At 37.2% G+C, this 239129-nt stretch overlaps 1 protein-coding gene across 1 annotated transcript; it reads left to right on the top strand.

The window, feature by feature from the left end:
• Positions 1-49515: 49515 nt before the first annotated feature.
• On the top strand, positions 49516-237272 carry LOC150075217 (uncharacterized). Its single transcript, XM_090388773.1, has 5 exons — positions 49516-49610; positions 191639-191992; positions 197828-198142; positions 209435-209650; positions 236836-237272. Exons 1-5 carry the CDS (start codon positions 49532-49534, stop codon positions 236922-236924), a joined length of 1053 nt encoding a protein of 350 aa, XP_090244899.1. The 5' UTR covers positions 49516-49531; the 3' UTR covers positions 236925-237272.
• The last annotated feature ends 1857 nt before the right edge of the window (positions 237273-239129 follow it).

The following is a 239129-nucleotide window of genomic DNA, read 5'->3' on the forward strand; positions in this document are numbered from 1 at the left end:
AAAGGCAGCTGTCACTGAAGAAGTGGTAAGAAAATACCACAAAACATTTGACTCCATTATGTACATATTTCCAGTTCGGAAAGAAACTTAATTATACCAATGTTAGGTTTCAGTGCTTTATTATTTTCAAACAATAGTTTGCGTACGCAGCATGCCACTCAAGGCATACCTGAGGATATGTAAAATTTACACATATTCATATTACTCAGATGAAAGATCATATTCATATTACTCAAATGAAAGATCATTCTACATGTTGCAGAATGATCTTTCATTTGCAAAATGTGCAGTATACATGTTATTATTTTATTAATTTTTATTAGATTAAAAATATCAGAATAAAAGAATTTTCTTTTTCCTTAAATTCTTCACAAATGGGTGTATGACAATTCCAACAATGATGGAATTACTATAAACTTATTCACATAATGCAGGCCTGTTCTGGACATTTTTGATATCTAACTTCTTGTCTGAGCTTTTTTGTTTTAGCCTGTTGTTGCTGCTGTTAAAAACTAATCATTTAAAAACCTGCCATTAAATAGTAGTACATAAAATGAGTATAATATCTTACCACTGTAATTCGTAAATATAGACCACAGTGGTAAAAAAAAATCTAATCATCTCAAATTGATAACTGTTTTACAAAAGGGATCCTGTCATTAACCATTCTATGAAAAATATTTTAATTATTCTGCTGTTTGTTATTGAGAAACCAGATGCATGCATGTGTTTGTGTTGTTGTTGTGAGATATTAATTACAAGGGCAACTGTGGCCAAAATGTCTTTCTATGGTTCATCTGTTAGAAAGCTTAATCTGTACATCAGAGCCAATGCAGGAATATAGTTAAATTCACCGAAGGACCAGGAAAAGTTCATCAAAATTTACTTTTTCTCTGAGGATGTGTTATGTTGTTGGAGGGTTATGTAGATTGGAAAATGTTTTAAAAGTGCAAGATCTTTCATTTGAGAAGTGTGGACAATCAATTAAAATATGTTTAACAATTAGCTGGGTTTGGCATGAAGAGCACTGAGGAGGGCTTTTGTGCAGTGTGTATGCATGTCTGTGAGTGTGAGAGAGAGATAGCATGCAATGAGGTTGGCGCCTCCGTAGCCAGGTGGGAAGGAGCAGCAGTGCGTAGCACACGCTTCTTGATTAGACCGGGGTTCGAATCCGTCACCACCAAATACGGAAAGGTCAGGGAATGACCACCGCATATCCCGGAGCAATATGGCCTTAGTTGCTAATGCTCCTAAAAAAAAAAACTAAATAAAAAAAATAAAATAAAATAGCAATGAGGTTTTTTTTTTTTTTCAATCAGAAAGAAAGCATCCCTTTGTTGAGGTTAATATCCAGAGCACTCAGAATACTCATCTGAAAAGTTTCTGATTTTGTTTTCAAAATATTACATTTTCTGCTTAAGCACATTCACACTATGTATAAAAAGTCTAAGCACATTCACACTTAAATGAAATCTATAAATGCTAAATAAGTCTCAGGTACAATAAATCATAACATTATGGAATGTTTATGGAGTACAAATGTTAACATTATTTCAGTTTGAGCAACTTTGTTTTTATTAATCTGATAACAGAAAAATAAAAAAAATAAAAAAAAAAAAACTTTTTCACTAGCAAATGTCAACTTTTATTATTTTAGTTTTTAACCAACTTGTAAAAAATATATTGCAGTATTAGTGCACCATATATTCTGTATAATAACTTAATTATATATTCTTATCCTTTGAGTTTTTTGTGGAGCATATCTTGGGATATTTATATAGAAATGGCTTTCTGAAAGCTGCACAACATTGTTTTGTTAAGGGGAAAATCATGTTTAACTAACCTGGTAAGCTATTTTGACAGTTTCTCATGAGCTAGATGTAGGGAATCATTTCAATATGGTTTATTTGGATTTTAGTAAGGCATACAACTCAGTCCCTCATGAGAGGTTACTCTGTGAGCTGGAACATGTTGGGATTACTGGAAAGATTCTAATAAGATGGATTGCAGGGCAGAAACCGGAGGCTGTGATGAATGGATATTCTTTGGATTGGTGTAAAGTCAGAGGTGGATCCCCCACCCACGAATCAGTTCTTGGATCACTGTTTCTGATTTTCATTAACAACATCAACAAAGGAATAAATGGCTTGATGTCAATTTGCAGACTACATACAGATTGGGAGAGACTTTAATGATCAGTGCCAAGCAGTGCTCCTTCAAGGTGATTTGACGCTTCAAGCTTGGTCAGGAAAGTGGCAGCTATATTTTAATGCAGCAAAATGCAAGACCTTACACATGGGAAATAACATCCCAGAAATAACTTATACTTGTTGGTGTCAAATTAAAAATAATAGAGGAAGAAAGGAATTTGGGAGTTATGATACAGGTGATACCAAGTTTTCTGAGCAGTGTAAACAGGCAGCCATGAAAGCCCATTATGATCTATCCACAAATGTGGTCTTACAATACAATTGTAAGACCACATTTGGAATATTGTGTCCACATATGGAGACCTCATCTAAAAAAAGACAATGAGATTCTTGGAAAGGTCCAAGGAAGGGCAGCTTTGCATGGTGAGATAAAAAAAAAAAAAAAAGGACAACCATACAAGGAAAGGCTTCAGAGCTTGGCAACCAGGCACCATACAGGGGACCTGCTTTATAAGGCTCTAAGAAGAGAGTAAGATGAATGAAGGTGGAATTTTCACTGTTATAAAGAATTTTAGAACTAAGGACCCTGAATTAATATTACAAGGGAAGACTTTTTGTTAGATTGTAGGAAGTTTTCTTTTAGCCAGTGAGTTGTTGATTGGATCAAGTTGTCTTGACAGGTAGTTGAGGCTGATAGTTTGAAGAAATCCAAAAGGTCAACTGGATAGTTACTTGCATTAGGAGAGAAGAGCATATTTTTTATCTACTTTTTTTTCTGCCTATGCAGCAATAGCTTATGGCTCCTTGCACTATATGGCTAATACTAATTTATTTAATAATTTAACATCAGATGGCTGCATTAAATGTGATACAAATATATTCTTTTTTATTACTAACAATTCTTTATTTTATTTTTATTCTTCTTTATTTACTGTTAAAGATAGCATGAAATTACTTTACATTTCTTATCTGAAATTTGTTTTATATATTTTACCAGAGTTTCATAAATATGATTTATGAAACTTGGATTTGTGAAATGCTTCATCTAGAAGTAAATATCACAAATACTCATTAAGATAGTATAAACAAATTTTAAAATAACACTTATTTGTATCCAAATTTAGCACTAAAAGCACCTTATGCTGTGGAGTATATATATCACTATATTTTTATACTGTGCTATAATTATTATTGCACAGCATAAATGACACATATAAGAGTGACCAGTAACTATAAAGATGTCATCTGTAATAACACACACTGATAATCTGTGGAAAAGTGAGATGATGTTTTATGGAAAGTTAGCAAATTAAGAAAGCAGTCCAAAATTAAAAAAAGAATTTCAAGTTACACAATTTGAAGGATTGTGCCATTAACAAGTGTACTTTCTTTATCATAGCAGACATGAAAAGCATAAAATACATGAATAGGAAGAAGCCATTATGAAATTATGCCTGACTGGGGGTACTTTAAAACACAGAATTCCAAACTTGGCCACAAGGAATATTTTGAATTAATAGAAAAAGCAGAACATTTGTGCAGTACAAATTATACGAGGGGCATTCAATAAATTGTCTACCTACCTACGAAGGAAATGAGATAGAGACAAATATCTGTTTTTATTTTTCAGTGTAACTCTCCTGAACTTCAATACACTTATCCATTTTATTAGCAATGAGGAAATACCAGACAAAATTCTTTGTTCCATCCATTACAAAACACAGAAACAGTAGACTTCTCAGTTTTCATTATCATCAGCAAAGTGATGTCCACATACATTTTTCTTTGTGTAGAAACAGGAAAAGACACTGGGGGCCATATCTGCACTGTAAAGTGGATGGATAAGTTCTGTTAAGTTGCAGTCTCTCAAAGCAGCAGCAACAGCAGCATGTGACCTGTGCATTGTCCAGAAGCAGCAGCACACCTCGGGAAAGTTTTCCACAGCATTTTTCCGTTATGATATCTCTTCGGTTGTACAATAGGGATGCATATGATATCCCAGTGACTGTCTGCTTATGTTCCAAGTAGTGAACGTACAAAATTCCCTCAGCATCCAAAAATATGTTGGCCATAACCTTGCTGGTGAAGGTTGTCTGAAATATTTTGGTGGTGGAGAATCTTGTGCTTCCATTGCGTTGATTCTTGCTTGGTCTCAGGATTCCAGTGATGAACCTATATTTAATCACCCATAACAGTTCTGGAGATGAAAGTTTCAGGATCCCTTCCATAAAGCTCAAAATTCTCACAGCACCATAATTGCTTCTGCACAGAGGTCAGAAATATGAGGAACCCACTTTGAACTGGCCTTACTCATCCCAAAATGTTCTTGAAGGATAGTTATGTGTTCCCTCAGATATGTCACGTTCCCTAGAGATTTGGGACATCTTTAAATGTCTGTCATTCAGCACAAGGGTTTCCACAGCTTTGCACATTTTTGGAGTGGTTGCTGTCACAGGCCTTCCTGGATGTGGATCATCTTTGATAGACTATCCCATTTGAATTATTTTGACCAGAATTTCACCTAGTACTCTGAAGATGCATTGTTGCCATACACGGCCACCATCCTTTCATGAATGACCTTTGGCCCATTTCCTTCTTTGGTGAGAAATTACTGAACAATGCTCCAATTTCATCAAATCCATAATTTGATACAAGTGTCTTCCTTCTTTCTGTTACAGCAGCACAACCTAAAAACAGTCAGATCAAAATTAGTATGATTCAAGTTGAGATACGTAGGAACATGATAAATTATGAATCATTAAAATATAATGGTGGGGAAGTATTTTAGGTAGATAATTTATTGAACACCACTCGTATGAGGAATTGCTTCATTCAATTTCAAAAATTGTCTAGGTGGTGGAAGTAAAATAATTAGGGAGCTTTATGGAATATAAAACTCCCCAGACTTGAACTTTGGATTGTGCTGTTGTTGTGCAATGTGCAGTAATTCAAATATTGTGGTCTGAGAGAGTGAAACCCCTTCAATACCAGTGTGTGAACATTAGCTCATTATGATTAAGTTATATGTTAGCCCATTAAGCATTGCTATTAAATTTGAGTCAAATCAATTCAGTATCTTAAGAAATTTCTATAATTATTTGATACTCATTATGATGGAAAACTATGCAAAGAAAGGTGTATGAATAGGCAGTATGTGCAGGCAAAGTGATGGCAACATTTTGAGATTTTAAGGAATCCATTCTTAATACCAAGATCGTGACCAGTTTTGTTTTGTGGCTCAGCTATTTTCAACATGTGCATTGTGGCTCAGCTATTTTCAACTGACAACAGTTGGCAACACTGATGATGATGTGATTGCCATTCTAGTTCGAGGCATCACACAGTTTGGTCGTGTGTAATGTTTACTTCAAAGTAATTCAGACTACACCAATGAGCCAAAACATGACCAGCAAGTTGTTATGCAAATCAAAGCAACTGCAGGTGAACTACAGCGCGGGATGGGACACTATAAAGAATACCCTATACTGAGCTCTGTTAATCAGTGTTACTCTTGTTCTTCAGATGGGAAAGGCAGCGGACTTAAGCAAGTTTGACAAAGGAAAATTGTAATGGCCAGACAACTGGGTCAGAGAATATCCGAAATGGCATGGCTAGTGGGATGCTCACAATCAGCCGTGGTTAGTACCTGCCGAAAGTGGTCTGATGAGGGAAAACCCACGAACCGCCAGCGAGGTGTTGGACAACCATGGCTCATCGATGCTCGAGGTGAGTGAAGGCTCTCCTGGGTGGTATGTGCCAACAAAAGGGCAACTGTGGTGCAACTTTCCAGTAATTGGAATGCTAGTGATGGGAGTAATGTGTCACAACACACAGTACATCAAACCCTGCTGAAAATGGGGCCGCTCCGAGTGTCCATGGTCCATCGGTGACAGCGCCTACAATGGGCACGCGAGCATCGAAACTGGACCTTGAGTGATTGGAAGAAGGTTGTCTGGTCCAATGAATCACATTTCCTGTTGCACCATGTGGACGGCCAGGTATGAGTGCATCATTTACCTGGAAAGTGACGGTGCCTGGATGCACAGTGGGACGAAAACAAGCCAGTGGCTGTGATGTTATGCTTTGGGCAATGTTCTGCTGGGATACCCTGGGTCCAGTCATCCATGTGCCAAACACTCTGATGTCTACCACCTACCTAAACATTGCTGACTAGGTACATCCTTTCATGGCAACAGTCTTCCCCTCTGGCAGTGCTGCCTTTCAGCAGGATAATACGCCATGTCACACCGCCTGGATTGTTTTAAACTGGTTTGCAGAACATGAGGAAGACTTCCAGGTATTGCCCTGGCCTCCAAATTCCACAGACATTAATCCCATCGAGCATCTGTGGTTTGTGTTCGAACAGCAACTCCTATCTGCAGTGTCAACCACAGACATTACAGGAGTTATGCTTTGTATCTGCTGGTTATGTGTTGGAACCATATACCACAAGACACAGAAATTTTGTAACATCCATGCCTCGCCAGGTACGAGCTGTTTTGGCTGCACGTGGAGGGCCAACATCATATTAGGTAGATGGTCATGATGTTTTGGCTCATCGGTAACATATGTAACTGTGTGCACTAGTTACACATGTGTGAGTGTCATATTTGTTTTGTTCTGTGTCTTGTTTGTGCACAAACAAGACACAAAATGGTGCTCCCCTGTCACAAATGGTCCCCCTGCTGTCATTTTTTTCTGGATCTGCCACCGATTAGGAATAATTAAAAATAATTAGAATAATACATTATCATCATTTTAAAAGTACTCAAACTATCATTGACTCTACTTGTATTAGGTTATAGTGTGAAATAAACCTGTATTATACCTCTATAAATAAAGTACAGGGTGTCCCTTTAGAACATCACTGATTTTAAAAGTTGGTTAAATTTCGTGTGTTGTACATATGGCAGCGCAGTGGGAGCCAGTAGATGGGGATACGTTTAAGTTTCATTGTTGATGTTTTAAAATGCGCTGTGACCGAGCCTGCGGCGCTGCTGTCGTTTGTGGATAAAATGTAGTCAGTGCAGTAATTCAAATATTGTGATGAAGAGAGTGTAGGCAATGGTGTGTTTTGCAGAGAGCAAATCGTTGTCGCAGTTCAAAAGGCAATTTAGACGTGGCTAGATGCAGTTCAAAGAGAAATTTAGAGGTTCAACAAAGATGCACCTGATCCAGAGTCTATAGGAAGATAGTACAGGACATTTTTGAACACCGGTAGCATGGAGGAGGTCGTCAGTGTCTCAGAAGAGCGAGTTGAAGAGGTACATTCTGCCTCTGTTCGCTGCCTGCTTAAATCAATCAGGCATGCATCAAGGGAATTTAACATGCCCCGTGCAACTCTGCACAGTGTCGAAAACAATCGGTTGCATTTGCAACCTATAAATTGCAGATTGTTCAAAACATTAAGCGGAGTAACAAACCACAGCGACAAAACTTCGCTATTGATATTCTTAATCGTATCGGCCAAAACCACGATTTCTTCAGTCATGTTATGTTTTCCGACAAGGCAACATTTCACATTTCGGGAAAGGTGAACCGACAAAACGTTCGAATACAGTCTGCTGGAAACCCACACTGTATCCGAGAGCACATTTGAGACAGCCCAAAATTGAATATGCAGTGGGGTCTTATAAAGGAGACGATTATCGGATCGTTCTTCTTCCTGGAGGATAGCCTTACAGAAATCACATACCTAGACTTGCTGGAACAATACGCATTTGCTCAGATTGCACATCTACAGCCCAACATAATCTTTCAGCAAGATGAAGCACGGCCTCATTGGAGCACACTGCTCTGAACGACACGTTCACGGACCGATACTATGGCTTTCATGCTCACCTGACATAATTCCCTTAGATTTCTTCTCCTTCTGGGGGTATGTGAAAGACATGATTTATTCCACGAAGGTGTCTAACATCACCCAATATACACACACATCGTGCAAGCAATTGTCACCATCAGTGCAGATACGTTGGCGCGAACCAGCTCCGAAATCGAGTATCATTTGACCATTCTTCATTGCACCAAAGGAGCTCATATATAGAAGTCTGCTGATATTTTTTTATTATAGACTGAGTTTTCTTTCCCAATAAAAGTTAAAATTTCCTAGTAGAATTTAGACCATATAGATGTGGTCTAAATTAATATTTTTATTTAAATTTTAAACTAAAGTGGAAATTTTCAATGTTCCTAATAATCAAAAATTCTTGGGGAAGACGTATGAAAATGGAAACTGTATTTTCAATATATAAGATATTAGGTCAGCACGCGTTTATAGATGATTTTGAAGTGTAGAATCGACATATTTTTCATTATTTGTTTGTAAATAATAATAGCTGCTGTATTCAGGTGCGATTTTTTTTCTATCGGATAAAGAGAAAGGAGAGCTTAAGAGAAAGCAAAATCAATATCAGTTAACTTTAACCCTTTCTAATGACCGTTTTTTTTATTACAAATATAAGCTTTTGTCCTTATGACGGCATTAGTTGACTCTCATATTTCATCCCCAAGCTGTCTTCGTTCGAAGTGCTCCCTCCTTACTGTGATGAGCTTTGAAAATACCTCTTAAGATCGGCGAAATCGATTTAGTCATATTATTTGGACTGTTCAAGCCTCGAATAGTTCATTCCATTTGTGTCTGTATGCTCGTCATCTTCCTGCTGACGTAAGTTGCATTTAAAAGCTATCAGGACGCAGGAAGCAGAATAATTATAAAAGCAAGCAGAAATCTAATTGGAAGCGTAAATATTATACGTCACACCTTTTCTTGTTAAGAATATATTTGCAGATGTTATTAATGCAACTTTTCTTACTTTATGAAGCTACCAAGCTCACCAAAATTCATTGTCTTAGTTCCCTTTGTTTGACTTTAACTTAAATAGGACGCAATAAGAGCCAACAAACAGTGTCGTGGAAAATTCTGCAATAGTAGTCACCACAGAAGTACAAACCAGAAGACCAAATTAATAATTATTCTAAATAAATTTAATGTGATTAGATTCTAAAATTCTGAGATTTCTAATTTTCAAAGATCTGCAGCTTTTGTAATGGTTTGTAATTCACAGTAAATCCTATCTTGTGAGAACAGCCGTATTTAGGCAGAGAAGAGTCAAGGGAGTCCACCAAGCGTCCAAACGGCCATAGGTGTCGACGGAAAATTGGAATTACAATTTAAAAAAAAAAATAATTAAATCACTATTTCAAGTTTTTAGACAAAATCGTATTCTTTTCGTGATTTATCGGTTAAAGTGGATTATTATTAAGGGTTAAAATTTATAAACCAATTATAATTATTTTTTTTACTTTATTTATTTTATTTTATTTATTTATTTATTTTATTTTTTCTTATTTTATTATTTGACTAATAGCATTTTTGTTTGAATACTTGCCATCTACCTGGTAATAAGTAATATTTAAAAGTTACACAAGTAGAATAATTAAAAAAGCAAGCAGAAATCTAACTGGAAGCGTAAATATTGCACGTGACACCTTTAAAAAAGTCCATGACTCTAGACACACTTGTACTTGTAGATTTATTGGACCCAGAAAATGTTGACATGCGAATAATAATTTGAATCTCCTTGTAATGGAATTTTATGAATTTGAGAGAAAGAGACAGGGGCTTACAAATTTCTTTAGAGTTCCGAGTAGGAAGTGTAGTAGAATGAATTGTTACAAAATGAAATTCAGACTTAAAAGATGCTGACTCGCACGTAATGATTGGTTGTTTGTTCCCACAACAAGAATCGACTTGAAACCCTAAAGGTGGTAACGATGTATGTGAGGAATTATGGAGAACTAGCTAAACATGGATTTCGTTGTTTTACATCAGTAAATCATTTCTATAATTTTTCGTGTATTCTATGATCCTGTGCGTATTTTGCGGGATTAAAAACAGAAATTTCCGGGAGGAGACAAAACATACCACCTTAGCCAGTGACCAACTTACTCAGCCAACAATATGCAAGGGAAAGTATGCCTATACAAACTCACCAACCCACTCTAGCAACCTATGAATCCACTGTTTTTAGCTTCCATCTTCGCTCTCACCAGGCGCAGCAAGGGTTTTTGAAGTGAAACTTCTTTAGACGCGCCCCAGGCAGTTTTCAACTTGCGTCCGTGGATTGACAAAAATCGCCACGAAAATGCGACACGAAATGATTCATCACCCCCCACCATTGTACCACACCGTACCAGGCATGAGCGACATGGCGCCTTAAGTAGAAGCGACGCAGGGCGAAATCAGTACGCTACAACGCGGCCACGGTGTAACTAGCATGCGTGTAGCATTTACGTTTTAAATCGCTATATCTCATCTTCTAGAAGACCGATTTTAAAAATTTAAAAACCAAAATACAGTATTTCTTTCGTCATTCTCTATCATATTCCATAAAACATTTCGACGGAAAAAACTTTATAATTCAACATGCCGAAGACTAATAGTGAGCGTTGTAAGGCATATAGAGCACGTATACGTACAATGCGACCACCGAAACCACCTCTACTGAGTACAAAGGAGAGATCTATAAAAACTTTGTAATAAACTTGTAAAACAATTGTAAAATATTAAACCACTGTAACATTGAAATAATAAACGTTTCAAAAGATTATAAAGAAGTTTCACTTAACTTCTGCTATGCGTGCTCGGCACAATTTTTTTAATCCCACAGAATATAACGATGGATTTCATCAGGGTTTGACTAGAAATAAAAAATCTCGGAGAAAATAAAACCGTGTTTGACAACCTTGTTGAGAGCTACAGAACTACAAATTAAACTTTTCATTAAACTGACTATAATGGATTATTTCAGACAGTACATCTAATATACGGAAGTAATTTGCCTGATGACAATATTTCAGTTCTAGTTTGGTATCCTTTGTAATGTCTACAATGTCAAAAAGAATAATGCTATTGAAAATTACATTTAGATTGGTTCGGAATAAAGCGTGAGATAGATTTAAATGAAAAGATAATTTTAAGATAAATTCGTGAATAAAAAGGCAATTTTTTTCAATGAATTAAATAAAAATTACAGTTTCTTAAATAAAATCGGCTATGGTTGCAGAGGCGCATATTTAATATGCCTATAAATTGCTTGGCTGTTCAGCAAAATAGACAAATTGGCCTGTTTTGCTGGATGAAAAACCAGAGTTTTTCGGGGGGAACCTTGCTATCCATGCCTGAGACAGACTAACTTAACCATAGAGTGGAAAAAAAAAAAAAAAAAAACAATAAAAGTTCCTCGCGTCATTCATGGATTTCGAAACCGAACCTTTTCTACCCGGGTATGGAGAGGACGGTGATTACAGCCACTGTACTACACATGCGGAGACACTAAGAATATAGAGATTGGCAATTAATTATAATGGCATTGAGAAATTCTATCTAGCTCTTCACGTTCTACAAGGGGAAATATATTGGGATTTCAAATCTGCAAGTGCGCTATATACAGATCAGTTATATTACATATTACAGAACAATAGGGAACATTTTACATTAGATGCTACAAACATAAAACTAACAGTAAAAAAGAAGGTACAGTGTATGTAAAATTCAGTGATTAGTATTTTACCCTTTTCAAAGAGAACCTTGACTGAAACTAAATGTCGAAGTATTAACATAAAAACTTCTCCAGAAATAAATATCAAACTGTCTCTTATGGGTCATGAACAAGAATACTCCCATGATGTTGCATCAACTTACAATCAACTAAGACACCACTAGAGGAAATAAACAGCAGAAAAACATCAACGAAACCCATTATGTGACATCAGAAATTTAAGAAAATTATTACTGATATCTAATCACAACTGTTGGCTTGCGTATAAACTCATCGCAGGACTCCAGACTGACTTGTAACCAAAAGTGAATAGTTTTTTATTTTTCTATCCTGACTTGGAGCTGTCAACGAGCCTGTATTTGAGCCAGAATCTCCATTATAGTATCCATAAAGGAGATTCTGGCTCAAATGACAAAAAGCACGAATTTTTTAAAATAATTCCTCCTCAATTCTCCAAAATTTCCATAAAATGTCCAATTCCATTAAACAATCCAAATCATGCCTTTTAATTATATGCAAATAATGTAGCAAAATTTGAGTTAAGACCTACATTATTTCGCTAAAAATAATGTATGTTTTAACTCAAATGACCATAAAATTAAAATGTATGTATAATTTTTATAAAACAACTTGTACACATATGCACCTATGAAATTTCAAGTGATTAGAGAAAATAAAGACTTTTATACAGTAAAAAATAACTCTTCTGTAAAACAGACTAATAACTAGACAGACTATTGGCGAGGATGGACAGGTGATGTGGGAAGTTTTTTTTTTTTTTTTTTTGGCTGGGTTTGGCTTTATAAGCTTGCTTTCTTGCATTATTTTCCACCATTACTACTCTGGACCTGGAGGCAGTTCGGGCGGGGCTACTGTTTTTGCTGGCCAGGGGATTGGCCGCTAACCACCAAGGATACACGACTGACCTGGCGGGTAACCTAAAACACGAAAAAATTAGGCTACAGACGCGAAGTAACAAAAAGATTTCTACCAGACCTCCGGAAAATATACCCAAAGCAGCCACCGTGGTACTTCCCAGGGTACCATATGACAACACTATTAACCGGACATGGACCCTACAAGGAGAAGCTGTTTGGCTTCGGACTCGTTGAGGACCCCAACTGCATATATGGGGAAAGTGAAAGCTGGAGCCTCATAGTCTATGATTGTCAACACTATGAAGACCTCAGAGGGCTACTAATAACAAGGTTGAGATACTTCCCAAAAGGACTGGAGCACCACTTCCTGGACACTGAGGATGAATACAGGGCAGTCTCCCAGTATGCGCAAGACCTATTCACCAGGAGAAAAACACTAATAGCTATCTACAGCAACGTACACAGAGATTGACAAAAATCGTCGCCAAATGTGACAAAAAACTGAAACCCCGCAGAGGACCAGTACTTGGACAAGAAGAGTGCTGATCACACGGAAAAGAAAAGCAAGGACGGGGGAATGCAGCACAGACAGTAGAGAACAGACTAAACGCAGCACAGCTGCAAACAGCCTGATGGCGATCTGAAGAGGACACCCTAGCCCTCTTCACCTATTATTCCCACTTCCTTGGGGGGAGGGGATATTTTTTGTTCCTTCTCCTCCACCCCCAAACTTCTACTCTGGTGGGGCACGGGCATGCCCCACTGAAAACTGGGGCTATCTACTCTACTGGCCCCATACTTCTGTCTTTTCCCCCCAATCTCCTGTCTCCCTCCCCTCTCTACCTTCATCATAGCGAAAGCCCCACACGTCAAAAACTTAATATGATAAAATTACCTTACGCCCAAAACTCGGCCTAGCAAACCAAAGCGATATTATCCCTACGATAGCGCAGATTTTTCACTTATTCATATTTTTTATTTCTTTATTTATTTTATTTTTATATATATATATATTTTTTATTTTATTTATTTGTTTTTATTATTATTTTTTTTATTATTTTATTTATTTATTTATTTATTATTTTTTATTTTATTTATTTTTTATTTATTTATTTTTTATTTATTTTATTTTATTTTATTTTATTTTATTTATTTATTTTTTTATTTAATTATTATTTTTTTTTTAAGGTCCTAGCCACCGAAATCCCAGGAAATTAAGTGGCAGGACCTGCCAGAGTGAATCTACAGCTACTGGGTTCCTGGTCTGCTTCCACGGGGCGTAAGTGGGACAACGTTGGGCCTCAATAGGGGTACGACGGCTAAATGACCAGATGAACAACGGTACAGAACACAACACATGAACAATTCCCACACACTTTTAAATCTCTGGCATTTCCCAGTGAACTGGTTCACCACAATGAAAGCAACGCGGAGATGGGGGAAACCCCTGGTGCCCTAAGACAACAACACACACTTACCATTACTACTAACAATAATAATAGTGGAGTAACTAGGGTGAGGCAGGTGAGGCACGTGCCCTGGGCGCCAAATTTGAGGGACGCTTTTTTATGGTTAAAATATGCAAAAATTCCAAAAGAACAGTTTTCGAGGGGTGCCATTTTTTTATTTGCCTTTGGCGCCGATTCAACCCTAGTTACGCTACTAACTAGAATAAAATATACATAGAATATAATATAAAATATTATATAGGAAATATTAAGAATTAATAAAATTTCAGGGCTAAAAAGTCTCAGACTGCAGAAAAACTTACAGACATATAAGTTAGTGCAAAAGCATCATGTCTATACGTAGTAAGTTAACCGAAGTTAATTATAATGGCATCGTTTCATTATATCTCATACTGCGACTGCCTGCACAACGAGTTGCCTCTCCGGTTATACTCTGAATAAGTAACGCTTCCCCAGCAGAGAAAACTATTTTTACTTATTCTCAGTGAATACCACCATCCAGACTGCCGTTTCAGGGCTATTTGGCCCTTCATCAGTGGGTGGTTGGGCACCCGATGGTATAAAGCCCAGTTGCGAAAATAACTCCACAATCTGAGAGATCCTGCTTGGTTCTTTTGCTCTCCTTCTAATTCCATGCTTTCTGCATATAACCTAAGGTTTAATTCCTGTTTTTATCTATCCCATGAATCCTTTGTATTTTTTCCTATGTAATTCCTATTTAATGTTTCGTTTGTCTGTTTGTTTTTTGTCTATATTTTGAAGTGACTGGGTTGTTTTTTTTTTTTTTTTTCGAAGTAATTTAAGTGATTAAGTATACTAAAGGCCTTACAGACCCGCCCCCTCTCATCCGAGATTTTTCTTGCCCTCTCTAGTATAACCTGGACTTGTTTACTAACGAATTCAGTCCTTAGTATTTTCTTCAATACCTCAAAAGCAATCAAAAATCAGAAAAAATATATATCTATAAAGCGATTTACCTTTAAGAATTAATTTCAAGTCAGACACCTCGCTGTGACAGAAATATGAAAAGTAATTTCCTTTGCAATAAAGAAATTACACGGAACAAATGTTTAAATGTGGCAGTAGCAAAGGTTCACATAAATCAAAAGAGAGGTGCCTGCAGCAAACAATAATCGTTTTGAATCTCAAATTTACTCCCTGCTAATATTGTAACAAAGTAAGATCGATACGGTGTTGATAGATTAAGCAAAGAGAAACTTCGTACACACACGCGGGTAGTTAACGGAATTGAATTACAGTCCTAGATTTCGAGAGAAAAGAAAAGACAAATCTTTAGATTTATTTTTAATCAAAGCTCCTTTCAGAAAAGTTGATAGTCAGCAAAAGAGAGCTTAGAAAAGTATCCTTATATATGGTCATGCACTAATAACCTACCAAAATATGTCGTAACGAGAATATTTCTGCATTTGGAGGGGACAGAATGAGATGGGGGAAGATTTTAATATCATTTTACTAGATCACATTACGCTGCCGTAATGGCAATGCTGTACTCGAGACATTTGGCAGCATTCCACATCTTATTTACTTCTTTATTTGGGGAGAAAAGCATCTTATTCGGCTATAGCACGCAGTTGATTTGCATTTGATCAAAGAAAGCAGTAAGCTTGTAGATATACGAGATATTCGTTAGATAAGTTAAATTAAAAATTATGCTCGAAAACGTGTGGATTGTGTAATCAAGCAAAAGGCATTTGCATCTAAACGGATAATAGAAACTATGTGCACTTTGATAGTGAATATAACTGTATTTGTTGCAGCTCCAATAATACAGCTAAGAGAAACTGAGTTTCTATTAGCTGTATTATTTTATTAACTCATTATTAAGACCTCCAGGCACAGACACATAAACATGCAAAAAAAAAAAAAAAAAAGAAAGAAAAAAAAAAAGCTTAGTCACAACATACCCACGTACTCAGAAAAAAAAAAAGAAATGAAGATCATTCCTAGATGCCATTTTGCTTATTTTGTTTTTTGAAACTGTGAAATTAATAACGAACTTTCATTTTTAGCAGTCCAATGTACCACGTTTTATTGGCTTTTTTTATTATTCAAAAAGAGGGCGCATTCAGTAACATCATTGTAACCTAATTATGTGCCTTGCATGCTTCTTTTAAAGTTACCTTCGTTTAATTAGAATGCTTGCTTTGTATGTACAGTATTTATTATTACTTTTTTAAAATTTTATCTGTTAAGTGACGTTCTGCATTTTTGGAAGAGTTACTTGATTCAATATAACAACTTCACGTAAATATTCCTTTGACGCGTAAGGGAAAAGAGACCTCTGTCCCAAACGTATATATTATTATTATTATTAGCTATATGGTGCAAGAAAGCCTGAGGCTTATGCTGCACCAGCCAAAAAAAAAAAAAAAAAAAAAAAAATCTGAATTACCCTGAGAGAGAGAGAGAGAGAGAGAGAGAGAGAGAAAGAAAGAAAGAAAACAAGAGTCGGAAGTAGAAGGGAATCATCAAGAAAGTGATCAATTCAAAATTGGATACGCAAAGCAAAACAACCTAGAGAAATAAAATGTTGAAATAGTGACCATTAAATAACTGTTTATTTAACGTTCATTTGATGTAACTGTAAATAAACATTTAATAACTCTTTATTTAGTAAATAACTCTTTATTTACGTAAATAACTCTTTTCTTAATTAAAACTGTTTTTTTTTTCTTATAATACTATATACTGTAAATAATTATATACTCTTCGTCTAAAATAATGTGATAACATTTCTAATATCTCAACACATAATGAAAAACAAAAAAAAAAAAAAAAAAAAAAATCAGTACTAAGAGTGACTATCAGGTGGCGCTGATACCAGTTGTTTCTTTTTAATACTTTTGTATATTCAGAATAAATTTCGAAACTTATGGGAGCTAAGCACTACACTTTGACATAATTCCATGTTTATACTTATCGTTTAAATTTTGTCGATAGAGGGCGCAAAGCCTTCTTACATTTCAGTTAAGCAGGCCGGATGAGCAATTTTTTAAACGATGCAGCGGAACCAGGAAATAACATCAATATTTCTTCTGTAACGATAATGGCTTTGGCCTCCATGTCTAATACGACCTGCTTGATGTTTTGTAGTCGGAGAGATTCTGAATGGCTTGATGGCATCTGAGAAAAGTAAAATGCCTTCGGCACACACACGTATACGATACCCCTTGATGGGTGTGAATTGTGCTTTCTATTTACGACTTCTCATTTCTATCTCCTGTAGATTTTAACTTGACTCTTGGCCTTACATGGAGAACTGTTGAGTACTGGCATTAATATTTGAAGCAAAAAGCAGTTTCTAAAGAAAACTTTTCACCTAACATCATGCGCAAATACCTGCTCGTTTCTATTCTTTCAGTCTAAAAGAAGTCGCGTGCTTCGGTACACATTCTCATGCTCCAAAGCGATTTCTGAGCTTGTAATGTTATAAATTCCTTGTGTGTTATCCTCAAGGGGTAATATGCACAGAATCTTCAGCAAATGTAATTACGAAGACTGTCTTTCAGTGAGATTCGCATAAGAAAAAAATAAACTTTTTACCTAAAAAAAAGGGAAAAATAGACAAATGCAAATGTATATATAGGGGTGGTGGTGCCAGCAGGCTCTGCGCTCTCTATAAAATAGCTGATGTGATTATGTGCCTTTTAAAAAGAATTTTGAAAAAGATATTGAACACTATCGCAGAAAAAGAAAAAAAAGGGGGGTTATTTTCTTCACTTATCTTCGATATATTATTTATTCATGTTTATATGCGACTTATAATATACACTGACTGATAACTGAATTATGATCAAATACCTAATACTGTGTTGAGCCACCGTTCGCCCGGATAACAGCCACTATTCGCCTAGGCCCTAGGCATTGAATCCATTAGAAGTTTAAAGATGTCCGTACGGATATGCATCCATGCTACCTGCAAAGCTTTCCACAGCGTCAGAATAGACGACGGGCGCGTGTTCATACGCCTCACTTCCCGTTCCAAAACATCCGAAAAGCGTTCAATTAGATTGAGTTCAGGCGAATTTGGAGGGCAAATCAAAATGGATAATATCTTCACTGTGCTTCTAGAACCACTCGTGCACAGCGTAGGCCCAATGACACGGTCTTGGAAGATCCCGTTTCTGTCCGGGAAAAAATGAAACATGGCAGTGTGCATATGGTCTCTTAAGAGCTGCTGATGGACCTCACAGTGAAACGCTGGTCCATACGCACCAGGGGGTACTAGTTCTTGCCAGCAAAACATGACCCATATTAAGCAACCACCGCCACCATAGTACATAGTGCTCCTGGATAGTGAGCACCATGTACTATGGGTTCATGGACTCGTGTTGCTTGCGCTACACATGAAGGCGTCCGTCGGCGTGTTGTACCAGGTATTTGTAAATATGGGTACATGAAATGGGTCGTGCCTCCTCCTCTATGAGGAGGAGACACGAACGACGATTAACGTTGCAGAATGCCAGAAATTTAGGATCGCTAATCGTTCTACTTCAGTAAAAATATAAGTAAAATAAAAAAAAAATGTTATTCCGGGTGCAATTAGAATAACACCAGATCAATACGAAAATGTTAAAGGCTACTTAAAACGGCAGTCATCTTTATAAAATACGCCTTCGGGTTTTACGGCAACTGGATAAATTTATCGGTATCACACAAGTCTGCCTTCTTTTAATACTGTTCAAGATTATTCTGTTACCTTTAACGGAAGGTGTCGAATGAGGTGCATTTACTATGGTAGGATAAAATTTATCAAAATTGTCGATACAGAAGTTGGTTGAAAGGTGGGATTCCAATAGTTCGGCTTTATCTTTATATAAAGTGTCAAAAGTACTGTCGTGATGCACAGGAGATGAAACACAAAGTGCGGTAATAGTTTCGAGGAGAGGATCGGAAAGCACAGCTGACATTTGAACATGGCGAGTTTCTATCTTTTGGGCTTTTAAAAATCATACAGCCTGTAAAAAAAATAGGAATAATGAGACAATATTTAGAATTATATCTTATGTCAATGGGTACATTGGGTACATAAAGATTCTGTCAGCCAATTACCGAAAACAAATCTATTGATACCTGAAACAGTTAGATCAATAGGCGGCAAAAGAAATACATTGAGAAAGAATGTATCGTCACTATTAACGAACAGACTGGAGAAGGTTAAAGAGATTCAGTTAGGAAAGAAAGTGGAGATGTACGATATACACTGGTGTGCAAAATTTAATGACCAGTCAGGTTTTCACCCGTAGCTTCTCATAGGAGTGGCCTGGATATGGGAAAAGCATACCAAACGAACCTCGTGAGGTACAGAAATGATGAAGGACACAACACCAACAGAATAACGGAAACAAAACGGTACAGAGGGACTTTATTCAAAAATGACAACATAGCACTGGCTGCCATGATACAGATGCATCACTGCCAAAGATGGAACAAAGGGAAGAGGTGGTCCACCCCTAATGTCGATGCAGGCTTTGCACCGCCTGTCCATACTTAGAACAATGGTTGTTGATAAGTCCTAGAGGTAACATCGTCCATTCCTCTGTCAGCGCCATCTTCAGCTGGTGAGCATTTTCTGGTGGGTGTGAACGTGCCGCTAGGCGTGTCCCCAGAGTGTCCCACATGTGCTCGATGGGATTTAGATCGACGGAACGGGCAGGCCAATCCATACGAACAATGTCCTCACTTTCCAAAAGCATACCAACAGCTGCAGTGCGATGGGATGTGCTGTTATCATCCATAAACGCGAATTCGGGGCCAATAGCATCTCAGAACAGACGCACATGGGGAAGGATTACCAGTACAGTAGCGTGCACCGGTTACAGTACCGCCTTCCAGTATCTGGAGATATGTCCGTCCATCCAAGATAACACCTCCCCAGACGAGAACACCTCGACCGCCATATCGATCCCTTTCAGTGATGTTTGATGGGTGATACCGTGCGCCAACCTCTCACCAGATTAGCTGACGTCCAGAATCGCTGTTGAGACTGAATCTACTCTCATCAGTAAATGGTACCTTAAGTAAGGATTTTGTGGTTGTAACCTTTAGAATTACTGTTGGTCCTTAAGTTTTGCACACCAGTGTAGAAGGAAATGAATTTTATTGATGTAAAAAATTGGGAACATGTTAGATGTACATTTGTATTGCAGCTGCCGTATTCCTGATTGGTTGTTTAAATTATACGTTTGGGAGAAATGCACTTCAACAGAAATAAGCAACTAACAGAATGTCACTTATTAAGTGCAAAAATCTAAAGAAACATTAATTTTGTAAAGAGAATGATACTTTAAGCCTACGGAAAGTTAAGAGATCATCTACACAGCTGTGGTTCTCCAATTCTAATTTATAATCCACTGAAGCGCAAGGTCTAATAACATACATACACAATGAATAAATATGAACCTTGTAAGCGTACACTACGACTGAATCACACGATCTGTAAACAACAGACCCCTCCAGCTTCGTATAACACATCGACGTTTAACTGTATTAAACAGTTTGAACTAAACGCAGGAATTGGAGTATTTCGCGCATGCTTATGACACTCTAGGGAACATAACGGCTAACGTGGAACACAGGTGAATGGGTGGAGAGCGCTCAGACATGCAATGAGGCGTAGCGTTCAATTCACTCCATCCCACTGTATTGGTAATCTATCAAACGTATCCCGGAGGTAATCCCTAAGGGATTAGTACGGGTTTACCTACGAAATCTTGTTGGGGTCGCCCTTGTGCTTCGTAGACTTCCAAGGTGGGAATATAAATAAGGTGATGGAAAATTCTTTCCTTCTTTCTCGCGACATCTCTTTCAATGAGATGTCGCAAATTTGTTCCAGTTATAAGTTGGGCTCGGGTGAATATTTTTACTTCTCAGAAACTCTGGTTTTTCATCCCGAATAATAATAACTCCGAACATACACGCATAACTCTTTTGGGATCATGAAAGGCCTCTTGAAAGGAAGCAGCATAACGTCCTTTCTAGTCCTGCCCCATCGCTGTAAATAATGAGGCTTTTGTTTATTGATTTGCGTGGAGCAAGCGGTTGATTATTTTATTCTCTACAAGTCCATGGGACTAAAACTATTTTTTATTCATCGCGAAGCGCTGAAAAGTTTACTACAAATGTTCCCATTAAATTTCCCTGCATCTATCTGGCGATAGTCAAGAAGTTTTAAAGGGCATTATTTTTCCTGAAACTGCTGGTCCAGTATTCTTATTACAATTGAAAATACCCCATCAAGTTACTTGAGTAAATTGACTTTTGTTTTGAAGATACTTCACTCGGTCCGTTGGCAAAAGAGAACAGCTGGACGGTAGCCAAACCTTTAGCAACAAATGGACAACTAAAAGCCTATAGTAGCAACCAGCTGCATGCTTAAAACGAGGTAGGAACAACAGTAAATAGTCATCCAAGAAAACTAACGTTTGTCCATAAAAACAGAAATAAATCAAAGGACTCAATCAAAGCGAATAGTTTCTTAAATCGTTTCGATATTTCCTAAAGGACTAACGCTAGGAAACTTAATGAGTAGCGATCCATTATCCAACATCGACTGTACAAAAGCGCCACCTGTTGTTTAAAATATCTTACTTATTTACCCAGTTATGTGAGATTTACCTACGTGGACCACACCTGAACCCAAATTATCTTTACAACTTCACTGTTCGTAAGAGAGCAAATACTCTCGTGGGTAGATCGTAAATACAGTTGGGAGAACAGAAGTAACTAACTCGGTCTTAAATATGGTTTTTTCATACAGCAAAGCAGGATAACTGACAATAGAATACACACAAGTTACAACCGTATACTGAAACAGCACAAACTACAAACGACCCACACTCTAAAGAGAATGTAAATGAGTTTGAGGTAAATAAAAGTTTGTCTTATTCCTACTTTAGTTTAGAAAATCTCTAAATATTTTATCTTGAACAAAATCTACAGTCATGATATCAGAACCAATTTTTTTTCTATTTTATTTATTTAATTTTTTTTTCTAAGTTGGGAACGAAGTTCTAAAGATAATTTCTGTTTTCCCGTATTGCTACCAAAACTTATTCATTATACGCACACAACGAAAGAGAAAATTATGATCTGATAATTATTTTAAGCTACATCCATTATTCGAAAGCATGGTTGTAGTGACGTGAATTTAGTATAGTGAAAACACTCTCTCTTTTCATTTAGAGAGAGTTTATGATTCCCAGTTAACAAATAAAATAATAACTGCCTTTAATTATGCACTGGTGAACCAAAATTACGGTGTAGTCGAAGTTGGGCATTAACCTTTGTAAACCGGAACCTGAGACTGTGCACATAGATCAAGTAATTGATGAAAATGCAAATGACTACATGTACACACTGTACTGATAAGGACTGTTTGGTTTCCTGGTACAATGACTCAGGGAGATCGTCGCAGTGACTCTCTGCGGTGATGAGCAATTTGCAGTATGAAAACGGGAAAATCACGGGCAGAAGTAAAAAAAAAATCAAAATGAGATATCTCATTGCAAGGAGAGTTATAAGAGAAATATTCCGAAAAGCTGTACAAGGTCGACCAAGTTAAGACCGATATCCAGCCTAACCCACAGACAACGCACGAAGATGACAATAGCATTCTCAATTTGCAGTCGATTCAGTGCAGAATATCTTCCGCTGTATCCTGCAGACTGTAGCAGAGAAGTCTGCACGCAATAGTATCCATAATTTCTCTCCACCTCACCTCAGAGAACAGCTCGTTTCAACTGATGTCTTTAGTGTGTGTGTGTGTGTTAAGAGCCAAAGCAACTGTGAAACTGTGAGAGGTCAGTACGTTGTGTCTATACTTGCCGCTATCCTTCGATCGTTTTGCTGTTTGGTGGAAGAAAAACTAGTGTTTCCGGGATTACAAAACCATGCAACCCTCTCCTGAAACCGACTAACTCAGTCACGCTGTGGAAAAGTGACAAAAATTCCTCGTGTCATTGAAGAGATTCGAACCCGGGTCTTTTCACACCCGGTGTGAGAAGACGATGAGTATAATCACTGTACCACCGGCAAGGGCAAGAGATCAAATCCCATCAATGACGCTAGTCATTTTTATGGGCTTTCTTCAGAACTCAGATCAGGAGTTCAAATCAACCACAGAATACAGGCAATTCACAAACACGATATTACTGATGCCTTACGACCCTTAGTTTCTTTGGCTCTTACCATGAACACGCTCATTTGAATTTGGTACTATCCAAGTGGTATGTCACGCTAGCATTTCAGTTACCAGCTGGGATTTCTTCCAGCTTCTAAGCTGGTAGACCATGAATTTTCGGTTGAAGCTCAATTCCGCCGTCAATAAACAAACTTGTATGAAGTCATTTTGACGTCTTTAAAGTTAGCTGTTTTCTCAGAGCAAGTTTTAAGTAATTTCACATAAATAACTAAGTTACTTTCAATTATTATAATTTATGAAGTTTAGGACAGAAGCCTCATGAAACTCGATATCAGCCGGCTTTAATACCCGCGAATTCTTTGATAATAAACTTTTAAATCAATTTTTCGTTTAGATTTAGTTTTGTTAAGAACATACGGGTCAGTCCCGAATTCACGTAAGGCGAATCCTTTACTTTTACTTTTTATGTTGTATGTTTCATGTTTTTACTTTTACAAAAAATGAATCCCTCTTTTACCACATGGATAATATGAAGTTAGTTTAGTAATTAAGTGCCTATTACTAAACTTATTACAAAAGTAACGTTTCAAGTTCCTTGCCGGATTCCATCATTTCATTTCGAGCTCGTAGCAACTTGTAACTTAACTGTTATCTACCAACGTAGTTGAATTAATTAATTAAATCGGCATTGTTTTGGTTATATCTCATATTGTGAATGCCTTCACAATGAGTTGCCATGGTATTGTACTACCTCGAATAAGTAACACTTCACCAGTAGAGAAGACTACTGTTACTTATTCTCAGCGGATACCACCACCCAGACGGCACCGCTTCAAAGCTTGTTGGCTTCTCCTCAGTGGGTGGGAAGGTACCCTGGTGTTGCAATAGTGACAACCCAGTTATGAAGTATAACTTCACAATATGAGAAGATGCCTGATGGATTTAATCTATATCACTGACATCTGGTTAAAAAACAATACTTTATATGCACACAAATGCCTTCCTTACTTTTGTAAACTAACTTCACGTTACCCACATGGTAAAAGGCTGGTTTATTTCTTGTAAAAGTAAGGGATTCACTTTGCGTGAAATCGGGGCTGACCCTTATGTCCTTAACAAAACTAAATCCAAATGAAAATTAGATTTAAAAGTTTATCAGAAAATTGGCGGGTATTATAGACAGTCGATTTTCAGTTTCTTGAGGCTTTTGTCCTAAACCTCTTATATCATAATAATTGAAAGGAATTTAACTATTTATGTGAAGGTACTTAGAATTTGCTCTGAGAACACAGCTAACTTTAAGCGACGTCATACAAGTTTGTTTATTGGCAGCGAAATTGAATCTGGCAGCGAGATTTTCGTCCATTCCTAAATAAATATATCACTCTCGCTAATAAATATTGGAAACAGTAAGGGGCCCAAGACCAAACCTTCAAGACCTCATCAGACCTCACAGAGCGAAGTGGTGCAAAACTTCAGAGTAAGAACTCTTCCCAAATTTTGCAATCTACTGCGCGTTATGATTCATACCATAACTTTTGTCAACCAATATATATTAATCGCGATCTGAAGTTTTAAAAGAACGGTTAATGGCATCACAACCACATATTTTCGAAATAGTACAAGAGCATTATGATAAGTGATTATACGCAGAAATACAGACCACGGATGTTTGAGCCTATTTTAGTGTTCATTTAAGGCGACTACGCATGCGCACGTAAGGGAGTTAAGAGTTCGAATTTAATTATAGGTGACGTTTTAAATTAGAACGTTTTTAATTTCAGATCCCGAAATGTGCTCGCTGCCTACAGAGGATGAAAATCCATGGCCAGAAAGTTACGATCTAAATACAGTCATAAAAAATGCTTTCGCTACATCTATTGACCATCAACGAGCAAGGTGTTGCTCATTTATCATCGGTTGCATAACCTGACTTCCATAACACTACAAAGTAATCCTGATTATTGATTTTACAGGTCGGGCCGAGAATGGCGAAAACAGAGCGAACACTGAATACCAAAACGAAGCAAAAATTCAGGTAACGTATAGTTAACGGTTTCGTAATCTTAGTGTTTATGAAAGGATTAGGTAACATAACGACAAACACTCGAACCTGTCAACTGTTCGCAGGCATCACTCAGCCTGGCAAAAGCACGCTGCTAAGACATTATTCCTAAATCTGTCTTTACGGGTCCTCTCTTCGAAACGGGGGCGCGTTCCTCTCGCTAAATCGATAAGGATTAAGTGTGATTAGTGGCCTCCCTAATCCCCTCCACGCTAATAATAGAAAGTTTGTTTACTTTGATCCGTCATTATTTCGGTACAGTAGCTCGTCGATTTTCTTATCCCCCCCATGCACTTATTTCCTCCCCGATTCCAAAAGGTCTGTGTAGCCTCGATCCCGGAACTGTTATTATCCCAGAATCTCGTCACGATGAGATTTGGTAAGTATGGCGTAATGAGGAATTTTTGCAAACTTAATGGTTCCAAGAAAAGATCATCGCTTCTGTGTCAGGTATCCTAAAAGATAATGCGAACATTTCTCTGAATAACAGGGAAAGTAACGGCCATTTCTTATAATGCTGATTGCTTCTAATCCTAAACTGCTGTCGGTTCACTGCTGTACCCTGGAAGATGAGCGGTTAGATGAATCTGGCGTTTAATTAAAGATACTTTTAGCTTCGCAATCTTCCTTCTCGTTTCTATGGTAACGACATCGCGATTCTTTGGATTCTTGGGAAATTTGTTACACCCAGTATATGGAAGTAATGACAAATCGAATTATTATTTGGTTAACACGCGTTTTCGGATGCTGAGCAAGAAAATGTTCAAAATTTTTAAATATGTTTATTCAGATAATTTTCGAAGCGATAGTTTCTTTTACTCTTAATATCTAAATTCCTCTTTATACTTCCCATCTGAAAACTGAAAGCCGAGGGAAGGAAAAAGAGACCTAAAATTAGAGAAGACAAAGCAAGTCAAGAAAATATAAGAGCAGGACGAGACAAAGTAAAATAAGAAAATGAATTTAAGACAGGACTGAAAAAATCAAGAGCAAGAATAGATATAACAGGAGATAAGACCAGGAACCCAAACAATAAATAGATATAAGATTATACATATCAAGGACAGGATCAAAAATGAAATTCAACCAGTCAAGAAGACCTTATTACGAACAGGAAGATTACGAGCGGCCAGTGAGACTTGTGCACCCTCAAATCTAAAGAATAAGTCACAGCTGTGCAGTATGGCATGGTGCATTGTCATGCTGAAACAAAAAAGGCTCTTTTATATTGCTAGCATAGTGAAAAAAGAACAAAATTGTCCAGAATGCCAATGTACAGCATGGTATGGTGTTTGTTGTTTTACCAAGAACGACTAATGGTACAAGTCTCAACCAAGAGAAACAACCCCGAATTGTGGAGCAAGCATCTCTATCAAAGTTGACGTTGGAACGACACATTCTGATAAATAGTGTTCTCCGATCCGCGGACCCAAACACAGCCATCTGACCGAAAAACAGTGCACCGTGACTCGTCACTTCATAAGACAGCTTTCTGACGTTCCAGGGACTCAATGCGATGGATTGTGCACCAAGCAAGTTAACGCTTTGTATTGCGTGCTGTGATATTTGGTTTACAGCTCTTCCTTAAAATCCGATGTTATACCTTCCTACGTATATCATTGTACTAATATGGATTCTCGCGGCTCCCTGAACTCTTGGTTGATAATATTCGATGAGGATTGAAGGGATATGCCTACCACTCTTCTGAGCGTCTTCCGATCTCTTTCCGTCAATTTATGCAGTCTGTCCCAACTTTTGTAGTAGCATCATGACGTTTCCACTTGCCGATCTCTTCAGCACACATTGATTTAGGATATTGCAGTTTTGCTTGCAATGGCACGAACAAATTGATCGCTAATGCTGCATCTATGATGACTGCCTGGTTGGAAGTCGCTAAGTTCAACATCTTGACCCATCTATTGTATTTCGTTGTTCTGCTTCCTCAGACGTTGATGACTGACACGGTATGGTTCATTTTTCCCAATCACAAGGGTATCCATGATATCATGAAACATAATGTTATATGAAAAAACTACAACAAGGCCGCCCCCGATAAATATATAATTTTTATTTATTTATTTTATTCATTTTGAGACATGGGTTTACCTCTCGAGAGTGAATGCTAGCGTAGCACAGAGCTGTAATGGCATCATGAATTATATGATTGGTATATAAATAGCATTCAGTCAATATACAAAATCCTGCATTGTCACAAAATGCCTTGGAGGAATTATTCAAGACATTCTTTAAGCGCTTCTTATCTGATTTCATACATCATGAGTGCATTACTTTCAGAATGAAAGTAAACGATCCAACCAATAAAGAGTGGGATCATTCCAGCTTCAGATTAAACCTGAAGAAAATTTAAGCCATGCCAGATGGCTTGAAACTGCTTCGACCTTTTCATGTACTGAAATATGGCAGTGCTCTATTCTAAAATGATCTATAATCTAGAATGATCTGTGCTAAAATATGATAATGCACCGATATTTTGGGACAAAAATTAGGTTATATGGAGAGTTATATGAAGAAATGGTCAACTATTAATAGCACTTCGCACTAAGATACGGTCTGGAATCTTTGGACACACGGTTTGGAGTTACGTTTTGCGTCTTTGGAGATACGGTTTGGAGTCAATGAACCCTGAAAATTGGATCAAACGAGGACTTACAGCATGACAACACCCAGCCTCAGAATGCCTGCACATCTGCGCTTGAAATATTGCTACAGCATCCTTAGGCATCTAAAGCCAAGAGGCGTCGCTTTAATGTTTATAGATTGGGTGCATTAATGTTTATAGATTGGGTCAGTCTATTTTCCTGGATTAAAAATTAAAATTCGGGAGAAAGCAAAAAGCAGTCCTTGCCTGAGACCTACTAATTCGACCACGGTACGAAAACAGCCTATAAAATTTCTCCCATCTCTACGGGTTCGAACCCAGACTTTTTCCATACGTCAAGGATGAACACCGATCGTAATCACCGCGCGAGCCACCAAGGTGTAAACAAAGTAGTCACTTTCAAATAAATTCAGTCGCCATGGCAGCAGCCTCTCTGAAATATCGTGTAATTAACTTTTCTAAAGTATTGCACGTATTTGCATAATACCTTCAGCCACCTTTTGTCATAAAATTAATAAGCCGGCTGACAAATAGGAAAAGATCTGTTTTTTATCCAAACACAGCTCTTAGCTCGCGTAAGAGCGAAACTAGTTTTCCACTTGTTGTGTTCAAACAACGTCATTCTAATAACATAATGGAATTACCAGGGTACACCAGCTAAGGGCGAATAACAAAGATCTCCCGTAGCGATGCGTTAAACTCTTTCACACAATAATGCTATTAAATCACGGAGCTATGGAATTCATTCCTTTCTCGGAGTAAATTCAAACCACAGAACACGCATTAAGGGCAAGGAGAAAAGTAGATCTATACAAATGGCACTCCACTCCCTGATGAATAATAAAGTTGGTTGCAGTCTCCACCTATCTGCAACAGGATTGGTGTACCTGGGAATTAATGGCTTGTTATTCGAGCAATCTAACATTACACGTAATGCCAGCCTTTTGGAATTATTAGGCGCGTTTAATTAAGGAAGCTTGCTTTCTTATTTCCCACATAGCATACCCCAACTTCTAAACTCTTTTTAGATACTCTCTGCACATAAACACCTCCATGAATCACGTTGGTTGGAAAACACGTACGTTTCTGTACACAGATTCTTAGAAAAATACACGAATTGGTACAGTTGGCATGGAAACGATGAAAATGTAGTTTTATTGGAAAAGAGAAAGGATTTAATGGAGGCATGGAATTATTTTGATTTAATGGACAGAAAGTTTTAGTGAGAATAGACATATGAAAACATTGATACGGTTTATAGATCTTCATTGAAGTGACAGATAAATACAATGGACAATTTGCATGGGAGTATGAATTAGGCAAATAGAAAACAACAAAGAAAACAGACCACATGAATGATGAATGAAGTAGACGGAAAAATGGAAACTTAGTGGAAAAGAAAGATGAAGAAAGAGGAAAAAAAGAAGTTTAAGAGATAGTTAATAGTAAGAGAAACTAATAGAAGAAAAAGATTAATGATTGCTGATAGATAAATGGACGGATGATAAATGAAGATTATATATTCGATCAAAATAGAAAAAACACGATTAGTTGAAGGAAAATATATGCTTTCTTCTTATGTTGTGATTCTTCTTCTTCTTCTTCTTCTTGGTCCTTAGCTGGCAGCTGGGGGAGGCAGTTGGCCACGCAACGAGTATGCTGCTGTAGGTGCCGCAGGGTTTCGGACTTGCTCTGTGATGTTCTTCCATACTTTACGATCCATGGCATCAGTCCTGGCGTGGTTAAGGTCGAGACGTCGGCTCTTCAAGTCATTTTCCACTTGCTTGGCCCACGTTTCCCTAGGCGCGGTCCGTTGGATGCTCCATTGGGTGGGTCGTTGTCTCCAAAGGAGTGTGAATGGTATTCTGTTCGTGCCCATTCTACATACGTGGCCAAACCATCTAAGCCATCACTAATGATACCATTCGCACTAGATGCCAACAGCAACCAACCATTGCCGACCAAATCCAGAAGCGAAGCGGTCACGAAGTGAGATGCCCAAAATCTGCCGCAGGCATCGCATTTGGAATACCTCAAGTCTGTTTAAATCTAGCTTGAGACAAATCCATGTTTCTGATCCGTAAAGGAGAATGGGCAGGATCAAAGTCCGGAAGAGTCGGATTTTAGTCTTTGAGGAAATGTTGGTCCTCTTCCACAGACACCATTTGAGCGAGGCGAACGCAGTGGCCGCCTGTCCAATTCTGCTGTCGATATCCATGGTGGATGCAACTTTCTTCTCCTGGACCAGCGACCCAAGGTATTTAAAGTCCTGCACTTGCTCGATCTGGACGCCTTCGAGATAGATGGTGGCTTGCGACCCATCTGTTGTCAGGGCCTTTATCTTATCAGCATTGATCTTCAAACCGTATGGCCGGGCAATGCGGGCAATGTCGTAGAGGATGTTCGTGGCTTCAGAGTCGTTACCAGCAAAGATAGCACTATCATCGGCAAACATCAGGTCAGTCACATAGTGATCCTTGTCATATTGTATGCCCCGTCTGTTTCTGAATGCTTGCCTCATAATGGCGTCGACCACGATGTTGAAAAGCAACGGGGAGGCTACATCCCCTTGGCGGACTCCAGTTTGGATGGTAAATTCCTCAGATAAATCGTTCTGGATGCACACCTGGCTGGTTAAACCGTTGTATGCAGTTTGGAGGAGTGTGATGACTTTTCGAGGTACATGTTCGACCTCTAGTAGTTTCCATAAGGCAGGCCGATGGACACAGTCGAAAGCAGACTTAAAGTCAATGAAAGCAATGACGGTTCGCTGTCCACACCGGATCCTCTCCTCCATCAGCTGACGGATGGCAAAGATTTGATCACAACATCCTCGCCCGGATCTAAATCCCGCCTGTTCTTCTCGACTGGTTTGCTCGCGATGTTTTTGCAGCCTTGACTGGATGATCTTCATAAAGACCTTTCCGATGATGGAAAGGAGGCTGATGCCACGGTAGTTCTTGCAATCCCGGTTATCACCTTTCTTGTGGATCGGTACGATAATGGCTTTCCTCCATGTTAGCGGAATTTGTTCAGTGCACCAGATGGTTGGTTTTGAGGAATGAGTGTAGTCGGCGAAGCAGTACATCTCCCCCGGCTTTGATCGCTTCTGTGGTGACTTGGTCCACTCCTGGTGCCCTGCCATTCTTTAGGGATTGTATGGCTGCTTTCACTTCTTCTACTGTAGGCTCAACATCGACCATGGAGACTTCAGGGGGATCGATCGATAGTGCGGCTTCTGGCGGTCCCTGAGGTGGGTCGTGATTATACAATGCTTTGAAGAATTCACTCCACCGTTGCAGGCGTTCGGACGGTGATCGCACGAAGGTCCCATCAGCATTCTTGATGTTGTCACTAGTCAATTTGGTCTTTCCACTCAGACATCTGAGGGTGCGGTAGAGAGTGCGGTACTCGTTCTTGGATGCCGCCACTTCAAGATCGTCTGCCACTTGGTTCCAGTATGCTTCTCTTTCCGCTGTCATCCTCTGTCGGACTTCTCGGTTTAGCTGCCGGTACCGTTCAAAGTCGACCAACTTTGCCTGTTTCCGTTTGTCCACGAGGTCGAGGCACTCGTCTGATATCCATGGTTGCGTTCGACGTCGGGCAGGTGGACATAGGGGCTTGGCACATTCCAGGATGGCATCAGAGATCTGCTTTTCTTCTTCATTTATATCCTCGGGCACGGCTAGCGTCTCGAAGCGGTTGGATAGGGCGATCTGATATGCCCATTTGTTGGCAGCATTCATTAGCTGCCTCCAGTCCAGCTTGGCTGACCGAGATGACCTTTTTGCATGCCGTAATTTGAGCTGCGCCTTAGCCCGGATGAGGTAGTGATCAGATCTGCAATCAGGTCCCCTCATGGCACGAACCTCCATGAGTGATGAGCGAAATCGGGCGTTGATCAGAATGTAGTCCAGGATTGCTGAGTCTTTGCCAGATGGATTTCGCCATGTAAGTTGATGTTTTTGAGGGTGCTGGAAATGGCTGTTTCCGATGATCAGGTTGTTAGATGCGGCAAAGGACAACAAACGTAGTCCGTTGTCATTGATCTTCCCATGGCCAAACTTGCCCATTGTTGTTTCCCAACCAGATCTGTCCACGCCAATGTGGGCATTAAAGTCCCCTGCGAGAATGATCACTTCTGTCTGTGGAATTGAATCCAGCGTATGTTGGAGCTGGTTGTAGAAGTCATTCTTGGTCGGGTCCAGGCTAGTCTCAGTTGGTGCATAGGCGGAGATAATACGGGTCTTGATGGTGCCCTTGACAGTAAGGACTGCCAGGCGGTCCGATATTGGTTGGAAAGCGATCACACTACTGGTGGCCTGAGCATCGCCCATAAAGCCCACTCCTGCTTCTCGTTTCCCACCACCAGAGTAGAATAGCTATTCCTATGTTGTGATTAACATAGGAATAAAGCAACTACTGGTAGAATCGCTGTCTTCCCCAATCTGGGTGGAAAAGACCTGAGTTCTAATCCAGTTGCTGATGTGAGGAATTTTTATGGGCCTTTTTCACGTGGCTGAGTTAGTTGGTCTCAAGGGAGGTAGTGTGGTTTTTTTGTCCAACAGAAAATCGACCACAGAATGCACGCAATTTACAGACAGTTTATACGAAGCAATACAGCCCTAGTCTATGATGCTCCTAATACCCCACTATAACAACAACAAGTTAATAAAAATATGTTTATATCTTATTTCCTTCTTTCTTTCCATCATGCAATTCGCATGTCACAATAATAGTAGCAAATTTAACGACATAAATGCATTGTACCTTTTAAAATATTTCAAACTTTTCTATAAAAGCTTTTATAATAAATTCAATAAATAGATTTTATTAATAATAATATTAAATAAATAAATTTTATTTATGAAGTATATAAGTATTTATACATTTATAATATTTTTTTATTTAAACAAGTTAATAAAAATATATGTTTATTTTTCATTTTCTGCTTTTTTCCCATCATGCATGTTCGTATGCCACAAAAATAATAGTAACTTTAACGTGACATATACATTGTACTTTTAAGATATTTCGAACTTTTTTTAAAAAAGATTTTAATATAATAAGTAAATTTTATTATAAACAAAATAAAATAAATATCTTGATAATAAAGTAATAAATTAAAAAATAAAAATGCACTTACGTATCATTTATCTCCTGCTTGCTCCCGTCATGCAATTCGCATATCACGCCGTACCTTCAGACTAAAATTTTTTCAAATGCTTAGTCAGGAAATTATTAACGCTCAAATAAAATTATATTAACGTCACTTTAAACGTATTATTATTATTATTATTATTATTATTATTATTATTACATTAAAAAAGCAGAGTTGCACATGCAGTGTTTTTAACGTTCAGCCAACCCTACAAATTCAGGCTTATCACGCTATTAGCGAGCAAAATTTGTTAACCCTAATATCTATAGAGGATTCGAGAATTGATCGAAATAGCCACCAACACTTTCTCTAAACGAATTTATAATAACCACTAACGTTTTCTTTACGTAGAAAATACTATTATATTTTAAAATTACAGCTGTAAGAATAGAGAATAAAGAATTTTTTCCAAACTAACAATCTACAGACGACAAGGCAAAAAACTCGCGAATAATATTCACCTTTAATAGATGTCGCTGCTGTTTTCGTTATTTTTGTAATTTTTATATTAAAAATTGTATATTATTTAAATTAATTTTGCAAAATCTCTCATTTCTTTTATTATAATAGTTAATAGATATAGATTTATTTAGATAAAATCTGTAGCGTTCAATTATTTTTAAATGCTATTTTTAAAACCAATTTTTGATTTATTACTCATTGCAATAGCCATATAGTTTGAAAATAAAGAAAATTAAGGATAGACGGACATTCAATGTCAACAAAAACAGATAACCAGAAAGATAATTTTAGCTGAACCAGTAGAAATACTAACAAATGATGAAAAAAGCTTCACGAAGATATTCACGAAGATACAGAGCATTTTAGCTGTATATTTAGGAAGATGGACCTTGACGTATGTTGTAGATAGAAGGTTTCAGCTGAACAAGTAGGTAAGTTGAGTGAAGGAATTAACTATAAATAACTTGATATTGCCAAGTTTCGGAGCAAAGAGCGAGATAAAACATCAAGGTTGAAAGAAGTTAAGCACAAATTACCTTCGGTAACCTGAACTTGTAAAGCGGAAGAAGAGGCAGTCAGTACCGTATCTTTTCCAGAACGTGGGTAGTAATGCACGTAAAGAAGGGTGAATTAAAGGCAACAAGTCTGAAGGATGAAATAAGCGAAGTGACACCAGTGGGAGATGCAAGGTAGAAGCGAATGGACGCGCTTCCTAGAAACTTAGTTAAAATGAGAGAGGGAATCTGAGAGATGTCGCTAGGGAAAAGATAAGAGATTGGTGAAAGATAAGGTAATATGAAGAAAGGCCTGGTTAAGAAGTAGGCTAAAGGAATGATGGAAACTCGCTACGGAAAAAAGGGACGTCCAAAAAATAACATTTTAAGTAAAAATCATCACGAAGCTGTCACAATAAAAAGAAATGCAAAAGAAATAATGCGCAGTTAAACTATGTTCTTGTTAGTTAATTATTCTTAGTTAACGCTTAGATTAACTAAGAATTTTATTCAAAAATCGTAGTATTATTGCACTATGAAAAAAGCAGCGGTGCTTCTGATTAAAAACGAACTTTAACCGGCAATATAGCATTAATTACAAGGAAAATAGAACATAAAGTAAGCGATCGTCATAAATATTAATCTGTTATTATTTAAATAATTAATTAAAATAAAAAAAATAGGAATGAACAACCTTAGTTACATTACAAGAACGTCCAACACATGCTCAATAAAGCTGAAATCCGTGACTGAGCAGGCTACCCACATGCTATTGGAATCATTTCCAACTGATCAGTGCCTTATGACACTGCACATTATGCTGCTGTAAGTAACTGTTACCAAATATACTATCCAGTAAAAAATATTAGCCGGGTGGGTAAAGTGCCTGCCTGGCAACCCAAAGGTCGCGGGTTCGAATCCCGCCTCGGGCTTGGAACAGAGTAGAAAATGCAAAAACCTTGGGAGGTGCAATATGGCCACAGAAGCCGATGCGCCAACAACTAACAAATATATATATTATGACCCCCCCCCCCTCTGTGTTTTAGCAATCGACCGTTCCTCCCCGACTGGTGACACACAGGTTGCGGTGAGGACCGATAAAAGTGATACTGTAGATTCGAGGCATGTTGTCCATACGAAGTACTTAATCTATAGGGGAAAGGGACATGATCTGACAGACTTCGAAAAAGGAATGATTGTGAGGTACCGGTTGAAAGATAGTATTACGAAAACTGCAAATCTTGCTGGCTGTTTGTGGAGCGCTGCAATTAAGGTGTTCCAAGAGCGGACAGATAATGGACAGAGCAGCAGTCGACAGGCCAATGGCGGGCGCCCGTCGATGGTCGTGTTGAAAGTGGGCTATCCGCCTTGTGTGAAATTATAGAGAGAAAACAGTAGAACAGGTAACAATGGACTTTGCGCAAATAGCACTGTGGTATCGTCACCATCCTCCCCCACACCGTGGAAAAGGCCCGGGTTCGAATCCCGTCGATGACGCGAAGAACTTTAGTGGCCTTTTTTTTTCACTCCATGACTGAGTTAGTCGGTCTCAGGCGTAGATAGCATGTTTTTCCCCCCAGAAACTGGGGTTATTTCGTCAGGCAAATCGACCAGAAAACACACCCAATTTACAAACGAAATAAATATACGGATAAATGTAATTATTTACAGGGGACCCTAATATCATAATTTGGTTTTTTAACCATGGACTTTTGGTCTGCGCGAGTATGCACAGTGGTATCGTCACCTTCCTCCCAACACCGGATGGAAAAGGTCCGGATTCGAATCCTGCCGATGACGGGAGGAACTTTAATGGGCTTTTTTCACTCCGTGGCTGAGTTAGTCAGTCCCAGGCGTAGATAGCAAGGTTTTCTCCCCCCGGCAACTCGGGTTTTTCGTCCAGCAAAACGGGCAAATCGACCAGAGAAAACACGCAATTTACGGACATTGTACACAATGCACCGCAGATAAACAAAATATTCGGCTTGCCTAATGTGATAATTTAAGTAACCATGTACTTTGATCTGCACAGGTAGCACAGTGGTATCGACGAATCGTCACCATACTCCCCACACCGGGTGGAAAAGATTCGAGTTCGAATCCCATTGATGAATGTTTATGGGCTTTTTTCATTCCACTCCGTGGCTGAGCTAGTCGGTCTCAGTCGTAGATAGCAAGGTTTTTAACCCGGAACCCGGAGTTTTTCGCCTAGCAAAGCAGGCAAATCGACCAGAGAACACACGCAACTTGCAGACACAATACACATGAGTAGATGAAATAACTTTCCGGGTGACCATGATAAATAGTTGTTTGTTTTTTAAACCATGGACTTTCTCTGCGCGATAGCACAGTGGTGTCGTCACCGCCCTCCCTACACCGGGTGGAAAAGGCCCGGTTTCGAATCCCATCTTTGAAGCGAGGAACTTTTATGGGCTTTTTTCACTTAGTTTCTGAGCTTAGTCTGTCTCAGGTGTAGATTGCAAGGTTCTCTCCCCCCTCCAGGAAACTCGGATTTTTCGTCCAGCCAAGCAGGCAAATCGAGCAGAGAATACACCAATTTACAGACACAATACATATAGGTAGTTGAAGTGAATTTCTAGGTGACCCTAATGTAATAGTTTTAATCATGGACTTTGTCTGCGAGGGTTGCACAGTAGTATCGTCGCCGTTCTCCCGACACCGTGTAGAAAAGGCCTGGATTCGAATCCTGTCGAGGACGCAAAGAATTTTTATGGACTTTTTTCACTCTGTGGCTGAGATTGTCGGTCTCAAGCATATACAGCAAGGTCTTTCCCCTGGAAAAACTTTCGTCCAACTGAGCAGGCAAATCGGCCACACGCAATTTACAGACATAGTATACATGGGTAGTTTAAGTGACTTTCTAGGTGATCCTAATAGTTTAGTTTAATTTTTAATCATGGACTGGGGGATGAGCAGCAATGTTTCCAAGACCACGATTCACCAAAACCTTCTCCATATGGGCTTTCAAATACTTTTAATATTGAGCAGCCCACTGAGATTGGTATAAAGTCCTTAGGCTCTTTCGGGTTTCTTCTTTTGAGTATGGGTTGTATCCTGTAGTGATTCCACATTGTCGGGATTGTTTCAGAATTTAAAATCTGATTAAAGATTGTAAGAAGGGGTTCCACCACAAAGGCTTTGCACACTTTATTCTGTTGAGTAACAGATGCCGGATTGCATTTCGTTATATTTAAAATAGGTTTCCCGCTCTTTCTTGTATATGTGGTATCAGCTGACTTATGATACTTTTTGCATTTTCTGAAAGCATTTTGTTTCCTCTTGAATGCTTCCCAGCCTTCAGCATTGAACCATGTGTTAGATCTGTCAGAGAATTTTATTTTCTTGGAAGCCCCTTGGGTAGCAATTTCAACCAGCTGGTTTGCCAGGTTAGATATGGCCATGTCTATTGATTCATGCTGTAGATCCTTCCAGTTCATTTCTGTGAAACGTGCAAGGATGATTTCTGGGTTTAAGTACTTCATGAAATATACTGTTTTGGTCATCACTGCATTCCTGGATGCTTCGCCAGCGTTTGAGCCGTTAGCAATGTTGAACTCAAAAGTGGTGGGAGAGTGATCAAAAGGGAAGTTGTGGTATTCAGCGGTCAGACTAAGGCGTGGGAGATTGTAGAATAATAGCTCCAGCATCTGGTTTTCCCTGGTAGGAGGTGTGAACTGCTGAACTAAGCGAAATGTCCCAATGATTTTTATGAAATCTTCAGCAGCCTCATCATGTCTAGGCGTAGGCATATTAAAATTACCTATAATGATGGTCGGGGTATTGGGGACCAGGTCGGCTGCTATCCATGCTAGCAGTTCACTTCGTGAATCTTCTGTATGGTCAGGGGGCAGATATACAAGACAAATTTAGAGGTGTATGGCATCCTTTCTGAATGTGGTACACATGTCTTCTGTTACGGGTTCTTCTGTTCTAATCCTTAGTTTTACAATTAGTGCGTTAGTTGACTAGTTTGACTTGGTTTAAATTGTGATTATGCCTGTAACTTGGGGCTAGTGCAAATGCTCAACATTTCTCCGTTCCATCTATCTTGTTCGCCAGGCAAGTTATGGAACGCGCCTTATTGATGGTTACCCAGATTCGAATAGAAACAGATTCGCTGAACATTGCATCAAATTTCAATCACTAGAAACAGATTCGCTGAATATTGCATCAAATTTCAATCGTAGAAAGTTTTTTGCTTCTTTATTCCTATTAAATTTGCGATCAAATGTTCTCCAAAAAGCAGCTTCACCAAATTTAGCTTTTATGTAATTTTGAAAATACAATAGATTTAATTGGGAAAAAAAATTGCAAGTAAATAAATAAAAAATTTCTTTCGTGAAAATTTTGAAACTTGCCTCGTTTACACTCTTTTATTCAGTGCTTGCGGGAGTGACGCATAGTATTGTGCCTTTGTTATCTTCAATATTTTTATTTAAAATTGTCGGCGATATAAATTCCTACTAATTAATATTTATTGCTCTTAATATGTCTAAGATGAAATCGAATGTACGGAATTATTTTGCTCGAAAAAGCAAGGATGAAGCACAATGTTCGAAATGTCAGAAGATAATGAAGTCGTCTGGAGACATCAGATTGACATTAAACAAGATAACAGTGAACCTCCCGTAAAAATGGTAAGAACATTAGAAAACGTTATCGTTAAAAAATCTATGGAAGAAGAGATTTCAAAATTAGCTGCTTTAGATGGATTTTCTTTTAATTCAATTGCCAAGAGTGAGTTCATACAATCAAGCCTTCACCTTCAGAGAAATAAATACGATGAATTACCACCAGCCTCAGCGAATGGAATTAAAAATATGGTTCTGAATTATTATAAAACTAAGAAAGAACTCATTCAGCATTTCAAAAATTCATTGGTTTTGGGTGCACGGTATTCATTGACTTTAGACGAATATACGTCTATACAAAATAAAAGGTATATGAATATAAATATGCATTCAAAAGACAATCATTGGTCGTTAGGTCTTATTGAGATTAATGGTTCACTTGATAGCAGAAGAGCTGAGCAAATTGTGAATGGACACTTGAAGGAATTTGGTTTGAATTTGGATGAGGATATTGTTAATTGCACCACCGATGGAGCAGCAATGATGATTAAGTTTGGCAAGTCATCATCAACGCCTAATCATCAACAATGTATAGCCCATTGTATACATCTGTCAATTATAGATGTATTTTATGAAAAAGCAATCAATTATGGTACCACAGTCTCTGAGTCTCCCAAAGACAATGAAGAAAATGAAAATAATGAAGAAAGTAGTGATGATGAAGAAGTTGAAGAAAGATAGCAAGGCATTCTTTATCAAACCGAATTTACCGATGAACTCATTTATTTCTTCAATCCAATGGCCAATATTGCACAAACTATTAACAAAGTCAGAAAAATTTGCAAGCTTTTTCGAAAATCGCCTACCAAAAATGACATATTACAAAATTTTGTTAAATCAAAATTTAATGGGAAAGAATATAAACTTATATTAGATTGCAAGACTAGATGGGATAGCACATTCTATATGATTGAGAGATTTTTGAAATTGAAAAATTGCATTTCAAATGCTCTATGTCAACTGAAGCTGTGTCTAACGATGACTGGAAAACACTTGAATTGCTATGTGAAACTTTGCGACCAGTTGAAATGATTCTGAAGGCTATAACCTCAGAAGATACAGACTTACTTAAAGCAGAGTCTTCAATAGAATTTCTGCTTGCTAAGCTCGATACAGCAGAAAACCCATTTGCTTTAAAGTTTCACCAAAGCCTTTTGCAGCGTTACAATGTAAGACGAAATTGCCAAACTGTGGCTTTTCTGAGCTATCTACACAACCCCAAAAAGTTTAGGAAAGAAGATTCAGGTTCAAGAACTTTTGATTTTCCAAGTAAGCAAGTTTTGAAAAAGCATGCTGAAGAGATTTATCATATTGTTTGCTAAACATTCCAAAGGAGTCTTAGCGTTGAATGAAGAAACTGAAAATAAACGAACTGTTCTTTTAGAAGAAAACAAAGACTCATCTAGTTCCGATGTTGGAGATACACTCATGCGAGAGTATGATAGTGTAATAAAGAGATTAACCGAAGAGCCTTCAAAATATCCGAGTGAATTGGAAATCAGCAAAGAATTTAAAATTTTGGAGGCAACTAGCAGTAGAAGTGAAAAGCTGGAGAAAGTTTATAGAGCTCTGCTGACCATTAAACCAACAAGTGTCCAATCTGAGAGTGTTTTCGATCACTGGTCTCTTTAACACACAAATAAGGTCAAGTCTATCAGGAAAAATGCTTAATATACTGTGTTTTTAAGGATCATTTTCAGAAAAAAGCTGATTAATAAATAGTAAAGTAATTTCCCCAATCTGTTTTTTTTTCACATTATTTTTATTTATTTATTATAGGGCTTATTATTTTTTTGTTTAATATACGAGAAGATAGTTTTTATTCAAAGGATTTGAATACAATTTGTAATTTTGTATAATCTCAAGCTGGTTACTTTTTTGGAGCATTTTAATTTTTTTTTAATTTTTTTACTATAAGAGGTGATAGATTTTGTTTAAAAGATTTGATTAAGATTTGTACAATCTACCCAAGATAAAATAAATACCTGTGTTATAAGCTTTTAATTATTTTCTCTAAGTCTGAGAAAATCGGTTTTAAAACCGGTTTTAAGAGTAAACTTCGGTTAAACTCGATTTTGAAATTTCTCGGTTTTATGCAAGCCCTAGACTGTATATGCAGGCCAAAAACAAAGAACCACAGATAAAAGGATGGAGATGGAAGTTGCTATTTTTCTGAAACGGCATCGCCATTCAATGAGCATTTAGTTCTAAAGGATAAGTCATTAATCTTCTCTCGGGACCCTTCCAGGTCTTAATGCACGCACCTACACACAAGCTAAAATCAAGTCTTAACTTTTTCTTAAATTGGCGATTGGCAGTTTCGTTGCTACTACACATTTTTGTGTGGAAAAAAAAAAACACTTCTTATCCTTTGCTGCTAATTCGCACAGAAAGTGGCTGTGGGCGTTATTTAACGATTAGAATTTAGTATTCGATATGATTTAATGAGTCTTTCTTTTAATTCACACATGAAGATCCTAATTTTTTTATATAAAAAATCCTCAAGGTTCGATCAGTAAAGTATCAATAAGGTCTTTTGCGAAGCCTATGCAAGTATATATTCACCCACTCAAACTGATATTCATCCGATACATGAACGGCGTTAATTTAAGCTGAAATCTTTGGCAACGATCAAGAATTACTTCGTAACTCATTGACATCTATGTCCTGAATGCGCAAGTAAACTACACGTCCAAAAGCGTCAAGGGCGCATCTTTCTCAATTTCTATAACACGATGAGGTCACCTTGGACACAAATTTTGATGTAGCTAAGATTTGTTCTTTCTAATGACCACACTTTGCATTTACATCCTACAGAAAAAGTAAAAATAAAGACCTATGTTAAATAAAAAATGAAGGGGTAGTTAGTTGTTCCGCAACGCTTCGGAGTTATCTGATATGGTCACCTGGAATCTGAATTGTTTGTAACTGGATGAGTACAGTAATGCAACACACCTCTTTCGCTTCTGCTATCTCTGGAATTATGGATGTTGAGGTAAGCGAGAGGCTGACCTTTACATCCAGTTGCCTTCCATGTGATAATCAGGTTTCGGTCAAGCAGATGAACTAATATTCAAATAGTAACATGATGGTTTGTAGAGGGTATAGTTTATTGATGAATCTGCATACATTTTGGTAGAAGAATTTAACGGAAATTGTTGGGACAGGTTGGCATGTAGTTGACGTTGGTTGCTATCCCTGTGTTGTAGTCGATCTCATGCGGTGGGATGAAGAAGACGTCCATTCTTTATACATTTTTATTATTGTTCCTTGTGGCTAGATGCCGATATCCAGTACTATTAATTCATCATGTTTGTCACAAGTAATGCTGAATGAGGCATAGGAAGGATATCTTGTTTTCAAAGGTTTAACAGCCCCCTTGATCCCTATTTATTGCTCAAGGAATTTAGATATATTGGCACCTGTTGTGGATGCTCCAAGTCTTGATGTATATGTATATGGTCTCCAATATGTTGGATTGATCGACTGTTTTGGCTTTGTTGGGCCACGCTGGGATTGTTCCGTGAGCGGGACTAGCCCTCTCGGCATCCCTTCTATTTACAAAACTATCTTTCTGAGAAGTTGGATCATTGACCATTAATATCACTTCCAAAGGCGATTTAGGTCGCGATTGATAGAAGGATGACTGTTGGGAAACAATATGTGCATAACTGGATTTGCCATTGGTGTCAGAACTTATGCTTAAGCGAAGGCATGAAGTATTTTGAGAGGCCTCATTGTAAGAAACGACTGCTTTAGATATATAATCGATATCATATCTTGGTTCACGAGGGTCCTCTGATATAAATGACTCGTATCGAGGGGGGTGGATTGTTTCTCTTTAGTACAGCTGGATTGAGATTTAAAATGAGAAGGACATACTCACTATTAGGTAGGCGGTTATAATGTTTTGACCGCCAGTGTAGAAAAACTATTAGTGCGAAAGGAAGTACCTGGTCGGCAACAGTTTTAGTCTGAGGCATTCGGACCAAAGGACCTAATGTGTACCGCGAGAAAACTCTCCACACCATCACATTTTATTTAATATTATATATCTATATATTTGATGAACTAATCTTGACACTGTACGCTGTGGACACTGCGTAAAGTCTACTTGCACCAGCACGCCTGGCACCAACTAGCATACCACACTCAGAGTTACTATGTTATGCTGTTAATCCGTTCTCTCGTAGAACTATACACGCACTTTCTTGGTCTGACTGCCTCCTTTTTATATCCTGATGAGGATACGCGTGACTCTGTCTGCCGAAATGATGGATTCCTTGGATGATGCGGATATACTTGATAAATTGGCCACTCAGTGTATATGTCATAAGGAAGTCAACCAAAAAAGTAAATTTTTTGTCATTATTATTTTATCAAGTATGAATAATACCGCAAAATATCAGGCTGTAGTTCGCAGATGGGGTGAAAACATACCAGAAAGACTTGGAAAATTTGGATAATTAATTTGATTTTAATCAAGAGTAGTTATGATTTGTATTAACCTCTGAAATATTGGTTCCCATTCTCATATTATCCCGAACCAAATAATGATCGCAAGAAGAAATTCAATATGGTTATAAAGAGTCTTGAGAAGATTTTTTTGTGCGTATACGTCTAAATTAATACGTTGTTTGTATGCAATTGAATTAGCATTACACAACAACACAATTATTCAAATGAGTTCCTGAAGCAAAACATTGCCATCGGGACCGCTAAAAAACTTATCAATATAATAACACAACGTGCAATCGACAAAAAATAGGATTTTTAATGTTTTTTACAGAGCTTTTTCATAACAGAAGGATGTTATTTCTATGTTCGATTGTCAACGGGATATTTGTAATTATTCTTTTATCGGGTTTAGTTTCACGAAGGTGTCTTTTATCGCTTTCACAACATATTCTCTCACTAATGACTTCTTATCTCTCATTTCCACTTGTTTTTAGCGTTCCCTCATTTATCTGAGAAGTGAAGCGGCCTCCTGTCTCTAAGCCTTAGTGTTTGTAATCTATTCCTCATCCATCCCTGCACCACTTGTAACACAGAAGCGATTTATCATCGCCAAATTGTGTCCATCTTTGCTGATCTTAGAGGATATCTCGCCAGCTCTTGCCTTCATTAAAATTCGATATAGAAGGGTTTTTTTAATACTTTTCATCTTTCCGAAGCCTTATCCGAGGACGGGGGATCTGTATCCTTTCATCCTTCACTTTCAATCAGAGAAAAAATGGGAGATGTTCTAATTTTTTTTTTTTATATCTTGTTTTTTATTAGACACTCCAGCTGAAAATTGTTGTCGGTATTTTGGCAATATAAAGCCTAGCTTTTTATGTTCATATTTCTTTACAGTTTTTAAAATGATATTCAGTATGGATATCGTTGCTTTGATTTTTACTGTTTCGCTAATTTTAAATTCAGTTATTTCTATACTTCGTAAACATATACTCACTGGCCAAAGAATTAGAACCCGTTTGCAATTGGCATCAATAAATAATTAAACGTACGGCATGAAAATGTAATGTTTCATATGGTATGGTAACAAGTTCCTTCGTACCCTTGGTTATAGGCATACCAGGAGATCTTTCCGTTGTCAGAAAGGTATTATTGTTGGAGTACCTTTGAGAAAACAAAGGAAATCACTCGTGTGTTAAAAGCAACCATCTAAAAGGAAGAAATGCGGCAGAAAGTACTCCATGAACGAGACGGCATGAATTTAAAGCGAATTTTGCGTCGGAATAGAAGGTCCAGTGTGCAAATAACTGAAAAATTCAATTTAGGCAAAGAAAGATCCTTTTCCAAGCAACCCATGTAGCGAGAGTTGAAGAATCTGGAATTTAGTAGTTTTTGGTGCTACAAGAATGATTCGGCTGGACTTGTGCCGCCAACACCAAGAGTGAACTGTGAAAGAGTTGAGAAAGATCGTGTATGTATCCTAATAGGTCTCGATTTACACGTTTTTTCACCAATGGTAGAATGAAGCCATGCGTTCAAACTGTCTTCGTGTCCATCATTCAAGCAGCTGAAGGTAGTATCATGGTAAGGAGTATATTCTGTTGGTAATGACTGGGTTGGGTCATATCGTTGGGTTTTGGGTCGTGTTACCTTCAGTAAATATTTTTCCATCGTATCGGAACAACTTCATGCTGTAATGCTTCATTTTTACCTGGATTGAGATCGGTTCTTTCAACACGATAACTCAACTATCCACAGTCAAGATTTCCAACATCTACCCTTGGCTTTTTAATTTAATTCTGAAATGTTGTTATTAAAATAACAAACTAATAATAATAAATAATAAGTTTATAGAGGTAATATTTTTTTCGGCATTTTGTTATTAAAATAACAAAATGATAAAAAAAATATTATTTCTATAATCTTAATAAACATAAGCAATAACTAATAAATAAATTAATAATACATTAATAATAAATAAACATAAGAAATTACTAATAAATAAATTATTAATAATAATCTTAATTTTATTAAGATTGCATTTATTATTACGAATTAATTAATATTTTTAATAATTTCTAGGATTGGTCTTTTATACTTTCTTTTATTTATTATTGTTTTTTATTAATTACTTAAAAAGAGACTGATTTATCGAACAAGTTACCGACAGATGGAGACTAAGTCCATTAATCAGTAAATCATATTTTAGCTTATTAATTCAAATTTAGACCTGTTTCGTTTAATTTAGCTTAGAATATGAACATAATCATTGACCTAAAAAAGTATAAATTACAATACAATACTTTAAATTATTTTATTAATACGAATGGCACATACAATTAGAGCTTATTTCATCTACTTAATATTGCAAATTGTGCTAACTATCACACGAAAGAATACAGTCTTGTTATTTTTTAATAATTATTTTTATTTTCTGTATTCCCTATTCTTATTATCTGTATTTTGTTAAAATAGCATTTCCTCTTTAGGGTATGTTGAAGGGTATTTTATTTTGTTTCAAATAGTGATCCTCTTAACCTCTGACATGGAGGATACTGGACATCTCACTTGATGAGCACTAGACCAGATTTCGGAGCCACAAGATAGAATGGGAAAAATGCATCTCTGAACATGGTTTATGACTGTTTTTCTATCTTGAATCGCTGCTGTTTCTTGCTTGATTAGGCATTTTGCTTTTTTTTAGCAACATATACATAGTGAGAATTAAAGGAAAGATTTTTACCAATAGCAACTCCTTGGTCTTTGTGAGCATATACATTTGGAATTGAAACATCTGCAATTTTAATTTCTATGTGGTTTGGTTGTTTCTGTAAAGAATAAGTTATTTGAGCAGATTTGTTTGCATTTATAGTCAGATTGAGATTCTTCAGATACTTGATGATTCCGCACATCTGTAAATTCGCATCATGGCTAACCTTGGAAATGTCATCACAGGATTTGGAAATAATAAACAACTTAAATCATCGGCATAAGCCAGTAGATTTGGATTTTCTTGTAGAAGTGGTTGTAGACATGCTGAAAATATAGTATTGGAGAGAACACTTCCTTGAGGAATGCCTGTTGTGGTTTTGACGAGAATATTATCAGTATTAGTGGGGAAGAAGAGATTTCTGTGATTTAGGTTGTACTGTAGATAAGATATAACCATTGTGTCAATGAGGAAATGATTTTTTAGTATTTCAATGGCTTTCTTGTGATCAATGTTGTCGCAAGCACCTTTGATGTCTAAGTAAAAGACATCGCATTGTGCCTTATCGTGAAACGCAGTTTGGATGCGCACAATGGTGTCAGCTAGGCTTGTTGTGGAGCGCCCTCTATGACCAAAATGCGTGTTGACAGGTGCATTAGCGAAGATCGCATCCATATGGTAGCATGATCTTATCAATAGTTTTAGCGATTATTGACGATACAGCAATCGTACGATAGCTTATATGGTTATTACTACTAGCCTGTTTTGGAATCAGGGTAATTCTAAAAGTCTTCCATGGTCTTAGACGGAATGGCTGGGAAATGCACCTGGAAATAATATGAACTAAAGAATCAATGATGTATGCACTGGACATTTTAATAACAAAACTAGGGATGTCGTCAGGGCCTTCACTACTATCAATTCATAATTGGTTAATAATTTTCTTAACTGTATCCTTGTTTACAAGTTGGTTGATTAGCAGGGCTTGACTAAGAAGCTTTTCATGTTGCACGCTATTTGTGTGTTTATAAGAACTGAATTCTTTAAATCTGTTTTGCATATCTTCAGTGAAGGTGTTAAAATTGCATGTTTCCATATTGAATTTTATCCATTCCAAAGCCTGGCCATGCTGCAAGGGCGCTTTTGTTTTTGAAGAAAGTGCTCTTTTATTATGCTTGAGCTTGAACATTAGTTTTTGTACGCCTGAATTTTTTTGAGCTGAAACAATGCTCTGCTCTTTTTCTACTTTATGTAAGTGCTGTACTTCTTCCACTGCCTGTGGCATTTTTGTTTCCTTTTAAAGTATGGTTTTAGATGAGATTTGAACCACGGTTTGGAGTGAAAAGAAAGTCTTACGAGTTTGGATGCCGGCTCTGTTTTTAATTGATTCAACCATTTTATTAGTAGAAACGTGGCGTCCGGAATAGGTATATTTTTGAGAGAATTCCATGGGCAATATTTCAAGAGCTGCAAAAACTTTTCTTCCTGAAGGAATTTAATTGATGATATTCTTTTGATGATTTCGAGGGGGGGCGAGGATTCCCACAGCAAATTGCTGCTTGCAGTTCTATACTTTTGTGGTCAGATCTAAATGTAATGTTGCTGCTCAGTTTTTCTTGAAGTTGAAGATTAGAGTAAACAAGATCAACTGCTTGATTACCTTTGTCACAGAGACGTTGATTTTTTAAGCTCCTAGAACTTATAAGGAGTCGGACAGCAACTTCATTTGTAAATTATATTTGGGCAGGTGGAGATTAAAGTCGCCCATTATAATGATATTAGATTGAGACTTATGATCAGTGGTGATCCAGGTTATTACCTCATTAATAACATCATCTTTAACTTGGATCAGAAGAGGAATTCCTTCAAAGTTGTAGGAACAGGAGTTGTAGGTGTTAATAACTTTAATGCTGGATTTTAAAATAATTGCTGACCTCCACCTCCTCGATTAATCCTAGATGTCGTGTATGGCGTGTAGTTGAGATTTTTCGGCAGTAGGAAAACATCCTGAAGAGGTTCCTGCATCCATGTTTCAACTAAACAAATTATGTCATGAGATTCTTTAACCAAAAGTGCTATAAGCGTAGACAGTTTATTTTTTACACTTCTTACATTCTGAAAAAGAATGCTGAATAGTCTTTAAATATCCAAACAAACAACTCTAGTGATCAGATCAAAACATTTGTTTCTCTTGGTGAATAGTCCAGTGAGTACGTATAAAATTAAATAACTTATATAAAAAATATAATAAAAAAATACCCCTCTAAGAATGTAAATATGGGAATATTAAGTTCTTAACTAGTGCTCCTTGAATAATACCATTCGTCTTTGTTTTTATGTCCTAATGGGAAGAGACAAAAAATCGAACTTTAAACTCCATTTCGTGGTATTGTTGTCACTTCAAAACCTGAATACCAATTCCTTCTTTTTTTTCCACCTTCCTAATGAAGTGCACAGTTATAGGAGAAAGCCTCCTTCTGCGTCACTCAATTCATTCCTTGTGATGCATCACGTGACACGTTCCTCTGGTGTCTTATCGGTCAACTCATCTGTAACTATCGATTACCATATTGTTGGTTTCTGTCGCCTCTTCCAAACTTAACAAAATCGTTGTGTACAATAATTCATCTTGAAACGTTTTTTATTTGCCTCCTTTTATTTTTTATAAAATCGCGTACACGTTTTTCTCAGTTATTATCGAATTACAATAACGTAATGCAAAATTCAAAAGTCGATATTAAATGCTGATTAAACCAAAACAAATGCAGATAAGCGCCACATCTCCACTATTATTAATTTAATTATTAAAATAGTTATTCAAATTTCGTAAATACACCAAAATAAATTCTAATATAAGTGATACGATATTAAAAATAATAATAATTACGTTAATTTTGTTTAAAAATTCTACTAATTTATAATAATTTAATTGTAATAAGTTAAGAGTGGTAAGAAAAATTATAAAATGCTCTGTTTTAGATTAATTTACCATACGTCTTCACTTTTCGATTATTTCAAGAGATGTGTATTTGCCTCCATTTATAAGAACGGATGCGATGGAGCCGCCTTTCATCTTTTCTAAAGTACATTGGGAGGTCATTGCCGACTCTCGATAGCTCCGAGTTGGGTCAATAGCCTTATTTACTTTAAGAGTTCCCATGGTCGTTGAAAGAGGTACCGATCGTTGCGATTTTTTCGGTAAAATGAATCGGCTCTTGGGAGGGGGAGGTTATACGCACACTTGCGAGACTGCTTGTCTACCCATTGCACACTAAAACTCCATCAGACACAGAATGCATAGCCTAGCAGTATCATTATCATTATTCCCATCACCAAATAAGCACAAATTTCTCTCTCTCCTGCTCTGATTAATTTTCTACGAATTGCCCAGCTCGGCCTCCATCATTATCACCTCTTACTACCAGGACACCGTCAGTAATCAATCATCTAACGCACACACCTAACCTTCGTAACCGGACGACATTAGGCAGCGAACGCACACCGTTCCGAAACCGACCCCTAGACAGACAGACTCCATCTCGCAACCGTTTCGATCTGCCCGCCCGTGATCGCTGGTCCCGATTGGTCGCGAGCTTCGTGAGCCACGCCTCCGAATCTATCCCGTCACGGGATCCTTCCGCTGAGATGAGCCTTAACCAGACAGGGAGACAGTTGCTACAATTACAATGGAAAGGACAGGATCGGCGCGCTTATCCGGATGCTGGAGGCAGAACGTAGCTTTTCTTTTTGTTCTCCTAGTGGGAGGTAAGTGCGTTTCTACTTCTTCGGATCATCGCCCTTTCAATTTATCGAGGATAAGTGATTACGATAGGCTTGTGGGAAAGTTTGATGGCTGGGAGGAAGCATGTTGGGATAACTTCAGAAAAAAAAAAACAAAAAAACCAGGGATGCGTTTAACATGCCACTTGTTGAAGCGATAAGTACCCTTTCCCCCACTTCTGCGAACACCCCTTTAACCTCTTAAGCATAAACTCTTCGTATTTGCTATTATACAAGTGCGATCAATAGTGCTACCATCTACGATACCGACTCTCTGGAAAAGTAGTTAATCGAAAAGTACGGCGTACACTCTATTTGTTCCCACGTTATGTCTGTAACCGAGAGGGTGATGAGAAGTTTGGGGAACTGTAGAAAAGCTCGCCCCTCGGTTGATTCATCTTCAGTGTTCGCTTTTTGTCTCTATTGATTCTCAGAACCCAGTCTGAAGTCTTTTTCTCTTATCATAATACTCCCTTGTTCCACCGTTCTCTTTTTTCTTCTTCTGCGAATGCATTAAACCCCCCTCCTCCCCAGTTTTTTTCCTATTCCCTTCCCCCAGAGTACTTTGAGAGCGCCTGCAAATTACGTTTCTCTTCTTGTCTACCCTCCGCAGTCCAAATTCGATTTATAGTGTTAGTTGCATGTACCTGTAAATCGCTCTTAGTGTTTTCCTTTCGCACGTGCTTGGCATATAAACACTCCGAAGAGTCAAGGGACGCATTTTGACGTAAAGAGAAGCTCTCTTTTCTTTTTTGCGTGCAATAAAATTATTAGATGAGAAGACTTCCTCTATACCGACAAGTGTGATTTGTCAGGATTTATGGATACGACTACATGTTCGTTTACACACGCCTAAGAAAATGAGTCGGGCGGAGAAGTCGTTCTAGGCTCAGCGGATGCACCTCGGGGTTTTATTACCTGTTGATGGTGCGATTAGTAAAGTGAATCCTAATTTAACAACGTTATTTTTTATTTAAATTCATTAATGGATAAATACTGACGAGGACCAGTGAGAAAGAGCATCTCTTTAAAACTATTTATACACAAAATTCATCGTGAAGAAAACATTGTAATAAATTGCTTAAGTTATTTATTAATTATCTTATCATCAAATTCATATAATATTTAACTTAATTATTTGGGAATTAAAATGTTCACTTATAGCAGAAATACTGCTTATGTATTTCTATTGTAATGTAACGTTCTGGTGCAACAATGTCAGTCCTTTATCAGAGCATAAAAAAGCATTGAAACCGTCAGAAGACAGTTTCAACTGGTCAAAAATACTGACCCTTTTGATGAAAGTTTTTAGTAAAATGACCAAATATCATTTAAACATTTTCGTTTCTTTTTTTTAAGAATACAGCAGTTGATTATAAATACTGTAGTCAAAAGTCATGTATTTATTGATGACATCATGGCGCATTTCTTAGAGATGTTCCCGAGCAAGAAAATCCAAGGAGAACTTGGAAAAACACCACTTTACACTTATGTAATAATACTGTAGGAGAAATCGATGACTCCCATAGCGTGAAAATGGTGTACATTTGGGGGTTGTGTAAGTGGAAAGAGAGTTCCAAGTTAAGAAAAGGACGTCAAAGGTATTGTCCAATAGGGGTAGAGAGAGAGAGAGAGAGAGAGAGAGAGAAAAGATTATGGAATATTCGATAGTGCTGAATTGGTTTTGATGTTTTCGTGAAATATTCATTTATAAAATTTTTGAATTGTTTTATTATTTATTTAATAAATATTTATTTATTTAATAAATAATAATTTATTATTTATTTAATAAATAAAAATATCTTAATCGAAAGACAGGATGAAATTATCCATATTTTAGTTCTGGTTCCATTACAGTTCCAGGTTCAAATTAGTACAAGGACTCATTTAGAAATCGGAATATTTCCTGTAATTTGTCATATTAAAAAAATAATAATTATAATGCATAAATGCTAAGGCGTCTATAAACGATTTAGTATCTCTTTATATCATATTTTTCTAAGTAATGCAATAGTATTTGAACATTAGCATCGTTTTTTGATGCGTTAAAAACAAGTCGTTATATAATCACCGGAACTATATCGTAAGTACGTGATGGATAGAATAAATATATTTTGAAGTGTGACAAATTTCACAAACGTTTATAAATATTCATTTATAAAATTTCTCGGTTCATTTTATATACTGTATTCATAAACCAGGAGTTGTTTAAGAACATTTCAAAGTTGAGATTGCTTAATAAATAAAAATATCTTAATCAAAATACTTAAGATGAAATTATCCATATTTAAGACACCAAATTTTATAGTTCCGGTTCCATTACAGTTCCAGGTTCAAAATAGTACAGGGATTCATTTACAAATAGGAATATTTTCTGTGGATGCTTTCGTGAAATATTTATTTATAAAATTTCTCAGTACATATTACATACTTATAAGCCAGGAGTTGTTTGAAGAATATTCCAAAGTTGCGATTATTTAATAAATAAAAACTATCCATATTTAAGACATTAAATTTTTACAGTTCCGATTCCATTACAGTTCCAGATTCAAAATATTACAAGGATTCATTTAAAAACTGGAATATTTCTTGTAAAAAAAAAAAAAAAAAAAAAAAATGGCGTCTAGAAATGATTTAGTATCTCTTTATATCATATTTTTCTAGCTAATGCGATTGTATTTGAACATTAACATCGTTTTTTGATGCATTAAAAACAAACCGTTATATAATCACCGGAACTATATCGTAAGTACGTGATGGATAGAATAAATATATTTTGAAGTGTGGCAAGTGAACACTAGGTGTCACACAAACCCAAACACGCGATTCATGCAGACGAAATCCAATTCTCTCTATCTTCAGCACGTGCATCACGCAACATGCCGATTTATTTTTTTTTTCTTTTAATTCTTTTTTCGGCGCCATATTGGTGAATTTGGAGTTTTATGAACGTAAAAATAAAAGTAGATTATTTCTTGGAATGCATCAAATTTCGTCCGTTAACGGATGTTGCTCTTAACTTCTCACTCTCCGGTGCATAATGGGAAAATTCCTGATGTAATCGATTAGCTAGAGGCTCTTTCTATCTACTGATCGACTTTAAACAGTCACGCTCTGATTTGAAGTCCGTGAACAAAGAATAATAAACAGAAGAGAATGAGAGGAGGAATAGCACTCTAGAGAGCTGTTCGGATCATTTCCATCATCAAAATAGTCCAGTTACTCGAAGGAGTTAAAGGCGTACTACGTGGTGTTCGTTTTAATTCAAGATTCGGAATTCCTGTACGCGCGCAGGTTTAAGAAAAAGCACAAAGGATAGATAGAAAGAAAACGCTTCTTTAATATGATAAAGCGTTGAGACGTCATTGCAAGTGGAAGAAAGAAGGCAATCGTAAGAAAAAAAATATAAATGGAAGGAGGGACAAATACGAAGCGAAAAATGAAAAACACAAAGATCTCATTAGCAAAGTTTAACGAGTTTCTGGAATGAGACGCGGATACTACGAATTAGAATTCTATCGCACCTTCGTTTTTTTTTTTTTTTTTTTTAACTGCGTTGAAGTTCTTGAACTGTGCAGAGCTTTAACTTGAACGGGCAATTACTTTTACCATTTTCAATTGGTTATTGGTTCACCTGCGGTTTCTCCAAACAGCGGTCTTTTTTTAAAAAATGCATTTTCTGGTACAGCTGCAAGGTTTGATAATTGGTAGTACTTTTTCTCGTGTTCGTATTGAGGTACGTTGAACATAGTTGCATTATTAAATTGGCAGAAAAACACTACATAATTACTAGTGTAGAATATCTTGTTTCGGTACATTAACAACACTAAAAAAAATCACGTGACAGATAGCAGATGTTACCGCGTACACAAGTCATTAAACGTAGAAACACGTTTTGTTCTGAAGATGGAGTGGGAAAGAGTAAACATGAAAATGCAGATAGTGTTTAAACAAAACAGTGATTTATGTATACTAGAGTTCAACATTAAAAGAACGTATGCAGAATTTTTAAAAAAGATGAATAATTAATTAAATTAAACGAAAAATACTCGGAAAATATGGAAAAAAATAGAAATAATAAAAGAAAACCAAACTGAGAATGAGATTCACTTTATTTAGAACATGATAGGTTAAGATTTAAAAGTCCGACCTTACTAAGTAATGGATAAACCTTTTGTCCTCGTTTAGTGATTAAAAAAAATCTATTTTTTGTTTTTTTTTTTAATAATGAAATTTAAATATAATCGTGATGAAAATGCACATTGAAATATCTGTAGTATGGCGTACAGTTGAAAGAGAATTTGTATACTTTTTTGTACAGATATTTCGATTCTTGGACAGGGTGGATTTTAAATTTCTCTTTAGTTGATAGTGGTTCAATAGAAAAACGCTGGAGGGAAAGAAAACTTCCATAAAGCGAGAACAGTTTGTTAAGACAAATCATTAAGATGATATTTTGCTTAGAAGCCCTTTACAAAAAACTAGATGGAATACTTTGAAATGTCTAGAACAACAACTGGAGTTTCTCCAGACTTTTCCGTGGAATTTGTCCAAAGATGAGTGCCATAAGCCAAAATGTTGCCTACTGAGAGATCTATACTGATGATTATCAATCAGGTTTCAAGATAGATAACGTGGCAGTCAGTGGATTTTTCCATGGTTGAAGTAAGGTCAATAGAACAATGGTGAAGTTTTGCCTCTCTCCTTTTCGCCTTAAGAATTAACTAGTTGTAAACAAAGAAAATGCCTGTCGACCAAAAAATGTGAAAAGACGACACGGAATAAGGGTTAATTTTAAATTTTTGGCATAAGGACAAGTCTGATCTCTTTCTGGTCTAAAATCGATGGACACATCGAAGGATTGTTTGATGAATTCGTATTAGAAGAGAAAGATCTGTGAAAATCATAAATGCAGTTGTAGGAAAAGTAGTTTGTTAGAGAGCTAGTTTTACTTTTGGATAACAGAACCATCCAGATGGTGAAAATGCAGTATGGGTAGTCATAAACTGCGTCCAATAGCATTATCAGAGGACACATTTTCCAAAATTACGAAATATTTTTATGAGGATCGCAAAAGAAAAGTCTAAATTCCTGCCTGTGATCTATAAATAGATAATAAATAAAAATAGGGCAGAAATTATCAATAAAACCTTATAATCCAACAACGTGCAGTAATTCAGTCCTCAAGAGAAGCAAAATGCTCTTGATTGCCGAACAGTAATTAATTATTTACGACAAGGCGTGTTAATTACGAGACAGATTACTGACTACAGGACAGTAATTATCTCTCTCCACTCGCATCTTGTTTTTCTTTTTTTTCCCCATGAATTTGTCAAGCTCACTCCCATATCTAACCAATCGTTTCCTCTTTCTCATTCTCACTTTAAGTATGCATGCCATTTAACATCGTTCCCCTATCTTCATCCATCTGAGACTTTTCTCTCGTTATCTCTCAAATAATGACTTCAAGAACGGCTGACAACCTTGTCTCAAATAGTCTAAATAAGCTCATAACATTCGCTCTTGTGTAAAGTGTCGCAGTAGTGGGTAGACATCCTTGATCATCTCGAGGGACACACAAGCCCACACAGACCAGTAGAGCTGCCAAGCTCTTCGAGCAACTCATTTATTAGTAGTCAGTAGATAGGCCGGCACGTTCGTGAGTAAGAAGCCAAACAAGAAATTATCACGAAAAACAAATAAGAATTTCCCACTTTATCCCTAAAAATGCCATCCCACTGATTTGTGACGCAATTTTCGTCCGGTAAACTCATTAAAATTTCCGTCTCTCGTATCGTTTTTGCGCTATAGATCCCTTCGCCGTTGTGCAAAGAATGTGATTGGAGTTCTCCTATTAACAACACAACCGTTCAGGAGATAATGTACCCATGCAGCCACTTTTAACGACATATCACGCACGGATGTCATAGTGATAAAAACTTTTGATAGCAGATGATTGATCTCATCTGCCTATTAGTTAGGAACGAGGAGGGCCCCCAATTGTCTCTCTCTGTGTGCGCTACTTGCAGTTCAGTAAAGACGCATGTCAAGCTATGAGGAACTTACAATTTACACTTTATGCATGGATGTCACGCACGAGGCAGATCGAAGCTAGTGGTGGCACCATATCACGTACAAGATGTGTATTGGGGTCACGCTCTCTCTCTCTCTGACAGTTGCGCTTCGTGTAATAAAACACAAAGAATGGAAGATAGTAGTTCGCTTATTTTGAGTACGTACCACTCCTCCCATGCAGTTTTTATTGACTAAAATACACAAAATATTAAAAAGGTTGTGCTTTGTGAGAAATTCAAACCCGAATAGCACTTAAACTTCTTATCTGTATCCATCTTGACATCTAGAAGCATTTGGAACGCTTCGTGACGTGTCCTCCGGTGTCTCTGGTTTTTTGTATTAACACATTCAGCCTGGTCTGTCGAAGTATAGGTTGGCCTGCCTTTGGGCAATGATCTAAAGATTTCATTAGATTAAGGATAGTATAAACGAGAATTCTTATAAAGAACTCGTTTTTCTTAAAAAATCTTTATTGCATTTACTCTTAAAATAATAGTCTTGAAAAATGAAAGTTTATATTTTTTAAGATCTAGCTATTTTCTTAAGTTTTTTTTAGTCAAAAAAGCAAATTTATTTAGACACTTTTTTTTTTTCTTAAGATGTCATTTTAATATTCTAATCGAATATTTATGAAGCTGCATTGTGTTCTGATTATTTCGTTGTCTTCTCTTTGGCTTCAACTGATAAATGGAATTTATTTGTAAGGATGGTGGTACAAGGATTTTTGTTAATGTCATTCAGGAAACGTTAAGGGAAAATGTTAGTTTGAGGAATTAGAAAAGTCAGTTTTCTCTCCACACCGGCTGGAAAGGACCTGAGTTCGAGTCCTGCCGATGACGCGAGGAATTTCTATGGGTCTTTTTCACAAGGTGGCTAAGTTAGTCGGTCTCAGGCGAGGGTAGCATGGTTTTTCTCCCTGAAACTCAGGTTTTTTGTTCAGCAAACCGAAAATCGACCACAGAAGACACGCAATTTACACACAGTATATAAGGAGCAATATGGACTGAGTCGCTGATGTTCTTAAAACCCTACTACAAGAACAACATACGATCAGCTCAGGCCGGTCTTATGGGACAAAATTATTCTTAATATTAGAGTGCTCGTGTGCAAACATTAACCTTGAACAATGAAAGGAAAAGTGCAGTAGAAGAAAAATCCTTCAGCAATCGATGTCCACATGGAAAAACACTTTTAAATAATTATAAGGGGTTTATCAGGGTTTTCAAAAGCAAAAAGTACAAAACTAAATTTGTCTATAGGAGGGGCTCTTGAAAAGTTCGTGACCTGAGTATAAAGAGTTTATTTGAGAAGTCTTGGAACATGTTACTTTTCAACATAGTTCCCTCTGGAGGAATACACTTTTGCCACTGATGCTGCAATGCGTTGGAATGACGTTACTGTAGGTGGGAAAATGGATGCCAGCCAGATAATTTTTTCAAATTAGGAAATAGGTGAAAGTTCGATCTGATGAATATGGAAGATGATTCAAGATTTCAAAGCCACGCTCATGTAGTGCAGCCATGGCAATGATAAAGTTGTGAGCAGACGCTTTGTCCTTGTGGAACAAGACTCCTTTGCTGAGCTTTCCTCGGCGCTTGTCTTTGATGTTTCCACGCAAACGCCTCACAAGGTCTGAGTAATGTGCCACTGTGACTGTTTGCATTGCTGAAGGTTCTCCATCATTATCCCAAAAAACCGATGCCATTAACTTGCCTTCGAAGAAATTCACTTGGCTTTCTTGGGAAACGCAGAATCGCTGTATTTCCACTGACTGGACTGCTCCTTTGTCCCTGACTGAAAGTGTTGGACCCACGTCTCATTCGTGGTCACAAACCTTTGAAAGGAAATTTGCTGGATCTGCTTGAAAACAATGCAAATGTTTACTTGATTTGACAACTCTTGTACATTTTTTATCTACACTCAACAACTTTGGAATCCATCATGCTGACACCTTTTTCTCAGCGAAAACCACTGTTATTATGTGGTACTGTTATTATTATGTGGTACACTCACCCAGATCAAATTCCCAAGACGCTGGAAATGTACCGAACTGTTACTCATCGATCACTCATCACCAGATCACGCTCACTGTCAATAACTTCTGGAGTGATGGACGTTTCAGGTTTTCTACAGTGTGGGTCATCTTTCAGGCTTTCCCTCTGTCATTTAAATTTGTGGGTAGTGGAGAAACCAATAGAAAGCACTGACTACAACACTGTAAAATGTATCGGATCTAAAAAACCTATGTAATCAAAAGTAAATGCAAAAGATTCAATTTCAAGAGAGGGGACTATAATGGAATGAGATATTCCTTTGGCTCCATTAACTGGACTGAATACTACATGGTGTCGAATACAAATAATATGAAAAGTATCCAGAGAATTTATCATCGAAGCCACAAGCGTATTCGTTCTACTGGAACGAATACGCTTAATTTTAATTGAGCAAAAGAAATAGGCTTGGGGCAGCTACAGACTGTCTCGTAGTTCCGATTGGTATGGACATTATAAATAGAAAGTCCAGTCAAGGAAGTAGAGAGCTATTGTGGGCCACGGCGCAAACTGCATGAAAGGCTTGCATTGTCTTTGTAACTGTGTGGATCCACATGTAGATGTAAAGGTTAGAAAGCAACAAGTCATTTTTTAATTATTTAAATGTAATATTAAGGTTTCGGTCGGGCTTCCCTTGATGAATTTCGGGTCCGTGTACTGTAGACCCCTAATCTCTGGCCCCTCCTCCGGCCTTCAGCCCAGCAGAAATGACTGATGAGTTAAATAGATAATCCTCAACGATATTTACAGTCGAAAGCCAGCCGGAATCTAGGGAATGCTGAACAGTCAATTGATGTAAATTAAGCGATATAATGATCTCAGAGAAGCGTTTGTTAGGAAAGCTGCTGAGGTTAAGGGAGAGAAGGGAAAAGGCTCCAAGAGTTGATGGTATATATTCAGTTATAATTAAAAAAGACTGCATGTGAGTGTATCAGACCGTTGAGAATGCTAATGAGAGCGTCAATTAGATACCGGGAAGGTCCTCTGGGACAGGAGAGGTGCTAATGTCACCCCAATCCACTACTGGCCAATGAGTTTGAGTCATATGTTGTCTTAAATAAATCAAGAGAGATCAATTGTAAGGGAAGATCTGGTTGAGGTGTATAAGGCGCTGAACAACAATCAATAAATCAAATCTTACTAATACTAACCCCAAGAAAATATAAACAGTTATGGTGGTCAGCGGTATTTTTAAAGGACATTTTTATTTTTAAAATACACATTATTCTTTTCGTAATCATGACAATTTTGTTATGAAAATAAAAATTTAGAATCCTTAAGAAGTTTAAAATTTTTCTACGTAGTTTTTAAAATTTTTATTTAGTCAGTTTATGATCTATTAAAACTTGTTATCGATATGAAACTGAAAAAACATGGTTCCAGAATATCTTTCTCTAGTTTTGTTCTTCAACGTGCGATATTTTCAACTTATGGAAGAATGAAATCATATAGATTTAAGATGGCCATCTCCTTACATTTGCTTTTCAAGTAATAAACCCCAAATATGGAAGACAGAACTTCGCTTATTATGAGTTCATTCACTCCTCCCATTATAGCACTTAAAGTTCATATCTGTATTCATATGACATCTGGAAGTATTCGTGACGAGTTCTCGAGTGTCTGTTTTTATTTATTTATTATTGTTTTTACTGACACATTCAGTATGATCTGCCAAAGTGTAACTGGGCTTTCGAGAAATATAAATCCAGATTTTATTTAATATTAATCCAGATTTAAATTAATATTAATCCAGATTTCATTTAAGTATAATATAAACAATCAACCCTTTAATACAATTTTATTGAATTTATTCTCCAAACTATAAATAAAATAATTTGAATAAGGAAATGTAAGTTTAATTTCTTAAACTTTATAAACGGTTTTTAAAGATAATAATAACTAAAAGCAAATTTCTTTAAACACCATTTTTTTTTCAAGTTATAATTAAGGTCGTGATTTTATAAAATGAAGTAGTACGAGCACTAGAATGACAATTTAATAAAAATATAAATATAATCAAAGAAGAATAAATCAAAATAAAACAGAATAAAAAAATTATATACGATTTATAAACTAAATGTTATTTAATTTCTTTTCGTAATTATGGGTTATAAATATTTTGTTCTTTACAAATAAAATGCATTAAGAATGAAACAGCTCGATAATAAGTGTACAGCAGTTAAAGCTTTTTTTTTTTTTTTTTTTTTTACGTATAGGCCGAATAATAACAAAGGAAAATAAATATTAGCAGAAATAGGAAAAAAGTAAGGGGCAAGTATTACAGCCTGAAGAACAGATTTTAGGAAGAGTAGATTGGGAAAAAATTACAGAAGACGTATTCACCTCTATGGAGCTACTTGATGGCGACTACAAAAGTAGAGGAAGATTGTGATTGGTTCGAGTCGGACGTCTGTGAGAGCTGCATTTCTCTCAGTTGCTATTTACTGGAGTGGGACAGACTGCGATTTATCGTGGCCTCGAGAGAAAAAACTGGGTATGCTGATCGCTAGGAGATTATGATTGGTCCGTGTTGGACGTCTGTGAGAGCTGTATACTGTCAACAATTACTAATCTTGCGGTCCCGAAGGAAAGCTACGTTTAGTTGATTGGCTTGTCTTATTTTTAATATGCACTTAATTCGAATGCTATCTATATATAATTACTGGGGAATGAATGAACGGTACTTGTTTTGGTATGCTGTCTGTAAAGTCTATTTTGAATGCTTAGGGACGTGGGCAGAAGCAACCCTGGAAGTGGGAGCAGGTGAGCGAAGTGTAACTCAGTGAGGGGTCAGAGGAGAATAGGGCCGGAGGTATTTCTTAGAGTGGCTTCTGAGGTCGGGGAACAAGCCGATTCAGGAAGGAGGACGGTGAATGTCAAATGTTTCTGTTGGCGCATGCGCTATGTTAAACGAACCAGACGTTTGATATTTGTTTAATAAGATCTTTAAGATCTTTATTGTACAGTACATCGGTACACGCAGGTACCACGACCATACAATACCCTTCACGGCACCATGCCAGGGGTTAATAACTTAATATTATTCAGTTCGTACGCCAAATAGATCCTCCAGATCTCGCAGAATCGTTGCCAGAGAGAGGTCACAGATGCCTGATCCATTCAACACAGCCAAAATGCCAACCTCAATAGAAACACTGGCAGGTTTACTGTTCCCCCTTCTGGATTGCATTCTTCCCCAAACTCAGATGCCACCCTCAGAAATCAAGGCCTACGTAGTTCATAGTGGTTTCAAAGCAGAGCCAATCAACATAGCGCAGCTTTCTCTCGAGGCCGCGATGGAATCGTAGCCTGTTCAACCAGGAAATAGAACTGTTAAGATTATACAGCTACCACAGACGTCCAACCGGGACCAATCAGAATCTTCCTCTACCTTTGCGGCTGCCATCAAATCATTGCATGGAGGTGAGTTCGGTCTGTACACTTTTTACTGTTACTCACGTTTTTATTACTGATGTTTGTTTATTATTATTCGTACTATTCTGCTTGTAGACAGAAAAGCGGTAAGTGCCGTTTTGTAAATTATTTATAATTCATGCAGAGCAGCGTTCTTTCATTCTTAGTATATTATGTCACCTGCGTGTAGAAGATTGATTTTCAACTCTTGTGTTATCTTTAAATAAGTAAATATAGGATTTTTGTTGCTAATACTAGTTATCAGAAGGTATGGGATGCAGTCCAATTACAAAATGAGAGCAAAAGTTATAAAACTAATTAATGTATTCATTTCTGAGCTTCGGCACATTCCTCCAATCAGTGCATGCCAAAAAACGTAATATCCGGTGCTTCAACTACAATATACGGATAGCCTATGTGATATGTATGACAATAGAAATAATTTCCGGATTCCTATTGGTCCAATTTAAATGTAATTTAGAACAGCTTGGCAAACCTTTCTAAAACGCCCAAATATAAAACGGCTTGGAAAGCATCCACTAGGAGCCGAGTTATGATATGCGGACTGACAGACATGGTAAAGAAAATAGGCACATACATATATATGCTTATACGCTAATAATCAGGCAGATTTAAAAATTAACCACAGTTTATTTTATTAATGAAGAAAGAGCTTAACCACGAGGTATGTCCACTGCTCCTATTGGGCAGGAATCTTGAAGGGGGGAGGATTTCTGGATTTAAAATCTTGCGACGGTAATTTTTATTCCTTGCAAACCTTAAGAAGTCACGGTCAAAGGCTTGGATGGTTGCTGGTTGGAAGGAATCTCTCTGAGAGAACTTGGTTATTTGAGATCAGTATCACCGATATCAAATAATCGAGGTAAGCTCCAGTCTGAGTCCATTTGGGAGGAATCCTCCAGGAACAAGTATCACAGAAGTTCGGTTCAGATATTGAGCCTACTGTCATCTAGGATCCATCATATCACGTCAGGTATCCTCCAAATACAATGAATTGGGCTATACGGGTGGTTCTCTTCTCTTGAGTTAGCTGGAATTTGGTCATCGTCTAATCAAGGAGCCAACATTCTGTTGCAAATACTCTGCATTGTAGAGTGAGTAGCTGAAGCCCGTATAGAATAACGTAGGATATCTGACCGTGGTAATAAATTCGCACGCTAGTGCAGGGCATTGCACATAAATTCTTTATTGAGCACCTAGTAAAATAGGAGTTTCCAATCGAACTGAATTCCAGCGTCGCTCTGAAAAAGGATTAGGTATTAATTAATCTCCAATAGCCGAAGATTTGGACGAGTTGTGCTTCCTAGAAAGTACGATTTGAGCCCATTTTGTTCGGTTTATCAATAGATTAAATGGGATTAGATATTTCCTGTATCTGGAGTGCATTCATTGTTCTTATCAACTGCTATTGTCTGAAAACAAAATAAAAAGTTTCAAGAAAATTTATAGAATCCTTGAAAAAGTAAATTTTTTTCTGCACAGTTTTTTAAAGATTTTTTTCAGTAAGTGTATGGTCTGTTTAAGCCCCTTATTGATATGAAACTGAAAACACAAGGCTCTAAAAAAATCCGTTACTGTTTTTTTCTGCTTCAATGCATATTTACAATTTCTGAAATTGAAAGCTGGCAACTGGTAGTTTTGCAAGGTTAATCTCTCTCTCTCTCGTTCTCGCCCTCCCCCTATTGCAGCAAATCCTGGTAGTTGCACACCGCATAGCTTAAGGGCTACACTCGAAATAAATTCTAATCCTTTAAAAGCCCCTTCAAAGACTTTGCCAAACAGACGCGCTGCACACTGATGTCCGGTATTTTAGAGCACTATCTGCAGACTTACAAACTTTCATTTCGATATTACACTGCAGGTGTAACTTTGTAGGATGTATCTACATAAATTTCGCTGATAAAAAAATTACTGAAGCTTCTTCTATTAAAGAAATCGTGAGTTCTATATTCGCATTATAATTCCATGTAGTATTTGATCATAATAGGAATTTTTCTTCGTAGGTTTCGATATTTTTTTTTCAACCAATTTGCGGCCTTTGTTTTCTAAGCATAAAATAAAATTTTAATGGATTATAGGCTGATTCGACAGTGGCTACTTAAGGGTTGTTGTTGAAGAGGGTATAATGCTGATTAATGAATTTTTCGAATAGTGGATATAATAATAAAATGAAATTTTAACAAAGAGTACGTTGTAGCCTTTATGATACTTAATATTTGTTAATCAAGGCGTGTTAGATCTGTAAAATAAGCAAATATAAAAGAAAAAGCAATAAAATAAAAAATTCCATGACATGCACCCATCATATTCTTTTCCAAACAGCTTCATCTATCATCCTTTTCCATTGAAAGTGATGTAACCTTCCAACACTTCTGAATCATAATTTTTTCACATCTCTCTCTCTCTTCCATATTCAGTTAGATGTAAGAATGGCAAAAAAGAAGACTTCAAACGATTCTTTTGGATCATCACCGTTACGGACTTTTTAATATTCGGCAGTGTGCTCCAAGTGCCTAAAATTTACACTTATGACCTTCCTTTCAGCGGTGGTCTAGAAATCAATTGATAGTTCCTCATCCGCCCACCCCTCTTCTAGCCCTAAAATGTCAACATCTGCTTCATGCTCACTCTCTAATGGAGAAGATTGTTTCTGATAACGTCATCACCTTGGATATCAGCATTAGATTCTAGAAGGAAATAAAGATTAATGGATTGGTAGAAAAGGAAACATGGATAAATAAGGAAAGGGTGTTTTTTTGAAAGTAAGTTTTGTGGCGAAGAAAAGTAAAAAGAATTTCGCCGTATCATTTATTAAGTCAACTCGAAGGCAGGACATCATAAAAAATATTCACAGTGGAATCCATGGTTTTTTTCTTAAAGAAAATTCCACTTTCTGTGATTTTCTATCTCCATATCAATTCTGTCCATAGATTTCCAACCTTTCGTAGAGTATAATACGCCTGGAATCTCGCCTTGAGAAACATGGCATGGAGTTTGATTTAATAAACAGTCGCTAGAGGGCAATCTGCTGTTCGTTGCCCGACACATATTTATATAGTGAAAAAAAATATACACTCACTGGCCAAAATTTGAGAAACCTTTTGTGGTTGGCGTAAACAGACTGGATTGTGGAACAGTGGAAAAAGATCATGTGACCTGACGAGTCTCGATTTACTCTTTTGGTAAATCCAGACCAATCACTTGACTGGAGGTTGTATCAAGGTATGGGGTACGTTTTGTTGGTACGGACTTGTTCCGCTCATACCGCTAGAGGTCGTATTACCTCCAATGAATGAATATGTTTCTATTCTATCAGACCAACTTCACTCTGAAATGGTTCATTTCTACGCAGATTGCGGTGGATCCTTTCAAGGTGCCAACTCAACTATCCACTGTGCAAAAATTATCTGAATTGTTCGAGGAACATTGCCAAGATTTCTATCTTCTACCATAACTGCCTACTTTTCCAGGTCTGAATCCAATTGAGAATGTCTGTGATGAATTAGAAAGGGCATTTGGCATCTCAGTTCTCTACTGACTACAATACAGCAGCTGACAAATATCCTGATGGAAGAATGGTCAAATCTGGAGCTAGATTCCCTCAGATACCTAGTGGAATGCATGCCACAACATGTACAGACTGTAATTCGGGCAAAAGGTGGTCCTACTAGGTATTCAATAAAGGTTTATAATTATGTTCGATTTTTTAAAATTTTTATTAAAACCACTATATACTATAAATTCTAAAATTTCTTATTTTTAGAATGTTTAAAAAAATTATTGCTAAAAAATTTGCGCTACAATATTTTGTAGCCTAAATGGTCAAAATTATTATTTTTATCTATTTGAGAGAGAATATGTCATATATTTTTAATATCTTTTTTGAGAGGCATTATTACTAATTATGCGCATAATTTAAAAGAAAATCTCGTTTTATATTATAAAAATGCCTGTTTTGTTGTGTGTTCTAAGGTCAGTTTGATAATTTCTATAAAAATTCGAAAAGTTTTAATTTACCAGCTTTCAGATCCGGTAATATAATCGAATAATGATCAAAATTAAAATCATGCTTTATGCAATTTCACAAACTCGTATCTACCAGGGAAATATTTTTAAGGAAAAAAATTTATGCATTTTCTAGCTCCAAATGTTTACGGTTCATTATAAATTGAAATATTTATAAAATCCGTAGCTGAATTACTCGTACCCCTTTAAGAGCGAGAGAATTTTTCACGCTAAATTAATATGAAGATGCATCACACCATCCCATTCACTTAAAGCGATCTGTAGAGTAATTCCAAGAATTCATCTGCGTCTTCGCTCGATGAAAGATTCAAATCTAAACAAAAAAATGTCCATCAAACGGCAGTGACAAAGAACCCCGAATGTACTCAAGGAGTTGGTGCCTTTTGTTAATGAAATGATCAAATGGTAAGTAGGGGTGGAGGGGGGACTGTAATGAAAAGATGATGTCTTGATAAAATCAGTTAATGTAAATTCAAGGACTAGTATTCAGCTTTAATTAAGGCACTCCAGTCCCCCGAAGTTATAAAGTACCTCGGCTGCTTCACTCCAAAAAGATGAAATAAAAAAAAGAAAAGAAAAAGAAATCTGTACTCTTTGATTTTATAAAGAATCGTAGTAATGCTCCATGAAGAGAGAGAGAGATACGCTAAAAAATAGTAAGAATGCAGCAGTAGAAAATGAAGCGATGCGAACACATTTGATTTTTTAGCTATTCATAAATATCCCTTACTAGGCGTTTTTGAAAGAGGTGAGTCCCTTTGTTAGCTTTCAATGAATATCGGGAGGATATTGAATTATACAGAGGGTATTGAGTATTCAATATTCTTCGTATATCTTCCACTAAAGGTGGACCAATTTAGCTGATAATCCTAGCTAAGCATTCCCAAAATTGATTTTGTTGAGAATACTCTACCATGAAAGTACTGGGATTGCCTTTATGCAAATTAACCTCAATCACGACTGAAAAGAGAAATCTTTAGGCTTAATTCATTCACTTATTTTCAAATAGCGTCCACTAATGTCTTATACTGGAATATCCATCGCGTTCTTATCTTGATTTCGTTTAAAAGAAATAGCCTCTGCGTTTATGGTAGAGTACCCCCCCCCCCCAATAAGCGTACATTTACTGTGTGTTGCACCCTTAATTAATAAATTAAACCCATATTTTCTTTTGTATTCAGGCATTAAGAAGACAATACTTGAAAGTAGATTTTGTAAGCTTCACAAGACGGTTTCTTTCAGCCTATGATGTTCGAGAGACTTTAGATAGAATTATTGATTAATGATTATTCGATAAGACAGAATTATATAATAATCATTAACTAAGTAATAGTTTTTGATATATTAGTTAATTCAGTAGTGTATTTTCCAGATGATTTTAACTCCTATGGAGGTTCTCCTCAAACAATGGCTTTTAAACAAGTCGAACGAAGATTAAGAAAGAAAATATTTCTTAAGAAACGATCAATAAGCAATATTTTTATTTTATAGAATATATTTATTATTATTATAACACAGGCTAGAAATATACTCTGGTCAGGGATGGATCCAGGCAAGGCTAATAGGGCTTGAGTACTTTTCCCTCTCGAGTCCAGGGCCCCAGATATCTAACTTATATTTTTTGAGTGTTAGGATATTATCATTTTATTTATTTATTTATTATTTGTAGTGCATAGAGTCGCGTAACAACAACAAATGGAATATCAGAGAGAGAGGAGCTAACAGAACCTCTTACTTGACCGATTGTATTATTCAGGAAGTGATCACGTTGATTTAAATGATTGTGCCATGCAAATTTTACTAATACCTAAAAAAAGGCCCAGTGAGAACGCCAACTCTGGGTCCCAAGAACCTAGATCTGCCCCTGACTCTGGTCAATAAAACAAAACCACCCAGAAGTGCACACTTTTGTTTAAAATTTTGGGAATGTCCAGAAATATGTACACGATTAGCTTTTCAAGACAACTTGAAGCAATAACACGGAACTCAGTTACCTTATTTGCATAGTAGATGTTAGAAGTTTGAGCAGTTGCATGTGAGTGAAATTTAAGTGCGTATCTTACTAAGAGAATGCAAATGTTTGAGCAGCGAGAGAATCTTTGTTTAAAATATTATAATTATTTCACCCTTATGTCGATTCTTTACTATATTTGCTCTAAATATATTAACGTTTTATGGGGGAAGTGAATGTCAATAATTGAGCATTGTATATAAAATCACGAATTCTATTTTTTTAATTCAAGTGAGCCACCATCTGAAAATCAATTTTTCCGACAGATCCGGGAAAACATTTAAGTTGCATATAAGCAAACTGGGCGAGTTTCCATCAAGATATTCCACCATGTTATAGACCTAATTATAAAAATGTGCGATAGCTATTAGAGGAAAAATAATTGTTTGTGTTTGAACAGGAAAAGATAGAAAACATGTAGGGCGTTAATAGGGTCAGATTTCCATAACGGAGCTGGTATATAGTTGAATGCTAATGTGTTATTATAGTGATAAAAGAATTGTTGATATGCCCTGATTAGGATCAAAGAAGTAATTGTAATTTTAAACAGACTCAGTTAGAAAGTGAGTAAAAAGGATACTTCTTTTATCAAAAAAATTATTTATGATTATTCGTAATTTCAGATAATACCAAATAAAGTATTGTATCGTTGCTATTATTATTATATTTTCCCCCTCATTTATGGGATTTCTTTTCGCAATCCATGATGGGTAGCGGAACCAAGTGCATGGGGTAGTGTTGGTTGTGTCCAGTTACTCGTTGGTCGGTTATTTTATTATTAAGAAATCACATATAGTAATTTTCGCATAAAATAAATAATTTTCTCCTTTGATGTTTATAAACATTCTTGCACCTTCTAACTTTCAGTAATTTCAACTCATTAAGTCAGAACAAGGAGAAATGTTCAGAATGTATAAAAGGATACTCAGATAAAGATTCTTATCCCTCCAAGTATCGAATTTCGTGCTCATGCATAGCAACTGTTTTATTCGTATACTCTCCGCTTCTGCTTATCCCACTTGACAGTTGCTTTAGCATCCCCCCACGATGTATAGCTCCACCGCGAAGCACCCGAGTTTCACTTGGAATATTTTTGTAAAAGATAGCGGGTTCAGAAAGCCATGGCGTTCTTCCAACTCCACAGATCCGGAACAGCATCCTCTCCTCGGATATCGTTTTATACTATCACCCTTGGAGAGATAGATATGAAAAATACACAAATAATGACTGCACAATGTTCTATCACTTCACTATAAATGGCGTACATGGTTAGCGACTTCCAGTCCCATTTTCTACCATTACCAATGAGTTCGTAATGGAGATTGATCCCCCAACATTTACGTTTCATTGTGCTCTTTCCCCCTGGTTTTTTCCTTGCCTGCTCATAGGTGTAAATTCCCTTTCTTTGAATGTACACCCTTGTTGTCAGTATTACTGCTACGATAATGCATTTCATGCGGGGAAATGCTGTTGGCGGAAGTAAAGAAGGGATTGATGGGCGCCAGCTAGTCGCTTTATCATTTAAAAGCCTCCTTCCTCGTATGGCTCAGAAGCTATGCAGCGAAGCCACTCTACCGAGTAGAGTAAATCAAGGTTACCCCTAAGTGTAGCTCTCACAGGAAATTAATAGCAGCGGAAAGAATAAACATTGCAACAGACAGCGGTGAATTATAACTTTAATTAAAGAGTTAAACAACTCTGTGTTGATAGGATGTTGCGCATCCTCAAGCTATGTACACAATTCTTAATTTTTTTTCTTTTAGGGAACTCGCCCACTTTTTAATATTTTAGCATTCTTTTCCTTGTTTACAGAATAATGTACGCATTTCATCTCTAAACATTGTCATGGTTCACGAATTTAGCCTGAGAGAGTTTTTAACATTGCATACATCGTTCTCTATGACGCTCCATTCATAGGTCGAAAGCTATGAAAACTCCATTGAATCCACAGTCAGGTGATTGATCCCTCCACTTTTCTGATATCAATACAATCCCCCCTTTCCCTTTCTCTCAAAGTAGACGGGCTGTCATCGGCAATTCAGTCAATATCTATCAATTATGTAGGCATAGCGCAAGAAACAAGTATCTATACAGATGTGTACTGCATATGCTAGTAGCTTGTCGCTAGTTTATCATCATACCACTTATCTATGTAGCACGATGAGTCGATAACCGATTCGCAGATATTACCTATCTCGACGACCGTGCCGTATAAATTCTTCTCTAAAGAACAAGTAGCTTACAGACAAAAGAAACACACAAAGATGGATAACTTCGGGGCCAATGTACGTATTCGATTTTTTCAATATGTTTCTACAGTTCAAAATGCTTTATATACGATGCCTTTTAATCTTTTTACAATGAAATGGTGTGGGTTCTTGTTGAGAATTAAATCGTGATGTTAAACGAGCAGAAAAATTACTTTTGATGGAGATTGTGTGAAGGTGTGGGCAAATATTTGAAAATGTTATTAATATCCACACTTTCATCCCGATATGAAAAGAAAGAACAAGGCCTTGTTCTTTCAAAATTATACACTATAGAGTTCTATGCGTGTAAGAAGTGTTTTTCACAATTATGTATGCATAAAAACATTTATTTAATTAACGTTAATTATTTTATGATGTTATAATATAAGCAGTTATAAGCTGCGTTTTGTTTTAACAGCATTCAATTAGTGTTTTCCATTTGCTTTTCAATAGATGTTTATTATCCTTATTTTTCGCCAAAAAACCGAAATCCATATTTATTAGTTAGTTATTTGAAAGATATTATAATTATATTCATTATAAATGTTTGAACTATTTTACATTAAATGAAATAAATTATTATTTAAATATATTGTTTTTTTTTTTCGTCTAAAATTAGTTTACAAAAAGTGAACACCGTACGCTATTATACATACACATATTTGACATTCGCATGATTGTCATTAATCATGATCTATTAAAATTAGAACAATTTTAATGCTTTATAAATACAAATACAGTAGTCACGTTACAAGCATTATGATCAAATCATGATCTTTAAATTAGAACAATTTTAATGCTTTAATGATCATGATTAAAATTGTTTTATGATTTATGATCTTATGCAACAGCGTAGGGTTGATTGCTGGTTGAAACATTTTTTCTTAGTCATGCCTTTCATGAAAAATTACAGTAAAAAAGAAAATATCTACTCAGCTAAAGATTATCAAGGTATGATTAAATGCTTATAGGTCAGATTTTTTTAAAAACAAATCGATGTTTTTAAAAATTAAATGTATTCTGGTAACTTTTTTTCCCCTATGAATTTAACAACATTGCTTGTGTAATTCGCCAAGAATAGTATATTAACAAATCTTCGAGTTCTGCACTTTTCTAGAGACGTTAGAGAAACGCATAAAATTTTCTTTTAAAATAATGATGGACTCGCAGACATTATCTGAAAAGCGAAAGGAATACTTCAGTGACACTTTCAGCCAAAGTTTGGGTGCTTGAAGATTCCTTGATGGTGCAGATAATGCGCTTGAAGAAAAAGGGGAGGGGGAGAAGGGGAGGAACAACTCTATCGCGAGTCTTCCACAGCTCGGCTAGGCTATTAGCTAAAATATGACTTTAGGTGTGCGCTTTATTAAGACTTGGGCTCAGCTCCAGATAATAAAGGCACCAGAAAAGATGTATTTTGTAGTTGCAGGCCAAAGCTACAAAAATACATAAAAGTTTGTTACTGGAAAGAAAATTAATCAAGGAAAATTTAATTTCGCATTTACTTTTTGATTTGAAAGAAATAAAAATGATCGTGTCCAACGAATAGTGTTAATTCCTTTCGAAATTATATAAACTGTAAATACTCTTCCCACAAATCTGTTTGAATGTCTTCAGACCACTTTTATTGAAGGCCTTTCAAATAAGAAAACAGTGCTGATCGTAATTAAAACAAAAACACTAAAAATCTGTCACACTCTCGCTTAATGTGCAGAACCATTTAGCGTGCTCGTGTCCGGCAAGGAAGTAACAAATATCAGTATACAGGAGGAAGTGTAGAGAATTTGGAAATCCAATTTGTATTAACAGAACCACAAACATGGCTGCGAGTGGACAGAGTGACTAAGAATGCCGGATATAGCGAATGTCTCTTCTGTCGGATGCATAATTGTTAATGACTTACAACCCTCTTTAACAGGAAGAAGAAGGCGTGCTAAATCATACTTCTCCCTTGATTAATGAACTGCCTGTGATAGTGAACGATGTTAAACTTCTTCAATTCTTTTCTTGCTGCTCGTGAGCGATTCGCGCTCGCTGGGATAGATGAGCAAAGTAAATAATTTTGGTTTGAGCATCATCCTTTTGCCGTGCTCGTATACCGGGCGTGCTTTAGAATTAAAATGAGTCGTGGCATAACTGGGTAGTGTGAGCACACGCTACTATGTGGACAGAATATGACAGCAGGAGACTGACATGGAACATTAAGTCCAGCAGTTTGGCGAGGTGATGTACATATAAGAATACATTAAAATCTCTGGGAAGAACAGCTTTTGTTAACGGTGAATGAGAACTTTTAAGGAAAAAGATGTTCCTAGAAATTCAAAGAGTATTATTTGGAGCGAGAGAATATCGCAGCTTGATGGAGCTTGCAAGCTTGTTTATAAATTTGCATTTTTCCTGTTGGGATGTTTAAATCAGCACCAGGCAGCAATATATAAGGTTTTTAGGATAGGCGCAGACAACTTCGTGAACTTAACATTCGGCGAATTATTAGACATAGATATCTAAAAAAAATTGAAATCAAAAAGAAAGTAGCTGGAGTTATATTGAAAATAGGGGAGACTTGAAAAGGATAAAAATTATCAGTAATGCAAATTGGCCTCAAGTTTAATTAGTTTACAAAATTTAAAGTATTTAAATTTGCCAAAATTTAAGGAAAAAACTACTTAGAATAGTGTGGATAAGCAAATGTGTTCTCTTCTTTGGGCGCAATCTGGTTTATGGTGTACAGAGTGTAATTACAGATCAACAGGATAAGGCACAAGGAAACTAATTACAGTATTTAAAAGAATAAGCTTTTGAGACGTATGAAGCCCTTCTAATTAAGTTAGATTTTAAAATAGAAATGGAAGAATACTTAGGAGACCAAAAATGTTTAAGCTGAGATAACAAAAGCTACACGAAATTGTAAACCTTCATTAGGATGTTATGCAAGCTAAGGCAGATTATAAGAAATCTTTGGCAAAGGATGCAAAGAAAAATAGCAAAGACTTCTTTTCTTAAGTAAACTGTAGAAGGAAGGAGATGAATCACATTGGTCCACTTGATATCGATGGTTCACCTGTTGATGATCCTGCTCAGATTGCTGACAACTGAATGAATATTTTGCATCTACTTTCATACATAGGGAATTCTTAAGGAGAGTGGATGCCAGAAATTTATCAAACTCGAACAGGGAGCTAAATGATTTTGTAATAACTGAGAGCAAAGTGGAGAAGAGATTGATGAAGTTAAACATAAAAAGACATCTAGGCTAGATGGGATCTATCCAATTATATTAAAGGAGACAGCAAAGGATGTAAGCAAACCCTTAGCAATAGTTATGATAGCATCTTTGGATTCGGGGGCAGTCCCTGTGGACTGGAGATGTGCGAATGTATCTCCAGTTCATAAAGGAGGATCAAATGGTGACATGAGTCTAACATTGACAAATGCCGGGTATTGCATATGAGTAGCCGTAATCTAAGAGACATATCAACTGTATGGTGCTACACTCAGAGTAGTGGAAAATGAAAAATGCCTGAGGGTAATTGTGCAGTCAGATATGAAATTCTCTGATCAGTGCAAACAGGCTGCTAGGACAGCTCATGGAGGTTTTCAGTGATGTACAGGAATTTTGCTAACAGCTATAAGGAAGAAATGGTCAGACCAAATCTTGATTACTGCATACAGGTCTGGAGGCCTCATTTTAGGATGTAGAACTACTGGAACGAGACTGGTGAGGAGAACAAAGGGATACACTTACCATGAAAGGCTTCAGGTCTGCAAATTGAAGCGTCTGGAGATTAGGCGCTTGCGGGGTGATCTGATTAAGGTGTTTAAGGCTTTGAATGGAATGAGTAAACTCGATGCTAATGGGATTCTTCCTCTTGCTCAGGCTGTGCCTATTAGGGGGACATAAATTCAGATTGAAGAAGGATAGTTACGGAATAAATGTGCGATGTTTGACTGCAGCCAACGGGTGGTTCATTGCTCGAACAAGCTTCCAACCATTGTTGTGGAAGTGGATATTTTGTCTGGTTCTTCCTTGAATTTATTCACGGAAGAACCAGACAAATTATTGTAGGAAATGGATAGGTGGAATAGATGTTTTTTGGCTGTACTGTATAGCTTGCTTTCTTGCATAATTTTACACTAATAATACTAAGAACGACACTAGTATCTTTCATTTAAATATTAGTTTCGCAATCCAGTTGTTTATCTTTTAGTCTCTTTAAAAAATCATTAAAAATTTCATAAAGAAGTCAACTTTTCAAAAATTATGACTTCCATATAAATCTTTTGAAATTTGCTGGTTCTTCAAATATCCAATGGGGTATGCCTGAAATAATTCGTATTTTTCGAGGGCTTTACTTACTTCCATTATCCATCAGTCTTACTAATAACATTGCTAATCCGCTAACTGCAGCTTGATTATGAGCTTTAGGCTTTCGAAATACATCATCAGTACATTAAAGACGAACGACGAGCTTTGACAGTGTTTAAGAAAATATTAGGCATGTTATTCAAATTAATAATAGATTTCTGATGGAAATCAGGAGGAAAAATAACAGAGGGATTGACAAGACGCTAGACGCTGCTAACAAAGATGAATAGCTACAGCGAGATATTCTAGTCCTCGTTCAGTTACTCGATATAAAGGGATTAAAAAGGCCTGGAAGACTGCATGGTAGCATTAATGGGGACGAAAGCTTCGTGAAAGATAGGATAATGATATCCCCCTTTTTAAATGCCGTAGTAAACGAAGAATATTCGGGATTAAGTTCAAAAAGAGGAGGAGGATGAAAGAAAGATCTCAGCTAATGACCAACAAATGGAAAACAAACGCACACATGCATGATGAAAAACTCACGAGGATTTAGATAGCTGGATTCTGCATAGGAAAGGCTTCCAATATAGAAATATATCGACACAAATAAGGGGTGGGGAGAAAGGAAGGGAAAAAAGGCTGTCGGAATATGAGAAGTCAGTGCATCAAAGTTAGTTTTAAATAATCTGAAGTTTTATGGCCTTCAATTTCTTGAAGATAACAAAATCTGCTATCATCATCAAAACTTGGATATGAGCCATGTTTGATGACAGAGCAGAAATGCTCTTTGCATATCTTATGAATACTTAATACTGTCAGACTTCTTGTACTGTGTGTGCGCAGTGTCAATGGAAAAAGAATCTAAGAATATATTCCAATCAGACCGTATCAAACTGTATATTTATAATAATGCTCAAATTGTGCAGATTTTAATATCAACTAATTTAAACCATAAGTATAATGCGACAAATAATGCATTTAGTTAGATTAACCGGGGAAACATTTTTCTATTAGTTTTTATTTAATAATTTACGCTAAATATAGCACGAAAAAAACTCTTTTGAATTTTCCGCTTTTATTTTAGCAAAATGTTTTTTTTCCCAATTTTTATATAAAAAGATATTGGCTCTTTAAGGTTAATTTTAAATTTCAGAGAAATTTTATTTTCTTTGAAATGCTATTTAACAAATATAAATTTATTAAGACACCTCTTTTTTCTTAAATAGTTCTTAGACTGCATTGACAGACGCCAATAAAAATTGAAAATTAGTTTTTTTTTTTTTTTTTTTTTTTGGTTTTTCTAATAGGTATATGCAATCTCAACAAAAAATCATTTGTTTTATATTTTGTTGAAAATTTAACTTTACGTTTTTTTAACTTCAAATGATGTTATGAATAAAACAGTAAATTTCAACAAAAAAATCATTTATTTTATATTTTGTTCAAATTTAACTTTACTTTTTTTTAGCTTTAAATGGCAGTATATCTTAATAAACTTAAAACCAAAGTGTAATTTATTTTGTTACATCACACAAGAGATTCTTTAAACTTTAAAATTAATCTTATACATGTATATAGAATAACAAATAATAAATTAGGATTAGTTGTTTAACGTATTTTCTGTGGTGCAGATAGACACAAATCGCCTCCTTCCCCTCAACTTTCAAAGACCTTTAAAGAACCAAATAAGTGGTGCAAACACAAATAGGTCAAAGATACGAACTTAGAAATGCCCAAGTAGATTTATTACTCGTTAGGGAAATTCGGTTTCCCAATATCCAAAATCAACCTTCACTTTTACATTTACCAATAACTAAGAACTAACTTAATTAGAATTTATTAGGAATCAATTTTTAATTATACTTTGGATGCTCTCATATTATGCATTGATGTGAAGATTATCTCTTTGCGTGAGACAAGAGTGTTAATTATTCATTCGCATTCTGGCAGCGAAAGAAAAAATATCCTTCTATCTATCTACATAAGCGCAAATGAGAAGTTGGAGAGTACGAATAGAGTAGCGATGTACACACATCTATTTCGGGGTGTTATGTTTATGTATATAACAAGTGAATTGGCTTTTTCTTCATTGTTTGTGCATTACGTATTTTATTTTTACATTTGTAAATATACAAATCAAATTTCTACCAGCTTTTAGAAAAATTCACAGATTATTTGGATTAAAATTCAAAATCTCACTACTTTCGCAACGAGTTGCCTTGATGTTGCACTACTTAAATTTAGGGTGAAAAAAACACATTTTTATTTTCTGTGGTGGAAAAGAGCACATTTCGCCTTTACAACGAGTTGCCTCGGTAATGCACTACTTCAAATCAACGAACGCGGTACAAACTAGAAGAAATCCAATTTTAGCTTCGGCTTTGATTAATTGGTTTAATTGTATAATTACTTAAGCGAATTGTTAATCCAATTCTGGATTAATACCTCTGTTCGTCCAAAGATGGATTAACAGGAAAGAATTCTCGTTGTGAACGAAATTATTTGATGTCGGAAGCAGAGTGAATGAGAAATTACAAATTACCTTAGTAAGTGAGGTAGAGCTTTTCATGAGTGTTCTGAAGACTTAATTATTTCAAGCACGCAATCATTTGTACATCGTTGTGCACGCTTCGTGTGTTTTTGCACATTTTCCATTGCGACTCGCAGCGATGAATTTTTTTTTCTTTCTTGTTTTTATCGAGGTTTTATTTGCCCACCAAGTGGTGGATGCAAATAATTGATTGACTGTGTTTTTGGATTGATGAACGTGGCTCTGATTAACGCTCTTATCATCGAACATTAATCACTACCATTAAGGTGAGCTAAACTAGTAATTATACGAAGGAAAAATTCCATTCGTGGCTCTTCTAAATGGCAACAGCCCAGCAACGTGCTCGATAAATGAATCGCTGCTTTGGGTCCAGTGTCAATGATTCTCTAAGCCAACATCAAATGGCACAACACTACAGAAAAGAGATTTATATTCTACAAAGGGTACTAGGAAAGTTTTGCAATACAGCTTTGTTTATTTATTTTTTTCAAAGTAATTTCCTCTACATTCAATACACCTCTCCATCCTCCGAAACCAATCTTTAAACCAGTTCTGCCAAGTTTCACTAGGGAGTAAAGCACACTCGTTGTCCCAAGCCCGTAGAAGGTCCTCATCACTGGAAAACCGCCTCCCTTTTAGCTTCATTTTCACATGCGGGAACAGTGCAAAGTCGCAGGGAGCAAGGTCTGGACTGTAGGGAGGGTGCTCGAGAAGTTTCAGTCCTGTCGTGGTCAAATATTCGGTGCAGGCTTTGGCGCAGTGAGCTGGAGCATTATCGTGATGGAGGTACCAGGTGTCCATTCTTGACTTTGGCCGCAGGTTCTTCATAGATCCAATGACTTTAGGCAGGCATTGTTCAGTATACCACTTAGCTGTGACTGTCTTCTGCGTGTCCAAAACGACACGTTCCACAATTCCACTCGATTTGAAAAATACAGCTATCATTTTCTTCTTTACAGATCGGGATTTTCTGACAATTACGGGTGTGTCGTCATGATCAAAGACCCAAACTTTGTTTTGAGCCTTGGTCGGCAGATCGTAATAGTACAGCCAAGTCTCGTCACCTGTCACGATGTTGTTCACATACCGAGATTGTCCCTTATCAAACTTTTTTAACATCTCCCGGCACCAAGTCACACGTCGTGTCATCTGCTCTTCAGTCAGTTGATGCGGCACCCAGAGAGAACAAAGTTTCTTCACGTGCAAATGATCTTGCAGAATCGAACGAATTGCTGGTGCATTTAGGCCCAAAGTATCCTCTATCTGTTGGTAAGTCACTCGCCTGTTTTCGTCAAGCATTTTCCTCACAGCAGTAACGTTTTCCTCCGTAACTGACGTTCGTGGCCTTCCCGGCCTCTCAGAATCCTCCAGAGTGAAATTTCCCCTTTGGAATTCTCTATACCACCTGAATATCGTTGTACGATGTGGACAATCATCATCTAGTGCAAGAGTCATTTCTTCTAAGCACTGGTCTATGGTTAAACCACGCACGAAATTATACCGCAAAACTGTCCTTATCTTATTTCATGACCACGTTGCCATCGCAAGCACTTTACACTCTCACTACTAATGAATAACTGAGCCCATCGACTTGGCGCGGCGGCTACTATGCACGTATGAACATGTCTCAACATGCAGCAACAAGCAGCTTCCTGTGATTCATTGTTGCGTCACATTGCAAAACTTTCCTAGTACCCTTTGTATATCATAAATAGGAATATGCTCTCTCTGTTCTCCTTTTTTCTGTTTTTCTCTCTTCCCTTTCCGTATTTCTTTTCCTTTCTTTTTTTTCTTTCTCTTCTTTCCTCTGTCCCTCTTTGTCTTGTCTTTTTTTCTTTATTTTTTTCCTCTTTTCTCTCTCTCTCTCCTTTTTCTTTCTCTATTATCTTATCCCTTTCTGTTTCTCTTATTTTTTCCCTCTTTATCTCTTGTGATTCACTCCTGTTTCTCTCTATACTATTTTTCTCTCCTGTGTCCCTCTCTTTTTTCCTTTCTCTTTCGTCTTTTTTCTTCCTTTCTCCCCTCTTTATTTTCTCTCTCTCCTTTTCCTTTCGCTCGTATCTCTTTTTATTTCTTACTATTCTATTTTCCTCTTTCTCTTTCTTAGCTGAATGTGGATTTCAAGTCTTAACGTGTTTAGAATTTGAATGGAGTGAGTGGCAGTTGCAGTTCGTAGCCAAGAGTGCAAGATTGCTTTCAGATTTATGCTCATGGTAATGGTAAGGCGTCACTGACTGAGTAGAGTGCCAATTAACAATTAATATTATTACAACAGTGTGAGAATCGACAAAATTCTGAACTAACAACAGTAAAGGGATGTTGGAAGTTCTGAAGACAAAAATATCGTCCATCTCGAATTCATACCAGAACTTTGAACTGTGACTGAAAAGTGTAAAAGATGAGATAGCAGAATAAAGAAGGGCTCAAGGGGATAGGATTTTCTTGCTTGACAGTGTAGCCAAAGCATCTCAGCTAACGTGGAAATACAGCATCCGATTTGCTCAGATCTCTCACTACTGGATGTTTTCCTTTTTTTCCCCCTTTTTTTTGTGACTTCCTGGATTGTTTCCAATAACTTGACAATCAATATGTTTCTGCTCAAGGACACCATTTTGAAGAAAGGGTTGTTTAGAGGGATGCACATTCGCCATTTTTTGAAGAAAAAAAATCATTCCGCGAAAAATTTAAAAATTTCTTCCTGTCTGAATTTCTTGCTGTTTATGATGTTAATAAGCTGATTATTAACACGACATTAACTTTAGGTATGTTCGCAAATACATAAAACACCCATGTCCGTCCATATTTTCTACTCTCAATGAATGGATTTTGATAAAATTTTACATTTGGGTCTTTCAGAAAAATTATTCGAGCGATCCCAAATTAAGATCGGACCAGTCAAAATATGGAAACTTTTTATTCATTACATTTTGAGGTATTTCTGTATATAAATGGAAGTATGTTTCTGATGTTCAAGCATTACTCGAAATTAGGTGCGCAAACCATCCCCGAAGAAGGGTAGTCTAATTATGAAGTTTGTTGTAAACTCGTACCAAATATTAACTTGTTAGTGCGGGTTTGCAGCCCCACACTTCTGTATCCGTAGAAGTATGTGAATTATGAAAAGGTTCAGTCTACGCATGTGCCAGCGTATTCATTCAATGAAAGGAAAAAGTGAGAATAAAAAAAATAATAAGAACAAATTTTCAGCAAAAGCATTTTTAGTCAGCATATTCCGACCAACTGCTACTTTCACAGACACCTCATAGCCTCAGTTTCTTTGGCACTTAACGTACACCTAACCTGACTAGTTATACAATTGTGTTAATGCTCATAGAAACAATCCTCCATCGCAGTATAATGATTTCGCCACTTATCGCTCGTTTGGGAAGTCTGGGTTCGAGTCCCATCTATGACTAGAGGAATTTCTAAAGTCGTCTTCAAGCATCATAGCATACAGTGCTCTTCTATTTCAAACGGGTTTACCTTCGTATTGACTCTCTTAAAGTTAAATATAATAAAGATACATAATAGGTAAACCATCTTATTTTTAATTTCAGTCACTAAAGAAGCGGAAAAGAAAACATAATGAAACGTATAACCTTTTAGACTCTATTAGCAATAAATAGATTCTGAACTTTACACAGGGGTAGATGCTTTCATTTTAAGTATTTAGATAATGATAACTTGTGCAACATGCTTAAACATTATATTATATTAGTTAAAAATCCTGGTGCCACCCACCGGCGTCCAGTTTGATTATAAGTCCCTTATATATAAAAACCGTGAAAATCAAAATGTCTACTTCCAAATATCAGGATTATGCAGCAAAATCAACTGTAATTACACTTAGAGTACCTACATTACACAAGAAACAGAAAAATCAACGTAAATAATTCTTTTAGATAATATTTACTCTATTCTTTCAATCTTTACTCTCTCCTTTCCGTATTTGTCTTTCTGTTTCTTCTTTTCCACCTTTGTTTTTTTTGTCCACAAGCTTATAATTCTATTTTTCACTTCGTGCATAATAATTCATATTTACCATCGAAAAGAAATGAATATTGGAAATTAACTCCACGAGGTAAACTACAAAAACAAACTGAATTTGCGAAGTAATCGAAGTCTTCCCCCCCCCTCCCTTATTTAAAAAAAAGAAACAGGAAACCAATGTGTAATGGTAAAAAGAGGAGGCAAATATTTCCTTCATTCAACCACATCTCTATTGCGGGCACAGCTGAATATTTACGAAAGATCGTGCGGCATTCTTTTATTGTACCACGTGCGGTTGAAAACTCAGTAAGCTAACGACACCGACTTAACTAATACGATATCAAAAGAAGCCACTGACGTCAAGGTTGTCGCTAAAGCAAACAGCCTCCAGATTTACACAAAACTCTGCTAACACGGGAACTGTCTAAAGCATTTCCTTTCAACATCCACTAGGGATCAAGGATCTGAGATTTCACCTTTAGCGATATGCCGCATTGGCTAACGTGGGGGAGGAATTGGGGGGTATGTTTGACACCAGGGATGCATGGCGCCATTAAGTTTATTTACCATCAACTCTAGATGGCGTTTAAAAAAAGAGAAAAAAAAACTATAAAAGCAAAATCTTCAAAGATACGAGTTGTATTTATTAATATACTGCAGTATCGGAAAAGAATTATATCTTGATTATTCTTCCTTTAGACATTGGCAAAAATTATAGCTTACTTATTATATTATTGGCAAGCGAAAAACGAGAGAGCGTCGCTAAGCACCACCCACTTAATAGCATTGCAGAGATAATTCTGTCAAAGATTCCATATAACTCTTCTTTATTACCCATCCATCTTGTTGCCGACTTCGGCATGTCTACAGTTACACAATGCACGCATTAATTTGTCTAGCTACTTTCCCAACTGACGCCTTGTTTGATTTTTAGGCCCTCACACATTAAATGAATCAAATTAATTAGGAGCATCTTTATTTTGACAATTCTTTTGTGCATTAGTTAGCAGAAATAAATGAATACATTGCTTATTTTTGTTAGTATTCATTTAGATGTTGTCGCAATGTATAATTCATTATTTAGCGTGAAAAATACATTGCCTCGTTATATGCTACGCAATAAATCATTGTTTTCGAATTTATTGTTATTGTCATTAAAATTATTCTTATGATTATCATATGTAACATTGTATGTTGTTCGCTAGTATTTTAGAATTTTATTATTGTTTCAATGAGATATAAAATATTGTAATTTCCGTTACATTAATTTCTGTGGTAGAAATAATTTCATTCCCATGCTAGAATTTTTCATCGTTTAATTCATCCTCTAGAATATTTTAATTGTTCCCTCATGTCAATTGCGCATCCTCGAATTTTTCATTGTTTATTCCTGTTCTGTTGGCTCTTGTAAATTTGGTATCTTAGAATTTTTCATTGTTTAATCCATTCTATAGAATATTTTAATTGTTGCTTCATGTAAATTTCGCACAGTAGAATTTTTCATTAATTGTTCTAGAAAATTCTAATTGTTGGCTCTTGTCAATTTTGCATTGTAGAATTTTTCATTGTTTAATCCATTCTATAGAATATTTTAGCTATTGCTTCATGTCAATGTCACACCCTAGAATTTTTCATTGTTTAATTCCTGTTCTGTTGGCTCTTGTCAATTTCGCATCCTAGAATTTTTCATTATTTAATCCATTCTATAGAATATTTTAATTATTGTTTCATGTTAATTTCGCATCCGCGTCCTAGAATTTTTCATTGTTTATTCCTGTTCTGTTGGCTCTTGTCAATTTCGCATTGTAGAATTTTTATTGTTTAATGCATCCTCTGGATTATTTTTATTATTGCTTCTTGTCAATTTCGGTGACAAATTTTCTCTCTATTCTCTTAATGTTTCTACAATATTCTAATTGTTGTCTCATGTAAATTTTGATCGAATTTTCTCTACTGTTGAACCGCACGCTAATTTTGTTTCATTCTTTAATCCACATTCTAGGATTGTCTATCTTTTTTTTTTCTTCTGTGTTTGCTGCCATTTTCTTGGTGTTGCTTATCCTACTAGAATTCTCTTACGTTTCTCGACTGAGAGGATTTTTGTGGAGCAAATCGCGTTATAGTACGAATCAGTTCTACTGAATCTATCGCATGATCCTATTACCATAGTAAAACAAAAATGCCACAACCATACTGAACTCAAATCTAATTATCTGAATGACGTGGTTTGCTTGACGTATTGACTGAGTGTGGTGATTTTTCATGATACGAAAAATGACGACTTGTTACATCCCGAAAAGTCCCTTTTGGCTATCTGCCAAAGAGAAATATGATTACAGCCGATAGCGGGTTCAGCATTCTTGTTTGAAGCGGAACATGACTTTCTCCGGTGGACAGTCACGAACTAGCCATCGGCGAAGGTCCGTTATGGATACATGTGACAAGTTTGACGCAACGGATACTTCTCTTTATTGTTTTATGGCGTCATTTGGACAGCGTCGCGAGTTTTCTGTGTTGGCATCGTAAAAATGCAAACAAAACCATTAAAATAAATTTAATAACTTTGTAGTCGATAAATAAGTCAATTGTAATTCTATTTTTCTGCGTGTGTAGTGTTTTTCTATTCGTATTGTGAATAGCGCCCTCTTTGGACAAATTATAATTATTAACGCTGAACCTTGTAGTGAAGATTTAGATGTGATATGGAAAAAGAATTCCTCTGAATAGCGCCTCTACTGGCAAAATTGTAAGCTATTACTGCCGATTTTTTTCAGCGAGTATTTTCAAACGAGTAAAACAAAACAAAAAAGCATCTAAATAGCGCCCTCTGTGGACGAAAGTTACCAATTATTATTAATTGGAATTGGAGTGTAAAACTGAGGATGTGCCGCGCATAAAGTAGCAGAAACAGAGAGGCAAAGGAATGAGAAGGAAATAGAGAAGATGAAGGACGCACACAGAGCGATGCCGACGTCACCCTCCTTAGAACAATGGCACTTGATCAATTTCACGGACGCGAATGCAAAGCGGGGTATCACGGAATGGCACGTGAGTGTGAATGCAATTATATTTGCATTAATTGAACGTAGGAGTTGTGAAAGGTGGCGCGAGTTTAAGTGCTACTAATTAATAGATCGATAAAATTTGTCACTAACTGGGGTTGCGGACAAAATGGATAATGAAAGGATCTGGATCGCAGCCAGCGTCTTACACTTTTCTTACTTAAAACGCGAAATGTCTCTCTCACTCGATTTAATTATAAGTCATCTCCATATGCCGTGCCCCGGAGATGCAATTTACGGTCATGCGCTTTCGTCTCGGTCTATTAACGAACAGCCCTCGCTTTTTCCTCACCAACTCGTCCGCTTAATCAGCGATACCGGAATGCTCACAAAATCTTACGACGAGGGACCGATGTGGTGAAGATGGCAGCCACTGCAAAGTGACATTGCAACGTAACAGTCCTCGGCATTTTAATTAGCGGACACCATCCTCGTTTGAACTATGAACTGTCTGAAACATTGTACAGATGGCACCATCTCTCGTTGCCACATTTTTTCTAATCTCTCTCTCTCTCTCTCTCTCTCTCTCTCTCTCTCTCTCTCTCTCTCTTGCTCACTATCCTTTTCTTTCACTATCTTTTTTTATGTTGCAATTTCATCTCCTCTCTCTCTTTATCGCTGTATTTCTTTTGGCTCGCTCTCTCTATCTTTCTCTCTGTTTATTCTCTCTCTTTCTTTGTTTCTATCCTGTTTGTTTCTGTTTTTTGTTTTCTTTGTCTTTCGCCATTTCCTTCTACTTTCATTTTCTTGCTCTCCTTTCTCTCTCTCCCTTAATTTGGTTTTATTTCGATTTTTTCTCTTTTTTTCCTTTCTCTGTTTCTCACCTTCTTGCTTTCTTTCTGTTTTTCTCTTTCCTTCTCTTCTCTCTTTTGTTTCTTTTCTTTTATTCTGTCTCCGTTTTCGTTTAACTCATTTTCTTTCTCTGTTTTTTTTTATTTTCTCTGTCTATCGCCATTTCTTTCTCTCCTTTCCTTTCTCTCTCTCTCTCTCTCTCTCTCTTCTCCCTTTTGGTTTTCTTTCGATTTTCTCTGTCTGTCACTCTTTATTTCTCTTTCTGTTTCTCTTCTCTCTTGTTTCTTTGCTTTTCTCTTTCTGTTTCTCTTCTCACTTTTGTTTCTTTCATTTTCTTTTATTCTATCACGGTTTTCGTTTAACTCATTTTCTTTCTCTTCTGTGTTTTTCTTCCCTCTCTCTCTCTCTCTCTCTCTCTCTCGCTCGCTGTTTTCAATTTTATCCCTTCTCAGTTTCACTATCTTTTTCTTTCTGTCTCTTTCTTTCACCCTCTTTCTCTCTTTTATGTCCCTAACTCTCTATCTATCACTCTTCTTTCTTTCTCCCTGTTTGTCACTTTTTCTTCTTCCTTTCTCTCTGTTTCTTTTTTTTTCCTCTCCATTTCTTTCTACCACTTATTTTCTTTGTCTCTGCCTCTTGTTTTCTTTCTTCATTCTCTCACTTTCTTTCTGTTTCTTGCTTTCTCTCTCCCTTTCTTTTGCTTATTCTTTCCCTTTTCTTTTCTTTTCTTTTCTTTTATTCTCTGCCTCTCTTTGTGTTTCTCGCTTTCTTTCTTATGCTTCTTCTTTCTCTTCCTTTATTTTCTGTGTCTCTTTCTTCATTTTCCCCTCTCCTGTTTCCGAAAAGGATCCTGGCTTTAATGTTTCGCAGGGCCGGCAACTGGAGATTGGAGATGATGAGCAGAAAGGCAAGTTATGGCGAGATGTGTCATCCCCGATAATAAGGCCGTGATGGCAAATGTTTTCTAGGTAATGATGATATCTGAGATCAGGTTTAAAAATACAATGGAATCACCATTAAAGAAATCCGTAGAATCGTTATGAAGAACGATTTTGTGTAAATCAAATCGCACGCGACGCGAACGCTGCCGAAATGGGCTGGCAGAGGTGACGCGGGGAAAGATAAGTGAGCGCATCGTGCCTCTGTTTAACTTTCCTCGCAGTCTCCGGCACTTTACTCGAACTTTTCCTTCTGATAAGTTCGCAACCAAATCAGTCACACAGATAACAAGCAGCGCGCGCGCGCGAAACTTCCCGATGTGTTGTTTAGGCGGTGGAAATTACCGTTCCGGCTATTGCGCAATCAAGAGATATTGGACGAAAAGTGGAAGACCATAATGTTCCGCTCACATGACAGCTGTGTTCTGTTCTTTCCATCCTCACCGCCTGTTTTGATGATGTCGCTCCATTAAGATCCGAAGGCGAAGTGCCACCGTTCGGTTTGTTCTTATTATCGAAGATTATCTCCGTTGTCGTCACTCAATCACACTATCAACCCCGTACGTGTTTCTCTTCGGGAACATTTTAAGTTAATCCGCTCGATAACCTATTCGTACTCAAAGGCCATTTCGAAGCAGAAACTGCTTTTTAACAACCAAATAATATATGCGCGTATCGTGATGCGCAGCAGTAGAGGTACAATGGCGTTAATGGTGACAGGAGCGTACAACACATTAAAATGTGATCCTGTGGCCTTACTTTACTTAGTCGGCGTGATACATCGCCATCTGCCACTCGTTGGGTGGCAGACGCCCTGGTTCGATTCCCGTCCAGACAACTGGAAGAACTAAGCCCTTCTCAATGGAGTTGTAGTTAGTTGATCTCAAGAGGGCGAAGCAGTGATCTTTCATTTCCACGTTCCACAAATAATGTTTCGAGATCATAAGCATGATCTCGAAACATTCGTATTTGTGGGACGTTGTTTATCGACTTATAGGATCCATTACTGTGCGTTTCAAGGTGAAAGGGTCATCAGTTCGATACGCAAGGTGATCGACAACGCGCCATTAAAAGCAACAGACGTTTGACTGAACACGTCTTTTGTTATTGAACAATGCGCAAATAACCTGCGCAGTACATTATGACAGCGTTAGTGTAGAATGTTTCTTTTTAAAGATCTATAAAATATAATGGTTTATGAAAAGAATTCCTATTAATATAAATCATTTAAAGGCAATTTCTTTTTAAATAGACTAATACAAATAATAAATGTGCCACGGCAACTTCTGAAGAGCAGTGTGGAAAGCTGTAATATTATACATTTTGATGTAATTTAGTGCTCATGTTAGCACGCAAGAGGGCGTAGTTAGCTTCCTGTTGATTTGCTTTATGTAATGAACACTAGGCCTAAACTTTGCACATCTTTAGCTTCATCATAGAGCTCATAACAAAATTGGAAAAAAAAAAAAAGTTGCTAAAATGAGCTAAATAAAAATATGAAAAAGTTTTTTAAAAAAAGGACAGTTTTTCTAGTGTATTTTTCATCCCCAAAATACCGTTGAGCACTAAAGAATATATTCACCTCTTGGTGAATTGATCGCGTATCCAATGGAAGAACACACACACACACACACAGGAGCGAGCTAGACGGATGCAGAAAGAACAAAGAAGATGGCAAAGATTGATGCGAGATGCCACTTTTACAGACGTTAGCTAGTAATATCAAAAACCCTTACTAGGTGTGTAGGAATTCTTTATACAAGTTATGGTATAACTTCCTTGGTCTATGTCTTCGAAATCTGAGACAGTTTCTTATACACCATAAATCTAAACCCACCCTTCTAGCGGATTCGGTTTTTAAATCGGAATGTCATCTCTTCGTACGTCCCTTTTTTGATTCTGTTTCTTTATTAGCAATCCGTGATCTCCGCGAACATAAACCCATCAAGGCTAGCGTCTGGTAGGCGCCTCTTGACAACCCATGATACTATTTGGTGTAAGAAAAGCGCCAGGCTTAATCGAATCTAGAATTGATTTTAGTGTAAAACAGAATGTCTACAGTCAAGAGAGTTTCGTTTGAAATCCAGGAAGGGATTGCGATGTTGTCCTTTCCTGTCCCACAGACATCTAAGTAAAATGTATGATTGATCCTCCTGTAAAATACTTGTCAGATTTTAAACAGAAGCCGTTTGAAAAATTGATCCAGGAAATGTGATTAATTGCACAATCCAGTTGGTAAAAATGAATCTTGCATCAATTTCATTTGAACACGCTGACTCTACTATAAATATTTTCTGTTGTTCGAGTCTTTCTGAGGTGCTAAAATGGGTTCGCCTTAATGTCACATCTAATTGCGAATTTTTTTTTTTCTCTTTTATTGAATATGTTTGGAGATTTGAATTTCGAGATTTGAATTTAATAACACTAGGACTAAATTAATGATTTATTCGATTAGAGTTAGCAAAATTTCCTTAATTGCTCTAAATATGAATGAATACGCTTTTTATTTAGGAAAAAAAAATGTGTTTCAGACAGAAATAGGTTTTCCTAACAAATAGTTAATTTTCAAATTATATTAAAAGCAACACGTTATTATTTAATATTTATAAGAAATATGGATTAAAGAAGACACTATTTTTCTAACTTCATGAAAAGTAAAATTGACTGTGTTCATTCCTAATTAAAAATATATTAATTCTGTCTGTTGTTTTTTTTTTTTTTTTTTTTTACTTTCAAAAATGCTAAATAAAATAAAATTAAAATTTTATTAGATCACAACACAGGATTAAGATAGGCCCAAGACTCATATTTTGAACTGCTATAATAAAATCATGAACTATGTTAAAACTGATTTGTAATATTGATAAGAAAGGCATAAAAGTATGTTTATTTATTTAGCGCGTATTCATGTAGTATTCAGTAACTCTGTTCACTTCCTGGCAGACCGATGTTCTTCATATTTTTATTACATGGGCATCAGTGGGGACAGTGGTACTATCTATCTCTCTCTGGGGGGTTATTTTTTGGTAGTCCAGTTTCTGAGTTGCTGTGGATTGTTTGCGTGTGTTCATCACTGTCTACTGGTCCTTCTGAGGAAAATCAGAGCACCTGTATAACGTTTTCCCAAGGTGTACTGTCTGTTTTTTAAAACGCTGGCCCCGCAGAGATTCAAAATCGTACAGATTCATGTCTCAGTAGAATTCGATTATTTCTGTATTTCTCAGTTCCATCGGAAGCTGTTTATTACGTGACTAATTATTTACTATATAGAAATAGACAGTAAATAATTGCTATATATTTTACAATATATATTATAAAATACGTTGTTTATTTTAAAATACAATAGCGTAATAATATGAAATAAAAATAAGTTTATTTTGTTTGTTTATCGATTGATTTGTAAACTACACATCGTATAAAAAGTTGCCTTAACTGGACACACTAATAACCGAAAACTCAAAACAGCTTTGTTAGAAATATGCTAGGAACCAATAATTTTTTTAATGTAAGAGGGCTACTTTTATCTTATCTTGGTCCTCCAAAAATTGCCTAACTTTGAGAATGTAAATATGGTCATGGACTCAGCGGTGGCGAAAATTTAATGATATTTGTTTCAAAATAAAATGCAAATTTAAAGATAATCTTTGCTTGTCAGTACATTATTGTATTTGCAAGAAAAGATTATTCTTCCCACCTCCTTAGCTCTCTCCCCCTACTCAGTGATTCACGAATAGTCAAACTATTAGAACAAACTTGATGTGTGAAAAGATCTAAACCACCCAAAAGCGTCTTCATTCATTTCACAAATATACGTAGTAGACTTAGTTCCAATCTCAGTTAAGTCTGTTTTCACTTAAATCTGCCTAGACTCTCTCACTTTTCTGAGAGAATCCCACTTGTCTCTCCCTTCAACCACTATTCATCTTAGTTGCTCTAGCTATTTGCTTTATGATTCCTTTCGCTTCAAAGATGGTACTTGTGCCCATATCCCCTCTGATATTCCATGGCAGAAACTTGCTAATTTGTAATCTTCTGTGGCTTAAAATCTTTCTGCCCAATAATGTCAAATTCATCTGTTGCCTCTATCGTTCTCCCAACTCTACTAATCACTTGGAACGCTGACTCTCTCACTTTTTAACAGCTAAGAGTAGAAAACTTGTTTCTTGTCCAAAATGTAATTGAGCATTCTGGTCTCTTGCCAAAGCTATCGGTCGCAACTTCTGTGCATTAATACTCCCCCCAGAGTTGTAACCTGGTGGTTCTATTCCATCCTCGGCTAAAGATAATGCGATTCAAGAGTTAGTTCTTCTAACTCTTCAATCGACGATCTTGAGAAGTTACCTTCTACCATGACAAATACATTCCACTCAATTCCATCTGTACTAGTGGTGCTTCTTGTTCCCAAAACCTGTGCTCCTCGGCTAGCTCCTGTTTTTGTTTGCTTTTCACACTTTCTTATTCCACTGGTGTTTTCTTTCCTCTGGAAATTTGCTCATATCCAGCCAACTCCATTCCTAAAAAGGATGGCAAATCCTTTCCTTCCACTTATTGTCCCATTTCACTTACCTCTGCTCTCCAAAATAATGGAGAAATCCACCAACCTCCAACTCTTAAACTATCTCAAAAACTTCCATCTGATCAATGATTTCCAATAGGGATTCCACCAACGTTGATACACTGGTGATATAATGCCTTATATTACTCATCTTTTGAAAAGTTCAATGGCTCCACTGAGTAGAAATCCTATCCATAGCTGACGACACTACATTTCACCCTCCAGTTTGAGGAGTTCCTATAACTCCTCAACTGTCCACCACCAATCCTTAAATTCTGATCCCTAGTTAATTCACCAATGGAGAAAAGAAGCCTTAGTCAACTTCAGTCGTTAACTCGGCCCTGTCTTATTTTTCGCAACAAAAGAGTTTACCACTCCTGTGCTCGTCTTCGATGGCACTCAGATTTTTTCAGGGTCACATATCTCTATTAGGGACACCATGACTTCTAACCACTCTAGGCATAAGCTCATCACAAATATTGCCTTCTCTGCAGCTAAAAAGTGGGTTTTCATTTTCACTCTCGGTTTTCATTATTTTTCTTCTAAACTCACTACGTACAAATCTCAAATTTGCCCTATCATGGAATACTGTTCCCACATCTGAAGTGGTGCACCCAAAACCTCCCTCAAGCTTCTACACTCCATTCAAAAGAGGATGGGTCGTTAAGTTAATTAACGACCCATCTCTTACGAAGCCACTGCACTATTTGTTTCATAGATGTTCTGTTTCTGCTGCATACCTTTTCTATAGATATTTCCATGGATACTAGTATTCTGAATTGGCTATAATTCCAGAAATTCAAGTCTGTTGGAAACAAGTAATTTAACTGTCAACACATGAATAGTTCTAAGTACTATAGGTTCTAATAGTGGGTTCTTTAAAAGAAGAAATACTGATTGTTATGTGTCCAAGAGGAGTCTGTATGTACTTATATATGAAAGATATTTATATATTATAATATATAAATTGTTAAGGACACTAATGTCAGTACGCTGCTGCAACAGGATCTAGAAAAGTTGAGCAGATGGGCTGAGAGGTGGCAAATGAAGTTTAACATTGACAAATGTAAAGTACTACATATGGGAAGCAGCAACCCCAGAGTGACGTATCAACTCTGTGGTACTACACTGACAGTGGTAGAGAACGAAAAGGACCTGGGGGCAATTGTGCAGGCAGATATGAAGTTTTCTTAGCAGTGCAGACGGTCTGCAAGAGTAGCTCATGGTGTCTTGTCAATGATATACAGGAATTTTTCTAGCAGAGATAAGGAGGTGATTATTCCATTGTATAAGGCCACACCTTGAGTACTGTATACAGGTCTGGAGGCCTCATTTCAAGAAGGATGTAGAGCTGTTGGGACGAGTACAGAGAAGGGCAACAAGATTAGTGAATGGAACAAAGGGTTGCTCTTACGAAGAAAGGCTTCAGTTTTGAGAATTCCAGTGTCTAGAGACTAGGCACCGGCGAGGTGATCTGATAGAGGCTTTGAATGGTTTGAGCATGCTCAATGCTGATGGGATTCTTCCATCAGCATTGAGCAATCCTACATCTTTCTTTCCTCAATATGAATTCATGCCCTCTCAGGTGGTTATTGCTGATGGATTCTTCCATCAGCAATAACCACCTGAGAGGGCATGAATTCATATTGAGGAAAGACAGATGTAGGATAGATGTGCGGAAGTTTGCCTTTAGCCAGCGGGTAGTTGGTTGGTGGAACAGACTTCCATCCTTTGTTGTGGAAGTTGATAGCCTAAATAAATTTAAGGTTAAGGTGGACAGGTACTTGGAACGAACGGAGGGGTGAAATGGGAGCGTGTTTTTTTTTTTTTTGGCTGATGCTGCATAAGCTTGCTTTCTTGCATCATATGCCTCTACTAATGCTAATATACAGTTTTTATACCCAACTGTTGTATAATAAAAACCATCAACGCAACATTTCTTCGTATTTATTCCCCGTGATATTTCGTGTCACGTGAATTTTATGCTGCTTCTGTCTTTTACGAGCTAAAATCCCGAGCAAATTTCGAAAATCAAGTAATAGAGAAAAATGTTTCAGTAAAAGTAAATTTTAAATAATTTACTTTTACTTAAACATTTCCAACAGAAACGATAATAAATATCGGCAATTAAGCATCTCATTTGTTTACCTTCTTAGTCTATTTTATTAAAATATAAAATTTTATTAAATATCGTTTATATTTGTGTATACAAATATATACAGTGCTTTTCTTCTTCTGTTACAAATATATACAGTTTTTCTTATTTTTTTTATTTTTTATTAATTCACAGAGTGCATGGTGTGCTAAAAGTAATTACTTTACTCATAAGAAACATAGAAATATTTGAAAAACGTATATGTTTAATGATAAAAATACAATAATATACAATTAACTAAAACTAAAAAAATTGTTACTCCTTTCTCATTGTAAAAGTTAGAAGCTTTTATTCTCTGGAAAAATAGCCGAATGTCTAAGTTGTGCAATTTATAATCTTTCATTGATAGAGTTCCAACTATTTATAATAGCGTACAACAGTTCATTCACGATGCATGATTTTTTTTGTCTGTAAAAAGTAATTCTAACTTGTCAAGAGTAAAATATTTGTGACATAATTAAAATAAATTACATTATATTTTGAAAGATAAAACCGAATGAGTTCGTTTTAATAAATGTTCTTCGGTAATCATACATCACACCTTTTAATGGTTTCTCTGATTTTTTTGGAGAGATGAAATATTCATTACAATTGTTTCTTAACTAGATCGCTTTTAAAAGAACCCCGGAACAATAAATGAGGTTATTAAAGAGTATGCACAGAAAAATAATCATTTGATTATTGATCTAAGTGAACGAAATTAACTAGAAGATTATGAATTGCCTAAGTACACTTTAGATAATGTTTAACGGATGTTTAATTTACTAGCAAAATCTAAGTTTCCGGAACTATCGGATTTTTCACAACTAGTTTACAAAGATACCAATTCTAATTATAGATCAATACTATATTTATTTATACTGTGAGCTATAAATAGATTTTGCTACTGTTGTTATTCAGAAAGGTAATTGTCACTGGATTTAGGACCAATTACTATTTGGTAGTTTAACTGCAATTATCCTTCCTAATTCTCTACAAACTCTCAACTATCCTGGAAGATTATTCTTGTATATACCGAAGTGCTCTTGAATTAAATCCAGCTGATGAACAGTTGCCTGTCTCCTTGACGACTGGATCACGTGCACACGGACACGCATTCGGAAATTGGAAGGTATTGTCATGAAATCAGAGCGAGATCTATTGTTCCTCACGGACAACCCTCTGTATAGAGACGGTTATCAGCGGAGCGAGGCGTGGCCAATGAAACGCGACATCTCAACAGTTGCGAGTCGATCTCAGCTTCTCCAGAGCCTCCCTATATCATCCTTCCTTTCCTTCATGGGACAGAACAATAAGCAATTGTTAGCAGTGCAGTAACGGATTTGATTATAGGATGTCAGTCCGAAAATAATCTTATGCTATTTGGAGCGAGAAGGAGCGACAGAGAGAGAGAAAGAGAATCAATCGTTCCGAGCTAAGGTTCGGACGTAGGCCCAACTGATAGCGAGTGCAAGAGAAAGCGAACATTAGGGCTTAAGCCACGATACGTGCCAACCTAATTTTGATTTATATCTTCAACTACTGCCTGCAAACCTTTCTCGTGAAGTGCTTTGGACTGCATGAGAATTGTGTTATAATGAATATTTTATTTCCTTTCCTTTCCCGGTCTACATCTGAAGGTGAATTTCCTGGAACTAAACAGAACACACACCGGAAACTGTAAATCGCAATATAAATGCAACTAATTCTACATTACTTCTTATTGGATGCGCAGTCCGTATTTATTTTAATCGCTTTGCGCAGCTGCTCTCTTTCACCCAAATTGCTGCTAGAGGCTAGGTTAATGCCGGTGGAATTCGTTATTGGTCTTTTAAAGGATTCTTGACCCGTGTTATTCTTTCTAATGATCCATCAATATACTTCGTTTGTAAGTCTTTGATCTTTCTCAATCTGGCCGTGATCGTTATCTAGTAATTGCTCTGGCTACGGTTTTCTAATCGAAAATTGTTGGAATTCTCCTTAACTCACATTAACTAGATACGTTCTCCTAAAATAACTCAACTGTTAACTATTGACTTCGTGACTAGAACATTTAAAATTTTAAATAGTTCATTGCCGTGTTTGTTATTTATTTTCTCTCCATACTATATTTCAAATTGCTAGAGCTATGGAAGGCCTGCATGTCACAACAGGAATTATTCGCCTCAACATTAATCTCAATTCAGTCTCTTTCTCGTCTTTCTCGCTAATCATTGATTACAAGTGTGTCCGTTTTACTGACAGTGGCTGTATCGACGTGGCTCCTAACACATGCAACGTGCAAATGATTAATATCCGTATTTCGAATGGCACCACTCTAGTGTGATCAGTACCTTAAGCTGCGCTCGAATCGATTTCGTGGAACACATAGCCCCGGTAACAATATTAGTCTTAACAATACTTTCTCTAATGTTAAAAGTGATTTTGTAACTACTGGCCAAACAACTTTCTTGTTGGTATGTACTATTTTTACCGTTATGTGGATATCACTAATAAGGCTTTTAGTTGGAAATCTACTTTTTTTTTTTAAAGTGGATTGAGAAGAATGGTCAAATCTAGCTTCAGATTTGACCAGTCTTCAATTACGAAAATTTTTTTTTTGTTTCTCAGAGCAAACTAAACTAGAATTACAATTAATAAGCTTTCGGCTGGGAGGCAGCCTTCTTCAGATTGAATACATGAATGGCAGTTGGAATAGAGATGTGCACTGCCAGGATAGTGCGTGAGGCGCGTGGTTAATTGTTTGTTGATGTTTGTGGCTGTGACATATGGTGGTGACGTGGCCAGCGTTTGTCTATGGATAGAATTACTGCCTCTATGATGGGGTTAACTTGGCAACCACTGTTCCTGTTCAAAGAGGCATCCGAGCATTTTATATTTAACGATTCCAACCAGGTGCGCTTTAGGTAATGGTGGGACCTGTCCACAACCACGACAACGCGGTGTGGGTCGATGTCGTGGCGGGTTGTCCAGACATTCTCGGCGATAGCAGAGTGTTCTACATCTGCCAAACGGATCGCCCTTTTATGTTCTGAGAGACGTTTCTCGAGTCGACGTCCAGTCTCTCCAAAGTAGCAGCTGGTGCAGTAACGGCAAGAGATGCGATAGACCAAACCGCTCCGTAGAAGAGTGGGGACAGGTGTTTTTTACGTTGGAGATAAGAGAACGCAGTTTCTTGCCTGGGAGTTGGATGCATTTTATCCCATATGATTTTAGGATTCTACCGATCTGTTGTGACAGGTTGGGGTAGTATGGGATAAATGCCCTCGTGGATGACTCGTCACTGTTGGCGTTGCTGTTGGTCGTCACGTTGTCGCGTGCCTGTAGATCACACCTGTCAAGGACGTCGATGGGAAAGCCACACTTCGTAAGGTCTACTTTGACTCTGGTGATCTCTTTGCGTCTCTCATCTGATCTCCAGCTCCGCAGATGAGAGACGCAAAGAGATAACCAGAGTCAAAGTAGACCTTACGAAGTGTGGCTTTCCCATCGACGTCCTTGACAGGTGTGATCTACAGGCACGCGACAACGTGACGACCAACAGCAACGCCAACAGTGACGAGTCATCCACGAGGGCATTTATCCCATACTACCCCAACCTGTCACAACAGATCGGTAGAATCCTAAAATCATATGGGATGAAATGCATCCAACTCCCAGGCAAGAAACTGCGTTCTCTTATCTCCAACGTAAAAAACACCCGTCCCCACTCTTCTACGGAGCGGTTTGGTCTATCGCATCTCTTGCCGTGACTGCACCAGCTGCTACTTTGGAGAGACTGGACGTCGACTCGAGAAACGTCTCTCAGAACATAAAAGGGCGATCCGTTTGGCAGATGTAGAACACTCAGCTATCGCCGAGCATGTCTGGACAACCCGCCACGACATCGACCCACACCGCGATGTCGTGGTTGTGGACAGGTCCCACCATTACCTAAAGCGCACCTGGTTGGAATCGTTAAATATAAAATGCTCGGATGCCTCTTTGAACAGGAACAGTGGTTGCCAAGTTAACCCCATCATAGAGGCAGTAATTCTATCCATAGACAAACGCTGGCCACGTCACCACCATATGTCACAGCCACAAACATCAACAAACAATTAATCACGCGCCTCACGCACCATCCTGGCAGTGCACATCTCTATTCCAACTGCCATTCATGTATTCAATCTGAAGAAGGCTGCCTCCCAGCCGAAAGCTTATTAATTGTAATTCTAGTTTAGTTTGCTGTGAGAAACAAAATAAAAAATTTTCGTAATGAATCCAGAGCACGTAGGCCTTTTTTACTACAGTCTTCAATTGGACTCAGATTTGGAGAATTAGGCGACCAGATGAGATGTTGGAAATCTTGGGAACCACTCAGATGAAATTTTGTTGTCTTGAAAGAATCTGTCTCAATCCGAGTAAAAATGAAGCACTGAAGGGTGAAGTTAGTCCGATACGACAGAAAGATAGTCATTGGAGGTAACATGGTCTTCAGACGGTATGAGCGGACCCAGTCCGTACCAACATACCTCATACCATGATACCACCTCCAGCCGCTTGACTGGTGGACATGAGGCAGTCTGGATGCATGGCGTCGTGAGGTTCACGCCACTCTTTCATCCTTCTATTGGTGCAAAAAAGTGTAAATGGAGATTTGTCAGGCCACATGATCTTTTTCCATCATTCCACAGTCCAGTCTTGGCATTGGGAGGCACTAATCCAAGAGTATTCAACTCCCGCCGCATATTTCAGTTGGAAATGGATCTTTGTTTGCCAGAATGAATTTTTCCATCATTTTCTGCACTCTGGACCTTCTCTTTTGACGCGCATTTGCTTTAAATTCCTGCGGACTCCTTTTTGAAGTATCGGCTTTCTGCTTCATTTCTTCCTTCATTCTACTTCCACTCATTGCATACTCTTCAGATGGTTGCTTTCGACACACCAGTGATTTCCTTTATTTTCTCAATTATGGCTTCGCTAAACGTAATCTAACTATTATACCTTTCAGAAAAATTGGAAAGATCGCCTCTCTTTACTCCATGACTAGAATTTCCGAAAAGACCAACTAAAAAGCCCCTGGAAAATGTACAGTATTGATCTAATACAAAGAACTTGTGTTCATACCGTATAACAATATTTGCGTACTGTACGTTTATTTATCTGTTGACGCAAATTGTAAGACTTGTAAGACGTTTCTAATTTTTGGGTAGTGAGTTTAGCACTCCCAGAGGAAAGATAGCAATGCTGAAGGTCTTTAGTGTATTCATACTTTTTGATAACCGAGTAACGATGTTAGCGCTGGTGGATAAGCTTCAAGCAAATGCGTGTTCTGCTAGAAAATAATGAGCGATCTTTTCTCTTGTTTTATTTGTTCTAGCAATTATTGTAGTGGATCAGATTCTTACTTTAACGAATTTACTTTCACCCCTTTTCTGAGAATGACATCAATAATGGTGTGAAAGGAAACTCGTTAATAAAGTAAAAAAAAACTGACCCACTGCGAATTAATGAGCCATTACAGGCTTTACAGCATAACAATCTGCTAAAATGGACTTGGATCTAGCTGTATTGAAGAGAATGAGGGTCTAATACTTCACAACATTATTTATAAACAAATTCCTTCTGTTTTAAGTACTTTTATGACCTCTCTTATTCTGAAATCAGGGATGGAACAGAAGTTTACTACTTTAAACGATTGTATTGAATTTTTATCATCACGACTTTCAGCTTTAATTAGAAAAAAAAAAAAAAAACACTTTTAGTAAGGATTTATATGCCCTCAGGTCTCAGTTACAAGATTCTAAATTACAAATGAGTATTATGAACTATTTTAAAAACTTAATAAAATTCTTGATTCAAAGATATCCTTGGAATTCTTTAAAATCCGGAACTTTTATAATTATTGCATATGTATTTAAGAATCCATGTAAAAAAAGGGGGGTGACAATTCTTTCTTTATAAGATTATTGCAGGGTTATCTTGCCCTTCAATCTGTTATTGGGGCAGCACAATAGTGCGTTGGTCTTCAGGTCTCACAGAGAAACAAACTTGCCTTTGCAACGAGTTGCCCTGCTATTGCACTACTTTCAAACAAAAGGCTAACCGGTAATTTGTTTTAAAGATGAGACTGCGACGAGTATGAAGACCTGTTTCAAGTCTAAGTGAGCCCTCATCAGACAGTAAGTGGTCTACAGTGACAACACGTAGACAAAGCAGTTGCAAAGTTCTTCGATACGAGCTGCTTTTCAAAGTTTTCATATAGCTAGCGCTGTTTACTAATGCAATATCAGGGCAACTCGTTATAAAAGCAAGTAAAATCTGGGTTATCTCAACCCCGACAGTGCCACATTTTAAAGAGCACTATATTATCAAACTTGTAGACATAACTTATATGTTTTTGCTGTAAGTCCCCTTTCTGTACCGGGACGTTGCCTTTGTATTTTATCTCTCTGGCAATAAAATGGTTAATTAATTAAAATATTGTAATTTAAATTAAGGGAAGAAAAATCACTAATCGATTGTGGATTATAAATCATTAAACGGAGCAGGCTTGCGTTTGTCCACTTCTTTCAACCTTCTAAAGCTATAATTCGCGTTAAAGCTGTTGAGTTCCGTGTCTCCTCTCATTCTGGAAATACTTGAGCAGTTTCCTTTAATTGGATGAGACAGTAATTGCTTTATGATTCCATCGATTCACTCTATGACCTTTTCTGTTGGGCACAGAGCAGGTAACTTCCGTTTGAACAATTAACGGAAAAGAACAGGAAAATAAAGCGGAAATTAAATCTCTCTCTCTCTCTCTCTCTCTCTCTCTACCTAGTTTTTTTTTTTGTTCTAAGGCATTTCTTGTCGATGTTATTCTCCTGTAACTCGTGTTATCTCTTCTTTTTTTCAATCTCTTTAATTCTTTTACTGTCTGTCTATGGCATGCTATCACAATCCAGTGTCCAAGACAATCTAGCCCAGGTTTATACTTCTAATATTGATAAATACCGAACTTTTTTATATTGTTTTTTTTATTATTTCATAAATATTCTACTCACTATATTATATATATAATAAATAAATAAAAATTGGATAACATTTTATTTCACGAAACTTATAATAAAATGCATACTCTGCTCTGATGATGTTACCTGAATGTTAGCTGTTTTCATAATAAAATCTCTTTCGTCCCTTTTTATCGCTTTTCCCTTTATTTTTATTCTCTTTCTCACTCCATCTGTTCCTTTCATTTTTTTACCTTCTCTCTGTCTCTTTCGCCCTTTTATTTTACTGCTTCTTCCAAAAAATCGAATCGTGTCCAGCGAAGGCGTGTCACGATCAGTGAGGTCACCGTATTTCAAATGTCAGCGTTTATCTCTGTAATCTGAACACGTGCAGACGTAAAGAATTTAGGAGTTCTCTGATCTCTCCATTGAGGAGGTGTTGACAAAGTGTTTTGAAACGTTCACTAGCACAGCATGAAATCCAAACACGACTTTGACATCTGGTGTCAGTTCGATGTTACGGGAGAGTTTACGTCTCGGTTATCTTAGGTTATTTACGTGACATTCCAACAACAAGGGAACATCAGTGAGCGGCTACTTCTATTTACTTTTATCCTCTGATTCCTTCAAGTTCGTTTAGCAATTATTTCTTTTCCTTTTCAATGTTCCTCCTAATATAAAGAAAATGTTAAGTACTTTCAATATGCGAAGCAAAGAGTTCCTGAATGTATATGTTTTGTTTTTAATTAATTAACTACCCTCTCTTTTAAATTGACAGCAACGTTGCCTTTCTCGATATGACACGCGAAAGTCTCGAGGCAATGAAGAAACTGTTTGTAAAGGCTTACGGATAAATGGCACTTATAAGATTTTGTCTTTGAAGTACTAACTTAATTTGGAAGAAGAAGAAAAAACTGTTGAGGTGCACTTTGAGGGTTAATTAAAGGGATAAGATGGGAAATTTGATAACACTTCATAAAAAAATGCTCATTCGAAATCAATGGAGATAATCGCTGCAAGAAAAAGAAGACGCACCCAGCCTGAATGGCATATACACTCTATCGAATATTATAAAATATATTCTGGCGAGTATTATTCAAATTATCTCAGAAAACTGTTTATTATAATTAATATTTTGAATATTAATAATAAACTATCAGCATCATCTTCAGCCATTTTCAATCCACTGCAGGGTGAAAACCTCCTCAACACGTTTCCAGCAACTATGTTCTTGTGCTTTCTGTTGCCATTGTACACCAACCAGCAAATTTCGCAATTTCATCGACCCACCTCAGTTTTGCAATAAACTATTTATTTAATTATATTTTTCAGATTCCCACACTGTTTGAACTGAAAAGCGTTAATAACTGAAACAAACTTGAAAGTAAACTCATTATAATTTACTTTTAAACGTTTATAGTATGTATCTTAAATGGCATACGGATTATTTTGGTGTTTACCTACTTGGTATACATTCTAAAGGGTGTAGGGGTGTACTGAAGCAGTGTTCCAGGGAATCATTAAGCTTTAATCATCATGTAGACGTTAAAAAAGTCTTATTTTTATCATAAGGAGAGGGATACTATATAACTTGGGACCATCCCTGCCCGTATAGATACCTGGTCTATCACGCTGATTTTTTAGGTTTATTTGTCTTCTAGACCATTTTTGTTATATCTGTACTGATATTTTAGAATTTGGTGTTAAAATGGACTGGACATTATTGCTTCAATTTTATGATTTCTAATTTTAAAATTTTTCCCATGCACTGCTTCTTTGTCAATGTGAAAGTGGTTCCGCAGTTTATTCTTAAAAAAGAACAATATCAAATTTTTTTTTACAAAACAACTGGCCCCTCATCGCCTGAGTTGCCACTAAACCAAATAAACTCGACCCAGCATAACTATGGGCAACAATGTCCGGACAATCTTAAACATAATAGTTGGAAGCAGTTTATGAATATATATACAGGGTGTCCCAAAAAGGTGTAACCAATTTTAAATGTTTGTAACAAATGTAATTTTTAAATGATAGAAACACAAAACCTGCGGTAAATGTGAGAAAAACAGTTGAAGTTAACATTCAACATGTGCACCACTTGTTACACGAACAAAAAAGTGTAACCAATTTTAAATGAGCAATACAAACAATAGGAAACTAATAATCCTTTCAAGAAGCGACTGTGAGAACGGATAATTACCAGGACATGCTTGAGCTTTATGTGTATCCTCAATTGGATGAACTGCCAAATGGGGTTATTTTCCAACAGGATGGAGCGCCGCCACATTGGGCTTTGAGTGTGACAGATTTCCTCGCCGTTGGATTGGGCGCGATAGTCCCATTGCGTAGCCACCACGTTCACCAGATTTATTCCCTTGTGATTTCTTCTTATGGGGATTCATCAAAGTCACAGTTTGCAAGACCTCTGTTGCAGACATCGCAGACTTAAAGCGCAGGATTACAAATGCAATTACCATGATTAAGCGTGACATCCTTGAAAAAACATGGGATTAACTTTATTACCGATTAGATATTGTTCGTGTGACAAGTGGTGCACATGTGGAATGTCAGTTAAAACTTCAACTTTTTTTTTTACATTTAGCGCAGGTTTTGTGTTTCTATCATTAAAATTACATTTGTTACAAACATTTAAAATTGGTTACACCTTTTTGGGACACCCTGTATATTTTTCTAACTCTGTACGCTGTGCTACTCTTCTAAAGTTTAATAAAGGTCAGAAACTTTAGAAACCTTAATCTCTTCCATTAGTAACCGCAGATAAGATTCCAAACTCGTACGTGCGTCACCTTATACTGATCACTGCAAAGGCAGACTTGGAATGCCACTTTTGGCATTTTACCTTTTTCACAGATAAGGTTTTTCTATATTTACCGATTTTTGAAACTGTTAACACCACTGATACATTTGAAATTCGCTTCATTGTGTGCGCCTTTTGAAGTTTCTCTGTTAATAATGACAAATCTTTATCTATACCTCTTAAATTAACATGTTAATGGAGAATGAATATGATAAAAAATATAGCCATATCTTTTAATCAATATGAAAACAAACACGCAGTTTCAACTATCTGATGAAGACGTATTTAAAATTACTTGAACTATACTCTTTATATTCAAGATTTATAAATTCAGACATCTGGTAATTTGGAAAGTTTGAGGTTACATAAATTAATCGAGTTGAAAAACATTAATAGACCAAATCCTCTGGTCTTGTGCATCCATATTTTTCTCCCTAAATACCATCCCTTATGCTATTGCATTTTTTGGCTATGCTCTTCAAAGCAATTAATTTTTCTTTATTAATATATCTCTAAAAATATCACTACTGTATTGTGGTTAAGCGAGAATTTTTATTAAAAAATAATTTGAATAATGAAATTTAGGTTTATTTTCTTAAATAAATGTAATCCAGTAGAGGGCAGCACTTTTGATAATAATAATGGAGGTTGAACATGATAAAAGAATATGGAAAGACATGCAGTTTGATTTTCCCATGATGTAACTGCATAATTTGGCTCTATTATTGAAGCTGTTCATTCTCTCCTTCCTAAACAAATTTTTAAAATTAACGCTACTATATTCGTTAAAAAGTGATACTTATAAAAATTGCTCTAATAATCTAAGTTAAATCTTTTAATAAATAGTTTAGCAATTTATTAGGATTGGCTGCTAAATATAAATTTATATCAATACCTTTTTCTAGCTTAAGGTGAAATGGGTTGAAAAAGTATTAGGGTTGTAAATAAATTATATTTTGATGTCAATTGCCATTTATCTGTGTTAAAACTGTAGTAATTTATATATTCAAGGTTAAATAATTCTCTTTGATAGAAGATATATAAAACAGAGCTGCTTCTCGTGTATTCTGAACGAACAAAGGCGTAACAGAAAAAATCCCCTTGGATCCATGAAGTAATAAAAAGGACAAGGGAGAACTAGAGACATATATGAATTAACATTTGTCTGTGTGCCAACTTAAATGTACGAGTCGAAGATAAATAGGTCGGTAAAACGGCTATTTGTGTGAATGGCAAAGTTAAACTAGGTGAAAACAATGTATTATTTATCATCATCCCCTAGTTCCACACACAACGGAAAATAAATACGTTCTCAAAATAGAATGGAACGCCTGACAAAATTGGGGACTGCTCCACTTATGAATAAAGAAAGAAATGTAAGGATTAATGATCGGTTAATAATAAATAAAGCCCTAGTAATTTAGAAAGTTTGAGGTTTCATAAATTAATTGAGTTGAAAAACATTAATGAGTCAAATTCTTCAGCCTTGTGCATTCATAATTTCTTCTCTAATACTAGTACATCAGTCTTTTTAGTACTTTTAAATGATTATTCTTGGTGTTTGAGGCCTCACAAATTTAAAATATAAACTCCTGTGGGTACCAGCCGGGTTTTTTCCGAACCGTTGTTTGCCATTTGCAATGTGCAATTAATGAACTTTGCCAAATAGTCATCTGCTTCTTTGTTTTTGTCTGTTTTCCCTCAGTATCATCCAGAAGTTTTTCACCTTGCGTAAGGGAATGCCACACTGTGCCAACTGCTAGATTGTAATAAAGGGCAGTCATATGCTTTTGATCATCATCCGTTCTACTATCCATTTCAGACACTATATTCCAGAAAGGCAATGCTTGTCCACATAGTGCACAAATATTTCCACATGTCTTCTTGATATCGATAAGTTTCCCTAGCTCGAAAGGTCATCGGATCTGTTTCCGATAGAACATTAGTGGAAATAATGGGACGTACACTTACATCTACATCTTAGCTAGTTGAAATGGTTGCTAAGCTTGGAGCCCATTACAGTAAATCTAGGGAAGTGAAAATAATCACCATTTCTGACTTCTATTACGTCACTTGCCTATAAGGAAAAGGCATATTCAATAAGTAAATCTTTATTGACGAAGATATACATACGAACAGTGAAGTACATATATGAAGGCAAAGTTCCCTACACGGCCGGAAAAATGGCCAGAAGATTGACATAATAGATGAATTAACTGGTAAGGAAAGGAGGAAGCTGACATCCAGATATCCCGTATCCTCCATGCCAAGGATTAATAGGATTAGTTTAGAGTTAGTCATGAAAATTGAAACAATATATACCTTTCAACACACTCTCGACAGAGAATGCTATTTTAACATAATTAGCAAGGTTACAGGGATCATTCAGTTGCATTATTTAGAATTTGACTGAATTTTGGAGCTGGATATATTACAACATAACAACAGCTTGCGTTCTGAGATTTTTCGGCGATTCTTCTTATTGGTAGCGAATTTCAATGCTGGCTTAAGGGCGGTCACATTTGGGTTGAGACATAACCCAAACTGGCCTAAATATGCTGAAACATCATTTAGTTTGTCAAACAGACTTGCTGTGATGAGACTTATGTCATCAGTAGAGCTAACAGGTGTAATCAGCTTGATATCATCTGCATTGCAAATTATATATTTTCTCCTGAGCTAGAGAAACAAGCAGAGCGGTAAATAAATGGCCTGACAATACTTCACCTCGTGGAACGCCTGTCCTAACATGGCTGGTGAAGGTCTGATTTCTTCAGTTTCCAGAAATGTGGAAGTGACTCGGATTTGCAAACAGGAATGCTGATACGTAGACGTAGTCAAAAGCAGATTTGAGGTCGAGGTGGGTGGTAGCAATTTCTGCATTGCATTGGAGAATTCAGAATTGTAGTTGTAATTGAGAGGAGGTTGGTCGTAGTAGAACTATTTTGTATTGCGTAGTGGATTTGCGGAGATCTGTCTGGCACAAGCTGTTTAGTGAGAATAAGTAGCAGGGGTTCCTCGAGAACATTGAGGCACATGAAATGGGCTCGTAGTGATTGACTTGCGTTGGAGACGGAATCTTAGATATGGGTTTCACGCTTTTCCTCTTCCACTGTTGAGGGAAAAAAGTTCAGGTGAATCAGTTCATTTTTAATTTGTACATAAGATTGCATCTACCTACATGGATCCTTACTCCTGTGTATTATTTGATTTAAATACATAAACTCCTTTTGGAGGATCTATTTCAATGATAAGCTGCGTATACGTCTAATAGCAATGAATTTTTTTTATATAAAAGTTTGTGTTTGTTATATTAGTTATAAATAATCGTAAAGAAAGATTATTTTCTTTATTTTATTGATTATTGGTTGCGTATTTATTCAAACACCTCTTTATTGTTTTCGAATCGAAGTTTACTGGAACAGAAAGTAAGTTGATACTGTGAACTTTGGCACGGTAATAACCTGTATATAATGGAATGGTCTTAAGTCTCACAGAACAAACTTGCATTGGTAACGAGTTGCAATACTTTCAAATGGATAATTAGCCATTGGTTTAAAAGATGTGATGCTGCTATGGTAGCTTGTTTCAATGCAAACTGGCCTCTCATGGGGTAGTAGAAATCGTTGTGACAACGCAGACAAAAACGTTTAAAAGAAGTAGTTTTATGTGAATTGCCATGTGGTATACGAAATTAGAGCTTCAATGTAGTAAGCTAAAGCTATTTGTTTTGTAAATAGAGAATCCTGCTATCAGAAGAAGTTAGCAGTGCCTCATCTTTAAAACAAATGGCCATGTGTTTGTAAGTGGTGCAATCCCAGGGCAACTCGTTGCAAAGGCAAGTTTGTTATGAGGCCATATAGATAAAGCTTACGTAATGGCATATCAATTGATAAAGATTTCGCATATACCGTCTTATAATGATTTCTTAGAATAGTTGATTTTTTTTTCTTATTCTTAAAAATATTCATTGAAATGCTGTTAATTGATCTGTACTAGGCATGCATTTCAAATTGACATTAGAGTCCATGATATTTGCTGTGACTGTTGTAATTTGTTTACATTTAACAAATTAAATTGTTATTCTATAGTAGTATTAATTAATATTACTATCCTTTAGTTATTATAAATGTTTACAGATCTAAATAAGTTCAGTTGTTAATGCCTCTCTAAAAATTAGTATTCCACAGGGTGCGGATTTTAAAGTTTGCCGCACAGATTTAGCTGAAAAAGGAAGACAAATAAAAATAGCATAATGATATATATATATATATATATATATATATATTTTATTATGCAGGGTTTGTGAATTTTTTTTTTTTTTTTTTTTTTTTTGTGTGTGCTATTGCTACAAAAGTTATTTTTGTACCCTTGTTTCATTTCTGCCTGATTTTTCTCCCCCACGTAATGAGGAACTCAGAGGTGAAATTTTATCAACCAGATAGCTTCTGTATACCTGAATTATCCGCATGATCAAAATTGGACGAAAGGCAATTTCATTACAGTAAATCTTATAAGTGGAATGGCCTTTTAGATCCCCCACCAACTCCATTACCTACCCTAATGGAACACACCTTTGTACGATACGAAGAAAAGTAATAGACTTAAGTGGGGAACCAACGTTCAAAAGATATCATAAAAAGGTAATAAGAATAAGCAGCCTTTTAAATTCTCATTATCGTTGCATTTGAGTACCTTTCCAGTTTTCGTCCTCGCTAAGGAATGCGAACAGAAAGCGAAATGCATCAGCTAAAATTCCCCAAACGAGAAAATAAAAACATATTTGCCAGAAGAGATTAAAACAACGGTGGTACGATGTATGCATTAAAGCTACGTCGGTGGTAAACGATTGGTAACTTGGGGCTGAAGGAATGTGGGCCATCCCTATCAGCCATACATTTAATTATTCACTTGTGTCTAATTTTCTGTACCATTTTCTTACCACTAAACACATTTACGCACGCAATGTAATGATCCACTGATAGTGAAAATATCTTTACTATAAATTCCTTCTCTACTTGATTTCTTCTAATTGCGGTCGTGCGCCAAGTTGGTAATTAAATGTTTGCGTCCCACGAACTGCGAAAGGTAAATATACGCACGCACGCGCGCACACACACACACACACACACACACACACACAAACTCAACTGTCCCCATTAAAAGCTTTACTACTGCATTCTTGATAAATATTAAAAGTAATAACTCTTAAATATTAGCACACGTGTGTCTGTTGTGTATTTAACAAGCTAAAATGTGTCTGGATGACACAGATGATAAACTATTCACCGGGGAGGTCATATTAAATAAGACACTGTAGTTTCGCCATTATTATCTACGTGCGTTGGCTAGAGAAGAAAAGTCCGTAGAATTTTCCTTTTAAAGCGTGCGTATATTTACCTCCTTTTTAAAGGAGGTAAATATACGCACGCACGCGCGCACACACACACACACACACACACACAAACTCAACTGTCCCCATTAAAAGCTTTACTACTGCATTCTTGATAAATATTAAAAGTAATAACTCTTAAATATTAGCACACGTGTGTCTGTTGTGTATTTAACAAGCTAAAATGTGTCTGGATGACACAGATGATAAACTATTCACCGGGGAGGTCATATTAAATAAGACACTGTAGTTTCGCCATTATTATCTACGTGCGTTGGCTAGAGAAGAAAAGTCCGTAGAATTTTCCTTTTAAAGCATTGCCTAGATGAAAAAAGAAATTTAATTTAAGAAAAGGAGTTGGAGTTGTCTGTAATGGCTGACTTTGAAAAGTCAGCCATTTTGTTTCGATAATAAGTTTTCTAAAGGATGATAATGGTATCGAAACGAAATTTACATTTAATAAATCCAGTTATGAAATTTTAGATATTAAAATTAAGAAAATTTATTTAAATTTCATTAGCAATAATGTTTTATAAAATTATTCATAATATCTGACTTTTTCAGTACTCTAATCGCAAAAACTGCTATTTCCTTGGCTGTTTACTAAAAATATATTTGAACCCCCCTCCCTCACCTCCGACCCTCCATATTTGCAAAGGATGCTTTTCCAGGATGATCAGAATAGCGAATAAGGTCGTGGAATCAAACTTAGCCATTTAATGAATATTGTATTTTCAATTTGTAAGCAAGAGTAGCGGTTGATTAATAATTTGCGATAGAGAACTGGAGACTTTCTTAGTTCCCTTGTGTTCATTAGAACACAATGCATTATGGTCCTAGCATTAAGACATAATGCATTATGGTCTTAGCATTAAGACATAATGCATTGTGTTCATGACATTAGATGTAATGCATTTCCTGTACACAAACAACTTTCACAGTAGATTGTGGTTGTTTGTAAACAAACAACATTAATGCACGAACTGTCATCTGCTTGTGTGCAGTTGGGAAGATTATCATCTTGTCCTTCGCGTGTTTTTGAGGCCAGCAGGATTTAAACTGCATAATGTATTGGTCTGATACAGAAGAGAAACTATAAAAATCCTCCATAGCCTTTTATAAGGTCTGGCTCCAGGGTAATAAGTACACTTCCGCCTAAAAGTTTGGAATCACAACGAATGACACCAGTTTTCGTTAATTTTATTGAAATTAGCTGTGACGATGTCAAGTTTAATATAAAAAAAAACAACACACTACAAAGTATTTTAAGATATTTTATTAAGCATTGAAAAATTTACAGCAAAAACATTTGAAATAGTTAATGTTAACAACTATACTGATTTTTCATCAAAATAACCTCTACGAGATTTTATCACTGCGTTACACAGACGACGATTAATTTAATAGTTTCTATAATAATCTAATAATAATCTTGACAAACATTATTCCAAGCGATCTGCAAGGTTTCCCATAAATTTTGCGAAGGTGGGCAGACTTCACGGACTTGAGGCTTTAGATGATCACATAAAAGCTATTTTGGGTTTATATCAAGCGTTCGGGTGGCCACACCATAATTTTCAAAATCTCACTCCTATTGTTTAGTTGCTAGAAAGTCCCTGTCCTAGGTCATTGTCTTGTTGTGATATAATTTTTTTTCCACAAAGTCGAAGTCCAGAGGATATTGCATTATGTTCAAAAATGTTTTTGTAGCTTTCTTTTCTTAAAATTCCTTCAATTTTGACGATGTCATCTACTCCGGCAAAACAAAAGCAACTCCAAATCATTATGGAACCACCACCGTGTTTAACTGTAGGCACTAAACAACGTGGCACCATTTTTGCTTTAGTTGCTCGTCTCACATAAGCTACGTCGGTTGGATCCAAAAATTTCAAATCTGAATTCATCCATCCACAGTACGTTTTTCCATTCTTCAATTGTCCAATTTTGATTGCACTTAGCCCAAGCCAACCGTTTCTTTAGATTTTCCGGTTTTAATAGGAGTTTTCAGACCGCTACATGATCATGGATCCTGCTTGACAAAGTTTTACAGTGAATGTAGACACTGGAGTTTCTCTGTTCCTATTGAACTCAGCTCTGATTTCAGGTGCAATAAGTCGTCTATTGCGTTTAAAAATCAGTGTTATGGTCTTACCTTGTGCTTCCGTTGTTACGCGTGGTCGTCCTGACCGTGATTTGTCCTTTATACTGCCGGTCTCCTTGAATCGTCGAATAGTAGTTGGTGCTCCTTTAAATGAAGCACTTGGTTTTTGTCTATACTTTTCATGGAATAACTTTCTGTATACAGAGTTATAATAGCACTTCTTTTTTCATCACGCCGTTCTTTATTTCTTGCCATTTTTATCACGAAACACACAAAACTTACACCAAACACTTTCTGAATAACAGGTGTTCGATTTTATAAGTTACAGCGCTTCTTCCTCAGTTTATATTATTGTAAAACACCCTAGAATCATCTACAATGTTCTGGCATATTCAGGAGTCTCCTGCACCTTTCTGGAATATTCTAGAAATTTCTTAAATATTATTTAAGTTTTTGATTTTTATACATAATAGAAAAATTTTAATAAAATTGGTAAACGAGTTGATCCTATTTTAATAAAAACTTTGAAAATTAAGAAAAATAAAAAGTGATCCCAAACTTTTAGGCCTGAGTGTACATGTGCTTTGAGTGACCGTATTTCGAGCTCGCGTGATTAGTAAACACGATGCTGTTTCTTGTATTCTCGCTATATAATGAACTCCTCTGACCGTGTGGTCATCCCAGAGTAAAAACAGAAAATTTATTTATTTTAAACTGGGTTCGCCCTCCCAATTACTGAATGACCCACGTGATCTTTAACAAACATACTAGACTAGCAATCGGACCCATTAATCCCTCTCCCACCCTTGGTTACAGTATGGTAGTTTCGCCACTAGTCATTGTGAACAGGAGAACAAACTTTGCCTTCATAAGGAGTGCCTGGTATTGCACTATATTCAAATATATGGCATCGTTAAAAGACTAAACCCCCTTTATTTAAAGAGACCACCTAATATATGATGAGGGAACTAATTCTTGAAACAACTTGTCACAGTAGCATCTCATCTTTTAAATAAATGGTAGATTAACCCTTTCAATGATTTATTTGAAAGTAGTAGTGCAATATCAGGGCAACTCGTCGTGAAGATAAAATTTATATTGACGTGAATTTATATTTATTCTGCTATCACTGCTAAATGAGACTGTATTAGGAGATTGGATAATGCAATGATTGTATATTTATTCTGCAATTATTGTTAAACGAGACCGTATAGGAAGTCGCTCTTTCTAGTTGCAAGAAAATGTTGAAGTATGTCTGTGAAACTCAAATGATAACATTCCTACTGCCCACAAAAGCGAACTTTCACAACTTCATATAATTTCAATAATAGCTTTAGCTATTTGAAAATTTCTAAGCCTTGACTGTGTGTGATTACGCATTTCTTCTATATTTTTTTATACTTATTATACATGATAATCGCGGTGAAGTGACGCATGCGCAGAAAAAGAAGAGTATCTGATTCGCGAACAAGCATGTTCCCGTATGTAAAAGCACAATGGTTTTCTCATATACAGTATGCGAATTCTCTCACTCCTTACAGGGAGAAAAAAGGTGTATAAAATAAATTACATTTAATAACGATCACGTATAAATAACAGTCAATAAATTTAAAATGATAAATCTAAATTTTATCGATAAATCTTTTTTTTTTTATAAAATTCTTCATAGATAGCTTTTATAAATATTTTTAAAGTTTGCGTGTGCATTTACTTGTTTAGCAATTATATATCATCGTCTATAAAAAAAGAAGAATACTTTAACTGTAAAATAAGACCCTAAAATACTCCGCTATCCGGCAAGAATTAATTTACAATTATGTGCAGATATGAAAAGATCAACACACACGCACAAATCATCGTAATCATAGCAGCCACTCACATCCATATCAGAAGCCCTTTGAAAAAATGGAGAGAAAGCTGCCTGCTCTCCACATTGTTGGCATGTTGATAAATGTGATGAAGGAGAATAAATATAGTGGTTATGCAAATTCCAGGTGCATCATTAGTCACCAGACACTCCCAACACTTCGCGACTAGCCGCAGGGAAGATGTGGAAGTAGTTTTCCATTATTCTACTCCCTCTTGCATATTTATTAGACACATCCCCAATGATTTATTACTCGATTGCATCTATTTTTTGTACACGCGGTGGGTGGGTAGGGATGCAAATAACTTTATAAGAAAATGCAAAAAAAAAAAAAAAAAAAAAAAAAAAAGAGAGAGAAATTTTATTGTCACTGAATTTCAATCCAGTACATGATTTCCGGACATCAGGTGGTAAGTTATAGGCACTGTTTCCAGAGTTCAGGCACTGTCACGCCATCTATGTACGTCATGCTACTGTCAACATCCGTTAGATTGTCACACGAAATACGCTTCCAAACAGCTTTTCGGTTTTGCTGAGGAAGCCAAATCTTTTTCGTGCTTTAGTTTTCCTCAATCTTTCTTTCCCTTCTCCGTCCCACTCTAACGTGAATCTTCATGACTGTATTTATTACAGAAAACTCAAACTCTGCAAGCTCATTTGTCAATTATTAACTGTTTTAATTCGTTAGTTTTATTATACGCTAAATTTTATTAGATAACTTATATAGATAACTTATTTTTATTAGATAACTTATTAGATGCCTTAATTTTTTATTAACCGATGTAAAAAATTATTGTTATAAATGATGCGGATGAAAATAGCTTTTGTTTAAAACATGGTTTTAAGAATAAGCAGTTTATGATTTGTTCATAGCATAGTCACGACAGAATTGTGTAGTAACAGCGGTTGTTCAAGATGTCAATCCCGTGGTGAGTTCGGGTCGTCCCCTCATAAGTACACTTGTAAACGTTTTATAAAGACAGAGGGAAGGATAAAATATTTTTAGTAATAAAAACATTTTAGATAAGCAGTTTTGACTTAATACATCAACAGATTTAGAACCTTTTGAAGCACCTATATATTTCCGCATTCTACAACATGTAGAATGCGGAATATATATATATATATATATATATATATATATATATATTTTTTTTTTTTTTTTTTTTTTTAAGAGCCAGCGCCATATCATTCAAATTATCCAATACCGGTGGTATTTCAAATAACTCAAATATACACGGTTTCTGTCCGTTAGATAACATGAAATACACAGCTGCGAAAGTTTACAAACTGCCGATATAAAATCAATAAAACTAAAGTTCTTGTGTCCAGCTAGTCTGCGAGGGACGTTTCTGACGGAGCTGAGTGGTTAAGCTAGAGTAGAGTGGCACAAACGCGTTTAAGTTTCCAGGGATTCGAGTGTTTTGAAATCTGAAAGTTAAGTTGTTGTGTGTGTGTGTGGCAAATGATAAAAAGCTAGTAATACTGGATGGTGACACAAAAAGCAGACTGGATGCTAAAAGAAATACAAGCAGGTGTGTATCAGGTGCTTGAAAGTTAGGAATGTATTTTAGAGGTGGAGGATATACTAATATTTTATCATTTCATTATTTCTATTTAAGACAAATCATTATCATTATAATCAGACTTATATAATCAGAACTTATATTTTTTAAATGATATATATACGATGGGGTATCAAAAATGGGTTCGTACCCTTACCTAGAAATAATAGCCCTAGAAAGGTGAAACTTCACAGCAACTTTAATCCTTTTCTACGCACTCTCCATGTATAGTTAACACATTTCTCCCATTTTTGTATCAGTTGTTTAATGTCTTGATCATAGAAGTCCGCACTTTTTGCCTGAAACTACGATTCCACTTCATCGATGACTCCCTGAGACGAATAAAAGCGGGATCCACGCAATGGTTTCTTCATTTCTTGAAACAAGAAGTCTGACGGTGCTGGGTTAGGAGAAATGCTGCAGTAGTTCGAAGTCGCACTGGGCAAAAGTTGGTGGCGGCAACGGCAGTGTGAGCCGGTGCACTGTCTGACAGAAAAGACACCTTTGGTTAACGTTCCATCCTTTTCATCTTCAAAGCATCACGTAACTTTTCAAAAGGTTTCTGTAGTATTCTCCGGTAAGTGAAACCTGTTAAGGTAATCTGTTAGAATAACCTCTTTTCTGTCCCAAAACACGGACAACGTCACCTTCTTCGCAGATGGAGTGGTCTTTGCCTTTTTGGGAGGTGGGGAGGAGGTGTGCTTCCACTGCTTTGACATGTATTTAGTCTCCAGATCACACTGGTACACCCAGCATTTGTCACCAACTGATCAAAAAAGTTCTCAACATCCGCATTACACAAATCCAACAGTTGGCGAGAACATTGCATTTGACATTGCTTCTTCAAAGGCGTCAGCAATCTTGGAACCCATCGTGCGGAGACCTTAGACATGTGCAGATGGTCATGGGCAGAGCCATAGTTAATTCCCACTGCATTTGCGATGAAACGAATTGTCACACATCTGTCACTCAGCACCAGCTGCTCAACCTTTGCAACCGTCTCATTGTCTGTGGATGTTGATGGCCTTCCTTCTCTTGGCTCGTCAAAGACACTTGTACGACCACACTGGAACTCCCGTTTCCACTCTTTTATAGTGTCATAAAATGGACAATTCTACCCATACACAGCTTTCATTTATTCGTCAATTTCCTGAGCTTTCTTGCCCTGCAAATGCAGGAACTTTCTCACTGCTCGATACTCCACCTTGTCAACCATAGCGTCCTTCCTCAGATTCCGGGCTGCACCTCTGGTGCACGATCACCTACGGTAATGAAATTTGACATGTTAGTTATTGAATATGTAGACACCTTATATTTAAAACGGCGTCTTCCTACTGATGTTTTATCTAGGTCAGGGTACGAACTTTTTGATAATATATACGTATAATGATTTCTGCATGAACGTTTCACTGGTGTTTGCTTGTATTTTATAAATACAGTCCCTCTCCTTCGCCCTGCTAGCTTTTAGTAGGTAATATAAGCAATGTCTACTCATATTCGAAACTGCAGTTGGCTTAACTTTGCCCATCTTTCAAAAAAATGGATTTATGAAAAAGAAAAGAAAAAAGAATTTATGAACTCAGAAACTTTTCTCTTTTTTAATTCTCGCTTCAAATCGTCCAAGTTTAGCAAAATGTTTCAGCATTCTGACAACTGGATTCCTTTTAGTCCCCCTCATACTGCTGGTATCAGTGCCCGGATGTAGGCAGTTAATGACTTTACTTACTCCCAAATCCGTTTATTTCGCTCTGCCGTTCCAAGGAGGTAATATAGATGAAGCCAGTACATTCTGGCTGCGTGGAAAGGCTTTAGAACGCTGACAAGAAATCCAAGGGATCGATTCTGTCAGTATATTTGTCTTTATATCTGTCTCGGTCAAGTCACAGTGGTGGTGAAACAGGCTTCACATCAACAGAATACAAGTTCATTTAGGGTCTCTGCCCTTCCAAAATGCCCCCCCCCCTCCATTTTTCTCTTTGTGTTTTTCTCTCTTTTTCGTCTTGTGTACATTTTCTTCCACCTAAAGCAAAAACAAAAAAACTTCGTTGTACTAATGGAATGTCCTTTGCTAAGTGGTTTCCTACAGATCTGACTGATGACAATTTCAAGATTGTCCACATAGTCATCAATCAGATGACAAATCATCTGTACGTTCAGAACACAATCAGATATTTAAGAAAACCATAAAACCAAATTTAAGTTCACAAGGACGTTTTCATTAATAATCAGCCTGATTTAGCAAAACTTCTAACATCTGTACCCATAATGACCTTTGACACACACACACACGATAGCAAATTGATAGCATCGATACGTTAAACAGCCCATCTCATTTAAACTAATGACATAAAAGTATCGGGTTTAAAATTATAGCGTTCTCTAACTAGTGATCATGGCATTATCAATAATCATAATTATTTTGTAAGTGACACCTCATAAAGTTGTAGTCAAATTGGTTGTATGTCTTGTTAAATCATCCAACCAACCATAGAATGACTGGCAAATTACCAAATCATGTTTAGATAAATAGCCATATTAATGCTATAATGAAAATCAAATTAATAATTCATTAATCCTCGAATATATTTGATTTATACTTAAATTCTTTTTTATGAGCGAATTATGAAATATTTATCCGTCTGAAAGAATATACAGAGCTATAGGTCAAATGATCTTGAAGAGAAAGACTTTCATTTACTCATGTATTTTTCATCCCTTGCTTTATCTATATTTCATATCCTTGTCATACTTGTTTTTCCATCTTTCCTTCATCTTTCCAATTTCTTTCCGTCTTCACTTTCTTTCCTATGATAGTTTAGATTAACTGCTTGAAAATAAATGTACTAACAACGAACTAACAGATATCAGAGAAAGGACCGCGATACTACTTCTTTGCGAAGTTATTTACGAGGTTATCTTTCTCCTAGACGCTGACGTTGAAGATTTATCAATTTATGTCACAACGATTTTGGTAAAGTCTCACCGGGTGGGTGTGGTGTAAGCCACTATCAACGAGATATCTTTATTTTCGAGATAGCAAACATAAAAAATAATGATCGAAGAAGCTTAGGAGAATAAATTAATGACTACAATGCACTTTGTTTGGATAAGCTCTCAGGGATCTTAACGTAAAGTTAATTCACGTTCGTGTGCTATTTGAGGAACAGAAAGTGCAAGGTTATTGTCTACATGTATTAATGTCTTATGGCAATTATATATGTAAATAAATAAAAGCTATTTAAATACTTCGATCCACAATCTTCCTGACAGTATCAGGAAAATAGACTGAAATGTTGACAAGAGTTTGGAGAAGCAAGATCACATCAAAAAATAAGGTGCCCCTTTGTTGGATTTCCTTTCGTTATTTTTAGGTACAAATTATTTTATTTTATCTTATTTTTTTTAAATAAATAGATGTTTCATATACAAAACCGCCCACTTTTATGACGAGTTGCCTTGGTACTGCACTACTTCAAACATTCCCGGGTGATCATCACCACTAATTTTGCACTATGTGATTACAAATAATCTTACTTTTTTTTTACTATTTTCGAATGCAAACCTTGATTTATAAATTTAGAATAGAAAAAGATATACATATATTCAAATAGTGAATTACTATTCAAGGAGGGGCCCTTTTGAACAGTATAATGAGGATTTTCATCTATACCTCAGTAATGAGACTTGGGGGGGGGTCTTAAACTGATATAGGGAAAAAAAGTTTAATATTAATTTGTTCTTTTACCGAAGGATTTCAAATAATTTTTATTACACATCATCAATAATAGTGATATACCATAACGATATGTATTTATCTTTTAAAATCCATAAATATTTAATTAAAATAGCGATTCGATATAATATCTCTATTAATTTCATATTCAGATTCATCAAATGTGAACTGATTTCAAATATATCTCTTTGATATTTCGATTTACCGAAGAAATATCTGTACACCGATAAACAATTATTATTATTTTTTAATTAAGTTTTTGAAGCTGATTCCAAAGCACCGACTGGAAAACTCTCGAACCAGAATATTTTAATTTCTCTTCGAAGGCCCCAAAGGAACTCATCAATTATTATTAATTTAATTAGGTTTTTATATTTATCTATTGCAGCATGAAAGTCTTGATTTTAAACCACCGACTGCAACGTAGAAAGTTAAACAAAATATTCTCCTACCGAAATATATATTTTTTTTGCCCATTTAAGACAAACTGAATTATCCAACACCAATTTTCTAATGGTTCTCTCAAGGAGAAGTGGAATTTTTTTTTCTTTTGTCTATTTAATACGAAGGGCTCCTTTTATGTCACATCGTAGTAATTCTCAGGAGATTTGTATTTTTGTTTTCTTATGTCGACGTGTTTTCAAAATAACACGAAATATGACTCGATTTAAATTTTATTTCTTTATTGAAAAGTCAGAGTTTAAAAAAAAAAGAAAAAAAAAGGCGACAAATTATACATTAAGTGAAAAGGCGTAAATGAAGAAACAGTGTTATTTAGATAAAGAGACTTTTTCGGCTGTCTCTAATGGTAACATCGGTTTTAAAGCCTAGATTTTTTTTTCCTTCTCTTTCTTTTTTTTAATTCTGTCACCGCAATTTTTATAGAGGAATTTCGAAATCAGAAGCTTCGCTCTCCGAGTGTAATTTAGCAACCACGTACTTCTGTGTGTTAACGGGGAGGGAGAAAAAAAAAAGGTCTGTACTCCTTCGCAATGAATATTTGGCTGACGTCCAACTTCTCCTGCAAAATGACCATCATTAGGTAGCCAGAATCATGCGCACAGTTGAATTTTGCTTCCAGTTAATTGCGTTATTATTAAAATTCACGTTCATGTAGCGTCATTTTGTTCACCAACTGTGGGAAGGAAATCACTCCATAATTCAAGTGTTCCATCTCCAGATAAGAAAGAAGCTCAAAAAGGAAAGGAAAGGAATATTATATTATCTTATTTAAAGCAAATTAATAAGGCTCTTTATGCAAATACACAAAACGCTTTTTCGGATTTCGCTTTGCTTTATGGGAATGTTTTTAAAGATAAAAAAAATATGATTTAGAACAGAAAGATTTTTTTTAGTTCGCTAAATAGATGCCAAACGCATCGTAGCGAGATTAGACTATGCTACCTTTAGTAAACTAAAAATTTTAAATAATAAATATTAATATTTTTCATAAAACTACAAAAACGCACAAAAAATATAAAGGAGTAGGAAGCAATTGCTTCTGTTTCAAACCAATTTTTTTGGTTATCCTACTGATGCATTTCCGAGCCTCTTTCAGAATGTTTTACAACCACTTCGTAAAAGAAATAAAATTATTCTAAGGGAAAAATTAAATACAAATTAGAAGTTAAATTATAGTAAAAAGAGACTGTTGCCACGTGACAAGTTGTTTTACGGTTTATTCAAGTGTTACCACATCGAACTGCACTTAATACGTACTTAATACCTTGAAACGTACTGTTGAAACCCCGTAATCAGGCCACTAAATAGATATGGATGGACTGATGGTACCACGAAAGATTGAAACTTAAACATGCATCGTCCCCTTTCGTACACAATTAAAGGCAATGATAATTAAAGCATGAACAAAGAAACAGCAGTAATAGTAAGTCAACAGAAAATTCCCGATTTCTTCAAAAAATTATAATACGATTCGGATGGGGAGATCGACTACGGATAATGCGACAAACTTTAATTTCTGAAACGTTAATAATTATAAATTTAATCAGATGTTCTAATCTTTTTTCAAGGAGACGTTTCGAAGGCGATATATCGAAATAAACGGCAGGCATCATCATTTCTCATATATTTGTTCGTATCCAATTAAAAGGACAGCCCTCGTGGGTAGCACAGGTGGTAAGATCGCCGTCCTCCCAACATTGGGTGGAAAAGACCTGAGTTCGAGTCCTGACGCGAGGAATTTTTATAGACCTTTTTCACAACGTGGCTGAGTTAGTCGGTCTTAGGCGAGGGTAGCATGGTTTTTTATCCCGGAAACTGTGGTTTTTCATCCAGAAAACAGAAAATCGACCACAGAACACACGCAATTTACAAACAGTATACACAGAGCAATATGGCCTTAGTCGCCGATGCTCCTAAAATCCTACTAAAACTACAATCAAATGACTTACGAGTTACATAACCCTAACTAGAAACAGAGGGTATCCTAGTAATGTAGTAAGAAAATCAGAAATTTCTTCATAATATTTGGTTTGCTGACAATTGTCACTTGCAGTTGTCTTCGGATTAGAGCGCACAAGTGATCTCTCTGAAAGGCAATGGTTTGAAGAGGACACTGCCACGTCCCATACAGTGAGACTAACTCTGGACTTATTGCGGCAACACTTCGGGAACCATCCATTTCCAGTTCACCCACCTAATCTGACACTACCAGATGTCTCCCTCCTCGTAAAGGATTATCAAGGAGAAAGTTTTTCGTGATCCCTCACTAAGAACTGTGCAAGATTTGCGGAGAAACATAACACGTTTTATACATCAAATCTGCAGAGAACTTTATAAAGATGTCTTCAAACCTTGAAAAAAGATTAGAACAATATATTGGGGCTTCCACGTTGAACACATCCTATGCTAAAATGTATAATGTGTACCACAATCATAAAATCAAAACGAATGAAGCTATTTTCATTATGAATTCGCACCACACGGTCAAACAATATTTCCCTTTGAGAGATACGTGTATCCTCCAAAATTTTGTTTATACTTTGCTTTCACTTGAAGATGTAACTTTGCCTACATATACGAGCTTAATTTTATCTGTTGATGACATCCTTTATACCTTTATACCTACAGTAAATTAATTCAAAATTTTTCCTTAATTTAAATCCTTTCCTTTAAAGATTTAGCCAATATATTCTTCTGTTATCATCACCAGCTCTCATCTCTTTGTTTACTCAATATTTATTGTAAATACCGCTACTTACTAAGAAATTCATGAGTAAAGACCAATCCACTTCAGTTGATCAATAATTGCTTATCTTGTCCCAATAAAAAGCTAGCAAATATGTCACATCTGCAGCCTGTCAAAAGCAGCGCGTTTGTTTTCCTGTCCATGGACAGAAGCGAGCTTCGAAATCCACATCAAAATTTTGACATTCCCATCCTTTTAAAACTGCCAAAAACTGCTCCACATCTTTAAAAACTTCTCTTTGTCCAACAGTGTGATGTATTGAATCCCATGTCAATTTGGATGTTCATTCATCTCGGTGGCACTGGGATTCTCATAACCTCCATACGGTATATCCTCTATCAGTAAACAGAAGGACCGTATTACAGGGTATTTCGAATCCACCCATAGCGTCACTGAGGTCTATTCTTTTAAGTTACCATTTCCATTGTTTGTTTATCTTTAAAGAGTTCAACACACTTTATTTTGATTTTATTTATTGTGTACTATATCTACTTACAAACCCACTTTAGCGTTTTAAAAATTGGACAATTTAATTTGAATATTCATCCTATTCAAGTATGACATTCATCCGAAAAGTATGGCCTAAGAATTCTGTCTTTCCATCGCCTCCCAATACATGCTAGCTATCAAGTAATTAAGCCTTTTGAAGAGACCGGGGACGTTGCTAATCTCTTTCTAGAAGCGGAAGACCAACTTCAGCTTTGAACAGAAGATAATCCTTCTGTTCAAAGCTGAAGCCTTCCACGGATTAGACCAACCAAAAATTCACAAGAAGGCTTTCAAAACACCCTAAAAAATACTCCAAAAAGACTACACTTAATTTAATACAGGCTTAGTTACTTTGGCGCTTAACACACACTTACTTAAAGATGCAGAATATGGTTTATATTCCAGTCTTTATAAGACTGGAATATAAACTGGAATATCTTTATAAGACTGGAATATAAACTTATTGAATCTGATCCAGATGGGAGAGTTAAATTTGCAGAAAAATTTCTCCAGATGTGCGATAATAATGAAAAATTTCCCAGTGAAATCTTATGGCCTGGCTGATGAGGTAATTTTCAAGATCACTGGACATATTAAGCTAAACAGTTGTTTAGCTAAACTGGACTCCGAGTACCCTAACAGCTATTGAATAACGTTACAAGATTGAAATTATCCTAAAATTAAAGGAAGCACCTCTCTTTCATACAGGATAATGCTTCTGTAGCTTATTCCATCGAAGCTAGGAAATTCTAAACGAATAATTGCCAAAAATAGTGAATCAGGAGATTGGTTGTTATAGGGTTTTAGGTGCATCAGTGACTTAGACCATATTGCGCTGTATATAATATGTCTGTAAGTTCCGAGAGCTGTGGTTGGTTTGTTGTTTGCCGGAAGAAAAACCCGAATTTCCGGGATAAAAAACCATGCATGAGACTGACTAACTCAGCCACCTTGTGAAAACGGTCTAAAATTTCCTCGCGACATTGATGGATACCAACTCAGGTCTTCGCCGCCAGTGTGATACCCACAAGGATTAATCGGGAGAATTTATGATGAGAAAGACTTGAGAATTATGAAACAGTAAAACTGTGGATCTCTTTGAAAGACTGTCTATCCAGAAACTCGTACATAAACTAGAATTAGCCAAAAATACTATTTTCATGCATTGAGGTTAAAGGACGCCATTTTGAAATTTAAAGAATTTTTTGGGTTTGCTAAATAATAAACATTTTATTTCTATTATAGCGTTTCTGTACTTTCCCAGAGAACTTAAAAGTTTACTCTGACTTTTGGTGCCCCCTGTATTTTAACAATTTAAAATCATTCCTATGAGGTACACAATTTGATCCCAATACAGGGCTAATCTCAGTTATGCGTTTTTTAACTCCACACATCTCTTCAAAAGAGCGCTTAGTAACATTTCTAAGCGTATGTAGACACCAGCAAAGGAAAGCCAGGAACCTCCATCCTTCGTATTCTTAAAAGGCAGTTTGTCTGGTGAATCTATGCGAGCTGTTTTTGAACACGCAATCGAAGAGTTCAACAAAAGATTGATTTTTAGTTTATTTTCTTCTCTTGCTCTGCCTTCAAGAAAACTCAAGGTTCCCGAAACTTATTTCACAGTCTGCCAAAATCTCCATTTTTATGATTGGTTAATCCATCATCTCAGTGCATTACTGAAGACCAATTTCCCCTGTACGCGAACACAGAATACAGTTTTGACTTGTAAATTCAGCTGCTTTGGAAATTCTTATTTTTCCTTCTTTCTGCATTGCACGAGATAGATCAATGGCATCTAAGGTCTCCGAACTCTGCCGAAATAATGCCAGCCACCCATTTTATATAATTGCTTCGTCTTGTAATAGCCTTATGGGAGATGTCTTCGAGTAATTTGCAGCATGTTCTAAGGTTACAAGGCCATCTTAGAATTTAATGTTGCCACATTGCGAGAAGGCACTTATGACGGCATCTGCCACTCTGCTTTTCATCCCCGGGGATGAAATGACTTCGCAGTTACGTGTGAAACGCACAAGAACGATGTGACCAAGTTCAAATTTCCCAGGTGAACTCTATACGCGACTCGCGTGATGGGTCCGTTTCGCTGATGTTTTCATTCCTTTTATTTTATTTTTTTCATTTATGCATTCCTTCCCCTTCGTGTGCTCCACACACACACATCTTCGTTTTAACGGGGAGTTCCTTTTGCGCTTGCTGGTGGAACGAGTCGATGGTAGCGATTTCTCTTACCAGACGGGACATTGGCGAGATTAGAACGTCAGTAGTAACGGCCGAATTGATCCCACAGGTCTACATTTCGATTTGGACTCACAAGAAGAAGTTGGCGAAAAGAAACTGTAAAGGTGGAGTAATTCGTCAAGCAATTCACTGAAAAATGGCGAATGCAGTTTTTTTGAGTACTATTTGCTTCCTGACGAAATAAAACTCTGAATTATGATGTGTTAAAGTTATAATACAAATATGAATATTATTAAAATTAAATTTAACATTTTTTGTATAAAATCTGACTCTCAGTCAGATTTTATACAAAAATGCGAGCTGTATTGTTTGTTTTATGTTTTGTTTATTTATTTATGCGAGCTATATTTTTTTTTATTTTGTTTATTGGTATTACTGGTATTATTTATTGGTATATTTTTATACCTATGTCATTATATACCTTAACGTGGTGATCTAATTTATTAGCTCACCGAAAGCTTTTTTTTTATATATGATCTGGTTTTGGCGCATTATAGACATAGTTGCTAATGCGCCAATAAATCCAAAACAAATAAACAATTATCATATAAATCGAGTAATTAATATACAGCTACACGCAAATTATTATTAGCAATTTTGCTAACGCAATTCGAACGTTAGGCCGGCAAATTTTCGGTTTATTGTGGAATACATTTAGTACACCCATATCTATAATGAATATTTACATATAATAATGATACGCTTATTTATTTTAGATTATTTGTTAGAAGTGTTTATTTATTTACGCGAGTTGTATTGTTTATTTGTTTTATATTTTGTTTATTTATTTATGCGAGCTATATTTTGTTTGTTTATTTATTTATATATTTTTTATTTTTTGTTGATTTATTTACTTATGCGAGCTATATTTTGTTTGTTTATTATTTATTTATGCGAGCTGTAATTTTATTTATTTATTTATTTATTTATTTATTCAAGCTGTATTTCAATCCTTTCAATTTGTTAATGTTTGAGACTTCGTGCGCTTTCATTTAATTAAGGAAAATATAAGCGCATAATAATTCCTGCGAGCAAATATCTCAAGCCCCCGTCATTTACATGTGGTCTGTTAATGAGACAAGTGCTGTCACAACCGTCTGACGCTAAGAAGAATAAAAGAAAAAGGCGAATAACTCAATATTTGAATATTTAATAATATGCTCTCCTCGTTCTTTTCTCACTGTCATTCATTACGGTGTAAATATTAATATTAAACATTGCAAAATGAAGGAAATGTGAGCAAACTGTAATCATATACATAAAGTAAAAATCGACTGTTTTCTTCTAGGATTATAATTTTGATTTTTTTTTTTTTTTTGAAAAACACTTAGTGACGGGCTTTTTTTTTTTTTTTTTTTTTTCTTTCTTTTTTTTTTTAGCTTGATTATTTTTGAGTCGCTTTTATGTCGCTGCAGCCAATGCTTTATCTCTCGTGCTCAAATTAGTATTCGTGCATGTGATTTGGTTAATTGTGTTATCTACAAGCGTAAAGAAAAAAAGGGAGAAGATAAGTTGAAGAGATGTTTGGGATGAAGTAACAGTGAACAGCAGGAGGTTTAAGATATTGCCAAGAAAATTGAAGGGAAAAAATTGTAAGAATGCTTTTTAGCTATTGTGTTCTTTTACGCTTGGAAATTCTTCTCAATTTGTAGTTTTATGCATTTTTAATTTGGGTTAATCCGTTTTCGTATTTGCTTCTTTCCCCCTCTCTCTTTCTGGGTGGACTTTTGAATCCTTATCGCTATAAAATTATCCAAATACAGCCAAAATTATCAACAACTGAGAGTTCCTGGAAGACTTTCAACCACTTCGGGACTGGAATTTGGCACTATTTCTTTCTTAATGCAGTTCCCATAGCAACAGTCAAAGCAGACTGTTAACTTAAAGCAGTCTACTGCAATATGAAGAACATATTACTGACAAAGCTTCTTGTTATTGGGTTTTTAGGAACATTAGCGACTAAGGCCATATTGCTCTGCGTATATTGTCTGTAAATTCCGTGTGTTCTTGTGGTTGATTTTCTGTTTTCTGGACGGCAAAACCATGCTACCATCACCTGAGACCAACTAACTCAGCCACGTTGTGAAAAAAGCCCATAAAAATTCCTTTCGTCATCCGCAGGACTAACTCAGGTCTTTTCCACCCTGTGTGGGGAGGAGGATGATTCTACCAGCTGTGCTACCCACGAGGGTACTGACAATCATACTTTGAACACCATACGCATCTTACCAGCTTCTACTGATCTCGGTGTTTTCTGCATACATGACACGAGGAACTTTATGGGCTTTTGTTTAAACGGGACTGGGTTAGTCGGGTCAACGAGGATCGAATGGTTTTTAATTTCCAAAAACTCACGGTTTTCTATCCTTATCTGGGTATGCCCTGATCACATCATTCACTAACTTCAGAGTTGTGCTCTAATACTTTTGAGAGTAAGCGTACTTAAACAGTAAATCCTTCACTGCTTTAAACCTGCTCAGTTGCTATTAAGTCGAAAATATGGGTATGGTATTCCTGTGCTTTTAAAACGATAAACTTGGAAAATGGCTGGTGAATTGCCCAATCATTTGAATGTTTCATGAAAACAAACTCTTCAGCTTACGTCTGAAAATTTAATAGCCCATGTTAAATTTTCAGAGCCGTCTTGGATTTTGGCTTCGTCTAAGCTAAAATAATTTAAATATAGACATTACTAAATGTTAGAACCACGCTTATGACAATTTATAACAAAAGCCAGAGACACGCGAATTAAATATTGAAAGTTTATTTTCGATTATTCATTTTATACTTCAAGGACTTGTTCAGAGGATATAAAGAGACAAATGGAAGGATTATTAGCTAAATAAGTTCCATTCTCTCCCCTCATTCAAACAAATATTCAATAAATAAAATAATATTATAATATATGATAATCATGAAAGCAATAAAACTTCTCAGTACTGTACCAATAAAAGCATGCGGATAGGATGCATAAAAATACAAAGAATGCTCATATCTATTTCTTCGACTGCTGCTTGTTGAAATAAAAGAAATTTTGCTGTCGCCACAAAGATATTTTATTAGTAGTGTGACGTCTGTGTGTGGGCTGTTAGGATTCACTTTTATCCTTAAAAGCTGGTGATATCAGCACGGAATTGTGTGCCCGTCTAATCAATTATTCAAGTGTGCTAAGAAAGCATTAAGAAAGTAGACGGTCCAAATCTTCACTTTCAATCTAAATGAGACGCCGGAATGGTCTACAAGGACTTAAAGGCGGGCAACCTGTCTGCACGACAACTATCATAAAGAACAAAGGTCGTGAATCTCCCTGAAATCGTAGATGAACTACCGAAGCACTATTTCAGATTTATGTCGGCCATTTACGGAGAAGACGCTAACATCAGCACATGGTGGTAGTTTATCGGACAAACATCGATGTTAACAACAGAACAGTGTCATCGTTTGGCTGTGACACTTAGCCAAGAAGTCGTCGTCTGGACATTTATTCGGACCCCATTGACGTACGTGCAGAATCAGATATATACGAATAAAAGCCGCAAGATATGAGAAATAAACGAAAGGGCAGAGAAAAAAGAGATATAAATAGGAAATGGCTGAAAATAAAAAAACAGAAAGGGCGAAAATATTAAACAAAGCGAGAAACCTAGACTATTTTAATGGGCAAATAAATGGCGTAGCCACTACGCTGACAGGGAGGGCAAATTTTGTTGATCAGAAAGCGTGTGACGTTACTGGTGAAAGTTACGCGTTATATTAATAGAAATAGCGCTGAAACTGGGTCCGATACTTTTAGTTTGGGTTGTGCGTTTTACTCTATGAAGAACTATTCTTTTTTGCCCGATAACAACCATCAAACTTTGTACTCCCGAAACCCGATAACCCTCAGGATAAACTTGTGCGCTCCCCATCGTTCAGTGTCGCCCTTGCGAAGTAGGTGAAGCAGTGGCGTTGTTTCTAAACGAATCTGTGGTAATTTGTAGCTGATTTAGTGGCCACGAAAGCGAGTGGGCTTGATTTACAGAGTCTTGTGGATATTTTTAGGTCACTCTTTAGCGCTCCACACTTCAACGCAGTCTTTGTTCATTTCCTCTTCTATTGTTTCCCGAGGCCCCCGTCCGTCGCTGTGGCAACAGGAACTCTACAAGAGAACGATTCATCGATCGCTCCCGAGCACGAACTGGCGAGCCATCTCCGGACTGGTACACGAAAGCCGCTACTCACCTTCGTAAGTTGTATGTAGGTGTGTGGGAGCGCACCACGAGCGGGTGTGCGTATAAAAGTGGATTGTGTAAGGTGGTACAACAACCAATAATCCACGTAGCTCTATTCCTCAGGGTCCAACAACGTTCGCTTTGTTAATGCAGCAATAAATACGCCACTTCAGCACATTTTCTAGGGGCGTTTTTCAAATAAAACTCGTACCATATTTGTAAACTTTAGAAATCGTTTAGAGTTGGAGCTGAGATCGAATTATTCGACCAATGGAAACTCCATTGCCTTTTAACCGAGAATTCATACGTCAAACGATGTACGCACACCTTAATAATCCCTGAAATTAAAAAAAAAAAAAAAAAGTTAAAATCTCAGATTATGCCATTCGAATAGGCACGCGCCACAACACGACCGAAAGAATGTTTTTAAACCGAAGGAAATGAATTTAAGGTTTATATTTGTTCTTTCCCCTTGCTTCCTACATTTATCATTTTATCTTTCTACATTTTATCTCTCATTCAAGTAATTTAGGACAATAGCCTCAGTTCTGTAGGTAGCTATGAGCAATCTGCTAAGAAATGCATCAATCTCACTTCACCACGAGTTGCTCGGTGTTGCATTATCACTTCAAATAAACAGCACTGCTCCAAAGGGATAATTATATTGCTATTCGTTTATTAAATGGATGGTGAGGCGCATTTTAAATAAATACTTCTCTCTTTTCATTTAAAGTAGTTCAATATTAAGGCAACTTGTGGTGATCTTCCTCCATGATTGAGAATTGTGCATTTCACAGAACGAGACTATGTCCTACTTTCACACTAATGTTCTATTCTTTCACTTAAAGCTCTTTAGAAAAAGGAATGGTTTAATCTTTGATCTCATTACGTTTAATGTAAGGGATGCATATTGTCCATTTACATACGATCAAAAATACACAGTTAGTACTCGCACGAAAAAAAGTTTTGTATGGCCTTTCTATCTGTTTGATAGATAGCGTTTTCGGAGAAACGTAAGGATGGTTATTGTTTGAATAAGCGCAGTTGAAAGAGGATTAATATTAATGCCAACTGATCTGTGAGGAGACAGTGAGTGTCCTGCTGTTTGGTAACGACATGACCCGGAGTCTTTGCCTTCTGCTTAACACGCCGCGACGTGTCATTCAGAAGTTTAAATTGGTATGTTCGGTGCGCGTCTAAACCGAGCCGCAGTAGGCGAACTATATTAATGCATACGAGGACATGCGGAGAAGTGTTCGGTGGATGTTCGATTATGCCGCATCTGCATAGGACATTTGGGAATATTGACACACTTATGCAAGAGGAACCGGTAGAATAATTTCAATGGAAAATATTGATTTAAATTCAGTTCGAGGGCTGCGGTTTATTAGAATAAGTGATGAAGCTATTTCATTTGTTTGTTTGTTTTTTAAGATAGCGACCACCCATGGATTATACGAAAGAATGTCATCAGTGTTGACCTCCGATACATCATACGCTATCTTATTAATCGTAATAAATACTTGTTTATGCTCTTTCCTTTGTTTTAGTACCTAATCATGCTTCTTTTTTTACCTCTCCAAGGTCTAAAATACTGATATAATCTTTCCTTTCCAGCTGTTTTATTTCTTGTTTAAGTGGCGTACAAATTAATTTTGCTTATTTCATTTGGTTTGTTTTATTTATTTATGTTAGAATGAATATATACACTCATGAGAAAAACATTATTACTACCTCTACTTCCACGAGTGGACGCATTACGCATCACCCAGGAGTGGCTGTCAGTTCGTCAATATGTATTCGTCCCTTTCAATGGGCAAAGGAAAGGACCTGATGGAGTTTGAACGGAGAATAATTTGTGGCGCTAGGTAGGCGGAGTCACTAACTCAGCAGCCGCAAGCATTGCCGGCTGTTTGAGGGCTGCTGTAGTGAAGGTGGCGAGAATGATCCAAAGAGGGACATACAACCACCCAACATGTCGGGAGTGGGGTGACCACCACTGGTTGACAGTCAAGGTGGTTGGCACGTGTTGTCCGGGACAACAGACGGCTTACGATCCCTCAGTTAACTGCAGACTATAACCAGGGTGCACAAAGAAACATTTCCGAGCACACCATCCAGCGGATAGGTCTGCAGAGTACGCGACCTGTTCATGTGCCCTTGTTGACTGACCGTCATTGATACCTCCGCTTGCAGTAGGCACGGGAGCACCGTTCCTGGCCACTGATGACTAGAGTCGCCTGGTCTTACGAATCAAGGTTCCATCTCTATCTTGCCGATGGATGGGTGAATTCGGGCAGCGATCAAGTGAACAGCTACACCCAAACTGCACAGTTGGGCAAAAACAGGCCAGCGACGGTGGTATAATGGTTTGGGGGATGTTTTCGTGGACATCACTAGGTCCCCGCATCTCCATTGAACACATTCGCACTGTCAGATCCTGAGCTGCCATTGTTTCGAACCAAGTTTTGACTTTCACGATGACCATGTATCCAGCTGGCACTGGATTCTTTCAACAAGACAGCATCCCCTGTCACAAGGACCGCAACGTTTTGTGTCCTTCCCCCCGACATCAATCCAATCCTACCGATGAGGTGCAACGCAGCATCCAACAAGGCAGATTTTGAGAGACGTATAAAATCTAAATTCGTGAAATGAGCTCTATGCATATTGTTATAAGTAGACATAATTGAAATAATTTCACCTAAACTGTATGAAGACAATAATATTTCTAAATTTAAAGAATATGTAAAAAAAGAATGAAGTATATGAAAAAATCGTGCAAATAAATCGGATAATTAATAATTCAACCCGAAAATTATTGATCAACTTTTAGTATGTTATGTAAAAGGCGATTTACAGTTAAAAAGAATCTTTTTTTTTTTTTTATCTAAGAGTTACAGCAATAAAAACTGGACTATTTTTCCATTATCTTTTCTAAATATAAATGAAAACATAAAATCACTCCTGGTTGAATATGCAAGTATGTATAATTCAATAAAAGGAAGTTTGTTTGTTTTTTTTTTGTTTTTTTCCTATGGTCGGTTTGTCTGCATTTCCGAATGAAAAATGCCCTATTTCCGGGAACAAAAACCGTGCAACCCTGTCTGAGAGTGGTTTCAAGTGGAAGGTCTGCGATTATAACCACTGTGCTACCGCAATAGTTCCATAACGAAGGAACAAACATTTGATTCATTATAGTAATATAGATAAACTTTAGTCCAATAGTTAGTGTTCTACAGATTTGTAGAATTGTTGAGATCGTGGAGCAGAACAGTTTGTTTGATGGGGGGACTCGAGTTTCCGGTTTGCTGAAATTTGGACTTTTGAAGCAGGAGATCACCAGGATCAACCTCCTTTAAAGGGTGTTGAACCTACCATTTTGTGCTGATCAACGATTTGCTCATCTATCCTCACCCTCTCATCTGAAACGACGAAGGATTGGAGTGGTTAATCAGGACAACAAGGAATCCGTCCGCGATATCCAAGGATACTCTTAAGCAACATAAAAACGTCATCATGGAAACATCCGATTGTTTGATCGGATGTTTCCATGACGATAATTTATACTAAATTACCCATAACATTAAAAGTTAGGATATTTAGTATACGAAATGATTAAGATAGCAATTTTTATTATTTATTTATTTAAGGTTTTTTTTGGGTGTGGTCATCATTTTTTTCACGTCTATATACATATTGTAGTTTTCTTTTTATTAACCCGTAAACAAAACGGTGTTTTATTATAACTGTCCAAAAAGTCTATGAAAATTATATGAATTCCCCACAGCGAAAAAAACTGTATACAGAGAAAACGAATCTGCAATATGAAAACGCATAATGAAAGAAAAAGTTTCATTATTTCAAAATGCCACTGTAGTCATAACTTTATTTCATAGTCCCCAACGGAGAGAAGAAAGTTTCTCCCCCTTTAAGGAAAATGTAATTCAGTACTGAAGATCTCATCTTATAGCCAAGCACGAAGTCTATTAATGATCAGAAAAAATAGCAAACACATTACAAAACACACACACTGCGGGAAAAGCCAGCTGGCAGTTCGTGCCTTACAGAAACAAATAATGGTTAGAATTCTACGAATAGGAAAGGTGCATATTCTGATACTTCATATTCTGTACGTCATCTTTCTATCCCAGGTGAGAGAAAAATAGTTCTAATAGTGGAATAACATTTTAGATTACTTCATCGTCATCGTATTCGAAGCAAATGAAAATCTAGTTAATAGTGACATTCGATCTTGGAAAATTCCATTTTCTGTAATAACTCTGCTGTCTGTTTTTCCCTTTTTTTAGCCAAGGGAAATAAATCGAATGATACGTTTCAATTTATTTTATTCAAAATGTAATTTCTTCCATTTATTCACGTTTACAATATGACGAAGCTTTCGGAAATAGTTTTCCCTCCTCTCTCCTTTTTTTTTCTTCATTTTTTTTTTAATCAGGATGGTCTGTGGAGTGAATTTTGTTAAGACAGTTTCTTTTCTATGGTTAGAAAATTCCTAAGGGGACGTTGTGTTCTGTGCTTATTTTAGAGCCGTTATTAAGTCTTAGCTGAGTTTACATTTTATTAAGTATTCCTTTTTTTACTAGTGAGCTTTATCAGAAAAAACAAAACAAAACGTGAATCATGTTTACGATCTGAAAAATACGACTTCAAACACCAGAATTAAACTAATAATTTTTTCTTCTTCAAAATTTTGTTCTGACATAGCTTACCATATGAAAGAGAAGACCGGTTTTTTCTTAAAGTATGAAGGATCCCTGTTTCACCTCCACCCCTCTAACTCATCGTATACAAGATAAAAGGATGTTGAAGAAATAAATGAGGAAGAAGGACAGTTAATCCTATGAGTTTGAAGTTGGGCAGCAAAAGGATGCTGACTGGTTGCGACACGTGTTCGGACCGCTTTGGAAGAGAGAGAGAGAGCAGGAATTATAGAAGCCAATTCAGAAGAACAGTGCCCATGGAAGTGTCTATAAAAAAGGCATGCAGTAGAAACCGAACGTCTATGAGACGGAGAGCGAAGAGACTTTGTCATTAATTAACCTGACTGTTTTATTTTGAATAGAATCTAGAAGCTTGAGAGAGGTTCTAGAGCACACCTTGGGTATGAGAATATTCCATGGTAAAGCGGATTTGCCCATCTTTTAGTTGTTAAAGAATCCTGCATTTACAAATTATATTTAAAATCAATATGCATTGCTTATAAAGCTCCTTACTAGGCAATTTGTAATTTACGATTTTATAAACAATAATAATAATTATTATTATTATTGCTCTTATATTATTTCTCCATGATTGGGAGTTCCATCTCGTGACAGGTATTGCTACCAAGTACACAGGGTGGTTGTTGTGGTTGTTATGTCTGGTGTTACTGTTGGTCGAGGAAACTCTCTGACTATCCTACAGGTGTTTCGGATTGCAACTTTGTGGAGTTCCTTGTAGGTGTTCTCTGGGAGACCTGTTGCTGCTAGTCTGTTATGTTTGGTCTTTGGCACCATACCCGTGGTTGACACGATTATCGGGATGGTTGTTATTTATTGCATTTGCCACATCTCTTTGATCTCCTGTCTTAGGTCTGTGTACAGTACTTCCTAATCTTTTCCTTGTAGCCCCTAGCATTCCTGCCGTGAAGGGTACATTGTATACATTCTTTTGTATGCAATAAAGATTATACTGTATATATAGGTTTTCTAGAGGTTTCCAGTGGTCGGCACCGCTGTGTCAATGAGATAGGTAGCCTTTTCTTTCTTGTCGACAAGGGTTATGTCAGGTCTGTTGTGCGAAATTGTCTTGTCCGTTATTATGGCGCGGTCCCAGTGGGCTGGGATCTCTAGCACGGCCTGAGGTTTGTACTTGTAATATGGTTCACCTTCTTTCATTAATTGGTATTTCCTCGCTAGTTTCTGATATATTATCCTGGCTACCTGGTCGTGTCTATGAGTGTACTCAGTTTGGGTGATCACCTTGCATCCCGCGGTAATGTGTTGAATCGTTTCTGAGGCGAAGTGGCATCGTCGACATGTGTCATCTGACACTTCGAGATCCTTGGTGATGTATTTTCTGTAGTTTTGGTGTCGATTACCTGGTCTTGGATGGCGAGCATGAATCCTTCATTATCGGGGAAGAGCGTCTCGCTCGTGAGCTATGCATTAAATGCCATTTTATCTATGTAGTCTTGATGGAGGTCATTGTAGTGTCTACCATGGACTGTCTTCTTTGTCCATCTTTCTAGCTTCGATTGTTCTGTATAGGCAGGAGGGGACTCCTCGCTTAGGTTGTGTGGCCTGGTAGAGTGCTGCTGTGTTTTTCTGGAAGTGATATTTCAGGTTATTGCTGTCTTCTTTTACTCGATGTCTATCAGGTCCCCTCCTCCTTCTTTCCGAGCTATTGTTAGTCTCTCCACGGCTGACTTCGAGTGGTGTTGGCGGCTCTTGGTCATTTCATATCATCCAGCTCTGTGTTAGTCAATCTATAATCTCGAAGTTGTGCACTGCACTACCATTATTTGTCTCCTCTCCTCCCTGCCTACCCCCCATATTTCGTCTGGTGGGGCTCGTCTCCACTGACCTCTTTGGGGATGCCTACTCTATCCGTCCCTATTCTTCTATCTGTTTCCTCCCCAGTCTTCAATCTCCCCCCTCTCTCTCACTAAATCGACCGAGTACACCCCTTAACAATGCCGCCAAATTATAACCAACGTCTAAATTCTACCGGTTTATGCAAATCTCTAAGATATCTAACACTATCAGCTTTTATCTAGCGTTACATGTCTAAATTTAATAACATCAAAATTTTGCCCGACCTATTTGGCCTTTAACACATCTCTTTAGTGTTCAACCCTGACCAGCGATTTCCTAACAGCAATCCCATTAAGCAGTAATGTCAAATGCATAAACTTTTATTTTATTTTATTTTATTTATTTTTATTTATTTATTTATTTTTTTTTTATTATTATTTTTTTTTAAATAGGCCCTAGCCACTGAAATCCCAGGAAACTAGGTGGCAGGACCTGCCAGAGCAAATTGTTGTGATACTGGATACACCCGGCTAGCCTCCACGTGGCAGGGTATGGGCGACGTCGGGCCCCACTAGGGGCCTGGCGGCCAATAAGCCGGATAAACAATGGGCACAACATATCACACTGCACAGACACGACCCACACACTTTCAAGTCTCTGGCTTGACAGTGTACTGTCCTCGATACAGCGAAACACACGCGGAGATGGGAGAAATCCCAGGTGCCGTCTGACACGAACATACCTTATACCTTATGCACTACCATTAATATCCGGGCATCTGCCTTTAGACAAAAAAAACAAGCTTTTATTGTGTCATATAATATTTTGTGCTGAAACCTTTTACTTTTATGGCGGCCTTCAATCTTCGCTGCATACTCTCAACCAGATTTTTATAAATGTCAGGTGATATGTTCCTCCACTCGGCCTTTAACGCAGCCACGAGTTCGGCCACGTTCTTTGGGCGATCTTGACGAGCACGTACCCGACGATCCAATACATCCCAAAGATGCTCGATAGGGTTCAGATCAGCAATCTGTGCTGACCAATCCAACTTTTCCACACCCATGTCCTCAAACCACTCTGTTACGACCCGAGCAGTATGGCGTGGCGCGTTGTCTTGCTGATACAGCTATGTGCCTTCCCCGAAGTATTGCCATAATGTTGGAAGTGACCAGGATGTCCTGGTATTGCACAGCAGTCATGGTTTTGTCGATAACGACCAATGGACCCAAGCCAAACCATGAAAGGAGTCCCATACTGACACTGCCTCCACCAAACTTCGCTGTTGGGAGGATAGATTCAGGAAAGAACTCTTTCCCCTGGCATTCGCCACACCCATAAACGGCCATCACACTGGTAGAGTGTGAACCTCGACTCGTCTGTCCATAGGACTGTTTTCCACTGTTATCTACAGTCCAGGATTCCGGCTCCTTACGCCATGTTAATCGGCATCTATCATTTGTTCAGGTGCTCAGTTCTGTCGTTGAGGTAATCTGTTGAACATGTCATCTTGCATGCCCACTTTTGTAATTGTATGTTCGAAGCTCAGTGTGCATATTTATAGCAGGTTCTGCTACGTGTTGCATGCATAGGACACATTTCCACGTCCATGGAGGAGTGTCCGGATATTAATGGTAGGGCAGTGTATGTTAGCACTGGTACTGCATAGGTGTTTATGGCTTTAACTGTGTTCCCTCCGTTCAGTTTTGCTTTCAGCAGGCTTCTGAGTCTCTGATGGTATTTTTCGGTCAGGCAGGCCTTAATTTCCTTGTGCTGTAACTGCTGAGCCTGCATCTTCCTCGGGTATTGGTAGGTCTCTCCTCCTATAATGATGTTGATCTCTTTACTAGTCTGTAGCTGGTAGTTTCGGCCGACTAATTTCCCCTGATACAATCCGTGGGTCTTATATTTGTCTAGACAGACCAAATTCCATCCTGATATCATTGCTGAATTCGGTGATGCAGAGTAGTTGCTGAAATTGCTTCTCTCGGTTGCCGCATAGACCCTGATGTCAACCATGTATATCAGGTGGGAGAGCGTGTAAAGGTTTTTCCTTCCTTCCTTGAAGTTATATCCATACTTGCTGTTATTGAGCATGGTGGATAACGGGTTTAATACTAGACAAATCCATAGTGGGCTCAGGGCATCTCGCTGAAAGATTCCTCTCCTGATGGGAATCGGCTTGTTTGGGATGTTCTCAACCTTGACAGTGGTATTCCATTTTGCTATGGTTGCTAATAGGAAGTTTGTCACTGTCGGATCGACTTTATAGACCTTCAGCGTCTCCATTAGCCAGCTATGAGTACGGAGTCGAAAGCCTTGCTGTAATCGATGTAGGCCGTGTACAGGTTGCGGCGCTTCTTGTAGGCTTTCACTGTGACTGCGGCATCTATGGTTAATTGTTCCTTGCATCCTGTGTTCATTAGCTTGCATCCTTTCTGCTGTTCGGCCATTATGTCTGGCTCTCCAAGTGGTTTGACATCTTCATGGTTATACAGGCTGGTCAGGATCTTGTAGATTGTTGAGAGACACGTGATTGGCCTGTATTTCGCCAGGCTTCTTGTATCTTGGTCTTTAGCTTTAAGATATGCGATTCCTTGAGTGAGAAATTCTGGGATTGTCTCTGGGTGCTTTATTCTGGTGAACTGCTCTGATAGATACTTGTGTGTGCAAGGGAGCTTCTTGTGCCAGTAGTCGTGGAAGTTATCTATTCCTGGGGTTCACCAGTTGTGGAAGTTCTTGATCAACTGTTGTACTTCTTATTTTCGGATCTACCACTCTCTCATCCCTTGTACGTCCTTGATTTTTTTTCCGTTCGACTTCTATCCAGGGTGCTTTGCTGTTATGTCTTACTTCACTGCTCCATATGTTTCCCCAAAACTCCTCGATCGCCTTCTTCTCGGGTGGGCCAATTCTGTCTTTCCCGTCTTCTCTGATACTCCTGTAGAAGGCTCTTTGGTTTTCATCGAAGATTCAGCTGTTTTATTTTCTTCTGGGAGCTCTCTTTCTGCTTCAGTGTGTCCAAGTACTCTCCTATTCTCTTATTTTTGGCCTCGTGTTTGCTGTGGACGTTGTCTCTCTTGAGGATGCGCTGCACTTTTCCAATCAATTTTTTACTCCTGGTACCCCCATTGGTACTGGTTCAATTAGTCTATCTTGACTCTTAATTCCTTTATCTTCTGCTGAAGTCTTCTTTCCCAATCTGGCGGTTCTTTGTTTTTTTTTCCCGGTTCATCTGCTGCTGGTCTCTCGTTTCTCTTCCATTAATCCTAGTGGCTGCTATGGCAGCACAATATACGGCTGTGTGGATGGCCTGCAGTGTTGCACCATTGTTGTCGAGGTAATGTGGTATTATTATCCGATTGAAGTGGTCTATGATTCTTCACAGAATTCTATTGGGTCTCTGCTTTGGTATCATGTGGGGTCCATTCCCTCGAATTCTGTTAGGGCTTTCTTTCTTCCACTAGTCTTCTGTTCTGGATATCGTGACGTCGTCTCTTTCCACTTCAGCTGCTCTGGGTTGTATTTCTTCCTCCTCTGCTTCCATGTCGTCCATATTCTTTTCAGTTAATCGCTCACGTCCTGCTTGATTTTTTCCAAGATTTCAGCAGCTGTCAGGTTCTTTGTGACGATGATCCTTCTCTGGTCCGCTATTCACTGTTCAGTGACCTGAATATCCGGGAATCGTTTCAACCACTTGGTATGTAGTCTCGACCTGGACTTTGCCATATCGGTCTTTAGCTTGGTTATTTCGTAGTTTGTTCGGATGGTGAACCTATTCACTTCGATGTTCCATTTTATGCTCCGGCGTTTTCTTCATTCCTATTATTATTACAAAATACCAAAGCAAAATCTTTACTGGTATCATGAGTGGATGTTATTATAAAGTTTCTCTAATACCGCAATACATGAAAATAATACAGCTGAATGCATAGGATTACTTTTCCAATAGTCTTCTTCATTCTATTTATCATTTCGGTGGCATTATCACTTCTCGGTTAAGCCTAGGCGAGGACCCTTGATCGTCTACTTAAACGAGTTATAAACTTAAAACTCAAAAGTTTAACTTTATCCAGTAATTCAGAAAAGAGTGAATTACTGTGTTCTGAACTATTCGAGTTTGAAGTTGATACACTTATTGCCATTTCTCGTATTCGCCAGTTAAATTCCCACTAACAGTAAAATTTCTTCATAAGTACTGCTTACTCACCATTGAGAAGACACTTTAAACTTTAAATATACTCTAGAGGTACATAATTTGAAGCCTCCATCCAGAAAATATCCGATGTTATCAGAAACACACGTGACTCTATATTTATCCTTATTATTGATTTATTTGTCTCTTCCAGTGGTTAATTATTAATCCAGTGTCCATCATATCCAAAATAACATGGAACTAAATGAAAACGAATATTATAAAATCTTTCAATTAATCGCCAAAGGCTGGTAAAGGGAATTTTTTAAAAATTATATTTTATATGAACAATAAAAATAATTTCTTACATTCGTTCCACCATAATAATATTCGAAATGTGTTATGACACGAAATGAATAATGGCGACCACAATGTGCTGTGTATTTAGCGTCACTTGCAAGGATGTGATCAATCAGTGTGATCAGCGTTGCCAGTTCTCTCTCTCCCTTTGCGAAAATTACTTGAGTAGGTAGTTGTTGCGTTAGTTTGAAGCTGCGCACCCAATCCCTTTCTATTCCACTATTGTCAATGACAGAAGGTAATCAAAATATCACGAGACATGTAATATAACTTTGGTGGCACGCTGCCTTAAATTGGCCAAGTAACAAGTGTTAAATGTGACATAACAATGCTAAATTACTGATATTGTATACAAGGTGGTCATGCCGGAGGCAGTTATCTCATGCACTCTGACAACCCGGTAATTGTGTAGTCAGTGCAGCTCCGTTTTGATTAGATTGTACGTTTTAGAAACGACAGAAGTCACGCTTTGTGCAGCTCTTGCTTTGACATATAAAAATCTTTAGTGTCAGCAAATCTTGAAAACAAGTCGAAACATAGAGGGCGCTGAGTGAGAGAACAAATTTGTAAAGATGACGTCAAAGGTGAAATGGTGAACTTGTATTAAAGTTCTTCATCAGAGCGTAAGGAAGGGAGGATGAAAATTCGGGAAAAAATGGCAAAAGGGAATAGAAAAGAGGACAAAGGAATATATAAATAATGTAAAATTATGTTTAAATAATTCAATTTAAGTTTATTTTTACTTTATTATATTAATCTTTTTAATTATTAAATATAAGTTTTTCGACACCTTTTTTTCCTTTAGATGCAGTTATAATGAGTTGCAATACTGGAAGTAATAAAATGTGGGTGTCTTTGTCACTATTTTGTTGCTAAATGCTAGAAGGGCCGTATGTGGCCCTCCTTTTACTCATCAGTAGGTTAGATGATTTCTGAATTCAACATTAGCAAATTCAAATTTAGGAAGGGATGTTGTTAGCAAAAATTCTGTATACGCATTAGAATTTCTCAATTGGAAATTTTTATTTTTCAATAATGCCTTGTATTTTGACACTTCTTAAAGTACAACTTTGATTTCGGACAAATTCAACGAGAAGTTCGACTGAACTACGTATTTTTTCAGAAATAATGAAATAGAACTTTTTTTTTTTTTGTTTTTAACTCTCGAAAATGCTTTGAGAATATATTTAGATATTCTGTGTATGCAGGAAAAACACAAATATAAAAACCAATTAAGAACGCGTAATTCTGCCATAGGTGTTTCCTGAAGATTCCTTCTTTACAAATTACAAATATATTTTGAGACATGCTTTCTCTTACTTGCGAATTTTTAATTGGCTTTCCCACCCAAAAACAAAAGCTGCCTTTGCTAGCAACTAAAATAAATAATATTCCATTTTAAAGTGGTAAACAAGGTGTACACATAGACTAATGTATACACGCTTCCCATGTTTGTTTAATAAATTATATAAATTTTAACGTTGTATCTGTTGTCTTTATAATTTTATGGCTAAAGAAGTAATTTATTTTAGAACGACCGTTCTAAATAGCATTTCTGAAGCACTTAAACTAATAGGGCAAAGTAACTATTTTTTCAAAGGGTAAGAATTCTTTCATTAATTCATTTTTTTCCCTTTTTCTGTGATTACTAAAAGTGAAAATTAAATAACTAATTACCTTGTAAGTAATTAATTAATAATATATAAAAATAACTATTTTCGCTTCACCCCATATATAAGGGTTTGAAATGTTGTTCGCTGCCACATTTCAGACCCTTATTGAAATCTTGATAAGTAATGACAACCACTCAGCAAAATGTTTCTCATTTACCAAAAACCTGTATCTGTTTTGGGGGGTTTAGGAGCACACCCATGAATGAACTTTATTTATTTATATATTTATTAAACGGACAACAACAAAAAACGTCCTTCAAAGGGCACCTTTTTGTTTTTTTTTCATGCAGCAAGGACTTTATATGCCCACCTTAAATTAAGAATATTTTATTATTATTATTATTATTAATAGCCATATGGTGCAAGGAAGCCGAGGCTTATGTTGCACCAGGAAAAAAAAAGGTTCCCGAGTTATCCTGAGAGAGAGAGAGAGAGAGAGAGAGAGAGAGAGAGAGAGAGAGAGAGAGAGAGAGAGAGAGACAAAAGTAGAAGGGAATCACCACGAAAGAGAAGAATGATGATATCCAGCTCAGGACCCTGGGTGTGCCAAGCCCATACTCACAAGTTGTGAGCCCCTGGGGTTACATTTTGTGTCTGCGCATCCGCCATATAAGGTATAAGGTATGTTCGTGTCAGACGGCGCCTGGGATTTCTCCCATCTCCGCGTATGTTCCGCTGTATCGAGGACAGTACACTGTCAAGCCAGAGACTTGAAAGTGTGTGGGCCATGTCTGTGCAGTGTGATCTGTTGTGCCCATTGTTTGTCCGGCTTATTGGCCGCCAGGCCCCTGGTGGGGCCCGACGTTGTCCATACCTTGCCACGTGGAGGCTAACCGGGTGTCCAGAATCATGACGAGTTGCTCCGGCAGGTCCTGCCACCTAGTTTCCTGGGATTTCAATGGCTAGAACCTAAAAAAAAAATAATAAAATAAATAAAAAAATTAAATAAAAAAAAAAAAAAATATATATATATATATATATATATATATATATATATACGCGTTTGACGTTAATTCTTAAGGAGATTGCTGTTAGGAAATCGCTGGTTGGGGTTGAACGCTAGAAAGATGTGTTAAAAGGCCTAATAGGTCGGGCAGAATTTTATTGTTATTAAATTTAGACGTGTGGGCTATACGTTAGATGAAAGATAAAAGTGGGAGGGAGGGGAGGCTGAAGACTGGGAGGGTAGAAGTAGAAGTAAGGGGTCGATAGAGGAGATGACCCCTGCTAAACAGTATGGCATGCCCATGCCACACCAGAGGGGAGTTTGGATGGCGGGTGGGGGAGACGAAGAAGAGTTATCTCCCCCTGCCATGGATAAGGTATACAGTAAGAGTGGGGGAAGAGACTGAAGATTAGGGGGAAAGGCAGAAGCATGGGGACGATAGAGAAGGCGACCTCAGGTGGTCAGTGAGGCAGGCGCATGCCTCACCAGGTGAAGAGATGGGTTGGCAGGGAAGGGAGGAAAGAGCATGTCTCCTCTTCCTCCTGCCGGGGATAGGGAATTTAAGATGAATAGGGTAAGGGTACCCCATTCAGCTCGCCATATAGCATTTGGCAGCGGAGCTGCTAGTGGTTCTAGTCCGTTTCCAGGAGCGATCGGACCGAAGCATAATCGTTCATGGGGTGGTTTCCGTCCGTTCTGCAGTCTTTACCGTCAAAAGGTCCGGGTTTGCTTGTCAGCGTTTGTGGGATCTTTCTTGTGACATTTCCCATCCATGTGGGGTTTGCGTCAATGTTGTTTATAGAGTCATTTCTCATTTATTCAACTTTAGGTCCACTTCAGGGTTTAGTACCTTGATTATCGGAGGTAACTGGGTTCAGGCGCCTTCCGCGGGATGATTTCCTTCGAGGTTTGTTCATTTCCTTATTGTGTCAGTGGTTGATTGCGGTTCGCCATATTGTCATGTATTCCTCCAATCAGAGCATGGCAACAATCATATTGCTTAGCAACTTAGAAAATTACCTGCGCAGTATAGCAGCACGCACTTAAAGATATCCCCAACAAAAACCTGCTCCATCCTACTTAAAGGTTCTCTCAATATCAGAAGGCCTCCCCAGATAAAGATTCAGGAAACAACAATTAAGCTTTCCACCGAACTTAAATATCTTGGTATTCTGCTGGATAAAAATCTGTCATTCACACCCCATCTTACTTACCTCCGAAGCAAAATCAAAAAATACTCCGCAGTAATAGCTAGAGTCACTCGTCGCGACTGGGGGCTTAAGAAGAGGACCCTAGCCCTCTTCTATAAGACAGTCTTCTTACCAGCAATAACATACGCATCAGGAGTCTGGTTCCACAAGGCGGTAACAGCAGTAAACAAAAGGAAGCTAGAGACCATTCAACGTTCAGTTCTACTGACAATCTCGAGAGCCTGCTGTACTGTAAGCACCCACGCCCTCCAGGTCCTCTTGGGCACTCTCCCTCTGGACCTGGAGATCGTCCGCTGTGGGTTGCTTTATCAACTATCCAAAGGCAAAGCAATCACCTGCCTAGACTACACAACTTATCCGGCGAACGATCTTAAACTCGAGAAAAAACGCCTTCTCACCCACCTACAGCAGGTCTGGCAAATCCGCTGGACGACTTCGACAAAAGGGGAAGTCACCCGAAGATTCATACCGGATAATCAACTAGTGTTTCCCAAAAGCACAAACTGGTTTTCATCGGGACTGCTGACATCTTACCTGCTCACGGGACACGGCGCAATAAGAGCAAAACTCTCCAGTTTCGGATTGAGTGACACCCCTCTCTGCCACTGTGGACAGCCAGAGACGTGGGAGCACCTCATGCACCACTGCCAACTATACGAAGACCTCCGCTGCCTCTTAATAACTAGAATACGTTTCTCGCCAATAAACCAAGAACAATATCTCCTGTAGAGCGAGGACAATTATAAAGCCTTAACACAGTTTGCGCAGGATCTTTTTGCTAGAAGAACATACCCACAACCTTAGTAGGAATTTTCCCACAAATTAACCACTCGTCATCCATAATAAAGATCCTTAGATATGTCAACCAAACAAAAACCTAACAGCTACAATCTGAAGAACAACTAATCATTAACTTAACCTGGATCTGACCACTGGCTTAAACTGGAGTCATTATCTGGACTTGACCAATCACACGGACGGGACATGTCCCAGGAATGTCATACGAAGACCTGACAAAGCCATTGTGCAGTTTGCTGCCGAAACATCATTAGGCGATCTGAACCGGGTACCCTCACTCGGTTCACTTTCTTTCCCATCCCTTGGCAGGGAATGGTTACTCTGTACCCTCCCCCCTGCCATCCATCCCCTTTCACCTGGCGAGGCATGGGCCTGCCCCGCCGACTTTTGGGGTTATCTTCACTATGGACCCCATATTTCTGTCTTTCACCCCCCAGTCTTCAGTCTCCCTTCCCTCTCTAGCTATCTTGCGACTAGCGTTTGACCCTTGCCAAAATTACACAAGCCCACACTAAAAAAAAAAAAAATTTTTTAAATTAAAAAAAAAAAAAAAAAAAAAGAACTCTAACCCGTATAACTTATATCTCTTTCAGCCTGACCCAATTTCTAGCGTTTCTCCCCCCACCCCCACTCCACTTTTTTTCTTTTTTTTCTTTTTTTTTTTTTTTGTTTATAGGTCCTAGCCACTGAAATCTCAGGAAATTAGGTGGCAGGACCTGCCAGAGTAAATAGTAAATTTCTAAAATACTGGTGTACCTGGTCTGCCTCCACAAGGTATAGTGTGGGCAACGGTGGGTCTCATTTGAGACCCAACGGCTAAAAGACCAGATGAACAACGGTACAAAACATTACACACCACAATATCCACACACTTTTAAACCTCTGGCCTCTACAGTGTTCTGTATCACACCACAATGTATATTACGCGGAGATGGGGGAAACCCCTGGTGCCGTTAGACCCTAAACACACTATACACTATAGCAGCACGCACACGGCGATACTATATTGATATTTTAGGGGTGTTTTATAGTGGTTGACAGTAGAAGCAGAGAAACGTCAATTTTTGACCGAGAATTAATATTTTCGAGAAGAATTGACAAGAATAGGCCGTGCCATTTGTTTTAATCGGGTTAAAGTAGTGCAACGAGTTGCCTAGGTATTGCACTACTGTGAAATAAATGACGGTACAAGATAAATTTTCTGTTTATACTCCGGGAGGACCACATGTTTGGAGGAGTTCACAAGGTCTAGAAAATACGTAAAATTCCTCTCAGTACATAAAGTGCATGCAGTAGAATTCCAAAAAAAATATTAACTCAATCGACAAGAAATATTGACCAATATCCAAAATAACCCTTAAAGGTTCTTGGTTAAATTTATGGCAATGTTCTTACTTCGAATATTAGAGTATATGATTAAGTTATAGTAAGAAACTCAACTTATTTCCCCTAACTTTTTTGTCAAAGGCATCTTATCTTCCAGTGAAACTCCTTTATCTTCTAGTCTAGAGAGAGAGCAAATGTATCTTTCTAGAGTACTTTAGAAAGGAAGAAGAATGCAATATAGAGATCACAGTAGTATCTTTTATGATTCCCAACTGTGGATATTTGTTCATGTTCTTCGTAGTACTTTAACAGACTGCCAAAACATATTCCTCTTCTTCTTGGGCTTTTATTTCGGTACGAATTTACTTATTTGAAATTATTCGAATGGATTATTTAAGTCCAAATATACTTTCTACCATTAAGTCGTCTAGCATTCCATTTTCAGATAAAGCTCGCTCCACAATAAAATTTTGCAATCTTCTCAGAAACGGCCTTGAAAACTCCGACAAAATTTACTCTTGGAAGTTAAAGATTGTTGAGAGAAAAATTTCATCTTCGCTTTGGCGATAAAGAAGACGCATAGAAGAGCTTACTAGGCTAGCTGGGGACATTTTGCTGTCTCCACCAGCGATATCCGTAGCGCGATTTGCATAATGCATGGACAAGATAAGAGAATGATTTGTTTACATAGAGTCGTTTGCTGTCGCCAATGAAAGTAGTTGTCTGACAATATCCGAAGAAACCTCTTGGCCTGGTTGCGTTGGAATAATCTACGTTTATCAGTTCTTGATAGGATTGTACGTCTTGAATATACTTCGCTATTTTTAACTCAACTTGCCAGCAAAATTCTAATTTCAAGGACAATATTTGAATTTTCTTTCCGCCTTCAATTATTCCTTAGGTTATCTTTGGCGAGAGGGGCGCCACTGTAAGTTTTTGACCGTACGTCTTCCCTTCATCAACTGAATCACCTCCTCCACATCCGATCAATTTCGATGGCATCATCTCCTTATATTCCCTCCCCCGTGGTGACCGCTGTTTGGTTAGCAAGATTAGCATTCATGTATTCTATCTCTGATTGCAAATGCAGACAAAGCATCAGTATAGTTCGAAATGCCACTGGAAAAGCAGGTATAGCAATTTAATATATCCACTAATAACTGGTGTACTTCAGTCTAAAAGAATAAAAGCTGCTAAACTGTTTTTAATGTCTCAAAAAATGAGATGCGTGTCTTATCCAAGGATGTATTTATAGTATTTGGATAGTAAAAAACAACCATTGAATCCACGCAGTTTGCAGACATGATGTAGTTGCCTCATGCCTTAGTTACCTTGTCGCTTAATCGAAAACAGCCCAACCCAGCCCATAAAAGGTAGTTCTTTGAAATAGCAGCAATTCTAAGTGTTATCGTGATATCATACGAGACCCAAATGGCAATTTGGCAGCTATCATATAATCTAACTGTTGGGCATGAGTCAGGTTGTAGTAATCCACGTTGGAACCTTATAATGAATTCATGTAGCTTTCCATCTTAATAATTGGACTGGCCATCCGGGAACACACAATTTCTGGTACTTCCTTTTCGTTGTCCAATTATTTATATGTACAGGGGTGGATGAAGGGGGATGGAGAGAGTTACATCAATGTAACATTTGTGAAATTTGAGTAGGAAAAATTGCATGGCAGATATAATTACATCAGACCACATTAACGAGACGATCTGCAAGGGAAATAAAAATCAAAATCTTTCTGAATAATTCTAGAAAATATTATACAACCTCTCATATTAGCATACAGCGAGGGCATCAGTTGTGTTACACAACTTGTGTATGAGATATAGAGAAAGGAGGTCAGTTTTGGTTAATTTTGTGAGAGAAAAATAGTATATAATATTATTTAATATAGTATATTAAAATAATATTAATTTGTTTGGGCTTATTTAAGGATAAATAAATACTGAGTATTTATTTATTTATACAATACAGGGTATTTAATCATCCTTAAATAAATAAATAAATACCTGTATTGTACAACGAGAAAAATGAACGCTACTGTTGTACAAACTCTTCACAGCCAGAGGGCCAGGGGTTAATGACGGTTAACCCATGGTGATCTTACTTGTTTCAAGGCAGTGCAATGACAGGGCAACTTATTGTTTGAAAGAACGCTGTATATAACTTACAGGTGATGAACTTTCGTGAAAATCCGTCACTGGGAGTTGAGTTGTTACATGCGGACGGACAACGAAATAATAGTTGTTGTATTTCTATTAGTCCGATCTTAATTAAATTTAGAGTAGCTGGACAACTCTTTCTAAGAGGTCCAAATATAAAATTTCATGAAAATCCATGCATTGGAGCCGAGTTATTACACGCAGACACGGTGAAGACAATAGCGCATTACTCATGATGCTAACATGCCTTAAAAAATAATAAAGAACTATAAATAGGAAATAGAAACCGTTAACCCCTCGCATTTTTCTCAGATCTTCCTTAATTAAGGATGTTTCCACCGTTCCCCTTTCATGCTTGTTATTCTCTGAGCATCGAAACTGACCTAGTGGGTGTTACATAAAACCTTATTAAAAAATTAGTTTCCTATTTTGTGTCGATTTATAATACTGTATTTAAGACGTAAAACCAACATTTTATTCTGTTCACGCCTGTTTTTATACAGACATTTTACTACTAAAGTTCTATATTGGTTTCTTTTTTGTTTTTAACCGGAAAGACATTTCTTTGGTCTGTATTTGCCTCTGAGGGTGGTTGAGGCTGACAGCTTGGGGAGATTCAAAGGTCAATTGGATAGGGACCTATATCAAGAGGGATGAAATAGGCGGTTTGTTTTATTTTATTATTTATTTATTATTATTATATTTTATTTATTTTTTGTTGGTTGATGCAGCAAAGTCTTTGGTTCCTTGCACCATATGATTAATACCGATATGAAATTCAACATCTTCAAAATAGTATTAGAGTTTTTACAGAGATAGGACAACAGAGGAAGTACGGTTACAATTTCATCAGGTGTAATCACAGTACAGATAGTAGGATGGAATCTGGCTGGTGTTCGACTGTCACACGTGACTGGAATTATGGTTGCCGTAAGGTAAGACCGATTAAATTTTTACAGCCCAAATAACACCCTGGAGAAAAACCATTTATTTGAAATTTAAGATTACATGTCAAAGCCGAGCGGATAAGCACGACTGAGGGGTTGGAAACTGTGTTCTGGATCCCAATAATTGTCAAAAATCTCATTCAAAGGACTGGAGGGTATTATGAATTAAGGAATATATGTGAACAAGAAAGAATTAGGCGACTATCGATTTTTAATTGTGGAAATTGGCCAGAGAGAGACCCATATTTACAATCACACGACACTTTTGCTAACCCTCTCTTTATTTATCGCCTGTATTTTTGAGTGAATGTGACTGGACATTAAATCTGGTAGTTTTCCTGAAAGTAATTAATGTCAATTGATTCTGCAAAAATGTTTCCAAGTCGCAATGGGACTTCTTTTATAAAAAATCTACTTCTGAGGTTTCTAATTTTTGCACTTAAACCCTTAACGTAGTTTATGTAAACGGGGATTTTTTAAATAAATTTTGAAGCTCGGCAACTTTGAAAACAGTACTCCAATAATTTTTAGGGACATGTAGATAAACTCTTACCATTTATCTTATAATCAGAATCCCTAACTGACGACGAGCGAACGAAATTCATCCTAATAAAATGGGCAGTTAGTGTACTTGTATGCCTGACGTGTGCGGACTCTATGCGCAGTCCATGGTACCGTACGTCGTTCATTAATATAAAGCTGTTGAAACTGCATTCTCTCCTTTCCAATTCAGAATAAACAGGAAGGCCTTTCTTCTCCCCGGTGATGATATTTGATATTTCGTGGTAATAAGACGCGATCTTGTAAGCATCAAACAGAAATTGTTATTCGTTGTCCAACGAGAACTTCTTTAAGAAACAAAAGAACTTCTGTCTTTTCAACAAAACCAAAAATAACATCATTGTGTCCTTCCCCATCTAACAACCGATGTAAGAACATTTTACATAACGGCCGCATAGATTGCTAAAATAAGAGGTGAGCAGAATATCATTCCACCTAAAATTGAACTAGCAGTTGCAATGACGAGTGAGGAATACGTGACTTCACTAGAAAGCGGATATGCAATTTCACGAACCCCCCCCTCAAGTCAATAACGATCGTTGTAGAAAACTGGCATTCGCAGATGGCGTGCACAGAGACAAGGCAGAGAAATGTCGTAAAACCGTAAAAAACAGATCCAAAACCCACACTTGAGACAAATAGGTTGACATATGCCAGAAATCTCCATTTTCATCAGGGACAAAATTGCAGTCCTTTTTTTATATTTCCTTCTTTCCTCATACATACTTTAAACCTTAAGTGTCTGTTTTCTGCTTCATCCAAATATGCGACTCAGTTTTTACCAATTCCGCAATATTCTTCTGCATAGAATACTTCGACATCGTCCTTTCACAGTGAATATATAAAGCGTAAAAAGCGCCTATCTAACAATTTTATAGTTTAATCGGTTTTTACTGTGTGATTTCCAAGCATAAAATCTAGTTTAAGATATTTTAATAAATTTTAAAGTATTTGTTGCGGTGTACTTGAATAATAAAGTACGTTTCACTTTACAATATTCGTAATGTACTTTAAATGAATAAGCATTGATGAAAAATATTTCATACAATACCAGATGCAAAGTCCTTTTAAATCTTCGGAAGACTTGTTTAGAAACACATCGAAAAACATCAAAAACATAAAATGATAAACATGGGATATGAACGTTATAAAAAGTAAGAGTTTCTTGTTCTCTTTTGTATTTTTATAACGTGCAGGATTTCAATTGCCTAGTAAATTCGATGATCTTAATGCTCGCAGTAGAAACGAACTTTGCCTTTCAGACGTATTGCACTATCCAGATTTTTACTTACTCAGAATGTAGTTCATCCAGTTCGGACTGGTGGTCCCAAAAGGCCATTCCGGAGAGGTCCTGAAATCCAGACCACGAATAGAAAGCCATGTTTGTGATGTCTAAGCCATAGGAACAGGAACTGAATCTTTCTGAAAAATCCGATAGCCTTCATGGAATACGTGGCTGAGAGACTTTTCAACTGTATCGAAATGTTTGCAAGGTAAGACGTAAACGAGTGGTTAAGTACACGTGTGTAGTAGCATACGAGCTCGAGTCCACAGGGGCGGCATTACCCCGTGTGGAGTGGACGCCACACCTCCACCTCTGTTTACGTTGGCTCGCACCTGGATGGTCACCTCCAGTCTGCTAGGTCCAATATTTCAGGACTTGCACATGGCGGCTATACCCAAGGTTACTATTTTTTTTAGTTCAGCCTTAAATTCATTTCAGCTATCAACTTTCACAACGTCAAATGGAAGTCTGTTCCAGCAATCAACTACCTGCTGGCTAAAGGCAAACTTCCGCACATCTATTCTACAACTGTCTTTCCTTAATTTGAACCTATGCCCCCCTCAGATTCTTAGTCTGAACAAGTGGAAGAATCCCGTCAGAATTCAGCGTGCTCAACCCATTCAAGGCCTTATACAACTCGATCAGATCACCTCGCATGGGCCTACTCTCCAGATGCTGCAACTTGAGGAATTTAAGCCTTTCTTCGTAAGCGCAGCCCTTTGTTCCTCTCGCCAATCTTGTTGCCCTTCTCTGTACTCGTTCTAGCAACTCACATACATCCTAAAATAAGGCCTGCAGACCTGTATACAGTACAGGCCACACCTGTACTGTATACAGGTCTGGAGGTGTGGCCTGATCATTGCCTTATACAAGGGGATAATCACTTCCTTGTCTTTGCTAGCAAAATTCCTATATATCATTGACAAAACTCCGTGACCTGCTCTGGCAGCCCGTCTGCACTACTCAGAGAACTTCATATTTGACTGCACAATTACCCCCAGGTCTTTTTCATTCTCCACCTCCCTGAGTGTAGTACCACACAGTTGGTATGTTTCTCTTGGGTTACTGCTACCCATATGCAGTACTTTGCATTTGTCAAGGGTAAACTTCAGTTGCCACTTCTCAGCCCATCTGCCTAACTTTTCTAGATCCTGTTGCAGTAGCATAATGTCTTTACTATCTTTAACAACCCTGGCAACCTTCGTATCATGTGCAAACTCGGACGATAAGTCTGATATACCTTCATCGATATCATTGATAAATACGCAAAACAACAATGGGCCCAGCCCGAACCCTGGGGAACTCCACTAATAACATTAGTCCACGTAGAGCAGTGTCCACAGTGTCCATTTATTAGTACTCTCTGCCGTCTCCCACTAAACCATCCCTTTATCCATTGCAGTAACTTGCCCTTAATGCCATACTGCTCCAATTTGTACAGCAGTCTTCCATGTAGTACAGAAAGCTTTCCTGAAATGGAAGTATATGATATCAAAATTATTTTTTGCATCCAGTTCCTTTGTGACCACGTCGTAGTATCCAATCAAATTGGTCAGACAAGGCTTCCCTTTAACAAACCCATCCTGTGTCTGAACTATTACTGCCGTCTTGTCTAGGTGATCCTGTATCACCTCTTTAATCATCAATAGTCGAACCATCTATGTTAAGTGGTTCAATCCGATTCATCCCCTTCCTTCTAGAATTTACATAAGTAAAGAACTTTTTGCTGTTTTTCTTTGCGTCATTTGCCAAAGATTTCTCGTAATCTGCCTTATATGCATCCCATGCATTTTTCTTTTCTGCCACGAGCCTCATTATTTCATCCGACATCCATTTAGGCCTCAACCTTTAACAGTATTTCTTAGTTGGTATGAAAAGCCTAGTAGCCTCCAAGATTAAGTCCCTGAAGGCTACCAATTTAGAATTCACAGTTGGTATCATCATCAGCTGATCTCACTGTATAGGATTTAGAAACTGTCTCAGACCACTGTAGTCACCTTTACGAAAACAAAAACCCTTCCCTTTACCCTTGATGGTAGTTACATCTTGAAGTAAATCCCACATCAGTACATTATGATCACTGCCATCTAGTAGTTTCTTTATCTGCATTTTCGTAATGCATGAAGAGTCACTGCTGATAATCAAATCAAGGGTATTACTCTCTCTGGTTGCCCCTCGAACATGTTGCTGTAGAAAACAATCATCCAATAAATCCAGAAAAGTCTTGCTAGTGTGTGAGTGACCAATCCACAAATTTCAGTCAATATGTGGAAAGTTAAAATCCCCCATTACAAGACATTCTGATTTACTGGCTCATTCTATTTCTCTGCACAACTGTTCATGGTACTCATCAGAGTCATTAGACCTATAACACACTCCTACTCTCATTTTCCCTTTCCCAATGTTTATGTCACACCAAACAGACTCAACATTGCACTGTTCACCCATGTCAACTGGATGAACTTCCTTAGATTTTGTATTTCTTAACTAACAGCATAACCCCTCCTCCCTTCCTACCCTGTCTGTCCTTTCTGTACACATTGTACTCCCAAAATTTCAATTCTACACTGCTTATGTCTGTTTGACACCATGTCTCTGATATCCCAGCAATATCTGCCTTTGTTGTCTTGACTAGCACTTCAAATTCGTCAATTTTATTTACTATACTTCTAGCATTGGTGTACATGCAAGTATACGTGCATTTGTTCTTACTCTTGGTTACCCTAACACAACCTATGTATTTACTTGTTCCATGATGACTCCCAGCAGCTCTTGAAGTCAGCAACTTGCTCTCTAGGCTGCTCATTATAATAGAATCACTTTCACCTCTGCCTGCGTCTACTGTTAATCTTTTAGAATGTGAATCCCCTCAATCTACTAGTTTTCCGACCCACCTAACTCTGCCTTGATAGCATCAGCAAATATTCTTGCACCCTTTCTATTTAAGTGTATCCCATCTCTGTAGAAGCAGTCTCTCCTGTTAGCAAGCGCAGACCACGCTGAAAAAAAGTCTACCTCGTGAGCCTTGCACAATCACTCCAGGACCGAATTGATCGACAAGGCTCTCATCATATACTCCATCCTATCGTGTATGGGCAGAATTGCAGACACTTTCACATTCAACCCTAACTCGAGCCTTTTTTTCAGCATTGACCTGTACTTGTTAAGTAAATCTGCAGATCTCTTACTCTTAAGGTCATTAGTGCCAACGTGTACAACAAAATCACCTTTTGTGCCCTTAAAAGATGATATCTGCTCTACGACGTCATCAAGTTTTGCACCTGGCAGACATACCCTGGTCCTTTTCCACCTATCCTTTTTGCATAATATATTCCCCATCTCCCTGGCAATAGTCACCAACAATAACTAGTTCCTGCGGGGCCAGCGCATTCTGCCTTGGGGATTGCCGCTGTGTTGCCTGATGCACAGGAGTGAGTTCTGGCGTTGAGTTTGGCAGCTGAGAGCTTGATGAGCCCCTCCTATTAATTTCTTCGAGAGCATTTACCCTACACCTCAAACTCTCATAGACGCCAATCAGAACGCAGAGATGGCGCCTAATTTCTTTACAGTCTCTGCACCTAGGACACGCAAAGACATCCTTCTTGGCTAGATCATGTCCTGTTCTAGACAGGTCTGCAAACATTTCACATTTCGCGCATTGTTTAAGACTGTGATGCGTTGGAGAATCACCCCCTTCGGTTCTCACGCGAGCCACAATACTCTGACTATTCTGTGAATGCTGCTTTGCTGCTCTAGTCTGGGTCACAATTCCCAGACTAGAGCATTTAAGTATAATTTAATTAACAATGAACTTTAATAAGATTAATAATAAATTTTACTGATTAATCGATAATACTATACTAATCTAGCAGATTTCTAATACAGTGCTACGTATTTCGTTATCTAGTTTTACGTTAAACCTTGCGCTATTCCTTATCGTATAACAATGGCGGCAAGTTACGAACGATCACTAAGTATTAACTTTCAAAATCGCTATCTAAATTGAATAATAAACCATCTGTCCTTGGCTAGAACTATAAAGCTACTTATAGAAAATAATTAATATAACAGTTAAGTCAATAAAACGACTAAATATAAATGAAAACTTAGTGTTCTCCGGAGCTGAAAAAATCTTGGTCAACGTGGTAATAACCTCTTACCCAAAAAATCTTCACCGAAATTAGGTCCACTTGAGTTGAGTGCTACCCGAATGTCAGTTCCATCAGCGTTTTAGACTCTCGGGTAGTAAGTACAGCTTGGCATACCTGAGAGTATGTGTGTGGCAGCCTCAAGGACCATGAAGTTCATGTGACTGCTAATTATGATTAGCGACGTGAATGACTGCATTCTTGTTAAATTTATTAGTCCTAAACTCTTGCGCTCTATGTTTATGCCCTGATATAAACAGAAATAAGTTTCAAATAATCACATAATGTTCAATTCTGGAGGGTATACAATGTTCCCTTCACGGCAGGAATGCCAGGAGCTATTAATTTGATAAATACACTATATACAAATTCTGTATGTACATCAAATACATCCTTTTTTTTTTTTTTTCTAAGTAATATGAAGTGTAGTTCATTAATGACATTATTGATAATATATATCAGATATTAAAATATTGGATATGCACTCTCATTTTTAAAAGAAATGTTTCAAGAGAATTAATGGCAACAAAATATTCTTACAAAATATCTTTTCAATCATATAATAATCAACAATCATATTTTTAAAGTCCCATAAAAATAGTAGTTGAAGCAATTAATTTCATGAAACTGAAGTTAAGAGAACATTAAATGTAAATAGCAATATTTTGTTATAATTTAAATTTGAATATATGAAAATGAGAATGAATTTCCAAGCTTCACTACAAACAGCACCTTCAAAACAGTTTAACGAATTTTAAATCTTAAATAAAGATCTCATTTAGGCTCATGAAAATTTTATGCCATTGGGTAAAGAAGGAAAAGCGGGAAAGAGAAGAGATATTATCTGTCTTTCCTGTGTATCTCCTACATTAAAAAAATATTAAAAATTATTAACACTCTCATTCTCTTGAATACTGTCTATGTCTTCTGTGTTTACGATGATGGTGCTTATGTTTTTTATGTCTTTTCTTTTTATCTTTATGCTTTTTACAATGCAATGAATAATTTTTCATCTTTTCTCCACTGCCAGAGTTCTGTGCATTAGAATGCTGCTTAATCACACTACGTATTTTTACACAAGTACCACTACTATATGTAACAGCTGATCGCATTATTTCATCTCCAGAAGAGGTATCTGTGGATCTATTACGATGATGTCTGTCACCTTTGGTTTTGCAGTTATATTTTGAATACCGTTTGCATGATTGATATTATTATTATTATTATTATTAAATCTGTTTATTAATAGCAAGTGATTGCTTTCACCCCTTTTACACAGCCAACCGGCTAGAAGGGAGTACAAAAATGAAAGAGTGGTAATTTTTACAATGCAATATTTACAAATCACGTTTACAATATTTACAAAATGTAATTATCGACAACTTACTTTAGAAGAGGAAATTATTCACAGTACCATTTACAAGTAGATCTCCAACAGCTATTTTATATTTTGGTCATTCTTTCCTATTCAAGCTTCTTCTTCATCTATAGTTCAAGCAAGCTGTAAGCTTCAGAGAGGCTCTTCACTCTGCACTGCTTGCCTTCACAGTATTTCACAGGATCTATTGCCAATGTATTGAAAAGGAGGACTGCGTTCGTAAAGAAGTTCTTCAGACGGCACAGGTTGGATAGTGTAGAATGCAACGGTAAGTAGGGATTGTCATTACTGCGTCCAGCACGTGGAGTAGCGATAACTCTGTGAAGACTGGAGGCGTCAATCACACCAGTTAGCATCTGAGACAGAAGAAGAATATTCCTGGATGCAATGTGAACTCTCCAGGGAGTCATATTTAAGTTGGCATATAAAACAGCCCTGGAGATGGTGAATGCGCTGCCCGTGACTCTGTTCATCCATCGCATTATCCAGTACTCGACTGGCAGGAATCTGTTTATGTACGAGGTCGGTGCAGAAGACCAGATTGGTGATGCATATAGTGCGATCGGTTATAGGCACCGCTGGACGTATCCTCCGACTACATCGACGTGGAGTAACCCCGTCAGCTCTTGTCGAATTGCCCACATCGCCGAAAACGTCTTAGTTTTCATGGTCGAAAAATGGTTTTGAAAAGTGAGGCCCTCGTCCCAGATCAAGCCGAGGTCGGTGTGAGACTTCGCTTTCCTTATCTGCACTCCGTTGTGATAGGCTGTGATGTCATTTTTGATTCTCTTTTTTGTAAATGTGATTTGGGCTGATTTATATATGTTTGGCTCCAGACCTATCTGCAGTAGTTAGATTACAAGGCTGTTGATCAGGACGCTGATTTATCAGGTGGGTTTGTTCAGGGTCATTTGATTTTTATATATAATTTGAGGTCATCTGCATATGATGAGAAATCAGTGTACCTTGCGAGGAAAGGTTCAAGGGCCGCGGCGAACCATAAACCGAACAGGACACCTCCCTGCGGTACTCCTCGCGTTATAACACGCTCCTGTTTGGAGGATTTATGGCTGATGATGAGTTGTCTTGGCGTAAGGATGAGGTTGATGGTTTTTAGCAGGCTTCCTGTAATGCCAAAGTATTTTTCCAGGATGTAGATGAGAGCGGGAATTGAGAGCTTATCATAAGCAGATGAAATATCAAGGAAGATGACGTCCAGCTGAGACTTACTGTTGAGAGCAGTTTGAATTTTAAACAGGGTGTCTAGTAAGTTTGTATATATAGATCTTTTGGGGATCACAGTATGCAGATGTTTGGGTCTATGAGACAAGCATTGTTCGATCAGTGCTGATAAGATAGTTTTCTCAAACACTTTTAATAGAGTGCAGCCCACCGAGATCGGTCTGAAGTCCTTAGGTTCCTTAGGGTTTCTTCTTTTGGGTATGGATTGTACCCTGTAGTGATTTCATATTGTCGGGATTGATCCGGAATTTAATATCTGATTAAAGATTGACAGAAGGGGCTCCGCAATGAAGGCACTGCACACTTTAACCGTGAATAGAGGGAAACCGTCAGGACCAATTGTAGTTTTATTGGGAAGTCTATTGATGGCATTTATAAGGTGTTGCTTTGTTAGAGATATAGTTGAAAGGGGCTGCCTGGAGTGTTTGTGAGGAAATCGCCCAGTTTTGGGGTTTTTGGGTCTGATGGCACCTCGTTGAAAGTCAAATATACCCATTCCTGAAATACCTTCTCTTCCATATGGAAAACTTTGTTGCATTTGGATGCAATACGTTTGGAGTGATTTATTCTGTTGAGTACCAGCTGCCGGATTGCTTTTCTTTTGTATTTAAGGAAGGTTGCCCGCTCTTTCTTGTACATATGGTAGTCAGCTGAGTATTGAAACTTTTTCCATTTTCTGATAGTTTTTGTTTCCTCTTGAATGCTTCTCTGACTTCAGCATTGAACCATGCATTGGATCTGTCAGATAATTTTATTTGCTTGGATGCTCCTTGGGTGGCAATTTCAACTAGCTGGTTAGCAAGGCTAGATATTGCGATGTCCATTGGTTCTTGCTGTAGATCCTTCCAGTTTATTTCTGTGAGACGTGCCAAGATGATCTCTGGGTTTGAGTGTTGGATGGAGTATACTGTTTTGGTCAGCACTTCATTCCCGAATGCTTCGCCAGCGTTTGAGTCGTTAGTAACGTTGAACTCAACGTGATGGGAGAGTGATCAGAAGGGTAGCTGTAATGTTCAGTGGTCAGATTAAGGTGCGGGAGATTGTGGAATAACTGATCCAGGGTCTGGTTTCCCCGGGTAGGAGGTGTGGTTTGATGAACTAAGCCAAATGTACCAATAACTGTTCTGAGATCTTCAATGGCTTCATCATTTCTAGGCGTAGGCATGTTAAAATCACCTATAATGAAGGTTGAAGGTATTGGGGGCTAGGTTGGCTGCTATCCATGCTTGTAGTTCACTCCGGGAATCTTCTGTATGATCGGGAGGTAGGTACACCAGACAAATTTGTAGTAGTATGGCATCCTTTCTAAATGTGGCACATAGGGCTTCGAAGTTATCTGATTTGGTCACCTGAAATCTCAATTGTTTAAAACTAGATGAAGGAGTTATTGAGGCTGAGATAATCGAGAAGCTGGCCTATTACATCCAGTTGCCTTCCGTGAGATAACCAGGTTTCGGTCAAGCAGATGAACTGATATTCAGATAGTAACATTATTGTTTGTAGAGGATGTAGTTTATTGCTGATACTGCGTACGTTTTGGTAGAAGCATTTAAGGGGAAGTATTGGGACAAGTTGGCATGGAGTTGACATTGGTTGCTATCCCTCTGTTGTATTCGATCTCGTGCAGTAGGGCGAGGAAGAAATCCGTTCTTCCTCGGATGTGGTGACCAAGATGGTGATCGTGTCTGTGAAGATGATGATATATCTAAATATGACCTAGATTCTGACTGGGACCATTCTGAAGACTTTGAACTGCCTGTGAACTTTTGATGTTTGCACACTACTAGACTTTCTGTTATGTTTTGTCATCTTCCTTCCAAGTGAATATCTCGGTTTACAGTGTTTATTTCTTCTATTACTGGATGAGCAGTCACTTCTGTTACTAGATGAATAAGCTGCAACATCTGGAATTTCAGGAATATGTTCCACTTCTTGTTGTTCTTGATTTGATAATTTACTTCTATTCACTGGTGTATTACTTTGCTCTGTTTCACTTGAACTAGATACTAAGTTGATGACTTCTAGTGTTCTTAGTTGCTTTGGTTTAATAAAGTCAACAATAAAACAATCAGAGTCAGAATTGTGATCAATACATTGAATCTCTTCAGCAGTGTCTGAATTTCTTTGTGCATATACAGAATGCTAGGACCAGAAATGCTAGAGTCATGAGCAGCATTGTTAACAGTTGAAACATCACTTCCACATACAGATGGTGAAGATGAACTATCAATCTGTTGACAACCTGTTTGATTGCAAACGGTTTGCCAAATACCTTTCTCTGAATTCCTTCTCAAGACAAGTTTTGAATAATTTTTACTCTTACTTGGAGCACTCCTTTTTTTAGTATTTTCTAATGAAGTAACATTATGAGAAGAATGAAGCATGCTAAAGGAAAGTGGAATACTTTGAGAAGAGTTGCCAATAAAAACTGCAACAGCATCATTTTCAGAGGTAGAAGCAACTATTTGATTGTGCAGTTCCATTTCCAACTGTTCATAAACTGCAGAACTATCATACCTTCCCATATCATAGGGAGAACGGGCAAAATTATAAAATTCGTGAATAAAATGATTTGTTCTATCCTGAAGATATGGATGAATGAGTAGATGAAATTCTTGGCTACGGATATCATATCTCATTATAAGATCCAAAATCAACTCCAACACAAAAGTCACTTGGCTTTCACTACCATGTAAAAGAGCTACTAATTCACGATTCAACTAAGGTATTAACCTATGTGTGCATGCTGAACTTCTGGAAGGAGAACTTTTTGTAGGAAATCCCTGAAGTTCACTAGATCCAAAACCTGATTCTGGAGGTTTATCCCGAGTTTTAGGGCTTTCTTTTCATGGTTCTGATGTCTGGTTATTGCTCAGCATACTTCCCGCGGTCTTCAGCAGCTGTCTTGTACCTCCATCCATTGTGACCTGAGCATTTTCCAGTGAGCAAATGCTTTGAGCAATTATGGCAGCCCATTCTCATCTCCTGTAGTGCTGATCTGTTGCCCTACTGCCCCAGAGGAAAAGAAAGCAAGGGAAACTTGGCAAAATAACCTTGCAAACCCAGATGAAATTCCTGCATCTTGAAGCCCTCAGACACATCCCATTTATACTGGTCACACTTGATCTTTTCTAAAACATGAATTACATTCCCATAGCCTTCTCTAAGCAGCAGTGGTGAAGTACGCCATAACAAAACGCACAGTATCGACAATTAGAGAAGAAATAAAAATACCGTGCACTACAAAGAAAATGATAAAAGACTCCACGACATTTCCACAAAATAACAAATAGAGTTCATGATCAAACAAAATGACACTTGAAAGTCCCGATTTTCGTCTTCACAGCTCGTTGGAGAGAACAGCATGAACAGAGGCATAGATTTTAATTTTACATATTCTAAAGTATTGTAATACAGTTATTTTTATCAATTTTAGTATCTATGTATTTTTATTTTATGCATTTATTAAAATTATTTTAATTTCAACAACGGTTGGTGTACGAGTGTAATTATTGTGAATATGAATTTTCCCAACCCCAGAGGCCTATTTGAAGATGAACAGATGCAGTTGATGCACACACCAGTGGCTGCTTTCCTGGTATGTTCAGTAATTAATCGGAGCATTAAAGTGGCGAATGGCATTTTGGCTTGGATGCGATGAAGAGAAGGCTTTTCATTTTGCAGATAGTCGTTGACTATTCCTTACTGGAGGGAACCTGGGGTGAATTTGCATGTCACTAGATTGCTTCGAGTACGCCCTCCGTCTATGCTGAGTGATTGGAGGGCAAGGGATGTGTTGGATCCAGAATCCTCTTCCTATAGTGTCAATTAACAGCAAATTTCTCTAAGTCGGCATCGATGTCCTGAATTCTTCTGAGCATCTGGTAGGGTAGGAAGCGATCTGATAAGTGGAGATGTGAGTGAAGAGGGTAAATTTTTGGGGTGGCTCGGAGCTGGAATCCTCCAGCCACAGAGATCCCAGAATGAAGATGTGATGAGACCGATCAGAATCTTTATCGTGATTACCAGTCTCCTTTGTTCACTGAGAGAGGGCAGCTTGGGAATTTCCAGGGCCATTTCAATCGTATGGACTTAGGGTGGTATCCTCTGTTTGTAGATTACCCACTTGAGGAGCCAGTACTCTGCTGCCCAGATGGTTTTGTGTTCGTGGGTGCTGCCAACGCCCATATTTCTGCTGCTTGAAGCAGCGGGGGGTATATGATGGTCCTGACATATTTTGCTGTAGTAACCTTGTCTGAGACGTAATGAAGGTGCTGCTTCGCTCTCCATTTCAGGTGCGCCGCTCGCCTGATGAGTTTTTCGATGTGATGGTTAAATGTCAGCTTTGTGTCAAAAACCACCCCAAATCTAAATGACATGAAACAGGAAGTATGGATATTGCATTAATCCTTGGAGAGATGGTTGTGGGCTCTTTCTTCAAGGAGTAGAGCATGCATTAAGACTTTGCTGGGTTGATATTAAGGCCAAATTGCTTGGGGTGGCCTTCTAGTGCGAGGAGCACACTATTAATTTCCTCTGTGATCATATTGGGGTCTGCATTCGTTTGGATGGTGGTCAGTATTTTTAAATCGTGAGCATAAGAAATTATATCTAGTCTCTGGATTATAAAAGTGGAGATAATGGCAGTAAAGTGGAGGCTGGAGAGGATTCCCTCTTGTGGTTCTCCTGTAGATATTTGCTTTAGTATATAATCGTACGGTTTTGAAGAAATGAGAGGAAATGCAATGCATTTCCTCTCTATGGAGTAGTGATCTTCAAGCAGTCGTAGGAAGGCAGGTACTTGAACGGACATCAAATGCTGCTTCGATGTCGAGGTAGGTTATGAGGAGCTCTTCTTTCCTCTCAAAAGCTGTAAGGATGCTGTGGGTGGTGGCAAGGAGATTGATAATGGTGAACCGTTTGGTAGTGATGAATAAATTTGTGGTGGAGCATCTGGAAGTATACGAGTGTAAAAAAAAAAGTTGGCAGGAGGGTCCTTTCTAGTAGTTTCAGGAGACATGAGGAATTGAAGATGGGTCTGAAGTGTTTCTCTAATGATGGCTTTCTTATTTTCGGGTGCGGCCTTACCAAATAGGCATTCCATTAATGGGGAAAGGTGTTTGGTTAGTACTGCATTGACGATGCTAACAAGGGGCTGGATGATGTATGGATCCAGTCATCTCAGCATGAACTGGGGTGCGCCTCCGTAGCCAGGTGGGAAGGAGCAGCAGTGCGTAGCACACGCTTCTTGATTAGACCGGGGTTCGAGCCCGTCACCACCAAATACGGAGGATGCGGAAAGATCAGGGAATGACCACCGCATTTCCCGGAGCAATATGGCCTCAGCTGCTAATGCTCCAAAATAACAAACAAACAAACAAACATGAACTGGGGTTGATTTCAAGGCTGTTAAAATTTGGTGTTTAGCTATAGTGATGGATGTCAGCGAGTTCTGTCTATTACGATTGAATGTGTGGTCGAAATTATTGTTGGATGCCGCAACGTCTTCAAATCGGGTATGAAGTCAATCCATCTCTGGGGGTTAAGTTGCTCTGAGAAACTAGTAGTTTCTTCTATGTATGGTGTGTCTTTCCCGCTGTTAGGAACCGTTCAAAATAGCTCTTGATGGACTGAGATTTTTGGCGGTTGAAAATGGCTCGTGCTCTTGAAAAGGCTATCCTATCATTAATTTCTCCAGACTGCTTCCATTGCTTACGTCACAATTTCAATTCTCTGCAAGAAATATTCCGAGAGATATAAGGCCTTCATCCCCCGAAGCTATTTTATACTCATCTTATATTATATTTTTAAACACATAAAAACAACATAGTTCACAATTTTTTACATAATATGCATTAATATTAAAATTCCTCAATTTGAATTTCTAAAATCATATTTAATTAAAAGAGAAAATGTACCAGATGCGAATGTACCAGAAACAGAACCAATTCAAAGTGCTTTCAGAGGTGGACTAGTGCTAATCTCTCTACCAACACTCTATTGTGATTGTGTGTTCTTTTGTTCTGCTTCTATCCTACCGAGAAATTAAAGTTTCCGGGAAATTGTGATGTACGTTACTGCACACGGCTCATTTTAAGTCGTTGCTTTTATTTAATGCCTTTTGTTCGTGCACTATTTCTGCACATCAATCTACAGTCATAATAACGTCGGATAGTCGTGGTGTTTTCTCGAAGGCGGAACTTGGATGTTTGCATTTCTTTTTGTTTCGTTTTCTGTCAAAAACGGGGACATTTCGATATTGTCACAACTGGAGTTTCGGGAACATAATAAATATACAAGACCCAACCAAAAGCAAAAATAAAATAACATAAAAGGGGGAGGGAGGAAGGCAGGGAGGAGAAAGGGTATTGCAGAAGGAAACGTTCCTAAAAAAATTTAGAACAAGCCAAAAATTATCAAATTACGTAACAATTTAGAATTTAGAATCCAACTTATGATAATTTAATGGCACCCTTTTCCGAATTATGTGAAATATCACTTAAAAACGATAAACAAACTACAATACTGGACCAAATAAAATCATTAACAAAATATAAAATATATTTTAACTGAAGAGACTTTAAACAAGTTTCTTGTACTTTTGCCACTATTTATATTTATGAATGGTTTGTATTTGAGCACGTTGTGCGTTTTCATTATTTTGTTGCAAAAATCAATTTCCTGCAGAAACACTCAATGTTTTTGGTAACTTCATTTTCTTTCGAGTCCCCTCTCCCACAAATGAATTACCCTAAGGTTACTTTTCGAAATTCATTTAACAGATGTTAATTTGGAAAATCATCTGAGAGTTGCTAGTACAAAAAAACCGTGGAAAATATTAAAAGTCAACATAAGGACAAAGAAACTTCTCATTAATTAAACTTCCTTCTTACAATAACAAAAAAAATTCAGATTCTTTACTTTCCTTATGCAGCCTTCAATTTTTTTCCCCTCTTCAAAATTGGCCCATTGGACGATTTAGTTTGCTCAAGCCTGATGTAGCTATATAAAATGCGGTTCAGATAAAAATCAGATACCCAGTGGATCTGTATTTCTTAAGAGAATGGAAGATTTTACCAGCTAAACTCTTGGCAGTATGGGGTTGACCTTTTTAGAGAAAGAAAGAACTGATCATCAAATTTTCTAGACATTTAAAGTAGACAATTGAACTTAATTGGACATGTTTCTAAAAGTGCTCAGAACCATGTGACGTATTGTATAACGTTCGTAGTTATAATAGCTGGCACGAAAGATCAAGATGAATTTGTGCATGCGTAATTCAGTGTACATCGATTTCCGTGATCTAGTTACCCATAATTCCTATAGTCGAACTGTAATGGCTTCGATTGTTCGTTTAGCTACGGAAATCTCTAAATAGCCAAGCCAGAACAATTATCGTGAAAGCCTTATTAATAACTGAAGAAGAAGAAATGTGTAGAGTAAAGATGCTTTAAAGAAGTCACATATTTGGTAGAAAAATGAATACTGCACATTCTCCCACAGCACTTCAGACATCAGGTTAAAAAGTGACCGAAGAAAGCTATAAAAATAATTTTGTAAGCTTTCGTTGGTTAGAAAATTTCATATGAAATAAGATTGGTTGCGCTGCAAAAATATAAATCATTCATACGCCTTGATATGATATTAATAAAGGCAAAAGATTGGTAAATTTGCGGGTGGAGTTCATCAAGAAATAGAAATACGTCATGATAAACGTCTTAATAAAATAAATGAGCATCTCGTGTACAACAAGAAGTACAGATTTGCCCCTCTCGTAAACCTAACATCATAAAAGAGGGATCTCTAGTCCAGTGTCTGGCTTAATAAACTGCTGACCACACACTCCATTCTGTAGTTTCCTGTGGTTCATCTTATATTTCTTTAAATCAACCTAGCCAAATTTCTTGACGTAAAAGACTTCTGTTATTTTTCTTTTAATACCGCAAATTTCTATCACTGTATGCCTGACTGCATTCAGCGTGTTCTCTGTCAATTCAGATTGATGTTTCTTTTGGCTACGAATTTATTGTGTTCATATATGCGAGTTTCAAATCTTTTCCTCGTCTCGCCTACGTATACCTTTCCATATTTGCATATTAGATGTCTTCTGCTATATTCTGGTGTCGGAACTTTGAACAAACTCCCCATCTTATTCCGGCCCGTTTGTACCCCCACATAACTGACAAACAGTTATACTGTACAGTATTTGTACGTATTAGTAAAAAAGGAAATAAAGTTAAACAATAAAAAAATCTATTATTTACCTTGACTTTATTGACCAGACCAGTAGGGAGTGAAAGCCACGGCTTCGCCTGAGCTTGCCAAAGAGGCCCAAAAAATAATATTTTTATTGGAAAGGGGCGTACGGGTGACAGTCTTAGTACAGCGTATAAATGAAACAAAGATAGTGGATGATAGAGACACGTTCATTAAGAGATGAAGCATAGGGGAGATGAGGCACCCCGGCAGGGCTTTCTTTCCTTACTAGACCCCATCCTCTGCAGGGGATAAGGACTGGTAAGTTAACTGGTTGCTACGTTCATGTTTCCTATTGCCAACTCTTCAAACACTTCCATAAACACTATATGCCAGCAAAAACTCCATAATTCTGCGGTGTCAGCACTAAACCTGTGAGGTTCCTGTCGAAAATAAGAAATCTGCGAAACGTGGGATTGTATTCGTAATTCAGGTATTACTATTAATTGCTTTTAGGCTGTAATTATTTAATAAATGGAAGACGTTATCTTTTGAAGATGTAATGTATTTGAAAGTAGTGCAATACCAGTGCAACTCCTTGTAAGGAAAAAGTTTTTTCTCGGCATAATGAATAATATAAAAGCTTGATTGTAGTTGGATAAGTTTAACTTTGCTTTTTACAATACCTGATATATATCAGGTATTCTAAAAAGCAAATTCTGTTATATCTAGGTCATTAAAATCAATGGTTTTCTATGCTGAAGCCTGCCTTTTGTATGTATAGTTTATTTTTGAACTTAAAGACCATTAATTTATCACCAATTTGATGAGACATATACAGGACTTCTATTGGGTAATATCTTAGTTTGTAGCACCCTTACTTCCCAACCTTCAATTTTTCTATCTATTATAGTAATAGCTTGGTCTAGAATGTTAGAGAACATGTCATTCACATCGTGACTTGCTATAATATTCCCATTTTTATGCGTTCCTGTCTAACCACTTTGATGAATTCTAAATTAGTTGTTATGCTCCCTTGAGCGCTGTTAAAAATTTTATTAGTCCTTTGATCAAGTTCTATACCCGACCAAACTTTACTACTCACAATGGGTCTTATGGGATTACCCTCTTTATGGATTTTAATATTACCAAACAAGAATGGGGGCTTCACTTTTGCCGAGCTTAATAAAACTGTATTTTCTTTTATTGATGTTTTTATCTAACAATGTTTTTGTGGCTTCCATGATTCATCTATCTCCAGTTTTCGTCGTTTTTTTTTTTTTTTTAATTTCTCTGTATATCCCCAGATGCATAATATGGTTCGCTACTTTAGTAAAGTTCTGCTCTATTTAATATGACGGTAGTCAACTGCTAAGTTATGGCTACATTCTGTAAGTATTTTCTTGATAAGTTCTGGCTGTATTTGTAATAGTCACCGAAAACAACTGTTCTCTGCGTTAAGCTCACGTAGTCAACCTAAAATGACTAATATCGTTTTTTAATCAGATAATAGTAGTAGTAGTAGTAGCATGTGATGCAAGAAAGCAAATGTATGAGCTTATGCAGCATCAGCCAAAAAAAATATCACACCATTCCCTCCAAATGCCTGTCCAGTTCCTCCTTAAATTTATTCAACCTATCAACTTCCACAACGACAGATGGAAGTTTGTTCCAGCAATTAACCACCCGCTGGCTAAAGGCAAATTTCCGCACATCTATTCTACACCTGTCCTTTCTTAATTTGAATTTATGCCCCCTTAGGTTCGTAATCTGAACAAGTGGAAGGATCTCATCAGAATTCAACGTGCTCAACCCATTCAAGGCCTTATACACCTCAATCAGATCACCGCGCAGGTGCCTAGTCTCCAGCCACTGCAATTTGCAGAACTTAAGCCTCTCTTGATAAAAGGATCCCTTCATTCCCCTCACCAATCTTGTTGCCCTTCTCTGTACACGCTCAAGTAAATCTACATCCTTCCTAAAATGAGGCCTCCAGACCTGTATGCAGTACTCAAGGCGTGGCCTGACCATTGCCTTATACAGAGGGATAATCACCACCTTTTCCCTGCTAGCAAAATTCCTATATATCATTGACAAAACCCCATGACCTGCCCTGGCAGCCTGTCTGCATTGCTCAGAAAACTTCATATCTGCCTGCACAATTACTCCCAGGTCTTTTTTCATTTTCTACCACCTTAAGTGTAGTACCACACAGTTGGTACGTTTCTCTGGGGTTACTTCTACCCATATGCAGTACTTTGCATTTGTCAAGGTTAAACTTCAGTTGCCACTTCTCAACCTATCTGCCCAAATTATCTAGATCCTGTTGCAGTAGCACACTGCCATTACTATCATTAACAACCCTGACAACCTTTGTATCATCTGCAAACTTCGACACTAAGCGTGATATACCTTCATCAATATCATTGATAAATATACAAAACAACAGTGGACCTAACACCGAACCCTTTGGGACTCCACTAATAACATTAGTCCAAGAAGAGCAGCACCCATTGATTACCACCCTCTGTCTTCTCGCACGTGACCATCCTTTTATCCATTGTAGCAACTTACCCTTAATACCATTCTGCTCCAATTTGTACAATAGTCTTCCATGCGCAATAGTGTCAAAAGCTTTCCTGAAATCCAAATATATGATATCAAAATTATTTTTTGCATCCAGTTCCTTTGTAACCACATCATAATATCGTATCAAATTTTTCAGACAAGACTTTCCCTTAACAAACTCATGCTGTCTGAATTATTGCTGCAGTCTTGTCTAGATGATCCTGGAATGCATCTTTAACCAGCGACTCCATTATTTTACCCGGAACAGAAGTTAAACTAACTGGTCTGTAATTACTCGTGTCACCCTTCGATCCCCCTTTGTGAATTGGAGATACATTTGCACATCTCCAGTCCGTGGGAACCTCCCCTAAGTCGAAGGATGCTCTCATAATTATGGCTAAGGGTTTGCTTAGTTGCTTTGCCGCCTCCTTTAATATAACTGGATAGATCCCATCCACCCCAGGTGCTTTTCTTACGTTTAACTTCAACAGTTTCTCTTCCACTTTGCTCTCAGTTATTACAAAACCATTAAGTACCCTGCTACAATTTGATAACCTTCTGCCATTTTCAAACCTTAATAACTCCTCATGTGTGAATGTAGATACAAAATACTCATTCAGTTTGTTTGCTATCTGAGCAGGATCATCAACAGTCGAACCATCGATGTCAAGTGGACCAATCAGAATCATCCCCTTCCTTTTAGATTTTATATAAATTGATTATAGCAAATCAAATGATTTGCTATAATCAATTATGGCCTCTCGATTATGCCCATCACTAAGGATAATATCACCCATTAGGAGAATCCGATTAAAAACGATATTAGTTACTTTACTTTGGGCAAATGTAGTCGTTTCTAATGAGCCAAAGCCCGGATGTTGGCACTGTCACTAAAGGGACAACAGCGACCTCAGACGGTCAAATAAAACCAAAAGCAGCATTGGTTTAGGAAACTTTCATTTCTGAATGAATCAGCGTTTAAATAGCATGGAAATTTTTATTGCAATAATAATACAATACAAATCGATACATTGCAATGTATCCCGTTCCTTATTATATATAGTTATTTTATTTAATGTGTACATGTTGCTATAAAACAAAAAAAATCTTTAAATAGTACGATCATCGGGTGATCTTTTAGCAGATTTATAAAACGAGGAATTTCTCCAAAGATCCAACACGAAATTATAATAATATGGAATGGGCTTTTCAATAAGAACATTGTGGAGGGGTGCTGGAGAACATTAGACACTGGATTAGAGATGCCTCTTACTATTTAATTCTTTGAAAATTTCATCTTACAAACTATAACCAGTGCACGAGCTGCCAGACTGGGAGGGGATTAAAAATAAAATTGGAATTACTCATCTACGAAGAAAGTGGTGAAAAGGAATCGAGCTGCCTCTTGGAAAGCGTTACGTTGTAGTTCCATATGTAACCAAAATTACTAATAAGTGCAATAGAGAGCTGAAAACTATTGATTTTAATGGAAGAGCTGCTCACATTAATCCAACTAACGCCAGGCATAGTTTCAGTGAAAACAAGTGCTATGATGCGATGAACAAACTCTTCAGATCAGATGTTCATTGATGTATTGGACAAATGCGTGGTGTTTCCACTCTGGCAGTTCTATGGAAGTCTTCGTGACAGTACAGTGGTCTTGCACTTGTAGAGGTCTGGGTTCGGCCCCCGTCGATGACTGTAAGAATTCCTAAATGACTCTTTAATCGAGGCTGCAGTTAGCCAATCTCAAGCTGAGGGAGTTTCGTTTTCCAGTGAGTTATTCTAGGTTTTTCAGCCTGCACAGTATACAAATCGGCCCTTGAATATAAACTTGTAGAGACATAATAGCGCAATGTGGTAGGTCATTGATACAGTTGAAATCCGACAAACATTTCAGTATGTACGGAAACGGGCTTCTTCATGTTACAGCATGATAATACTCCATCCCGTACTTGGTTTGTGGAAAACGAAGTTCAACAATTCGCCTGTTCAGTTCAGAGAGGAGACCTGAATTTGATCGAAAACCTTTGGGATGAATTAGAGTGATAGTGAGGCCATTACGCGTCTCTTCTGTAATGGAACTGGCTACCGCACTGCAAGAGACATGGACATACTTATTGCTGTCTGATAGAAAGAACTGGTCGAGAACGTTCCATGACACATGGCTGTTTATTGTTTGAAAATCCCTCTCCCCAAACTTTTAAGGTATCCCTATACGTTTGGTAGAGTAGTGTGCTTAATATTATCCTAATTGAATAATTATAATCGAGATCCCTTTGTTGGCTCTGCAGAATACGAGAAAGATGTAAACAACTCGTGGAGTACATTAGTAAATTCATCTTAGAGATTGTAAATACATATACAAAATAGCATGAAAATTCCCTATCGTTGAATCATGGTAACGTTTTCAAGGGTATATAATCCAGATTGATAGGAAATACAACAATTAGGAATTCTTTGTTTCTGTGGTAATCAGCGTGTAGTATGGTGATATCATAATGTTTTAATCGGGCCTGAAGGTCATGTATAATTATAATACTTTAATTTGATAAATTTTATGCATAATGCAAATTGATTATCGTATTTTTATAGCGTAAGGAGCACAAAATTTGGTCACTTGATAATTGGAAAAGTCATGTTTTCAGACGAATCATCAATTACACTTTTTCTAACAACAGGAACAGTTTACGCTTGGCGAAAGCCAAAAGAAGCGCATCATCCTGATGCGTCTTGAGCCAAACTTCAAACATGGAGGAGGAGGAGGATAAACAATGGTTTTGGCAGCAATATCTTGGTAGTCTTTGGGTCCTATCGTCACCGTGAACGGGAAATTACCGCCACTGATTATCTATGTAATCAGTGGTATTAATGGAATTTGCTCTATGGGATAACACTGGTCACTCAGTGTCATCCCATAGAGCAAACGATGCCATATTTCAAGATGATAATGCTCCAAAACATACAGTCAGATATGTCCAACCTTGGTTTGAGTAGCATGAAACTGAGGCTAAGCGTCTCCCATGGCATACACATTCATCGGACTTAAAATATTATCCACCCTAGACATATTTGGAGAGGAGAGGGAGAAGCAGATTTCCTTCATCTTCTTCACTCGAGGGGCTGTAAACGTTTCTCCATGAATAATGATCCAAAATGTCCCTTAAGACAGTTCAATATTTATGTGAATGTATTCCATGTTGGATACAAGCTATTTTCAAAGCAAAGGGTGGTCCAACACCACATAATTACGTACCTGTAACCCTTATCACAAGTGTGCCATTATTTTCTCCATCCCTCCATATAATGTATTGTAAATAAATGTATATATGCATAAATGTAAAAAAAAAAAAAGATATAAGAAGTGTGCCAATTAAGTTCTCGCACCGGTGCTGTTGCGGTCATGAGTTTGAAAATAAACGGAAGTAGTTTATTGTATTCCAAACTTCCTCCAACGGATGGTGGTACAGAGATTGTCCAGTAGGATGACAGGTTGCAAGTAACAACCAGTTTCGTTAGTATCGTTAACGTTCCGCGTTGATTTTGCAATGGAGCTACGAACGAATATCAAATTTTGCTTTAAAGGAAAATCTGCAATAGAAATGCATGAAATGTTTAAAGCTGTTTATGGTGAAGAAACGTTAAGTCGTACCAGTGTGTTTGGATGGTATAAGCGGTTCAAGGGCAGACATGATGATGTTTGCGATGACCCAAGAAATGGGCGTCCGTCAACTTCTCGAAATCAGGACAGAATTACAAAAGATCTGGAATCTGTAGCAAGAGATCGTCGTTTGATCCTCAGAATGATGGCTAATGAGTTGGATATAAATAAGGAGACGATTCATCAAATCCTGCATGAAGATTTAGGGAAAAAGAAGGTCTGTTCAAAATTTGTGATGCACAGCCTTACGGATGAGCAGAAACAACGAATAGTGTCATCATGTGAAGATTTCATCAAAATTTGTCAAGACAATCCTAATTGTCACTGGAGATTGAGTGTTGGGTGTTTCAGTACAACCTAGAGACGAAGCATCAGCGCGTGCAGTGGACTTCAAGATCATCACCAAGGCTCAAAAAGTTTCCTTTACAAGAAGTCCACGATCATTGCGATGTTGATCATGTTTTTCGACAAACAGGGCTCTTCGTTTTCTTCGATGCTCTTTGTTCTTTTTGCACGACAATGCCCTTCCCATTCAGCACTCGTTTGAAAGACATGATATTGTGCAATTCGACCATCCACCGTACTCCTCGAATTAGCACCACCGGAGTTTATCCTCTTTCCCAAGGTGAAAACTGTCCTCAAAGGAAAGATATTTCAGGTTGTTGATGATATAAAGAAAAACATAAACCGCCGAACTGAACATAGCTTCTTTAGACGCATTCGCTGACTCTTTTCAGAAACTTTTAGAACGGTGTAATAAATGCATTCAATCTTTGAATAAAAATAAATCCATTTTTGAGCTCCTTCATATTGTGTTATTTTTATTACATCAGTCCTGAAACTATTTTAGCAGACTACACACAACGTAAAGCTTGTTTTCCCTTGTGGTTATTAGAATTAAAAATATTGATATGTTATACAATTGCCCGTTTTATATATTTCTCCCTGATTTGATTTAAAACCTAATAAGAAAGTATTGATTTCGCCATCGGACTTTGAACTCGTGAATTCGGTATCTGCTAAGAAACTTTTCAACAATCCTTGGGAGTCCTTATATGTTCTCTATATACTCGTATGTGATCACTTATTGCGTGACATTAATTACAGCAGTGGAAATAATCAGCCAGTAATTGATCTCGTGTGATGGCACTTGTCTCTTGTCAAAAGACTCGCGAGATTTGTAATTAGCCCTTTACTGTTCGGGGATCCGATTTTTCTTTTCGTGTTCTGCTCATAATTACCCCCGTGGTCTCAATGTGCGTATTTATTAAATTATAACAGAGTTGGAAAGGGATTTGCAGTCATCAATTGGACAGAATTAAGCGTACCAGCGTGTCTTTCATTTTAGGAATTATGGCAAAGCATTCAACTCATTACTGTGCCCTTCACCGGGAGTCTCACTACAATGTTGGGCCATCGTGCATAATTTAAAGGGTGTCTTTGTTTGAGTCACAAACTTTCAGCATACTTTCTTCGAAGCGAGATTTATTAAAGCTTGTTGGAAGTCGGGAAGTAATATTTAAATATAGGCTGCCTTATTTAAACTTACTGAACGAATGACGCCATTTACATTTATAAACTAATGCTTCGCGTTGAATTTAAACAAATCAAATTTATTTTAGAGGGGGAAATGTGCTTGCCGTTCACAACAGCTGTTCCTAAAATAAAAGTAACATGGTTAACTGCATTTGTTGTGAAATAAATTTTTATAAAAAATAGAAAACAGAAATTTAAATCATATTTTAAGTTTATTATCTTTTTTATCACAAAAGTAAAATTTATTTAAACACCTTTTTCTTTTTTCCAAGTTTTAAAATTACACCGGCAGAAATTAGATGATTATGTCATCTCACATTTCAAAAAAGTACACGCGGGCCATTGTTTTCTTTAGCATTCCGTGATAATGAAAGGGGTTGTCACCAATTGTATCACCAGGGTACATGCCCATCCATCGAAGAGAGGCCAATAATCTTCGAAACGGTACCGACTGGGGGAGCTTGATGCTTCCCGAGTTACCGAGAATAGGCAACGACAGGCTTCCCTAATTGGGGAAGCGTTGCCTATTCGAGGGATTTAAGAGTGAATACTTCAGTGAGTTTGAGGAGTAACTGTCCCTTTCCTTTTCCGAAGGCATGTCTTCTTCCTCTTTCTGTCACTTTCCTCCACCTTTTAGCTTTTCTATGTCTAATAGGGACAGAGATGTGGATAATAGTGTTTATTATCCCATACACATTTACAAAAGGTGCTGTCTGGGTGGTGGTATCCGCCGAGAATAAGTAACATTAGTCTTCTCTACTTGGGGAAGTGGTGCTTATTCGAGGTAGTGCAATATCAGGCAACTCGTTGTGAAGGCATACACAATGTGAGATGTAAAAAAAGCGATGCCATTTCATCTACTTCGGTTTTGCGTTGATTTATTAAGAACGAAAATGATGCTTTGCGCTAATTTTGATCATCGTCATTCCGCTATTCCACGGGTCGACGTATGAAGCCTCACCACCATACCCTGTCCGTGTACTTCTCTCCGTCGTTGACTTCACTCCAGTTTCCTCCCCTCTTAATGACATCGGGCTTCATAATGTCTTGCCATCTCATTCTTGGTCTTTTGTCCCTTAATTGTAAATCAAACATTCTTCGTGGCAAACGCCTCTTGACATGTCCAAACCATTTCAAACGGGACCTTTCAATCCTATTCTGGAGTTTTTCAACCTGAATTCTCTCCCTAATCACATCATTCCTGATTTTGTTGCGTCTTGTCTTTCCGGCTATGCTCCTCACAAATCTCATTGCTGCCCCTTGAATTCTGCTTTCATCCTTTTCCCTCATAGTCCACATTTCAGATGCATACGTGAGAATTGGTACGAAATAGACCTGACATATAACCTTCTTACACTTTAGTGGTATGTTCCTGTTCCAGATCAGATCTCTTGTCTGCCTATATAAATTCCCGCCCGCTTGTATCCTTCTACTTATTTCTACATCTAATACTCCAGTCTTTGTAATGGTGCTTCCTAGATACTTGAAATTAACCATTTTTAGCTCTTTCCCTTCCATTGTAATGTATCCGTCAAGTTCTCCACTCCTTTTTAGAACCATTACTTCACTCTTTTCCTGATTGAAAACCAGTCCAAATTCATTGGCCATACTAGCCCATATATCGACTTGCCGTTGCACTTGTTCCCTGCTCTTTCCCCATATGCATAGGTTATCTGCGAAGAGCATGACTTTCATCTGGCCCTGTCCAAGTTGTTCCACCACTCTACATTGCACATCATTCTTGACAGCTATGAATAGTAGTGATGACAGGACGCCTCCTTGTCTCAAACCTGATGTTATTTCGCATCTTTACTCCAACATATAAGTGTTCTTACTTTGCTCACTGTATTGGTGCACATATTCTCAATTGTCTACGCAAGATGTTCCTCCATCCCCAAGTTTCTCAAAACCTCCCACACTTTTCTCTCTTTACGGCATAAAACGCTTTCTTTACATCCAAAAATGCCATCCATAATTCTTTATTGTGTTTATAACACTTTTCCGTCAGTTGCCTGATGCAGAAAATTAGATTCACCTTCGATCTGCCAGGCCTAAAGCTGTAGTGTTCCTTGGCTATCCTATTTTCAATAGTTCCTCTTATCTTCCGCTCTAACACTCTCTCATACAGCTTACTCACATGTGATGTCAGTGCGATGCTTCTATAATTGGAACACTTTTTCCTGTTCCCCTTCTTGAACAACGGGATGATCAAACCTTCTTTCCAGTCCTTCGGCACCCGTCTCTCATCCCAGATCTTACGGAACAGTCTATGTCCACGCTATGCCTTGCCTGTAGCGTTCAGCATCTCTCCATTTATCTCATCCATAACAGCAGACTTACCTGTCTTGATGTATTTCCATGCCTGCACTACATCATTCCACGTCAAGTCTGTCTGCTCTCTCTCTCCGTATCTTCTCTTCCATCCCCTCTTCTATGATCAACCTGGCTTTGTCCCTTTTGCCGACTGTCCTGCACGTTCAACAGATTTTCAAAATACCTCCATGTTTCTCTTATCTTTTCATCCTTGGTTATTAGGTTCTCATTCTCATCCATCAACTATTTGCTCTGTTCACCATCTCTTCTATTCCTCACCATACCATACAGCGTCTTTTTATTACCATCGATATCTTGTCGCAGAGTTTCACTCCATTCTTCCAACTACAGTCTTCTCTCCTCGTTAACTATCCTCTTAGTCTCTCTCTTCACGTTTTCATCTCTCTCTTTATTCTCATCTTTCTGTTCTGAAAGTAGATCCTGAATGCATTATTCTTGATTTTCACAGCCTCTCTCGTCCTACTATTCCACCATGGGGTTTCTTTCCATCTCCAAAATGATTTACTACGAACTAAAAATGTAACGCTTTGCACTAATTTTGATAGAAACTTTCTGAAACTATCTAATATGTGATGAGGGACCAGTAACTCCTGAAATAGTATTGAATAACCCTCAGTTTTCGATGCTATGCAGATAGTCAGATAGTTAGAATCTTAAAGATTTTACGTCTATTAATAATTATTAGCCCAAAAATGATGATTTACTAGCCTGCCTAATCGATTTATAAAATTTAAAAATATGCAGCAAACAAAGCAGCCTATTTTATAATAATCCTGATCTATCCATTTACGATTATTTAGTTACTGATGTTCAATTAGAAAAATTTAATTCGTCTTCCCACAGGGGGAAAAAATGAAAGCATTTTTGTCCCATTCCCTGATACGGTATATAATTCGTACATACTCGAATATATATTTAATTATCTCCCATGTTAAATAAAAAGAATCGAATTATAGGATTAAAATTTGCCTTCCACTGTGAAATCAATTTATGAATTATTTTTTTTTCCATTCTATAGTATTTTAATGGGATATTTTCATACCAAGAAAGCATCGGATCACAAAAAAGCCATTCAGATATAACGCTTTATGCTTCCTAATAAATAAATAAATAAAAAGAAACCTTTCAAAGAGTATTAATAACTTTACTAGAAAAAACACACAGAGAAAAAGGTAAAATAACAGCTTTGTTCGTTGTAAATTCACATATCCCATTTGATTGGTCAACTTTTAATTCATTTTAGCTGTTTGGTTTTTGTTGGAAAGAATAGCTCATAAGCCTAGATTTCTTTCTTTCTTTCTTTCTCGAATACAAAAATAAGTCGCGCATTGCGAAGCCTATGTTGCTGTGGGAATTAAAAGTGGGATTATAAATGGTAATTAATAGCGCGGTAACAAAGTTTGTACGCTGTGCATTAGCTTAAGAGAAATACAGAATGTATCATTTTTGCTCAGTTTTATTAAAGTAATTGTGCGTTAGCGAAAATATTGTTGAAACACATCTAATTTCTTTCTAAGCTTTCAGATTTAATCAAAATGACATATTATTTCAATTCGAAATGCAAATTATAATTTGTTTGTCAATCATCTCAGTAAGCTTCATAAAGTAAAATATCTTACTTTCTTTGTATTAATAGAATCTTTCGTACACTTAGTTTCTTTTATATTGAGTAGAAAACGCAGTACTAAAGATACAAATAATTTCAACGAAGTTTTTTTATTTATTTTGACTCGTAGGACATATAAATGTCTTAACAGTCTCTCTGTGTGAGAATTTTAACACAAATTATTTGTGAAAAGTTAGCCTTACAAAGCAGTTAACAATTGGTCAGTTTTCAAAAATATGGATGCCATGATTAATGAGATACGTCATTAACACGTCATTTATACGTCACTAAGTGCGTAATTTCTTTCGATGGTTGATTCAAAAAATTGTAATTATAAATAAGTGAAAATAGACAAAAAAAATAAATAGATGAGTTCAGCAAAACATAAAGCAATTTATATATATATATAGTTATTTGTTCTTTGACTTAAACATTGGCATTATTAAGGAAGGATGGGGGAAGGATATATTCGGCTTACCCTGTCTTTATTTAATTAATTTCTTGCGTTCTAATATTGTTGGAAATATTGTTTAAAAATCTTAAATCCAGAATAAGTACATTTTTTGCGAAAATAAAATTGTCTATTTTGTTAATAAAATATACTCTGATTTTGCAGCATATACCAGAATTTCTATTTTCAGAAGGATTATTCTTTATTTCTCCCTAATTATGTGAGCTGGATAACTAAGGAAGAATCAAATTCTCCCCCCCCCCCCCGATAATTGGCCCCCCGCTCAATTATCGGGGGATGGGAACCCGAGTTTGCGAGGGAAAATAGCATTCTATGTAAAAGCCCCACAAAAAATTCCTCTCGTCTTTGAAGAGATTAGAACTCAGATGTTTTCCACCAGGTGGGGGGAGGACGATGATTATACACTGGTGTGCAAAACTTAAGGACCAACACTATTTCTAAAGATTACAACCACAAAATCTTTACTTAAGGTACTCTTTACTGATGAGAGTAGAATCAGTCTGAGCAGCGATTCTGGACGTCAGCTAATCTGGCGAGAGGTTGGTACACGGTATCACCCCGCAAGCATCACTGAAAGGGATCGATATGGCGGTCGAGGTGTTCTCGTCTGGGGAGGCGTTATCTTGGATGGACGTACACAACTCCAGATACTGGAAGGCGGTACTGTAACCGGTGTACGCTACTGTACTGAGGTAATCCTTCCCCATCTGCGTCTGTCCCGAGGTGCCACTGGCTCCGAGTTTGTGTTTATGGATGATAACACCACACCCCATCGCACTGCAGCTGTTGATATGCTTTTGGAAAGTGAGGACATTGTTCGTACGGTTTGACCTGCCCGTTCTACCAATCTAAATCCAATCGAACATATATGAGACGCTCTAGAGAGACGTCCACACCCACCAAAAAATGTTCACAGCTGAAGATTGCGCTGACAGAGGAATGGACAATGTTACCGCAAGGACTTATCAACAACATTGTTCTAATATGGACAGGCGGTGGGTGCAAATCCTGTTGTTGCTGTTGTTGTTTTGGTTTTTAGGAGCATTAGCAACTAAGCCCATATTGCTCCGGGGATCATTCCCTGACCTTTCCGCATCCTTCGTATTTGGTGGTCACGGGCTCGAACCCCGATCTAATCAAGAAGCGTGTGCTACGCACTGCTGCTCCTGCCCACCTGGCTACGGAGGCGCCGCAAAGCCTGCATCGACATTAGGGGTGGCCATATCTCCTACTGAGGACCACCTCTTCGCTTTGTTCCATCTTTGGCAGTGATGCATCTGTATCATGACAGCCAGTGTTATGTTGCCATTTTTTAATAAAGTCCCTCTTTAACGTTTTGTTTCCGTTGTTGTGTCGGTGTTGTTTCCTTCATCATTTCTGTACCTCACGAGGTTTCTTTGGTATGTTTTTCCCATATCCAGGCCACTCCTATGAGAAGCTACAGGTGAAAATCTGACTGGTCCTTAAATTTTGCACACCAGTGTACCAACTCTGCTACCTCGTAGGTAGCACAGTTGGTATAATCGCCTATAAATTGTATAATCTCTGGTAATTTTGTTTACCTGTGGGACCAAAAACCGTGCTGCCTTCGCCTGAGACCGATTAACTCAGTCAATTTGTGAAAAATGCCCATAAATATTCCTCGTGTCACTGATAGAATTTGAACTTGGGTACTTTTCAACCGGTGTGAGGAGGACGATGATTATACCAAGTGTGCTACCCACGAGATCATTTTTTTTTTTTTATTAATTGCGGTCTAACCTGCCCACAATGAAAAAAAAATATCATAGAAGTCCGTCCTTTCTATCCTTAGAAAGTAATACTCATCTCCGAACCACGAAATTGAAATCTAATTTTTTTCTATATGTTGCTAAGAACAGTGGTCATAGTTATATAGTAACTCTAGCCATGATCTCCACTATATGCGCTTTTCCAGCGCTTGCGAATCTTTTGGGGGACCCTTTTTGGAGGGACTGTTCCAAAAAAACTATTTTTTGAGACCCTCTTCATTGGCCATAAGATTAGTTTCTCTCTTAATGTGAGCCTCTGTTTTCAGCCTTTAATTTATTATCGTAATTTACCATCAACCCTTTACGATATTCTTCAAAGTCCCTCCTAGAATAAGCGTCTTAGAAAAATCGGATTTTTCGTCCAGCAAACAGAAAATCGACCACAGAACACGGGCAATTTGTAGACAGTACACGCAGAACAATATGACCTTAGTCGCTGATGCTCATAAAACAATAAAACAACAACAGCTTCTTAGAAAAAGGCCTGATACATAATAAAGAACAATATGTGGTACGAAGTTAAAGTGTAAAATTTTATCTTGGTAATTTTATTGGTATCGACTGCTGCTCTGAGGAAGAGATATTGTGACATCAATAGAAAAACTCAATTCCACAAAGTGCAGATGACATTTCATTTTGTTTAGAGGCGAGAATGATCACTGGATGCATTTCAGAAAGTTCTTTCTCATCTGGCTAGTTTTGTGATGTTCATTCCCAAAATTATCACACTGCAAGGAGTAATATTGCAATTATTTGTAAACAAAAAACGTTTCAACTTAATGAATACTCCACTCTGAGTAATCAAATCAGGCGCTGTTCTTAGAGAACACAATGAGCCCACTCGTCTCCAAAAAGGAGACCTTGCTTGCATAATAAAGAACCTGCCTCTTTTATGGTCGTTTCGTAGGCAGATAATGAAGTGTTTTAAGAGGATAGGTCAATGGTAATTAACATAGTTGATGTTAATCACACCATTCATTATCAGTATCGCATGCCCTTTATTAATAAATTTGTTGCTCAACACAGTCTCGAAAATGTCAACGACCCGCTTAATTAATTATATGTTCGTGTTTTACGCTAGATTTAGGAACCGTTAACAGCTCCATTCTGTGGTGTGGTATCGTCACTTTATTAGAATCTACTCTTGTGTTTGGCAGAGCAAAGAAAACGTAAACGATAGTTCTCTTAATCCAGTTTGATTCTTTGCTTGCCTGATCATTTCCCTCGCTGCAAGACCAATTTCCTTTGAGATCTATTATCAACTGTCCAACTTTTCAATGAAACTAAGAAGGGAGTGTGTAAAGTTCAAGAGAAGAAGAAGTTATTTCGAGAAGAAGAAATCCACAGAAGATTCAGATGATGACAATTAAGATATGACCTTGTACCAGTCCTCGAATTAAACGATCACCCCTCGTATATACATTAATGAAAATGAAAACATGTTTCAGACATTATTCCAGAAGGAAAAGTCGAATCGACTCAACAGCAAGATCTCAATATTCAAAATGTCTTGCTTGGATCCTGGGGTGGTTTCAGATCTAATTTTGATATAAAACAACATTTTCATTTCCTAACTTGTTCATTGTTGGAGTATGTAGCCCATAAACTCCTCTGACCTTATGTGGTCGTCCCGAAATATAAACAGCAAATTTATTTTTTATTTTATAAATTACAGACATACTGCTCTATATTTTTACATTTCATTTAGTGTGTGCGTATCTGGTAAAAACCTCTCCTAAAATGGATAACCCGAAGGTTATTGAAAATTTCATACAAACATTACTTGTATAATGAACAACGAAGAGTATAATGACCAACCATATAGACAAATAAAGTGGTCCAGCAAATTATAATGTCTTGTCATCAAGGAAGTTTAAGTTTCCAACCATAACTAGAACTTGTTGGTTGGTCACTGATACAGTAGCAGAACTTTTGTGGAGTGATGTTTTCTGCAGCAGCATGTTCGAGAGGAAACAAGAGAGAGAGAGCCATACTCTTCATCTGATTATCAGCAGCCACCCTGCACGTAAAAGAGCCACAGTGGCAGTGATCATAATATTTTGATGAGGGATTTATTTAAGGTGTAATTACATTTAAAACTAAAAGACAAGGATTTTGTTTTCGAATTTCAAATTCCCATTCCACTTAAATTTCAAAAATCTTAGTAAAATAGAAAAAGGTGCCTAAGTAAATTTTCATTTAATAGTTATTAAAATGAGAAATTAAGTAATGAATTAAGAATTGAAGCTTTTATTTTACTTAAATAAATTTATAATATATTTTTTTCCTTTTTGGTTTTTATTATTTAGAATATTTAGTTCTTCGTTTCTTTTGCATCGTATACGTAAATAGCGAACCGTATAAGAGGCTTAAAATTTTCTGCTATTGAACAAACAGCATGTTTCGTATTTTTTATTCATTTATATTTTTTTTTTGTTTCTTTTTTACAATTTTGGTTAACATCCAGATGAAGCATTTTACCATAGTGTGATTGTCAAAGGAACTGTAGACTTTCATAACTTTATTTTATTCTGAAATAGAGAAGATAACAGTAATATAGAAAAAGCATTCTCTTCCAGTAATATAGAAAAGGCATTACAGCTATAAATTCTTCATCTAATTCCTAAATGACCTTTTCCTTTCTGTTTTAGTAATTTATCATCGATAGGCTTCTTTAATTCTGTATCTGATGAGTCTGATTTTTCGCTGAGTGATAAATTATCGTACAACATATTCGCCGAAGTTAATGAATATTAAAATCAATATAAAGTTTTTAAGCAGACTCTCGGTGCTACATAATTTATCATCGATGCATTTAGATAATTTTGATTTAGTATTCCCAAGTTCGAATAACCAATCGATATAATCTTTATATTCTTCAATATTTTGAAAATTAACACACTTTTATGGAGCGTTCAATAGATTTGAATCAAAATAATTACGTGACATTTTCTATTCGAAAATGATTTGGAATATAATTTCTAATCAGCTGTATTTCTGTTTTTTAAGCGATATTTTGAGTCAAATTATTTTCGTATACATTATATCTGAAAATAATAATATCCTGAATATCTGTAAGAATGAATCAAATGAATCTGATTGGTCCACTTGACATCGATAGTTCGACTGTTGATGATCCTTCTCAGATAGCAAACAAACTGAATGAGTATTTTGCATCTACATTCACACATGAGGAGTTATTAAGGTTTGAAAATGGCAGAAGGTTATCAAATTGTAGCAGGATAATACTTAATGATTTTGTAATAACTGAGACCAAAGTGGAGGAGCAATTGTTGAAGTTAAACATAAGAAAAGCACCTGGGGTGGATGGGATCTATCCAGTTATATTAAAGGAGACGGCAAAGCAACTAAGCAAGCCCTTAGCCATAATTATGAGAGCATCCTTGGACTCAGGGGAGGTTCCCACGGACTGGAGATGTGAAAATGTATACCCAATTCACAAAGGGGGATCGAAGGGTGACACGAGTAATTACAGACCAGTTAGTTTAACTTCTGTTCCGGGTAAAATAATGGAGTCGCTGGTTAAAGATGCATTCCAGGATCATCTAGACAAGACTGCAGCAATAATTCAGACAGCATGGGTTTGTTAAGGGAAAGTCTTGTCTGAAAAATTTGATGCGATATTATGATGTGGTTACAAAGGAACTGGATGCAAAAAATAAGTTTGATATCATATATTTGGATTTCAGGAAAGCTTTTGACACTGTTGCGCATGGAAGACTATTGTACAAATTGGAGCAGAATGGTATTAAGGGTAAGTTGCTACAATGGATAAAAGGATGGTTGAGTGGGAGAAGACAAAAGGGTGGTAATCAATGGGTGCTGCTCTTCTTGGACTAATGTTATTAGTGGAGTCCCACAGGGTTCGGTGTTGGGTCCACTGTTGTTTTGTATATTTATCAATGATATTGATGAAGGTATATCAGGCTTAATGTCGAAGTTTGCAGATGATACAAAGGTTGGCAGGGTTGTTAATGACAGTAATGGCAGTGTGCTACTGCAACAGGATCTAGATAATTTGGGCAGATTGGCTAAGAAGTGGCAAATGAAGTTTAACCTTGACAAATGCAAAGTACTGCATTTGGGTAGAAGTAACCCCAGAGAAACGTACCAACTGTGTGGTACTACACTTAAGGTGGTAGAAAATGAAAAAGACCTGGGAGTAATTGTGCAGTCAGATATGAAGTTTTCTGAGCAAAGCAGACAGGCTGCCAGGGCAGGTCATGGGGTTTTGTCAATGATATATAGGAATTTTGCTAGCAGGGAGAAGGAGGTGATTGTCCCTCTGTATAAGGCAATGGTCAGGCCACGCCTTGAGTACTGCGTACAGGTCTGGAGGCCTCGTTTTAGGAGGGATGTAGATTTACTCGAGCGTGTACAGAGAAGGGCAACAAGATTGATGAGGGGAATGAAGGGATCCTCTTACCAAGAGAGGCTTAAGTTCTGCAAATTGCAGTGGCTGGAGACTAGGCACCTGCGTGGTGATCTGATTGAGGTATATAAGGCCTTGAATGGGTTGAGCACGCTGAATTCTGATGGGATCCTTCTACTTGTTCAGATTACGAACCTAAGGGGGCATAAATTCAAATTAAGAAAAGACAGATGTAGAATAGATGTGCGGAAATTTGCCTTTAGCCAGCGGGTGGGTAATTGCTGGAACAAACTTATATCTGTCGTGGAAGTTGATAGGTTAAATAAATTTAAGGAGGAACTGGACAGGCATTTGGAGGGAATGGTGTAATTTTTTTTTTTTTTTTGGCTGATGCTGCATAAGCTCATACACTTGCTTTCTTGCATCACATGCCACTACTACTACTAAAACAGTAAGAGAGTTCCTTGACCCAGTTTTTTTAATAATAATATTTAGATAAGTTTTTCTTTTCGGAGATTTTGCCCAAAGTGGATTTTTTTTTAAGTAAGTTCTATAGAATAAAACAAAATGGTTAGATGGAAATAACCCATTTATCATACAGAACATAGAAATTATATCCTTTAGTACCCTTCCATTATTAGTATTGTCATTAATCATATAGTGCACCGGCCAAAGAAAAAAAAAGTAGATAAGACATACAAATTATTTGCTTTCCTCCTCACGTAGGTAACTATCTTGTTGACCTTTGAATTTCCTCAAGCTGTCAGCCTCAACTACCAGCGGAGATGACTTATTCTAGCCATCAACAACTCGCTGGCTAAAAGAAAGCTTCCTACAATCTAAGCTAAACCTCTTCCCCTGTAATTTGAATGTATGGTCTCTAGCTCTGGAATTCTTTATAACAGAATTCCACCTTCATTCATTTTACTAATCCCTCTCAGAGCCTTATAAACCTCAATCAGGTCACCTCTGAAGTGCCTGGTTGCCAAGCTCTGTAGCCCACAGAATCGGAGCCCTTCCTCATACGGTCGACCTTCTACCGATCGCACTATTCGAGGTGCCTGTCTTTGGACCATTTCAAGAAGCTCAGTGTCTTTTTTTTTTTCAGATGAGGTCTCCATACTTGAACACAGTATTCGAAATGTTGTCTTACAATTGCCTTATATAGTGGGATTATAACCTTCATATCTCTAGAGACTATAGATCGATTAATCATTAATAGGACACCATGGGCTTTCCTGGCCTTCATATCATTCTCCAAGATCCCTTTCCTACTGTACTGTTTTTAATTAAGTCCCGCCAACTGTGTGAGTTATTTTGGGGTTGCTGTTCCCCAAGTGTAAGATCTTGCACTTTACTGCATTAAAACATAGCTTCCACTTTTCCATCTATTTTTGAAGCATGTTCAAATCATTCTGAAGAAACGCTGTTTGGCACTGTAAAGACTCTCCCAATCTTTAAGCCGCCTGCAAATTTTGACATTACGCCCTTTATCATTTCGTTGATATCGTTTATGAAAATCAGAAACAACTGATCCAAGAAGCGATCCTTAGGGACCCCACTTCTAATGTCATACCAACCTGAAGAATATCTATTAATCAAAACCCTTGTCTTCTGCCCTGAAACCACCAGTTGATAATCTTACAACCAATCCCAACATGTTCCAGCTTATACCCGTGACTTCTCATGAGTGACTGAGTCTTGCTTAAATCCAAATAAACTCAAAATTGTTCCCTGCATCTAGCTCACGAGTAAACGATTAAAAATTTTCCAAAACCGTGTTGTTTGTCCTTCAGAATGTCATTTCTATCTAAATGTCCCTGGATTGAACTCTTAATCATTGCCTCTCTTATTATTATGATATTATTGCACTCTTATGTGGGAAATTTGCCTTCATATATGTACTTCGCTCTTAATATGTATATCTTCGGAAATAAAGATTTATTTATTTAAAGATTAATCTCATATGGAGATCTCAAATTGAACAGGTGTGTGATTTTGAAATGCGTTCTGACGCAGGCTGTAATGAATACGAAGAACAACTCTGCGTGCCTCCATCTTGCAGCAGGATTTAGCCTATGGGAACGTTAGCCAAGGACCTTGTGTACATCTTATCAATTTTCTCATTAGAATCCATAGATGTTTGCAGCTCAGTGGAGTATGTATTCTCAAGTTTCATTAGAATTTGTCGCTATTTATAGCGATTTCTCCCTCATTCTGTTCAAAAAGACAGGCTGTTAGTGCAAGAGCTTTAATAGTAGCTGAAGTGTGGTAGCTGCAGAAAATTTAAACCCGCGTCGTATTTTAACAAGTCGAATTTTAGTGTAAAGAGAGGTCGAGTAGAAAACTTGAAGCTGGATGAAGTACCTGATATTTGATCTCGGCACCGGTCTCGCGAATATGAGTTGTCATATTTGCTGAGATATCCAGTAACACTTCTAACGTGGAAAATTTTAGTGATCCATTCAAGACAGAATTTTTAGAATAACGTAGCTCGCTTGACATGGAAAATGTATTTAAGCAATCAAATGCGTACATCAAAAAAGCACGACCTCGATATTCCTGAATAAAATGAGTGAAAAATGTTCTGAACAAAACAACAGTACTACTCAAAAGTTAAGGGACAAACGCAGAAAAACCAGTACTCTGATCCCGTAAAAAACGTTACAACATACAATTCGGGTATCGGGATTAAAAAAAACGATTAAAAATGCAACATTCCAGTAGAATATGCCTGAAATCTGTTAGGCAGAAAGGATTTCAGAGCGCTCTCAACATTGCTGATCTCATTTAAGCGCTCTCGGGGTCTAGGACCGGGCGCAGTTTTGTGGCCCTAGATTATTTGGAATTATTTTAATTTTGGGACCCTTCGTGCAGTAGATAAATAAGCATAATACTGTACATGGTATTTAAAAATTTAGAACTGATAGCTTTATGCTAGTGATTTTTTTATGGTCCCTAAATTTTGAATATGATACCCTAGGACTGAAGCAGATTTCTCCAGGCTGAGTTCAACGGAAGAATGTAATCCAAGAGATCTGTAGTTTTAACTACGCACGTTGAAAAATACCGTAGAAATTAACCAAAAGAAATTCATAGATGCTCAAATCAGTGTCTCATCGTGTTCGAGAGGAGGGGGGCCCCTTAGGAACTGATATTAGTACAAGGCCAGAATTTTATGAAGGGTTTTCCATTTCCCCATGACAATACGCCATATCATACTGCACAATCTGTAGCGACTTGGTTTGAAGACCCATGCAAAAACTTCATTGGCCTAATTGCATTGAACACCTTTCTGATGAACTACAACTCGACTCCAATCAATAACTGACTTGGCCATTGTGTTGAAGGAGGAATGGGCCAAAAAAGAAATGGGTCGAATTCTATCAGTGAGAATATGATGTATAATTAAAGACAAAGGCTACTTTAATTCTACACCATAATAGGTGTTTGGTTACTTTTGGCAATACAGTGTACGTGCGCAAGAAATCCTAGTGAGTATTTTTCATGACTAAGACGAATTAAAACGGAAAATATTTCAAAAAAAACTGCACACGCTGCTTTATGACTTTTTTCCCCTTCTGAACTCATTCCTCTTGTTCACGTAATGTAAGATGTTAAATCTGATTTAAGCGCTGATGAAACTCCCAAGAGCAGTGTGTGCCTGGATTTGTGCGAGACTTCTTGACAACGTTAACATCTTAAATTAATCATAGACCGCTAGCTTTATGTCAGACGCAACCCAATCGTAAACTCCACATCTCAACTCGTATCACATCTGCGTGTTACTTCTTCAGAGAAGAAGACACCTCATTTAAATCTTAACGCTCTTGTTTTAGAATAGAAGTCCGCGACATGGCTTCTTTTATCTTGTTGTCCCCCCATCAGGAATTTTTCCCCTTCTTTAATTTCGCTTGATGAGATGATAGGTGAAACATTCACTTCATAATCACATTTGTTCGTTAAGGAAATTTATAACTCGCTACTGTAAGAACCCTTTCCCCCCCCTCCCCCTTTAATGTTTCTGTCATTCACGGACTATATCGGCGGTGACGTCGACTTGCTCGTTCATCAGACCAAATTACTCTCCTCTCACCGTGGTCCTCTAATTGGAGTTCAGATCCCAAGCCTCTTGAGATGTCGGGGCTTTAATAACTTGCGGATACGGACGAAACAGAATGAGGATTGGGGTATTAATAAACGTGTGTCTACGATGCACGACAATTAGGACCGCACAGCGGCACGAATTGCGGAGAGGGAAGGGGGTTGGGGGGAAGTATCTCTTGGAAACAATTAAAATGTCAGCTGTGTCATAGACTGCCCGAGTTCTCCAGCGAATATGCAGTGTAGTCTCAGCTGGGGAAAACAATCGGGGTTTGTAATAAGCACGTAATGAAGTCAAACGAAAGGAAGGGACTTTTCGCTCAATTTTCCGTTTTTATCCGAACTTCTAACTTTAAAAATACTGAAACGTTTGACGGCCCTAACCTTGAGATAGCGTTTTTTTTTTACTTGCGTGTAATTTCCGTTCATTTACTGCGCTTCCTGAACGTGGGACCCAATAAATTTGATGTGGAGCAAACAGACTGTTAAATGCACAACACAATCTGGTTTTGTGAAAGGTAGATTGTCCTGATGGGAGAGTGCAATCTGTCCTCTCTTCGATAATAACTGTCAGTTTCGTAAAATGATCGCAACTTGTTATAATCTTGACATCAGCTATTTACAGGCAGTGTTAACTCTTCTTGTATATTTAGGAGTGCTAATACGAGAAAATATATTAGCCTTTCTCGTAATTCTTGGTAATGTCTCTGTCTGAGGAAATAGGCCATCGCGTTCTAACATGCAAGTTTTGAAATCCTCGAAGAATTCGGCATATTTCTTCACGATTACCTGGGAAGCGTGCCTTTCGTCGTAGGAGGTAGAAATATATGCAGATTTAGATTTACTCTTAATTCTAAAAGCTAAGAATGAAAATTCTTGCAGATATAGCTGCTCTTCTACGAATCAGGGAATTTTATTCTGATTTGCCCATTATAATCTTCTAATATAAGATCACATAAAGTATTTGAATATAGAGGATTTAACTCCCTAATGTTATTTTGGCATCCGTGTCAGTACCGTGGCTTATGACACTGGTGTGCAAAACTTAAAGACCAACACTATTTCTAAAGGTTACAACCACAAAATCAAACGAAACAGCCTGTGGCGATTTGCATAACTGTGGCCGTTCAGTAGAAAGCTGGTGCAGATGCAAAAATTTGAATCGTGATGAGAGGGCTCACATGAACAGATAAAAGCAGCAGTTCAGCAGTTAAGTGCAAATTACCGAATGGTGAGCACAATTGTTACAGACGTTCGACTGGTTTCATACAGTGCTACAGACAACGAAGTGGCCAGGACAACATCTGGATGACTTTACCCGGGGTAGAATAATTGGGAAGGTCGAAGTGCGAGGAGTGTGGCTGCAGAGTTCGGTATCGCCCACAACATCGTCTCACGTGCGTGGTCGACCTTCAGAACGACAGGTACAGCTGTTCGAAGGACCAGTGGTGGTCGTCACGAAAAACAACGCCCAATGATGACCGCTGTATACTCCTACAGGCCAAGAGGGGACGAACACCAGACAGCGGGATCCATTGCAAACCAGCTGCACAGGAGTATAGGACACAGGATATCGCGGTTTACTGTGGCCAGGCGACTCCACAAAGTTGGACTGTTTGCCCGACGTCTGTCCACTTTCCAGAAAAGTAATTTTTAGATTCGCATGGTGTGTTAGCGCGAAATGTGAAGAGTGGGTCACCATCCTTCATGAATATGGATTCATTAAGTTCTTTGACAGTGAAAAAAAATTTTAATACGACATTTTCTCATTCTCATTTTTGAATCTTAATCTGCTCAGGCATAGGAGTTATGGCGATCGACGAATCTTTCAACATATATTCGAATGAACATCGTTACATATGACAGGGTAATCCTAACAAACACCATGCATCCGTCACAGTCATCCGAAAACAATTTTTAGATGTAAACGAAGTATCCATGCTCGATAATGAAGCTCCTTCTTCAGCACAGTGTCACCATACTTTGCTATAATGGACTCGGCAACGTGTCTTGCCAATGTAGGTCTTCCATGTTTTACTCACTATCTTGCTGTCTATGAACTTCGACAACAGACCTCCACACATCGCATCTTGAGCAATTTGGTCATGCTCCTGGTCCACGAGGACTTTTTTTGGTAAACCTACAAGAAGAAATAAATAGAACGGAAGGCATTTGCTGCCTGAAAGAAAGATTTCTTGGAGGATTCGTCAGATGCACTGCAAATGGTTTGACATGTTTTCTACTGAGCCAATAAGGACCCTAGGTTAACAGGTTCATCGATATCCATGGCGATTTAACAAAACATACATGACCTCAGTTGGTCACATGACTGTGTGTCCCTTCCACTAATTAAATCAATAAAAACCATCGAATGTTTATTGTTCCAAGAAATTTATAAACAAAACTCCTTTGCTCGAAAATAATGCTAGGTCAATCTTCATGCAGTTAAGTCACTAAATGAATTGTGGGTAGTGATGATTTCAATATGAAAAGTAGCCAATCACAAAGATATTTCACTAGAATATAAACTACTTTTTTTGTAGTAGATTTATTAGAAAACATTTGGCCAGTTTTATTTATACCCAACTTGAATCGGTTGCCAGATTTTCCCGGCACTCTTTTGTGGTAACAATATGTTTCCCAAAGCAACAATTTGTTGGCACATCTTCTACTATCATTCATTTCAACGTTCCTCCCTATAGACTGAATAAATATTTTTTCTACCATCGCTTCTAACAGTTCAAAAAAGAATCTGGTATCAACAGGGAGCAATCTTTCTATTCGTATTTTGTCCAAATAAAACAAACTTTCGCGATTATTTCATCAATAAAGAAGATCAGATTTCTTCGCGTTTCATTTCTCCAGAGGAGAGTTTGGTTAGGACAGCTTTAAGAGCGAATGGCCTACGCTGTTGTCCGCTATTAAGGCTGCTTCTTGTTGGCGAGTTATTTAGGTTCGTTGCTTCTAGCGCTGGCTTCAAGTTCAATAATATATAATGGAATGGTCACTAAAAGCAGAACATTGGTTAAAGTTAAAGGCAACATCCTCCACTTGAGTACCACTGGAGGATGTAACCTTCAACTTAGTTCAACTTATAGAATCCATAATCTTCAATTTATAGATGAATAATGATCATTGTACAACATGCAATATCAGTATCTTCTGCTGATATTGGCTGAAAAACATGGTAACTAGATTTGCAACTTCGCCTTATTTGAAAATATCCGGGAACTGAAAAGTATGCGCCATAAGATATTTGTATTGATATAGTTGAAAAACGGGGGCACTTCATATAGCGTATTTATGGTCCTTTGAAAATTTACGCATAATTGTTGCATCCGTATGTTCGGACTTCAAAACCAACATAAAAAGTTCGTTCTACAACTGCGCGAGTAAATACGGTAATTATAGACAATCCTAATTTAAAAACTACGAAAAAATTTTAAAAATTAAATTTAAAAATATTAAGGATTATCAGATACTAGAAAATTAAGGGACTCCAAATTTTCCGGACGTTACGTTTATCTGGTGACTGATAAATCTTATTTCATCTTGAACACTTTTATTCTAAGTATTTTTCACGCGAATCATATGGGTAATACTCAATTATTTTAGAATTTGGCTACAAGAAAAAGCACTTCTAATGTTGTTGTGCGTTCTAAATTGGGGTTTTACCCAATTTTATCCAGTATAGCAGCTGCTGCCTTTGATACAGTTCTTCCTAATGTTATTCCTATTCTGTAATCCCTAATGAACTAAGTGCAGAGACCCACGTAATGTAATTGCATATTCAAACTCGCTGCTTCACAACGTAATTGCTTGTCGAAATAACTTACCAGCATTCATGAATAACTAATATTTTCATTTCGTGGAATCCTATTTGCCATATTTTTATTTATTGTTTCAACGCACGCTTACCTGAGATTTTTTTAAAAATGTAATTAAACAAATATCTTCGTTCTAGTATCAAAAACCGACTGTCTTTCTTCACTGGTATTTTTGGTGTTTTTCATAAAATGATGACAATAGATACAGTTGCAGGATGAATTTATTTCTTGTTGAAAACTTGGCAACTAGGGTTACTATCGGCAATGGGAGAAGAGTCCGCATTGCTCATGTCCAAGATGATCGTGGGCAACGTTAATTTTGCTAAATTTAACCCATTTCTGCCCCAGCTTAATCAGATCCTCGTTATCAGCTAAGGGCTGTGGCGTTTGGAGGTCAAAAAAGTTATTGCCATTGTCCCTTGATAAAATATTATCAGAAGAATGTACCGGAGCATTATCTAATAATAAAAATGTCTTAATCTTTTCATTTGCATCTTCTTTGTGAAATTATTCTGAAATAATTTCGGAATTATATCATTAAATTCACATTGAAACAAAACCTCCGTTCTTCATGAATAAAATGCATCCATGAAAAAGATGGCACGTCCGAATTATAGAGAATCCGAATTAGGGGGGTTTTACTGTAACTGTAATGACCGATGGGTAAAAATTATTCAGTTTAACTCAGCTGACTAACAATAAAAAGAATCGTTTATTTGGCATATAAACTCAATTCAGAAAACTCTTCAAAATTTTCTGTTTTCTAGATTAACAGCTAATTTTTCATCGACATTAATACAAAGATCTTCTTAATTTTAAAGTTATAAATCGAAAAAAAGCTTAACTTAAGGTAAACTTCGCTCAGTTTTACGATAATAGCCAAATGAGTAGGCTTACCGAAGCTTTGTTTAAGTCAAGAGAATAGCAATAAAAAGGGTCCTCTGTCTCTATATTTTTGCAATAAACCCCTTCCTCTTCTTCAGTCACATGCCCAGTTTCAGGAACACTCAACCATTTTGTTTAATACTGAGAAATTTCGATGAATAATCCACAGATAAATCAATCTTGGATACAAGTCTTAGTCCGAGACAAGTGTCGTCTTGTACTCAGAAAATACGGTACTTTTAAATCTTTCAAATCACTTGAATGGTCTTCAGACATTCCATATCTCTGCACTGTATCTTAGGACGAGATGACAGTGTATTAAAGATCCTCAGCTTGCTTCTGGAATTTTTGAAATGACCCTTGTTTAATTTTCTGAATATGGACGCTCTTTCGCTGATTCTATTATTTTTTCACTTCATTTTCGCCATCCTTTTGTATATTTTTAAATAGGCAATTGCTCAACGTCTTCTAGCTGATGCCTAAGGCGAAGAAGGAGTACATATAAGAGTTATTAATTAGTAAATAGTTAGTTCTTCTTCTCAAGACGTGCTAAATTATGTAGCTATTAATAGTTATATCATAATTACTTTTTCTCACACAAATATGAGGGGGAATCCCTTATGGATCAGCTGAGCGGTACTCTTCATCAGACTTCCTTTGATATCAGCACAATTAAATCCGTTTTCGTTTAAATTAATAACTTTTTGTGTTTGATTGGTAAGAAACGAAAAACCTACAAATAATTCTGCCTTTTCTCTCTCTCTCTCTCTCTTGCGTCTTCGATTAATGTACCATTCACCAACGATACTAAAAGGATTTCTTCTCTGTTATGTTTGGCAGAATTCCAAAAAGAAGTCAGACATCTTTGTTTACGAAAACTCTGTTCCGGCTAGATTTAACACAACACCACCATTGTTCTTTAATTAGGAATTTTATTTCTTTCATATGTTTCGTCTTTCGATATGTTTTATAGAAACTGTCACACTGATGGTAATTCAGAATCCAGTGCTAAACTTCGGGAGCGTGTAGCGAAAATAAAGTTTAAAGAAAAACATTTAAAAAAAAATTTAATAACAGTAACATTTTGTGATTTTCATTAAATTTTTATTTTGTATTTATTTTTCAGGTGTCGCTGCAGTCACAGTCACCGAAGTCCGTCTTCTATCAGAAAGCAACAGAACCGATTACGTGCTACAAGGAGAAGGGGCCACATTAATCTGCCAGTACGTCATTGCCCACGACGAAGTTGTCAAGTCTGTCCGATGGGACAAGGACGGTGTCGAAGTGTATGTTTGGAGGCCAGGAAGACGACCAATTGCCAAAGATGTGTTGATCGGAAGAGTAGACGCTACCCATCAGAATCCATCGCAGATTTCCATTCGTGTGGCCGATATGGAAATGCAAGGCACTTACACGTGCAATATCCAAACCAACCATCAGGAACAAGCGCAAAACTCCATGTATTTAACAGTTATTGTGGGTAAGATAAAATTAATTTCGTAGCATTTGTCCATTTGAAGATGTCTGCAACTGTTGGGTACATTTTGAAGCTTAGTACAGAAATATTCAACTGCTACATCCAGAATAACAAATAAATAAATACAGTAGAACCTGGATAAGAAATTCCCCCCATAAGAAGTTTTCCCCTGTAACTCGGTGGATACCCCTGGGTGGTGGTATCCGCCGAGAATCCATTGGCGAAGTGTGCCTATTCGAGAATCCACTGTCGAAGGTAGTTCAATATTAAGCAACTCGTTCTGAAGGGCATTCACAATATGAGATATAACATAAACGATGCCATTTCACTTACTTCGGGGGGATGATTTACTACGAAATAAAATGATGCTTGACACTAACTTGTTCAATTAGGGAATTTTTCGTAGTCTGAGGCTTTCAGGGCTAAAACCTTTTTAATTTAAACACTTTGATATAATGGAAGTGACATATTGCAATTGTTTTCATCGATATCTATAATTGGATACATCGACCACATGAAGCATTTACCGTTAAGTTGTGATGGTTGTGAACAGTTCTGGATTGCTTAATGGATTGTTTCTCTGTCTTATTGTAATTGTGACCTTTTAAGGTACGTAGAAACTCCAAAGGAGCTCATCCTTCCAACTTGATAACGAGTTTAATGAACAGAATATTAAGCGATTAGAAATCCCCAGTTTAAACTTGTTTCCCATTGGCAGAGTAACATTCTGAAATAGTACTTAAAAATCATCTTTAACTTATGTATGTGTATCTTTTCATTTTTATTTGTGTAGTTAATATTTCATTCCCTAAGGTCAAAACCCTTCTAAGAAGTTCTAAATCTCCAGTCCCTTGAAAAACTTCTTATCCGGGTTCTACTGTAAATATTTTTTTCTGTAACTTCAAAGTATTGTACATGGCTTTTACGTTAATACCCTCATTGAAAGATCCTTTAAATAACTTATTGCAATGGACAATATATCGAATCACCGATTATTAGTATAGCACAACGGTGGGCAAATGCGGCTCTCAGAGCCGCATGCGGCTCTTCGTTCAGTTAAGTGCGGCTCCCATTGAAAATTTAAATCCGTTTTTTTTTTATTATTTCAGAACTTTTTTCACTGAATCTTGTTAAATTAACTAAGTAACTAATATTTTGTTATACGGATTTTATGTTGTTTATTTTTTTTTATGTCTAGATATTTTGCTATTTTTATTTTGATTATAAATAAATCCGCGCTCATTTACACTGATTTTTTTTTTTGATAAAATGACCTCAGAAAATATCAAAAAAAGAAAATAGAATCTTTCAAGAAGAATGGGTAGAAAATTTTGCTTTTATTGACAATAATGGAAAGTCGTTGTGTCTTATTTGTAAAGTTACAATTGCAAACTACAAAGTAAGCAATTTACGTCGACATTACGAAGTAAGTCATCCCCACTTTTCAACTCAATATCCACTCAATTCAAAATTGCGAACAGAGAAACTTAAGTCCTTGCAATCTGGTCTTCATAAGCAACAAGGACTCTTGTCTTCTTTTAGTCGCGAAGATGACAGAGCAAACGAAGCTAGTTTTTTGATAGCTTGGAATATTGCTGGTGCCAAACGTCCATATGGAGAAGGAGAATTTATTAAACAAACTTGGAAGAAGTGGTTAAAGTTTTGGATCCAGATAATACAAAACTGCATAAATTGATCGCACAGGTTCCTATGTCACGCCTACAACTGAGCGTCGTATTGGTGCAATTAGTAAAAATGTTGAAAATTGTTTGATGTGTGATTTGAAAAATTGTACAGCATTTAGTTTAGCTCTCGACGAGTCTACAGACATTCAGGATGTTCCACAATTGGCCGTTTTTGTCCGCTATGTATCTGCGGACGTAAATGTGAAGGAAGAAATGTTAGATTCTTCGTTCGATGTTAGAAATGAGCTTGATGAAGTAATGAATATTATTGAAGATGGATTTCCAATTTTTGAAATAATACTTGTTGAAAAAGCGGCTGGGGAATTGGAGTTATTAGAAATGAAAGAGGATCAGGCATTGCAAATGCAGCACAAATCTACTTCTATAATTGAATTTTGGAAACTCGTGCCAGAATCAAAATATCCACATTTAAAGAAAGCTGCTTGCCGTCTAATTTCAATTTTTGGTACAACATATTGCTGTGAATCTTTGTACTCCACAATGAAGTTCGTGAAGTCGAAATATCGTTCACAGTTGACGAATCATCATCTCACAGAATTGCTGCGAACGGCTTTAACAAATTTTAGGCCAAATTTCAAAGATTTGACCAAAGGTCTTTTAAATGTTATACTTTTTATTAATGCATTTTTATTATATTTGATTTTTATTATTAAAATTTTGAAATAATTATTTTGTATTTTCTTTCTCTTAATTATATTTTCTTATCTGTATGTATACTTTACATAGCACTTAAGACTTGTGTAGAATATGCAATCATAATAATTAAATTAAATTTAATTTAAATTTGTGTATTTAATATTATGTAACTATGGTATGACTCTTTATAATATATGAAAAACCGGAATTCGGCTCTCATTGACCTCATGCGTGCCCACCCCTGGTATAGCATATTCACAATTAATTATTGTTCCAATACAAAAAAAAAAGCATTAAAAGACGGAAGAATAAGGAAATATTAACATAAGTAAAGGCAACGGCAAACTTAAATTATTGGTTATAATAGTCGTGGGGTAGCGTTAAATGAGACAACCTGACCGTCCAGCAAGTACCCCGATTCTTCCTTCGCACAAAGAAGATCTGGTTTCCTAAGACCTTCTAGAGTATTATACCGTGATTCTAGAAGCGTCAGCCAACCCTTTTGACTTAGCCTATTTTTGACCAAGTTCACCACAGCATAATGTCTTTTCACCTTAATACCATGGGACGTATTGCATCGGAGAGCTACATGAGCCAGAGACTCGATGGCAAAACACCCTGCCTTACAATTTCGATCCGAAGATCGCCCTCGAGATGTTCTGGAGAGGGCATTAATACGGGTCTTGATCAGATCACCAAAAGTATGTCTCGACAGGAGCCGGGTCCCGTCTCCCTTACCGTCCTCTCCACATTGATTATAATCAATGTGGGGAGAACGGCGTGGCTGACAGTTTGAATAATTATTCAAACTGTCAGCCTCGACTACCTGCGGAGGCAACTTGTTCCAGTAACCGATGATTCGCTGACTAAAAAAAACTTCCTACAATGTAGTTTAAACCTCTTCTTCTGTAATTTGATTTTATGGCCCCTAATTATGGAATTCTTTATAACAGTGAAAATTCCGCCCTTTCATTTTACTAACCCCTCTCACAGCCTTATAAACCTCAACGAACCTTGGCAAATAGGCACCACTGAGGTGCCTGGTGTAGTCTTTCCTCGTATGGTTGCCCTTTTGCTGATCATATCATGCGAGTTGCCCATCTTTGGACCCTTTCAAAAAGCAAAAACATAGCTGCTACGCTACTTTTCTGACCATTCTTGAAGCCCCTTCAAGTCAACCCAAAGGAGCGCTGCTTGGCACTGATCATTAATGACTCTCCCAATCTTTAATTCGTCTGCAAATGTTGACATCAATCCCTTTATCCCTTCGTTGACGTGGTTTATGAAAATTAGGAACCACAGTGTCCAACAGCCTATCCTTGGAGGACCCCCATATTAATGCAGATCTTTATTATATTAATGAATTTGCAATTTTTACTTATAAAACAAACTTTTCTTTATTATAAATTGAAATTATTTAAAACTTTAAATTTTTTGAATAATATTATAATATAACTTTAATATATAAGAGATCGTTTATTTTTATTTAAATAAATAAATATTGGAGAACTTACGTAGCAGTGCTGATCTTTCACGGCATTATTTAGAATAAATCATCCAGAAGAAAGAATTAATGTACCGCACAATGAACACCCGAAGACGAATTTTGTTATAGAAATCCGAAACGTCTCAAGTTTTTTAATCAGTTATCCTTTCCTGAATCAAATTATGTTTCCTAGAGTAGGCTGGCCACGTGATGATCCAGGAATATATGGATTCAGTTAAATGGAAAGTGGATGTAAATTCTGACTACGCAGTTCATTTTTTATAATTTAAACAACCATCCTTTTTAAAAATATTTCCCCCTCTCAAAAATATAAATCAAAACAAATATCAGTCGAAAGTTTAGTTAAATATAAAGGTAGTAAGAATTATAAAAATTCCCAAGAGAATGAAAGTACCAACTTGGTATCTCTTTTTTTGATTAATTAATATTCCTTCTTTATGTTGCGCGAGAGAGGGGAGATCCCTCAGATTAATCACTTAATGGTAGTGTTAATATACGTAATGATCGGTTCCGGTTTGATGGATTGTCTACGATTTGCTGATTATTTTGTTTTTCTAATGGAAAATGTGCCCATCGTTCTCTCGCTTTGTTTGGGGTAGTGTGAGTGATTAAACATTAGTGTAATTGCCAGTAATTTAATAATGGTGTTACATGATCTTTCATCTACGCCAATGTTCTCTAAAAAGGACTGCATCTAAAAACAAAAATCGATAGAAACAGTAGTTTTTCAGGTGGACATTTCGAGCAAAATGTTCAAACGTGTTATTTAATTCTGTATGGGAAACCCATCAGCATTGTTTTCTGTTGTAGCAGCAACATTATTGAAGAAAAGAATTACTCCCAGTGGTCATATATTTCTGGGTTTTTTTTCTATCTCAGCAAATATCCGAACATTTTCTTCTTTTAAGCGTCAAATAATAAGTTTCTAGACGCTGAAGATTGCCAAAAACGTTGCTCTGCTGAAGATGTTAATGCTTCCATGTTGTCACCATTAGATACAGGTGTTTTTAGGAAAGTTTCTTAACTATCCGATCGATTGTGCAATTCTCTTTTGTGCTCAGAAATTATGAAAATGACTAAGAAAATAATTTTTTAATTTTCCGGATGATCCAAAAATATTTCTCTCAATTCTTATTCAGTTTGAAAACTTCGTTAATTCTAGAAGCGGTATACACAACTAAAATAATCAATAAAATAAAATAAGAAAGGAAAAAGAAATAATTTTAATAAAAGAATTAATAAAAATATAATATAATATAATAATAACAATAATAAAATAATATAATTATAATATTATAATAATAATAAAATATAATTATAATATAATAAATAATAAAATATAATTATAATATAATAAATAATAAGGATAATTTAAAAAATTGTTTGAGTATTGTGAGTCGTTAAGAAATAGGGAACACCATTTTGAACTAGTTCCCCAAGACATGGTTTCGAACAGGTGAGTTGTCGAAAAGTAAAAGTTTTGATCTAGTAACTTATCAACACTATAAGTTAAGTAAGGCTTTAGTTAAATGATTTCTCATAAAATCTTAAATTTAAGATAATTTCTAACTCTTCCCTTTCCTGGAAGAGTTAGAAGCTGAACCTGCTCACTGACCTTTAGTTTCAGAAAACATCATTTCTATTTTTGATTATTTTGGTTAGCTTATCAGATTAGATAACTGTAAGAAAGGGGAAGAACTTCCTGATTTCATGATTACAACTAAGTTCGTACCATCCTCTTAATGATATCAATTTCCTATTCTAATTAGTAGCTCTCTGCTTTCTGGTTTTGGTTTGTTTTAGAATAAGTGCTGAAGCACCTAAAGGCCACTAGGCTTAATAAAACCATCAAATAGTTGTTTAGTAAACTGATAACTGCCCATTTCTCTACCAAAAACGTTTTTATCTTATTATTCTGCAACTAAAACTTGTCATTTTGATTCAGGATGGATTCTAAACAAATTTTTTTCTTTCTTTCTTTTACTTCAGATGCCTGCAAAGACGATATATGGGATATCAAGCTAAACCAGTCTACGTGCATCGAGACGATTAACATGAAATGTGTGGGGATTTTCCCCAAGCCCTCTCCTTCGTGCGGTATCTATAACGAACTAACTGGTAAATACCTTAGCAGTGTACCATTCGACCGAGTTTTGCAATTGCGAAACCACACCTTTGATGTAACGATGAACAGACGTTATAATGTGCGCAACTGGGCGAACTACTCTGATATTACGTTCCACTGTTTTTTCAGCATCCAAAATACGTCGTGGAGGAGAGGCATCAAGCATCGCTTGTTCGGAGGTAAGTTCGTTACCATCATTATCAGACTATTATACTTTTTTTTAATGTGAAAACACCTTTGGCGGCAGCTACTGTAGTAAAATCGAGTGGTAACGAAAATGCGAGACGGAAATGACGCAAGAACGTCACTTCCTAGATGACGCTAGTTATTGGCATTTTGTGTGAAAGACATTGTGGGATGAATACTCAACAATTTAAAAATTAAAGCACGTGATTTCACTTTATTTATGCAATTTTAAATGATTTATAGAGTCCATTGAGCTAATCGATATTCAAGTGAGATATCGAATCCAAGTTAGTTTCTAAACCGCTTAAAAACTCATCTAAACCATTTATAAACAACTAAAGTCCTTAGGTCTTGAGTACTCTGAGTCTTTTACAGTCGAGTGTGATCTTACTGGAATATTCTGTAGCTGACGTCCAATATAAATGTTCTACAGAGAGGTTTCTCCAACTTAAGATTTGGCTATGGGCTTACCGCAAAGCTGCTTAGAGATTTCCGGTGCTCTCATGTTTTCCCAATACTAATTCCATGGAAGCACGACTCACTGCACGCGTTATCTTTTTTTGTGGATAATGTATACTTGGATTTGATCCTTTATATAATTAATCAGCAGAGATTTGTTGCTTATCTGCGTTGCAAAACTCGTATTTGTTTAATTATATTTCAAGCCTGATAAATCAGATTTTTATTTAATTAAAATAAGAAAACATTTAAATCAACTTTAATATTTTATTGTGATGTATTTAATATGACTTAAATTTATTATTAATGGATATATTCTTTCGAATTTAATTCTTCTGAAAATGTATAAATTCCGTTATGCACTTTTTTTTTTAGGAAGGATCCTTCGAGCAATTATTTTTGCGATGTTCTCACCTCCTCGCAAACTCCTACTTCCGTGTCATGACACAGCACACCCAGCTAACAGAAAACCGTTACTGTACTTGATGGATGGCCGCGAATATTGACACAGCTGCTTGTCAGGATTAGTGTGGGAAGAGCTGGCTACTCCTGCATTGCTTCTGACTGACACACTGCTGCAGCGTATGAACAAATGTGCCACGATCAATGGGAGGTGCATTTAGCGGTAGCCGCAGGAGCGTGTCCTGGGGTTACTTGACAATATCTAATTTTTGTTCGTTTCGCTCAAATGTCTGTAAGAATTAGACGAACACGGTGTTATGTTTAGTTATATATAGAGAGGATCAGCTGCTCACCCATTTGATGCTTAAAAGTCGACGCTGTGGATAATAAAGATGGATTGTTTTCTGAGTTCCAAACATGGTATTCGTCTCTCAAATTCGAGAAAGACAACATCGCACTGACTAGCGATATACGTCTCCATTGGAGGTATTTTTATTTAGAGTAGTGCAATATCAAGACAACTCGTGGCGAACTCGCAACGCGAGATCGATGTACTAATTAGAGAAACTTATTTTGCTCAGAGTGATGCTACGTTCTTCTATGAATTATTGAAAATAGTCAAATCATACTGATAATTCGTCTTCTCTTATTCTCTGTAGAGATCGATGTGAGATTATGAGTTCTAAAACTGGGGATGAAAAGCGGGAGCGTGATTGTATAATACATGTAGGCAGATTATTACTATACGCGAATAATATAAAGACGGTTTATTTGATATGATTAAACAATCTTTTTTCCTTCTCTTTTTAAATTATTTTATAATTTTTAAGTGAACCGCTTCTTTTAAATGGTATTTTATTTATAGCTTTGTTAGTAGACATTTCTGGTTTCATGAATGTTCTGTAGCTTACGAAGAAGATTGTGGAAGATTGTACAGCGCTTTCGGGTACGTTTCGTCTTATAATATGCAGGTACAGTTTTTAAATTAAATTCCCCATCAATATTTTCTCCTAATTGATTATACGGTGTAATTTCAGTCGATATACTGCATTATGAAGTACATCGAGTGTCTATATTTCTAGTATCATACTCACGTGGTATCTGTGAGACACCAGCGAGGGCTGACTGTTGGTTTTGGGTGGCATTAGTCTTTTGTGGTTATGTGATCCATCAGCTGACCTGCACATTATCCAAAACGAAATCCTGACTGCACGTACTTATAGTGTTCTGTCAAGCTGCACCGAGGGTCCCCCCCCCACTACTAACTCCACTTAATACACTCTGTGTCGTAGTATAAAGTCTGTAAAGAGATAGTTTGAGTTTTCGCTAATCTGCGTAGTATAGAGTTGGTCTGTTGTTCCTCCTCCGTCCATTCAGCTGCGGGGCCCCTGATGGGACCTTCTTCCCCGTTTCCTGCCCATCACCACGTGGAGGTAGGCTGGGAGTAAAGCATAGATAAAGTTGCTGGCTGGAGGCGAACCCTGGGCGTCGCTTGAGCTTGCCAGGGAAGGCCCCCTAAAAAACTAATTGTTTTTTTTATTGGAAAAGGAGCGTGGTGTGATAGTTCGAGTATTGGAGAAAAGGTAAAGATAAAGAACTTGAAGGATAGAAAGGTTTCCACCTGGAAAACGGAAGTTAAAGGGGACAGAGGGCACCCCTGTGGAAGGAATCCAGCCTCCTTAGAAGGGGGTTTCCTGATGGGTTGCTCCCATTGCAGTGTAATTGGAGGAAGGGTTGTCAGAAACAACACAACCCACACTTGTCATAGTTACACAAGTACACACATTTTTTATGGCATATATTTAGGAGGTATGCTAATTAACAGCACATTACACTACATTCTCTGAAACCTTTGCCATCTTGCACTCATCATCATACAGGACATATGTGAACCTAAATATGAACAACTATCTAGACAATCATGTTTTTTTACGATACTAATCATAGACATTCAATCAATCACTGCATAGTTTACACACATTTATACTCCTCAGTCTGCATATTTTATCCTACACGTATTCAAGGTACAATTATAACACTTATTGGGCATTCTTATGCATTCACCAATTTCACACGCTTATCCCACTTAGTGCAATTCCCTGAATTGGACGGCTACCGACCAATTCACGGTATTGTAGTAAAATGGACACACTTCTAACCCAGCACAAATAGACATACAAGCACACATACATTCATAACCACGCACATACATACACTCACATATACACATTCACATACCCAAGTACAGTCAACTAATCTTTTACTCATTTGTTTATTCGCGTACACATAGAAAGGAGAACAATAACGTTCTTTCATTCATTTTCACACATTTGGACATTCACTCACTCTGGAATCGAGAAATACATTCGGTTGAAAGTACTCAAATCATCGGGCATTCCCATTGGTCAAGCTCTCAATCACATCCGGCAACGCGGACGCGACCGAGAGCTCCATGCATACACTGTCATAAACACTTAGGCTTAGTGCACACACACACGAGTGGCAATGGATGCAGGGGTGACGCTGGGCAGCAGCGCGCACACAGCCGCGTACTCTGTTTTGCCACTGACTGCCCAGGACTGAACCTTTCTGAACTGAAGTATTCGGAACTGTCGGTCTTCGGGGTCAAACTCTGGTCTTAGTGATCGTTTAGTCACGGAAGTGATGTTTTAAATCATGGAAGTTTACTGTAAAAGGCGTATTCTGTTATCCTTTTGTTAGTACACGCCTTCTGAAAAGTGCATTTTCATCTATGTTTATAGATTTAAGAAATGACGAAGCAAAATATTTCAAATACTGTATTTCCGAATGAGTTTAATGTCATTCGATGAACTAACAGCAAGACTGTGGTGTAATCGGCAGAAGATACAAACATGACACTTGAAATACTTCCGGTAGAATGTTGTCTGTAACATTAAGTAGTGCAATAACCTTTCAAAATTATTCTCTTATTTATAAGTACAACCAATATAAAGACAAAGATCTGCCGATCATCTAAAATCTTCAAGGGATGCAGTGGTGTTGCTAGGAGAAATGGGGTTGTTGTCTGGGATGGTTACCTGCAAGTTGGTTAGGGATTGTATTGGTTCTGAACTGGATGGGGCTGGAAAAGAACTTTGCGAGGGATAAACCTGGTAAGGAGACAGAGGATGATACTGATGCGGGGACGATGATAATGTGGATGATACTGAGAAAAATGAGGTGAATGAGGAGGTTGGCTTGCTGACAATCTAATTCTTCTGATCAGGTTTAATACCTCATTCCTTAATTCAAGCTTCTGGTCAACACTGGTGCAAATGATGACACAGTCATCATTTGCACCTGCTGTGATCTGCTAATTGTTTTCACCAGTGTATTTTATATAAGTGTAAGTATATTAGTATGTTTTCTGTATGCAGTAAAACCTCGAAAGGCAATGGTAGCTTCCTCATTAACTATGAGTTAAATTCTCATTATTATTAATTAAAATATTTTAACCTGATGGGATGAAAATCCTAATTTAAGAAGTGATTGCCTTCGCGTCACCCTGTGATTTAGCTTCTCTTGTTCATGTGATTTAGTGTTTTCTGATTCATTAAATTAAGCGAAATAAAGCTTCTTTTTTTTTTTCTCTATAGATTCACATTTTGAGAAGTGATAGATATTTTCCATTTTGGTGAAAAGTACGTTTCAGAAGCATCCATTTGTAGTTCCCCTCAAATTTATAAAATATGCATCACTAAACAATTATTTAAATTATTATTTTTATAAAATAACTTGAAAAATTAAATTTAAGATTATATTTTAAGTTTGTTAGCTTTCTTTTTAAATTTTGATGATTACTAGATATGAATTTATTTAAACACCTTTTTAATTTCTTTTTATCTTCACTGGCATAGTTGTAGCATAAGTTAGACTCTATAACATCTCAGTTGAGAATAAGAATGACGTAATTCGTGCGTAGGTTGTATTCATTCGCAGTGAACAAATAGTTACTTAACTGATTTATAATTTCTTTACATTAAATATAAACTAATTAAGTTTTAAAGTATTGTTTTTATGAACATTTCTTTATAGATATATCGTCAATATTATAAGTTCTCTACGTAGTTAGGGAATATACCCCAGGGACCCATATCTCGTGAGTAAAGGCATGCGCACTCAGGGTCCTGAGCTGGATATCATCATTCTTCTCTTTCTTGGTGATTCCTTTCTACTTCTGACTTTTGTTCTCTCTCTCTCTCTCTCTCTCTCTCTCTCTCTCTCAGAAAAAGCCTCAGGCTTCCTTGCACCACATGGATAATAATAATAATACGTGAATAATAGACGACATGTTAAAGAAGCTACGATTTTAGAATTGAAGACTTCTAATGAATTCCAGGAATACAAAGACCTCGATAACAGCAACTGAATTGGAAACGAAATATATATTAAGTTGTGCAATGCCATATGAATTCATTGTCAGGAGGTACGATTCTGACGTGTTCTGCGCGTTTAGGACAAAAGAATTGGCGCTTCTGAAGTGTCACTGTTCGAGGAACAGAAAGAAGTTGTGTCCTCGCTGCCATCCATGCATGTTTGGTGTGACGTCAAACAACTGCCAAACAGAACGGGTTTTCCATTTCTAAGGGAACATAACTTGGCACCGTTTCCTGTCCCTAATGGCTATTCTTTCTTTGTCCTGCCATGCTAATGTGTCTGTTGTTTGGTGATGGGAAGCCACGGAAGACTGCCTCTACACAACAGTGATTAGGGAATCATTGCAGCGCGTGCATACACGTCAACAGTCAACAGTCGAGTATCATCGTGTTCGCTGCTGTGGGTTTAAGTCTCAGAACTTTTTGAAACCATCAGGATTACGACAAGAGGTTTGAGAAAAGAAAAGGGGGAGGAAGGGAAAGATGGAAGTTGCCTCTTGTTAATAACTTGCGCTCTTGAAGGAATGCCATTATACGTAGATGGAATGCGGATTTCTTGGAGCGCTCAGAAGATGAATTAAAATCTCTGACGAATTGTATGCAGGTAAGGAGTGTGAGAAATGGAGTAGCCGTAATAAGGGACCTGTCAGTAGGAGTGTCAGCGCGAGGAACTACTCTTCACCGATCTTTAGAAATGGGACAAGAGGGACTTTTATGGGCTCTTTTCATGCCGTGGCCAAGTTAGCCGGTGTCAGATGACTAAGACTGATTGAACTTTAATTTGTTGATTGACTGATTATGCAATATTCATATTCTAGCCTCTTTATCTCGTTTATATTAAAAAATATAAACTGGGTTGTTTTTATTTTCTGCTGTACTCAATCTGTTCATATTGATGTTAAATAAGTTTCATAATATCGAAGGCTGTGCCTATAACAAAGAGCCTCTTCTTTCTTTCAGCTCATCATCTACATCATAATGTTCGTATTGGGCAATTAATTTATGCAACATGAAGAGAGGTCAAGAACTGAATGAACTGAATTTTATGGACGTTGCTTTCTGATAATGACACCAAAAAATATTAAAATCGTGCTGCACTCGCTGCTATGTTCCATTCAAGACATGTTTGTCATGACGTCTCCACGTAATTTGGCTATTCGTTTTTTTTTTTTTTTTTTTCCTAATTTATTTATTGCAACGGTATACGTTTTCCATTTGGTTGTTAAGTACGTTTCAATGGCATCCATTTATAGTTTCCATCAAATTTATAAAATAGCATCGCTGAACAATTTATTATGAAGTCATTTTTATAAATTAATTTGAAAAATTAATATCGCACTTTAAAGCCCATAAATTTATGGGCTTTAAAGCCTATAAAATCCCCTGGAGAATTAGCAGGATGGCAAGGGCGAATGCTGTGCTGGTATATATATATATATAAAGTATATATATATATATATATAAGACTTTACATTGTCGCCTTTCGTGGATTTTGGTGGTTGACTCTTGATAATGACACTAGTACAATATACTTATTATTATTATTAATATCAATTTATTTCCGAAGAAATGTCCTTTTACAGCTATGCAGCTAGAGGACATGAGTTATATACAGAGAAAAACATAAAATACAGACATATGCATTGCATACAGAGCCAGATACAATATACGGCCTTAAACAGCCACTGGTGAAGATACAAAAACATAAAGTTATACCAAGTACAAAAACATAAAGTTACAACAAGTACAAAAACATAAAGTTACAACAAATAAAAGTGCATCCGGATACATCGAAGCGTGGATATTGCGGTATCACAGAGAGTCCACCTAGAACTTGACTAAGGAATACATGTCTGCAAGAATGGAAGATCTGTAGGTTCTGTCCTTGCAAAGTTTCTCAGCGTCTATGGCTAATCTGTTAAATATTTGGAAGGAGTTGTGTGGAAACATATTGTCCAAGGAGGACATGCTACGCAGCTTCGATCTGTATGGGGAGGTGTTGGACTGGCATCTTCTCCTGTCGGACGGTCTAGCGATGATATCCCAAATATCGGGTGACTTCAGTTTTCCGGATAGAAGCTGAGAGAGGGTAAGAAGGTTCCTAGAGATGATGTGATACCTCCAAGGAAGCGTATTAAGATTGGTGACCAGAACAGATTTTGAGATTGTAGGTGTTAGCCCAGCAACCCTATTTAGCCATTTCAAGATCCAGAATTCCAGGGAGAGGAACCTGGCTTGGTATGATGAGGGTGCTGAGGACCATATAGTCGAGGCATATAATGGAATTGGGAAAATACAACGAAGAATGTATTTGATGATAAGGTCCGGGTTATGGAAGTTGGAGATCTCTTGTTTTACTGCCCATAAAGCCGAATATGTTTTCGTTCGAGTGGCATTAAAGTGAGGCAAGAAGGTGAGGTCTTTGTCCCAGATGATACCCAAATCTTTATGTTGGGTGACTTTTTTAACTGGAGAATTCGCAATAATGATGTCCACATCGTTGGTATTTTTCTTCTTGGTGATAGAGAGTTGTGCAGTTTTCTCTTTATTAATGGAGAGCCCAATCGCATGAAGGTAGTTTTCTAGTTCATGTAGCTGTCGGTTGGAGCTCACAGTAATAGACTGGAGAGACTGGGGGCATTTTGTGCTGACGAAGAACTTAATATCATCTGCGTAGGTGGTAAAATTAGTACGGTTTGATAGGAAGGGTTCTAAAGATGCGGCGAAGAGGGCGGCAGAGAGAACGCCCCCTTGGGGGAGCCCTCTGGAGCAGAGAATGTGGTGATTATGGTTTTGATTTCTGATCCATAGGATCCTGGACTGAAGGAGTTTCCTAAGGAGAACTAAGATGTTGCCAGAGATTTTGAAATAATTGCACAGTATGGTACATAATGCATGGGTGGACAGATTGTCAAAGGCCGCCTTAATGTCGAGAAACACAATATCCAGTTGCTCTTTGTTGCTTAAGGTACTTTCAATTCTGAACAGTGTGTCCAAGAGGTTGGTGATCGTGGAACGTCCAGGTAGTACACTATGGAGGTATGGAGGTTTGTGGCCGAACATGTGATGGATGAGAGCAGGAAGTATGGCTTTTTCCAAGATTTTGAGAAAAGTGCATCCTACAGAAATCTGTTTGTATATTTATTTATTTATAAATATAATAAATATATAAAAGTTTATATATATGTTTTTAAATATGTATATACCGTGATTTCTTTCGTTCCTTTACTTTTTCCATATATTTCTTTGCTCTCTTTCTATCTCTTCACTCTATTACTTATATCCATTATGATCGCTGGTTTCTTTCTGACTGTCAATGGCCTTAGTCTATGAAATTTTTATCTTTGTCACTTTTTTCCTTTTATATACTATATATTTTCTACATATATATTATATTCTACAGGAAAAATTACAGGCTAGTAAAACTTAAATACAATGAAGCCAACTAAACAAAGTTTTTTTGTTTTTTTTTAGATAAAGTTATTATTGTGAAAAAGTGAAATCTTTTTCACTTTTTCAGTTTATGCTGATAACAGCAACAAAATAAAATTTATCACACAACCAATTCCGTTTCATTTTACTGATAATTTAGTAATAGTAATAATAATAGCCATATAGTAAAAGGAAGCCACAGCCTTTGCTGCACTAGCCAAAAAACAGTAGAAAATAAAATCGAAATTATTTGCTTCCCTCCTCACTTAAGTAACTGTCCAGTTGACCTTTGAATTTATTCCAACTCAGCCTCAACAACCTGCAAAGGCAACATATTCAGCAATCAACGACTCGCTGGCTAAAAGAAAAATTTCCTACAGTCTAATCTAAACCTCTCCCCTGTAATTTGAATTTATGTCCCCGAGATCTGGAATTCTCTATAACAGTGAAAATTTCGCCTTCATTCATTTTGCTAACCCCCTCTTAGAGCCTTATAACCCTCAATCAGGTCTCCTCTCTGAGGTGCCTGATTGCCAAGCTCTGTAGCCGACATAATCGGAATCTTTCCTCCTACGGTCATCCTTCTGCCGATCTCGCCATTCGAGTTGCCCGTCTTTGGACCCTTTCAAGAAGCTCAATGTCAGTTTTCAGATGAGGTCTCATACTTGAACACAGTATGTGGTCTCATACTTGAATATACAATTGCCTTATACAGTGGGACTATGACCTCCATATCTCCACAGGATAATGTTCAATAAATCATCGATACACAGCAGATCTGCCTCCTCCTTTTTAGTATACTTTTCATCTATTTTTCAGGCACTTCTTCTAGTTGATGTATTTCTTTATCTCTCAGATCTGTCACAAGTTTCTGATTTTCTTCATTCCAAGCTAATAATTGCGAGACCAGCTTTTTCCATTATTGATAGATTTCTCTAGGTCAAAGCCTTGTAGAGTGATGTAAGAATTTACAACTGCTGACCCAAACGTGCTTTTATTTGATTGAAGAAGTCAATAAAAGAAATGTCAGAAATCAGTTTTACTATCAGTATGCCATGTGCTGAGGGCTAAAACATCCCCCTTTTCTTTTTTCAATTTTTAAGATGCAACATACCTAGGATTTAGTCCGATTACTTCTTAGTGTTTTTGCTAAGTATAACAATTATCCGTGAATAAATGTTCGTCCCTTGAACAACTTCCTACCAAATTGATGTATTTTATTTATATATTTTTTATATATAATAGGTTCTCGATTATCTGGGGTAGGTTTAATCGAGGTCGTCCTAGCCAATGGAAGTCTAAATCAGATAACAACACCTGTATCGTGTAATCTGTTGTTTTTTTTTTTTTTTGGTAGTTGTTGGCGCATCGGCTTCTGTGACCATATTGCACCTCCCAAGGTTTTTTGCAGTACTTTGATCCAAGCCCGAGGCGGGAATCGAACCCGCGACCTTTGGGTTGCCGGGCAGGTACTTTACCCACTCGGCTAGCCCGGTCGGCGTAATCTGTTGTAGGTGTTGTTTGTTTGCATTTTGTGATGGTCTTTTACTGCAAGGCATGTCTCACAAAACACCCCTAAACAAAATAGATTTTCCATTTTCGTCATATTAGTGGGTTAGTATAAAGATTAGGCACTATATTAAAAAAAGTTGGGGGGTGAACCCAGTTATCTCTATTTTATTTAATATTTCAGTATTAATCTGCATCATTTTATTTTAAATCCAGATTAATGTTCCTTGTCATTTCACGAGCATGACTTCTCTGAATGCTTAGCCGGAAAATAGGAAAAAATTTAAGAATCCTCACTAACCATGACTAAACTGAAGACAACTACGAGAAGCCGTGCCAAACCATTAATCACCACCACTTCTGTCTCGTTATGACCCTTTTCTGTTTTTCGATTTCCATAATTTTTTTCCTTTTCTCGCTCGCTCTGTCACTAGGTAAAACAAAATAAATCATTCTTCTCTAGAGCCTCCACTTTCTAGCCATCTTTAACAATGGTATATATTTTCCATTTGGGTGTCACAGTACGTTTCAAAGGAATCCGTTTGTAGCTCGCAGAATTATCTCCGCATATATCTCCTGCACCATTTGTTCTTTTTTTACATTCATTTTTCTTGTTTACATATATCCACAAGCTCTGTTACTTCCGCTTTCCAGTTTTCCTGTCCCCAGACTCTGAGTTATGGATACCAACCCAATACAATCACTGTTGGAATCTGGCCTCGCACGTAAATTATTGTTATGCTTCTACTTGCAAATACTGCGCAATACAGTCGATTCATGAAAGTCTAGACAAACGTTGTTTCTTATGATGTCGAAAACCATAAAACCTCTTTTATAAATTTTGTACTTTATCAAGGAATGTTTTGTCAGAAATACTCTTGATATGAACAGTATCAGCCTAAGAATAATATGGAATAAACTCGTATTCGTACGCTTTTTGGAGATGCCCGTGAAAGAAGAATTAATTAATAATTAATTCATCTTGTGATTGCTGATTGAGATACAATATTTATAATTAATATTTTCAGGGGAATGACTAGAAAATACAATATATATTTAATATTTACTTCATTTATTTATTTTTAGATCGAGGTTGTCCACCGGATCCACCAGACGTTGGTCCTGGAACTTATAACATGACAGAAGAAACTTCGTGTTGGGGAAGACCGCGAGATGGCGCCACAGTAACATATTTTTGCGACAAAGGGTATACATTAACTGGTCCAAGGAAACTAACGTGCAAAAATGGAGCTTGGATAGCCGAAGAAATTGTATCTGATGCATCTGCCAAACCATACTGCAGTAAGTTGACGTAGTTTTTAATTAATTACGTTGATTACATTACTTTCTGAAAGTTTTTTTTTTTTTTTTTAATTAGTGGAAATCTAAACACACGAGATTAATTTAATTTTTAACGCCTTTATCGATTCACGTTTAATAGTGTAGATTACTGTTTATGTCAAAAGAGGGCGCTGCTTATTCGAAGTAGTGCAATATCATGGCAACTCGTTGTGAAGGTATTCACAATATGAGATATAACTTAAAACGATGCCGTTTTGCTAACATTCTGTTAATTCAGATTTCCACGAAGCTGAGCACTATGATAAAAATTCCTAGATGCAACAGAACCTTTAATTACTTAACAATTTACGATTTTTAGGTTATTCAACGTTTATTTCCCTTAGGTTAATTCAAATTAGTTTTTTAATCCCTCTGTAGGAATCGTTTTGGAATAAGTCATTACTCGGAAGAAAAATTTCAGTCCGGACAATAGTTCCAGTTTGCCTGTGTACAGGAAACAAATGTTTTATCTTTATCAATCTTGACATCTTCCAATTTCTAGCAGTTCACCTAATAAATTATAGCTGTTCCGTGTTGTCTCTGACGCGCGCGCACGTTTCTACCAACCTTTGCTGTTTTGGCTCTTCCAACCAGTTCGAAACATTGTAATCTTCACAGATCGAGCAGAATTAATTCTAATCATTGAAATTCTGCTTTCCGTATCCTCCTGAGAATCTGTTTACTTCACTTGTTTTATCAGTTTCATTCATAGGAATTAAATCATGAAATCTAATGCTCTTCTTTCTATTTTCCTTGTCGACCATCATGCCCTTTCTCAATCATTATATCTCGGATTACTTTCTTTTTATCGGAATGTTATTTCGAAGCTTTTGTGTGCCACGTTCTAAGAATAGCATCAATTCTAATCTTTCGACTAACGGCATCTTTCCATTCCTCTTTTATTCCAGAGCTGTCGTGTTCTGTCTCTGAATATCGAATTTCGCATCACAGTTGAATGCCAATGGTTGTCTTGTCTCTTTATTCTTTTTTTGGTTTCCTTCCCTTTGATTCATGCGTGTTTTACTCCCTTATTGCGTCAATGGCACAGAGAAAGTGTACTTAAGCACTTCATGGTCCATCGCTGTGTCAACTGAGTGGCTCCGAAGAAGGGACATATGTCATCTTCAGCTGGTAAATCACACAATACAATCAGCTCCATGGTCGCTTATGAAAGATTCTATTGTTTTTAGCTATTGCTGACTTTTTATTTTATTGCTGATTATTTTTTCAATATTCAGTTAAATTTTACTACCGTATGTCATTGACTTTACATCCAAATCACCCTTTTGAACATTTTATTCCTATCAACTTCTTGAAAAGATATTAACTCTGTAAATAAAGGCATTTTTTCCTGATCAAAAATAAAAAAATAACCGATTTTCTACTGGCAAACAAATATTTTATGTATGTGGCCAGAAATCTATTAAAAGATAAATGTTCTATAGTGGTGTGCAAAAATATGGAGGGCTCCAATACCTTTACAACATCACGCTTTCCTAATACATAGTATTAGGAAAAATACATATTATTTGCCACATTAATAAATACTGTACAACTCCTCGATTACCACTGCTGTCACAATAAAACTGCCTTCTGCCACCTGCTTAAAAATATCTCAGTCCGCATCCGATGACGTCATGCACTCTGTTTGAATTTCTTTTGAATTTCTCTAGAAATTAAAAAATAAAAATAAAAAAATCCCGGGAAAGAAACTATAATCTGTAAATAAAATTTTCAAACAAAACAGACAAGGAATTTTCTACCACAATCATTGATTAACTTAAATCATATCCATCGAACAAAAGAAAATTTGTGTCAAGTAGCTTTGGCACAAATCCAAAACAACCAAAATACAAAGGGTACTAGGAAAGTTTTGCAATATGACGCAACAATGAATCACAGGAAGCTGCTTGTTGCTGCATGTTGAGACATGTTCATACGTGCATAGTAGCCGCCGCGCCAAGTCGATGGGCTCAGTTATTCATTAGTAGTGAGAGTGTAAAGTGCTTGCGATGGCATCGTGGTCACGAAATGAGATAAGGACAGTTTTGCGGTATAATTTCGTGCGTGGTTTAACCATAGACCAGTGCTTAGAAGAAATGACTCTTGCACTAGATGATGATTGTCCACATCGTACAACGATATTCAGGTGGTATAGAGAATTCCAAAGGGGAAATTTCACTCTGGAGGATTCTGAGAGGCTGGGAAGGCCACAAACATCAGTTACGGAGGAAAACGTTACTGCTGTGAGGAAAATGCTTGACGAAAACAAGCAAGTGACCTACCAACAGATAGAGGATACTTTGGGCCTAAATGCACCAGCAATTCGTTCGATTCTGCAAGATCATTTGCACGTGAAGAAACTTTGTTCTCTCTGGGTGCCACATCAACTGACTGAAGAGCAGATGACACGACGTGTGACTTGGTGCCTGGAGATGTTAAAAAAGTTTGATAAGGGACAATCTCGGTATGTGAACAACATCGTGACAGGCGACGAGACTTGGCTGTACGCTTACGATCTGCCGACCAAGGCTCAAAACAAAGTTTGGGTCTTTGGTGATGACGACACACCCGTAATTGTCAGAAAATCCCGATCTGTAAAGAAGAAAATGATAGCTGTATTTTTCAAATCGAGTGGAATTGTGGAACGTGTCGTTTTGGACACGCAGAAGACAGTCACAGCTAAGTGGTATACTGAACAATGCCTGCCTAAAGTCATTGGATCTATGAAGAACCTGCGGCCAAAGTCAAGAATGGACACCTGGTACCTCCATCACGATAATGCTAGAGCTCACCGCGCCAAAGCCTGCACCGAATATTTGACCACGACAGGACTGAAACTTCTCGAGCACCCTCCCTACAGTTCAGACCTTGCTCCCTGCGACTTTGCACTGTTCCCGCATGTGAAAATGAAGCTAAAAGGGAGGCGGTTTTCCAGTGATGAGGACCTTCTACGGGCTTGGGACAACGAGTGTGCTTTACTCCCTAGTGAAACTTGGCAGAACTGGTTTAAAGATTGGTTTCGGAGGATGGAGAGGTGTATTGAATGTAGAGGAAATTACTTTGAAAAAATTAAATAAACAAAGCTGTATTGCAAAACTTTCCTAGTACCCTTTGTACGTGTATTTTGGTTGTTTTGGCTTTCTATATTTTTTATTCTATAGTATTTTGGGTATTGTATATTTTGTATTCTTTAGACCTTGTGTATTCTATGGTATCTTTTGAGAGAAACTGTCTTATAAATGCCATAAAACTTTTAATTTAACAAAATATTATTCATAAATAAATTGTAAGCATTACGTTGATTAAGCGTAATTAGATTTATTTAACTATAATATTACTGATATCATAAAATTACGAAAAGGTCATCTAAACAGAATACTAATTATTTAAAATTTCGCTGTAAATTGGAATATATTTTAATACGCCTCTAAATTATCATTATTTATTATATTAAGAAATATAAATCTTTATTTATTAATAAATAAATCTTTATTGAGAAATAAATAAATAAAAATTTATTTATTTCAATCAATATGAAAATATATTTAAGAAAATTCAAAAATCATTAACTGGAAATATTTGAAATTAGCTAGACATTTAAAGAGGAGGAATAATAGCGCCACCTCTCTGAAGAGATAAAAAATTAAATAGAGCAAAACTAATTGGATAATGCACTGCCTTACCATTAATATCCGGACCCCTCCACGGATGGGGAAACAGGTTCTATGCATGCAAGATGACACGTTCAACAGAATTACCTCAACAGTTCAACAGAATTGATCACCTCAACAAATGCTAGTCGCCGATTAACATGGTATAAGGAGCGCAAATCCTGGACTGTAGAGCAGTGGAAAACAGTCCTTGGACAGACGAGTCGAGGTTTGCACTCTACCAGTCTGATGGCCGTTCCCGAGTGTGGCGAATGCCATGGGAACAGTTCTTTCCTGATTGTATCCTCCCAACAATGATGTTTGGCGTAGCCAGTGTCATGGTATGGAGCTCTTTTCATGGTTTGGCTTGGGCCCATTAAGCGCTATCGACAAAACCATGAATGCTGTGCAATACCAGGACATCCTGGACACTTCCAACATTATGGCAATACTTCGAAGAAGACCCATACCTGTATCAGCAAAGCAACGCGCCATGCCATGCTGCTCGGGTCGTAACAGAGTGGTTTGAGAACATGGGTGTGGAAAAGTTGGATTGGCCAGTCCAGAGTGCTGCTCTGAACCCTATTGAGCATCTTTGGGATGTATTGGATGGTCGGGTACGTGCACGTCGAGATCGCCCAAAGAACAAGACCGAACTGGTGGCTGCGTTAAAGGCCGAGTGGAGGAACATATCACCTGACATTTATAAAAAGCTGGTTGAGAGTATGCCGTCAAATTGAAGGGCGTCATAAAAACAAAAGGTTTCAGCATCAAATATTAAATAACACAATAAAAGCTCATTTTTTGTCTGAAGGCAGGTGTCCGGATATGTCTGAAAGATTTCGCAGCTACGAAATCATTGTAGCACAACAGAATTCTGATGGTGATGTCGGGCCCGGCAGGGGAAGTGTCACGGCTTTCCAGATCGTCAACTTGCGAAATCCCTGTTTTGGAATCGGGACATGGAACTTACGAACGATGTTAAAATGCGGAAAGCTGGAGAGTGTCAAAAGAGAAATGCACAGGAATGGTATTGATGTGCTTGGAGTGGCGGAGACAAGATGGAGTGAAGTGGGCGAATTTGTAAGTGGAGACTATAAAGTTGTGCACTCTGGAAGTAGTGGCGGACAGGGGCGAGGGGAGGGGTATGGCAATAATTGTGACAAAAAGATTCATGAGAGCACTAGTCGATATGGAATCGTTGGGGCATAGACTTATCGTGGTCAGATTTGCCGAGGACCGGTCGATATGGTGATTATTCGAGTTTATATGAACTCAACCAACCTAAAATAGTGCTGACGGATTAGTTGAGGAGACATATGAACAGTTGCAGGAATTAATACAGAAAACCCGATCAATGTGATAATTATGGGGGATTGGAATGCGGTGGTTGGAGAGAGAAAGGAAGAAAAGACTGTGGGGAATTTTGGTCTAGAATTGAATTGAATAAAATTGAAGCGCCTGAATAAAAGGAAATCATTCATGAGATGGAACATTAGGAAATTTAGAGAGAAGAGTGCAAAAAATGTGTTTCAAGATCTGACCAATATTATCGTTACTCAGAAGACTACTAATGATCTAGAGCAAAATTGGTCATTAATCAAGAAGATGACTTGTAAAGCTGCAGTGGAGGCTCTGGAGAAGAGTGAAAAAATGAGGAGGAAGCCTTGGATCACAGATATTTTGCTGCAGAAAATGAATGAGAGGAGACTGAAAGGCCAAATAAACATGACGATGATCAAAGGAACTATCGGAGATTGAAGAATGAAATTGATAGGGAATGTAGGAAGGCAAAAAAGCAGTGGTGGGCAGAGAACTGTCAAGAGATTGAAACGCTCGAACAACAAGGTCGGGTGGAATTGACGCATAGTAAAATTAGAGAGTTAACGAGAAAGAGTAGCGGAATACAAATAAGAGCAATGCAAGATGAAAAGGGGATAACAGTACTGAATTTCTAAGAACAAAAGGAAAGATTGAGAAGATATGTTGAAGAACTTTATGAAAATTCAAGCACATACACATGGAGAAATACGGCACCAGAAGAACAAGAAAACATGGAGGAGGAAATATCTAAAGATGAATTCAACACAGCCCTAAAGTCTCTTAGCAATAACAAAGCACCAGGAATTGACAACATACCAGCAGAGCTTTTAAAATACAGTGGAGAAAATCTGAAGAAAGCCTTATTTGAACTGATAAAGAAGATATACAGGGATGTGCGTTGGCCGGAGGAATTCTGCATATCAATAATGATCCCCATATCCAAGAAGATGACACCAACAGTATGCCAAGACTAAACTATAAGTCTTTTTACCCATGCATCCAAGATTCTGCTGAAAGTTATCAAAGTCCGTATGGAGTCATATTGAACAATTTCTGGATAACTCACAGTGCGGTTTACGTATAGGCAGATCAACGAGAGATACTATTGGAACGTTGAGAGTGTTGGGAGAGAAAATGTGTAACATAGGAAGAAACTTTCGTGTGTGTTTTGTGGACACGAGAATGAGTTTGATAGGGCAATCTGGAGAGAACTGTTCCCACTGCTTGAGAAAATTGGATGGAAGAAGATTATTGGACTGATCTACAGACGACAAAATGCTGTGATAAGAGTGAGGGGAGAACTGACAGACAGAAAAGGCTAAAGTTAAAAAAGGAGTAAGAGAGTGATGCCTACTTTCACGTGGATTGTTCAATGCTTTTGCCGAAGTGATAATAAAGGAGGCACTTGGGAATAAGAAGTGTGTGGGGGGGAGGGGATTTAAATCGGTGAAAAGTACGTACAGGCTATTAAGTTTGCAGACGATCAGGCCATACTAGCAGGTTGCCCAACTACGCTGCAAAAATGATCAGAAGACTAAATAAGAAAGCGTTAAAGTATGGAATGAAGATAAACGTGATGAAAACAAAGGAAATGATGATTGGTAAAAGGTAAAATTCCTTCCGCATTGAGATCGATAGAGTAAGAATAGAACAGGTAGATCACTTTATGTATCTGGGGCAGTTATTTGCACAGGAAATTTCTTGTCAAACTGAGATTCAATCCAGAATTGCAATGGCAAAACAATCTTTCAAGAATAAACTGTCCTTGATTACACAGAAGAAGATGTCACAGGAAATTAGAATGCAGCAGAGACATGGATTCTTACAAAAAGAGACTTGAGGTCTTCGACATGTGGTGCTGGAGCAGGATGGAAAAAAATTGAATGGACTGAAAAAGTGTCAAATGTGGAAGTATTAAGAGTGTGTCCCAGAACAAAGGAAAATTCTAGGTAGAATAAGATCAACTACACTGAAATGGGTGGGCCATGTAATTCGACATGGTGGTTTGCTTCTGGATGCCATGGAGAGGACTGTGGAGGGAAAACGCCCAAGGGGAAGACCAAAAAATACCTTCATCGGGGCGTTGCTAGATGAAGCGGAGCTTCGAAATTTTGAGGAACAAAAACAAATGGCACAGGAGGGACAAAGATGGAGACAGCTCATCAGAGGAACTGGCCAGTCACAAGACCGAATTACTGATGATGATGACCAGAGATAATTCATATTTAAAGAGTTCTTGGTTACTGAAGTGAACGATGACATAAATTATCGATTTTATGTAGTGGTCATGATTTTGGTGTTTATTTAGGGATTTTTACCTTTCGCTGTCAGGGGGGTGGGAATGACTATCGGTGATCGATCAATACTGATGCATGCGAATGAATGACTCAACAAGGGAAACACTACCCTCGAAAAACCAGCGAAAAACTCTATACTCTGCTTTTCTTCAATAGCATTTATGATTACAATAGACTGGCATGCAAATTTTCTGACAGTTCCATTAACTCTCTAGGGGTGGGGGCAGTTATTCTGACACAACGTATGACCTTCACTAATTTCGATGAAATGAAAGTCCCCGTTTTCGTGGAACAGCACCAAATCATGAGTACAAAGCGTGTTGCGATAAATATTTGAAATATAATCATTTAGAGTTTACCGTTGTTGCAAATGATCTGCCCAATTCTTCCGTGCTCTGTTGTTGCGAATGGCAGAAAAAAGAACGTAATGTATATCCACCATTAGGTATCTTATTATAATCCACTTTGCCGTAGCGAAAAAAAAAAAAAAGGAAAATGTATTCTTCCATTTCACTAATCAAATTTAATTTAAATAAAATGGTTATCCCAAGATGGCAACATACGAGAATGATTTATTACTCTCGAAGTAAAAAAAAAAAAAAAAAAAAACAACAGAAACGGCTCCAGATGTTACATATTTTAGCTTCAATCAATAAATAAGCAACTGTAGCCATTTATATAATTTCATTTTCTCTCTCAGTTTCTCTCACGTTCATTTCCAGGCAAAGCATTACCAAGTGTCAACGATTTGGTATCACGAATCTGTATTGCATAAATAATTTCTTTCCAGTGTACAGGTAGACTGTTAGACTTGAAAAGTATTTTTATATTCTCACAAACAGTCTGTTATTTAATACTTGATGAAGTTTCGTTGATGCCAATATATATGCATACAGTAGTGCTCAAAAAAAGTGCATCACTTGCGGTTACGATTATGTCTCTGCATCGTTTAGAAAAGGCGTGGGTTCGAATCCCTCGATTGGGCGAGTTAGCCGAGAAAAATGGAGACAAAGATGGAAATCGAGTTAGCCGGTCTCGGTAAGGCTGTGAGACATTGGTATACTTTATAATATACTGATGTCCTTAGCACACCACCACCAAGGCTCACTAGAGATTCTTGGTGGGATAGGCTTGTTTGATATAAGGAAACCACGTTTTCTTATATAATTTGTCCAAATTATCTTCATAAAAGGAAACAGGTTATTAAAAAGAATTATCTGTGGACGTCTTGTACTCATTGGGATATCCAACATTCGAATTTCAATTCAAAATTCATAGTTGTGATGTTTTTGAAAAAACATCAACTCCAAAATCCAGCGGAGTAGTCGATACTAATAAAATAAGTGAAATGTTAGAAAAATGGTGCTTTTGACCGTGGTAATACAGATGTAGATTGTTTCTACTGTCGAAACCAATTTGTTGCCGAAGCCAGAGTAATGGATTCTTGAAGACATCGCTGGAAAAATATGCACATTATTATATCGAGAAAGCTGGCCAGAATACACTGCAAATGGAGAATATTATGTTTAACGCTCCCTTGATTTATGACCATCGAGAATGATTTATTACTCACACGCACCTTATTATTGGAACATGTGACCACAAGCCTTTGGGGAACACTACCGATAGTCTTTTCCCGGATGCTCAATCAATTAGAAGTTCAGAGTTGCCTGATTTAATTTCAGTCGATCGTACCGACAAGAAATTAATTTCTGCGCATGTTAACTTCAAAAATTAGCAGGATACTGCTGTCGGATTCCATCTGATTTTGCAGGAAGGTGTAATTCTAAGATAAACCCGACGATATTAATAATAAAGATTAAAGCAAAAGGTTGGGAAACTATCAACTATAAGCAGGACTGTCTCTAGGTGATTTAGCATCGAACAAACAATTTGTACTGCGCCTAACAGAAATGCGCCCCTGTCTACAAGCACCAGAGACGCCTTTGTAATACTATGAAAGGATAAAGAAACCCAACTCAGTAAGGATTTTGTTTTATGAGAGGAAATGTGGTATTCCAACCAGACAGTACTTTGAATTCATCGTCGTTATATTCTGCCCGGCCTTAGAAACGATGTGAGTTTTTAGTCAATCATAGTAAAGTGCTTATCTATTAGTTATTCCTAGCCCCGCTTCCGACGTCTGTTATTTGGTAAGGCTCTATTTCAGGAACCTAAAGATCATAAAGATTTTAGACCCATTTCTGCCGGTTGCTCACGCCTGAAGGATTTCGAGTAAACGATCTTGTACAGGCTTTTTGACCACTGCTTTCCAGATAAGCCACCTTGCCTTGACATTACCTGAAAGTAAGTTGGATATCCAGGATCGCTCTAAAGCTACTAGCCTCTATGGAACAGCAGATCATGACCAGAAAACTGCGTATAATCGTGCAGCTGCTTATTGGGAAGATGGCTTCACCAAACGTCTCAGATATTGTAGCCACGTCCCTTCATGAGGGAAGAAATAACTTATCTTCTCCCGTTGACAAGCCTAACGAGCTATACCAGATATCCTTCCCCTCCCCAGCGATACACTAAGATCTCCAATACACTAAAAATTGATGCAGAGAGGCTCTGTGAAAATCCTAATGGACACTTCTGTTTTAAAGTTTTAACTATTTGATGAGAAGAATTTGCATGTTAAATACCATTCAGTCTTATTCATAAATAATGATTAATTATTATTGTAAACTCCTCTGTGCTCATACCACAGTTATATAAACGGAATTTTTTTTTCATGATGTCTGTAATTGTTGATAATGTGCCGATAAATATACTCATGGGCCAAACCATTATGACCACCTCTGTCCACGAGTGCACTCATCCCACAGCACCTAGGACCGGCGCAGCAAATAGTGATGACACGTGTAGTGCCAGTCAGTACGATGTCCATGAAATGCGGGAAGGGAAGGACCTGACGGAATTTGAACGGGAAATGATTTGCATAGCTAGAAAGGCGGGGTCCATCTCAGCAACCGCAAGAAGAATTGTCGCCTGTTCGAGGGCTGCCGTAATGAAGATGTGGTGGGTTCGAAGAAGCCATCCTCGCCACATCTTCACACACACGTTGGGTAACAGCCACACAACGTGCCGGGAGGGGGGGGTGACCACCACTGATTGATAGTCAAGGTGAACGGCTGTTGGCGCTTACTGTCCAGGACAACAGACTACTCACGATCTCTCAATTAACAGCAGACTACCAGGGTGCACAGAGATCCGATCGCACCATCCAACGAACACTCTTGTGGATAGGCTTACGGAGTAAGCGACCCCATTCATGCGCTGCCCGACCATCATCGACATTTCTGCTTGCAGCGGGCACAGGAGAAGCGTTCTTGGACATTGGATGACTGGAAAAGAATCTCCTAGACTGATGAATCGAAGTTCCAGCTCCATCATGCCGATGGACGGGTGCGTATTTGGACGACGAGCAGATGAACAGCTGCAACCAGACTTCAAGGTTGGACGAAAACAGGCCAGCGGGGGTGGTATAATGGTTTGGTTTGGGGGAAGTTTTCATGGACATCACTAGGCCCCCCTCAACTCCATTGAACACACCCTAACCGCCGGATTCTACCTCGGTATTGTTTCCGATTGCAGTTTGCCCTACATGGTGACTGCGTATCCAGATAACACTGCACACATTCAACAAGGCCTGTACCACAAGGACCACACTTTGCAAGAATGGTTTGAGGATCATGTCCAAGCATTTCGTGTACTCTCCTACCCGCTAAATTCCTCCGACATCAATGCCATCGAACATTTGTTGCATGTGCTGCAACGCAGCATTCGCCAGGTACACGCCAGTGCATCTCTTCGTTGCCGAACTCCGAAACACCCTTCTGTCCAGGTGGTCCAGTATACCTGAGGATGGCGAAAGCGGCCCAACAAACTATTAGGTACACTGTGCTGCCACTTTATTAGGTACACCCGTGCTGTGCACACAAATGGTTTGCCCCACAACTTTTCAAGTCACATGACCACAGTTGTGGGTATAACTGTAGCAGAACAACCTTTCTAGTATCAGTTAAGCGTACAAACCGAAGCAAGAATGGGAAAAAGGAGTGAGCTAACGGACTTCGAATGTGGCATGGTAGTAGGTGCAAGACGTGCTGGACAAAGCATCTCTGAAACGGCAGTTCTCCTGAACTTTTCACGCACCACAGTTTCAAGGGTGTATCGAGAATGGCGCAACGAACAGAAAACATCCTCTCAACGGCACTCCTGTGGAAGAAATTCGCTTGTTGATGAGAGAAGTCAGAGGAGCATGGCTAGAATTGTGCAAGCAAACAGACGGGCCACAATGTCGCACATCACGTCAGAATACAACCTTGGTGCGCAGAACAAAATATCGCAACGGACCACTAGTTGCAGTTTGTCGCCAATAGGCTACAAAAGGCGACGTCCACATCGCGTACCTTTGTTATCAATGAAGAACAAGAGAGCACGCCTCCTGTGTGCAGATCAACACCAACACTGGACTATCGAGGATTGGAAAACAGTGGCTTGGTCTGGCGAGTCGAAGTTCCAGGTGCATCAGAATTGATGGAAGGCTCAGCATCTTGTGCAAAAACAACATGAATCCATGGACCCACCATGTCTGACGACTACTGTGCAAGGTGGTGGGGGCAGTGTTATGGTGTAGGGAATATTTTCTTGGCCCATGTTGGGTCCATGTTGACATTTTATCCTCAGCCAGATGGTTACGTCCAGCAGGATAATGCGCCTGTGCACAAAGCCCGAATCACTATGGAATGGTTCTAGGAACATGACAATGACTTTTATTTGCTGCAGTGACCCGCTCAGTCCAGGGATCTCAATTCTACTGAACATCTTTGGGATGAGCTGGAAAGGGCTGTTCTCTGCAGGCCTACACCTCCTTCGAATCTCAAGGAAACTGCATGGCACACTCATGTCTGCATGGTATTCCATTCCTGCACAACGTTTTCAGCATCTTGTTCAATCCATGCCTAGACGAATTCAGGCTGTTTTGAAGACTAAAGGAGGCGCAACACCCTACTAGGTAGGTGTGCCTAATAAAGTGGCAGCACAGTGTAGGTGGTCACAATGTTTTGGCTCGTGTGTACAACTGCAATTCGGCTTAATTGTCATTGCCTGAAGACATGTGTGACGTCACATTCATATATTTCTTACACAGGAAGGATTACAATGGCGTTTATTTGTGTTATATCACTTATAACATGACTGCTCGCTGCATTCATATTAGGGATCAATTATGAGACTAGTTACCACACTTCATTATCATAATTTGCTACACTTCACGGGAAACGTAATTTATTACCTAGAGAGAGAGAGAGAGAGAGAGAGAGAGAGAGAGAGAGAATACGGTTATTAGGTAATCCATTCTAAATGATATTACTGAAGGGAGCAGTGAGTGATGCGAATTCGCTATTACGTTCAATATTTCTTTGAAAATGCCTTTGTTTCTCTTGAGTAAAGATGTAAACTCCAGTGCGAATGTATCGAATTCTTGTTCCCGTTGCTTGATTTCTAATAAAACGAAGAAGAAAAATGGAACTGCCACTGTTAGCTACCTCGGAACTTTTGCTCGCTCTTTTTCCCTTAAGGAATATACTTCCCACAGAATAAAACACAGCCCTACCTTCACACTGCTATACATCTGTACCTCCGGTCCTTTTATTGATGGAAATAGCGCTAGAATTTACCTCATAAACTCTGGAAATTTTTCTTTGTTTCCAGAGCACAACACGACTACAAATTACACCGATTTTCTATTCTCGAAGTGCCCCCCACCCCTCCTCAGATATAAAATAATTCCGAGGCTCTTAAGATGTCAAGAGGGGGAAAAACATTTGCATTCATATGGCCCCGATAATAGATAGCTCCACCAGTAGGATGTCACAAGATAGAACGAGGTTCAGATTCCTACTGTTTCTTATCTAATAACAACATCGTTAAAGAATAAAACAAAAACAGTCCTAAAAGCGCTTGCCAGCGTTGTTCTGAAGCATTTACCTGTCACACGATGCTGCACTGCAGGAATGAAAGTAGATATGTGAAAAAGTAGCGTCCGACAATGGAGTGTAATTCAAAATGAAAGAATTATGCCTTCCTCCCCAGCAAAAAAAACTCATGTTTTCGCCCGAGAGGACATTTAGCCGTGTTAAACGATCATTTAACTGCAACTTACTTTGTAGTGTGTCAGCTGAGAGCTCGCGCGAATATACACCATCATCTCCGAATATAAATTACGTTGTAATGTATACTGGAGTAAGCAGATAAAGGAATTAAAAGAAAAACTCGATAAATCTACTTGTTTAGTATGCTTTGGACACTGCCTGTCGTGATGTGTGTTGCGAGGAATAAATAATATAAATAACTGCAGGTGCTGTATATAGTTTAAAACGTGCAGAGGGGAGAACAATAGGATTAGTCTTTATATTTTACAAAAAATTTGCAGTTTAACAAAAACTGAGGCAGTTAATGAAGGAGCCTTTGTCTTTGCGAGTCTTCATGTCTGCGCATCCGTACGTTTTACTTCTGCAGTTACAATGACTGTTTGGAGAAATGCGCGCTTAGTCAGTTTGTGTATACCACCAGAAAAATAACATTCTCAGCTATATTTGAAGAAAGTGGCACTTATGTCACAGAGGCGCATCCAAGTAGTTTAATTTCTGTTGTTGAGTTGCAGCTCATAAATGTATTCAATTTTTTATTAATAATTCTTTTATTTTTCTATATAAACAAGACACATTGTTTCTGCAATACGTTTAAAAAATTTTAGCAAATCTTTAAAATGATGGATAAGTCCATTTTAAACTCTTTTCCAACCGCTACTTGAAAAACAAATGTACATTCCTAAAACGTAGTCAAATATGGTATTATGAGGATACAAGAATAAGAAAGGTGTATTTTTTTTATTTATTTAATAAACCGTTAGAATAAAAACTATATAATCCATTTACAGTTTTAATATTATTTCGAAGTACTTTGAATGAATGTAAAATATCTTCGACATTTTATAAAACTTGCAATTAAAAAAAAATAACTTTAAATTAATTAAAATGTATAATTTAATTAATTAAAACTGAGGGGAAATTCACTTTTTTCACAGGTAAAAGTTGCTAACTTTCCGGCTTTATAATATAGCAGAGAGAAAAACCTTGATTGTCTGGAATTAAGTCGTTTTGTACATGCCAGAAAGTCGCTGTTATGGTTGTTTAGATTAACCATAAATTTAATGAAGCATACATTTTTTTCTGTTGAACACCAAAATGCCTAGTCTGGACACCACACTAGGCATTTTGTATCTCTCTCTCTCTCTTTGCAATCAGCGGTTCTAAATTGAGGTCAGACTCATTACCGGCTCACGTTAGCGCTGTATGACCAGCCACATAGTTTTCCAAGAGCAGATCGCGTTAAGTTGTGTCTGTAATTGCGTGTGTTCTTATCGGTTTTGCCCTTTGTTGATCTAAAAACCCGAGTCTGCGGGAAAATAAAACAACGCGACCCTCTCCTGAGATCGACTAACTCAACTACGTTGTGAAAAAAACCCAATAAAAATTCCTCGCGTGATTGACAGATTTTGCACTCGTGCCTTATTTCATAATATTATGCTTAACATCGCTCTTCAGCAGTTTCTCACGTTTATTTTAGAGAAACCGAGACTTTTCAGATTGCGATGTTGAGAGGAGAACCTGACACGTAATTGTTCGTGTTAGAAAACTCGAAACTGTCACAAGGTCAAAGAGAGAGACATCGATCATGGGAGTGACGTCACTTTTACATAAAGACGAATATAAAATAAATAGGGGGGGGGGGGGGAAGGCTAATGTTTATTGTGCCAGTTTTTTATAAAAATATATAGATCCAAATTTACAACGTTAAATGCTATTAATACCATGGAACTATTTTTTGTATGTCCAAGTATTACATAACACAGGAACGCGGCTTAAGATACATTTTTCTCTTGTGTCAACTGCTGAGAGTGTATCAGCTTATCTGGCTAATCCAATAACTTCTTTCACCTTCTTTTATAATCCTTCGTATCTAGTCACAAGAAATATAAATAAAAAGGTGCTTTTTCTTAGACGTCTTAAGATAAAAAAATTTTAACAATGTACTTTAAAGCTCTTTTCTCTTTTCCTTTTTTTTTTTTTTATTGGTTATTTCAAAGTTTTGTGTTGTTCGGTAATAATTCGAAATCCTGTTCACTTTAATGTACTTATCGCTCCAGCCTCAGAGGTTCCAGTTTTGTCTTTGTCGTACTGATTAATATTTTACCAGCATGATATCTTTGTGTGCTAAGACCGACCATAAGACATTCGTCTTCCTATACTGCCCTCGTTGCTGCACAGTGGTTACGATCCCTGACCCTTCTTGTCATGTGGAAAAACGGAATGGGTTCCAATCCTGTTAAGACGGGAAGAATTCTTGTGGGCTTTTTCTTTTGCACGTGACCAAGCTAGTCAGTTTTGTTGTTGGGTTTAGGCGCATCAGCAACTTAGGCATATTGCGCCCTATATAATATGTCTGTAAATTGCGTGCGTTCTGTGGTTGATTTGATTTTTTTTCTGGACGAAAAACCCGAGTTTTAAAAGTACCTCGCGTTATTGACTGGATTCGAACTCAGGTCTTTTCCACCCAGTGTGGGGAGAATGGTGATTAAACAAAATTTACTATCCACGAATCGATCTTTCCAACTCGAATTTTTCATCACACTGAAAAAAATCCGATAAAAGTTCCTTCCATCAAGCGCCGGGATTCGAACCTTCTACGTTTTGGAAAAATGTGATCGTAATCATTCCTTCCACCCAAACTGTCCCAGGATTTTCTAAAGGGGTGGGCGAAAGGCCCTCGTGGGTAGCACATTTGGTGGAATCGCCGTCCTTCCCCACACGAGATGGAAAAGACCTGAGTTCGAATCCCGTCAATGACGCGACGAATTTTAATGGGTCTTTCTCACAACATGGCTGAGTTAGTCGGTCTCGGGCGAGAGTAGCATCGTTTTTTCTCCCAGAAATTCTGGTTTTTCGTCCGGCAAACAGGCAAATCGACCACAAAACACACGCAATTTAAAGACATATTATATATGGCCTAACTAACCAAACCAAACCTACTGGAATGTCTGTTGAATCTACACTCATATGTGACATGTTATTTGATTGTGCTCCATTTCTTTAAAAATTAAAAAAAAAAGAAAAAAAAAGTGACTGAGAAATGTAGTCACCTTAGCCTTAATTTAACAATAGTTTAATTATATATAGACATAATATTTTCGTAAATTTAGCCTTATGACCTGTGTGCATTATAACGAGGTTTGTCTCTAAAAGATCTTGGCATTTTAATGTAAATCATTCATCGTCCAAAGAATTGAAACCCGTTTGAAAGCGAAAGCACTAAAGTAAACATTTTAGGCATGGCTGCTCTTTTTCTGTGTTTAAAGAAATTATTTCACAAAAACAAAAGGAAAAAAAAAAAAAAGAATCTAGCGAAAGAAAAAGATAGTAATTGCAGGATCGAAACACACACATTCGTGTGACGAAATTGGATTTAGTTACTTCAGTGTAGTTTTTTATGAACCCTGTTTGACACAGCATTTCGCTCTTTTTTTTTTTTTTTTTTGTAAGATGTTGTTACTGTTTAACCTTTCAAGCAAAGATTCTTACGTTGTGTGGTGGGAAATACATTTGTAGAAAGGGGAATTTATTCCCCTTTCTTATTAATAGTAAACCTTCTTATCAATTTTCACATCAATAGTTTAAATTACCACCAAAATTGTTACTTAACAAATATCATTTAGCGATTACATTAAGGGGCTTTCAAATTCTTCCCCTCTTGACCGAACCCGCACTTTTTTCAGATGGTTGGAAGGAGGATGATCGTAACCAGTCACTCCTACATCCAAAGACGGCTGCAGAATTTAAAATGCTTATTATATAAAATGTAAAGTCTCAGAGCAGATGGAACTTCGCCTTTACCACGAGTTATCTTTATATTGCACTACGTTTAAACAAAAATAAAAGGTTATTTGCCATTAATTTAAAAGATGAGTTTTTAATTGTTCCTAGAGGGCACCTGCTATCCGATGATGGGTCAATAAGTCCCGAAATATGTTATTAATGTCTTATCTTTTAAATAAATGACAGATTAATCCTTGCCATACTATTTGTCTATAATTAGTGCAATACCAAGGCAACTTGTGGTAAAGGAAAATTCCTTCAGCCTGAATATTAGATCGTTGCATTTATTGGGCAGTTTAAATCCTGGCAATAACAAGACGAGACGTGGACGAGAAAGTTCTATTTTTCATAGCAGTGAAAAGCCTACATTTATGATATAAATGTAGTTTTAAGTCCAAAACCTGTGATATTTGGCCAGCTGCCAGTTACTTGAAAGTTTTGGACTTGTTACTTTTCAAAAATTCGTTTGAGCAGCTGGGAAAGTAAACCCCCTGTCTCGTAGACACTGAGCAGAAAGATAATTTTTTTTGTGTGTGCTATTGAAAAAAAAAAACGCATTTAACATACAAATATTCGCTGCACAGATATTCCTGCATTTATAGTTTTCAGATTTTTCTGGGCGACTCTAGAAATATTTAAAATACTAGAATATCTTTCTTGGTTAATCCGTAAAACTTCTTTTAGGCATGCATTATGCCTTTTCATGTTTTAAACAAAAAGAATGAAGTCCATTGATCGTGCAGATGCTACAGTTTTTCAGATTTTTACTGGATTAATTCAATTTTTAGTTTATTCTTTTGGATTATTTTCTTACCTCGTATTTTAACTGTGGATTAATAAACATTGCTGATATTATTAATAAACATTGCATCTCTTATTACTGTTTATAATTTCTTTTTGCCAATTATAAGTTCATTTCGCTGCAGAAAATGTCTATTTTTAAATATCTAATTTTAAAAATATGGAACTGTGAACTTTATGTTATTCTGAGCCTTGCATTAACGGTAGATATTTATACCGTTAATGCAAGGCTCAGAATAACGTAAAGTTCACAGTTCCATTCAAAGAGGATTTACAGCTGTGTAGGGGGATGGTACCTTCTTCTTCAAGAGAAGTGTTTCAATTTACAATGGGTTTCCTCAGCCTACAAGCTATTTCTTTTTAGGAATTTTTTCCTGCCATAAAGTGCGGTTCTGGGTGTCTTGGTCGGTTAAGCCTCGGGCTGTCATGCACTCCCGTACTCCATCCATCCATGTCCTCCTAGGTCTTCCTCTTCTCCTTCTTCCAGGAGGTATCCATTACAGGATAGCCTTTGGATATCTGTTTTCTTGCATCCGTTTTACGTGTCCATACCATGTTAGACGCTTTTCTTTGATGGTGTCAATAATAGTCTTTTTCACTTCCATTTTTTCCCTTATGTCTTCATTCCATTTTCTGCCTCTTCTAGAAGTTCTTGCTGAGCGTCTCCAAAAATCCTTTTCTGTGGAGAGTAATTTTTTTCCGCTCGTCTATTCAATGTACAGGTTTCCGCTCCATACAATAGAAGACTTTGTACAATCGTTTGAAATATAAGTTATTTTGAAAAGTGTTGGTGACATGCAACAACCTTGTAATAAGCCTTTTGAAGTGTGGAATTCAGGTGACAAAGCTGATCCCACTTTAATTCTGCATCTATTATTCCTGTAAATTGCCTTAATAATGTTAATCAGTTGTCCATCAATATTTGCCTCTTTCAGTGCTTCCCATAAGAGTTTTCTTGGAACACTGTCATATGCCTTTTCAAGGTCAATGAAAATCATAAAGATTTTTTTTCCTTTTGATTGGCATTTTTCAAGGATCTGTCGTACTGTTGAGATATGGTCTATACATGACTTCCCGGCTGAAAAACCACTTTGTTCTTCTGATATCTCGATTTGGGATTCTAAATGGTTCCTGATCCATTTTCCAAGGATCTTTAACAGCTGGTTCAGGACGCATATTCCTCTGTAATTTGAACAGCTTTTCCGATCGCCCTTCTTATAAATGATAACAGGATATATTAATTGATGATTAATATATCCTGTTATCATTTCGTTTTGTATTTCTTCTCCTCTCAGTATACTATTTAACAGTTTTTGTATCAGAACAGCCACTCCTCTTCCTCCATATTTCAGAAGTTCCATGTAAACTCCTCCAGGTCCAGGTGATTTACCATTCCTTCCTTCCTTTAGCAGGAGTTCCACTTCCCTAACAGAAACTTTTAAGCCCGAGTCTTCTATACCAAAATCCTCCATCGTCTTGAACTCTTCCCAGTCTTCTTTTAAAAGTCCTTCATAGTAGTCCGTCCAGTCTTTCAAAGGTATTAATTGCAAACCAGCATTGTGTTTATTCTGTTTTCTCAAGTCTTTAAGGACCTTCCACGATTCTGCTGATTGCTTGAAGCCCAATTTGCTATTAATAGTTGCGCATTTCCTTTCCCATTCTTCATTTTTCGCTTCTACTACCAACTGATTGGCTATTTTCTTCTTTTCAACATAAATGTTCCTATATGCATCATTTCTATCACCCAGCCATTTCTGATATGCAAGTTTCTTTTCTTCTACAGAAGCTCTTACTTTCTTTTTAATCCAGGTCTTTTTTGGTCTTTGGCTCTTCTTTTTGCCTAGGATTTCATGAACTATTTTTTAACAGTATTTTTCTTCAGTATTACTTTTATCTCTATGTTAATTGCAGCATCAAGTCTCTGGGTGAAGTTGTTTCTACTGCTGTCGTCCTGGAGTAGGTCAACGTTAAATTGATCCACTTGTAGCATTTCTCCTTCCCTGCATTGTTGGTTGTCCACACATATTTTCTTAATCCAGTTCCACCTCAGTGTTGTTTTAACAAGAAAATGGTCAGATCCACATTCGGCTCCTCTATAAACTCTGACATCTTTCAATACATATGTACCTGAATGTTTTGAAATGATGTAATCTATAACTGATCTAATTTGTCTTGTCTCCTGTGACCAAGTATATTTATGGATATCCTTGTGTTGGAAAAATGTTGTTTATTCTCAAATCGAACTATTCACAAAGATTGCATAGTCTATCTCCGTTGTCGTTCCTCTCTTTCTCTGCAAATCTTCCAATAACTTTGCTATTTTGTTCAGTTCCTACTCTTGCATTGAAATCTCCCATTAGAAATATCTCTTTGTTCTTAGGGATTTTTTCTATTAGTTCTCTCAGATCCTCCCAAAATTCATCCTTCAAGGTATCGGCGGTGTCATTAGTCGGGGCATATATTCCCAAAATACTTATTTCTTTCCCATACATTTTCAGTTCCAATGAGATCATTCTTTCATTAATAAATTGCCAGTTTTTGATGTTGTGTCTTAATTTCTTTTTAACAGCAATAGAAACTCCTGTTCTTGCTCTTTCACTCTTATCGACTCCACTCCAAAAATGGTAATATTCTCCCATTATTTCCTCTCCACATCCCTTTTTCTTTGTCTCTGATAACACGACGATGTCTAACTTGAATTTTTGCAGTTCAAGAAGAAAGAGAAAAAAAAGAAGAAAGTTTCTTTTAGTTGAAAGGCCTTGAATATTCCAGCATCCCAAAATCATAGTCCTTTTCCGTTTGCCGAATCGTTTCCGAAAGTGCAGTCCGTTTTCATTTTCACTTGTAGGTCGTTTAGCATTTGTGTATTTTTTACACTGAACGAGGAGCTAGCCCGTTGCAGCACCCCCAACTTGGAGAGCCTGGGTATCTCTCTTAGTCTAGCCCTTACCCTTTGACCTGTATGGCTTGGGAGGCCTACCAGTAGCTAAGCTACCGCCGACTTAGCTCTCCAGGTCATCGGGACACGCAAGCCCCCCACCCCACCGCGACAAGGTGGAGAATACCATCGGGGGGGGGGGATGGTGCCGAGTTACTTTATTACAATTGATATGCCATATTGAAACATGATGGCTGCCTTTCAATTCAAACGTTTGCGAATTTAATCAGTTCGATGCCAAGGAGATGTAAAATTTCTCTAGTGATAGCTACGTTTGGTACAAACAGCGGCAACTAAAGCCATGAGGCTACAGTACAGTAATTCCTCGTCAACCCTGTTTTATCAATCGCGGTTTGAAAATACAAGGTTTTGTATTGACCTGCGCCTTGTAAAACGCGGCACTTTTCAAAAACATATCCTCTTGATTGACAAATGATTTCTGTACGTCGTCTGCACCAAATTCTGGATGAAAAGACCGTGTGCAGTCATCGTCTGACTAACTCAGTCGTAGTAGAAAAGTGCCCATAAAAGTTCAGTTCCTCCAGTTCCTGGCGCTAATTGAACTCTGCTCATTTAAACACACCCCACTCACAGCCACTGTGCTTGTTCCGAAGGGATGTAGGGGTGATAAGTTACGCATCCTAATAGGGCTTCTCATTGGTTGGTAGTCTTGGTGCATCGATTACTTTGGTAATAGTGCACCAGTTCGTATGATTCCATTGGGTATTGTATTTACACAAGTGCATGTCCAGGGAGCCGATATCGTACTGGCTGAAAAACCCAGAATTACTCACTGGGAAAACCTTCTTGAGCCTGAATCGTACTAGGAATTCCCCCTTCATGGAGCCTATTGTCAACTACTAATTATATGATTTAAGCGTTTTATTTATATTTTTTTTTTCCTTTTAACCATTTATTTGTTGGTAAGGTCTTTGGCTTTCATAAATTTGACTATTCGCTGCTTGTTTTTTCCCTCCAATAAACTAAAAATTAGCTAATGTAATGAAAATGCATAATTTAAATATATAAAAGCATTGAAACTTATTTTGCTGCTGCAAAGTTAAGTTGACCTTGAGAGTAACCTCCAATCACGTGAACAGACTCACAAAAATGTGCAGGTTTATGCAACAAAAAATTCATTTTGTTAATTCTCCTAAGGGATATCAACTATATTCGAAAAAATGTGGTGTTCTTGAATGTGGACTACGATTGCAAATATAGTGGTTGACAACTTATCAAATATATTTTTAATGGCTATTTATAAGGCCAATACTTTTTTTTTTATCTTAAATTTCTTTTTACTCTAGAAAAATCTGAACAACAACTACTTTTCTAATCTTCAAAGAACACAAGAAGTTGAGCACTTAGCTGTGAAGTGCACGAACGGATTTTCTTGCGATAAACGTCCACTCGAGGAATGTCTTTTAAGCGCACTCAATGAAACGGGTGTCAAACAAAAGGAATCGTTTATCCACACACCGCGTGTTTCCGATAACAGCCTCCAAGAGTCCGAAATCTCTCGCTTCCACGTAATTAAATCGCGGTGGATGCTTTCCGATATTACTTTTCTCCAAAGTGATGGAAATGTTCCGATATTTCGTTAGATGGGCTGGTCTTTGCTCGACTGACCATTTTACCTTGTTCACCAAACAGACTTTTTATCTTTTTTTTCCCTCCTGAAAAGAAAGAAACCGGTATGGTGCCGATGACGTTCCATACACATTCTTAAACACTCCATGAAGTGACTTAAAAAATAAAATAAAACAAAAAACGTTCCCAGCATTCATGTCCGCGACTACAGTGACTAAAACTCCTTCCAAAAATCGATTGAAAATCTCCTCCCTCCCAACCTTCTCCAGCTCACTTTTATTTAAATTCCAATAGTGGAAAGTTTAAAACTTTTTGTTTACTATTACGAGATTTTGTATTTTTTTCCCCCACTCAAATCATATTTTGTTTTGTTTTGTTTCAGTGCAGCTTGTAAAATTAAATCATGGTTGATGATCAGATAATGCAATTATTACAGATTTTAACGTTGTGTATTTAAAATTCGCTCGTAATTAATTATAACTGTTACATTTATCATTAAAACACTTAAAAAATTAATTTAAATATTTTAAATTTAGCTTTTTTTAGAAGAAGTTCATGGTGTCTTAGTTAAACTTTGAAATTGTCATGCACTCCCACACGACATCTATCGATGTCCTCTAGGTCTTCCTCTTCTCCTTCTTCCTGGATATCCAAGATAGCCTTTGGATATCTCTTTTCCTGCATCCGTTTAACATATCCATACCATTTTAAACATTTTCCTCTTCGATAATAGCAATAGTACTCTTTTTTTTTACTTCCATTTTCTCTCTTATATCTTCATTCCGTTTTCTGTGTCTCCTAGAAGTTCTTGCCGAGCGTCTCTAAAAATCCATTTCTGTGGAGAGCAATTTATTTTCCCCTTGCCAGTTCAAAGTCCAAGTCTCCGCTCTATACAATAGAAGACTTTGTACTATCGTTTGAAATATAAGTTTCTTTGTTTTATTTAGAATGTTTCTGCTCCATAGAACGGAATTTAGCATGCCATCCTGCCGTCTGTAATTCTCTTATTGATCTCTGCTTGGGATGATCCGTCGCTTTGTAAGACGATCCCAAGTATTTGGATTTATCGACTTGTTTAATTTGGAAACCTTCGTTATTTAGAATATGTTCTGATCCTGAAGACAACATTTCAGTCTTGCTAAAATTGACAACTTACGACATGCATAGTCTGTATCTTCTAAGTCCTGTACTATCACTACCTCAAAGTACTATCACCGTCTGCAAAAAGTAAGTTGTGAATATATATGTTCCTATTGATCGGCAATACCATTTTATTGCATTTTTTGATCAGAATCTATCTCAGAGAGATGTCAATATAAATTGACATGTTGGTGACATGGAACAGTCTTGTGATAAGCCTTTTGAAGTGTGGAATTCAAGCCGATCCCACTTTAATTCTGAATCTATTATTCCTGTAAATTGTCTTCTTCTTCTTCGGGTTCCGTGTTCAATTTGAACGTTGAAGACCAACATTTTCCACCCAACTCTATCCCTTGCTTTGTGAAATAGTTCTTGTGTCCAAAGACCCACTGTCGATTCTTTGACATTATCAAGTCACTTTTTTCTTTGTCCTCCTTTTGCTTTTCATCTTCCCTTGCAGGATTAGTCTCTGCAAGTCATATTGAGGGCCTCTTATAACATGTCCGAGGTAGGCAGTCTTCCTCCTTGCAATTGTAGTGTAGTGTTCTTGTGGTCCTTTGCTCTCTTAAGGACCCCCTCATTGGTGACCTAATTAAGCATCTTAAAAATGAAAAAAATGTGTTGTTTAGAACAGCACAGAAATTTTTATCTCAAATTTACAACTATATCAACATCATAAATCATGGAGCTGTAAATGGTCGATTGTAGTGCTTAGTATAAAAATTAAATTTTCTGGAGAACACCAGTGCGCTATAAATCTTATTAATCGCTTGTCAGTTTAGTTTTACAGCTTGCTTCAAATTTGTATGGACTTATTTACCCGATTTGTTTGTTATAGTAAAAAAAAAAAAAAAAAAAAAAAAAAACCAATAATAATTCAACTGCTAACGAATTTTATTTAAAATAGATATACGCTTGTAAAAAAAATTGCGATAGTCAACTCGTGACTTTTTATTTTTAAAGTAGCTTATTAAAATGGAAAAGTTAGTGTCATTGGATTTAAAAAAATTGCGGTACAATATACAGGACTAGGAATATACGCCAATTGGCGTCTTATCTATTTTTATTTTATTTTATTTTATTTTATTTATTATTTTTTTTCTCTAGCATTCTATGATCTGGGGAAATTAGAACAAAACCCGGAGCCCGAACGTGGCATTCTTAAACCTCGGTTAAACCTCTTAAACTGAAAACTCTTATTCTTAAACCTTCGGTTAATTTACCCTGGACTCTGGTTAAACCCGGAAAGGTGGAAACTATCAGAAACTTGAGAATGGGAGAAAGAAAGTATTCTGTCAACAGGCATCGTGAAAGTATTCCACTTTAGTACTTAAAATCCAAAGGGGCGGATAAAGAACATTTTAAAGAAAAAAAATAATAGTAACCTCCCGAAGTTTTGAAAAAAAAAAAAAACTATACTTTAAAGGGCCAGTTAGTTGTCAGTTTAAACCAGGGTATACGTGTTAGTGGAGCAATGAAATTTTTCTCGCAGTCCCGTTAAAAAATCCATAATAAACCTTTAAGAGATATTAAAAAGAAAAAAAAAAAAAAAAAAGAACCTGTGTTTCTGTCGCCATAAAAGTTTCTAACAAATCCATGTCGCCTAGATATTTATAAAAACGGTTATATACTCGCTAAAAAAAAAAAAGAAAGGAGTTCTAAGTGCTGTAGAGTTAAGCTGTAATCAATGTAAAAGGGTAGCCATCACAAAATTACTTTCGTCAAACTCTTTGAAAAGTTAGCACACCACCTTCATCCCAATGTAGAGGACTTTTTTTTCTAAAAGACATCAGGATGGTATCTCTCAATTCTTGGAACTAAAAGGTGACGCCCTACTATAAACTTCAGCTTCCTTTATTCCAAAATCTCACGAGAGATGATCCATGGCTGAACCAACAGTAGAAGTACATATCACTTGCCAGCCATTTTCTAGCTTGGCATAGTGCCAAGTACATAGTGGCGATATGGAAAACCATATTTCATTTTATCTAGTGAACCCTTCGGGAGATGTTTTATTAGAGGTCATTTCCTTCACTTGTGTGTGGTCAGACATTTCACTTCCTCTTCGACGACACTAAAAAAGAAAAGGGCGAGGTTCGCGACTTTTTATATACCCAGCAGCAAAGGGAAGTTATAACATCGAGACAACTATCCCGCGGCTTCTGTGCTTAAAAGAGTTACAGGGGGGCTATCTGCAAGTTTACTCATGGACATAATATGTAGATCTGTTTATTTTAGATAGACTGGTATAAGAAAATTGGAAGATTTTCGGAAAATTTTTATTTTTATACAATTTTTATATCTCATTGAGTTTCTCGCCGCGAGATGGCAGTACGCATTTCACCATTAGCAATAAAACGCTATTTGGTATCTTAGCAACACTGTATTTTAGAGTGTTTTCAAAACATGTCGATAAACAGCAAAATCTTTACTAGAAATAATTCTTTCACAAGCGACTTCAGTATCCATTAATACGGGAAATAAAATCAAAAATGATCTTGTCAAATTCGATTGGTGCGGGTTATTTTATTTTAGTAATAATGGCGTGTCGTTTAAATGACAGAAGAAAGGAGGGAGAGATCATTAGTTTTCTCCGAATCGCTAAAAAGGTCTGACACGAAGAAAATTTGATTATTAGAAAGGATGAGTGACACTTATGAATGAAATAAAAAAAAAAATCACAGTGGCAATAAACTCTCGAAAGCAGAGGGAGAATAATATATTCGAGGACATTAGACAGCAGAGACAGAGAGAGAAATGATACTGTAAAATTCATCTTGCACCTGAGTTTATAATGAAAAAAAGGAAAGAAAAAAAAGTTAAATGCATTAGCTGATTTTTCTTAAAGAAGTACCAAGAAAACTTAAATCAACTAAGTTCCCTAGTTAAAACACGATAAAGCTCGAAATAATTTTCGAATGCTAAAAAGCGTACATAGTTTGTCTAACAAGCAGCTTCTACTAAAGTTCCCTTTTCAAAGATTCTTTAAAGGAATGAGTTTTTACCGAAAGCAGCGTGCCTGAAAATGCTAGAAATAATGAGTTTCTTTGAATAAGTTTCATTTAAGCATTGTATTTCCCCTACGAAAGAAAGAAAACCTTTAAAAAAAGATTTTGTACATCATTAGGCTCCAGTAGCTGTTCATTGAAGCTCTTAAATGCTGATTCATTCCAGTCTACAAGATATGACACGCAAAACAATCAATTGAATTCAACTAAAGCGGTTTTAAAAGGGGTACATCAAGAACTTAGAAAAAAATAAAAAACATCAAGAACTTAGAAAAAATCCCAATGAAAAACTTCGATTAGTCCCTTGTCTTTAATTTCAAATCCACATTCTTTACAATTTTTTATAGATTCAGCAAAAACTATCGTTGTTTAACAGTTCTTTAGCATATAATTAAAGAACATCTTATAAACTCATCTAAACAGCCCCTTTTTTTTTGTTCTTTTCCTTCCAGATTCAGCAATAAGTACAAATCTCTCAGTAATGAGTGCTGTCAGCATCGCCACAATCTTTTTATACAGAGAAGCATCGAGCAACGTGTAGCCAGAGATCTAAGAAAAAGAAAATCGACTAAAGGAGCCATTGTTAGTTTCATTTTGCTGTGTATGTGCTCCTGGACGCCATCATCTGTGATTGTATTCAATCGTTACAACCAACGCCTTAGCTTTGTAAATTGTTATGTATAACGTTGTGTATCGTTGGAGTTGGTTAAAAAAAAAAAAAAAAACAACCAGTTGACATTCGTCGTTGTGCACAAAAGCAAACTCATTAGTAAAAGAAAATTATCTTCTCTCAATATTTTAAACTAACGGACGTATGGGAAAAAAAATCAATTAGTTTTTCTATTTAAATAAACAGCACAGTTTTTCGGTATTCTAAAATTAGCATACTTTCCCAGACAGTCCATTATGTTCCTCGTAATATATTGTTTCATTTTTCATTAAAATGGACTTTTTGCATAAATATTAATGGTTTTTTATGTGCATATCTTAAATATTTACGACGAAAAATGCAATTTGCATATTTTATACCTTTGGAATTTTCTTTTTGCAGTTTTCTAGTAGTAATTTGTACAATCTAAATTCAAAGGTATTTAGAGTCGCGTTTATTATTAAAATTTCTCATCACGATTTACGAATAATTTGTACCAGGGGTATTTTCACCCCCTTGCTTGGATGGCAAATGCTTTGTAAAATAATTCTTATTCGTCTCTGATAAATGATATCTGATTTAATAAAGAGGTTAGTAGCATATTGAACAATTTGCCGAGCAAAATGTATTAATACTGCGAACAGCAATTTTCAGAGGCGACAAATTTCTTCTTTATTAATTTAAAATTAATCTGAATTCAGTATAAGGACTTATTTGCTATGTGCATTCATAAATAAATAATCAACAGGAGGTTTTATCTCATCAAACTTGCATTTCTTGGAAAGAGAATAGCAGTTGATTTTAAAAAGTGAAGTTGTCGTATAAAGACCAAACTCGACGAAGGATTTTCATCCATTTCTTTTCGAGACATTGAAATTGTTTATCGGAGAAAATGACACGATATATATAAATATTCTACCTGGCTAAGCAGACCATCTCAATCAGGTGTAAAGGGAAAAGAGAATAAATGAAAATGTGCAAAGTGAAGAACTATCAATAAAATGTATAACCAACACCCCAAATAAAATCTTCGGAGTGTTATAAGTATAAAATCTCAATTAGTCTAACCACTAGACGAAGAATTCAGGGATTTAGAGACATCTTATTTTTCTGTCTCACTTTACATATTTGATCAGCTGAAGGAGCAGGGTTGTTTTCCATACTGTTATAGAGAGAAGAGGTTAATTATCGCATGAGTATTGTGGTGAAGAAAGGTCAATGCACTATTAGAGCATTCTTAAAGTGCTAATGTTATTATAAACAGTAATCACAAGCTTTCGTATGCGAAGAGACATCCTTGAGTAGAATCTAAAGAATTAAACCAGGCCTTCAGACCTTGCAAGTGAAGCCATCAAAGACAACTTATTGATCAATCAGTTTTGGCAATTTTCAGTGGATTATATTAATCCATAAAGGGATACTTGGCGCAGCAGAACAACCTCAAGCAGCCTTAGCTGGGCTCTTTCGTGCCACTTCTGAACTATAAACAGTAATGCAAAGGGACATCCATCATTGCAAACTTGAGTGTAGAATGTGAAGAATTAAACCAGACCACACCTTGCAAGAGAAGCCATCAAAGACAACTTATTGATCAACCAGTTTTGGCAATTTTCAATGGATTATATTAATCCAAAAAGGGATTGTTGGCGCAGCAGAACAACCTCAAACAGCCTTAGCTGGGCTCTTTCGTGCCACTTCCGAACTGTACTGTCATAGACGGTGGTAATGGAAATTTTCCCCCTCAAATAGAGACTAATAAACCGTCCCGTAGACCCTTTTACCATCAAAAAGGAGTACTTTACAGCTTAAAACTGTTCAAATCACAAAGACCATGGACAATTTGTGAATAAACCAAAAGAAAGAGAAATATATTAGTCCTAATCTAACAGTGAGCGCGACATTGGAGGAGAGATTGTCGGTGTATCATAAAGATGGGCATCTCAAATCCCATTGATTCAAAGGAAGCAATGGCTAATAGAATAAACAGAGTGAACGAAAAACAGTTTTATTTAGTGTGGACATTTAAATAGTGTTTAGAACTGGAAAGTGGAAGTTAGTGTAGACACTGCCTGAGTGAAATCCCAAAAGCAGAAGTTG

The sequence above is a fragment of the Mastigoproctus giganteus genome, chromosome 14 (assembly GCF_048544385.1).
Source record: "Mastigoproctus giganteus isolate SK-2022 chromosome 14, ASM4854438v1, whole genome shotgun sequence".
Lineage (NCBI taxonomy): Eukaryota > Metazoa > Arthropoda > Arachnida > Uropygi > Thelyphonidae > Mastigoproctus > Mastigoproctus giganteus.

Excerpts from the sequence above, each read along its gene's own strand:
- LOC150075217 (XM_090388773.1), top strand. The coding sequence starts at position 49,532 with ATGGAAAGGACAGGATCGGCGCGCTTATCCGGATGCTGGAGGCAGAAC. Across the intron at positions 191,993-197,827 it reads GTATTTAACAGTTATTGTGG|ATGCCTGCAAAGACGATATA; the intron begins GTAAGATAAAAT and ends CTTTTACTTCAG. Across the intron at positions 209,651-236,835 it reads ATCTGCCAAACCATACTGCA|ATTCAGCAATAAGTACAAAT; the intron begins GTAAGTTGACGT and ends TTTTCCTTCCAG.